General features: G+C 40.7%; 2 protein-coding genes and 1 long non-coding RNA gene across 3 annotated transcripts; 2 read left to right on the top strand and 1 right to left on the bottom strand.

Moving 5' to 3' along the window:
* The first annotated feature begins 21,669 nt into the window (after positions 1-21,669).
* NOC3L (NOC3 like DNA replication regulator) lies at positions 21,670-46,479 on the top strand. The gene is made up of 21 exons (XM_028511465.2): positions 21,670-22,146; positions 23,147-23,354; positions 25,559-25,691; positions 26,450-26,607; positions 27,202-27,255; positions 28,206-28,336; positions 30,473-30,634; positions 31,016-31,109; positions 33,771-33,946; positions 34,333-34,461; positions 37,163-37,294; positions 38,706-38,786; positions 39,484-39,584; positions 40,566-40,638; positions 40,785-40,848; positions 40,933-41,004; positions 41,352-41,533; positions 42,260-42,388; positions 43,036-43,133; positions 45,089-45,173; positions 45,700-46,479. The coding sequence occupies exons 1-21, from the start codon at positions 22,138-22,140 to the stop codon at positions 45,826-45,828; spliced, it is 2,400 nt and encodes a 799-aa protein (XP_028367266.1). The 5' UTR covers positions 21,670-22,137; the 3' UTR covers positions 45,829-46,479.
* On the top strand, positions 29,909-30,467 carry LOC118500872. Its single transcript, XR_004903452.1, has 2 exons — positions 29,909-29,983; positions 30,215-30,467. It is a non-coding gene; the product is annotated as an uncharacterized LOC118500872 (long non-coding RNA).
* A 6,558-nt stretch (positions 46,480-53,037) lies between the features above and the next one.
* Positions 53,038-277,016, bottom strand: LOC114496437 (1-phosphatidylinositol 4,5-bisphosphate phosphodiesterase epsilon-1). The gene is made up of 34 exons (XM_036027518.1): positions 276,983-277,016; positions 272,259-272,470; positions 231,582-231,870; positions 189,982-190,298; positions 138,137-138,282; positions 132,945-133,203; positions 131,196-131,401; positions 122,893-123,568; positions 118,998-119,180; positions 115,601-115,718; positions 114,875-115,028; positions 112,243-112,365; positions 112,021-112,157; positions 109,783-110,021; positions 108,048-108,109; positions 107,799-107,964; positions 104,714-104,821; positions 103,126-103,242; positions 101,343-101,501; positions 91,418-91,547; positions 87,616-87,654; positions 86,633-86,754; positions 85,493-85,610; positions 80,399-80,530; positions 79,044-79,334; positions 74,247-74,410; positions 72,719-72,980; positions 70,641-70,759; positions 68,674-68,802; positions 64,966-65,175; positions 60,438-60,596; positions 58,675-58,893; positions 58,151-58,361; positions 53,038-53,302 (listed from the first exon to the last, which is right to left on the bottom strand). Exons 1-33 carry the CDS (start codon positions 277,014-277,016, stop codon positions 58,173-58,175), a joined length of 5,988 nt encoding a protein of 1,995 aa, XP_035883411.1. The 3' UTR covers positions 53,038-53,302; positions 58,151-58,172.
* Between the last annotated feature and the right edge of the window lie 11,342 nt (positions 277,017-288,358).

The raw sequence follows: 288,358 nt of genomic DNA, 5'->3' as shown, positions 1-288,358 counted from the left end.
TAATTATGATGTGCCTTGGTGTGTTTCTTCTTGGGTCCAACTTCTTTGGGGCTCTCTGAGCTTCCTGGATTTCCTGGAAGTCTATTTCCTTTGCCAGAATGGGGAAGTTCTCCTTTATTATTTGTTCAAATATGTGTTCAATCTATTGCGTTTCCTCTTCCCCTTCTGGTGCCCCTATAATTCAGATGTTGGAATGTTTAAAGATGTCCTGGAGGTTCCTAAGCTTCTCCTCATTTTTTTGAATTCTTATTTCTCTATTCTTTCCAGTTTGGTTGTTTTTTTCTTCCTTCTGGTCTACTCTATTGTTTTGAGTCCCAGTTTCCTTCCCCTCACTATTGGTTCTCTGTGCATCTTCCTTCATTTCTTTTATGGTAACCTGAATTTTTTCATCTAATTTGTGCCCAAAATCAACCAATTCTGTGAGCTTCCTGATCACCAGTGTTTTGAACTGTGCATCTGATAGATTGGCTATCTCTTAGTCGCTCAAAAGGATGAGTCCTGGGGCATTGATTGTTCTTTTGTTTGAGACATCTCTCTCTCTCTCTCTGTCTCTCTCTGTCTCTCTCTCTCTCTTTTTGGTCTGGTCGCTCCTGTAATGGTGAGGGGTGGAGCCTTAGGTGTTCATGGGGCAGGGCACCCCAGTCGCTAGATTGTGTCATTGTATGTGGGGGTGGGGGCGGGGGGGGAACAATGGCGGTAGTTCCGTTCCCCTGGGCTCAGATCCTTCTCTGGGATCCTGGGTTGCGTGCCCTGCCCTGGTCCACAATCCCTGCCTCACTGGGTCCACCAGCTGCCGCTTGCTTGCGTACTCAGGGTCCACCCGCTGCGATCTTGTGCGCCCCAGATGCCTCATGTGCTTCCAGTTGCCTTATGCGCCCAGTTCTCCCTGTTCTCCAAGCGCCACGACCCACTCCCGGCTGCTCCTCTCCACCCCTCCTACCAGTCTGGATGAATGGGTCTACTTCAACTTCTTGGCTGTCCGACTTCCATTCAGATAAATTCCCTGTCATTTCTGGGTGTTATTCTGCCTCTAAATTGTTGTTGTTCTAATCTTGGTTGTGTGTGGAGGTACGGTGCATCCACCTATGCCTCCATCTTGCTGGAAGTCCAATCTTTTGTCTTTTCAACTTCTTCCCTCTCTATCTAGAGAATTTATTCTTGTGGTTTTCTTACTGCCATCAAACCGTTCCTAAATAACTTGTTAACTTACTCGACCACTCCATTTCTTTATCTATAAAGTCATACTATTTTTAAACTTGTTTCTCTAAATGGCTTATTTTGTTATCTACTCCCTCTCCCATGGTCAATAGCAGCAAAGTTTTTATGAACCATGCTAGCCCATATTACCCTACTATTTTCTCGGTGCAGACTTCAAAACTGAAACACATTTACATTTTGTAACTTTGTTTATAATCATATGTATTGCATACTACTAAATTATGTTAATGGTTCTTATTAGGGGTTAGTGGTTTTATTTCCCACTTTTAGTAATAAGAGTTTGTCTTATTTGATAAGTAATAGCAAATCTTATTTTACACAGAAAGAAATGTCTACTTTCAAGGTGTAGCATATCCTTTTTGCAGTCCTTAAGAATTTGACATTAAAAACTTTTGGTACTGGGCCTTAGCCAATTAGTTCAGTTGATCAGAGCATTGTCCTGATGTGCCAAGGTTGGGGGTTCAATCCCCATTCAGAGAATATACAAGAAACAATCAATGAATACATAAATAAGTAGAACAACAAAGAACAACTAATCGATGTTTCTCTTTCTCTCTCTCTCTGTCTCTCTCTACCTTTCTCTCTGTCTGTCTCTCCTCCTTCCCCTTCTTCTCTTTCCCTCTGTCTAAAATCAATAAATAAAGCATTGTCAACTTAAAAAAAAAAACTTGTATGCCCTATGACTACATTACTACAACTCTAGGCATAAATAATATAAGCTGGTACTTTCCTATAAATTAGATCAAACTATTATAATAGAAAAGATATTCATAATTGCTGCTATAAGATATTAACTTAGTTAAAATATGAAAAACTATTGGTATATTTGGATTCTTACATTTTATAAGAAAATTTGACTTTCACAGAAATTCACAAAATACATATAATTGCTTACATTCTACATAGTTAACCCATCCTCATTATTGAAGGGTGAGACATGGTATCATTATCTCATATTATTATTTTGCTGCAGTTGTATGCAAGCAAAGTAGAAGGGCCTTAAAGAAAAGGCTTCAGAATTCCTCATATCTTTCTTTAATCCTCTAACTTTTTCTTGTTATACTAAATTTCCAAACAACACCTAAGCCTGCTTTCCCTTCTGTCGTGGTAAATCAGTCACCATCACCTCCCACATACCCGTACAGCCAAGCTCCTCAAAATTAGCTGCACATTAGTAACATTTAGGAAGTTTTTTTAAAATGTTGATATCTGGGCCCCCACCCAAGATCAGTTAAGTCAGTATCTCTGGAGGAGGGGGGACCTTATGCTGGTATTAAAAACTACTCAGTCCCCACCTGGGTGGCTCAGTTTGTTGGGTGACATCTGCAAAGTGAAAAGTCCCCAGTTTGATTCTGGATGGGGGTGCAAGCCTGGGCTGCAGGTTCGGTCCACATAGGAGAGGCATATGATTGATGTTTGTCTCCCTCTCTTTTTTCCTCCTTTCCTCTCTTTCTAAAAATAAATAAATAAATAAATAAATAAATTTAAAAAATAAAACTACTCAAATAATTCTAATTCGCAGCTAAAGTTGAGGAATACTGCCTTATAGCCACAACCTTATCTCTCTACTTCCCTGAACAAGCAAGCTTCTTTGAAAAGATGTTTACACATTGTGCACCTCCAGGTGTGATACCCTGAGAAAGATATGACATGGTGGAGAAAGTGTATCCTCAATGTAACCACACAAACTCCTCAGACAAATACTAGATGAAGAAAACTCTATTTAAAAAACATGAAATGAAGGGACTCTGTTCTTCAAAAAATGTAAATATCATAAAAGGTAAAGAAAAGCTGTAGACATGGTCAAGATTAAAGAAGACTAAAACAATGTGACAATTACATGCAATACCTGACCCTAAAATGGATTTTGTACTGGTTAAAGAAGAGAAAAACATTCTATGAAGGAAATTATTAGACCAACTGACACTATTGTCATATGCACAGTGGATAAATAAAGGTGTCAATGTAAATATTGATATTTACAATAAAAATTCCTATATCAATCTATAGGAAAATATTTCTATTCTTAGGAAATGCTCACTGGAGTATTTAAGATTAAAGCCCATGATGTATGTAATTTACTGTCTAACAATTTGGGAAAAAATATGCACAAACACATATACACACAAAGCAAGTGATAAAGGAAATGGGGTAAAATGTTAACAATAAGCAAATCTGAGAAAGATATATGTGCTCCTTGTACTATTTTTATGTTACAACTTTTTGTAAGTTTAAGGTCCCCCTCCCAATTTTTTAAAAAGTTATCTCCATTTCTCACCTTGCATTTACTCCATTCTAGCTTCTGTCCACAATTCTTTACTCTCAGCAATGACTTCCCTGTCGCCAAGCCAACACAAAGTTTTCCGCCTCCATCTTGCTTGACCTCTCAATAGAACTTATACTATTAATCACTCCCTCCATTTTGAAACATTCTTTCCCCTTCTAAAAGAAAATGTTTTTCCTTAGTTTTCATGACTTTATTGTTGCAATACACTCTCAGTTTTCCTCCTGCCTCTCTGGCCAATATTTCTGAGTGTCCTCATGGGAAGGAATTCCTCCTTAACTGGAACTCCCTAATGAAATTGTTCTGACCCTCTTCCCTTCTCACACAACCTAGGCAATCTCATCAAGTCTCGTTAGTAGGTGATCACCTATAAACTGGTGGCTCTAGAATTTGTTTCTACAGCTTCTGCATTATAATCCAAATGCCTTCCTAACTTTTCCATATGGATATTTCTAGGCATCACAAACATAACATGACAAAAATGAGTTTCTCCTAGTGTTCTTCCATCATTCTCCATCTTTATACATACCACCACCATCTACTCAGTTTCTCGGGATCTTTTTTTTTTTTTAGGATTTTATTTATTTATTTTTACAGAGAGGGGAAGGGAGGGAGAGGAACATCAATAGGTTGCCACTCACACACCTCAACTGGGGACCTGACCAGGAATTGAACCAGTGACCTTTCAATTTGCAGGCTGGTACTCAATCCACTGAGCCACACCAGCCAGGGCACCTGAGACTTTATATGCTAACTGTGTAGCCAGCATCTTTGCTTGGTGGGGTTTCAAAGTCACCTCAAACTCAATATGTCCAAGTTTAAACTCAAAATGGCCTCTTCTGAATCTGCTTGTACTGAACCATTCCATACATCACTGAATGACAGTATTGTAACTCTCTTTTACTTATCCCATTAATAAGTGTAGTGAGTTCAATTGTGTCCCTCAAAAAGTTCAAGTCCTATCCCTTAGTACCTGTGACTTTATTTAGAAAACAGCTTCTACAGATGTAATCTAGGTAAGATTCTCAAAATGAGATCATCTTGGATTGGACACTCTCTCCTCATAGAGCTAATGAACAGGTGTGATGGGTGTCACATAAAAGACAGAGACACAGGAAAGTCCATGTGAAAATAGGGGCAGAAACTGGAGTGATGCATCTAGAAGCCAAAGAACACACAAAAAAATCGCTGACAGACACTCTAAGTTAGGAGAGTAATTAGAAGTCACAAATTCTCCTTAGAAAAAAAAATTCTCTTTTCAAAAAAAGCACTCCTGCCAACTCCTTCACTTCACACTTCTGGTCTCAAAAGCTGTGAGAGAACAACTTTTTGTTGTTTCAAGCTGCCAAGTTTGTGGTAATTTGTTATCACAGTCCTAAGAAACTAATGCACTAAATAGTTATTAAAGTCTCTCTGTTTTACCTCCTATCTTTATTCTTTTATTTTTTAAAGATTTTATTTATTTTTAGAGAGGGGGAAGGGAGGGAGAAAGAGAAAGAGAGAAACACTGATGTGAGAGAGAAACATTGAGCAGTTGCCTCTCATACATGTCCCAACTGGGGGCCAAACCCACAACCAGGGCAGGCGAAGGTTTGCTTTGTGGGACAATGCCCAACTCAGTGAGCCACACTGATCAGGGATTCTCTTTATTTTAATTGAATAAACAGTATTATCAACAGTAATATCAACAGTATTATACTCAGCATGTTCTACAGTAGGTCCTCTGAAATGAGATAGCTAAAAGATCCTTACAGATTTTCAACTGGAAAATGAATAAGGTCTGAGGATCTAATGCAAATGTCTTAAATTTATTCACTTCACATTAATTCCACCCACCCAGACTAATTTACCATCATCTCATTCCTAGGCATTAGAATTAACCTCCAAATGGTCTACCCACATTCACCTGGGGCCATACCCAAACAATTCTCTATGCTAAATCCAAAGTACTATTTTTATACATACAAATCTGATCATGTTAGTGCCCTGCTTTTTAGTCATCACATCAACCTTTTAACTTTTCAAAAACACTTTTTCCTTAGTTTTCCATTACTCTATTATTTCCATTTTTTTCTCTTACATTTTTGGCTGTTTCTTCTAAGTACTCTTTGGGAGGGTTCTTCTTCATTAATCAAAATGGAGTGGTTTTCTATCTTCTTAAGGCCAGAGACAAATCTTTTTTCATGACCTTCAAAGCTCTTCATGGTCTGTCTACTTGTCTAGCTTCCTCTCCCACATCTTTCCCCAACTCCCTGAATTTCAGTTATTTTGGCCTTCATTTCAGCCTAGCTACTATAAACCTCCTCCAAGTTTCTAAATCTAGAATGTTATCCATGACGATCTGGGTCTTTGTCGTCTACATCTCCAGTTTCATCTCACATTTATCTTCTTATTCGTGTTTCAGACACATCACCCTTTTCTCCAGTTCTGAATTATTTGCTAAGTAAGCCCTTTCTCCCTAAGGATTTTCGTGTATATTTGTGCCCTGACTAGAGGGCTTTTCCCCACCTCGTCAGTCTACCTCTTACTGTTTCTTCAGAACTCAGGTGTTTTTTACATTGACTTTAGAGAGAGAGGAAGAGGAGAGAGAGAGAGAGGGAGAAAGACATTACTTTGTTGTTCCGCTTATTTATGCATTCAGTGGTTGCTTCTTGTATGTGCTCTGACGGGGCACCAAACCTGCGTTCTTGACCTATCAGGATGATGTTCTAACCAACTGAGCTACTTGTCCAGGGCAGGACTCAGTTTTAATGTCAGTTTCTCAGAGAAGTCTTCTTTGACCTCTCTTCCAGTTGCTTAGATTCCAGTTATATGTTTTTACAAAACTCTTTTTCTTTGTAGTCAGTATTACAGCTATAATTTTATGGTTTGGGGCTAGTAAGTATTTGAACACACGCACATGCACAAACACCACAATACAAGCTCTGCAAGGAGAGGGAGTATGTCTGTTTTGTTCATCTTAGCAATAGGATCTAGCATGGTGCCAATCACATAGCAGTTGCTCAATAAACATTTATCAAAGGAAAACATGAATAAACAGGTGAATAAGACTATCAAAACAGAGATCTAGTCCCCAGGAGATTCCCAGTTCAACAGATTAAGCATATCTATCATCCTCAAGACTGTGATTCAGAAACCACTTGATGCTGATTCCTATTTATACTCTTGGACACATGTAATTTCATCACCTATGAATGAATGTTTAACCTAAAGATGATTTGTTCCATAGTATGCACCACTAAAATCTAAATAACCGTAGGTTTTCCTCACTATATACTGATCAGAAAGCTGTGAGTCTTTGATGATGAACTGATTAAACAAAAATATGCTCAATATGTCCATTTGAAAATTGGTTGACAAGATGTGGAATAAATTTGGTATCAAAATCCGAATAAAAATTCTGTCATGCAATGGCGATGAACAATCGTCTGCGGGACTGCCTGACTTGGATTGCTACCGAAACCATCTTCAACTTCTATGGATGGTTTGAATTCCATGCATGGATGGTTTAAATTCCATGCACGCCTGGTAAAGAAAGCCTCAGCTGATAAGAGAGGATGACTAGGACTAAGGTTGTGGATTATAGTTAGTTTACAAGTATTGGATAGATACATATTGCAGGTTAACTCAGCAGGGTGAGATATGTGAGGGAAATTAATGATAGTAAGATCACAAAGTAGCTGCTATTTGGTGAGCCACCGTGAGACAGCCAGAAACCAAGAGACAGAAGAAATGCTTCAGAAATGCACACTGGCCCTTGGGGAAGCAAACTGATGCCACATGTCAAGAGGCACGGTGTTGCTGCTCCTGGGAATCTGTCACAAGGAAATCATTCAAAAGGATAAATTAAAGGCTATACAAATATGCTTATAGCAAAATGTTTAATGGTCAAAATTAAAAATTACCTAACTTGTCAGTGATATGGAAGTGTAGGAAAAATTAGGTATATCAAATATTTCTAGAGAAATAATATGAAGATAATTGAAATGATAAAAATGTGGAAATATGGGAACATTTTGCAAATAATATTAAATAAAAGGTAGAGATACAATCTCATATCATAATTACAATGATGTGTAAAACTGCATATCTGGCTTGATAAAGGTCAAAAGGGTGAACATGAAAAGAGAATGATGGAATTTAGATTTTTGTTCCATTTCCTTTGTGTGATATTTTATAAAGTGATTGAATGGTAACTTTTTAAAAGAATGCTATAAAATTAATTTCCAAATATATGCCACAACTATGAATTGTGAAGAAACAAGAGTTGTAAATATTGTTTTATGCTGCGAGATGGCATTCAGCTATGTTTAAAGGAAAAAGCCTTCAAAAGCCTACATTTAAAAATTTTACACAGACTTGCAAAAATAGTGACAGGTTCTGCAAATATTTACTACTACTGTAATCAAGTGAGAGTTTTCACATAAATTCAGTATAAGGACTAAAGTTTGTCAAGTGTTAGTGTTTTCAGAAATGTTTGGGCTAGACCTGAAGTAGGATGTATATATGTACACAAGTGTGCGTGTATGTGTGTGTGCATATGTGTGTATATATGTAAACACATATATACACTGTATTCCACCATGTATAATGTACACATTTGCCCAAATTTTTGAGGGAAAAATAAGGATGCACATTATATGTGGGTAGTACCTGAAATACCTTGTGTCTGTTCTTGTGTTTTGTAATTATTTGTTGCATAAAATTTCTTGTACCAGACTATGTTAAAAAATAAATGCTAAAATTCCTTCACAGTACAAAAACAAGCATCTAAATATAATCTGATGCTAAATATAATTTGAAAGATCTTTTTCCTGAAAGTTTGGGCCAAAAATGTGGGTGTTCATTATATATGGCAAAATACAGTGTGTATATTCCCAGTGACATCTTTATCTTGATTACAAAAGTCTAACAGAAAGCCAATGGGCAATAGAACAGAATTCAGAAATTTTTAAAAAGCCACAATTCTATCATCTAGAAATAATCAATTTTAATACTGGTCAAATGCTCTTTTCAGATTATTTAATTTTCTGTTGTTTCCCATTCCATGGATAAAACCAATCCCAGTACTGGACATTGGTTTCCAGCTGTTTACTATTACAAACACCTTTGGGGTTTAATTCCTTGTATATAAATGTTCATACATATCTTTGGTTAATTTCTCTGGAAAATTTATCGGAAATGGAATTGATAAGGAAAATGACATAAACATATATTTTATTTATTAGACTTGAAAGCCAAAGATTTTGTATTGCTTTACATGTTTTCTTCTTATGTCCAATTAAATCTCCTTTCTACCCATTAAATTCTCATCCATCCCCTAAAACCCAGTTTTAAGCTCCATTTTCCAAGACTATTTCAGTGAATCCTCCAGCACTCACTGATCCCCCACATCTTTTATTATTTTTAACTTTGAAATAATTCGAGACCTACAACAATTTGCATAAGCAGTACAAATTATTTCCATATGCTCTTAATTCATCTTCTCCAAAATTAACATCTAACATAACCACAATTATCGAAATAATGTCATTAACATTGATGTAATACTCTTATCTAATCTACAGACCTTATTTAAACTTTTTTTTGTCCCACTAATGTCCTTGATCTGGTGCAGAATTCAAGATGTGTAGTTTTCACATCTCCTTCTATCCCTCCACTGCAGGGCAGCTTCTGTCTTCCTGTGTGTTTCATGACCTCAGGGCCAGCTTCCTGGGAATGCTCCCTGTCCAGTGCACAGGCCCCTGTGCATTCGTTCAGTGTTCTGCTGTTGCTGTCTTGGAATTCTTAATCGTTCTGGAAGAAGGAACCTCACATTTTAATTTGAACTGGGTTCTGTCAATTATGGAGCTAATCTCAAATGACCTTGACACTTTTGAGAAAGTTTGCCCAATTATTTTTTAAGATGTCCCTCAGTTTAGGTTGGTCTAATTGTTTCCTCATAATTAAAATTAGATATAGCATCTTTGGTAAGAATACCACTAAAGCGACGTGTGTCCTCCTCCATGCATTGTATCAGGAAGCTCGTAATCTTAGTTGATTCCAATCCTGGTGATACTAATTTTAGTAACTTAGTCAAGATGATGCCTGTCAAGTTTCTGCACTGTAAAGTTTCATTCTTCTTTGATACATATTTTAAAATTACTCTCCAGAAAGATTTTACATTTCCCACTTGCCTATCTTCCTGAACCCTCACTAAAGATAGATTATATATTTTAAAAAGATTTCCTAATTTTGTGTGAGTGAAAGGACTTTTCTTAACTATTTCAAATTACTTCCCTTTGACTATTAACAAAGCTGAATTCTGCCTCCCCCCACCAGATTTCCGTATTACATAGCCATTTATGTTTCTTCTTTTGATAATAAGTCAAAATTTCTTTGGCTCAGCCTGCTTTCAGTCCACCTTAGTGAATAAATAATTCTAAGAAATATTAGTGAATTGAAAGTGTACATTTACAGGCTAAGTGATAATGTTATGGTGTTTTATTTTTTTAATTTTATTTATTTATTTTTACAGAGAGGGGAAGGGTGGGAGAAAGAGTAGGAGAGAAACATCAGTGTGAGAGAGAAGCATCAGACTGGTTACCTCTTGTAAGTGCCCCAACTGGGGACCAGGCCCGAAACTTAGGCAAGTGCCTGGACTGGTAATCGAACTGGTGACCCTTCACTTTGTGGGACACTGCCTAACTGAGCCATGCCGGTCTGGGCTACAGTACTTTAAATGTTTAGGAAAAGAAAACAGAAACCTCCGTTAGAAGATGGGGATTATTTTTATCATATAGCTGTGTTCTGAAGGGAATACCGTAAACTGGGTCTGCATCTAGGCTAATAGGGAAGACTAGACCACTGGCGGCTTGCCCACAATGGGTCTGTGAAGTGTGAAAGGGGTGACAAGAAAACAATAATTGAAAAGAAGAATCCAGGATGGTCTGTTGGAGAGCAATGGGGATGAGATAACCATATAACAGAAAACCTCTGATGACTGCAGATATTCTGGAGACCCTGCTGGCACGACTAAGCCAAATTGAATGTATGCATGACCTCTGACCCAGCAACTCTACCCCTGGTTATACCCTTCAAAGGAATTTCTCACCTGTCCCTCAGAGGAAAAGTTTGAAGGTGCTCATTAGATTGTGCAAGTGTTGTTATTTTAGGTAGAAAGGAATTGTAGAAAACCCAGAATTGGAGTAAATACAATAAACGATAGATGAACCATGATAGAGAACTATGCAACAATCAGAAACAATAGATTAGATATACACAGAGCTCCTGAGATGGACATTAAGAACACAGTACCAGCCCTGGCTGGCATAGCTCAGTGGATTGAGCGTGGGCTGGGAACCAAAGTGTCCCAGGTTCGATTCCCAGCCAGGGTACATTCCTGGGTTGCAGGCCATAACCCCCAGCAACTGCACATTGATGTTTCTCTCTCTCTCTCTTTCCCCCCTCCCTTCCCTCTCTAAAAATAATAAATAAAATCTTAAAAAAAAAGAACACAGTACCAAGTGAAAAAGGAAATAATAATACAGTATCATTTACATATGTTAAAAGTACATATACAAAACTATAAATATATATTTTCACAAGAACACAAGTAAATTTTAAAAATCTATGTTAAATGCATGAAAATGGTTGCCTATGGAAGAGAGGAGAAAGGAATTGCTGAAAGGGGATAAAATTGAATATACTGATAAATAAAAAATGCACAGACAGTCTTTGCATGAATTGATGATAATGTGTCAAGAACTGAGGAAGGTGTTAACTTTCTACATTCAGGAAGGAAGGAAGGAATGAAAAGAAAGAAAGGGAAAGAAAGAGGGAGGGGGGAGGGCGGAGGAAGGCAAGAAGGTGGAGGAGGTCAGAAAAGGGAGAAACTGAGCAGTCAGTTAACTCTGACCAGTAAATAAGGCTGTGCTCCCTTTGGTCACAGGGCTTTACACATACTGTTCCATCTGTTAGAAAGTCTAATCACCAAAACATAAACAAGCACACTTAGACATACACACACACTCCCTCCAATTTCCTTTAGGAAGAAAATTCCTCACAGGTGGGCATTATTCCTATTTTAAAAATTAGTAAAGGCTGACTTCCAGCCAAGATGGAGGCATAGATAGACACACTGTGCCTCTTTACACAACCAAAGAAGGACAACAACAAATTAAAAAACAAAAAACAACCAGAACTGCCAGAATATCAAACTGTATGGAAGCCTGACAACCAAGGAGTTAAAGAAGAAACATTCATCCAGACCGTAGGAAGGGCAGAGACGGGCAGCCGAGCGTAGAGGACACGTGGCAAGGCAGTGGCTGGCAGGCCGGGCAGTCCCACATTCACATGTAGATAAACTGGGAAGAACAACTAGGGAGCCAGGGTCCCAGTGTGGGGAAATAAAGCCTCAAACTTCTGACAGAAAACACCTGTGGGGTTGAGGCAGCAGGAGAAGCTCCCAGCCTCACAGGAGAGCTCATTGGAGGGATCCACAGGGCCCTACAATGTACACAAGCCCACCCACTCAGGAATCAGCACCAGAAGGGCCCAGTTTGCTTGTGGGTAGCAGGGGAAGTGACAGAAATCCAGCTGAGAGAGGAGCAAGCGCTATTGTTCCCTCTCTGACTCCTCCCCCACATACAGTGTCACAAGGCAGCCACCTGGGTTGCCCCGCCCTGGTGAACACGTAAGGCTCTGCCCCTTACTACATAATGGGCTTGCTGAGACCGAAAAAAAAAAAAAAAAAAGAGGCCCAAGTGAAAGAATAGATCAAAGCTCCAGAAAAAATACAACTAAGCCATGAAGAGATAGCTAACGTATCAGATGCACAGTTCAAAACACTGGTTATCAAGATGCTTCAGGAACTCACTGCATAGTTCAACAGCATAAAAAAGATCCAGACAGCAATGAAGGTTGCATTCTGTGAAATAAAGAAAAATCTACAGGGAACCAACAGCGATAAGAAGGAAACCAGGACTCAGATCAATGGTTTGGAGCAGAAGGAAGAAAGAAACATTCAACCAGAACAGAATGAAGAAACAAGAATTCAGAAAAATGAGGAGAGGCTTAAGAACCTCCAGGACATCTTTAAACAGTCCAATATCTGAATCATAGGGTGCCAGAAAGAGAAGAGGAAGACCAAGAAATTGAAAACTTATTTGAACAAATAATGAAAAGGAACTTCCCCAATCTGGCAAAGCAAATAGACTTCCAGGAAGTCCAGGAAGCTCAGAGAGTCCCAAAGAAGTTGGACCCAAGGAGGAACACACCAAGGCACATCATAATTACATTACCCAAGATTAATGAGAGGGCAAAAATCTTAAAAGCAGCAAGAGAAAAAGAGAGTTACCTACAGAAGAGTTCCCATTAGACTATCAGCTGATTTCGCAAAAGAAACCTTATAGGCAAGAAGGGGCTGGAAAGAAGTATTCCAAGTCATGAAAGGCAAGGACCTACATCTAAGATTGCTCTATCCAGCAAAGCTATCATTTAGAATGGAAGGGCAGATAAAGTGCTTCTCAGATAAGGTCAAGTGAAAAGAGTTCATCATCACCAAGCCCTTATTATATGAAATGGTAAAGGGACTTATCTAAGAAAAAGAAAATAAAAAATATGAACACTAAAATGACAACAAACTCACAGCTATTAACAACCAAACCTAAAAAATATATACAAACAAACTAAGCAAACAACTAGAACAGGAACAGAACCACAGAAATGGAGATCACATGGAGGGTTAACAGTGGGGGAGTGGGAGGGGAAGGGGGGAAGGTACAGAGAATAAGTAGCATAGATGGCAGGTAGAAAATAGACGGGGGGAATACTATTCCTATAAGAATACTATAGGAAATGTAGAAGCCAGAGAACTTATGTGTATGACCCATGGACATGAACTAAAGGGGAGGAATGCAGGTGGGAGGGGGTGTGCAGGGCAGAGGGGAATAAAGGGGGGAGAATGGGACAACTGTAATAGCATAATCAATAAAATGCATTAAAATAAAAAATTTAAAAATTAGTAAAGACTAAGTCTTTGCGCCTTCCATTTCCACCTTTTCCCACGTACCACTTAGGATGTGGGCATCAAGAGAAGTAGGACAAAGAGGCTCCGCAAGAATGCTCACTGGAGGGAGGGAAAGAAGACAGATAGAAAATTGAGTTTAATAGAATGCAGGGGGATCACTGACTAAACTAAAAGGGGAGATGGCTACCAAAACAGTGCTTTTGGTATAAAGCCAAAAGAGATCTACAGGAACCAGCTCACCCTTAGGATAGAGAGGAAGAATAGGCTGAACGAGTATTACATAGTATAATCCTATAATTTAAAATCTAGATGCATGGGTCTCATATTCACATGCCTTTAGGGACCAATAGGCTGATGGATACTAGACAACAGGAGGTGGTGGGGCCTGTGGGGAATTAGAGAGTTTGTACTGAGTGTGTTCCCCACCTAAAGGTATTTAAAATTAATTAAAATATCACTCTCATACACACTGGTTTAACCAAACAAACAAGTTCTATAGTGTCCTATATGCTAAAATTGCTTCTCATCTATCCATAAAATCTTCCGATTTCTTTAGTCCTGGGTGTTAGGAAAATAATTGTGTCGGAATTCCAGTGTCTACTCAGGTCCCAGTAAAGATGCTCAATAAACTTTCATTGAACCCAACACTGATGTTTTTTAAATATGTCCACAAACTTTTTGATACTCCTGTCTTCAAAAAGTGAACTCTAATAACTCTATCATTGAGTGTGGTCTGAATTAAATACCTTATTTTTCAGACTATAAGATGCACCCCCCCAAATTTGGGGAGAACAATGGTTGTTAATACTGCTATTGAGTTCTGTTTACATTTACATTGATGAAATATTATGTTATTAAACATTTTACCACATTTTTTGCTTCAAAATTTTTTTTTTCTATTTTCCTCCTCTAAAACCTAGGTGTGTCTTATGGTTCAAAAATATGGTAACTTACTTCTAATAAATTGAATAGCAGAAGTGATGACTATCAAATTGACCTTAAAAAGCATTTGTCTTCCCCTTGCTCTCTTGGATAGCCTGCTCTGGAGGCAGCCAGCTGCTATGTCACGAAGACACTCAAGCAGCCCTATGGAGAGGTTTACATACTGAGAAACTGAGGCTTCCTGCCAACAGCCAGTAAGGAACTAAAGCCTCTGATCGAGAGCCATGTAAGTGAGCCATGCTAGGAGTTAACCCTTGGGTCTCAGTAAAATCTTCAGATGACCGCAGCCTTGTCCAGCATGTGGACCGCAGCTCCCAGAACCGGTACCATCCTGCTAAGCTACTTCTAAGTTCCAGACCTACAGAGACTGTGCAAAATAAGAAATATTTATTAATGTTTTAAATTGCCAAGTTTTAGGGTAATTTGTGAAATAGAAATAGATAATTCATATGCCCACTGAAACATCATTGTATTATGATATATACACACATCATTATATGATGTTTAAAAGTTAGGGCTGCTTTGGCCCTGGCCTGCGTGGCTCCACTGGGGTGTGAGCGAGAGGCAAGGCAACCAATTGACGATTCTCTCCCTTTCTTCCTACCTTCCCTTCTTTCTAAATAAATAAACAAATAAAATCTTTTTTAAAAACTTAAAAAAATGTGGCTGTTTTGGAGTGGCTCTTCGACTTACATCCTTCCCCTCTTCCACTTCCCATTTTTGCCACTTCCAAAACCCACCAATTCCCTTTTTTTTTTCTTTTGGATGTTAAAAGTCCTAAATAGAATATTAAAAAGTGCTTTCCCCCCTAATGGGCCCCCAAAAGAGACTCCTTAAGTGCAAATCATTAGCTTCTTCCCAGTGTGACAGATGGAGGAGGAGATATTTTGGATCCTCCAGACCTATCTTCTTATTTCTATCTTAAGTAGAAATAAGATAATGTAATTATTTCACTTACAGATCTGTTTATCCACCCAAGTGGGGTTTTATTATAACCAGCAGCATCAGCTTGGAAAGTGCAGGAAGACAGTCAGAAACTTAAATGCCACCTAAGTAGGTCTTGGGAGTATACGTGGTTTTAAGCCCATGAACGGGAGCATTGAAACTTGGAACAAAAGGAGAGGAGCTTTGGTAATAGTGGAGTAGAGAACATTAGAATAAGCAGGGACAGCACTGTGGAGGTGTGAGAATAACATACACCACACGTTAGATGTTAGTTTCATTCTATAGTCTCTTCCCTGCTCAGCTACGCTTACCCACAGCTTCGGAATAGAGGCCTAGAGACAATGCGTCTTTGTTTTATGGAACATTCTTTCAGAGAGCTCCTAGCAGAGTCTGGTACAGAGAGGAGAGTGAGGAACTATTGCTGCCAAAGGGACTGTCAGAAACTGTACAGGACTTTGTGCATGGAATCTACTTCCTCTTCCCTAGAGATTTTGAAAAGCAGTGAATAAATAAAGAATGGCTCTGAACAGCCCATGTAAGTAAAGAAAGAGGAAATGTCATGTCTTAGAAGCTTACTTTACCAACAAAAATCTTAAATAGAAAAGAACATATGTCACAACCCTAGGAAAATCCCTCTTTAATTTTTTTTCCAATCTATAATATTGCAGGTTAGGAAAAGAGCTTAAGGTATCAGATCCTTTTTGCTGAAAAAACACTCTCACTGTTGGGACTGACAACTTAATACATTTTCCACCTTGTGTAAACACAGACTTTGCTAAACTATAAATCTAATCCTCAGATTTGTTAACTTTAAAATGAAGCTAATATTTACCTCATAAGATTATTGAGGATAAAACGAAATAATTTAAGGAACTGTAAAAAATGCTCAGTAAGTGATAATTGTCTTACATTGGGGGGGTCTCTCTATTTGACCCCTGAATCCAGGTGTTAAGGGTTGAATTGTGTACCCCTGCAGAAATGTTAAAATCCTAATGCTTAGTACCTAAGAATCTAAGCTTCTTTAGATATAAGGCCTTTGCTAACATAATCAAGTTGAGATGAGGCCATGAGATTGGACCCTTAAGCCCTGGCCAATGGGATTCAGTGGGTTGAGTATAGTCCTGCAAACTGAAAGGTCACTGGTTCAATTCCTGGTCAGGGCACATGCCTGGGTTGCAGGCTGTGCTCTGCCCCCATTGGGGACCTTGCAGAAGACAGAAGGTGACCAATTTAAATTCCTCCCTCACATCAATATTTTTCTCCCTCTCTTTCTCCCTCCCTTCTCCCCTCTCTAAAATAAAAATTAAAATAAACTTTATAAAAAAATTACAGAGTGGATCCTTAATCCAATATGACTAGTGTCCTTACATGACGGGAAGACACAGAGTCATAGGGAGAATGATATGGAGGCAAAGATTGGAGTGATGTACCTACCAGCTAAAGAATGCCAACAATTGCCAGCCGTCACTGGAAGCTAAGAGAGAAACATGGAACAGATTCCCTAAAAAGAAATCAACTTTGCCAACATCTGTATCTCTAACCTCTAGAACTATAAGAGAATAAAATTCTGTTGTTGTAAGTCATACAACTTGTGGTTCATTGTTATGGCAGCCCCAGGAAACTAATGCACAAGTATTCGAGTGCAAGTGGTTTATTTTGAAGGGAGTCCAGGAACCACTGATTGCAGGATGGAGAAGTGGGACTGGGAAGAGAAGGACAGTAACAGAGTGGGCTGATGGGTAGGTTACCTCTGCAGGTAGAGCTCAGTCCTTCTGTGAACTTCCAGGAGAAAATGTGGCATGCACCTAAGAGTTATCCTACCTTTGAGGAAGACATTGGTATATTTATTATTATAGATAGAAGTGTATTAGTTTTCTACGGCTGCTGTAACAAATTACCACACAAATGGGGGCTGAAAACAACAGATCTAGAAGCCAGAAATCCAAAATCATTATCACTGGAATAAAGCTGTCAGGAGGACCTTGTTTCCTCCAGAGGCTCTAGAGGAGAATCTGCCTTTTCTCCTTTCTGGTGGTTATTGGCATTTCTTGATTTCTGTCTAAATTACAACAGTCTCTGCTTCTGCGGTCCCATTGCCTCTTCCTTTACTGTCTGTGTGAAATTGCCCTCCCCCTAGCTCTTATAAGGACACATATGATCATATTTAGGCAACCCCTGGATAGTCCAGGATAATCTCTGCATCTCAAGATCCCTAATTACACCTTTGGCCAGGGGTTGAGAAAAAATCCTCAGGATGAAAGTTGCAAGCTCTCATCAAGGACTTTTTGGGGCATGTATAGAATGGGAAGTCCTGAGAGGATGTTGATGGGACACTAATAACATTGCTACATGACTATTATTTTTGTTTAGCTTGTTTTTTGTTAACAATTAATTTTAATTTAATAATCATAGTTATTACGACTGTTACTAGCTATTTTAATCTAACTTCCTAATGGATCACAATATAAATTATTTGCACTATCTGTGTAATTATGCTTAGAAAATACTATCCCACCTATTTGAACTTGATCCTTTTTACAAGGTTACATTTAAGCATATATTGCTCTGTCATTTCCACCAAAACACCTTTTCTTTACCTTTTTTTAGCACCTATACAATCTCTTTTATTAATCTCTATCTGGTCGTGTGTAATTATCTTTCTCAACTGTATATTTTTCTTAAGTATATTTTAACAATGTCAAAGGTAGAGATCATGACATATATATTTTCAAAAACTTAATGTTGTGATTTTGGAGATTTACATGTATAATCTGGAACTATTTAGTAATTTTTTATCAGGAAATATAAAGCATCTACTTTGAGACTATTACCCATTTTTAGTTTCTTCAAGGTCCCTTTTTATAACTTCTATAAATTATCTTGTGGGGCTGGAACATCAGCAGCCTTATTGTGCCATGTCCACTTAGTGACAAGTTCAAACCAGTTCATTTATAGAAAATGAAAGAATTGTAATATGTGAGTGGTCAAGGAATCCCTGACTTGTTTCCAAAGATCTCTGGAGTATTGGGATTTTTAGCAGTGGGTCAATGACTGAAACAGTGTTGGGAGCCGACCAACAGCTGACCTTTGACACAGTTGGGTCGGGTGAGATGCATCTGCACAGCAGAAGCAGCTGTGGCCGGGTCTCCTGTCTATCTCTTCCTGTATGCCTGTCCCTATTAACATCAGGTGGTGGGATTTTTGGACGCCTGTGCTTTACAGCAAGGGACCTTGCACGATGCCTCTGGTTCTGTGTGAAGTGACTTGCTGACCACTAACTGGGGGCCCCTGGTAGCCCTGGTGCTGCCCGCTCCCCCCACCTGGAAAGTTAAGGATAGATTTAAACTATGGGCAGACTAGCTGCCAGAACGCTGGAGGAGGCCGTTGCTAGGAATGTCTAGGGAGTCGCCATTCAAAAGCTCAAGATTTATTAGAACCACTGTCTTTCCCATGCCCTGGGTAGGAGTGGTTATTGATGGGACCAGGTAGATAGAGAAGGAAGGAGTTTTAATTAAAATATAATAATCTCAGTACATGGAAACATAACATAGCCCCCCCCCAGATATGTAGTTAATAGACCTAGGCAAAAAAATAATTTATCTAATTCAGATAATTTAATTTCTATAAACAATAACTAATTTTTTAAAGATTTTATCCATTTATTTTTTGAGAGAGAGAGAGAAACATCAATGTGCGGTTGCTGGGGGCCGTGGCCTGCAACCCAGGTATGTGGCCTGACTGGGAATCGAACCTGTGACACTTTGGTTCGCAGCCTGAGCTCAATCCACTGAGCTATGCCAACCAGGGCTTTAAACAATAACTAATTTTTAAATCACTCCTTGTACCCCTTTGATTCAGACCAATCTATAGAAACTTAGTAGATATTTAATTATAATCAGCATTTGAAAGTTTGTGCTCATATAGCTTCGTTGGCTGTCTGATTAATGACTGGTCAAAATAACCTTTGTTTAATATGGTTGATCCGTGGGACTTCCTGTACTTTTTGGTTATTTCTTTAACATGATTGATTTGTAAAGCCTTCTGTGTTTTTAGAAACGATTTCTGCGGTAACCATTTCTGTTTTAATAATCACATTATGCATTGAATGTTGTATAACCTCCCCTATATAAATAAAGATTGATTTTTCTTGGTGAGTCAGTCAGGTCTAGAAAGCCTGGCTGTCCTCCGGCCTCTGGCATCACATCTGGTGGCTGTCTCATTTCACCTGAGCTGTTCCTCCTTCAGGGAGCCTGAGACCCGCCGAGGCTGGACCCCGGCAAAACAGGGAATGTTGGGAGATGCACAAGTGAAAAAAATAGTGTGGAGTTTGGTTTTAAACTTAGTAAGTTGAAGTTGCGTGGTTGGCTTGTGGAGATGGTCAGGAGGCAGGTGGCCACACAACGGAAGCTTGAAGACTGAGCTTGAGGGAGAGATAGGAACTGGGGTATCTCTGCAATAGGTGGATGGATGAGACCATGCTGGAAGAGCAAGTAGAACAAGAAGAAAAGTAGCAAAGTGGGCCAGGACTAGAACCCTGGGAGCCAAACATTGAAGAGGCCCGAGGAAGAAGGAATAGAGGGAGGAGGACAGGGGGAAGAGGCTGTTAGGGGAGCCACAGGAGTCAAATTCTAACGTGAGAAAGGAGAAATGGAGCAGAAAAATCTAGCGAGGTTAAAAAAGAAGGAAAAAGAAATGATGTAATTCAGTGCACACTTGAAAAAGAAAAAATCACAACCTGGAGGTTCTTGATGACCTTAGTGAGAGCAGTTTCAGTGGGATGTTATGAGCCGAGCCAGATGGGTTACCAGATCTCTCATAAGAAAAGAGCTCACAGGAATCTCTGGGTACAATCCTTGTGAAGCTAGTTCAGGGTCACCCAGTGACCACTTTCAGTCCAAGTGTCCACAAGTGCCCTGGAGAATCCAAGAGGATCTAGAGTCCAAACTGAGCTCAGGAGTGGATTGAGTGAACAGGAAATGACACAAGGCTGAAAAACCAAGATTAAGGTAGTAAACTTCCATTTTTAAGTTTTAGTTCAAATAATAGATTGCTCAAGCTCAAGATGGAAGAGATTTAGCTTAGCAACAATTGCCTAAAAATGATCCAACGATTTTAGTTGATTATAAACTTAAAATGAGCCAAGACTATGACTTAATTCCCCAAAAAGCTACAACAGGCTTGGACTGTGATAACAGAAAAGAGGAAGTGGAGACACCAGTAAATACTAGTTGTTTTTTTTTTTTTTTTTTTTTAAGGCAGCAGAGAAAGGGGAAAAGGAAACAACAATCAAAAGGAGATAAGGTTAAATTAGAAAAAAAAATTAAGGATGGAAGAGATTTGAATATGTTTATAAGCCAAGGGGAAGGATCCATTAGGGAGGGAAAGAACACAGGCAAGAAGGGAATTGGTGGTGATACAGGAGTCTGATGAAGCTGGAAGTTGGTTTTGAACTGAAATGCTGGTGCCTCTCTCTTGGAGAGACTTGAGGGAAGTCTGAAAAAAAGTTGGGAGTAACCACAAATAATTCGTTTTGGGGGAAGGAAATCAGACACTTGGGAAGACCATAGGCAAACATTTTCGATTTGCTTGATGAAGTAATACCCCATGGGGACAGGCTCTGCTGTCAGTGAGTGTGCGTGAAGAGAGAGAGCAATGGGGAACTTGGGGTAGTTGGAAGGGATGGAAAGAATTCCAGAGAGAATGGGATTCTTGGTTTTTGAAGTGAGATCCAAAAACTGGGAGGCTTCTTCTCAGTCCCTTTAAAACCAACGCCCACAGGAAGCTCAGAATCTTTTGAGCCTGCTGGCTTTTCCCAGTTGGCTCAGGACTGGCAGGCCAGAATGTGGCAGCAATGTGCTCAAGAACCATAGGCTTTTTTTTTCTTTTTCTTTTAAATAACCTTAAGTGGAATGCTTAAATTTATTCATCAAAAAAGTCTTTTAGAGTCATTTAAAAAAACATGTTTTTATTCTTGCAATGCATTAATCTACCTGTTAAAATTTTGGCAGAATTACTAAACAGGTAGTATTAAATTTATGCAAAGGTAATGTTGCGAAATACTGAAATGCAGGTGAGTCTGATATAACTCTTTATCAAGCAATGGTTACTAAGTCAAAAAGTGTTTGAAAATAAAATAAATATCAACCATCACAAACTTTCGGGTACCCGAAGGTCCTGAGAAATTCGGAATTTCCGAAGGAAGCTGTTCGAGGGTCAGGGGAGGGCCGGGCTTTACACAAAAGTAATAAGCTTTTCTTGGCCCTCAGGACTTAACGGGAGGGAACAGACACAAAAATCAGTATCTGTAACAGAGCTATGAGATAAGCTACGTGAGAAGTACAAAACGCACTGAGGTGACTGAAAAACATCGAGTGTGTTTGTCCTGAGGTGTGGAGCCCGATTTCCCAAACGCTTTCAAGGAAATCCGGAAAGAGTCAAGGGCGCTGAGACCTTGTAAAACATCCGCCCCGAGCCACCCGCCCTCGGCTCACGCAGTTCTGGGCTCGGTGTGCCCAGGAGCGCGCACCAGGGCGACTGTCACCACGAGAGGGCGCGCCCCCGAGACTGTCTACGGAAGTCCCGCCTCCATTTCCGGCGGGATTTCCGAATGGGGAGGGCCTAGCGGCAGCTTCCGTTCTACAGTGTTACCACTTCAGCACGTGTGTCTTTCCATTGGGATTCCTGGATTATTCCTACCCCTGGTGAATTCGTCGCGCCGGAGCGTCCTTCAGATTTAAGGATGAAGGCGGTAAGGGTCTTCAGAAGCCCAGCCCCTGCAATTTAGGACCGCTTTGGCTGAGAGTCACTTCCCGGCTTTTCACCCTTGTTTAGGGGGCGGTGGCCTAGACTCGGGGCTCCCTCTTGGTTCTATGCGCTGTCCGCTTCCTAGCTTTTTCACCTGATTCTTCCTTCATTGCTCACTGTGCTCGCGCTCGTCTTCTGGAGCCACGATGAGACGAGCATCGAGACTTGCATCGCTAGGATGTCAAACATTGAAGGGTTGTTCACGATTGTCTTTCGAACCCCTATTTTACGGATGAGAAGCAGGGTCTTGTTCTCAGTGAATATATAGTGTGAGTCATGGGATTCGAAACGAGTCCTTTTCCTTCCCCAAAAGGGTAAGAAGATAGAAAAGCAAGTGATTTGCGCTGGTTCTCTCAGAAAATTAGAGCTAGCCCTAGGATTTGGATTTCTGAATAAGGGGTCACCAGCAAGAGAGTTGGAATCCGAAGACCCGAATTCAGTGTTGCCTTCCTTAGTTTAAGGGTCTTTGACAAGTCATCTGTAAAGCTTAACTTTATCAGTAATGTGAGGATGACAGCAATCATTGCTTAACTAAGCTATTGGAGGTAATATGTTGGAGAACTTTGTAAATGGCAAAGCAATATATCAATGTCAGCTGTTAAAGACAGCCAGCAGTTTGCTCTGAGTATGCTAAACTAGTTAAGATAGCCTTGAATAACCACTTACCACTGGTGGTAGATCAGTGGTTCTTAACTTTTTTAGGGGTCTTGGATCCTCTCTAGTAGCTGTGGCTTTTGGTCATGAATAAAACCCCTGGTTGAATAACTACTGCTGTAGTGCCATTCTGTAGGATTAATGCCGTAGTTTGGTTTTAGCTCTTATATGCAAGATCCTTGACTGTGAGGTATTAGAATTGTGGAATTAGTCTAGTGAAATTTATAATCAGTTCTCTTTAATCTGATTTTAAAAAGAAAATAATATAAATTTATGTTGTTGTTTTCCAGAGAAGAAATAAAAAACAAGTCCCAAGCTTTAGGAAGTTGATTAAGACAAGTAAAGTCAAACTTGAAAACAAGCTAAAAAATAAGCAATTTAAACAACAAAGTAATATCAAGAAGTACCGAAAAGAACAGAGGAAACTAAGGCAAGCGGTCAAAGATGCTGTGTCTAAGAGACCCGTTCCCCTGGAGGACCCTAAGAAAAAACGACCAGGTAATTGTGAAAACATTCATGTGCTCTAATTTCCATCGATTTGTTTTAAAATGTTCTTAATGAAATAATTGCATTCTCTAGTCACTATTCTTGCTCACAGATCTTTGTAAGAGTTGGTAAGGATAGTAGACTTTTATACTTTATCAGTCAGTAGAAGAAAACATTTCACTATAGTATTCACTGTGAGAAAAAGCTGGCCTCAGCTTTTAGTATGTTTAGAAAGCAGATCTGAAGATACAATACTTGGGATAACAAACTCAGAATTGCGCTGTAAATAAATGTCAGGCAGCGTGCCATGTCACTTTCCCGTTCGCTGGCAGTTAGCTAGGGTAAGAACTTTGCTTTTCTCTGGCGTGTTCTTCACAGTGTTGCCAAAATTCATGTAGTAATCTAAACATCGGCTTTTCTTTTTATTTGGAAACTTGGAGTAAAATATAGCTGTAATTGTCAGAGTTATTCTGTAAAACTATCCAAGAACTTCCAAGTATTCAAAACAGGTAGGGAATAAGACCGTTTTGAGTCAGGCCAGTTCGACAATGTTACTGATACTTTCAGGGTGGTTGTGTTTAACTGTATCTGACCTATTCAGTCTTCCAATGTGCATCTCATTTTCTTAATCCTGACCTATTTAGTTTGATCTCTTGGCAACATATTCTTGTGATATATTAAAGGTCATGGGCCTGGAAGTCTGGAAATTTGGGCTTTTCTCTTAATTTTGATATTTAATAACAAAGTGGCTTTAGTGGGTTACTTACTCTCCAGATATTTAATCTGTGAAGAAATGCGATGGTTGAGTTAAATAAAGGTCTCTTCCATCTAAATTTCAGTAGAATTTAAAAAGCATGATGTATTAATAATTATATATTAAAATAAGCAAATGATTTCTTCATTCTTACAGGTTGGAGTCTATCAGGCAATTGGATATGAGAGTATAAGTTTCAAAAATAAACAAAATAGAAACAGAGGCATAGATACAAAGAACAGACTGATAGCTGTCAGAGGGAAGGGGGCTTGAGGAGCTAGGTAAAATGGTGAGGGATTAAGTGAAAAGAAAAAAAATATATATGTGTGTGTCACATAGACACAGATAACAGTATGGCGATAGCCAGAGGTCAGGGGGAGATGGGAGAAGGCAAAGGAGACAGAAATTGTGGCAGAAGGAGATTTTACATTGGGTGATAGGTACATGATACAGTGTACAGATGATGTTGGTTGAGTTACACACTTAAAACCTGTGTGGTTTTGTTAACCAAAGTTACCCCAATAAAATTAAATTAACAAAAAGCATACGTTTCAAGTGAAAAACCTGGGTTAGAGAGAATAGTGTGGAAAATTATCAACATATAGATTATAGTTAAAGCCTTACACTTGGGTAAAATCACTGTGGATACTGTGTAGTACGAGAATAACAGAACCTAGAATAGAATTTTAAGGAACCCTAGCACTTAAGAAATGGGTAGAGGAAGAAAAATCTATAATGGGGTTTGAGGAGGAGCCAGAGAATTGAAAGAAAATGAGAATTATACAGTGTCTTAGAAATGAAAGAAGAGTATTTCAAGAAAGAAGGAAGCTCTTTATGTTCTAACGTTAAATAGTCTACAAAATAAACTAATTTAAAGAAAGACAAGGTGTGTACCGAAGCTTTTACGTACTTCAAATCATAGGCTGTCACCACATGTCTGATAGGAACACACTGGTAAATAGAAAAAGAAAAGTGGTTAAAAGGCCTGTATAGTTGGTCAGAGAAGTGAGTGGCAGTAACTGAATAAGAGCTGGAAGGACAACGGGTTATGGTCTGAGAGTGGGGTGGGCGCCCAGGTTTGGGATGTGGCCTTGGGAGGGAGTAGCTGAAGTGGAATGGAGGTGAAGGCTATTGGCAATCAGACAGAACTGAGGGGCCAAGTCATGGGTTCTCAAATACACTGAAAGACATTGTAGAAAGTATGGAGACATTTATTTTTTGATTGTTGCAGTGACCTGGGTGTGATCCTGGCATTTAGGTTTCAGGGGTCAGAGATGCTAGCACTTTGGCTAGCTCAGGACGCCCCAATATAACAAAGAATTGTCCCACCCAACTTGTGAGTTGTGCTCCCATTTAGAAACAGTGGGCTAAGGTACCAGAAAAAATATGTTTTTCCTATATGCAGAGTTCTCTGTCTCTTATTACTTGTTTTTGATTTTTTTTTTTTTTTTTGATGGAACAGGTAAAAGGATTGAGAGGGAAGAGGAGGAAGAAGAGGAAGCCCTTCCTTTAGATATGTTGGATGAAGATGACTTACAGTTAATGAGGGATTTAGGACAAAGAGCATCTTTTCTAACGAGAGATCTTTCTTCTAGGTAATACTTCATTTAGATTGTAATCATGCATATCTTTTTAGTGTAAAAAACTTGGTTCTGAATTTTACTTAGGTGATCAGTGCAAAACTTGAGCTCTGAACACAGTGTTGACAAAGAGCAAACCCTATTTGTTATTCAGTTTATTTCCTAAATAAAGGAAGTTCATGAATAAAACAAGCTGAATTTATTTAGCGTACATCTTTATTTCGTTTGAGTCTGAATAGTGAAGTAGAGTGAATGGGGAAGAATGCTGTTCTTTGTTTGAGGAATTGGCAGAACAGTCCCAAGTTCTTCATGGCTATGATCTCAGTCCTCGCTACCCTGTTAGGTAGGTATTATTCCCATTTACAGAGAGGAGGCTGGTGCTTCCTTGCAATCATAAGTAGTAGAAATTTAAACTTAGATCTTTTTAACTCCTAAGTGCATGCTGTGCTCTGAAGGTTTTTTGGGATCGCAGGATAGCATTACGTCCCCTTTGGCTCTGGTGTATTCTTCGAAGAGAATCTGCTGCACCTTTCACCTTTATTTTGCAGCTGAAGGGAAGACTAGACATAGCCATACTCTGAGTCCTTGTGGTGGACGACACAATTAATTTACTCATTTACTAGATATTTGAGTTCTGCTGTGTGCCTGGTTTAGGTGCTAATGTCTATATACCTGTTGAAGTTTTGGCTAGTAGTTTATTTTTCTGTGTTTTAAAAATGATAAGTCCCTGCATTCCTTTTTAGTATGTTAAAGCTGAAAATTTTTTTTTGCAGTGAGCCTGTTCACATCAAAAAACGAAAACATGAGCACGTTATAGATAAATATGAAAAAATGCCAAGATCTCTGCAGACTGTGCCAGAGAAGGAATTGATTCACTTGCTTCCTATCAAAGATAAAAGTGGCATAATTCCACAGACCAGGGAAAAGCCAGGTGAGTCCCCTCGGCCTGTGTGTTAGTTACAGTTTAAGTGCCTTAGTAATACCACATATTTCTTTCATTAAAAATTTAATTTTACTTTGACTTTTACCCATGTCTACAAAATAGAGGCAGCTACAGATAGTCATATAGCAAGCTTGATGATTTTGGCCAGAAACACAGTCGACTGTCTTAGGTGTTTGTTGTGCTGTGAGTACAGCTGAAGCTATAGGGCCAAGGTGATTATTTTCTTTTCAGAGTATTTCATCAAATTTTACTGCTTCTAAAATTAGAGCATGTTAGTCATTCTTTATTAGCCTTTTTTTCTTATATGTCTCTTTTTTCTTATGAAATAACAGAAAATTCCAGAAATCTAAGATGTGAAGTTATGTGGTTTGTCACAAAAAACACCCATAGAGCTACCGTCTGGGCAAGAAACAAATACCGCTAGCATGCAGAAACATCCCTCATGTTCCCCTTAGTCACCTGCTGTTCCCTCCTCAAAGAAGTAACTGCTTTCCTGAGTTTTATGTTAATCACTTCTGTGCTTTTCTATGTAGTTTCACCACTTAAGGATATTATCATGTTTTTAATGTACGTATTTTCCAGTTACTGACACTAACCAAGATGAAGAGGATCAAAAAGAGATGGAACCCGAGGAAGGTAATAGGGTACATCTTTATAGTTACTAAATTGTTAATTGAGAATAACATTTTTTTTTTGCCTAATATAAGTGAGTTAATTTTAGATAAAATCTGGAATGTGCATTTTGGAGTACTGGAGTCAAGGTGATTTTGAACATTTTCCGACATTTTGAAAGTTTCACCTTGTGGAATTTGATTGTTGTTTTTATTATGGAAAAATTTATGCAATTAAAATTTGTAATGTGTAGACATGCATGAAGAGTCTTGTTAATTGCACTGTTTTGAGTTCTTTTTAATTGTAAGTAAGGACCTACAGATAACTATTAACTGTTTAGCTTTAAATTACAAAACCGATTGTGTGGTGTGCGATGATTTTGGTTCTTTAGAACAGTTATACTTTGTATATATCTGTTTTAAATCATTAAATGTGAGTTTCTAATAGCTAGCATAGTTCTAATCAAAGTTAAATTAAAAGAACATATTTATTGTTTGAAACTGTATTGGTTTGGAATTCGTGACAGAACAAAATGATTAAATTTTACTTCTGCTTTGCAAACTCACTAATAGTGTAAGTGAGATTCCAGGTGAGCTATTTTACCTGTGTTCAGTCATCCTTCATCGGCTTCTTGCAGATTGTCCCGTGTGTTTTTTCAATCTAGTTCCCTATGAATTTCTTTTTTAAAAAATTATCATTCTATTACAGTTGTCCCAGTTTTTCCCCTTTTGCCTTCCTCTGCCCATCACACCCCGCTGAATTTCTTAATGTGAATGTATTTGATGTAGTTCAAAGGACTGTATAGAGCTGAAAACAAAGAATATAGTGTACTTTTTAAAAGCACAAAATCAAACTGCCCTTCCCCTAATGGTAGTACCTGCCTCATATGATTGTTGAGAGGATGATATGAAATAAGGTTCTTGGATACTTGTAAGTAAAGGAATGGTTAAGAAGGAAGATCTAATCTGTTTCAGAGATTATTGAAGATCCTGTTCCAGAACTGACTATAGAAGAACATTTAATTGAGAGAAAGAAGAAACTACAGGAAAAGAAACTGCATATTGCTGCCTTGGCATCTGCCATATTATCAGATCCAGAAAATAATGTAAGTAGTAGTGATTTCTTTAGGTTCCTCATATTAGATGTGGTCTAAATGTGTAATATTTTAAGATTCTCCTGTTACCCATAAGTATACACAAAAAGGAAAAGCATTAGCAAAACATAGTAACTGAGTTAAAATAAGGGAATAGACAGAACCTTAGCCTAATTCTGTGTTTGAGCTTAATTTCTTCTGTAACCTTAGAGAAGTCCTGTAAATGCTCTGAGTCTCTGAGTCTCTAAATGCAGGTATTGGACCTAATGTTTGGAACTCATTGTGCTGGGAAAGAGGAACTTCCTTGCAAATTTGCTTGACTGTAGAGTTTTTAGTTAGGAACATGCACATAAAAGACATTTTAGGAATACTTGTAAATGTAAAATATTTTAAGTGCAATAAATCCAAAGGTTATAATGAATGATCACTAGGCCATGGGTGTACTAGGGAAGGTGATGGTAGTTACAGCAAGTCAACTCAGGAAACCCAGGGTCTAGTCTCGGCTCTGCTAAGTACTGTCTGTTAGACTTTGGGCGAGTTTTGTACCCAAGACTCATTTTCTTTCTTTGTTTTTTCAAAGATATAAATAAATAAATAAATAAATTAATTAATTAATTTTTAGGGAGGGAGAAAGAGAGGGAGAGGAACCTTGACTGGATGTCCTCAGTACACACCCTGACCAGGGACCGAACCTGCAACCCAGGTGTGCTGCCCAACCCAGGAATCACTTGACAACCTTCTGGTTTGTGGGATGATGCTCTACTAACTGAGCCACACCAACCAGGGCAAGACTCATTTCCTTCATCTCTAAAATGAGAATGGAACCTGTATTAAAACTTGTTGTGAGGATTAAATGATACATATACATGAAGTTATATAAAGTGATACTATTATTTTTGCTATATTGGTGTCCCCAGCATTCCACTATGACAAATATTTGTTTATTGAACAATAAAGTAGATTATTTACATCTATAGAAAAAATTTCACATGGGTATGTTTCAGACTAGTATTTGTCCTTTTCTAACAAAGTGGGAAGATCTGGAGCAGAATCAGGGAGGGGAATTTAGAATATTTCTCGTCTGTATTATCTCATTTAGTCATTGTGAAACCATAGAGATAGAAGCTATTAATCTCATATCATAGCAGAAAAACAGAGCCTTTAAAAACTCAAGTGATTTGTTTCAGATTTTAATTAGCCACTGGGTTGGAACCCAGCTCTTCTAACTCTGGAGCCTCATGCTCATTTCATAAAAGCGAGGGGGGGGCGAGTAGGCAGTGACATGCTCGTCCTGCTCCCTGCTGTGGCGAGCACCACTCATCAGCCAGGGTGTTTCTGCCCAAGGTGACGCTCCAGCAGGCAGTGGGAGCTCATCAACGCAAACACATCAGTTGAAACCAGTTTTTTACTTTTGCATAACATCATCTTGTGCAAATGATTGTTATATGAGTAACTTTGAAGCTTATGTTAACATGGACACATTATATTAATTTCTGGCTAACTTGCCAGGAATTATTGAATATAGTTTGAATTATTTCAATATTTTATTGAATTGAATTATTTCAATTATTTCAATAGTTTGAAATAACAAACTATTTCAAAAATTGTTTTTAGGGAAATAGGACACATGTCCCTCTAAGAAAAACCAATTAAAAATAGGTAGGCAGCCCTGGCTGGTGTAGCTCAGTGGATTAAGAGCAGGCCGGGAACCAAAGTGTTCCAGGTTCAATTCCCAGCCAGGGTACATTCCTGGGTTGCAGGCCAGAACCCCCAGCAACTGCACATTGATGTCTCTGTCTCTCTCTCTCTCTCTCTCTGTCTTTCTCTCTCCCCCTCTTCCTCTCTCCCTTCCCTCTCTAAAAATAAATAAATAAAATCTTAAAAAAATAGGCAAATTAACAAACTTAAACTATTATTTAAGTTCTTACTTTTCAACTACTTACTTAACAAAAACATGATTAATTTGTAACTTCAGTGATTTGTCTGTAGGTCACGGGAGCAGTCTGGAGTTGTGTGTGGCTGGACCAGACTCTCTGAGTTGTCGTGTGAACTCTGCACACTGCACCAAGCCCCGATGTGGCACCGTTGCCCTTGCTCATAATTATTTTGCCATTATTTCTCTAGCCTTACATGTTATTTCTGTGACAGGTGAAAAAATTGAAGGAATTGCGTTCAATGCTGATGGAACAGGACCCTGATGTGGCCGTTACTGTTCGAAAGCTGGTGATAGTTTCTCTGATGGAGTTATTTAAAGACATCACTCCTTCATATAAAATCCGCCCCCTAACAGAAGCAGAAAAGTCAACCAAGGTATGTTAAATACAATTACTGTATGAAATAAGCTGAAAATTTTGGAGAGTGAGAGGTGAGAGAAAGAAGATTTTGTTTCTTCTTGGATTTTTTAAATTGACTTCTTAGGGAAAGAGGGAACCAGTGATTTGTTGTTCCATTTATTTATGCCTGTCCTGGCTGCTTCTTATATGTGTCCTGACTGTGGGTTGTGCTCAAAACCCTGGTGGGTGGGACGGCCCTCCAACCAACTGAGCTACCCAGCCAGGGTGGGTTTTTTATTTTTATTTTTTGGTGGGTTTTACATGACTGGGTATATTAGTAGGCCCTCAACATTTTGTCCTAATTTTCAGATTTCAGTATTTTGATGTTAAAAAGTACTTGATCTTTCGGTCTTTTCAGATACGCAAAGAAACCCAAAAGTTAAGAGAATTTGAAGAAGGCCTCGTTAGCCAATATAAATTTTACTTGGAAAATTTGGAGCAAATGATTAAAGGTATATTAAACGTCTTTAAGCATGTGACACATTTAGCCTTGGCTGGGAGGGCGGGTTCTGTATTCTGTGCCATGTGCCGCTGTCAGTGTCAGTGTCGTGTGTGGTCCCGAGCAGAGTCTCGTGTCAGACTCTTTGGGTTCAGCTCTTGGCTCATCACTTAACACCTGTGTGATGGGCAAATCGTCGAATCTCTCTGGGCTTTGGTTTTTCTAATTGTAAAGTGGGAAAAATGGTAGTACTTAACCTCATGGAATTGTTGTGTGAAAGTAAATGGACTTATAAAACACAATTATGCCTTGCTTGTGTTAAGGACTATATTTATCAGTTATTAGTATTAGTATTATTACAGTTCTTTACCTGGTAAGTAGTTGTATATGGCTTAAATTCATGAATAGTTGGAATTTATTCTGCTGGGTTTTTTAAATTTTTATTTTGGAGAGCAAGTAAGTAGTCAGGAAAAAGATAACTTGTAATGAATCCTTTGAAAACTCTTATGAGTCAATTATTCAGGATGATAAACTCTTCTGTCGAACCCTTGTTCTCAGAGCAGGCAGGGCATAGGGAAAATTGGGGCAGGACGGGGGGAAGGGGTTCAGTTGCCTAGGCCAGGTGCTTTCACTGACCAGGCTGGGCTCCTTTACTCAGTGCTGGGCCTGAGGATCACCCAGTTGGTATCTCAGCTGGAACAGGACTACCGAATGCTGTTGGCCCAAAAAGGACATGAAGGTGGGTGGGATGGATATTGTTTGTAAGCTCTGACATCCCACCTGGAACATGCTTTCTAACATTTTACTTTCCCAGTGATACAGCTTGGAAGCATTGTGTAGACCAGCACTATCAAGTAGAACATGATAACATGAGACACAAAAGTCATTAAGAACAATGTAGCCACACTTTAAAAAAAGGTTAAAAGCAGTATCATTATTTTGTGTGTGTGTGTGTGTGTGTGTTTCTGCCTGGTTCCGAACCAAGTATCATTAGTTTTAACAGTAGATTACGTATGTCTAAATTACCATTTTAACATGTAATCAATTTTAAAAATTAGATGTTTTATATTTTTTTGGCACTGAGTTCAAAATCTGGTGTGCATTTTACACTCCAGCACATCTCGGGCGGGAGTAGCCATATTTCAAGTGCTCAGGTGCCCTGTGCGCCTGGTGGCCTCTGCACTGGACTCTGCAGGTGCAGGCCATTCTGAGTGGATTGAACCATATGAACTTGTTTTTAAGCTTAAAAAAATTATGGTAAAGTATATATAATATAACATTTATACCATTTTAACTATTTTTAAGAGTATAAGCCTGTGGCATTAAGTCAAGTCACCAGCATCCACCTCCAGAACTTTTTATCTGCCCCAACTGAAATTTTGTGACCATTAAACATTAACCCCCCACTCCCTCCTCTCCCAGCCCTTGGCAACCAGTCTACTTTCTGTCTGTACGAGTGTGACTCCCCAGGAACCTCATATTAATGGAATCACACAATATTTGTCCTTTTGTGACTTGCTTGTTTCACTTAGCAGGAGGTTATCAAGCGTATGTTCTTGTAGCAGGTGTCAGAATTGTCTTCCTTAAGGTCAAATAATAGTCCATTGTATATAATCACATTTTGTTTATCCATGTATCTCTCCATTATGAAGTCTTGTCAGGTTCAAGTAAATAGAACATATGGTTCTTCCTTATGGTGAACACAGTCTGTTGGGGGGAAAGCTGTATATATGAGAAGCAAGTTTAAAATGAAGTTACCATTGTCCATGTCACCTGTATCATCTCTGGCTGTATATGATAGAGAGGGAATGTTGAACCTGCTGTAGACAGACCAGCATGTTTCCATATTCTCATATTCAAGATGCTGTGTTACCGTAGCAATATATGTATGCAGAAATTTCTAGAAAATGGGTACTGTGCATCATCAGTTATTTCGAAGGGTAATTTGAATCTCTTTTGGACCTCCTGGGTAAAGAGACCACTGTGAATTTCAGCAAGAATTCAGGAGAAGTGATGTTTTAGATTCTTTGGATTTGTAATTAATCAGTTAATTAATTAGAGAAATACTGCTTTGTTGTTCCACTTACAACATTTAGTGGTTGCTTCTTGTATGTGCCCTGACCGGGAATTGAACCCACAATTTTGATATATCAGGATAACACTCTAACCAATGGAACTAGCTGGCTAGGGCCAGATTCTTGGGATTTTTAGAGTGTGAAAGAGGCTGGGATTCAGAGAGTTTGGAACTTGTTCATATTAGTTCATAACCAGCGAATTAGTGGGGGACTAGGATTTGAACCCAGGCTTCTTCAATTCTCGTCTATTGTTTTGAGAAAAGCCTTGGAGAGCCCAGTGCGAGGGCTCCTTTAAGGTATCTAGCTCCTGGTTCCCTTTCTTTTTAAGCCCCTGGGGACCCTTTTCATCTAATGATATGTCTTAAAGACACAGAAAGCTGATATTCTGATAAATGTGGTTACAGTCAGAGGACGGGTGAGTGGAAACATTGTAATGATAACCTTGTATTTGTGTAAGTGTGTAGATACAGTTCATATTTAAGAATTTGCAAGGCTTGTTGGGTTTTCATATGACCACATATTACCATAAAAGAGAGAATTAGTTGAAGCTTTGACCAATGAGGAAAGTAAGTAACTAACTACAGTTGTCTTTTGGTTAGACTGGAAGCAAAGGAAGCTGAAGAAAAGTCACGTAGTGTCCCTAAAGGCATACAAAGGCCTGGCAGAAGTGGCTGTGAAGAGCCTGTGTGAGCTGTTGGTGGCCCTGCCTCATTTCAACTTTCACAACAACATCATCGTCCTGATAGTCCCTCTCATGAATGACGTGTCCAAATCGGTGGGTTACTGACTGTTGCTGTTTGTGCTTAATAGAAAATTATAGAGCATGTGGTTTTTTTCTCTCAAAATTCTTTTGGAGCTCTTATTTATTACTAAAATACAGTCACTTTGCTAAATACTGCTTCTTTAAGAAAACCCTTTGAACTTAAGTTTGGGGCAGCGGTTCTGAACAGGAGGCGGTTCTGCCTTCCAGGGAGCATAGTCAGGACTGCGGGGTGGGGGCCTGGGAGCTGCCCTGTAGTGGGTGAAGGCCAGGCTTCCAAAGGTCCTGTGAGGCACAGGACTGCCCCCACAGTAACGCATTCTAAAGAAAGGAAGTCCAGTATTTGGTGTGAAGAGCTGAGGTTGAGAAACAGCGGTCTAGTGCAACGTTTTATTTTCCAGATATCTGAAATGTGCTGCGAGGCTGTCAAGAAACTTTTTAAACAAGATAAATTAGGCCAAGCATCCCTTGGAGTAATTAAAGTGATTTCCGGTTTTGTGAAGGGCAGAAATTACGACGTTAGGCCAGAGGTAAGCCTTTTGATTTTTACTTTACATTTTATTTGTTTTTAGGTCACAAAGTTAATTTTCAGTTGTCAGTTTATTCTTCACGGAAGCGTGCGAAGTACAGAGGGAAAGCGCTCAGTGCCGCCCGCGCAGCCTTCCGTTTACTCCTGTAGTTTCCATTGCTCACCCTGCAGTTTCCACTGCTCGGTTCCCGGTTCCCGGTTCCCGGTTCCCGGGGCTTACTTTGCCATCAGATCCCCTTCGTTAATGCCGGTAATTTTAGCGGAACTGCTAAAATTACAAATACTGCGCGTAAGAGAAAATATTTAGTGTCTTTATGCAGGATCGTAGAGTGATGAGATAATAAGGCTTGAACAGGGAGATTGTTCATAGGGAAACACTTCCACTTTAGTGATGTTAGAATGATAAACTGCATTCTTTAATTTGTTGTTTTTGGTCTGTATTTAGGTTGTACAATTGGGACTTTTTAAAGGTGTGCAATATGATAATTTAATATACATACACATTGGGAAATGATTACCACAGTCAAGTTAATGAACACATTCATTACCTCTCATAGTTACCTTTTCTTCGTGCTGAGAATATTTAAGATCTATTCTCTTAGCAAATTGTTAACTGTTATCACCATGCTGTACTTTAGATCTCCAGAACTTACATAATCTTTTAACTGAAAGTTGATAGCATTTGATCAACATTTTGCCATTTTCCTATTCCCGGCAACCACTGTTCTCTCTGGTTCTGTGTGTTCGACTTTTTAGATTCCACATAAAAGTGAGGCGATCATACAGTGTTTGTCTTTCTGTGTCTGGCTGACCTCACTTAGCATAATATCATCCATGTTGTCACTAGTGGTGGGAGTCTTATTTTTAATGGTGGAATAGTATTCCATTATACGTCTGTATCACATTTTCCTTATTAATTGATTTGTGGACACTGGCTAAACGTTTCTGTATCTCAGCTATTGTGAATAATGCTGCAGTGGACACAAGAATGCAGATAATTCTTTGAGATACTGATGTCATTTCCTTTGGGTATACACCCAGAAGTGGGACTGCTGGGTTATATGATAATTTTTGTTTAATTTTTTGAGGAGCATCTATACTGTTTTTCAGAGTGTCTGTACCAGCTTATACTCCGATTCCCTCTCTTCACACCTCCACGAACACCCATATTGTTTTTTTGATAACGGCCATTCTAACAGGTGTGAGGTCAGATTTGCGTTTCCCTGATGATTAGTGCTGTTGAGCGTATTTTCATATGTACTTGTATGCCTTTTTGGAAAAATGTCTGTTCAGATCCTTTGACCATTTTTAATTGCTTTTTTTTTTTCTGTTGAGTTCTGTGAGCTCCTTGCATATTTTGGGTAGCAACCCCTTGTCCGATGTGTTTTGCAGGTGTTTGTTGCCATTCTGTAGCCGGCTTTTCGTGTCTGTGTGGGCATTTTCGTTTCCTTTGGCCCACCTGTGTGCATGCACTTTTGTCACCTGTGCTTTCCGTGTCATAGCTGAGAAACACTTTGCCAAGACCAATGTCAAGGAGCTTTTCCCTGATTTTTTTCTAGTAGTTTTGTGGTTTCAGGCCTTACATCCAAGTTTTTAATCCATTTCCACTTAGTTTTTGTGAGCGGTTTAAGATAAGGGTCCAATTTGATTCTTCTGCAGGTGGAAATCATTTTTTTCCAACACCTTTTACTGGGGAGCGTATCTTGGCGCCCTTGTCAAAGGTTAGCTGGCTGTGGACCACATCCTTTAATTTGGAGTTAATTTTTGTCTGTGAGTAAGATTTAATGAGCACGCAGAATACATGATGCGTGAATTGATCTTTCCAACAGCTAGGATGACCTTAGGTTCACTATTTCACTGTTGGTTTTTCCCTGTTGCCGTTTGTGCTCTAAGCCCTAAAATCTGAAATACTCAGTTTTCTTTCAGATGTTCATGTTGGAATAATAGAAAGCTGTATTTCTAGAGTATTGTTTTTCAGGAATGCTTCTGTGACTTTAGGAGGTCAATGGAGTGGTTTCTTCCCCCAAAAATGTAGGGTTTTAAACCCCTTTTGTCTTTGTGTTTGGATGGTTGCCAATTTCCAAATCAGCTTCTGACTTTTTTGAATGGTTTAAGGCCACAGTTCTCGTGGGGGCCCTACCCCAGACTCACGGAACCAGGCATTTGTTGGCCCAGCTGTTAGCGTGTTAACAAACCTTCCAGGTGTTCCGATGTTTGCTGAAGTTAGAGATCCATTGACTTGAAGGAAGATAAGTTGTCTTCATGCAATTATTTTTGTGGGGTAGGGGGAGGTGAATATTAGAACCATTTTCTGTAAAACCGAAGCCACTGTGGTAAATTAAAACTGGTTTAGAAATACCTAATTTATATCTCCTCCTCCAGTGCCATTCAAACCTTTAACTGGCCAGTCTGCTCTTCGTAATCGTTATCTACCAAAGCCGAGTGGTGTGCACCTGCCTCCTGTTACCACTGGACTACAAAATCATGTTACATGTATTTAGCCAAATACTAGACACAAGTTACCACATAAGTCTAGCAAAAGGATAATAGGTCTTTGTGTAAAATGTGATTAAAGATGTTTTGAGAGGGGTTTTTTTTTGCATGAAGGAAGGAAATACATCTTTAAATGCTTGGTTTTCTCAATAAAGTTTCTAAGGGCAATATAAATATTAAGCTGTGTATTATGCTTTCTGCCATACTAGATGTTACAAACATTCTTGTGCTTACGAATCAAAGAAGTGGAAGTGAAAAAAGATACAGAGGACATTAATAAACCAAAAAAATTTATGACTTTCAAGGAAAAGAGAAAAAGTCTGTCAAGAATGCAGAGAAAGGTTTGGTTTATTTCCTTTTTTGTTTCGATTTTAGATTAAAATCATAGTATAGAAACAAGTAAAAATCGTCGTTAAATAGTAATTATAAATATTTAAAAGTTCAATATTTAGAGTTTAATTTTCCCACTTATTACAGAGAAATATTTTATTAAATCAGTTTAAACTGACAACTCATTGGCAAAGAGAGAATGGTAAAAAAGACATTGTCGCTATGCTGGCCTTCAAGGTCACCTTTGATTCATTGTGACACACAGATGTTTTCCTCAACAGAAAGACTATTCATGTGAAGTGCAACAAAGTGGGGTTGTGTTCATTGAATCAGGTTTTTTATTGGTTCATATTTGAAACCTTTTATTTATTTACTAGGAAACTCTGGGTACATTTTTAAAATATTTTGAGAAATGGAACTATTAATAGTCCTCACCTTCCAGAGTCATTGCGCATTTACATGAGATGACACAGGCAGAGCACCCAGCAGGGTGCGTGGCACTGGCCTTACAGAGCTTAGCTGCCACCACCACTCACGGTGTTACCACTTCTCAAAACATGTCTAAACAGTTTCTTAGTGTTATCCAATTGCTTATAAAAACAAAATAATTTCCAGGATACACATTTTTAAGTGTTGGTAATAATATTAAAAACATGACATAAATATCAAATTAAACTTAGTAACTGCAAACAAATGAAGGAAAATACTTATTTTCATTGTTGATAGCATACTGTCCTAATGCAAGCTGGGCAGTAGCTGTGATGGGGGAACAAAGACTGGATAAGAACTCAGCAGCTCATTAACAACCTCCCTCACCGGAGGGAAGGAGAGGACTTCTTAGTGCCCTGTGTCCTGGGCAGCTTAGCGACCAGTTTGCTGCTCTTAGAGCATAAAGAAGTGGAAAAAGAAGTGATATTTTGTCAAATTTCTATATACTATCTGGTTTTATGCATTGTATGTAAATGAATTTGGGAAGTTTTGGTGATGACTGGCTTCTGGTATAGATGATTTGACAATAAGAATTGACCCCAATATTTCTGGGCTCAGCCTGTTTTTTTTTTAACTTTAATTTAAATTATAGAAAACTACAGAAAGTAGTGTAGCACATCCCATGTCTCCACCTTTCTGAATGAGCAAATGTTAATAGACTGACTTCAGTTTTTTTCTTGAAAAGGAAGCAAGCAGTGGTGCTAGAGTTACAATCCCCTTTGGTCTCCCTGTTTCATTCTGGTGCCTTCCTCCAGGGGGCCGCCACCGCTCTCTGTGTAGGCTTCTTACCGTGTTTCTGCATTTGCTTATATTAGTACCCATAGGCAGCCTGGTATTGCTGTATGTGTTTCATCATATTTACATGTTATATCTCTCTAAGCTTGTTATTTTCACTCAGTGGTATATACTCTTTATTTTTCAATCTGTTTTCAGTGGAAGAAAGCAGAAGAGAAACTAGAGCGAGAGCTTCGGGAGGCAGAAGCTGCAGAAAGCACTGAGAAAAAACTTAAATTGGTAGGTGGTTTCACATTCTCCCGTGCCAGCAATAATAGCCGTTCATTGTGAATGAGTCAAAATTATACCTATATTTCTTGTCATATCAGCAAAAATACAATTTTTTTTGGTGTCCTGCAGAATAGTTTATGTGTATTGTAAAAAAGGAAAAAAGTTGAAAATTGCTGTTCTATGCTTTTTAAATGTTTGGTTAAATAATTCTAACTAGGGATTTATTATTTCAACTTATGGCTGTATAATTTTGCTCCCTCCCTTCCTTCCATTTACTTATTTTTAGGGAGAGGGAGAAAGGGAGGGAGAGAAACATGATGTGTGGTTGCCTCTTGCGTGCCCCCTGCTGGGGACCTGGTCTGCAACTCAGGCATATGCCTTGACTGGGAATCAAACAAGCGACCCTTTGGTTCACAGGATGGCACTTTGTCCACTGAGCCACACCAGCGAGGGCTAATTTTGGTTTATTTCATGAGGCTTAGATATGAGATGTACAAGAAATTATGTGATCAGTGCTGCTTTTATGAAATCACTGGATGGTGTATCTTCATTCTATTGAAGCTTCATTTTGTTAAAGCTCCTAAGATGGAATTTTTGGGAGGGATGGGAAGGGACAAAAAAAGATTGAGCTTAAGTGATAGTTAACACAATTCAGGAGAAAGGGTACTGGGTTATACTAAAGTCATGCTGTCTTTTCTTCGGCCAGCACACGGAGACTTTGAATATTGTGTTTGTAACCTACTTCAGAATATTGAAGAAGGCCCAGAGGTCACCTCTCCTGCCAGCAGTTCTGGAAGGTCTTGCCAAGTAAGGGCTGTCTGTGTAGGTTAAAACCTTTCAGATTCTTTCCAAATAAATAAGACCAATGTAACCATGAATTTAAAACAGGGTTTAGTAATGCTGACACAGTGTTCTCAGTTCTTTCTTTTTTTTTTTTTTTGGTCACCAGCCTTTTCTTGCTTTGCTTTATTTGTACTTGGCTAGTCCCTTTTGCTGCACTGGAAGTATTTCCATGCTCTTGGGTTCATATAATTGCCAGCTCAAAGGGTATGCATTTTAAATTTTGATAAATATTGCTAAATTGCTCCCCCAAAAGATTTTACCAATAGACTGGGAACATATGGCTTCTGAGGTTCTTTCCTGTCCTAAGTGTCAAAGGCTCTTACACTGATACTGAAGAGCTATCCCTTAACTTACTTCCGTGCCTAATATTTTACAGTGTACAAGAGTGCTGACATTTCGTAGCTCCCACAGTTCTTTCTCTTTGACTCTATTTTGGGTGGTCTCAGCCAGTCAAGTGACTCACCTAGGATCATAAAGGGAATTCACTGCAGAGCCTGAACTAGACACCAGGTCCAGCTTCTTTTCCGTTTTGTTTTCAAAGCTTTCGTAGTGTCCACATTCTTATAAATAGGAGAGTCTTTCCTCCGTTCTTCTCCCCGCCACCCGTTTTCCTTGAAGCTGGTGCCGCCTGCTCTCTCGTGGCTTTGAACAGTGCTGTGCACCTGGCGAGCTTGCCCCGGGGAACCTGTTTGCCGAGGCAGCTTCCTTCTCGGGGCAGCAGTGTTTTCCAAGCACTGTATGAGTCTGTTTAGTGCCTCACTTATTCCTACTGAGCATGGTGCTGGCCTGTGGATTGTCGCAAAGGCGAGTCTGAATAATTGAGAAGTAACCTAATCTCTACAGTTTCTCTCACAGCTAGGAATGAGGAATATTAAAAATATAATGCTAAAGTCAAGTTTAAATTTGGCTGTTTTAGATTACCTTTTAACTTTTATTTGATTTTAGGTTTGCTCACCTTATAAATGTGGAGTTTTTTGATGATTTGTTGGTAGTGCTACATAACCTCATCGAGTCTGGTGTAAGTAACTATTAATGAATTACTTTTTAAGATATAAATGGTACTGCTATTGTTTGTAAATATATAAATACAAATATGCATATACATACACACACACACACACACACACACACACACATATATATATATTTTTTTTTTTTTTAAAGAACCTAAGCTATCAAGAAAGTCTCCATTGTGTCCAGACTGCTTTCCATATTCTCTCTGGGCAAGGTAAGGGCTCCCCTTCATCGCGTTGTGTTTGCTTTCCCTTTGGAGGCTGCAGCGCATCTGACTGTGTTTGTTGTCATTTCAAAGGTGATGTTCTGAATATTGACCCAATGAAGTTCTATACACATCTTTACAAAACACTGTTCAAGTTACATGCAGGTATGTATGTGTAGGAGATGATGTGTCTTTAATATATATTTCTTTTAACACTATGTTGTGACCAGAATGATAGCCAGTAAAAAATGAGAAATAGGAACTGGTTATAAAGTGCTGGCCTGCCAGTTCCCCACGTCTGTGTTTACCCTCCTGTCAGTCGGGGAGAGCGAGAACTTTGGGAATTGGCTGGAGCTGCCGTACGACCCACCACATTTCTTGAGCGGTCTGGCCCTACCTCATGGGTTCGGGTGATGACTTGGGACAGTCACGGCAGTTGATCTTGAGTTTTTCCGGAATTAGGTGAGGTTGCAGCATGGGGGAAGTAACGAAGGGTGCATCTGCTGTTCTAGGTGCCACCAACGAAGGGGTTGAGATCGTGCTCCAGTGCCTTGATGTCATGCTAACTAAGCGCAGAAAGCAGGTTTCTCAGCAGCGAGCCCTCGCCTTCATCAAGCGCCTCTCTACCCTTGCTCTTCATGTCCTTCCAAATGCAAGCATCGGCATTTTAGCAACTAACAGAGTATTAATGCACGTAAGTAGTGATAGGAATGAGGAGAGCTACAACAGGGGTGTTTTGTTTGATGTGTGTTTTCTCCCCATTCACATTGTTATTTAATTACAAAAGTAATTCACAGTTGTAAGAAAATCAGGCACCAAAGGAAGTACATAAAATTATACAAGGACAGCATTCCACCCCATTGGCAATCTCTGGAGGTGACCATTTTTACCATTTGGTGGGTTTTCTTCCTGCTGACTTTTTAAAATTCATATATAAACACATACACAAGGCACATGCAAACAGCACAGCTTTTACTTGTTAAGGGAAAGGGGGTTGTGGAGATTATGATGTACGTAGTGTTCTACACTATATTTTAACACATGGTGATGAACACATTTTATAGGTTCCTTCTGTTACAAATAATGCTATAGTAAATATCCTTATGTGTACCTAATGTAATTATTTCTGTAGGAAAGATTCCTAAAAGTGGGATTGCTGGGTGAAAAGAATATTCTGTTTTCTCTTGCAAGATAAATGCTTCTCAGAGCAAACCAAGAAGGTCAAGTCATCTTTTGCAGTTTTTGTTCTCTCATGGTATAAGCTTAAGTTTACAAAATTAAAACTAGGTATGAAGTTTTTATGCTTATAGCTCTAATATAGCCATAAAAATTAAATGAAATTTCAGTATAAATACAAGTACAGAACCCAATAACCTTCTTTAAACTAATAATTAATCCTTTTTATGTGACATTTTTACAGACTTTTCCCAAAACTGATCTGTTGCTTGACAATGAATCTCAGGGCAGTGGGGTTTTCCTTCCCGAGCTGGACGAACCTGAGTACTGTAACGCTCAGAACACTGCCCTCTGGGAGCTGCACGCACTGCGGGTAAGAGCGCCCCTCCCTCTTGTTTGTGAGTGGTTTGTTCAGCTTTTCCCCCTGAGCAGTTGCTGCTGCCAGAGGACATAATGTACCTTGTTCTGGGACCGCCTCTCCTAGAATTCATGTTTTAATAGTCTGTGTTTCACTTTGCTTTTCCTACTCTTTAAGATGTCGAGGTACATTTTCTAGGGAAGCTGAGAGGGGTAAGATTGATTGAAATCTTTCCCTTCCCAGGCACATTTTTATTGTCTCCTACCCAAGGAGACTTTGGTAGGCCCGCAGGTTTCGGCAGGGTCTCCCCTGTGCCCCGATCCTACCGTGTGGACAGCGTTAGAGTGAGACACAGTAGAAATGTGTTTCAGGAAGCTTGCTGTCAGCTCGCTTTGTCACCTGAAGTAGAAGTGGCCTTTTGGTTTTTCTGTTCACGCTGCAAAGACTAAGCTGTGCCACTGGAGACTTGCTCATTGAACAGGTTTATGTGGTCATCCCGTGAGCAAAGACGGCCTTCTCCTGTAGTTGTGTGGTTTTTGTGAATTACATATACATCTATAGTTTTAAAAAATGTCAGCGTTTACTAAATAAAATCTTCATGGTAGCCAGTGTTCTATGAAATACTGACCTGTGCACACGTGGTTGTCCTGCTTCCCCCTCAGCGCCACTTCCACCCCGTCGTGCGGAGGTTCGCGGCTCACCTCGTCGCTGGGGCCCCCCTGGAAGGCTCTGAAGCGCTCAAACCAGAGTTGAGCCGAAGGTGGTGTTTACGTTGCTTTATTATAAAACTGGACATTTCAGCTGATAGGTCTTGACTGTGAGAAGTCTGTTTTAAAATGTAATAGGTTTTAAAATGTAACGTGCTAGTCGGTCATCTGCATCTGGTCTCACTTCATATTCCTGAATTGTTTAGAGGAGAAAGCATGCTGACTGTGATTTTAGTAGTTTGTTTTGGGAGAGCACAACATTTTTTTTTGTCATAAACATTTTTACACATGCAGATATGTAGAAAGAATAGTGAATCCTCACATGCCCATGACTCAGGTTCAACAATGAATAAGACAGTTCCATATGTGCTTATGTGAAGATCCATGAGTCTAACTACAGTGAAAATCCCTTTTTTTTCTCTTGGATGGTCCTGCAAGGGCCAGAAAGGAAGAAATGAGGAGAAGAAAGAAGTGTTTTGCAGCACTGCCATCCAGAGGGGCCTGACCTGCAGGAAGCATGGGTGCTGCCCCAGCATTCACCTTACACTCTTCCAGATGGGGAAAAGGGTCCTAAGGAAGTGTCTTTTCCCTCACCTTTTTTTAAAAAATTGAATTCATTAAAAAAGAATGTTTTATTTATTGATTTTAGAGAGAGAGGAAAGGGTGTGGCCTGGGGAGACATCAATTTGTTGTTCCACATATTCATTCATTCATTGGCTGATTCTTGTAGTGCCTTGACCGGGGATCGAATCCACAGCCTTGACATATTTGGGCGGTACGTAACCAACTGAACCGCCCAGCCAGGCCTCCCCACACTTTTTTATTCTGAAAAATTTTTAAAGCACAGAAAAATTGAAAAAAGAGTAATTACCTACCCCCCAAAATCAGTCAGAAAATACCTCAGTTATAAAGAAGAGAAAATGATCTAAAAGACACCCTTATAATAAAGCTACCACTCAAAATTAATATTTTGTTGTAGATTTTTCCCCTTTACAAATGCATTGTTTTTTTATATTCAGAGATCATTGGCAAATGACCTGTAGGTGAGCAGGCTGAATTTCTGACCTCTTGAGAGTTTGAACAGAAAATGAATTAGTTTTTATGTTTTTAATATTGGAAGAATTCACCTGAAAGTTCAATTTCTCTTGAAATACTGAGAGATTTGGCAAAATAGGTCTGCATTTTTTTACATGGCAGTAGTTAGCTGCTTACCCCTCGAAAGGAAGCATAAACTTTGTAGATTTCCATAAATCCTTTTCCTTCTGGGTAGGATAGAGATACCTTTTGGCCATAAAGTAATAAAATGGCCATTTACTTTTTTCTTCCCCCATTCTTCCGACCTTGTTTTTAAAAGGGGGAAAAAGGAGAGAACAGTTTTCTGTCATCTTTTTCACCAACCTTTCCTGGCAAGTTTACCCTGGTGATCTTGAACATTTGCCCCATTTATGCCAGCGGTGGCCCTTTCCAGAGGAAGAGGAGGAACCGCTTTACCCCAGAGGCTTGATGTGTCTTCCCCTGGGGAGTGGAGCTGGGGTGCGACCCCAGACACAGCCCTTGCAGGCCCCTGCCCATCATCAGTCGGTCTCCTTTGCAGATGTCAACCAACCCCGAAACATTCGGGATTCACTGACATGTGCTGTTTGAGATCCATGGAGGATGATCACTCCATGCTTCATTCCTCTGGCTCCCACGACCAAGTTAAACGCAGCTGCATATTGCTTACGTAACTGTGGTTGGTTGAGTTGGGATTTGATCACATGGGACTTGTGCTGTCCTCCTCAGCCTTCTCTGTTCAGGCCTGCGTTTCTGCATGTGCCCCAGACCTCTGTGAGGCGGAGTCGGTTGGATAATGTCAGTACACGGGATTTAGGGCTTATTTATGGATGTTGACTTGGCAGGATTATATCTTAATGTATGGGTTTAGAATAATGAGTCCTTCTCTGGGAACAATTACGTTTTGTCAGGTCACTGTCTTTTTGTGACTCTGGATTTCTGCCTGTGACGGTAGGTCCGCGGTGGAGCTCTTTGAGGCTTACAGCATGGCAGCAATGGCGTTCAATCCTCCTGTTGAAACTGCAGGCCCCCAAAAGAAGGTATGTCATACCTTTTCATTATTTTTAAGGTGAAATTAAAATTAAATTAATAACTTTTTAATAGCTGATTCCAATTTGCCTGATTGTTTCAGAGGCAGAATTTTTTTTTCATGTTCAGGAGTGATGGTAGGCTGGACCTCTGGGGCTGGAATTCTGTAGGTAGAGGCGGCTAGGAGACGGTGCCTTTCAGTGTGGGGGACGTCTGGGACCCGACCCAGCAACGTGCGTTTCACATGTCGGTTGGCTGTCAGTGTTGCCGCTTGGCTTTTGCTGATAGCATAAGAAATGTCAACTCACACTTTTTTTTTTTAACTTTTTTTAAAGACTGTATTTATTTTTAGAGAGGGAGGGAGGGAGAGAGAGAGAGAGAGAAACATCACTGTGCGGTTGCTGGGGGCTGTGGCCTGCAACCCAGGCATGTACCCTGGCTGGGAATCGAACCTGGGACACTTTGGTTCCCAGCCCGCGCTCAATCCACTGAGCCACACCAGCCAGGGCTCAACTCACACTTTTAATATTTTTTCAGGATAAAGTTTTGCAAGGGGATTCATTTTTGAATGAAGATTTAAATCAACTAACCAAAAGACTTGGCAGTGAAGTTGCTACTCATCTGCCTCTGGATTTCACCAAGTATTTGAAGCCGTCACTGCGGTAGTAGAAGAAGGAAGAGTCAGTGGACGTCCCCGTACGTTAGTGCATTTGTGAAGGTGCACATAACGCTAATGGTTCACTTAGGACCTTCTCTTTTTATACAAGGGAAATGTCCTGAGAAAATTAACAGAGGAGGAATTACCCTTTGCATGGCACAGGATTCTTCCCTAATTCTGAAAATGTCCTTTTGTTCAGAAAGGAGAACCAAAGGCCTTTTCCTCCCCTTATATTTGTAAACTTCTTTCTTAATGTGTTGCCTTTGTAAAATTTAATATATATATTAACTGATTTAGCCTCTGAAAAAAAAGAATGAGTGTTCATTATGGCTACCTTCAAAGAAAGTTTGTCTGTGATTCTAGTGTCTTCGAAGTTCTTCACATTTGCTGACATGCTCTGGGGGTGATGCGGGAACCGCAGGGCGGAGAAACCCGCCCCCAGTCTCACAGTTCTGTCTTAGGGACAGAGGGTACCCAGTGGGGGGCTTTTTTTTTCCTGTATAGGTAAAATGCCATATTCTTGTAATTATAAAGCAATATTTGATGTAACATCTGTTGCCATATTCTAAGAATGGCCTGTGAAGTAAGTATTTTAATGACCAGGTTATAAAAATTTCTCCTGTGAGTAGCTGAATAAAACAGCTGCTTTTTTCTGCTTCCTATTTTTGTAATGTGAGAATTGAAAAAAATGCACAGCAGTCCAACTAAATAGCCCTGTTATTGGTTCAGAGCTAGAGAAGCCAGTGATTTTGGCCTAGTAGAGCTTAAAGCTCTTTTTTTTGTCTTGAAGTAAATGAAAATAGAAAGTTCCCTTATTATTCTAACAGAGTGGGGAATATCGGCCTTAATAGTGCATGTAATCTCTTCAGCAGATTCTTACACGCGTTTTAAAAAGTGTTTCTAAGACCAGTTTTTTTAGGCTTGATTATTTAATGATGAGAAATGTTATAAATATTTGTTCTTAACCCACCTTTTTGATACAAAACAAAGGTCAGGAATGTTACGAATGGTCGGGATGACCAAAGGGCTTTCCTTGTCAGAGCGAGAGTCACCAGTACATGCCACAAGTCATTTGTTTTCCACACATACACAGATACATCTGTAGTTCACTTTGGCAGTAGAAACTGGAGTTTAGAAGAAAAACAAATTTTAAAATAGAAATTCATTAACCAATTCACACTTGCATTATGCTTTTTTTTGTGTTTTTTAAATATATTTTATTGATTATGCTATTACAGTTGTCCCATTTCCCCTTCACTCCCCTCCACCCTGCACACCCTCTCCCACCCACTTCCTCCCCCTTTAGTTCATGTCCATGTGTCATACTTATATGTTCTTCAGCTTCTACATTTCTCATACTATTCTTACCCTCCCCCTGTCTATTTCCTACCTATAATCTATGCTACTTATTCTCTGAACCTTTTCCCCCTCTCTCCTCCTCCCACTTCCCTGTTTTTAACCCTCCATGTGATCTCCATTTCTGTGGTTCTATTCCTGTTCTAGTTGTTTGCTTAGTTTCTTTTGGTTTTGCTTTAGGTGTGGTTGTTAATAATTGTGAGTTTGCTGTCCTTTTACTATACATATTTTTTTTTAATCTTCTTTTCTTAGATAAGTCCCTTTAACATTTCATAAAATAAGGGCTTGGTGTTGATGAACTCCTTTAACTTGGCCTTATCTGAGAAGCACTTTATCTGCCCTTCCATTCTAAATGAAAGCTTTGCTGGATAGAGTAATCTGGGATATAGGTCCTTGTCTTTCATGACTTGGAATACTTCTTTCCAGCCCCTTCTTGCCTGTAAGGTCTCTCTTGAGAAATCAGCTGACAATCTGATGGGAACTCCTTTGTAGGTTACTGTCCCCTTATCTCTTGCTGCTTCTAGGATTCTCTCCTTCATTTTTACCTTGGCTAATGTAATTATGATGTGCCTTGGTGTGTTTCTTCTTGGGTCCAACTTCTTTGGGACTCTCTGAGCTTCCTGGATTTCCTGGAAGTCTATTTTCTTTGCCAGAATGGGGAAGTTCTCCTCTATTATTTGTTCAAATATGTTTTCAATCTGTTGCTCTACCTCTTCCCCTTCTGGTACTCCTATAATTCAGATGTTGGAATGTTTAAAGATGTCCTGGAGGTTCCTAAGCTTCTTTTTTTTTTGAATTCTTATTTCTCCATTCTTTCCTGTTTGGTTCTTTCTTTCTTCCTTCTGGTCCACTCTGTTGTTTTGAGTCCCAGTTTCCTTACCATCACTATTGGTTCCCTGTGCATTTTCCTTCATTTCTTTTATGGTAACCTGCATTTGTTCATTTAATTTGTGCCCAAAATCAACCAATTCTGTGAGCTTCCTGATCACCAGTGTTTTGAACTGTGCATCTGATAGGTTAGCTATCTCTTGGTTGCTCAAAAGGATGAGTTCTGGGGCACGGATTTGTTTTTCTGTTTGAGCCATCTCTCTCTCTCTCTCTCTCTTTTTTTTTTTTTTTTTTGGTCTGATAGCTCCTGTTATGGTGAGGGGTGGAGCCTTAGGTGTTCACCAGGTCTGGGCACCCCAGTTGCTAGATTGTGACGTTGTATGTGGGGGCAGGTTCGAGAGGGAACAATGGTGGTAGCTCTGTTCTCCGTGGGACCTCAGTCCCTTCCCTGGGATCTTTGGTTGCGCACTCTAACCTGCTCCACAATCGCCGCCTCACTGTGTCCACCAGCTGCTGCCTGCGTACTCAGGGTCCACCCGCTGCTATCTTTCGCGCCCCAGATGCCTTACACACTCCCGGTTGCCTTATGTGCCCAGTTCTCCCTGTACCCTGCGCTGCACCCCGTGCCCGGCTGCCCATCTCCATCCCTCCTACCAGTCTGGATAAACGGGTCTATTTCAACTTCTTGGCTGTCCGACTTCCATTCAGATACATTTTCTGTCAGCTCTGGGTGTGATTTTGCCTCTAAATTGTTGTTCCAATCTTGGTTGGGCGTGGAGGTACAGTGCGTCCACCTATGCCTCCATCTTGCCGGAAGTCCCCATTATGCTTTTAACCTTCTTGTTACATATATAGAGAATCACATTGGGATCATAAAGTTATATATCTAGTTTTTGAACATCTTCTATGAATTTGAGCATTAATGTATATAGCCTCATATTCATAAGTTTCATTTTCAGAATGGAGTAATTGTGTCATTGGTAATAACACACACACACACACACGCCCCGAGGCTACACTGAGCTACAGCCCTATTTTTTTTTAACTAGACAAATACAGAGCACCTACTGTGTGCTTAGCACTGTGCTAGGCACTTAAAAGTGAAGTGGGGTAATGATTGGGAGTAAGACACACAGCCTCAGTCTTCCATGGTCTTGAAAGTTGAGTCGGGGCATTCGCACACACTGAAAAAAATACAACACTACTTAACTCAGCGTCAGAGTGAGTTGTTTGGAGACCTGTGTCATCGGAAATAGAGGTTTCAGAGGTCTGCTTGATGGCAGCCTTGAGCATAGTATGCTTTGGATCTAAGAGACGTCTATGAATAGTTTGATAATCATGGAGATTCAGCAAGTATTTGAAAAACATTCATTGCAGGTATTCCTGTGCCAGAGTACTGAGCCGCTGGTCAGGGACTGCTCTGAGGAAGCTGATGCATGGGGATGGTGGAGAACGCACATGTGGTTAACAAGCACTGTGTCATGGAAATGTTGGCCCAAGTACGGGCTATGTGTGAGAGGCCATCTCCCTTCTCTAGTAACTTTGGGAAGGGCCCAGGGCTCACCTCTTGCCTCACTGCTGATGTGACAAACAGCTGAAAGGAACCTGAGGTAGCCGTCTAGAGAGCCCTCCCCCTCCAGGCTGCCTGTCACTCTGCCAAGTGTGAGATCAGACAGCAGCCAGGAAAACCTGTCCTCTTCTATGGGTGTGGGAGCAGAGCTGTGGGGCTTTGTGTTTTTAGAGTTAATTCAACTTTACCAGACCAATATGCAAGTTCTGATTACTTTTCAGAATTAAACAAGGCCTGTGGGAGTCTGGGCAGAGGAGAGGAAGTTGACAGAGACTGAAAGGGAGAGAACAGAGCAAGGGGAAGATGGCCATATAAGAGGCCCACTTTCATTAATGAGCCGCCAGAGTTTTCAGAGTTATGGTGATGGGAAACTTTTGTATGAGAGCAAATTTGATTAAAAACAAGGCACATGTAACTCACTTGTCAAGTGTAGGCCCCATGTTTATCACAAAAGGAGAAATTATAAATACCTTACTAAGGATGACGTGAAAAGGTATTCCCCTGGGGGGATACTTCCTGCCAAAATAGTGTTACTTCCTACAGATTTGTCAAAACTTACTTCCAATTCCTTACCACCCTTGCATAATTTTCCATTTTGCAAAACAGCCAATTTCAGACGCACAGGTGACTGAGGAGGTTAATCTGTTTCTCTAGCATCGGAGTACGGTGGGTTTCTGCTTGAATCCTTTCTCACCAGTGATGGCTTTTCTTCAGTTGGCATTGCCTAACTAAGACTGAATTCATGCTCTTTTCCTTTTGTTTTTAGTGAAGCCACTTAAAATATTTCTCCCTCAAATCTTATAATAAACCCAGGTTGCATATTTAGATTCTTTTTCGTATCAACTTGACTGGTAAGTCTGCTACCCAGATTTTTAGTAGTCTGAAAAGTATGAAGTGGTAATGGTTATAGTCTGGGTGGCTATTATAGACGCATTCTAAACAACAGGATAGTTTCATTTGGTATACTAATATAGCTATAGAGTTCAGATAAGCCATAAATAAAAATCTCATGTTTTTGGCAAATACCAGGTTTCTTTCTGCTGGTTGGTTGTAATAGTAGAGTAGACCTTTTACATTTCAAGCAACGTGTTCTTTCTAAAATCCCAGTGACTCAAATACAATTAGAGATGTACAAATGGGATGAATGACCAAGTTGAGTTGCAGCGCATGCCATATACTCACTTGGTACAAACTAGTCTCACATTCAGTCTCATCGAGTGCTTTAGATTTTGTGCTGCAGCCAAATCAACTGTGTAAAAAAGGCTGTGGGGTGGGGTGGGGTGGGGTGCAGTTTAAAGAGTCAAGGCCAAATGATAAACCTAGGGAGACCAGTTTTGCTTTTCCTTTTATTACTCTGCAGTTTTTATTCAACTATAGCCAGTTAGGCCAGGAACTCAGTATTCAATTCGTGGTTAGCCAAATCAGAGGGGGGTAAATGCCTATTAATTTATAGAAGTTTGATAAAGTATTTCTGGAATATATTTTTTTACAAATGGACAGCATTGTGCATTTGTTATAGGCTGATTATTTGGTTTGGAAAGAAACCTGTAGCTCCGTACAAACATCACACTAGAATAGCCTGAATTCTGCTGAGAAACCAAATGGAGGTTCTTGCAGCATGCGGGCTTCGGGTCAGTCAGAACTTACGATGACATGAAAGCTGTGTGGCCTATTTTTAACACTTCTGTTTCTAGAATATGTGAAGGACTTGGGATTGCTTTATTCTTTTTTATAATAGGTAAAAATAAAAAACCCACAACTTCCAAAACAGTTTAGGATTTTTAGTGTGTTTTATAATTTTAGGAAGAAATGTCTGTTTTAGTATCAATAGATAAAATTTGAATTTTACTTTAGAGGAACACACATTTCATTTTAAAAGTTGTAATTTGCTTCTTACACAGAATAAGAAGAATCCTTTACACGTACATGATAGTTTTACACAGCAAGGTTTTAAAAATAATTTACTTTAAGTAGCAAGTATGACTTGGATCAATAGCTCTTAAGTTAATCAGAAAGGAAAATGAAGCTTTTACATGAAATTCTGGTTCACTTTAGATATTCAGAGCATACATTTTCTTTTTAGATTTGTCTTCAAATAGTGAGAATCACTAGCGCTTCTAATTCACAAGTGATATCAAGAAAGCTATGTATAATAAATATATAAGTACAGTGTCAGTACAAACCTTGCAAAATAAATAAATTTAAACACCAACTCAATCTACTTTTGCTTTAAAAAAATGGTTAAGTTTCTTGTTAAGACATCACAACTCATAGATATTAAATTACACATCATTCTAAATCAAGTTTGTGAAAACCAAAAGTGGAATAATCTGTGAATATATAGGCAATACACTTCAAGGGGAAAACCCCAACATTCTATATGTAAAAAATCCTAAAGAAGAGTACATTATGGTACACAATATGGAAACTAAACTGAATTCCTCTTTAATGAATTTTGTAGGACATACTTACATTTGCAGTGCCCCAAAGCTTCCAACTCTCAGCCCTAAGCTGTATGACTAAACCAGCTTGCTCCCAGTTTTCTAAGTTAGGTCAGCAAACTGTGGCCCATGGGCCAAGTCCAGCCTGCCACCTGTTTTTGTATGGCTATTGAACTAAGAATAATTTTTACACTTTTATGTGATTGTGAAAAAAGGGAACATTTGTGACATGAAAATTATGCAATTCCGATTTCAGCCTCTGTGGATAGTTTTATTGGAACCCAGCCATGCTCTTTCATGTACGTGTTGCCTGTGGCTGATTTTGCACTGTGACCACTGAGCTAGACAGTTGCAACAGAGACCAGATGGCCCATAAAGCCTAAAAATATTTACTGTCTGGCCCTTTACACACAATGTTTGCTACACCTGTTTCTAGGTCAAGTTTTATAAGCATAATATATATAATGGTTTGTCTGGAAAAAGTCCAGTCATTGTTAATGTAACAAGAATGGTTTGTACAACATTGATGGAGCCTGGCAGCCAAGGAGAGTGGACTGGAATGCACATACATGAACAATGACGACCTCACTATACTCGTCAGAAGGGGCAGTAGACACCATTGAGTGAGCACATGTACTGAGTGACCATTGCATTAAAAAAGATTGAGTGGGTAGGGCAATGAATCTGCATCAAATTTTGCATTAAGCTTGAACGTTCTTGCAGAAACTATTCAGATGATTCAGAAGGCTGCATCTATGGGCAACTGGTGATTGGCAGCTTCATCATGATAACACATCTGCTCAGGCATCACATCTTGTGCAGAGATTTTTGGCGAAACATCACATCACCCAGGTGACTCAGCCCCTCACAGCCCAGATTTGGTGCCCTGCAACTTCTGGCTTTTCCCAAAACTAAAACCACCTTTGAAAGGGAAGAGATTTCAGACCATCAGTGAGATTCAAGAAAATATGACAGTGATTGGGAGAACTGTGCAAAGTCCCTACTTTGAAGGGGACTGAGGCATCATTGTCCTACGTACAACATTTCTTGTGTCTTGTATCTTCTTTGATAAATGTCTCTTTTTCATGTTATGTGGCTGGATACTGTCTGGACAGTTATTTATATATTTTAACAACTGTTGACATTTGTAAGATGGAATCTCCTGGGCTCCTTTGCTTCCTTCATCAGGAAGATGGTAGCTCGTTAGCCCTGTGCCACTTTGCTGGTCCCCAGTGTGGACCTCACATCGTGTGTGAAGAAAGCTTCAGGCCAGAAATCACCAATTTCCTGTTTAAGTTGAATGAAAACAAGGAAATTACATTTGTTTCCACCATGTTCATTCTTGACTTTTTTGACTTTTGACAAAAGATCTTCACCTGTAAAGTTGTATCCATAGGCTTGTTAGTATTTTTAATTTTTAATTTTTATTTATTGATGTGTGTGCGTGAGGTGGAAGAGAGAGAGAGAGAGAGAGAGATCTGTATTGTTCCACTTATTTATGCATTCACTGGTTGATTCTTGTGTGTGCACTGACTGGGGATCAAACCCACAATCTTGGCCTATCAGGATGATGCTGTAACCAACTGAGCTACCTGGCCACAGCTTTGTTAGTATATTTTAAATGGACCAGCAGGAACATTTACAGTGTAGCAAGGGTGTAGTGTTTAACCAACTGGAATGCACAGAGTCCTGGTGGCTGGGTTTGGCAGAGGGCCTATATCCTACGAAGTCACAGTGCTATAACATGATGTTCCCAGGAAGTGGAACATTAGGCTCTTTCTGTCCTGGGACACTGTAGTCTTTAGAAAAATTTTTCTTTTAAAAATCACAATAAAGCTGTTCAACTTTTTTTTAAAGGTGGACTTTCTTCACCAACTATTATTTCAGATAAGAATAAGGTAAATAGGACTTCCAGCCAAGATGGAGGCGTAGGTAGACACACTGTGCCTCCTCGCACAACCAAAGCGAGGACAACAACAACTGAAAAACAACCAGAACTGACAGAAAATTGAACTGTATGGAAGTCTGACAACCAAGGAGTTAAAGTAGACACATTTATCCAGACTGGTAGGAGGGGCAGAGTTGGGGAGCTGGAATGGAGAGGGCTCACAGCAGGGTGGCTGGCAGACCCCGGGTGTGCAAGGCAGCAGCAGGCAGACCCAGCGAGGTGGCGGATTGTGGAGGAGCGTGGTGCACAAGATGGCTGGGTGGTCCCACATTCGAGCACAGATAAACCAGGCAAAACTGGGGAGCAGGACAAAACCGCACAACCCAGGGTCCCAGGACATAGAAATAAAGCCGAAAAACACTGATTGAAAACACCTGTGGAAGTTGAGGTGCCGGGAGAGACTCCCAGCCTCACAGGAGAGTTTGTTGGAGAGACCCACAGGGTCCTAGAACGTATGCAAACCCACCCACCTGGGAATCAGCACCAGAAGGGTCCAATTTGCTTGGGGGAAGCGGGGGAAGTGACTGAAATCTGGCAGAGTGGAGCAAAGGGCATTGTTCTCTCTTGGACCCCTGCCCCACATATAGAGTCACATCGCAACAACAAGGGTTACCCTGCCCTGGTGAACACCTAAAGTTCCACCCCTTACTACGTAACAGTCATGTTAAGACCAAAAAAAAAAAAAAAGTCCCAAATGAAAGAACAGATCAAAGCTCTAGAAAAAATACAACTAAGCAACGAAGAGATAGCCAGCTTATCGGATGCACAGTTCAAAACACTGGTAATCAAGATGCTCACAGAATTGGTTGGATCTGGTTGCAAATTAGATGAACAAATGAAGGCTACGCTAAGTTAAATAAAGGAAAATGAAAATGTACAGGGAACCAACAGTGATGGGAAGAAAACTGGGATTCATATCAATGGTATGGACTAGAAGGAAGAAAGAAACGTCCAATCAGAAATGAATGAAGAAACAAGAATTCAAAAAAGTGAAAAGAGGCTTAAGAGCCTCCAGGACATTTTGAAATGTTCCAACTTCCAAATTATAGGGGTACCAGAAGGAGAAGAGGAAGATCAACAAGTGGAAAAGTTATTTGAACAAATAATAAAGGAGAACTTCCCTAATCTGGCAAAGGAAATAAACTTCCAGGAAGTCCAGGAAGCTCAGAAAGTCCCAAAGAAGTTGGACCAAGGAGGAACACACCAAGGCACATCATAATTACATTAGTCAAGATCAAAGAGGAGAGAATCATAAAAGCAGCAAGACAAAAGGAGAGAGTTACCTGCAAAGGAGTTTCCATCAGACTGTCAGCTGATTTCTCAAAAGAGACCTTACAGACAACAAGGGGCTGGAAAGAAATATTCCAAGTCATGAAAGGCAAGGACCTACATCCAAGATTGCTCTATCCAGCAAAGCTATCATTTAGAATGGAAGGGCAGATAAAGTGCTTCCCAGAAAAGGTCAAGTTAAAGGAGTTCATCATCACCAAGCCCTTATTATATGACATGTTAAAGGGACTTATCTAAGAAAAAGAAGATAAAAATGTGAACTCTAAAATGACAACAAACTCACAGCTACTAACAACCACACCTAAAACAAAAACAAAAACAAACTAAGCAAACAACTAGAACAGGAGCAGAACCATAGAAATGGAGATCACATGGAGGGTTATCAACAAGGGAGTGGGAAGAGGAGAGAGGGGGAAAAGGCACAGAGAGTAAGTAGTATAAATGGTAGGTAGAAAATAGACAGGGGGAGGGTAAGAATAGTATGGGAAATGTAGAAGCCAAGAACTTTTAAGTTTGACACATGGACATGAACTAAAGGGGGGGAATGTGGGTGAGAGACGGTGTGCAGGGTGGAGGGGAGTGAAGGGGGGAAATGGGAAAACTGTAAGAGCATAATCAATAAAATATATTTTAAAAAGAGTAAGGTAAATAATCACTTGTTTAGAAATTCTTAAGAGTATTACAAAGGGGTGTCTTAATACTTTAGAGGTAAAAATTTTAGAATAAGCAACATGAAATATGTCATCAGAAAGCAGTAAAACTATGACGTTTGTTTTCTTATGAGTACACAGAGAACAGCCCTTTCTTTTCCACAAGTGTTCTTCCTTGGAAACACCACTTGTAAAGTTACGAGTTCATAACATGGATATACATTCCCATAAATGCACTAATGGCAATTTTAAAAGAGAAGTTTCCCTAAGTTCAAGCAAAACTGAAGTCAACTGAATGATTCCGAATGTCTGTTTGCCACAGAAAAATTAAGTCCAAAGACATTTATCTAAATCACCACCCTCTCTACTCTCCTAAACCATAAGCAATTAGTAATGCTCATTATAGCAAGCATATTATTTTTAAGTCAAATTTCCAGTGGAGTTGTATTCTTAAACAGTTAAGTAATCTTGCAGCGCACGAGGGCGCCTCATGTGCAGAGTGTAATTTCGCTGTATCATTACAGAGGTTATAATGAGATGTGTGCATAACACCACGCCTATGATTTATTTGATGCTAAGTCCTGGACATGGGAAGCAGTATTTTAAGTTTTCATCACTGTCCTTTTGGCCTGCTCACAGATCCACTACCACTGTGAGTCATTTTCTAAACGCTGGAGAGGCTCAACATCGGTGCTTTGTCCTACAGCTCACTGGGCTTTTGGAGAAGGCTCGGCCTGTCTCAGAGACATTGAGGGAGAAAAGGGAGTGAGTCTGGAGCTTTTCAAAACTGGGACACCAGGTGTCATCTCAACAGAAAACGAGTGCTGAACCTTCTCAGAACACGGACAGCCGGGGCTTCACCGTCCTGTGCGTGTTCCCCGTTCTCTGATGCTGTCTGGTGTGACGGCTGCTGTAGTTCTGACATTTCTCTCCGAAGAGTCTGCGTACAGAAACTAAGCAACCCTGACGCCCTGGGGACAGCTGGGTGTGCAGATGTCCTGGGGGAAGTGGTTTCCTGTATTTGGTCTTGTCTGTTTTAAATTTGTTTTAGCTTTTATTTATTATTTTTAGAGAGCAGGTAAGAGAGGGAGAAAGAGTGGTAGAGAAACATTGATGTGCAAGAGAAACGTGTGGCTGCCTCTGGTATATGCCCTCCCTGACTGGGAATCAAAGTGGCGACATTCTGCTTTGTGGGATGATGGCCAGCCAACTGAGCCACGCCGGTCATGGCTGTTCAGTTGTTTTGAAAGAGGTCTGTAAGTGTGATATTGGGCACCAACTATTTTAGGAGTTGGCCCTTAAATGTAGAAATATGGGTTCTTTGTATTGGGCTTTCTTTTGGGCAGTTACAAATCAAAGCTGGCCCTGTCAAGAGGTATCAATGAATTCTTTAACTGTGAGCTTCCACAATTTAATATAAGAAAATCCCGACTGTAATAAAGATAGATGATGAAACCCTGTAGTTATTATAAGCAGCAATGCTTACATTGTGGTTTCTCACAAATTTTATTTATTTGTTTATTTTTGTTGCCTGTGAATTTTACATCACAGAACTACAATACCGCAGCTGGAAAGTGGGTTTTAATGATCCCTTGGGTTCATTAGGAAACTAAGTGAAAAGAAGAAATCCGTGTTTGGTTTCCTCATATGGTTCTTTAGAAAAAGATTCAGGTTCCATATAAATCATTTGTTCTGAGATAGGATGACGTTTACTCTGTATGTGGATACCAAGTGGTGGGCTGGCAACCCAAGGCCTAACTTACTGCAGTTTGAACATGGAGGCTGTTATGCTTCTTTGCTTTGTTTTTAATCACCACATCCTGAATGCCAAATTTTTATTTTTTTAAATGAGGCAAAGTTGAGGTTGCTGAGGCCAAATCAAACCTAAATTAGAACAAAACCGGAAGCCCAAAGGAATGAAAGTTGAATGATACACAGCAGCCCCCTGAGAGTGTTTGTTACCAACAATTGAAAGGGTTCTATGTCTGATGGAATCAGGCCGATGTAGTTGGGGCAGCTTGGTGGTCCTCTTGGACCCTTTGTTGAGTAATTTACAAAATAAGGAGGTCTAAAATTACAACTTCTGAAGGCACGCATAACTTCAGAGCCCTTGTCCTGTTTTGGTGCCATTCCTTCCTCCCTGAGGGGACACCCCTGTTTGGAGGAGATAAGATACCGTATAGATCATGCCTTACACGAAGTCGTGTGAGTGGAGCGCTGTTTCGGAACGGCGCAACAACTGTCTACCTGGTTAGGGTGCTCCCCACGGTCACTGTCGATAGTCTGTCACATCACTGGAGGACAAGCTGCCCACAGGTTTCTCCTCCTTGTTTTGGACACTTTCTGAGGTCAAGACCTGAGAAGGTGATGTGAGTCCTCGGGGCTGTTTCGTCGACTTGGTGAGCTTCTTGAATTCACTTGCAAAAGAAATGCCTTTCCTTTTGTCTTCTCGGGATGCCTGTGGGACAAAGAACTCTCCGTTGGTATTAGGTTAAAGCCAGTGTCCTCTTGGCACTGTATTACCAGAAGGAGCCCTTCCCTCCTCCCTGTCTAGTAAGCGGAGCTTTGGAAAGGACTGAGGAACTCCCCTCTCTGGACTGCTTTCCCACAGAAGATAATACATTTCTTTTCCCACAGTGAAAAGGGAGCCAAACAATTTTCTCCCCGCTAAGAAACTTTCTCCTAGATCTCACTGTCTCCTAAATTTGAATACAGTGTAGTTACGAACATCAAATAACTGGTGAAGAGAGCAAAATAATCTTGAACTTTACCTGCACCTGCTCCTTTAGCTTAAGGATGAATTTCCCTGCACCTTTCCACTTGCTTTGGGCTTGAAACACACACTCCTGATCCAAAAGGACCCGCTGGGAGGACTTGGGGGTGGAAGACTTCTTGTTGGCTGTGTCTTTCACCACCTCTTCCAGAAGTACGTAGTCACTCGGGTTGGGGTTGCTCAGAATGCTATAGGAGTACTTGGCTTTGCATAAGGTCTGAAAGGTAAGATCAACTGAATAAAGACAGTGTCTTCAACACCTGCATTCACTGTAAATGAAACTTTAGGGTGGAAAATGGTGAGAGACTTTTGGAGATGATGGAAAATTTTCAGATCATATCATCCCTCTCCTCACTTGACATTTGTGTTGCTTATAACCTTCTTTCCCACATTACCTGGTTTAGCTTCACAACACTCCATGATTTAGTTATGATTACCCCCATTTTCAGACAGGGAATGATTCCAGAGGATGCACAGCAAAGAAGTCATAGAATAAAGATGGGAACCGGATTGGCTGCATGCACCAAAGCTAAAGACTCGCCAGAGAGTCTTGGGTGTTAAGACATTTTAGAATTTAGCTGGCCTCACTTCTCATTTTGTACAAGATTATCTTTCATTTATGCATTCATTCACTCATCAAATGTTTAGTGAGGGCCTACTATAAATATGTCCCAGATACTTTGGGGACACAAAGGTCAGCAAAAGAAAAAAGAAACAAAGTTCAAAACCTATACTAACAAAATTATGCTGCAATAATAGCAAACAGCACTTAGATAGTGCTTACCATGTGCTGGGGATTGTGCAATTTACATATAGCACTGGCTCAGTCTTCCCAATGACCCCTGAGAGCTCCGTGTTATCTTAAGTGGTGCCTTACTACAAGGTAGTATGTTGGAGCCAAAATGGAAGACTGTGAAATCAGACATGTGGGGGTGTTTACACAACGGAAATTGCCAAATGCTACAAATCAGAGGGTTTTTTTTAAAGCATACCACTGTAACTAAGGCACAGATGGTTGCATAACTTGCCCAAGATCTCAGAGTTAGTAAAAAGCAGACCTGAGATTTGAACCTTGAGCCTGTTGACTGAGAGTCTGTGCCTTTAACCATTACGCTATTCCAGTTCTCCAGGGTGTTTCATGACTGTGAGGCATGAGAAGGCTTTGAAGGAAGGAAATATAGTTCTCTGAAACCACATGCCCGGAAAAGCATGACCTAGATGTGGAAGAGGGTCAGGGTAGGCCTCCTGGTTGTTCTCTAAAGATGGTCATTAGGTTTCTGGGTTGTTGTTGTTGTTGTTTTTTAAGATTTTATTTATTTATTTTTAGAGAGAGGGTAAGGGAGGAAGACGGACAGAAACACCCACGGGTGGTTGCCCCTCACACGCCCCCTACTGGGGACCTGGCCCACAACCCAGGCATGTGCCCTGACTGGGAATCCAGCTGGTAACCTTTTGGTTTGCAGGCCGGCACTCAATCCACTGAGCCACACCAGCCAGGGCCAGTCATTAGGTATTGACTTAGGCATTTCTGGGACAATGAAATTATTACTTTGCAGAGTCACTTCCTAAATTCATTATTACCAGTACTTGACAGTAGATACTAGGTAAGTGTCTGTTGAAGGGATGCTCTATTATTTTCCACTCTCCTTTTTTAGGTCCCCACTGGTCTGGGCACTTCATTAATACAACAGGCTGACATCGATTTGTCCCAATAACTTACACAGAGGACAGGACCGAGGAGAGGAAGGGAAGGGCGTTCACCTGCTGAATGACATCCTGCGCCGTGCTGACGCGGGGCGCTTTGATGACGGTTCGAGGTTGCTCTGGGGAAACGTCGTGCACTTGGACAAAGAAACTCTCCTCCTCCGAGGTCAAGATCACCTCTTTGTCATCTTGAACAATGCTTTTCTCTTCTAAGTTCTATGTTAAAGAAGAAGAAAAGAATGGTAGATGGTGAGATGATGTAGAATAAGGAAAGAAAAATCTAACAAAAACTTGAGATGAATCTTGGTAATGTGGAAATAACCTCTTAGCTTTAATGTTTATATACTATTTAATATTTCATAAATTATTCTAAAAGGACATACATGTCTTAGAAAAAGAAGTATTGTGTTTCTGCTGATGTGGACAGATTGATAAGGTCTGGCCCAGAATAAGCTAGTGGATCTGCTCCCATTAGCTGTGAATTTTGAGTCCAAATCAACTGTAGACAAATTTGTAAAAAAAAACAATGCATTATTTTGGCAATTGCCAAAACAAGAGAAAGCCCACCCATTCCCACATAGACCCTGAGCACTGAAGAAATGCCAGACGTGTAAAATGTGAAATGTGAATCTGGCGTTGAGCCAGGCCAAGTGAACAAAACCCACAGTGAAAGGCGGAAACAATCCCAATGGGACTGCCGGAGGTCAGTCCCATTGAAATGAATATTGACGCTTTGCAAAGTATATGATTGTCTAACAACTATGCTGTGAGCCTGAAAAATATTACTGAATATAAACTATAATTAAAAAATAGAATAAAAATAAAATATTAAGATATGATCTCAAAAATGAAATGAATATCAACAAAGTATTCAATAATTATGAGACTTAGTCATCAGGTTGATTGGCACTTGAAGAACTGTCTTCCAGTGAATTTTACATATACAATTATGTATATTACCCATGCAGTTATATATACCTATAGACATATGCACCTTACTAAAAATTTCAAGCAGTACAGAAATGTATCTATAAAAGGTAAACTTTTCCCATTCTCACTCTTTTTCCTTCTCTCTCCCACCTCATTCTCCATAAAACAAAACAAAAAAAGACTGTTGTTAACTATAAGTTATATATCCTTGTAAGCATGTACTATGGGTATACAAATATATTTTTGTGCATGTGAATAAATACAATGAAATCCTCGAATTATGTGAATTTAGCTAATGTGATTGTTAAATGGTCCCTGTTCTTTGTTAGCCCCATTCTCAGATGAGGGTGGTTTACAGTTATCTTCTGCAGGGGGAGGCAGGAAGGGGAGGGAGAGGCAAGGCAAGTAAACAGGAGGCGACCCATCTCAGGCCCTGAGGATTTGGCAGGGAGGTCGTCCGGTTCCCAGCATCCCCTCGCCTCATCTCCTCCGGTCAGGCCACTGAAGTGGTGCTAACTAGCCAGAACCCAAGAATCACTGTCACCATCCTGGAAGTTAAAATCAGCCACAGGACCCAAGTGGTCCTCATTAATACTTATTAAAATCAAATGGGTAACTGCCACCAGGTGGCGCCAAACTGTAGCCAGGACCGGAGAGGACCACCCACAAGACAGACTCACCCCTATCATTTCATTGATCTTGCAGTCCTGGTCCCTACAGTTTACATTACTGAAGCCTTTAGACCCCATTCATTCTATTATGGGCTTGGGCAACAGTTATGGTTGTTACTGAAATTAGATTGTATTCTACTACATACATTGTTCTACAATTTGTTTTTTCTCTCTATTTCAAAGACCGTGGTCATCATTTCTTGTCACTTCCTAGAGATTTTGCTGCATTATTTCATGTAATTGATCACAATATACTTCATCAATCAGAGAGTGGGGTTAAGTGGTAATTCACATGACATAATTTATAATTTCAGGGCCCTGAAAACCAGGAAGCAAGTAAGCAAGCAGGCAAAAAAGCAAAAAGGCTCTAACTGCCATATAAAATATCCTGACAACCATGCACATTTGTTTTTACAAGAGCTCCTTGGAGCCTCACTCAGAGCTTATTTATTTTTCAGGGGTTTTCAGCTGCATTAGAAGCCACAAGCCATGACCATAACAACAGGTCTCACTGTGTGACCCTTTACAGTTTACTAAGCGTTTTTCTGCATACTGTCTACATGTTGATCATGTGTCTCATGATGATCTTTTTGAGTCAAACAGGGTAGCAGTTTCTGTCATAGATTTTACACATCAGGGCACAGAGGGGTGCAGAAGGCAGGTGAGCCACCCAGAGCCACCTAACACGTGGCAGAGCCAGGTTTGTCTGGTTTCAAGTCCAGCAGGAGTCAGAGGAGGGCATATTGACCACGGGAAGATGTGCTACCTGACAGCTCGACAGCTCGAGAGACAAGAAAATCATGAAAGGAGAGACCAGAGGTCATAGGGAGCAGTCTGGGGACTTTGAATATGTGGGCAAACTGCTTACGCATCTTACTAGTTCCAAAGAGCAAAATACATGAAAATACTTATAGCTGTAATCGAGCAACTATGCCAGTGTCTGCTTGTATTCAATAATTGCTGAATTCATTCATTAATCGGGAAATATGTATTGTGTGTCATGCACCAGGTAAATCTAGATACATTAAATATGATTTGTTAATTTTTGAAATACGTGTCCGTCATTTCAAAAATCGCATGCCAACAAGAAAATATAGAAGAGAGCTTGTTGTATTCTCATCAGAAAATGTTTTTTAGATTTTTAATTTATCCCCTTTTTCTTCAAAATGCTTCTGTCCCACCAGCCCTTATTAAACATTTAATCGTGAAGTCTCTGCTGCCTGTTGTCACATACACTTGAAGTCGTGTATGGGCAGCCCTAACGTCCCAGCCTTCCCACCACGTGATGAAGGCCCACCTGCGCTCGCCACCTCCCACAGTGCTGGGCGCCGGGACCCACGAGGACTGGCTGCTCCAGCCCAGGGGGCACGGGATGGTGGAAATACACAGACCTGGAAGCTGTAAGACTCGAGTTCTTTCTGTTATTCACCAGTCATAATTTAACCTCCTGAACCTCAGTTTCCTTATGATACCATGAGGTCATTCGAAATAGTGGGTGTTTGAGAGATTTGAATGCTATAAATCATTATGCGAATATATGATTTAAAGAATTCACTGAACTTGTCAACTGTAGGATACCTTTTTACATATGGCAAAGACAATTAGAAATAGGAATAAAACTGAGAAATTAAAGATGGCTTTAAAAGACCAGCTAAGCTCTCTGTTTTCTCATAAAGCTATTATTATTAGAACTGCTTTTTTTTCTCTGGCTTAGCAATTTGTATGCCTGATACAAACTGTATCAGGGAGAGGAAGCTGGGGAGACAATTACATTTCTTTGCTTAAATGAAGTGCCCTTTTATGGTCTAAGGACCAAGAGTTCTAAGGGGAGGTGGTGGCTCTGGTTCCCAGAGGAGAGGCTGCAGGCCATGTTCACAGTTACGTACGGAGGGAAAGACTGACGCAGGAAGCTGGCAGTGGGCTCCCTTTCTTCTCCTCGGTGCCCCAGCAGGCATGGGCTAGCAGTGGGCGCTGCAGCAGTCGACCTGCAGCACATGCCCCACGAGCGGATCGTGAGCCCAGCACAGGGACTGGCACCTATCAGGTGCTCCGTACATGTTTATCTAACTGCACCATTGAATGGACTCCACTGCTTCATTGCTGGCATATCATGTGGCATGATCGTCTCTGCGTGGGGCAATGACGTTATTTTAAATTCACTGTCATTTAAACACACTGGCAGCAAGTTAGTGGGCTCCTATTGGTTTATTCATGGAAAAAAAGGGCTCTACCAACAAACCCCAACAGAAGCCAACCAATTTGGGGTTGACATTGTACTGTTTCCTTCGTGGGAATTATCACGAGAGTGTCAGTGGACATAATGTATTTAGTACAAATTCTGACCAAAGCTGAGGGGTTATTCTTACTTTGTGGGAAGTTATGGAATATTTTTAAATGATACTGTTGCTTTACTTATAAGCACTGAACCTTTTAGTAGCTAAAACTTCAAGAGGCACTCAGAGAAATGCAACCAATCCCAAAATACACGATTCCCAAAAGGCCTACAGGCCTTGCATCACACAGTTCTGTGACCCTCACTGTGTCTTCTCACACACAGAGATGCGGAACCGAGCCAACAGCTGATGATGTGTACATGGGACCCTCTCCGCTCTTGCTCACTTTTTTTTTCTTTACTGCATTTTTCCATCACCATTTAGTCCCTTAACACTCACTCCTCCCAGCAATCACCACACTGATGTTCTTGTCCGTGTGTCCCTCCACCCCCTAGCCTCCTCCCCACGCAGCTGTCATCTGCTCACTTTGTTTTATAAGGGATAATTTTTAGGCTGAATTTCTGTAACTTAGAGATAACATTCTGAGTATATCCAGAAGAATAAAATCATTTCTCCATATTTACTTAAGAAGAATAATATGTAGCAAGCTGGAATGACGAGAAATTCTGATTTTGCGGGAGGTGGCCAGTGGCGAAGTGGTTAATCACATACTGAGCCCTGACTGTGGAGGTGGTGCCCAGACACACTTACTTCCTGCTGGGTTTTCAAGACAATCCTGCCAACGTATCCCTCTTCTGGAAACCAGCTGTTTAAGATCTGCACGATCTCTTCTTCTGGACCAATGGCTCTCTGGAACGGTTGTTTTCTGCATTCATTCTTTTCTTTAGATATAAAATATTTTTCTTCCATCAAAAAATAGTCTGTGGCAATAGGTTTGGTGTCTTGTTCAGAGGTTAGAATCTAAAGATGAAGCAAAGGCAAACTTAGCACACCTCTGAGGAGTGGGCAAAAACTGTAATTCAAAACACGTCCACGTTTCCTATTATGCTAAGTGAGATAAGCCGGTCAGTGAAAGACAAATGCCGTATGTCTCAGTTGTACGTGGAATCTAATGAACAAAATAAACTAAGGAACACAACAGAAACGCAGGCGTAGATACAGGGAACAGACTGACAGCTGTCGGAGGGGAGGGGCCCGGGTGTGGGGACTGGATGAAAGACGGTGAAGAGACTGAGCAGGGAACACAGGTGCACGGCCCGTGGACTCGGACAGCGGTGTGGGGATTGCCTCAGGTGGGGCTGGGTGGAGGAGGGCACAGGGGGAAAAGCAGGGACAACCTTAATACCATAGAAATAAAATTAAGTCTATTTTCATGGTGTGCAGGTAGCTGTGACGTGCACTGTAAGTGGCACCTACTCTGGAGTGCGGCGCAATTCTTTTTGGAGGGCCTAAAAGAATTCTCTTAGGCCCTGAAAGAATTGTTTGTGTCCCTTCTGGGCAACAACACAATTTATTCATAATCCCCAGACATCGTAACTGTTTTTCTCACCGCTGGAATGAGGGCTCCTACTGAATTAAAAACTTTAGGTTTTTGAATCTATGAATTTAGCTCTTTGTAATCTTACAACACAGGACCAAGGGTAACAAAGCCAGTCCAGCTTTCACCAAGATAATCTCTCCATCATCTCTAGTCACATCTGATCTAAGTTCCCGGGAATTCTCCTTTCAATAGGCTCTTGACTGTGTGCCCGGAGGCCCGTTTTCTCTGCTGGCTGCTGACCCTGGCAGTCAAACAGGGCGGCTGAGACAGGCTGGAGGGCCAGACAGACCTGGGTCTGAAGTTTGCCTTTCACACTGGCTGTGAGGTGCTGGGCAAGATATTTGACCCTTTAGAGATTCAGTCCCCCCTCTATCAAGTGGGGACAGTAAGAGTAATGAGGGGAAGCAGAATGTGCCACCCCTAAATATGATGTTTGGGATATTGGTTATTTTAGGCTGGTTACTCTCAAGAAACAAAAGACTCAGAAAGAACTTTCAACCTTCCCCCTTACTGCCTAAAAAAATTTAGATGCTCCAGGAAGGGGGATAATCATCACAGATAATTATAATTTAATACACACTAGTGCACGATGGGGGGACTCTAGCCATGCTCATTTGTTCAGAGTCCCCTCTGTGTCCCATTGTTACACATGGCCCGGCAAACATGCATTTACCAAACATTCCTTTTCCATCTCCATGAGAACTGTCTTCCTGGCGTTTCAGGCATGCATATATATATATAATATCTATCTATCTCATGTATATATATGTGTGTGTATATATATGATATATATACATCTTAACTCCCTCCTCTGTCCTCTGATCTCACATTCTTATAGAACTCCCATGTGTATATACATAATAAAATTGGTTACCAGTGTTTTTTCCTGTTAATCTGTCTTTTGCTAATTTGATTATTAGTTCAGCCAGAAGAACTTAGAAGGTGGGAGGAAAATTATTTTTCTGCCTCCATAGTAACAGCCTCTTAATTTTATGATCTGTTTTATGACTCAGGCACTGGTTATCAAACATAACACGGGCATGGTACGAGGACCCAGCAGTCGAGAGCCATCACACAGTCACTCTCCGTGACGAGAGGAGGCTGCCACCATCAGGCCCAGAGTAAGTCAACAGCCTTCTCCTCCACACCTGTCACCGCGGCGGCGGCGTCTCACTTGGAGGAAAAGAATGGACTGAGGACGGTGGGGGCAGAAGAGTCTCAGGAAGACTCTGCTCCCTTCGCCCCAGCCCTTGGCCTGCAATGGATGCCGGGCGCTGGGTTCCATGGGGGCAGGGCGATGACCGCTGCCGGAACTATTCAGGACACACGGCTTCCAAGGACCAGTCCGTCCAGACTGTCAGCTCCCTCCTCAGCCCTGCTTTGCTTCCTGTGGTTATGCAGAGGGGTGACGATCAAGTGGTGGGCTGCCTTTTATGGGTGGTCCATGGAAATACTTCCTTACTTTATGTCTTCACATTTTATAGTCTCCAAATACCCAACGGGGTTAAAAAATTTTTTTTAAATCCTCACCTGAGGACATTTTTTCATGGCTTTCAGAGAGGAATGGAGAGAGAGAGAGAGACAGACTGACAGATATTGATCAGCTGCCCCTTGCAAGCATACCAGCCGGGGATTGAACCTGCAACCCAGGCATGTGCCCTGATGGAGAATCGAACCCACAACCCCTCAGTCTACAAAAAGATGCTCCAACCAGCTGAGCCATACCAGCCTGGGCAATGGTGCTTTGTGATAGGAGACACTAAATTTCAGGGACTGATGGATTTAAAAAACAAAAATCTAAACCATCCTCCAACTTGGTAGTTGCTTCTGTTTTATAATGTGTGAAATCTGACATTTAAGCTGTCTTCTCTGACTCTAAGTCAATGATAAGATGTTGGGGCAAAGTTGGCCTGTCCACAGCACTTCCCCTCAGAGGGCAGAACTACTTACTAACATGCATTATGTGTGGTTGAGCAATGGATTTTTAATCCCCCACCCATTCTGTGACCCAGTTACAGTTCACCACATGCCCTAAGTTCAGAGAGAGCTCCACAGTCACTTCCCTTGGTCACTGCTCCTCTTGGCCTCCCCTCAAGTAGAAGAAGGAATTTTTAAATGGGTTAAAGATAAAACAGTCTGCAAGGACATTGGGTCACTGTACCAAGCAGGACTGGAGCGAGCCTCTGGTGCGAGGAGGAAAGGAATCACTCACGGGCCTGCCTTGCTCTTCTGAGTGGCCGCCTCCCTCTCTTGCTGCTCCTTGTTCTTGGCTCTCTCCCTCTTACAAGTCCTCCTGTGGGGCAGTGTTCTTGCCTGCAGAAGGCCACCGAGACCCCCGGGGGGACCCAGAGCATGAGGGGACTTGGGCCAGCTCTGCTACAGTGGTCAGGTAACAGGCTCCCACCCTCTTGTGTTGGGCCCTCCACGCCTCTCCACATCACTAGAGGGCTAGGACCTCAAGGATCGAGATCGAGTGCCAGGGGAAGAGGGGCCAGGGGGATGTTCAACACGCAAATGACAGCTAGGAGGGGCAGAAGATGTCTTCTTGGCCTGTAAGATCCATCCTGATGCTCTAAGTACTTGATCTGGTTCCTAGAATGACCGACTTTCTTCGGTTTGTGTGCAAATTCTGGAGGATTAGTAGGCTCTATATTATGAGGCCCACGTCTGGGCGCAGAGGGAAACAGCACGCACAGTTGGAGAGCTGCTCATCCTGGTCTCTGCCCTTCTTGACCCCACTGTTTTTTTATGGAGCTGAAGAGTTCTTAAAAATTCCTCTCTACAGGTTAAGGTAGTTTATTCAGTGGTACCGAGATCTCTCAGGTCAGCTGTAGGGTGGATCTCAATACTGAATATAACAAAAAATCAAAAGGCAAATCATCGACACGGTCACACACATGCAGGCTGAGTGCACTTACTTGTTGGAGAAGCTGCTTTGCCCTGGTGCCTCCATTTATGGAGAAAACAGTAAAGGGTTCTGGGCCTGGGACCCCATGCACCGTGACTCTGTGAGCCTGGAAACATTTTCTTTCTTCTGTAGTAAACATCTGTCAAGGAAGACCACATGGTTTCTCTTTCATTCCCATTCTCATGCAATTTCTAGGCTGTATCCCACACAGAAGTGCTGGTCCTCAGAAGGATGTACAGGGACAGGTAAATGCAAAAGCAGAGCATCCTTTACAACCTGACCCATCTTTCTGTGGTAGAAGCAGCTACCGTGCATCTTCTTTAACAGTCTAACGAGGATGTTCAGAGTATACCAACAAAATATTAATTTATTTTACACAACAGTACCTCTTTCCATAGTAACTATGGGACTGATATTACCTGAAATGTATCTTAGTCCTGACTTCTGAACTGACATTCAACAGTGTCTATTGAGTTCCATCTCTCCTGGGGGCCCTGGGCTACAATTTTGGATGGTAAGATGATAAACAAAATATTCTGGTAAGTAAAGCACTTCCCTGAGTTCTGGGAGTCATTCTAGCAAATTAGTGAGCCTGAAGAGGGACTTGCGACTGGCGTCTGAAGTGTGGGTGGTCTTGTGGGACCTGACGCGGACTCCAGGCAGAGAGTGTCAGAGCTGAACCGAGAGGGGGGACAGCCAGCGGGTGCCGAAGAGTTAAAGAAGTAACGTCAGAAAGGACACGACACGTTTGGTGTCACAAGTCTTGTGAGGAAAAACGGTTCTTTCATGGCACGTTAGACTCTTCAGCTCTGATAGGTATTGAGGGCAACAACCCAGAATCGGGCCCCTGCCCTGACTTTCAGAAAGCATCTGATTCTTGCTCTTAGGTGCCGGGCGGCCCCATCCCTGTTTCCCAGTCTTCTGCACAAGATGGAGGCAAATACCTTCCTCCACTTTGGCCAAAGTGCTGTTCTCAATCTTGGCCACACTTTGAAGGGCAAGGATGGAGAACACAGGGAAACGAGGCCTGGGACAGAGAGAGAAGGAACTGACAAGGCGAAGGAAAGAGCAGCAGAGGAGAAAGGCTGGCTACTTGCAGTGGCATGGCCAAGCCAGCGCTGCCGTGAGCCTATAAGGGGCCTTTCCAAGGGCTGTTAGGACTATGCTGGAGGACAGGATTGATACAACAGTGACCAGACTACTAATACGTAAACAGGTAAGTGATGGACATCCTATTAAATTAATTTTTAAAGGGCAGGCATAATGGAATGAGCCAGTTTACTACAGCAGTGTTGCCTGTCTATGTAAACAACCCTGGATGCCTGGAGTGAGCACGGGTCCTTTGGTTCTTGAACTTCAATGGGCAAAAGCCTTACCTGGGGATTTCCTGAAGCACTGATTCTGCAGTGATGGCACTTTTGTTTGCAGCGCCCCCCTCCCATTCCCCAGAGTGCAGACTCTGCACTCTCCTCAGTTGCCAGGGTGGGAGGTGAAAGTTACGTGTCAACAGCAGCACCTGGCTGCCTAGCCCAACCCTGCTCACCCGACATCTGTCCCTGGACCACTGAAGAAATAAAGGATTTTCCTGGTCTAACATAAAGCTTTTAGAAGCACTGAATGCTTCCTGGAGGGTTTGCTTAATTAGCTCCTTCCCTGCACGCTATTTTTGGCTCACATGAAGAGTATGGGCTTTGGCATTAGATGAACTTAGGTTTATAGTCGAATGGCCTCAGGGGTATTTAGCTCTTACCTCCTCGTCTGTAAAATGGAGACGATATTCATAGCTCTTTCATAAAGTTATTGAGAGGATTGGGTGAATTAATATATATGTAAAGTGCTTAGAAAAAGCCAAGTGTCAGCCTTTTTATTATTATTATTTCCATAGCTGCCCAGTTATCACTCTCCTGTATCACAAGTAAGCCTACCTCCAGCACAGCAATCCCCACAAATAGGCTGAGTGAAACAGAACTTAATTACCAAAGAGGCTGGCACAGTACTGCCAGAGGAATTTTCTTCCATCCTTCTGCTGTTTATGAATAAACTAGAGATTTCTAGGACTTCATTGTGGAGGTTTCGCAGCTGGAGATGTCGATATCCTGGAACAATGCAGAATTGGGAAAAGCCTGTTAGCAGAGCTCTGCCAAGATGATGCCCCAGGGAGGCTGAGAAATGGTAGGCAGAAATACGACCTTATGATGAGCAGGGGGTGGCAATGGGCATGCAGCCAAATAATACCTTGCCACCAGGAGAGTGCAGCCCCTGGAGACAGATTGGGGCCCCCTAGTGGTCATTCACTTGTCTAGCAACTGTTTCTAACTTAAATAGAAAGTCAAACTTAAACAAAATATAGTAGGAAATCCTGTTCATTTTTGTATCTACAGTCACTGTTTTATAAACATTTTGTCTTAGAACAGCTTTAGTGATAATAATTCCAACCATAGGGACTTGGTTAAATGTTATGGTGTGAATGTTTGTTTAAATATAAAATGGAATACTATGCAGCCAGTAAAAGTGATAATGTAGATGTATACTTATTAACACAAAAAGTTGCTCAATACCTACATTAATTAGTAAGTGAAAACTAGTAAACTGCAAAACATTAAAATGAGTAGGAAGCTTGTTTGTTAAAAATATATACTATATACCAATGTGAATATATATATGGACAGAGAGATAAAGCTTGCAAAAGATATATACCAACAGTGATTATTTGGGAGAGATTAAAAAAAGGATTTATAAAAGATTGTTTTTGCTCTCATACTTTCTCACATTTTTATAAAACTGTTATGGGCTGAACTGTGTCCTAGAATTCATACATTGAAACTCTAATATACCCAGTGACCTCAGAATGTGACTGTACCTGGACACAGGGCCTTTAAAGAGGTGGTGAAGTTGAAATGGGTGGTGGGGGGGCCCTATCCAAAAGGATGTGTCCTTGTAAGAAGAGGAGATCAGCACCCAGAGAGCGACACCATATGCTGATAAGCACACGGACTGAGGGACGACCACGTGAGGACACGGCGGGAAGGCGGCATCCACAAGCTAAGGAGGCAGACTTCAGAAAAAAAACCAAACCTGCTGACACCCTGACCTTAGACTTCTAGCCTGTAGAACTGCGAGAAAATAAAATTTCAGTTGCTGAAGCCACCCAGTCTGTGGTCCCAGTCTGTGACAGTCTGAGCTGACTAAGCAGTGACCGTGTGCTACCTGCACAATGGAGAGGAGAGACAGGAAGGACCAGAATGTATGGGACCGTCACAGGTCTGTGGGGCTCAGAGGCTGGCAGCCTGAGAGTGGCTGTGGGAGGACGCATGCACCAGAACGCAGGTACTGAAAGTAGACCAACAGGGCCAGCACTTCTGGGAGTCTGTTCCAGATGCAGAAGCTCCGGCCCCACCCCAGATTCCCCCGCATCAGAGCCTGCATTTTATTACTAGGAGCCCCAGGAACTCCCATGCATACCAGACTTTAACAGGATGTGCACAGACGGTCTGGACAGGTGCAACCGGAGGAAAGTCCCTGGAGGTCCACAGCTAAGCCAACCCACCAGTCAACAGCCTCGGCCGCTGCTCGGGATTCTGCATCCTCCCTGTTCTACCCCTAACACCCAGCCCTGGCTTGTGACACTGCACTTCCGCCAGGCACTGACTACAGCCTCGGCCCACTGAGCCACTACTGCATCCCACCCCCGCTCCTCTCGGTTTCCTCTCCTCACTTCAGTCTCTGCTTCAGAGGTGCCAGGGGTGCAGAGGGTGCTATTTGGGAAGGGACGTGGGGAGTGAGAGCCAACCACCACTGCTCCCGACATCAGCCACGGTGGGGGAGGCGTATTTCCTAAGGAGTGTTGTCACTACCTCGGATTCTAGGATAATGTTAAAAAAACACCTGTTTTGAGATGCACTTAAACAGTGTTCAGAATCGTATTATTTCTGCCTGCCTCTTATTTTAACTTTTTAGTATAAAAAATCCAAACTATAGGAAAGTAGTGAGAAGAGCTCTGGGACATCCGTCATGCAGCTGCAGTCATTATTAACCTCACGGCAATGCTATTCTACCTCGTTTTAGAGCCTTGAGCGGAATGATTCTCTGAGCAGTGACTGCAGAGCTGTTGTTTTCCACGACTGCAAAACGAAGGAACACAAGGTCTTCGAAGTAAACCCGGAAGAAGAACTGCTCGTTCCACATGGGGTTCAGAGTGTTTCGATGGATGGGCTTCGTGCGGAAGTGGCAGCTGTCCAGCGGCATGCCCAGGACGTCGACCTCGATGCACGGGCTTCCCGTGCTGTTACTTGGGCACACGTTCTGACCAGAGACCACCTGAGGGAGGACATGAGGATCAAGGCACCGAAGATTAAAAAGGAAACAAAGGCACCCTCTGCACCTCACTGCTCCCCTACACGAAGAACACTCTGGAATGACCAGGGGAAATGATGAATAAATCAGCTAAACAAAAAAGGGAAGTGATTGTAATCAGGCAATCGCATGGCTGGAGTCATGGGAAAAGCTTATTTTGTCACCTCATTGATCTGTAACCTTCCAACCATCAAAATGTTCAAGTATCTTCAAAAACTAAGCAATGAAGATGAAATTAAGTTTCTCAAAAAGCCAAAAGAAAAGGAGGGAGGCCTTTAATGAATTAAGCACAAATTTGCTATGAACATTCTGTTCAAGATGTTTCAGGTGTATATGTTGTAACTTCAAAGTCATTTTCTTGAATAGTTTAGTTTCCTTGACAGCAAGTCACAGGAAATGCTGTTAAAAATAAATCATAGCCTTCTGTTAGCAGATGGAACTCTACTCGAGTCTACCCAGGATGGTCAGCAGAAGAGGGGCCCCTGCCCTAGTCTTAGGGAAAGAGACAAGCAGTTGAGATGGAAGGAAGGTCCGTGAGTGAGTTCTCCCAGGGATCTGAGGTGTCGTGAACAGAGGCTGCTTGGCATTCCTCCTCTGGAGTTAAACAGAAAAGTTGTAAAGTCAGAGAGAAGAGATCACCCTGCCTCTCCCATCCAGCTATCAACCATCCAGAAGGCTTTTCCTCTGTCTGCTAAGAGGGAGTGAAAGAATGGGGAAATAAAGTGCAGTGATGAGCTACCAGGAGCTGTTGTTAAGGGCAGTCTGTAGAGTTCTGACATTTAGCTAAGTAGGCAATAAAAGGACTAAGGAAAGGCCCAGGAATGATAAACTTTAAACTGAGGAAAGATATTTGTAATTGATTTGTATACTTATGGCTGTTCGATCTGTAAGAGCCCGTCAGAGTTTAGGGATGACCTGTTCTAACAAGGAGCTCGACTTCCAGGGCAGGCGCTCAGGGATGACTCTGAGGGTTCTGGAGGACAGGGTGGCCTCCATCAGTGTGCAGGAGATGCAGGGAGCTTGTAACTCCGCTTGGCAAAGACGTGTCTGGTGGTGGCATTCCTAAACCATAGCCACAGCTTTTAAGAGGCAAAGAAATCCTTTTGGGCACTAAATCTGCATGAACCAAACTGCCACACGAGAACTTTGTAATACCTTGAACTCAAAACCAGTTCACATTCAGCAAGGCTGAAGCACCTTGCTACTTCCAACGGCAGGAGCCACACTTACAGTTAAAGAGTAGACGGCGGGCTCCATGTTGTCCAGGTCTCTTTCCAAGGGGGAAAACTTCTGGTACATGGGACAGTTCTTGTCCCACAGAACCGGGGGTTTCAAAACATAGCCACAGCCACCGTTGGCCTCAAACATGGCAGCGTTTAAATGCAAAGGGAGATCTGCAAAACAAAGCCAATACTGCCTGTTACTTTGTCACTTGTAAATGCGAACTTCAAAAGAACTTTGTACTGATTTTCCCTAAGCTTAAGCATGAAGAAGAGGTGGCCATCCATTTATCCCAAAGCCTGATGGAGTGGCTGTGTGCCTGCTTGTGTTGGGCCCCAGAGATACAACAGGTAACAAGACACAAAGTCCCTGCCTTCATGGAGCTCAGTTTATGGGATAAGCCCAGCGTTTTCACCCTAACCCAGGTTCTGCCACTTAACAAACTCCTTTGGCAAATAAAAATTTACAACACCCATCCAAAAAATATCTTTGACATACATCATTTTATACTGACTCTTACAAAGGAATAATAAAGGCGTTTTCTTGTCCCCATATGCCAAACCATGCAGATAACTGTATGGCCAATTCTTGCTTTTGCAAATATAAGATAAAATCTCAACAATCCAAGAAAGACTGGGAGAAGAGCCAGAGAAATATATTTTTCCATGAAGTCTCAATTTCAACCCATATATTACAATACTTCTACCTCTTTTTTAATTGTAGTTAAATACAAAAAAACATTATCATCACATGTGATTCACATCATGTCCACGATCCCCTCCGTCGTAAAGTCTGGGAACCCTCACAACAGCTTCCAGTCTTCCCTGGCCAGACTCCACTTGGCACGGTTCTGTGCTGAACGATGGGATTCCTGCACTGCTTTGGGCTCTTACACGCTCAAATGCTCATCTGATTGCGCAAGTCTGTATGGAGGTTGCCCAAATGAACAGCGAGTTTATGAGACACACCTGACAAGTATTCCCTCTGCTAGATTCCTTCCATGTGCAGACTGAATTCTGCTGCATGGACCGACATCAAGGGAAAGCGTGGTAAGCACCACGGAACAATATGCAATTGGCCTCCACGTGTCTCGTGAGTAAAATCTGCCTGTGTACGTGGGGTTGGCTGGGATTGTGTGCAGGAGTTCTTGGGGTAACATGGCTTAGACCTATGAAAGCTACTTGGGCTCGGTCTCCTTACCTATAAAACCAGTGCACTGGACCCCGTGTCTCAGGCCTCTTCCAGTCCTGAGGGGACTGATTCACTGAGGCTGACTGTCTTGCCTGCAGTAAGAAGAGAATTCTCTTCCCAGGCTACCCTGTGACAGAGGAACACAGACCTGGGCTAGGATGGCTGAGAGAGTGAAGCAAAGTAGCTCATGCAGAGTTGAGGAATGTGAACTGGACATACGTTACTGAAAACCGTAGCAGTTCGCACTTACTACACCCTTCTAAGGTACCCATTCTAAGCACTTTAAAGGTATCAGTGCTTCCCAATAACCCACGAGGTGTTCTCCTTTTTACAGATGAGGAAACTGAGGCACAAGACATGAAACAACCCAAAGCACACAGTTAGTAAGCAGTGGGTGCTGGGGTTCAAACCCCGACAGCCTAACCCGCAGTTCCCAATCTCAACAGCCGAGTCATACAATGTGCATCCCACAGGGGTGTCATAAATGAGATAATGTGAGTGCCTACCCAGCATTTGACACACAGAAGGTCTCAAGCAACAGTAGCTGTTAAGTTATGATTATGATGTCAACACCGGTTTGGGTTTGAAGGCTGACTTCACAGAGTCTGTGTCTATGCTGTGGCTTTTTGAAGCTTTAAAGCCCTTTTTGTTTACTCGAATTGCATTTAGAAATGCAATAGGTAAAACAGATCCAGGTGGAGCCGCTGAGTTTGAAATAAAGGTGGGACCTCAAATCTAGCCCTCCTACGGCGGCCTGGGGCTGGTCCCAGGAGTTCATTTGGGGCCGTAGGTTTAAAACCCCTGTTGTAACCAAGCGAAAGAGTGTGCATGAGTCCGTGTCACACGATTATCCCTCTTGGTCATGCATGTGATGGCAGATCAGGCAAAGCATTACTTTTATGATCTTCTATTAATTTTAAAATCCTGTGTTAGTTAGACACCATTCCCATGATAATTATGCCTATACTTGGGGGGGCTAGAAAAATCATCGCAAAGAGTTTGATAATCATTCAAGAAAGCATGTTAAATACTAATAGAAGCTTTTGTTCGATTGGGGCCACATGGCTATACACTTGTTGGTCCTGGGACATGCGGCAGAAACTGTTCTGCCCCGGGGGGGAAGAACGCTGAGGGACCGCTGCCAGCAACAAGCAGGGCCTGCATACCAGGCTCAAGTCAGTTTCCAAACGCAAGAGTCGGTTTTACTGAGTGTAGACCTGGGCTATTCCTGGTTCCAGACCACTGCAGCCCTTCTTGGAGTTCGTGGGGCCATTAGAAATCCTGGAGAGAGATGACCCTAAGTCCATGGACACACTTTTGGGGTATCAGGGTCCCCTGAAATTCAGGAAATGGTGACGCAGATGATCCATGGAACACTGCTGGAGGCTAGAGGGATACTGGAAAAGGTTCTGTGCTATCTGTTTGGGATGTTTTATGGAAAATCAAGCACTCCCTAACCTAGGAATTTTTTGGTAAAAATTAAAACACAATGATTCCAACGTTAACCTTTATCTGTCTATTTGAACTTGCAATCCACAGAAAAGTACCTAGAAGAGATCTGGATCAAACATCAAGAATCACAGGTCTGGACTGCAGTGGTGCTGATTGGGACAGTCTATTTCAGCTCAGTGTGCACGTGTTGAGCATCTGCTGTGTGCAAGGCATTTACCAGGCTCTCTCCCCTGTCTGCACAAATGAAGGCCATTTTTGCAGATGAACATGCTGAAACTGCATGTTGCTTGTGCTTTTTCCAGTATGGGGTGGTGTTTAATCATTGCTTGCTGCATTGGATCAAGAGCGGTCTTTGGGAGCACTCTCTCCTGGGTTGGAAGGTTAGGTAGAGAAACTTGAGGGCGAACCATCCACACAGCCATCTGCCTCCCTTGAGCAGGCAGCTCAAACGTGGACCCCCAGCTTGACTTGGGAAAGAGGCAAAGCCTTCAGGGGTGAGTGGAGGCCAAGCTGTAGCCTCACTGTGTGCTCCTGGACTGCAGGGGTGCCCAAGGAGGGGCAACTCCATTCAGCAGTGGCTCTCTTTGCCACCGTTGGAGCCAGTGTGTCTGCATCAGCCTCGGCATGTCAGGAGACAGGGCACATCCAAAACCAAATGCATTTCCATTTCCTTGAGAAAACCATTTTCCTAGTCATTTCAGTTTACTTAAAATATTTCAGTATCATAATAACCAAGGGCGCCAGTGGACACAGGGCTACAGACAGGGTCAGAGATGTGAGCCCACAAGCCACTTGGGACAGATTAAAAAGAAATTTTTACAACTTTGAAAATATTTCATTATTATTTCCATTTGTGTGAGTCCAAATCATACTGTTTTCATAACTTATCAAAAACACTTAATCATCGTTAACATTTGTGGAATGCTCTCTATGTGCCAGGCGCTATGCTGAGAATGGTATTTCACCTGCATTATGTTATTTAACTTCAATCAAAAGAAGCAAATATAACAAGGGCAAAAAAAAAAAATCTGCAGGGTCAGCCACAAATGAGCACTGCTGGCACTAGTGCTGGGTAGCTAGCTGGTCCCAGAGCTAAAGGTGGGTTTGACCTTGGCTGGAGACAGGGCTATGCTGTGGCGGGTGGGCCAGTACCATTAGTTAGGATCTGGGACAGCCCACGTGAGAGGATGAGAAGGCTGCGTGGCTGTTCAAAGGAAAGACTGGCTTCTGAATGAGCCTGAGGAAACAGCCCTCATCTACTTTTGCTTTATCTTCTACAGCTGCCCTCCTGCCTCCATACCCAAGCGGAAAAAAAAAATACTTTATCCTCTAAACTCCCTGAGTCCTTGAATGCATTACTACTAATCATTCTGTGACCTTGAGCAAGTCAATCATTCTGCACCTTGGTTGGCTCATCCAAGGGATGGGGATCATCACAGTACCACCACTCAGGGATGTTGCAAAGACTGAACGAGGTAATGGGGGTCAAGGAAAATTCAGCACAGGGCCCGGCGCACAGCGAGTGTGCAATAAAATGGTAGCTTTTATTCTGGACTTTTAGACCTCATCAGTTGTTCCAATTATGAGAGTTTTATCGACAGCGGAGAAACACAAACCCCACTTTCTCAGTTCATGTCATTCACACACTTGTTTTCTCTGTGTTGGCTGCTCTTAGAGCAATGGCCAGTAGCCTCCATTTCAATCTCAAAGGGATGAGAAGAAGCTAAAATGGTTTTAACTTGCGATTTGTTTGGAGTGACAACTACTTTCTGAAGGCAAAGAATACCTTAGCAAGATAGCTTACTAAGGGGCGTTAGGAACTCTGCCCCAAAAGATCCTGAGAAGCGAACTAGACGAAGACCTAGTGTCCTGTTTAAAGACACACAAAAGCAGCCTTATGTTTAAAAGGTTCCTTAAAAAGAGGGCAAGAACAGGATATTATTATCAGGGACCCTTTGAAGGTCCTCCTCTATCACTCAACTCTGAAACATCAAGGGTACAATTCAGCATCAAATTCACCTGTAGTTTTACTCTTACATACGGTATGTCCCCATCTGGAATCTTGCCCCTTTAAAAAAATGTTTGTTGAACCAGGTTTACTGAAGTATAAGATGCAAAGGAGAGAGGTGAGAGGCCCCCTTGGGGGTGCAGCAGGCCCATTACCATCTGTCTGGTAGTTGAGTGCCACGAGCTGTATCCCATGCAGCCAGAACATGAGGGGGTTGGGGTTGGATGAGTCGATGCGCGTGGCGGCTGGGTAGGTCCTGAGCAGCTGACAGGTGGTGTGCTGGATCAGTTTCTGAGAATACCTGCGACACAGACGTTTGGCGGCATTTTCATTCAGCGATGAGATATGGTAACATTTGGGAGTTCTAATGATAGCGCTGAGGGACGTGGATGGGCTGAGAGGGGAAGAAGACTCCTCCCAGGCCTGTCGTATTCCTTCATAGGAACCTAAACCCCCCAAAAGATTAGCCTTAGATTAGTGCAGAAAACTTTAAATGTTTTAGAAAGATAAACCTGAACAACCTCCCAGTAAACAATTATAACCACGTTAACTAGACCTTATTAGTGTTAGTGTTTCACTGTTAAGTGTACACTATAATAGTGTTATACTATAATAGTGTTCCTTGTGAGTTAGTCCACCACCTTGAAACAAAATGATAGCTAATGGGTTTAACAATGAGTGTAGAAACACCAGTTTAAATGAAAAGCTTGAAAGTTCTTTGCCTCAGTACCTCATCTGTCCTGTGGACATATTTGTACAATACACAACAATATAGGTACAAGGGTGTTCACTCTAGCATTTTTTATAGCAAAAAAAAAAGCAACCCCCCACAACTGTCAAAACCCAGGAAGCAACCCAAATGCTCTACCAGTGAGGAAGTGGTTAAATGCATGACAGTATGCACATAATGGAATGCCACAGAGGCATTAAGTAGAATGAGGTAGACACATGCACAGAAAACTATTTGAAAAGTTACAGCAATATAAAAGTTATACAAGTGTGTTCAGTTATATCCCATTTGGATCATCTTAAAAAGGATCTTATTTTTCTTGAACAAAACACAATAAACTTAACAGTGGTTACCTCTGGGGAGTAGAACTGAGCCATTGAGAATGGAGAGGAATTTTAATAATACCCTATATTGTTTGCATTTTTTAACTATGAGAATTTATTACTTTTATAATAAAAAGTAATTAGTAATAAAATGGATATATCTTCTGTAGTTATAATGGTGAAGAGAGCCGTTCCAATAACCACTAGAATGTTCCAAGGTGGTTCCAATATTTTCCTTTTGCGGCAAACACTGTTAGAACATCTTCAGTGAAACACTATTTTTTAGCAAGTTAAAAATGTAAATTTAAAAAATATTTATACCACACTTAGGTAATGTAAACATTCACGAAAATAACAAAAAGAATTAAAAAGTTCAAGGGACGTGTTTAGACAGTGAAATGTTGGACGTATCCAGCATGCAAAATCAAGCAAAGACATTGTAAGAAGGTGACTTTACTTTTTCCAGATGTTTTGTTAAATGATGCTGTCTCCCCAGGGCTCATTCTGCCCGGATTGTTGCCAAAAATGGACTTCCTGCTTTTCCTTTCTTTTCCTCTGCTAGAGCCAGATGCATTTAGAGTTGACAGGCCTGTTCCCATAAAATGAAAATAAATAAGCCAAAAACTACAGGCGAGGGAACTCAACATTTTCCATCCTTGTTAATGTTTATTTTGAAGTCCTACTACTCCCTTGTAACCCAGCACAGAAGACCTACTAGCATTTTTAGCACTCTTAATAATAGTATTGCAGGAAATTAGAGCAAAGTTGTTTTTTTAATCTCTGTGGGCACATATGACAAGAACTGCATGATTATTACAGAACAACCACGAAATCACACATACCCCCACTTGATGGTGTACCAGGAAGATTTTGAAGAGTTGCATACAAAGAAAGTACTCCAGTCCACATTTAATTATAAGGACCTAATTACTTAATTTGGAGAGATGAAAGAATGGTAAAGAGCCAGATTTTAGAGTTATATTTTCTAGGTTGAATTCCTGACAGTGTGTGAGCCTTGATTTAACATCTACCTTCTCTCTTCCTCAGTTTCCTTATCCACAAAATGGGTGTAATGATAGGAACTCACAGGGTTAGTCTGAGAATTAAATGGGAATATATATATATATATATAAAATATATATATATATATTTAAGGCTTTCGGAGGGCTCTGTCTCTACTGACTGCCTTTTTTTTTAAAAGATTTTATTTATTTATTTTTAGAGAGGGAAGGGAGGGAGAGAGAGAGAGAGAAATATCAACGTGCGGTTGCTGGGGGTCATGGCCTGCAACCCAGACATGTATCCTGACTGGGAATCAAACCTGTGACACTTTGGTTCGCAGCCTGGGATCAATCCACTGAGCTACACCAGCCAGGGGGAAATATATTTTAAAACAAGATTTTATTTATGTATTTTTTTTAGAGAGAAGGGAAGGGAGGGAGAAAGAGAGGAGAGAAACATCGATCTGTTGCCACTCCTACAACACGCTATCCACAGAACAAATCCAGAACCCAGGCACGTGCCCTAACCAGGAATCCAACATGTGACCTTTCACTTTGCAGGATGATGCCCAACCAAATGAGCCATACCCGTCAGGGCAATGGGAAATACATTTTATGATAGTGATGTTTGTGCTACTCTTTCTCACTCTCTGGATCCTTTCTGCTCAGCACAGTGTGCCTGGTGCACAGCAACAATTTAACAGATATTTGCTGAGCGAGGAAGTGAATGCACACCATGCAGGCCTGAACCCAGTGCAGGAAGTGTGAGTGAAAGGCACCAGTGAAGCCAGAGTTGCATCCAAACTGTTTGACTGTCTACAATTGTACCAGAGTAATCGAGAGAGTAATTCCTTCGGCTGGAGCAGTGTTCAGGAGGTCCTCTTTGAGATGAAAATGCACTTTCCAAAAACATCATCAGAGAAGACAGGATAAAGTAGTATGTAATGAAAGCATAAACTGTGGAGTTTAAATCCAGTTCCTGGTGGGGTGACCTCCTCAAAGTTATTTAATCCCTCTGCCCAACTTCTTCCTCATCTGTAAAAGGGCTTTGGTGAAGACTAAGTGAGATAATGTATATATACGTATTTAGCAGAGTGTCTTGTTCAGAGAAAGTGCTCAGTTCATAGCAGCTGTGGGGCTTCTTCCTTTTTTTTTTTCTCTGAAGTATCCATTAGTGCAAAGATTCACAAACTTGCACTAATGAGTTCTCATGCTTTATCTTAAAATTGTGTGTGAATTTTGCCCTCTACATAATGATGTAACAGTAGATTTTCTCCCAAATAAAACTGATGAGGGGCCAGACTGAGGCACCGTGTTCATTGTGGGGTTTTTGCACATATCCTGGCACATGCCAAAATTCCCCAGGGATGTGGGGCCTTCTGTGAAGGGCCTGATTGTTCTCTCAGGGTGGGATAAAGAAGAAAGAATAAGGGCTGGGCCATCAAGAAAGGGGAGAATCTGAAGAAGCTGGAGAAGTAACAGAAGGAGCAGCAAAGAGCCTTCATTTGCCCTGTTGGCCCCTTTACCAGTAGAAACAGCAACAACCACCATTTCCGGAAAGCCAACTATTTGTAGATAGTGTGTTAGTCACGTAATGTACTTTACTGTTAATTTTTAGAACAACCCTGCAAGTTAGGACTATTATGTCTCTTTTATGGATAAGGAATCCGAGTACAGGAAAGTTAACTTAGTCAAGGTCATTGAGGAGTTGAGTCCTACTACTGAAGTGGGGCTGTGATCTTGGGAAAGTTCCTGTGCTTCCGGGGAGGTCCTACCACATAATCTTCATGCCGCCTCACTGCTCTGAAGATTTTTTTGCATATGGCTCCTTGGAAGGGACTTGGCATAGTGAAGAGTGAGATGCATTGAAATGGATAAAGGAGAAAAATTAAGACCAATGGTGTAGCAAAATGAACATCTTGTGGTATTTTTCCCAGGAGCATCAAATCAAATTGTAATCACAACAAATATGCAGAAGGTGTTATAATAATGATTCTGGCAATACAGTTTAGTTATTTCGAGAAAGGAAATATATTTGGGGAAAGAAACAAGTACAAACCACACTTACTAAAAAAAATTAAAACATAGTATATCTATAAAGAATATGTGCCATATGAACATTTTAAAAGAAGAGCTCACTAGGAGTTTTAAAAATAAGCCGAATAACCTCATGCTTAGCCTGTGCCTCAAATCAGAAGCTGCACCCAATGACCTTTGAACTCTCTATAGTTCTCTGTCCACACAGAAACTTTATCTTCCACTCTGACGTCAAATGACTTTGGGAGTAAGTGCTTTTTATTTACTTGGTGCTTGAGAAGAAAAGACAAAGCCCAGAATGGTTTGGGTCTAGTGTCAGCTGAGTTTATAAAGAAAAGAGATGCGGTGAGTGGGACTTTTGGTTGAGTGGCTTCCTCACTTGTTCCTGTGATTAAGGACACACAAGCCACGAGGTTCTTGTGACAGGAAAAGGACTTTTCCTCATCATAAGAACAATTTCACCAGCTATAAATATGGTCATGTCGTAGTTATGTGAGAGGAAGTCATGATCCATGAAACTAAACTTAAATGGCAAAGTTCCTGCATTTCTTTGAAATCTTTGCTTGCTATTTATCCATTCATATCCTCTTCAATAGCATTTGCTAGCAGATGAGCAGCAGCAGCTGCCAAAAATTCCGAACACTTGCCCTGGCCTGGTGGCTCAGTTGGTTGGAGCATCGTCCCGTACACCAAAAAGGCTGCGGGTTTGATCTTCGGTCAGGGCACACACCTAGGATGTGGGTTCGATTCCTGGTTGGGGTGCATACAGGAGGCAACCGACTGATGTTTCTCTCTCACATTGGTGTTTCTTTCTCTCTCCCTTCCACTCTAACATCAATAAACATATCCTTGGGTGAGGATTAAAAAAACACACACATAAAATTTCTTCTGGTGTGTAAAAACACTATTACCTAGTTTTAAAATAGTCCAATGCCTTTGCCCCACTTTCAGGGCAGAGTGTGAGAACTGGTGCTGCAGGCAAACCTCTGGAAGCCAGGATCTTCTTTCAGATCATATTGAAAACAATGAGGGTGGGTATTTTGACTCCCTCCACAGGCCAAGTTTATATACCCTGCTTACCAACATTTATACAATCCTCCAATTCCAGAGGCTTTTCTGTCTTCAGAGACCTTGCGCAAGGGAATCCTTTTTGTTGGTATAAGGAGATGAAGTTTTCTGACCTTCATATATTTATGGACTTTCATGTTGTGCCCTCCACTTCCTGCTGCCCCCTTCCTGAGCACACAGCTGGGGGAGCTCGCTGACAACACACCCTAACGAGAGGTGAGCTAGTGCAATGGAGATAGATTGGCTTTACAGTTGTGGTTCTGTCATTTATTAACTGAAATGAAGCTTTTTTGGGGAAGCAGTTTACCAGCACTGTACTTCTAGAAATGGCCAATTGGGAAAACCTTTTCTCCCACTGAAACCCCGCCCTTGGTCCTTGTGGTTTGGGTGTAGTCTTGCCGCCCAGCTCAGGGAAGGGGCGTGTGACTGGTCCCTAGATTGTCAGAACACTGCCTGCCCTTGGCCACAGGGATTGGCTCAGGGATGGAAGAAGGACCTAATGAGAAACAATCAAACTGCTGCTGAAAGTTCTGGAAGAGATTCTTACACTCAAGCTGAATCTGGAAACATGTAGTGTGAACCCGTAGCAGCTGCCTGACAACCACAAAGGGAACAGGGCCAACAGAGTGGAGACAGTGACAAATGGTTCGAGAGATAGCCCTGGATCATGCTGTGCCTGAAACTGGGTATCCCTTCATTTTTCTTCCTTTAAATTTTTTTTTTTACTTTGTTTACCTATCTTTTTTTTTCTGAGAGAGGGGAACAGAGGGATAATGATAGAGAGAGAAACATAGATTGGCCACCCCTCGTACAAGCTCCAACTGGGGACCTAACCGGCAACCCAGGCATGTGCCCTGACTGGGAATCAAACTGGTGACCTTTTGTTTTGCAGCATGACGCCCAACCAACTGAACCATACTGGTTAGGGCTGCCTTCACATTTCAATTCATGAGCCAATAAACTTCCTCTTTGCTTAAGTCAATTTCTGCCACTTTTAAACAAAAGAGTCTTAACGGATACACTCAGAAATCTAGGGCCAATTACTTTCTCTCTCTCAGACTTGTTTTATTTAAAAATGAGGGAGAAATCCACCACCTCATGGAATTATTAGGAAGGCAGTAAGATGATGTATGTAAAATACTGACACAAATCCTGGTACTTAAATGCTTAATAAAATTTAGCTGCTAGATGTTATGAATATTATTATTATCATTATCAAGTATTATGGAAAGACATAATATGATCTGGAAAACAAACATTTTATGGTATTTTACTCATGAGCAGCACAGCAAATAACAATAATAACAAATATTTATGAGGTGCTTTAACAATGAATTCTGCAACACTCTGCTATTTTGAGAGTATTCACAATGTGCAATTAAATAAATAGTATATTTTTATCTTTTGATACCTTTAATGTTTTAGATGATTTTTCTTCTTCTTACCTGGAAATTTTACTGCTTGGCAATAGATGACAAGGTCAGAAAGCTCGGGTGCAATCTGTCTGCTTTCCTTTTTATTCTGAGGAAGATAAAATTCTTCTCCCAATTCCATGTCATATACCTGTCAAAGGAAAAATAATGCTAGTTGACACGGAAGGCATATGCCACCCATGAGCACTTTATCTGTTCCTTTCTCATGTCACCAGTGTGTTTCACCTTACTCTATATTTACCCTTGTGTCCTAACACCTTTCCTAGAGTAAGAACTTTCTTTTTTTGTAAATATTTAATTTATTTATTTTTAGACAGAGGGGAAAGGAGGGAGAGAGGGAGAGAAACGTCAGTGTGTGGTTGCCTCTCACCCCCTCACCCACACTGGGGACCTGGCCCGTAACCCAGGCATGTGCCCTGACTGGGAATCAAACTGGTGACTCTTTGGTTCACAGGCCAGTGCTCAATCCACTGAGCCACACCAGCCAGGGCAGAGTAAGAACTTTCTGAGAGCAAGAAGTAAGTGTAATTCTTGGGATATGGTCCAGTGTTGTAAATGTGGAACAGTCGATGCATATTTGTTGAATGAATAGATAATTGAGCATGCTTCTTGTAGTTCATATTTTTGACATATTATATTATTTTGTTCTCCAACAATGTCAGGGCCAGTGTTCTATAGATTTGCTCACAGCCTACATACTGGGAGGCCCTTGAGGATAGGCTCTGGGTATCTCATTTATCCTTCCATCTCAGTGTTATTCCTCTAATAACACTTCACGATCTAGCCCTGTTAATCTTGGTAATCCCAAACATCTTTAAAGCTCCTAGCAATTCCTTGAAGGTACCAGACTGTCCTCTGGGCCTCCATGGCCTGTTTTTATCTGCTACAAGCACTGTTTACAGGTTGGTCTCCATCACCAAACCACCTCCTGTGCCACCTCAGTGTTGGCCACACAGTACACCTTCACAAGGTATTGGTTGGATGAGTCAAAGACTAACCTTCTACAAATGGCAGGTGGGTGCCCCATAGCATCACCATGTGGGCTTTGGCATCTAAGGGAAAGCAAGGGGAGAGGTGAAGGGAAGGGATAGGGAGGGAGGGAAATCCCACCTGAAACCAACACATGCAATTTCCCAGAAACCATTCACCCACCTTTCCTTTGTTGCAAGCAGAGTTATCTGCTTTCTTTATCCTCTTGGGAATTTCTTCACTATACTCAAACTGAAGCTTGTCGTTACATGATTTATTTTCAGGTCTGTCTTCTAGAATGTTGTCTGAAAATGAGTTGGCAGGTTTCAGCAGACAAGCAAATGCTTCACTTAAGGGCTACGTCTACGTCATTGCAAGCATATCCAGATACTCGTGCTCGCCTGTAAGGCCGAGGCTGGCTACATGTTACCAAAATGGTGGCTTGAAGCATCATTTTTCACTTTGTTAAATAATGTGTCGTACAGCCATAATCTAAATGAGAAGGCTTATTTTCATGTAGGTGAAGTATGCAAAGATTATGGAGGATAACCTGTGTCAAGAAGCTCCCTGGCACACCAGTTTGGGAAGGATTTAGTGGTTGAAGCACTTCCAGATGGTGCATACAAGATTTACTCACTCTCACTTTAAAATGAAGCTACTAGCTTCTTCTACCTCTGGAAATGTCAAAACCAGAAGAAAAAAAAGACATGGTCATTTGCAATGCACTTTTCACAATTATACTTAATTGGAAAGTAAAGTTTTCACAATTTTTAAAATCAATTTATTAAGTGAGAACTTTAGGGATAGGAACTAAAATAATCTACAATACAAGAGATAATTTTATACTTTGCTCTTGCTTTCAATTTTTACTCAAAATGACTTTAAAGGTGTTAGCAGAATATCACGATTATATTCTTTTAAAATAAAAAACAAGAAAGCACATTTCTCACCTCAGATTTACTATCTCATCAGACCACAAATGCTTAGACCAAAATATCCTTAGACCAAATCAGAGCCATGCAGGCTGCCAAGACATCTGTGAGCTCAGTCATTTTCCTACATTTTTACTGACACGAGTGCCACAGCTTCATGCTAATCAGGCCTAAGAAACTGGAAAGTAATGCTGACGCTCATGCAGTGAACATGCTCAGTTCGAATGGCTTTACCTTCCTGACAGTTAGGAGCAGGAGAAGCAGTAAGGACATCTGCTACAGAAAAACAGAGTCAGGAAGGGGATAAAAATAAGAAAAGGTAAGACAAAAGAGCCAGACAAATTAAACTAAGGTAGGAAGCAAAGCATGAATAACAACAGCTTAGGTGATGGGATACATGAAATAAGGAATCTTCCATCAATTCAATATTTTGACTGTTAAGGATGCAACAACAGCTAGCAATAAAAGAAGTGCAAATGTTGTTAATGTTGATCATGCCTCCACACTCACATTTTATAGTAATACTCCCAATAATACATTATGTCAAATGGATATAAGTTGATTGATTTGTTAGAGTCACATAGATATTGTCAAAGAACAGCTCTATATTAAGTTGCCAATTCAAATCTGTACTCTGGTACATGTTCAAAGCTAGTCAGGATAAATGGTAAGGTTGGGAAAAATTAATCTGTATTTATTTAATGAAATTTACTTAAATAAACAGTCATTTAGAATGTACTGCTTAAAAGGCAGAGGAGCAGTTCCTGAAATACATGAGCCTCATTTGGAACTTCCTTTGTATTTTCTGGAAGTAGTTTTGGAATCATTACATTTTTATAGCCAAAAGAAGGCTACAGACGAATTCATTTTATAGATGTGAAAACTGAAGACCAGGGTTGTCACAGAAGTAAACTGGGCCACCCAGATTCTAAAGATGGGTTCCCAGCCTGAGATGCTTGCAAGGGCCAGAAAAGGCCTGTGAACACTCCTTGTGATTTTATGCAGAAATTTGGGAGCATGTTTATTTCTGAGGGGATTGGCCACAGCTGCCATCTCATCCTCAAAGGGACACATCATCATAAGAAGCTTAGGAACCTCTGAGGTCCCCTTATGAAGCTGGGAATGGTCCTACCCACAGCAAGCAGGTTTCTATTTCTCATCTCAGCTGGACAAAGTGAAGGTGGCACAGGGAAGAAGAGATGAGCGAGGCGACACACACCGCCACCAAAGGTACAGGACTGACAGGGTACTCAACGGTAGCAGACAGAAGCCTGAATAGGACAAGCTTAAACAAGTCACGGCATAATCATAAGGCCTGTTTGAGAACCAGCCAGGGAGAGGAATCTACTAATGAAATGGGAAATACTCATGTGGTGGCAGTGGATTTAAGTGTTGTAGATCCTAGATGGTAGTGCTGGAAGGAGGGAGAACATCAGTCAACATGGAACAGAACTGCCTCATTACACATGTGAGGGCTGAGGCCTAGAGTGGTGAAGGGACAATGCCCAAGTCTCCTGTCCATGGTGGCAGAACTTGGTGGGGCCCCCTCTCTGTGCATACCTCATCCTAGCACGTGGGTCTTAAAGAAAGACTAAACTATAGACATATTTTGGGGTAGGGTTTAAACTGTACTCTCCTGAAAATGCAGGTATACTTCATTTTATTGTGCTTTACTAATGTTGCATTTTTTTCCCCACAAATTGTGTTTTTTTTACAAGATCCTCCACCAGCAAAAAGATTATGACTTGCTCTATTGAGGTGGTCTGGAACACAACCTGCACTATCTCTGAGGTATGTCTGTAAACCAGAAACATCCTTCCCCTACCTGTTCATTTTGTTATTTGCATATCAAAACACCTATAATAATAATACTAATAATTAAGAAAAGCCATCTCCTTCCTTGTTACAAAAGTACAGAAAATACACATGATGGTTTATGATAGTGAATTTACCTTCCAGTGCACTAACTTCTTACAAAAGCAAATGACATCTGGATTGGTTGATATCTTAAGTGTGATTTTCATTTCTTATCTGAATAAATTTGTTCTTTTATAGGAAAACATCACCATGACTGTCATAGGAACCCACGGGGAAAGATAAGTCAATACAAAAATATTCATATTCCCACAGCTTTTCAGGAAAAAAATACAAGAATTACTTTGACCTTTTTTCATTTTTTCCCCTCTTTTGACCTCTCCATTAGAGAATAGGCCCCTTGTATTATCTGATGGGATTTCAAGTCAAATAAATTGGTTTTTAGTTGATATATGAAGCGATCAACTATTATTAAGGTCAAATATTAAATGGATGCAGCAATTCCACTTCTGAATATCTACCTGAAGAAAACAAAAACAATAATTTGAACATGTATATGCATCCCTATGTTCATTGCTGCATTACTTATAATAGCCAAGATATAAAAGCAACCTAAATGCTCATGGATAGATGAATGGGTAAAAAAAGATGTGAGATACACACACACACACACACACACACACACACACTGAAATATTACTCGGTCATAAAAAAAGAATGAAATCTTGCCATCAGTGACAAGGATAGACCTAGAAAGTAATAAGCTAAGTGAAATAAGTCGGACAGAGAAAGACAAAGACCATGTGAAATCTAAAAAAAAAGAAAAAGAAAAAGAAAAAGAAAACAAACAAAACAAAACAGAAACAGGCTCATGGACACAGAGAACAAACCGATGGTTGCCAGAAGGGAAGGGCGTGGGGGACGAGTGAAAAGGGGGAAAAGGAGGCACAGACCTCCAGGTATTTTAAAAAAGCCACAGGGATGTAATGTACAGCATAGAAAAAATAGTATTAATCTTAGTACCACTGTATGGTTACAGATGGTTACTGGACTTATTGTGGTGATCATATCGTAAGGAATATAAATGTTGAGTCACTGTGTTGCTTACCTGAAACTAATAATATAATATTGTACGTTAACTATACTTTACTTTAAAAAATGGACAGACTAGTATTGTATTCGAGGGGTGGGGCACAAAGAGACTGTGTGTAACTGCTGGCCATGATGGAAGTTCATGAATCGAACACGATGAGGAGACAGTTCTGCTAGGTGAGAAGCAGGTATTTGGAAAGCAGCTTGGCCGTCTTAATGTCAGTGGTAAGTGGTTGCTGGTCTGTACAAATCTGCATATTTGCAAAACAATTATCCTGCAGAGAAGTAACGTATTCTACATACATAATGTTTATATAAATAGGAACTTTGGCATATTTTCCTAATTACACTTTGTCTTCCAGAAGTTGCCAAAATAAAGCAGTCTACTGTCAGCAATGGTACCTGAGGAAATATTTTGCAATCTATAACAAACAACACTCATTTAGTGCAAACAAAATGCACTTGAAATTTAATTCTCATGTAAGAAGAATCCTTTATCTGTAATCTCTAGATAACATCATTTATGTGACTTTTTTGTATTGCACCATTAGTCAGCACCCATGTTTTTTCCCTTCAATGGAGCCAGAAGAAAATGTCTCGTTGGCTTAGTAATGTGAGAAATGGGTAGTGGGGTAGGGAAACGATGCTTCTTTCTTTTCCATACTCCTAGGAAGCAGGAGTAAAAGGAAGGAGCAGAGTACAGAAACGTGATGCTGCCCTCTGCAGGTGGTGCAGGAGACAGCAAAGATTCAGCCACAGTCTACAGTTCCTGCCAAGAGCATCTGTTAGTCCCGAACCTGAAAGGTGAGAATGGGGCTTCTCTACAGCAGTGAAACCCCATCTTCACCTCTTCCTTTAGAAATCCATTTGGGAATGACCTGTGTCTTGCTTCCCACACCTTCGTCTTCCTTCCTTGAGTGGTGGCTGTAGTAGCTAACTTGGTCCTCTTCACTAAGGGATGAGATTCAGATTCTTGGACACTATATTACAACAACCTGTATTGTTGGTCTATGGAATGCCAGGCTTATTTTTTGGGGGGAAAAAAGACAATCTCCCTCTCCCCACTAAAAAACAACAGAAAATCATCCAGGCACTTCCCTGTACACAGCATAGGGTCTGTTTCTCTTACCATCAGAGAGGGATTCATAGTCATAATCATACTCGTCCTCTTCATCCTCCTCCTCCTCGTTATTAGCAGGTGGGGGGTTGGCATTCCCACCATTATAGGCCTGAGCTTGCATGGATGCTAACTGATGAGCCTGAAAGATATCAATAATTAAAGAGTGCAGATGGTGAGCTAGTGAACCTTAACTTACAGCTTTCAAAATGACTATCTCATGCTTACATCAGTCAGTAAAAGTGGCTTATCCTATTTTGATTCATTGGGGAAAGGAAAAAAATCTAAATTTACTTGAAGTACAAGGTTAATCACTGGGTGAATGTTAACATCTCTGTAAGAGGAATCCTGGAGCTTCTAGAAAAACCACAATAAACTGTGGTTCCCCAAGGCAAACCCTCCAGGAGAAACCTTGGTGCTTCAGAGAATCACCATCAATCCCAAACAATAAAGTGAACCAGCCCATCAATGTTGGGAAAGTAAATCTCTGCTAAGAGACCATTTTTTTTCCTTCTTAAAATAATATCAAAGACCTTTGACCTTAAGAAAAATGCCCAAATCTCTATGGATGGAGAGACCAAAAGAATTGTTGTTGGTTTAAATAAAGTTTTTTCAATAGACTTTATCTAAAACATCAATCAGATTAATAAAATAGGCTTAGAAACTTTCCAAAAACTTGCTATGTGCTGCTAGGGAGTTCATGTTCGACTAGAATTACTGCAAGGGGATATCATAGGACACAAGAATAAATATAGGTCTGGACACCTAGCATAAGAAAATAATTGAAAATACAGGAAAATTTATATGCGTGTATATAATTTTTATATATGTAAATATACATGTGTGCATCTATAAAAATATTTATAAAAATATTTATAAAAGAGTGGGCAAAAGTAGGTTTATAGTTACATTGTGACATTCTTTTGAGTTGACAAAGCTACTGTATTAATCATAACCTGCATGTCTTTTTCCATATAAACAACTTAAACCTACTTTTGCCCATCCCTGTACATTTCTATGTCCTTTGTTCAATATCTGTATGTCTTTCATAATGATATAAGTACATGCATAAAAGGCTAAATATCAGATGTAAATACAACAGGATTCTTGACCTGTTTTTGTGGCACAGGCCCCTCTGGCAGTCTGGTAAGGTAGGATCTCTTCTCAGAATGACGTTTAAATGCATAAAACCAAATATATAAGATTACAAAGGAAAAAAAGAATGTTGAATAATAGCTATCAAATATTAATAAAACGAAATTGTGCAATAGGAATGTGTATTTCTTTATTAATGCAATAAAACCATATATAATGGTAGGCCAAGTAATGTTTTTGAAATAGTGATGACTACACATAATTCTTGGAGATATTAGCAACAATTGGGATAGAATATGAAAAACCTGCTATTTCTATTGGTGACAAAGACACAGGCACTGCCAATATCACTGTGGTTTCTTCCCTGTATTTATAATCCAAGGAAATGCTAAATTTCAACTACAGGTTAGTGAAAATAAAGATGTACATTTTTTTTCATAGAAGCTCAATGAACCCCTGAGTTTTATTTCTGGATATTACCAGGGTTAAAAATCCTTTTAATACAGGTTGTTTGTGACTTTGGAATTATGCATATTTTAAAATAATATGCATATAATAATATGCATAATTCATATATTATATGCATAATATGCATATAATAATATGAATAATTCTCTATTCCCTAAACTTCTTGAATTGCGGTCATATTACCTTTATAATAAAAATGTGTACATTAAGGAAGATACTGTTTAGGCTGTGTTTATATCTATATCCACTCTGCATAACTGAACATAGTCTAGGCAGCAATTTCTCAAAGTGGGTTTGTGGAACACTGGCTATTATGTAAAAACTGACAATTAACAGTAACCACAAAACACAGGGAAGCTTGGAAACAGCAGCTTAAAGAAATGGGAACACATTCCTGCTACGGAGCTTCACATGGCCTTTACTTAACATGCTGAAGGGCATTGTGATTCGTCAAAGATTTCCAGTACAGCACTTCCCATGCTTATTTAATCAGGGCATTTTAATTTTTTTTTCAGTGTCTCATAGGATTAATGTTCTTCAAAGCTTCAGGGAATGTCCTCGAGGCACAAGAGAGATATGAATGCAAGTGTATTTGTCACAGATAGAAGAAGGGCCTCCGTGCAGCAAGCATTCAAGGTGGAGCCAACTGGAATGATGGTGCAAAGAGCCCGGTTGGCCCGCTGGTGGAAGAATGTGAGAACTGTACGCTTGGAGAGGTGCCACACAAAGACCCGTGACTAGCAAATGTTAGAAAGTGAGTGCCAAGGTCCTTAGATGCCCCCATACTTCCACCAGTGCAAGAAATATGGGAGAGGTGGCCAAATGGACAGGCAAGAGCTGACATCCCTATTCTCTGCCATGCCCTACTTAATCTGAGGCAGAACAACAGGACCCTAGCCCTTGAATGAAAGCAATTCAGAGACAGGTCAGGGGTTAGAGTGAGGGACAGATGAGGAGATGGGTCTTGGCAGGAGCCATGTATTACTCTGCTGTTCCCTCAGAGCCTAACATAGTGCCTACCGTCTAGTGTGAACTAGCGGGTTGGAGTTCAGGAGGCCAAGGTCAGACAGAATACAGGAGATCTGGTGAAGTGTAAATAGGGAGGCTCAGTAAGAGCCTCAGCAAGAGCTTGAGGCAGAGGGAGGGATTCAAAGATGCCCCTCTGAGTCAGCCCATCCTTGCTGAGGGAAGTAAGTTCCTTGTACGGAAATGGCCCAGGCCTTCTGACTTAGCGGCTGGGTCTGACCACACTGGAGCTCTAGACATTCATCCAGCCAACATGGTGTGAGTAGACTACCAGGTACACACCCACAACCTGCCAGGTAACTGAAAAACCTCACTGGTATGACTGCCAACACTCCCTGGGAAACCAGGTTGGAAGTGGTCTTAAAAAACTGGAAATGGGATTCCTTTGTCCCATTTTACCAAAAGGAGGAAGAGGTAAATTGTGGAAATTATATAGTAGGAAAGCGCCAAGTTACCTGACAAAATTTCAGACTGGATTACTAATTAGTTGGTTATGAGAACACAGGAAATAAGGAGGTGGTTAGGAAGAGTTAGCATGGTTTTGCTGACAAACCTCCCACACACTAACCTCTGTTTTTTTTTGGATAAGGTAACTCACTTTGTTGGAAATAGCAGATAAGTGATGTTTCCAAACTTCCAGGATGATAAGGATTATTTTTAAATAAACAGATCACCAGGGCTTCCTTGAAAATTCTGACCTCATTGGGCAGATTCCAGACCTAAACATCTTTGTTTTTAAAAAATTGTTCTGGTGATTCTCATCAATGTATTCTGACTTCTGAGTTGCGTTTCAAAAAGTCTTCCCTCAGGACCTGAATCTGAATCCTGGCTCTGCTACTAGGAGCTGGGTGGCTTTGAGAAAGTCACATAAATGTCTAGGCAAGCCTCAGTTTTCTATTCTATAAAGAGGTTGAAGGCGACTCTGGAGAAATGTGGGCTGCAGGAGATGGGAGCACCAGCCAGGAGAGATAAGCACTAAACTTTGGTGAGGTCCTGTGAGAAGGGCCACAGTGCTCTCTACTTGGCAGCCTGGCTTAAGGGCAGCCTGGAATGAAGGCACAATTTGAAAAAAACTGCCAATAAATACATCGATGATAGATGTCAAAATTCATAAAGAACCTTGCATGCTGCAACAACATACCAACATTGAGGAGACTGAATTTAACAAGATAAATGTGAGGCTCCTGCACATGAAAGGTTAAAATTAACCATGAACCTGGAAAATGGGGAGACGAGGCATAAGAATAGTTCCTGTGAAAATAACAGAGCTCTTTCTGTTTTCCACAAACTCAATAGGAGCCTGGTGTGCACTAAAGATTTTGTGTTTTTATTTTTTTGGAGGTGTTCTCACATTTTATTTTATTTAATTATACTCTATTTTTAAAATATATCACTAAAGAATTTTTAAAGTGAGAGTAGTTCTAGGCCGCATTAATGGAGGTATAAAGTTCAAATTAAGAGAAGTAACGGTTTCACTGTCCTCATGCTGTCAGACCCCAGTTGGAGTGCTGACTTAGCTCTGGAAATCATGTTTTAAGACTGGCAAATTCAAGAATATCTACAAATTTAAGACTATCCAAAACATTCTTAATGAAAAGGGAAGAATCTTAGCAGCCATATCCTGTGAGGGACAGCTGACAGAACAAGAATGTTTAGCTTAAAGGAGAGAGAACTGGTGGGGAGACACATGCTAGCTTTCTAGATATGCAATTATTCTGTGCAGCTGCAGAGGGGAGAAGCACTGCCAACGAGTAGGAGGAACAGGAAGGAAGAATTGGGCTCAACATAAAGGAGACTTCTGAAACAACACGATCTATTCATTAGCGGAGTGGAGGCTGCATAATGACTGCAAGTGACCGTGTGCAGGACGGGAAAGGCAACAGCCCGAAGAACCTTCAAACACATCTCGACGACCACAGAGGTACGCACAGTGCAGCTATAGTTGCTGGGTAAAGACAATGGCACAGAGGAACAGTGCTGTAGAGGAACAAGCTCCCAGTGCTGGGTGGTGAGTCAGTGATGCAGCGTTTGAGGAAGGCCAGACATTCGAGAACACAGGCTAATATTGTGCAGCTGACCCTTGAACGACATGGGAGTTACAGGTGCTGACTTCCCATACAGTTGAAATCCGAGTATAACTTCTGACGTTCCAAAAAGTTAACTACTAACTGCCTACCATTGACAGGAAACCTCACCAATAACATAAACAGCCAATTAACATGTATTTTTTTGTGTTATATATGTATTATGGACTGTATTCTTCCAATAAAGTAAGCTAGAGAAAAAATGTGATTAAGAAAATCATAAGGAAGAGAAAATACATTTACAGTATTAATTGGAAAAAATCTACATATAATGGACTCACAAAGTTCAAACCCGTGTTGTCCAAGGGTCAGCTGTAGTCAAGTGACTTTATAATGTAGCCTCTGGAACCCGAGTAAATCCCAGGCCTTCTGAGGCAGTTCTGAGAATGAATATCTGAACAAATGCAGTCCTAGCAGAAGTCGCAAATCAGTGGCCCTCAGGGCCAACTTCACCTCCGGACTAGATACGTTTGGCTGGTGCAGAGTTTTAAAAAGAATGTAATTAGAGCTGTTCATTTATGAGGGTGTGCATGATCCACTGCTGTCCTAACCACTCCAACTGTCACATACACTATCCATCTGGCTCCTCATATTTTCTTGTTTCTTGACTGGCCCCTGAAGGTGGCTGATTTGTAACTCCTGGCCTAGAGCTGTGCATCATCTTCAAACAAGGTAACATGTACCTCTAGGGTTTACAAAGACTTCTAGGGATATGCAGGTATGTACACTTAAAAACCAATTTCTAGATTCAAGATTTTCAACATCTATGTGTACTCTTTAAAAAAAAGATTTTATTTATTTATGTTTAGACAAAGAGGAAGGGAGGGAGGTCGGGTGAGAAACATCGTTATGTTCCTGTTTCTCACACATCCCCCACTGGTGACCTGACCCACAACACAGGTGTATGCCCTGAGTGGGAATCCAACTGGCAACACTTTGGTTTGCAGGCTAGTGCTATGTGTATTCTTAAAAACATGCTTGCCTAAGAACAAGTTTATGGTTGGCTAGTTCTCCCTTCCCATATTCTTTTCATAATTGCTCTTCTCCTACTTTACAAAAGAAAGTAACTCCCACTTATCAATCAACAACCTTACTACGATGCTTGAGATGAGGTGATGGTTGAGAATGGGGAGCTCCTGAAAGAGTCTTGAGAAACTCGAAGAGGGGAGTATCTTATTTCATCCAGGTCTCAACACATTCAAGGCTCCATGTCTTGTCTGTGTGTCTGTCAGTCTATCTATCTATCTATCTATCCATCTACCTATCTTTATTCCCTTCCCTTCCTGCTTTAGTCTGCCTGTCCATCTGTCCGTCCATCCATCCATCCATCCATCCATCTATCCATCATAGAGTTAAAATTCAAAAGTGAGATAGTCATCACAGAAATGATAATACAATACTTACCTGAATTAAAAAAATAAAGTAAGACTTTTTTCTGACCAAATGTAAGTCTGGCTGACTGGGCTCATTTATTTGACATTGAGGACTGTTTCTGTACATTATATTTGTATATAATTTATGTATAATAAATAATATGTTTGAACATATATTCTTTGTAACTATAGTTGTGGTACAATTTTTAATGTCACCCTATAAATGTATGAGGGGGAAAGCATATGAGAGAGATATACATAGTCTTAGAAATTCTTTTAAGGGATACTTGAGCACAAAAAAAATTGATGACCATAAATCTAGACAATCCATGAAAATCCTGAGCTGCTCTAGTCGGGGAAACCTGATCAGTAGGGATTGGCTGGGCTGGATCTGCTGGGGTCCTTTCTGTGAACACCTCCTTTTCCGTTCAGAAGGGTAAGTCTAAAGATGATGGAAACTCTGGCCTCACCTTCCTTCCCCACCCCAGGGAAGCAATTGGGCCGTTGGTGAATCACTGAGGTTACCAGGTGTTATAACATAAGCCCCTAACTCAGCCTGGACATTGGGCCACCTGGTCTTATTGTGGGTGAGCTGGACAATCTGAGAATACCCTGCTACTCTTTAGAACATCAGATAACAGCAGGCTCCAAGGGGCCCCTCAGAGAATCATTAATGTCCTAGAATGGGAAGAAACACTGGAAATGGAGGCTGCAAAGTGGGTTAGCAAATATTTAAGGAGCCATCTGCATTCTGACAGGGGTCTTTGTGATTAATCTGGACAGAGATTTTGTGAGATTTTAGTGTCAGGAGAGTCCTTTGACGCTAGCTACCATAACATTCTCATTTTACAGAAAGAAACAGAGGCCAGAGAGATTGTTTCATGGTCACATGGTGAGTTTCTGACACAGCCAGTGGCTAGAACCTGGTATCTCAGCTCCCTGCTTAGTGCTCTTTCTCCAACATCATGCTACACATATGAGCTGTACAAATTAGAGCTTTTTAGGATTGCTTCAAATTGACTCCTGAACTAGGTCACAGTGGCACTTGACTCAATTCAACTTGACATTTTTATTTTTATTATTTTTTATTTTTTTTAATATATTTTATTGATTATGCTATTACAGTTGTCCCGTTTCCCCCTTCACTCCCCTCCACCCTGTGCCCCCTCTCCCACCCACCTTCCCCCCCTTTAGTCCATGTCCATATGTCATACTTATGAGTTCTTTAGCTTCTACATTTCCCATACTATTCTTGCCCTCCCCCTATCTATTTTCAACCTACATTCTATGCTACTTATTCTCTATACCTTTTCCCCCTCTCTCCTCCTCCCACCCCTACTGCTAGCCTCCCCTTGTGCCCTCTATTTCTGTGGTTCTGTTCCTATTCTAGTTGTTTACTTAGTTTCTTTTGGTTTTGCTTTAGGTGTGGTTGTTAATAATTGTGAGTTTGCTGTCCTTTTACTATACATGTCTTCTTTATCTTCTTTTCTTAGATAAGTCCCTTTAGTATTTCATAAAGTAAGGGCTTGGTGATGATGAACTCCTTTAATTTGACCTTATCTGAAAAACACTTTATCTTCTCTTCCATTCTAAATGAGAGCTTTGCTGGATAGAGCAATCTGGGATGTAGGTCCTTGTCTTTCATGACTTGGAATATTTCTTTCCAGCCCCTTCTTGCCTGTAAGGTCTCTTTGGAGAAATCAGCTGACAATCTGATGGGAACTCCTTTGTAGGTGACTGTCCCCTTATCTCTTGCTGCTTCTAGGATTCTCTCCTTCGTTTTTACCTTGGCTAATGTAATTATGATGTGCCTTGGTGTGTTTCTTCTTGGGTCCAACTTCTTTGGGGCTCTCTGTGCTCCTTGGATTTCTTGGAAGACTGTTCCCTTTGCCAGTTTGGGGAAGTTCTCCTTTATTATTTGTTCAAATAACTTTTCCACTTGTTGGTCTTCCCCTTCTGGTACCCCTATAATTCGGATGTTGGAACGTTTAAAGGTGTCCTCGATGGTCTTAAGCTTTTCTTCGATTTTTTGAATTCTTATTTCATCATGCTCTCCTGCTTGGTTGATTCTATCTTCCTTCTGGTCCACTGTGTTGTTTTGAGACTCAGATTCCTTCCTTTCACAATTGGCTCTTCTCCGTATGTCTTCCTGCATCCCCTTTATGGTAATCTGCATTTTTTCATGTAATTTGGATCCAAAATCCACCAGTTCCGTGAGCTTCCTGATCACCAGTGTTTTGAACTGTGCATCTGATAGATTGGCTATTTCTTGGTCACTCAAAAGGATGAGTCCTGTGGGTCTGATCTGTTCTGCTGGAAACATGTCTTACGTCTTTCCCTGTCTCTCCTATTATTTTACTTAGTTATTTATTTTTTCTCTGGTCTGGTCGCTCTTATTACGGTTGGGGGCAGAGCCTTAGGTGTTCACCAGTGCTGGGCAGTCCTGTCGCTAGCTTGTGACGTTATATGTGGGGGCAGGGGCGGGAGCAGGGACAGGAGGGATCAATGGCGACCCTTCCGTTCTCCTGGAGTCAGACACTTCCCTGGGCTTCTGGGCCGTGAGCTCTGCCCTGGTCCCCAGTCGCTGCCCCACTGATTCCCCCAGCCGCTGCTTTGGTACTCAGGGATCACCGCTACACCGCTGCGCTCCTGCGCCCCGGATTGCTGTCGCGCCGATTTTGCGTCAAATTTCCCCTGAACTACGAGCGCCTGCGACCCGCGCCAGCCCCGCGCCCGCTCGCTCGGCTTGTAGTCCCCTACCGGTCTGGATGTACGGGTCTACTTCAACTTCTAGGCTGTCCGACTTCCATTTAGACAAATCCTCCGACAGTTCTGATATTATGACTGCAAATCATTGTTGTAAATTATTGTGGTTCTGTTCTTGGTTGTGCGAGGAGGTACGGTGCGCCCACCTATTCCTCCATCTTGCCGGAAGTCGACATTTTTATTAATGACTTAGGACAAAGTTTACAAATTTGCTGGGCTCATAATTATAAAAGACTCCTTCTGTTGAATTCTGTTTTCTGAGAACCACTAAAGCGGGATTGGAATAGGGCCTGGAGGCTTGCAGATGATGGCACGGAAGGAAATTATACCCATAGGCACAGTCTAGTTTTAGCTCTGGGCTGTCCCTGCTGCTGGAGCTGCATCATTCCACTTCCTCAGGGCACTGAGGTTGGTGTAGCAACTTGTGGTTGCTGTAAGTTTCAAAAGTGGTATTTTAGGGCCAATATTGCCCTCCTAAATAGGACAAAGGGTTTTGGCAGCTGTCATTCTGTGGGAAAAATAAGTGCAACCTGGCATATGGACTCAGTGGTCTTGGACTAAACTTTTTCAGGGATCCTTGGGCTCAGGGCCTTCCTACACAGGTGGGTTTGTGGTACTTGGGGTACAGATCTCCATGGGCGAGGCAGGCATGTGAGTTCTTTGGAGTCCACAAGCCACAGTGATACCCTGTGCCAACTGCCATGCGGGGACCACAGGGCTATTGCTACTAGGATTCCACTCTGACTACAGGATCACAGTCCCAGGTTCAGGTAGTCTCCCAACAGGAGGCTCTCCCTACAGGGGATTGTGGCAGCCACCGTGAGATTGACAGTCATGAAGCCCAGGCCCAGAGACAAGAGTCAGACATTGTCCCACTCAGAATAAATTTAATAACAAGTACATTCTACATGGGAGCTCAATTTCACAAAATAAAATTTAGGTGAATGGGATGAGAATACTTATTGGTCTATAAAATGGAAAGTCAAATATTAAATATATAATTCAAGGAAACTCAATGTTCAAATCTTGGTTTTCCAGCAGGTCATCTGAAAGCTTAGAATAACATTAATGTCTTTGTTCTGGGCCCATAGCATACCAATAACCTCTTTAACAAAAGAAGAGTACCTTTTGCTTTAAGATATCCACCGGCGTCTGATGAGCTTTTAGCTTCTTATTTTTAAGAAGCACCTTCCTTCTAAGTTGGTCAGGTGAAGGAAGCATGGGATCATCTGAGAAATCACTCTCAAATAAGAATTTAGCCACCAGTTTTTCTCCAAACACAGTCTAAAAAGAATAAGGAAAACACAGAGCCAGTGCCTTTTATCTAAATTTCAATTATTTTAGTCCAGTGACTTGTTTTTAAAATCCTAGGAAGAAGAAGTAGGAAAAAAGGTGTCCCCCCTCTCCTCCCAATAGTTTCTTACTGGGAGGAAGGGAGGTGGTTAGAAGGAGGTGGGGTCTAGGCCATTCTCTGGATGGGGCCAGCTCTGACTCTCTAGGAGAATGATGCTCCGGGGTCTAGTGTAGTAAAGAAAACAGAGATTCCTTTAGAAGCTGTGGTTTGTAGAATATGGCCCATTCCAGGTGTGGGTAAGAAGTCAAAAGGATAGAAAACTTGAAGTGAGCATGGAGCAGGGACACAGCTGAAAGGTAATGGGGACAGCTCACCACCTATCTGGTAAAGAGGACCACACACACCATCTCACAAGGACTTTGGGGCTTGTACTCAAAAGTGGAATGTGTGTCCTTCCAGGAGGTGGGCAGCAGGGGCAGGCACAGGATGATCCACTAGGGTGAGGGGAGGAAATACGGCAACTTCTAGTTTTAGTTATTCTTAATTAAAAAGGAACAAAAATGGAAGCTTATTAATTTTTCATGTGTGGATTGAAAATGGCTCCCTCACTCAGTCGGCAAGGCAGACTCAGTCTGCATGTCAGGAGCTGTTCATGAAGGTCCCTGAGGGCAAGGAGAAATCTCCTGATTCAGAAGATTTGAAATAATGAAGCATATTTAATCACATCAAAACTTTAGAAAATAAATAATAAATTCATTTTGAAATTTTTATGAAAGCCAAAGGTTTTTCTACCATAAGTAACAGTATTTAAACGTTATTTTTTCATTTATCTTTCCTGTTATTCCCTCTTATATTCTACTTTTTGCATGTTTTAAATAATATATAAAATATGTTAGCAAGTAGGATATGTATGTAATTTAGAAATAAGTCAAACACACAACAGGAATACATGTTCTAGTGTTTTACTGTTAGGAGCATATCATCAAAAAAGTTTAGAGACCATTCTCCTAAATGATGGCAAAGGAAAGACATTAAGAAAGGCTAATTAGTTTTATTGGCATAGTGTTTGAGAACATTTCCTGCAGGCTGTGTCCCTCCCTCCCACTGAGAGGCCTCTGCCAGTGGAGGAAGGGGAAAGTCTAATGGAATATTTGCTCCTAAATCTGCATTATAGTTTCCTTGTGTAGGAAGAAGGGCTAAATGTTAACATAGCAACTGGTGTGGCTAGTCTGAGCTCTTTGCCCCATTTTGCATCTGTGGTGTGGGCCACAAGACAATTAGACTTATTTGCCCTGAGATATTTTCGGCTTTTCTACAAATGGCAGACAGGGAACATCCTGGCACCCCTGTTTTGTGGTTCCAGAAGCAGTGGAGAGTCAGCCTCTCCTTATCTCTGAAGGAGACCTCAGAACAATGCCTCTATTACTCCAGCTGAAAAGATGGACTATCCTGGAAAGCCCAAGCTTCCAGGGCACCCCCTTTCTCAGGTCTGACAGACTCTAAACTGTACATGCTACATGGCTGAGGTCCACCTGTGGTGTGGTCCATTGAAGATCCACATAGAACTCAATAGCAATGGCAAGACAAAGGCCAAGATATCATCCTGCCTCTTACCTTGAAAATTTCTGCCATTTTTCGTTGCTGAGGCAATGAACAATGGTTCTCAATTGATATGATGATTGGCAGGTCAGAGTTGATGAAGGCACTGCGATCAATGGCTTCAACCACTTCCTATGAGAGACAAAACAGCTCATCAGAGTCTGTTTTATTAGATATTTCATTAGATATCTGTCCAGAATGTCAGAAGGCAAGGTACTTAGAGCTTCAGAAAGCATCTAAATTACTGTTTTCAGAAGACTCTGGCCAAAGTGGTTTTTGTATTTTCAAATTAAGCAAGAGGATAAGGCTATTTTCCATAAAGCCATTAAACTGATCATATTGAATTTTGTTCACCTACTATAAGGAGCAGTTATTAGCATGGCGAATTTAACAAATCAATATATGTATATTATATATACTGTAGGCAAAATACACTGTTTTAGTTACAGCACCAAAAACAGTAGGCATAAAATACTTTCCTGCTCTCAAGGAGTTTATAAGCTATCTGGGGCAACAATGGTCATAGACCACATATATTTATGTGCATGTGGAAAGATGATTATCAACTTCTCGTGCCCTTAGTATAAAGCACAAGAGTTTTAAGAGGGCTGAACAGGAAAATGAATTAAAGACAAAATGTGTTTTAGACATCATCTCCAATTATGACAGAAATGACAATATTCTTTTTTTCACATTTTTTATTGTTGTTCACGTACAGTTGTCTCCATTTTCCCCTCACCACTGCCCCCCACCCCAGCCATCCTCACCTCCTACCCTTGATCCTACCCTGCTTTGGTTTTGTCCAGGTGTCCTTTATACATGTTCCTTGACAATCCTTCCCCCTTTTCCACCCATAAACCCCTACCACCTCCTCTTTGGTTACTATCAGTTTGTTCTTTACTTCAATGTCTCTGGTCATATTTTGCTTGCTTGTTTGTTTTGTTGATTAGGTTCCACTTACAGGTGAGATCATATGGTATTTGTCTTTTACTGCCTGGCTTAAGAAATAACAATATTCTTTCCCAGGGAAGCCACAGTTTAGAGAAAAAGGATACTACACAGCCAAAGGCCCTCTGAATGAGGATTGTAATTACACAGTGAACTAATAAACTACTTAGAATTTGAAATAATGATCCAATGAGACCAGTCTTCCTGGGTGACTAATTCCCCAAGTGGAACCAATTCTCATTACTTTATGAGGTTAATTATTGTATCATCTCTCAATATATGATGTTGTCCTCTGTTAGCAGGACACCAGGACAAATGACCTTTAATTCATATAGCAAAGGAACAGCACCTGAATTTTATATATATCATCATACGATGTAAACATTACAACAAAGTGTTATTATGTGAAAAATATTTAAGGTAGTGATAACTAAACTTTTGGTTGAATGAGAATCTAATAAGAGTTTTACATCAATTCCCAGAAAAGCGACCATGTGTGAATCTTACACAATACTGTAAACAATTTTGTGGGGTCTTTAGAGCAAGGACAAGAACCTCGGACCTAAGGTGTCATCTGGTAGAGTCACTGATTTAAATGACAAATGAAGATAATGACTGTTTATGAGTTGTTTAAACTAAGTCAAGAAGCATTTACCTTGAAGGGGATCTTGGTTGTCAGTGTGTGTCCATGATAAATGATGGGCATCCCGTCATCTCCGTCCCAGCAGTCCAACTCTACACTCCTGCAGCCTTGCAGGAGGACCTGTGTGATCAGGGAAGAAATCCACCCCAGATGAGCAAATGGCGACAAGGTCTCGAATTAAATCCAGCACATGATTCTATACACCAGTGTTCACATTCAGGACTAAAGCAGAAGGGAATGTGATCTAAAATGAATATTGCATCTTGGCCAAAGGCCACAATTAATCAAGAGAACAGATTAAGGTGGAAAGAGTCCTTACCAGAGCTGAATACCACTGGAAAGTCAAATTTGATAAGAAAAGCATTTGACTATTGTCCCAGCAACTTTTGCCCCTCAAGGGACCTATATATACATGGCACATTCTGAAATGAGGGAGCCAGGCTGGAGTTCCATCTAGGCAGCTGTCAGTGGAGGTGATGCCAGAGGACAGAGGAAATGAGGCTACTGATTCCTTAATTAACTGTCCAAACATTTATAGAAAGCCAATCAGAGTCAAACTTTCCATTTAGATCCAAATTCTGCCACTGGCTAATATATTTGCTATGAACATAGAGCATGTAAGACAGGGGTGTCAAACTCATTTTCACTGGGGGCCACATCAACTTCACTGTTACCTTCAAAGGGCTGAATGTAAGTAGTTACATTTATACAGTCCTAAAATTACATTCAGCCCTTTGAAGGCAACTGCGAGGCTGATGTGGCCCCCAGTGAAAATAAGTTTGACAGCCCTGATGTAAGAAGAGTATATGCAAGGAGTTACCAAGGATTTGCCTTGCTGTCTAATCCTAGAACAGTTTCTACAGTAGAGGTGGCAAATAATCCATAAACTCGCCTCTCCCATACCCTTAGCAGACATCAGCAATCAATTACAGCACACTTGCTCCCTGAGCTTTGGTATGTTATCTTACAACCTCTTCAGCAAGGTGCTTCAGCAAACACTACCAATGAATCAGATGAAGTGATACATCTTTGCTATCCTGGACCTTGAGTTGGAAGCAGAGTTCCTGACATGTGTGTGGGGGGTGTGGCTCTGTAATGTTTGCTTGTAGCAATCTCTTCCTCCATGGAATCTATTTGTAGACTATCTTTTAAGAAAGTCTTGAAAGGGTATTGAATGACTGACCTGTACCAAGAGCGGAATATATCTGCAAATGGGCCAAGCTGCTGGCTTAAATCCACATAATTATGTGATAGCACTCCAACACTGGGGGCTAGTGGCCACTAGAATTTCTGCAACAAAACTCAGATAGTGGAATCCCTCTTTTTTTTTAATGAAATATTCCCTAGATTCTTCCCATTGCACATCAAGCAGCACTCAATCTTCCTGGGTGACCAAACTTCCCAGCTGGAAGCTATTCTCTGGCCTAGAATCGCAAGGCTATCAGTTTCTCCCTACAGCTAGGGTTTCTAGAGGTACATTGTTTGAGGCTGAAAATTGCTGTGGGGATGACAGCGAAACACAAGGCTGCTCTATCTGTGTGGTGCACCTGCCGTACTAGGAAGCATGTCCACCTTAATGTCTCCATGTATGGCTAGAAAGGAAAAACCAGAGCTGGAAATTCCAGGTGAAAACAGGGCTTTTTTCCTCAGTTCTGTTCTATCCCATAGAGTAACATTAGGAGGTAATTGAAGGGCTGAGGGAGAGAGTGGTAAGAAATAAAAGTAAAGGAAGACTCATGCTAGGTTTAATCACATCTGTAAATCTATTTGAGGGGTTTCTGTACCTTATTCAAAAGCTGTAGCAATCTCTACTTGGGTTGTAATGTTAAGGAGTTAAAAAAACAACTTTAAAATCAAACAGCAAAGTGAAGTAGGAATAAAATCTAATTGGTCTTTGCTTGTTTTCTTGGGAGAGATTCTCTCTCTCTCCCTTAATTTTTTGCTCCTGAGAACAATGGATTTCAAACTTCTTTAACCTTGGAATTCTCTGTGCAAATGCAGGGCCAATATGTACAGCACAATATGCCCCAGCTGCAGTGGGGGCAGACGTGGGACCTTCCTGCTCTACTGCTTGCTTATCTCAGTGTCTGCAGCTGAGGCCCCTGGGCCAAACTTCTATTTTGAAAATCACTAAAGACATCTTAATTTCATAATAAAAGTTGCTTAGATTTTAGAGTTTAGAACACATATTCCATACTAGATAAATTCTGGAACAGAAGTTTGACTCATGCTTTGAGGACTATCCAGACTAACCTGGAGAATAAAGGAACCTTGGGTCTGCTGGGCCTGTGTAAACAATACAATGGCAACTTTCACACTTGAGCTCCCCTCTCCTCCCACATGCTCCACATGCTCTAATATTCCCTGGGCCTAACCTAGCTCCTTTCTGATTGATTATTTCTTCTTGTAGGAGTTCCAAAAACAGGCAGCAGACACTAGGAATTTGCAGACAATATAACAAGGAGGCAACTGACATTCAGATCATTGATAGCTGGATGTATAGGTCAAAAGGATGTGCTTTCTTTCTAGTCCAGAGAACCTACTGAGTTCCCCAGAACATCCCCTTGAATTAAGTGTGGGGACAGAGCCTACAGTCTGTGCAGATTTTTTTTTCTTAAGTTGGTTACCATAGGGATGGACTGCTTGTGTAACAAATTGCAAAGCAAAACAACCAATACTTTGGGAATAACTTCATAGAGAGTTGCATTTTCTACTATGCTTTCCCAGTACAATATATTGATTTATTTACCATGTAGGAAAATGATTACATCACTTTCCCATGGGAAAATCTAATTTTAGTAGGAGTAGGTCAGACTAACTAGGATCTAAAAGCTACGAGTCTCAAACAAATACTTCTGTTTCTTTGGTTGCCCAGAATAAAGGTTAAGTATAGATAGCGGGGAAAAAGAAAACAAAAAGAAGGAAAGAAAACAACTATATGTACATAGGCTGTTTTCCCACACATCAAACTTCCTCACATTTCACATGTAGTAGTTCATAAGTTCTTCACAGGAGTTTGGGGTCAGGTTTTTGTGACTTTGGCGGTTATGTAAATAAGTCTTAAAGACGACCACATTCCAAGTGGAATTCTCAGTACCTGGCTGTAGAGTTCTACTGAGGATTCTCCTTTGAGCTGATGGCCTGTGAGGTAGGTATTGTGTGAAGATTCAATGTAATAGTAGGACAGGGGCAGCTGTAATTCTTTAATGTTCTCCTGTGATTCATCATTTTTTGATGCAAAATTATCTTTATCCATCAGAAACCTAGGAAGAAACAAACTTTCTTAAGATTGTATGGGAAAAATAGGTACTCTTAAATGATGGGCAGAAGATACTTTAAAAGTTACCTTGCAAATCCTTCAAATGACATTAGGCCCTGGTGACACATACTAATGCTAGGCTCAAACTTCTGCAAGGGATACAAAAAGAGTGTTATTTAGGTAAAGGAAACTAAGAGGGGGGAAAAAAAGCCACCACATCATTTTTTAAAGCGGTTCTGTTTTCATCAGGAAACACCTAAACCAAATATTTGAACTAATTTAGTTATGTAGTGGTAAGATGTAGTTTTTTAGTCCAAAACATTTGTTATAAGTGAGTTTATTATACAAAGCATATTTATTTAAGAGAACAAGGAGAGCAAAAGAAAAGATTAAGGCTGATTTATATGAAAACAACTGGTATTGGTTTATTCAGGTGAGAAGGGGGATAATAATAGCAGCTACCATAGAGTCAGTGAGAGGCAAAATGAGATGATTCCCACAGAACACTTCGTATGGTGCTTGTACTAAAAATATTACAGTGAGCACTCAGTGTGTGAGAATAATCTTACATTTTAAATATTTCCAGTGATCAAATCCAACTGCTAAAGAGCTAATCCACTGATTCTCAATCCACTGAAAAGGGAAATTGAAAACCTGAACTAATTCTGTTATATGTGCTGCAGCCACAATGAACTGTCTCATGCCCCCCATCTCCTACCCACTCTAGCTGCAGCCGTCACCATGTCTTGCCTGGGTTACTTACAAAAGCTTCCTGCTAGTCTCTCTGCTTCCACTCCTTCCCCAGCACAGTTCACTCTCCAGTGGTCAGAGTGACCTCTTACAAACAGCAATCAAGTCATGTTACTTGCCTGCTCAAAAATTTTCGTTAGTTTCCCACTTCTCACGGACGTCAGTCAAGCTCCTTCTGTGGCCCAAATGCCTAGATGGTTGGGCCCCTGCCTACCTGTCTGAAATCACATCTACCCTTGTTCCTCTGGCTTATGTGGCAACCGTGACACAGCTTTTTTATTGTTTCTCACAAACTCTGAGCTGGCTCCTGCCTTGGTCTTTGAGCTTACTGCTCCCTGTCTGGAAAGTTCTTTCCTCAGACCTTCAATAGCTTACTCACTCGGGGCCCAAGTGTCACCCAAGTGTCACCTCTGGCACCACTCCATCTCCTTATTCTGTTCAATATTTTCCAGAACCCATTATTACCTGAAGTTACATTATATAGGTCGGGCAAAAGTGGGTTTACAGTTGTTCATATGGAAAATAATACAATAATTGATAAATAATAATACAAGAATAAACTCTGTGTTTCACACACTCTCAACTGTAAATCCACTTTTGCCCCTCCCTGCATCTTGATTTATCATTGCCTCACCTGCTTGAATGTAAGCTGCAGTGAGGGCGAGAACTTGATCTTATTTACTGCTTTATTCCCAGGACCTAAAACAGAGCCAGGCCCACAGGAGGAGCTGACAAATACTTGTTAAATAATCAAAGAGACTGAAAACCTAGACTACTAATTCTACTGCATGTGCTGGAACAACATGAAGGAATCACATACTGACTGCTTATCATAGTCACTGAGTAACAAACGGCTTGGGACCTATGTTAGTTATATATTAAAAAAGAACCAATGCATGTGGTATTAAAAAAAACCCCTTCTATTTCTGCCCCAAACTTAAGAGTCTTTGAAAAGAAGTATAGAAAGAGTATATATTTAGCAAAACATAATTAGAATAGTCAGATGGTACCTCTGACTATTCTAATTATGTTCTGCTAAATATGTACTCTTTCATAAGAAAGAGGTACATACCTGGATGATGCTGAGGATTTCATCAAAAGTGCAGTGCTCTCCTTGGCAATTCACTAGAAAGTCGTTGAGCTGAAGTATGCCAACCCCAAATATGCCCAGGGATGTGCTCTCGACCCCAGTGCCATTTGTCACGATGCTTGCAGCAGCAATGGCGTCCGAGATCTGCCTCTGGCTGTCTGACAGCTGTTGTTTACTCTTAATGAACAACCCCAAATCCGAGACATTTCTGGTCAACAAATCTGAAACGGAACCATCCACAGAACATGGACAGACTAGCCAGCACCTTTCACAAAGTTCATCTGGGAGATAATGGTGTTGTGGCTTTATTAAGCTAGAGAAATTCTTTACTAATCTGTCTAAACAAGCCATCAAACTAAGTGTTTACTCCTAACTTCCCAAAGTAGAAGAATATAAAAGGAATCAATTAATAAATAAAAGAAACTAAGAGAGAGTCAGATCGATGAACTTGAAAGCCCATGAGCTTTGGTGTTAGAGGGGAACTAAATGTACATTCACTCAGAGATTTTAGGCTAAATTTGGACTTCAGCTTTTGAGAATAACTTACATTTTTATATTTTCAGAGACTAAAGATGGGCCTTTAAAATTACAGTTTTTCTGTACTTTAAAAGTGTAACTATAAATATTTGTGTGCAAGTTTCTGTGTGAACATAAGTCTTCATTCATTTCAGTAAATGCTAAGGAATACAATTGCCAGATGGTATGGTAAGATATGATTAGTTTTGTAAGAAACTGCCCAACTCCCTTCCAAAGTGGTTGTACCAGCTTACATTCCCACCAGCAAGGCTCTGATCACTCCACACTGACACCGGCTTTGGTGTGGCCATTCATTTTAATTCTAGCCACTTTGGAAGACAGTCTGGCAGTTTCCCATGGAGCTAAACATAGGCTTATTATATGATCCAGCAATTGTGTTCCTTGGTGTTTACCCACATAAGGTGAAAACTTATATGTTCATTAAAACCTACACATAATATTTACAGCAGCTTTATTTAAAATTGCTAAAACTTGGAAGCAACCAGGAAGTCCTTCCACAGGTTAATGAATTAATGGTGCTAAATCCATACAATGGAATATTATTCACCTATAAAAGGAAATGAACTATTGAGCCATGAAAAGACAAAATGAAACCGTAAATGTGCATTGCTAAGTGAAAGAAGCCTGTCTGAAAAGGCTGCATATTGTATGGTCCTAAGCATATGACATTCTGGAAAAGGCAAAACTATGAAGACTGTAATAAAAAACCCTCAATGGTTGCCAGGGGTTCAGAAGAAGGGTGGGTGTGATTTTTAGGTTAGTGAAACTATTCTGTATAATACTGTAAAGGTGGACACATGTCATTATACTATGTCAAAGCCCACAGAAGGGACAACACAAACAGTGAACACTAATGTAAACTATGGACTTCAGTTAATAAAAATATATCAATACTGGCTTCCAGAAACAAATATGCAAGATATTAGTAATAGGGGAAACTGTGTGTGTGTGGGGGGGTATATGTGAACTCTGTGCTTTTCACTCTTTTTCTGTAAATCTAATACTGCTTTTTAAAAAGCCTATTAAATTGTTAAAAAGTGTAACAGGTTGACTAATCTGTAGTTGTGCACCTATCTGAGGACTAAAGTTGAAAAAGGTTAATATTCTTGGCATTAAAGCAACTGCATGAAAGAGGACAGCTTTTTTATGTTTATATTTTCCAGCAAGAACAGAAGAGAAAGGTTATAGCCTTTAAAATGTATAGAGGGTGCTGGTGGGGTGGGGTGGTGAGTAGGGTAGAACTAGACATTCTGGTTTACATATTTGGGAAAATGTCCTGGATGCTGAGGCCACTAAAGACTCTCATCATTAAAGGGTAGACAACTCCCACCCTGCGGTTGAGCACCCATCTGCCTGTAGGCAGGGGAGAGACTGGTGGTTCTCAGCTGGGACACACCCCACACCCACTGGACATTTGAACTGAGCAGGAAAGGGGTTTTGGCTGCCAGAATAACTGGAGGGCTCTGTTGGTTAAATATCCTGAAATACATGGACAGACCCACACAGTGACGAATGTCCTTATCTCAAATGCCAATGACACCTTGAAAAAATTCACATGCTTTACCATGCCCCAGGTAACAGTACACCATGTAGGACAGGCTAAAGGTTTGTGTAATAGGCTCTCTAATCCTGTTTTTTAAGATAGAAAGGTCTCAAAGAGAAAGATTCAATTGTTACACAAACCTAGGTCAGGCTGCAGACCGCTGGTGTTTTCGTCAATGGTTAGGTTGGTGTAGAGTGGGGCCGACTCAGAGCCCAGTCGGTTGCAGGGCACGGCATAGAGGTCAAAGAGATCCTTCAGGTCTTTGCGGCTCCTTACACTGGGTGAGGAATGAGAACGTCCCCCTTTTAGTACTGCTGTGAAAATGTGGAGCTGAGAAAGGGCGAGAAGAAAGCATACTGTACCTGAAGGATTTGAACAGCTCAACAAATTCGACGAAACTCATGTTACTGTCGGAAACCATGAAGCTCTGAAAGCCTTTCATTCCTCCTTTGATGCGCCCGTGCCAGCTGCTGCTGCTCCAAGCACTGCAACAAAGACAGGGCCTTGACGGACAGAACAAGGCTGCTTCCCTCATTCTGCCCTAACAGACACTCTGGTGAGCAACAGGACCAGAGAGGTGGATTGCAAGTCATAGGGTGGAGGCTATTTCCATTTCTCTCAAAATTAATGTATATTATGTCAGATATAAAACATTATATACTGAAACCACTTCATGTTTACAGTCTATTTAATGAGGGTATAAAGTTGAGGTTAATCTACTTCTACTAATCAAAACAGTTCTTTGAAATCACAGGTTAATTGGAGGAAAATGTAAATTTAGTGTCTTTGAAGAAAAATCATTTAAAAAAAGAGCCCCAAATTACTCAGTTATAACCTGAAGAAAATTATGCATGTTTTCCCCTATATTCTGAATTACAGAAACACATTTAAGAATATCTTGAATGTATCAGTGTCTTCTCTTTTTCCTCTTTTAATGAGTTTAGATGAAAACAGGGAAGGGTTTTTAATACTAATGGAAAATGTGAGTCAGAAAAATATTAAGAATGGCAATAAGCCAACTCTATCTAGGATTATATTTGCACCTGCCAAGAATGTATCCATTCAATATAAAAATATCTGTCAACTAGATAAAAAAATTCAGGCTGGTTATTTCACAACATTTTTTCACTTTCTACACTGGTTCCCTGACAACACAGTATGAGAAATGTTTTGGCTGGTTGTTCGCCAAATCAGTGAACAGGATCTTTCTTTTTCTTTTATTTTTGTTTTTGTCTTTTATTTTTCACTTTAGAAATACTTCAATATATAAGAAAGTATAAAGAATATTGTAATGAATCGCCTGTTTACCCTCAATCCTGCTAATAACGTTTACTCATGGAAAATTATTTTGTGTTGACATCTGAAGGTTCAGAGTATTACAAAAGGCTAGATTTATATTTTGAGGGAAAGAATATAGACCCCCCCACGGGGAACAGACGGTGGAGTTTCAGGAAGAGGAAGAAGGGGCCCGTGAAGTGGTTTATCATTTGCATTTGAACAAGTAATTCCCTGTCCTCTTATTAGTCCCAGGTTCAGCCACTGCCTGTAGGCACCCACTTCCTCTGACTGCAGGAAACTCCATTTGCCCACCCTTTCCCTCAGTCTTGCTTTCTCCCAGAACAGCATTTGGGCTAATTTTCCTTCTCCTGCCTTGTCTTTTCTTTCTTTTTGAATACCTGGTGGGCTGTGGCCCTTGCCCTCCCAGGAGGCCCTGTGGTCTTGCATCTGACATGTTAGTTTCTCTACTTCTACCTCTTTAACAAGAGTTTCCTCCATTATTCTGTCCTTCCTTCTCCTGCTCATGAATGACTGAAATAAAGGGAAAGGCTGCTTAATCCCAGGTACTTGGCTATTTTATTTACCTGGGATACTGTATAGGCTGAAATATAGCATGCAGAATTCTGATTCTTTGTAGCTTTTAACTGTGTTACACCTAAACTTACAGAAACGTTGCAAGAGTGACACATAGAATTCCCATGTACCCTTGACCCAGTTTCACCAAGTATATAGTTCCCAATGTATAACGCATAATTATTATGTCCATTATTCACAGCGTGAAAGAATGCTTCCCTTTTAAAAATGATTTGCTGTAGTGTGTATGTGTGTAATTAGTGTTTCCAGAGGCAATGTCTGCACAGACCCACTTCCTCCTCCCACTCTTCTCTTTGCTAAAGTGGAGTGCCTGTTTTATCTTGGATCTGTCTGGGATCTCTGCATTTCTGAAACTTCAGTGTCGGGTTGAAGAAGATGGTGTGGCACTCTGATTCCTTTGTAAGGTTTTCATTTTAATATTATTTCTTCTGAGAGGGTGGGTGTTGTTTCAAATGTGTAATTTGCATGGACCTTATGAAATAATTTACTATAATACCAGCTTTGAAATGATCTAAACATATCCAACTTGCTATATAATGCATTCATTTCTCCACACATGTATATGTTATATATGAGAAGAGTGTTACATATATTTTACCTATTAGCAAAGGGCCAAGCAGCTTACTTTAAAACTTAATTTATTCTTCATTTAGCAGTGCCATTCAATATAACTTTTTTCAATGATAGAAATATTCTGTATCTGCACTGTTCAGTATAGTAGCCACAAGCCACTGTGGCTATGAGACACTTTTGATGTGGTTAGTGTGACTGAGGAACTGCATTTTATTTTATTAATTTAAATAGCTACTTCCCCCCCTGTGGCCAGTAGCTACCATACTGGACAGTGCTAGTTTGGAGAATCTCAGCTCAGGTTTGTTATTGCTATTGACCTTTGAAGGGTTGGTGTGTCACATAATTAGAAGCAATTGTAGTAATATGAGAAGATGGGAGTACAAAATAAAGAAAATTAGAAGCATTAAAAAATTTGGGGTCTTTCAGTTCTCAATGTAATTGTTAAGTCAAACTTTGAGACTCTTTGCATAGAGCACTGGGAGAAGCCCCCCTGCTACACAACTCGAGTGACGTGAAGCATCCTTCTGCTTCATCATGTTAAGGCCCCACCTGGACGGGCTCTTGTTTGAAGACAGCACAGGGGAGGACACTGGCCTGATGGGAGATGGCGTCCCAGCAGCCAAGTTAGGGGACCCAGCCGTGGTCAGAGAGTGGGCTCTTCTGGAAGGGAGAAGGTTAGGCGGGCTTGTGATGGCATTCGCCTCTGTGAGAGGGACAGACAGAAAAGAGACAATGATCCCAATTACACGTTCCCTCAGAAATCAAATAAAAACCAAAGATGCTTCTGAATGTCTGAGCAAGTCACTCTGTACAGGCAATTTCTACACAGGGAGCATCCAAGTGTTCTGAAGAACGGACTCATCTGGTGGGTTCTCACCCCGGGTGCACATGAGGATCATCTGGGAGCTTAACACGTACAGATCCCAGCCACAGCATCCGAACCACGTGGGGTGTGGCCAAGGCATCCAGATGTTTTTTTAAAAGCTCTAATATCCAGTAGTGGTTCAGAATCACATGTGTGACTCATCAAATTGTATGTGTATAGCTAATACTCCCTGTTGATAATGGCAAGTTAAGTAATGAGAATTTTCTTCTAAGTACACTGTGCTTGCAGAAATACCTTTTGGGTTCCATCATCTAGTTAAAACGAAGTTAAGTGTATTTAACAGGATGAAGAATGTTAAGAATGCCCACCATCCTTAAATCACAATTTAAACCCAAATGCATATTTTTCCCTCAAAAAAAGCTTCAGCTGTGAATATGCTGCTGCTCTACCTGATTCTTCTTGTTCATTAATGTCTTGAGGGTCAGAACCACTCCAGCTCCGACACTCTTTGTGCACTTTGGCCTTTCGGGTGGCCATCTCGTCGTCGGTCGCCTCTCCGCTCTCCCCCTGGGAACACAAAACACACAATGTTTCTCATTCTGCATTTCTCTCCCATCACTGCTTTAGTTTGGACTGGTCCTGATTTTCTGATAGACCCAGCTGCAAGGCTGCCTCCCCTGGTGAAGCCACTAAAGACCCAGGTGAAGGCTAAGTACTCTCATGGAACAACATTACCCCATTTGTCCCCAAAGCAGCAGTCCTGAGGGGAGGGGGCCCATGAAAGGAGGCACATGACCCTGGAATCTCTATGTCCAGGCAATTATAAAGCAGATAAAATTCAACTTAGGTATCAAAGGCTTTCCATCTGCAAAGAGTGACACTTTTTCTAGGTAACCATGGAGAAAATATATCATCATGTTATAGTGATAATGCATATAATGAAATATGTAATAGTGATAAATATATGTGTATTTATTGTGATAAAAGGCATAACATAAAATTTACCATCTTAACCATCTTTAAGAGTACAGTAGTGTAGTGCTACCTACATGTAGCTTCTTGTGCAACAGATCTCTAGAACATTCTCACCTTATAAAACTGAGACTCTACATTCATTCAACAACTCCCATTTCTCCCTTCTCCCCCAGTTCCTGGACACCACTATTCTACTTTCAGTTTCTAAGTGTTTGACCACTCCAGGTACCTCATACAGGTGGAATCATGCAGTAATGGTCCTTATGTGACTGGCTTACGTCATTTAGGGCAATATCCTTAAGGCTCACCCATGTTATGTAGCATACAAAAGAATTTCCTTCACTTTTCAAATTGAATAATATTTCATTGTATGTATATAGCCCTGTTTCTTTTCTTTTTCCTTAATTATATTTTATTGATTATGGTATTATAGTTGTTGCAATTTCTCCTCCTTTCCCCCCCTCCACCCAGTACTCTCCACTCCCTCACGCAGTCCCCACACCATTGTTCATGTACATGGGTCATGCGCGTAAGTTCTCAGGCCACTCCGTTTCCTCTATTGTACTTTATATCCACGTGGCTATGCTGTAACTACCTATTTGTACTTCTTAATCCCCTCACCACTTCACCCATTCTCCCTCTCATCTGGCAACCATAAAAATGCCCTCTGTAATCCATGATTCTCTCTCTGTTCTTGTTTGCTTAGTTTATTTTTTAGAATTGTTGATAGATACATATTTGTTGTCATTTTACTGTTCACAGTTTAGATCCTCTTTTTCTTAAATAAGTCCCTTTAGCATTTCACATAATAATGGTTTGTGATGAGGAACTTCTTTAGTTTTTTTTTTCCTGGGAAGCTCTTTATCTGCCTTTCAATTCTGAATGATAGCTTTGCTGGGTAGAGCAATCTTGGCTGTAGGTCCCTGCTTTTCATGACTTTGAGTATTTCTTGCCAGTCCCTTCTGGTCTGGAAAGTTTGTTTGAGAAATCAGCAGACAGTCTTATGGGAGTTACCCTGTAGGTAACCAACTGCTTTTCTCTTGCTGCTTTTAAGATTCTCTTTATCTTTAACCTTTGGTATTTTAATTATCATGTGTCTTAATGTGGGCCTCTTTGCATCCATCTTGTTTGGGACTCTCTGTGCTTCCTGGACTTGTATTTCTATTTTCTTCACCAATTAGGGAAGTTTTCTTTCATTACTTTTTTCAAATAGATTTCCAATTTCTTACTCTTTCTCTTTTCCTTCTGGCACCTCTATGATGCAAATGTTAGAATGCTTGAAGTTGCCCCAGAGGCTGCTTACACTATCCTTGTTTTTTTGGAATCTTTTTTCTTCTTGTTCTGATTAGTTGTTTTTTGCTTCTTTATGTTCCAAATCATTGATTTGATTCTCGGCTTCATCCACTCAATTGTTGCTTCCCTATAAATTGTTATTTATTTCAATTGGTATATCCTTCATTTCTAACTGGATCTTTTTTATGCTGTTGAGATCCTCACTAAGTTCCTTGAGCATCTTTATAAACAGGCTTTTGAACTTTGCATCTGATAGATTGCTTATCTCCAGTTTGTTTAGTTCTTTTTTGGGGTTTTGATCTATTCTTTCATTTGGGCCATATTTCATTGTTTCCTCATTCTGGCAGCTTCCCTGCATTTGTTTCTATGTACTAGGTAGAGCTGCTATAACTCCCTATTTTGGTAGCATGACCTAGTATAGTAGGTGTCCTGTAGGATTCAGTGGCACAGCCACCCCTATCACCCAAGCTGAGTACTAAAGGTGTGCCCTTTGTGTGGGCTGAGTACAACTTCCTCTTGTAGTTGAGCCTTGATTGCTGTTGGCAGGTCAATGGGAGGGATTTACCCAGCCAATCAGCTGCAAGGACTGGCTATGACCACTGACCAAGAACCTCTGCCCTCTGTGGAGGATCAGCTGTACAGGGGCAGGGTGGCGGTATAGCACCTTTTCTTTCTTCTTCATTTGTGGATGAACATTTTGGTTTTTTCTCTCCTTTTTTTAAAGATTTTATTTCTTTATTTTTGGAGAGGGAAGGGAGGGGGAGGGAGAGAGAGAGAGAGAGAGAGAGAGAGAGAGAGAGAGAGAGAGAGAGGGAGAGGGAGAGGGAGAGAAACAACAATGTGTGGTTGCTGGGGGTTATGGCCTGCAACCCAGGAATGTACCCTGGCTGGGAATCAAACCTGTGACACTTTGGTTTGCAAGCCCAAGCGCTCAATCCACTGAGCTACGCCAGCCAGGGCTTTTTTCTCTTGATAATATATTTAAAATTGTGTTCCACATCATTTAGTAGGTCCTCTAAGACCTTCCTTCATAATATGATCCCATTCCTTTCTAGCCTTTCCTTGCCCCTAACAGAGTCCCTGCTCTAGCTTGGAGCATGAACCCAGAACTACATGTGGTTCCCTGAGAAAGCTGAATCTTTCATGCCTCTCTGATGCCTCATTTGCCTGGATGCTTTTCCCTGTGTTGTCTGTTTGGTAAATTCCTATACAACCTTCAAGACCCATCTGTCAACTTCTCAGTGAAGTCTTCCCTGCCTGCCTCTCAGTCCTGTATCTTCCTTCTCTCTGCTCCTACAGCGCTTTGCAGGCTGCTTGACAATGATTTATTAGATCTCACTATGTTGGTCAACATGTCTGTGTCCCTCTATGGGCCCTGACTTTTTCCTGGTTTTGAATCGGTTCCTGGTAATGGGACTGGCATCCAGGAGGTACTTGGTAAGCCCTTCCACTTCATTTGCTTTATACCTCATCCTATCCCCAAACCAAATGACCTAAAATCGTTTATGGTGATGGAGAACATACATTAATGGTCTTGGGTGATTTGGTGTAATGCTTAATAAACAAGTAACACTCTACCCTCATAAGGATTTTCTTCTTTTTCTTGGTAGTGCTGATGCCCAAGGTGTTGTTCCTCTGCATGTTGGGCTTCTCGCCACTCTTTGCAGATGTCCCAGGGCTAGGGTTTCGAGTGCTCCACCGTCTGCCACCAAACAGCTCCACAGCATGAGCCAAAGTGGGGCCTTCATACCGTCCTTCCTCCTGTAAAAACAACACATGCTGAACAAAAGGGGACAGCAAGCAAGGAGGAAGTAAACATATTCATGGCTTCCAGTAAATTCCCAGGCAGCTGCAGAAGAACTACAAGCTGGCCACCCAAGTGGCCCTGTTTTCTAATTGTCAGGACTCTTTGTTGGGGATTTCATCACATCCTCTAGAGTCCCAGTCACGTCCCTCTTGAGTTCCAGTGATGAGCTTTAACAGGGCCATGTTCAACTGAGATTAACAAAAAAAATGTTCCCTTCCAGTTTTAGGGGTTATGTTTTAGAATTATCACTGTAAAAAATTCATTAAGATAAGATGTATTTTGCAAACTAGGGCTCTGGAGGACTTTCAGGAGTGGGTTGTATGTGTGTATGAACCTATTTAATCCAAATCAATCCTATTTGTTATTGTATCACTTTTTGTATATTTCCACAGAGTTTGATGCTTGGGATAGTCTGACTTGAAATATGTGGCATACCTAAAATTCACTTTGGAGGGCTCTGGGGAGCACTTCAAATAGTTTGGGCTGCCATCCTCTCGAGTGACTAAAATCCAAAAATAGAGAGCCCAAGGGACTCAGAACACCATGCATATTTTGATGCTGTGAGCAGCAAAAACATATTCAAAGGGCAGGCAATGATCTCTAATAAACAGCTGATTCTCCTAAGACAACTAAATTTAACATGTAGTAAGTAGTAGCAAAGATTTATTTATTTATTGAATTAAATAATAAATGTTCAATTAATAATGGTAAAAAATTCTCTCTATAAGTCAGGAAAGCCAGTTAATAAAACTATAAACAGTTGCATATGAATTAAAGATATTGATAGTTCACAGGTTGTATCAAAGGGCTCTTTTAAAATTACTTTCTATTTACTGTCTTTATTTTCTGCAGACTCTTAAGGCTAATTCTCCTTTGTAGTTCCAAAGAAGTGGTTGTAAATGGACTTGGCTCTAGGCTTCATTACAAATGCTACTATTTCTTCTTGTCTTTTGTGTTATTTCCGGTTACTATTTCCATTATACCAATTTGTATTTACTAGTGCTAAAATACTTGTATTTGAAAATAACTTCACATGTGTTCATCACACAAGAGGATTTCAATGTTAGAAATATTATTTTCTATATACACCCTTCCCAAACTAGGAAACAAAGAAATACTCTTTTAGGGCCATTAATATAATTTTGTAAGAACTCTAGAATTTTCATAAATTTTGTCAACTTCTAGGTATATTTAAATAGGTTTCTTTTGTACTTAGGACTTATCAGAGTATTAAATGAGCTAAGCCTTGTTATAAGTCACCAAGAGGGGCATCTAGCATGATGCCTATCAGTCCCCAACCTTTTTTGCCACCAGGGACTGGTTTCATGGAAGACAACTTTTCCACAGATGGGGCTGGGAGGAGGAGGTGGGGAGAGAGGAGGTGGAGCTCAGTGGTATTGTGAGCCAATATTCACTCACATGCCTGCCGCTCACCTCCTGTTGTGTGTCTGGTTCATAACACACCATGGATTGGTATTGGCAGCAGCCTGGGGTTTGGGGACCCCTGGTTGACCTACTGTTCTCCAACTACCAAAATAGCATTGTTTTGATGTTCCCTGAGACAGTGAGAAACGGTCTGTATGATAGGAAAATGGTCAGTTTGTGGACCTTTTTCACTAAAAAAAAAATCTTAACTCTGTTTGGAAGACATGGTGCCTATCTTTCTAGGTGGCTCATGTAGAAAAGAGTTTTGCCCTGGCCAGTGTGGCTCAGTTGGTTAGAGCATCATCCCATAATGGAAAGGTTGCTGGTTCGATTCCCAGTCAGGGCACATACCTAGGTTGTGTGTCTGAGCTCCTGTTGGGACACATATGATCCTGGGTCCAGGAGTGTACAGGAAGTAACCAATTGACAGTTCTTTCTCTCCCTTCCTCTCTCTCTGAAAGTGATGAAAAAGTGTCCTCGGGTGAGAATAAAATAAAATAAAACCAGTGTTTGAGGAAGAACATCACCTATGTTTTCAGGAGTGACAGAGATACATGGAATTGTTCTGCCTTTACACTGTAAACACTTAGTTCCAAGCAGGGGTGGAGGGATGGGGACATGGTGGGGAGAAGGGAGGGGTATAGCTGGGTAGGACTGAGTCTGTTCCAGGTCACTTCCTGTGTCTTTGCCCTAGCAGCACCTCTTACCTCTTCTCATACACTGTTCATGGTTTCAGCTGGTGCCTCCTTCAGCAAAAACTGAAGGTTGACAGGGTAAATGAGAAACCAAGTACACTTAATGGGTTAATTCAGTTACTTTATGCTATATGCTTGGGAAGGAAATGGAGCAAATAAATCACATAGGTTTTATGATGGTTGTAATTGAGCTCAAAGACTTTGCTTTATGGCCAAGTTGAATGGATTTTCATGATCCTAGACTAGAAGGCTATGGAATAACTGTTATTAAAAATCAATATTCAAAATAGCTCCTGAAGACTTTTCTTCCAGGCATCTGACTGCACTGAGAGCTCCCTGTGAAGCAGACGGGAGGCAGGTGTTTGGTTTCCAGTTTAGATGAGTTCACTAAAACTGGTATTGTGTTGTACAGCATCAGCACAGTTGTGTATGGAGGCCTAAGTGCTGCTTAACTAATTAATCAAGTTACTTATTCAGGCATGATCCTCCTCAAAAGTGTTGCATGGATATGGAGAAAGGAGAAAGAAGGGGCATTATATGCATTGCTAGTAACATCCCAGAGGAGAAATGTTTTCACTTGTTGGAAACATGTTAGAACTGTGAAAAATACATAAAATCAGTCATTTTATTAATTTAAGTCGTAATTCTATTTATTCTGTGACACTAGTAAAGATAAATTTTTCCCCAAAGATAGAAAAGCATAAAAAAGAGAAACTGAATACTTTGATACAACTCATTGGACAATGCTAGCCACAGTGTGGCCTCGGGGCAGGGTGTATGACTCACTTTCCCATCTCTGCCCTCCTCCCTCCAAAAGCATGGTGTCTCCCATCACCACCTCCTTCAGCCCAGTCCTGCTGCCAGTCCTGAACACAGTGCAGGGTCAGGGAGTGGGGGGGGCTGTTACAGTACCTGATAATTTAGGGTTAATGAGAAACTCAGTTTCAGCAGCCCACTGTGAGACACTACCTTCTAAGGGCTGCTGCCACTACAAACTGGCTTAGGCAGAACTCCATGTGTGAGTTAGCTCCTGTTGTGTGGGGAAGTTTCCTTTGACATTAAAAGTGCTATAGTTAGACAGAAACACAGAGTTAAATAATTCTCTGAGAGTCACGTAGCATATTAGGTGATGACACAAGATTTTTATTCCCAAACTATACAGCTATAAAAATTAGGGTTTTAAACTGAGGGTTTCCAATGTATCAGTTAGTTCCTAATTAATAACAAAAGTATTCAGATTACAATGTTTTTAGTGGAAACTTTAAGTGAAAATGCTTTTAAATTAACTGGTTTCTTTCCAGATGCAAGAAGCCACTGTTTTTTATACATATGAATTTACATGATGGCTTTACATATACTAACTAAATGAAACCTTACAGCCACCCTGAGCACAGAGAGGTTAAGTAAAGGCTGCTCACTATCACTCAGGCAGGAAGTGATAGAGCTGAGAGAATGAGCCCTGATGGTCTAGTTGCCAAGTGTGTTCTTACACCATTTATATCTTGAGAATATGCTACTGAGGGAGGAGGGGAGGCTGTACCCTTACCTGATAGAGGCTGACGTACTGTTTCCGCAGCCACTGTTGTCTTTGGTCAGGGAACTTCCTCATCTTTCTCACAGCTCTAGTGAGTTCCAACAACCCGCTGAAGAGCATCTTAGCTGTGTGCTTTGGTGCCACAAAGTGCAATAATCTATTGTCAGTGGTCTGAAGCCCATAGAGCAGTGTCACACCGGTCTCTGAGAGAAACACATTACTCAGTTTGTTCTGAACACACACAGTGTGTATATCAATGCTAGGGTGTCCCATGTACACAGCCTTTGCTGAAAACAGATCCAAGACCCCCTCCACCAGGCCACTTAATCCAGCGTTGCCCAATAATGGGAATTTGCCAGGTTCAGATGTATTACTAAGCACACCAAGTTTTGCTTTAGCGCTGGCTGGGGAGGCAGTGGTGGGCTTTATCCAGGTTAAAGTGCTATTGTCAGGCTGGAGCTGGAGGAAGCAGCGGGCCGAGAGGTGTGTGTCCTGGTCATAGTGGATAACCGTGGCCCCCTGCAGCAGGAACTGGTGCACATCAGCTCGGATGGACAGGACGTACCACGGGATGAGCTCCGTCCCATGGTCAAAGGCCTTCTGTGGCTCTTCTAATCCATGAGGGTCCCATTCTTTGGGCTGCTCAAAGATGTCATTTTCCGTATCCAGCAAATCTCCAATTATAAACCTAATGGAAAGAGATACAAATTTGGTCTGTTTTATAACCAGAAGTGAGAACAACACAGAGCCTGCCTTTCACTGATGCTAGACATAATTTTTGTTACACTATGAAGTGAAATTAGCATAGGAAATATAAAAATGCTAAAAGCCATAAAGTAATTTTTATAGCTGTATTCCAAAGCCTTATATTTAGCATATTTAGCAATATTGTGATCATAGGCATAATAGATCAGTTGTATTTTTAATATCAATAGCAATAACCTTCATTATGTATTCATTTTCTCTCTTGTGTCACGAAATGTGTTAAATATTTTATATACATTTTTTTCACTTAATTTGATCTACTTGTAAAGTAAGATTTCTTACTTTTTTTTTCTTTTTAACCTACGAGGATACCAGAGGTTCAGAAGGGGTAAGTAGTTTGTTCCAGGTTACCCAGCTTAGAAGACGCCTACCCAAGGCAGGATTCTGGTCTGTCTGACTCCTTATTCTGGGATCTTCTTCACTAGGTTTGCTTGCCTTCTACTTGATCATTAACAAAACTCACGACCTGAATACAATGGTGCTAAAATAGGCAAAAATAAGACTTAATAAGCTGGCTTGATAAGAGCTTCTGTTAAAAATAAAATACAATAAACTCTAACTGGTATGACTCAGTGGGTTGCACATTGTCCCACAAACCGAGGGGTTGTCAGTACGATTCCCAGTCTGGGCACATGCCTGGGCTGTGGTTCAGGTCCCTGGTTGGGGACATGCAAGAGGCAACCAATTCATGTATCTCTCGCACACATGTTTCTCTCTCTTTCTTCCTTACCCTCTCTCTAAAAATAAGTAAATAAATAAAATCTTAAAAAAAAAAGAAAAAGTCAATGACAGCTATTGGGAAATACAGCTCTGGTGGTCAGAGGAGCAAAAACAGCTCTCCTCGACTCAACCTTAGATTTCCATTGGGTGCGTGCACACATGCATGTGCACAAAAAAGACTTGTCTGCTTGGCGAATTTAGAAATCTGACTTCCCGGAGTCAGAAACCTATGGTGTTTGGGCCAGAAGAATCTGGGGGGAAGGCAAGGGTAACTTTATTGCCTCCTTTCTATCTGGCCACCTTTGTAGGAACATGCCTGAGACAGACTCATTCTCTGCAAAGAATGAGGAATGGTTAGTAAGATAAAGGTTTCTGCTGTTTGATCCATAAACATAGCAAAGAGGTGAGTAAAATTGAGAAAGAGCTCGTCCATACGTGTCTGGGAAGGAACATTCTCATTGACTCGTGGCACTGGGCAGCCTACTGCCTCTTGGCAAAGTGTGAGCAGCAGCACTGGGCTTCTTGGACTCAGTCTAGATCCTAGTCCCTGAGCAAGATCCCACACCTGCTTTCTTTTTTTTTTATTTTTTTTAATTTTTTTTTATTTTAATCATTGTTCAAGTACAGTTTTCTCCCCCCTACTCCCATTCCAGCCCACCCACCCAACCCTCCCCCCTTCCCCCTCTTTACCCCCCACCCCTAGTTTTTGTCCATGTGTCCTCTGAATTTGTTCCTGTAAACCCTACCCATTCCCCCCTGAAATTCCCTCTTCTCTCCCCTCTGGTCACTGTCAGACTATCCCCTATTTCAGTGTCTTTGGTTATATTTTGCTAGTTTTTTTTTGTTTTGTTTTGTTGTTTAGATTCCTGTTAAAGGTGATATCATGTGGTATTTGTCTTTCATTGCCTGGCTTGTTTCACTTAGCATAATGCTTTCCAGCTCCATCCATGCTGTTGCAAAGGGTAGGACCTCCTTCTTTCTTTCTGCTGCATAGAATTCCATTGTGTAAATGTACCATAGTTTTTTGATCCATTCATTTACTGATGGGCATCTAGGTTGCTTCCAGCACCTAGCTATTGTAAATTGTGCTGCTATGAACATTGGGATGCATAGGTTCTTTTGAATTGGCCACACCTGCTTTCAAACAGCAGGTTCTTCCTCCTTGCCTCACATAAATAGATATTCTTAAAAAAGAAAAGAAACCTACAGGGGATCTCACAAAGCTCATGGTCAAAATATCCCTTTCAGATGACCCACACTGGAAACACTGGAAACAACCCAAATGTGCAGCAACAATAAAATGTATAAATAAAATGTGATATATTCATACAAAGTAATTCTGCACAGCAATGGAAATAACACACAATAGCTAACTATATGCAACAATATAGACACATCTTAAGCAAGACACACAAGAATAAATACTATATTAATGTACATGTCACTTCCAAACCAGGAAAAACTATACTATGTAGAAATGCATAACAGTGGTAAAGTTATAAAGAAAAGCAGGATGCACTATCACAAAATTTATAGCAGTGAATTTTCCTCTAGGAGGAAAACTGGTGACATAATTAAGGAGGAAACAAAAAGGTTTTATGGGTACTGGCAATGTTTTCACTCTAGATGGTAGTTACGCACATATTTACTTGATAATTATTCAAACACATTCATTTTTATTTGTTTTAAAGATTTTACTCATTTATTTTCAGAGAGAAGGGAAGTGAGGGAGAAAGAGAGGGAGAGAAACATCAGCACGTGGTTGCCTCTTGTGTGCCCCCTATTGGGGACCTGGCCCACAACCCAGCCATGTGCCCTGACTAGGAATCAAACCAGCAACCCTTTGGTTGGCAGGCCAGTGCTCAATCCACTGAGCCACACCAGCCAGGGCCAAATGCATTACTTTTTAAAAAACTTTAAATTTTAGAATAGTTTTAAATGTGTAAAGAAATTACAAAGGTAGTATACCCCACATCCACTTTTCTCTATTATTAACATCTTATCTTAGGATGGCATATTTGACATAATTCATGAACTAATATTGATATAGTATTATTCATGCAAGTCCATACTTTGTTTAGACTTCCTTAGTTTTTTACCTTTGTCTTCTTTCTGTTCCAGGACTCCATCCAGGACACCACATTACATTTACACTAGTTGTCCTGTTTCTTTAAACTCTTATATATGACAGTTTTGCAGACTCACCTTGTTTTTGATGATCTTGACAGTTTTGAGAGGCACTGGTCAGGTATTTTGTAGAATTAGAATTTGCTTGATATATTTCTTATAATTGGACTAGGGTTTGAGGTTTTGGGCAGGAAGACCACAGAGGAAGACTCCATTCTCACCACATTGTATCCAGGGAATGTACTGTCAACATGACTTACCCCTATTGATGTTGACCTGGCTGAGGGAGTGTTGGGCACGTGTCACTGTAAAGTGACTTAAAAAAACTCCTCCTTTCTGTACTGTCCTTTTTGGAAGGAAGTCACCAGGCACAGCCCACATTTAAGGAGTAAGCAGTTAGGTTCTACCTCACAGAGGGCAGAAAATCTAATAAGTTATTTGGAATTCTTCTGCTTGGGAGATTATCTCTTCTCCCCCTTTGTTTGCTTATCATTTATATATATGAAGTCATTAATATTTATTTAATACTTTGGGTTTTAATCTAATGCCAATTAATTTTGTTGTTCAAATTGCCCACCAGGAGCTTCTGCAGTTGGCTCTTGTATGCTTTTGCTATAACCTCATTGTTGTGTATGTCTGTGTGTATGTTTTTAGCAATTCTTTACTTTCTGGAGTAACAAGATGTTCCAGGCTCACTTGTGTGTTTCCTACCCCAGTCCTAGAATCCACCATTTCTCCAAGGAGCTTTGCTTTCTTTTATTGAAGAATGTTAGTAGAAGTTAAGATCTGGTTGCTATGTACAAAAATACATTCTATTTTATGCACTTAATGTTCCATTTCAACATAAAAAAGTGAAGAAAGAAAGAAAAAAGAGTCCTTTGTGTCTAACTTAGCTCCATCCTTCTGAAATTGCTCTTAGTAACAACGGAAAACCAATACTTATGTCCTCATATATATAATACTTATGCCCACGCTTCCTACATAAAGCATGGTGATTAGAAACATGCCCTCTGGAATCATGCTGGGTTTACTGTGCAGCTCTGCCACCTGTTCGCTGTGTGACCTAGTGAAATCACTCAACTTTACCTGACTGTTAATGGCAGAAAGGCACTGCCCATTTCAGAGATTAATGGTGAAGCTTAAATAAGATAGTTGTTGTAAAGCACTCAGCACAGTGTCTGGCTCAGTACAGTATATCACTATGATTAAATTAGGAAGACTGAGGTTTCATCCCTCCCACTTCTTCCCCACTTCCTTTCCCGAGGCTACACCAGCCCAGCTGTTCCTCTAGAGGGGCTTCCTTTAAGTCATATCCAAGCCCTTTAATCTTTTTATTTCCTTTCTTTGGAACCACTTCCACATTCTCCATGTCCTACTTTTCTTTTTAAGTACAAAAAGAATTCAATTGATGAGTGTCAGTACCCGTGAAATACAACATATGTTAATCTGGACACAGAACTTGTGATTTTAATTTAGCATGAAAAATGGTGTTTCCCAAATTCTGTTTAATTTGAATTCTGAACTAAATCAAGTATTTTTCCAGTAAAAAAAACCTATAAGCATTATAAAAAATAATGTCTGGAAAGAAAAATTATAAGGCTCTTCTGGAGCCCATTTCTGCTGCTTAGAGACAATGTGAGCTGGGAGAGAGCAGACGCTGTCTTTTGTAGCGTCAGTTTCTGTTTTAGAACACAGAGAGAACTAATGCTTAGTGTTAATAATTCCACTAAAAAGCATTCTCCCAGGGACTAATGCCCAGATAAAACTGACAACTGCCTGTAAGGAAGTAAGTTCCTTTCAAGAAGGAAACCAGTAGCTTTATCTCTTGGATCATATAGTGAGTTTTACACACTCTCTGCCTGACCGTTGCAGGAGACAAGTTTCTGTGGGTTTACAAAAAGGAATAAGATGGAACTTAAAGATTTATGTAGGAACCAAATAACATTAACCAAATGTCAAATATGTGGTTTACCAGTGAAGAAACTACCTTGTCAAACTTAGGTCAAATGTTTTAAGGAATAAAAGAGAAAGAAAGTCTGTACCTGATCCCAGAAGCGGTTCTGTAGCACCTTTCAATTAGAAACCATGAACTGATGGACAAACATTTTTCTAATGTTCCCTGATGAAAATATTATATTAGGGGACAAGTGTCTTTTCTTAATAAGTGTTCATTACTTCCTACAAAGCTAATATGATTACATGAACATAATTCATCAAGTGATAAGCCTAAAGTAATTTTGTTAGATGGAAGAAAATGTACACCTTTTCCAAAGGACTAACTACAGCTGTTCCCTGTAACAAAATCCAGAGTTTCAAACCTGCCTCTGGCAAATTCTTGCTTTTAATTAACCTAGCAGTTCCCTCAACAACAGGCAGCTTCTAAATTATATCTGGGCGGTGTGTGCAGCCGGTCATCCTGAGGTTAAAGCTTAGCCCTGCTGGGTGTGAGATCCTGAGTAAAATGGAACTTCCTGGGAGGATTAAATAATTTAACATATGTAAAATATTAGGACAGTGTTTCTTAAAAAGTAACTATCAATAAGTAATAACATGTTAAATGTTACTAACATTAGTATTGTCAGGATTGTATTTACGAAGTTGCTACGAGGCTCTGGATCAGGAATGGGTTCCCGGGACCCGGAAACAGTGCTTGCGGGTCTGGTTTCAGTGAGTTCTGTTCAACACCCACCTCGCTCCCACTTCGTGTGTTTAGTGCTTCATCTCCAAGGAGCAGTCACGCAGGGTAAGGAGAGTATTACCGGTACTGACACACAGGTTTCAACGTGAGCATTTCAATATAGCTTCACAGGTTTTGTAAAAGAAATATTTGCATTTTTGTGCTTTCTCCCCCTGCCTTTTAAGAGCGCTTAGAAGCAGGGTCTGGAAAATGGGAAGTGGAAGAGAAATGTTCTTAGCATGTGGATGATAAAACAATTAGGAAGGTGACAAGAGCATAAGAAAAAAACTGGAAATAAGAATTTTATGAGAGATGACAGGAACAGGTAAAAAAACTTATCTCTTAAAGGAACCACAACAAAAAGGAAAAGAAGGTAAAGGGAAAGCTCGGGCCTGGGTCGCTGAGGCTCAACCAAAGGTAACACTCTTAAAAGTATTTTGGAAAGGTTGACACTTTTAATTAACACCCCGCCCCCAAACAAGTGGCGGTTATTATTAAAAAAGCCATATGAAATTCATTATTTTATCTATTCGGGGAGGATGCTTTCCCTTATAGTACCATTTAAGGAAGGAATTTGGGCCATATCTCAGTATGAAGAAAAGGCTCATTATCCCAAACATCTATTTGATTTTTCTTACAAATATTGTGAAACTTGTAATAAAATCATGATTCCCTCTTTCTTTGGCCACTCAGGATCCCAGAACAAAATTCAGTCACTGTAAATGACAATATTATTTTTCCCAACTTGCTTTCCTTAATAACTTCAATTATACTCACTCTCATAAACATCTACAAACTCTTTTGTGGAAGGAGGGAGATATATACATAGATACATATATAGACACATAAATAGAGGTATATATAGATAAAGGACTGAAATGGCTATGAGATGCTTCTGGTACAGACACATGCTTATTTGTAGATGGTCCTCCCCACCCCCAGCTATACTATGTGGTAAACTAATACTATATACTTTGGAGAAATTGGGTCTATACCTTTACCTTCTTATAATAGCATCAGAGATTCAGATACAAGGCACTCATTTCTGTGTTCACCACCAATTCTAAATATCTAGTACTCCAATTCCAAAGAAATTCTTTTCTGAAAACACTGTCCACAGTCACCCCTGCCACCATAGGCTCACACACAGAGAGACAATCAGGAGAGGTTCTGCAGAACAAACAGCAATGTCTTGCAAACACACACGTGTGTATAAGGACTCCAAGACAACTGCAAGGTCTGACTCGTGAATGCTGACTACAAATAAAACCTTTCTTGGTAAAAGATGTCAAAGCCAATAAACCTAATAGTTTTGGAGGTGCTAAAGGATTCATCCTTGCTGGGACAGTGAGTTAAGCTAGACTATAAGTAAATGGCCTTGAAGAGAAGCAATGCGTGCTCAAGACCACTGGTTTCTGTTTTCTCATTTGGTTGCGGGTAAGCACATCTGGCTGGGTTGCAATGCCTGAGGATGAACAGCAATTGGAACTGAACATTTGCAAAGCTGAGGCTGCCACCTCACAGAGCCGAGTTTCTGAAAGTAAGAGATCCCTGACTACCCAGGGTCACCCAGAGGTTGGGAGAAGCTGCAAAAACTACTAATCAAGGTCTCACTCCACCCTTACTAAATCGCTATATTTCACTTAAAAATATGTTAATACCTGCCCCTGTGTTCCACTCAGTGATTAGTAAAAACCATTTTTTTATAGAAGCTGTGAAATAAACAAGAGATCATGGTTCTAATCCTGAAATTTTATTGGTTGAATTTTTAGATGTGGCAGAGTAGCCCTAATTTCCTTTATAGGGCTAACCAGTGGCAAGAAGTTAAATTATAAACAGCAATTTTAGAACAAGGCAGTGAAATTCAAAAGATAAATTCTAATTCAGAACTGGTCAAGACTGAAGATCAAGAAGCATGGCCTACTGATAAAGGCAGTGGGTTTTTATTAGGTGTCTATCCGAAACCAACTGAAGTGGGAAAAAGCAGCAATGAGCATCCTCCCTCTTGTTAAAATGCAGAACTTACTGGCATCGAGCTTTATCCTTCAAGGAGTTTTTCCTAGAGCTGTTCCCTTCACTGGCGCTGTCCTCGTCCTCTGTCTCCAGACTCCGGCTGCAGCTCCGGATGACCTGAAAGATGCTGTTGACGGTGGACTCTTTCTCCGAATTCTTTAAGCCATTTTGTCCCACGCGTTGTAAAAAATTATCTTGTCCACTGTAGTCAGCTACAAACTACAGAAACACACATCGAGAGTTTGTTATTACGACTTTATATAATACGTCTGAATAACCTACTCAGCTAAGGAAATGAAACCATAATAGTCATAAATAATGGTATTTGTGCCTATTTCATTGGAAGGGGAGAACCTCCAGGAAAAACATTTTTCTCTTTCGCCACATAAAATATCAAAACTTACTGTTGTTTCCACTAAGACAACTTTAGTCCCTCTAGGAACCAACACTCCACTTTGAATTGAAAACACAAAAAGCAATATTATTACAAGGTTCCCTCGGGAGATTAGCTACTTTACAGAGGAAGGGCAGGGTTATTTTATCCTTGCAGTGAGAATTGAGAAAAACCACGAACAAGTATACTGTGCTGTGGAACCAGATAAAAATCACCAAGAAAGGTGACGTTTTGCTTTTTTTCCCATATGTCCTATGGCAATGCCAAGGCTCCCTGGTAGTGTTTTAAGCTCTTATTGTCTGTATGTGGTCAGGAAGTTTTCCCCATCACCTCACCACACCTGGGGCTGAGATGTGGCATTCTCTCCTTCCAAAGCACAAGGGAGCTGGTGTGGGTGTGGTGTGGGGGACTTGCTTTCAGCTTTCTCCTTCATTTCTTGCACTTTCATTCCCTTCATATAAGCTGGAGAGATGCATGCTGGTAGTGTTGCCTATACCCATCCAGGGCTCTGAAGTCTCCCTGATACCAGGTGATGCCTTTGTTCCCAGGTGATACAGAAGAGGCTCAGTTTTAGAAGAGTCTTCCCCATGCCACCGAGAAGCGGTGTATGTGGGTAAGTGTGTGTGTAACAGTGAGTACTATCACCATAGTGAGAATGACCCTAGATTTGGGTGTGGGACTTCCAGGTATGGGACTCCTCAAAATTCACCATAAAGTTCCTCCCAGTTTAGTTCTTCCTTTCATTTCTAAACCCCATACAGGGAAGTTTCCTTATCTTCTTCAGTTTCTCAATATCCTTCCTCTCCAGTGCCCAATGCCCTGGGGCAAAGCTCACATGGTCATCTCCTCTCTGGGAGTCTGGAACAAGAAGCAATAGGTGGGGAAAACTGAGTCAGCCATGGGCAGGAGCCTGCAGCCTGTCTTTAGAAGAGGGACCAGCTTCTCCAGCACTGTCAGCTCCCCCCGCCCTCCCCTGAAGGATGAGACGAAGGCACTGTTGACTCCCCCACATTTTTTCTTCTGCCGATTCAGGAAAGTTATTACTTTCACTTCACTTGACTTATTTTGTCCCTTGCAGCCAGACATTCCCACCCATTAAGAGAAAAGAAAACACCATCAATCTTAAAAATAAATAAAATCAGAAAACAACACCCATTTCCACTCATACCTTCACTTTGTCCCATTAAAGCTACCTTAACTGTGCTAGTTGGCATTCTTTCCTCTGGAACCTTTGAGGACCCAACTGTTATCTAGCACAACAGAAACAACGGATACCCGGGTTCACTAAGTTATCCCTCCTCATTTCAGTAAGTGATGAGCCAGGGAACAACAGTGACTCTGGATCACAAGGATTTTGGAAGGCCTCACCTCTAGAGTTTCCTCTTGGGAATTGTATCTTGGGCAGAGCTTCACCAGGCCAGAGGCTCCGTCTAGTACTTCACAGAGCTCCTTCAGAAACACCCCGCAGAATGGAACCACCTTACAGCCGGGGATGTGCAGCGCCCGTGTCACCACCTTCTTGTACTCGCAGGAAGACTCATGCTGAGCCATGGCGTCCTTCAGGCTCCTCATGGTCTCCAGGTCAGACTGGTCCATAAACTGCCACATCTTTAAAACTTTTCTTGATCTATTGCAAGTAAATGACATTTTTTTTCAGGTGGAAGGAGAAATAACATGGTTTACAGTAAGTACCCTAAATTCTATACAAATTTTTTTGGCTTGCTTCCTCTGTTTTAATATTTATTCAGGCTCCATATCTCCCAAATAATGTTTCATATTACTTTTATAAATTGAAACACAAAATTAAATAGGACAGATACAAACAAAAACACACGTAGAAGGAGTTAATATTGGAAGGTGGGCACTGAACTTGGGTTTGAGCTTTCCTAGCAGCCATAGACAAACAGGAAGCCTAGTAATATGGTTTGTACGAATATTTGTGGAGGGTTGCCTGCAGAAAATATGGTCCATCCACTCCTCTCAATATTTTAAATGTTATCCCTGGACGACGCCAGTCCCTCAGCGACACACATGAAGCCTGCTTTAGCTTCTTTGCTTTTACTGAATCCAGCTTTAACATTAACCCACTGGTCCACTCTAAGGGATGTTATCTTGAAGTATTATTTTCATAAAAGGATGTTAAATGGGGCTTTCCTGTTTTGAATTGCTGGTAAGAACAAGAGGTGACATTGTCCCCACCTTCTAAAGACAGGCACCAGGCTGTCACAAGCACCACTGAAACTGCTCTGTCCTCAGTGGTCTCTCGGCCTCTACCAGCCCATAGAGGAACTGGACCAGGGCAACCAGGTGGGAACACTGCCAGTACACTGTGAGGAGGAGGAAATCACCCGATGTTCGGGGGCTATGAGTAAACCCTTTGGAGAGGTAGATCTGTGTCCTGGGCAGTGTGTTGATCACAGAGGCTGGTGTGTGACTCTTGCGTGGGCAAGTCTGAAGTGAGAGGCTGCCTGGAGCTGCCCAATGGCAATGTGAGGCAGAAAGTTCCTCTTTCTGTATCTGCAGATCTGAGAGGGCAAAATGCAGAATGCTCCTGCGAGTCAGGAGTGGACACTGTGACAGGCAGTTGGACATGAGCTATCTGGAAGGGCCTGCCTGACAAATGAAGTGACTCTAGAGAAAAGAGTCTGGGAGGGCGAGACCTCCAGAGCTGGCTCCAGGGTATACTGGGAGGTATACTGAGGGTATACTGAAAGGCACATATAGGATGGGGTTAGGGAGGCATTAGCGGGCATAACTAGAGAGAACCCCCCAAATCAACCCACATTTGGAAACACCTAACCCAGATTACAACTGGTCCAGTCAAGTAAGATCTCTGCTTCCTCTACCCCTCCTTCCTTCTTTCCTCTCCTGTCCACTTTTCCTGTAGGGATTGAGTTGGAAGGAGAGGGAGAGAAGAGACAAACCATTTCTTCCTACCCTGCTACAGGTATCTGAGGCTGGGTGGGCTGTGAAATGTGGGAAAAGGGCAAAGCTTTAACTTGAGTGAGAGGTTGCAGTTTTGATTTGTATCAGAGTGGACTGAAAATTCATTATGTACTACATAAGATATCTAAAAGACAAAGAAGTACCACATGATAAACACCCGCACACCAACCTCTCAGTTTAACAAATAAAACATTAGTAATATGGTCAAAGCTGCAATGGGTTCCTCTGTGAGCATGTGCCCTCTTCCCTTCCCAAAGGGAACCACAGCTGTGACTTGAGTGATCTTAACAGGTCTTTATACTTTCCCAACATATGTATGTATCACCAAGCAGCTTGTGTTTTATAAACTGTATATAAATGTTGTCACACTGTAGGCACTCACAGACAACCTGCTTTTTTTGCACAGCTGTATGTTTCTGAGATTCATCCACACCTATTTGTACAGGCGAATGAGACAGCTTATTAACCACATAAGTGGCTGAGAAAGTTATAGTTTCTCCCAAGGTGGAATCCAGAGCTGAGGGATGGAGGGCCAATTAGGCAGGTCTGAAGCACAGTGAGGTCAGAAAAATAAAACTGTTTTCTGATTTCATCCCATTGAGTCCAGCTAGTCCTATAACTGATTTCCTATGGGCTGGTGAGAATCCTATTTTGGGAATAAAAAGGAGGTAAAAATAAGCAAAGTGAATAAATTAATGAGACATGGTTCTCTTATTTGATTATCCTTCTATCAGTAATAGAGTAGCTATGTTACACTTTGGAGCAAAAGACAAACCTCAGCAAAGATCAATATTGTTTTTTTTGATAGATTGAGAATTGACATTATTTTAAAACTTTTATTTCTCTTTTTGACTATAAAGGTACTAGATGCTCATTATAGAAAATCTGAAAAATTCCAAAAATATAGAAAATCCACCCACAGACAATATTAGGTTATGTTTCCTTCCAGTATTTATTCTATTTGTGTCTGTCTTGTATAAATACTTTATAGATTTTGACTTATAAATATTGCTGAGGTTATTCAGTATGGATGGCTTTATTATTATGTATTTTTTATGTATCATATGATATTTGTTTTCCAATATTAAATTTTTTTCATAAACATCATTTTTGGTGGCTAAATAACATTCCAGTTTATGGATGTATCATATTAGTTCCTTCATTTTTCTCTTGTTGTTCATTTGGGTTATTTTAAACTGACACTATGAATGAATAAATATTGTTATATGTGAATCTTTTTATTTATAATTGTTTCCTTTAAAAATAGAGAGAATTTAGTTCGAGGAAGCAAAATATGCAATTAGAAAACCAAGGTCAGTGTTAAGTGACATTGTTAAATAAGGTTGTTTCTCTTTCCATCTAATTGCTTGAAAAAAAACTTTAGTTACCTTGATGTAATTAAATCACTTATAGTCTAAATATTTTCAAGCCTGAAGGTGTACACACTGGCTCCACCCTTACCATCATTCCATCATAAGAGTGCTTAGCAACTTATCTCCTAAATATACTTTTCTAGCAAAAGAATTCTTAAATCTGATACTTTTGGCCACCTTTTTGTAAAGACCAGTTCAGTTCTAAGCCAAACATAGGAGCATGAAACTAGATGGCAGTGGGTCTGGGGTATAAAACAAAGTGCACAGGGACCACCAGGGAGGTTTAGCTTGGTCTGAGGTTCTTCCTCATGTAAGAGATCACTTGGCTTTATGGCCTTTTTGGATTTTGAATTCACACTAAGTTGTGTCTGAAAGTCACATTCACTAAGCCTTCCATGGGTCATTCTGAGGCCATTCTTGTATCAGGAGAATCTCTAATACAGGATGTGTAGCAGCCAGGCTCCACGATGCCCCCCGGTGATCCATACCTCCTGGTGCAACGCAGTCCCACCCACAGCAAACCAGTGCAGGTCCTACGTGGCCAGCACAACATGGCAGAAGTGATAGTTAGTGGCATCTGAATAGGACATAAAAAGCACTGCACCTTCTGCCTTGCTCTCTTGGGTCACTCACTTTGGAGGGAGCCAGCCACCACACTGTGAGGACAGTGACATCCAGAAGAAAGTGAGGTCCCAGCCCACAGCAAGCACCAACTTGCCAAACACAGAAGGATGAGCATCATTAAAATAGAACTGCTTTATCACAATATGAACATCCTTTTTTTTAAAGTAACACAGGTTAAGAAAAATCTATGCAAAGAGAACCAAATATATAGCTTCTTGTTCTCCCAGTATTTTTGTATTTTTCCCTTCTTTTGAGCCACATCTGGCACATTTGTATGACCATTTTAAATGTCAATGACATGAATTTATTCTTAGTTAAGAAAGTTCAAAAGGGCAAAAAGAAGTCCAACTTTGAGAATTTTCCTTTCCTCCCCCAAATCTGAATCCCATCACTGGAGAATCAAAGAAAAATCTTGATAATTTTATGCAGCAAGATCTATTTCTACTGAGAACTCATTGGGAAGGTGAATGTCGGACAATAACAATGACAGTTGTCTTTATAGAGACTTACTGTATGCCAGCCATACCTGCTAAATATATTACCTCACTAAATCCTATGTCAAGAGGTAGGTACTTTTTATTATTATCCTCATTTTACAGATGTAGAAACTGAGGCTCAGTGAGGTCAAGTAACTCACTCAGATCACACAGCTATTCTGTGGGGAATCAGGATTTGATTCCTTGTTATTCTGACTTGACAACTCAGGCTCTTCTTCCCCACAAGAGTAAGGGGCAGTTACTTCATGCCAGGTAACCGAGTTTGAAAGGGAATAAGACAGGAGAGACTTTATTGACAGAACGGTGATCTTATTATTAGCTTGATGGAGAAGGCATAAGCACAGAGTAACACAGAGGTGGAGGGCATGAACTCTGAAATCAGGGCTGCCTGTATTCATGCCCTAGCCATGCCAGGTGACCTGAGGTGAATGACTTAACTTCTGCTAACATTAGTTTCTTCTTTTGTATACAGTGGTAATAATAATGATATCTACATCAAAAAAATTGTTCTGAGAATTAAAAAATTTAATGCATGAAATGTGCTTAGTCTAATGCTTGACACATAGTCAAGTGTTCAAAAAAATGAGAGCTAAAATTACTGAATGCTTATTATCAATGTTGTCACTCAGGGCAGGCAATGGTTGGGAGCTTACAATGCTCGGGCAATTCATAAAGCAGAGGTGGACAGAGAAACAGTAGAGTGTACAAGGCAGGAAGAGGAGGACAGGGGTCAGGGATGGGGTTGACAGAGTTATTCAACCAGGTAATTTCACTCAGCTTGGCCAAGAGCGTGGGATCAGAGCAGACACAGCTAACGGATTGTGAATGGCCCACGGGGGCTGAATTCTGCAGCATCCTGGAGGGGCAGGGCTTGTGGTGCTACCAGTAGATAGGGTATTTCCTCTGTATCCTTAAAACAACCTCCAACCAAAAGGCAGAGATTCTCAGACATCATTAATATACAAACTCCTTTTCAGGTTATACAATAAAAGGCTAAAGAAATCCCTCAAGGACCAGGGGTACTTAATGGAATAATTTGTACTGGTGGTCATTACCAATTGTGTTTTGGGCAATTAGTTCAGTGCCATTTGACTAGTAAGGGGAAACTGTGCCCAGATACCTGAGGCCGGCCAAGAACTCCATGACAGTGTTGTAGTTGCCCATGTTCCAGCAGCATTTGGCCACATGCACCAAATAGGAGAAGACCTCCCGCTTCTCCTCCATGGAGCCCGCCGTGAGGATCAGCCACGTCACCCAGGAGCTCACCTGGAAAATGCAGAGAAGGGCACTGACTGAATATGTTCTGGAAGCTTGATCAATATTTCTTTCCACAAAAAAACTGTTTTTCTTTTTTTAAATACCAGTTTAGTATTAGAAAATGAAGGACCCAGCTAAGAGACTACTAACGCTCTAAAGGGATTCTGACAAAGTCACTTAAGCTCTCTATATTCTTTACCTTCATTTTACAAATAAGGAGGCTGAAAGGCAATTCATAAAATCCCTCTTGATACATAAAATTCCATGAAGCTGTAAGAAAATAAGGCCTAAGGATAATGATTTAAGTGTATCTGACTGATGGAAAGCAAGATTGAATGCAATCAGTGCACTTAGCCCATAAATGAAGGCACTTATCAGTAGTGAAATACATACTATCAAATGAAAAAATATTAAAATGCATATTTTGAACTTTTACAAATGCATGATCCATTAGGCTCCCCAAATGATTAAACAATAATGAGAACAAATACTTACATTGCACTTACTATGAACCAGGGACTGTTGTAAACATTTACATATGTTAACTCATTTTTCTCTCACAACAATCCTGAGTCAGGGAGTATTATTATCCTCATTTTATAGAGAAGACTGAGGGACACAGGGCCTAAGAGGCTTGTTCAGGGTCCCCAAACAAAGTGGTGGTCAAGCCTGAATTTGAACTTAGGTGCGGGCCCCAGGGGCAGCACTACTAACCACTTGCTAAATGTTTAATGTGTATACACAAACTCTAATGTTCTCCAGCTCCAGACTTCATTTGTTCTTATGTGATTTGCTTTTTCCTACTACACAAACTAGAGTATGATATTTAATAACAACCCAATACTAAGACCCCCTTTATGATATGCAGCCTCAAAATCCTCTGCTTAATCTCTAAGATTATTTTGCTGCTAGCTCTCCTTTGGTTCTTGGACACTAGCATTCACTTAAGTTACTTTCTCCATTCTGGTTAATATCTGGGGTGATAAGCTCAGTTTTCAACAAACCAAAGCTTTTGTCTTAACCCCACCTGGACCATTAACTGCACTTGGTTCAGCAACAGTGTTGAAACGTGAGGAGGCAATCACTTCCGTGGCCTGAGTGAGAATGAGGCCTGAGCACAGAGTTCATGGTGACTCATGACATGACAACTGCAGGAAAAAGAGTTCAAGGTGCATAGCATACTGCTGTAAATGGATAGGAATGAAAGGCATTTATTGCTGGCAGCAACCACAGAGGGCAGTCCAACCCCATTTTCCGGATCAGGAATCTATGGCTCATGGGAGAAGTGACTTTTCTCAGGTCTCAATTCTTGTTGATGTTAAAATCTAGTCTGGTGCTCTTTCGTCTGATAAAGGGTGAGTTTCTTTCAACTTGGCATTGGTTAGGTCCTTCTAAGCACTCAGTAAGAGGGCAGAGCTGGAATAAAAGGAAAAGATACCGAGAAGTACCAAAAATGGTGAAAGAAGTGAACAAAGCAGAACAGAAAAGACTGATGCTGAACATCTTTCTCCTCTCCCTATACAGGAACAAACTGGGAAATAGTGGCAATAGGGGGTTTCAGTGATAAAACAGAATTATGCTTTGGTACCAGCCAGGAGCACTGCAGTTCTAATCTGCCTCTTCCCTTCTGAAGTCAGCTGAAGCAAAAATGTGATGGGTCACTGTCCAGCCGTGGGCCCAGCCCAGCCCAGTGGGCTCTGACAATGTTCCTCTACTCTCTACCTGCTTTGGACTTTACTGGGTCCTCATGCAATATCAGGAGAATGATTTGGCATCAGACCCCTAGGGACAAGCCCTGGTCCAGATCATCCTGCACGGAATTTAGAGCTGCTTGGGAAAAAGATAACCATTCATTCCAATCTCCCAGGACTGCCTGAAGCACACAGATCCCTCTGGGATTTGCAGAGACAACCCCTCTCCTGCAGCTATAAGCAAGCCCTTGCTTGCTATCTCCATGCCTTGTCCCTTCACCTGGTTGGTTACCTGAGAAAAAAATTATTTTGCCAATAGAGACTGAGTGTCCCTTGGTGCTTCTGTCCAGTTTTTCCTTTAGAGTGATTTGTTTTTTATGAGCTCTAGCCTCCTGTGGGAAGTCACCAGCAAATACTTAGAACCATAAAATCATCAACTCTTTGAGCTAGAAATTCAAACCCATCTCCTTACAAATAAAAATGAACTCATGGAGTTAAAATGATTCCTTAAAGACACCCAATGCATAAATTTTTGAGACTTCTGGGTATACCTTTCTGTGGCTTTAGCTCCTTTTTTTTGTTGTTGAAATTGATGGCAAATCATGTCTCTAGAAAGTTGTGGTTCTTTCAGGCTATGTTGGTATCACGCTGTGACTTATTAGTCCAGTGGTCTCAAAGGGTTAACTTGTCTTCCCCTAGAGAGTCCTGCTCCACAGAGCAGGCGCAGACCACCACGTAGTTTGTGGCGCAGTCCGATCAAGCATCCAGATTTATTTCCTATCAGTCAAATGATTTTCCATATACTTTCCCACAATGCTAGGAAAAAAATAACGATACCATATTTCACATGGAAACCTAATTTAAACCAACTGTTCCATCTCCAAGTGTGAGTCCCCAGGGCCTGGCTGTTGAGATTACGTAAGCACTGTTATCATAAACACACACACACACCCCAACATCTGCTTACAGAGTTCAGCGACAATACTTATGACATCCTAATGTATTTGCAACTTCACAAGCATTAATTAATGGGAGTGTCATCATTAATTACAAAAAATAAATGAAACAAAAGGAAAACAAGGATTTGGCGACGACTGTAAAACGTTGCCCATGGCATAAACTGCGGTCACGTTTATTAAGTGGAAAATGTGATGTGTTGACAATCCGGAAAGATTTCCAGGACAGAAAAACACACAAATCACACACATATAAAGTACTACAACTCAAGCACAGGGTGCATTCCTAAGTGGAAAGGTGTTACATGTGGCAAATTATTTTGCTTTTTTTCTGTAGTCAGCACAGAATAGAGAGAGAATCTGGCCCCAGGCCCAATTCTGTGCAAGTTCCTCCCAGAGGCTTTGTGCTCACCGTGAGGATCCTGACCCCTTGGCCCATGCCTACGACTCCTCCACAGTCGCTCCCTCCAGATGTTTTCTTTCCTTCTTCTCTTGCCTTTCCCAGGACTCTTCGGCCTAGCCAAACCGAACAGCTTGCTGTCTCTTCTCACATCAAATACCTTATTGGCATCACACAAGCTCATTTCAGAAGGAATGTTCTTACTCCATTCAAAATGACCTTTCTCTTGTTCACCATGTGCCCTTACCTTGGCCCACCAGGCTCCTGTCTGTTCTCCAACCTCACCCGGCTCTCCCCCACACCCTGCTTTTTGGAAGGTGACTAAGGCTTTTTTCCTTCTAGAAGAAAACTTATGTTTACCCCCACCCCCACTGAGGATTTAGCTGACATCTATCCTTAAGGCAGAAATGTCTTTGGACCCTGTAGTCAGGACTCCTGCCCTGAGCCCCACACTGGCTGATCCAGCCGCACCCCTCTCTATCAAGTGAGAAGCCAGTGGGGTGGAGGGAACATGACTGCCCACTGGCTGTGCACCCACTTCGAGATCACTTACCCTTGCAGACTCAGGACTCCTGAATCCCTTGTCCGAAGGGCCCAAGCCTACTTCTGGGCCTGTAATGGCTTTTTATCTGATCAGTCCTCCTGAGGGTAGATTGTAACTCTAGGCCTGAAGGCTGGCTAAGGGGCAGTAGGGAAGTGGAATGTGGACAGAGTTTGAACTTGAGGCCTGCAGCGTCCACACACAGGTATACACACTAGAATGGAAAGGGAAGGTAGGCAGGCCCTAGGCTGGGGCCTCCTTTGTACTTCTTCCTGGGTTTTTAGCTGAAGTCAGGGGCAAGGCTGCCTTCAGGAATCTGATGAAAGCATTACTTTCTTAAAGATTTATTTATTTTTAGAGAGAGGGGAAGGGAGGGAGAGAGAGGGAGAGAAACATCGATGTGAGATAGAACATTGATGGGTTGCCTCTTGTATGCGTCCTGACAGAAGGCCGAGCCTGTAACCCAGGCATGTACTCTGACTGGGAATTGAACCAGTGACCTAATGCTTTTGGGAAAACGCCCAACCAACTGGTCCACACAGGTCAGGGCAAGCATCACTTTCATTAGTAGGCCTACTGTGATGTCTCATCTGTGCTGGGTCCACATGCTGTGTGTTACATGGTGGCCCCAAGTCTCCTTGACCCAAGCTTCCCTGCACAGTCAGCACTGTGTTCCCCAAAAGGCAGACATCAGTTCTACGGTGCTCACCAGCAGCGATGCCCACCACATAAGTGCTCAATCAGAGTTGGCAAATAAGTGGATATGCCCTCCCCTAGGAAGGCTTTTCTGATGACCTAGCACTTCACATTCAACTTCTTCTTGCTTCTCTCTGACTTAATATTGGACCTTGAGTCCAAAGTTGTGTCTGCACTTGGATTCTCCCCACTGCATGAATTTGCATCTGGTTTATTTTTGTAGTATTTGTGTGCCTGACTCTTTCACATGGGGCTATTCTGTCTCCCTGACCAGACCTTATGTCCTCAAGGACTGAGACCATCTTTCCCACATCTCCAGTGTGGGGATGCTCGGTGCCTCTGACGGATAGGCAAGCTACCCGGAGTCCCAGGAGGCCATGGGCAGAGAGGATTCTCAGCCTCCAAATGGTCAGGGATTATATTTGGGAAGAGGCCTGAACACTTCCTACTGCTGTTCCCAGGTCCAGAAAAAGGAGATGAGTAACTTCGTGCCAAAAACGTTTTTGAATATGCTGAGCAGAAGTTTTTATAGAAAGATGATCCTCTGTAATGGGTATCTGGTTACCCTAATTGCAAAGGCTGAGCTCTAATGGTGAAGTCTAAAGATGACAATGGAAGTCTAGACAAAGTTACTCCCAAGTAGTTTGTGTGCAGTGCACATATACCTGCCTTCATGGAGCTTTATTAAAGCAACCCTTGAAGTAGAGTGTGTGGGCATGCCACACAACTGACAGACAGACAGACAGGCAGACATACATCTGCCTAGGCAGGACTCTTCCAAATGTGGAGCACTGGTATCAGAATCTCTGGCGGCGGCGGCAGGGTGTTTATTCAAATGCAGCTCGTTCAAAGTCTCACTCAGACCTCCAAACCACACTCTCTAAGAGTGGGGCCCAGGAATCTGCATTTTTAGGTAACTCCCTAGTGGTTCTTACACACACTTTGGTTGAGAGCTCTTCCAGAGGTTCGGCATCCCTTTGTGCACCCCTGAATCTTGCTCAGGCAATACTGTGAATCTTCATCTCTAATTGTGCCTGAGAGGGGCCATAACCTATTTTGGAACCAGGAAGGACAGACTGGGGATGGGGGGTTCAGTGCAGCACAGCACAGCACAGCACAGCACAGCAGTGGAGGACAGGGCGCTGGAGTTGAGCGGACCTGCGTTCAACTCCCAGGGCCACTGTTCCTTTGTGCAGGTTCCTGCGGAACCCATCAGCCCCAATTCCCTTTTCAGTAAAATGGAAACACGGATATTTACCTCATAAAATTATTGTGAGGGTGAAACTAAAGATTGTATCCCAAGATCTCAACATGATGCTGAGTATGTGGTTAAGGGCTCAATAAGTATTTGTTACTGTGACTACTGCTGCTGCTGTTTCTACTTCTATTAATATTGTTAGTGAGCTGTAGAGGAGCTGAATTCCAGGAAACCAAACACAGAAATTCAGAAGAGAGCAGGCTGTAAGTCCCAGTTCCTAACTACAAGGAAGGAATAAGTCCAAGGCTGGACCAGGAAGACTCTGTGATTGCCTTGAGAAGGGTTTGTGCCCTGAGCACAAGCCTTGACTAATAGAAGGGTGACACATATTTCTGTTCTCTGAAGGCTTCCCTGTCCCCTCATTGGGAATTACCTCTTTTTTCTATTTAAATCACCCAGTCCCCATACATACATACACAGATACATATATACATATTTATACATATTATATGTTTATATAAGTATATTTCTAATATTTTGTCCTAAACCAATCTATGCCAACTGTAAGCTCCTTAATGGCAGAGGCCATGACTTATTCATGCTGGGGTCTCGGTACTGAGTCTGCAGTGGCCAGCAAGTAACACACATATCCTCCTTGACATGAAGGGGTTGCAGAAGAGTTCCTTGAACACCTTGTCTAGTGTGGCATGGTTCTACCAATGACTTTGTTTAGCAGGAACACAGAGGGGAAAAAGGGAGGCACCTAAAGGTGGTTTCTGGAGAAGCCCTAAATACATCTCCCCTTCCCCTCAGACGGCATCACAGTTGTCTACAGGACACTCTTTGGCCTTCAAAACTGACCGCATATCTGATCTGATCTTACATCTCCAGCACTGATCTCCAGAGTTGCCTACCACTCCTGTCTGACATTCCAATCCTACCACATTTTGCATAATTTTCTCTTCTCCACCTATTGATATCTCTGTGGTATTGATCAATCTATTTCCTTGTGCTGTGAATATATAGAGGATTTTGTTCTTGTATTTGTTTTGCTTTGGCTGTCTCCAACATTTCTTAGTTGAACCACCCTTTCTCCATCTTAATCTATACAGATTACAGGGGGCTACTCCTCCCTTGCTTTCAGAGATGAGCATAGTATGAGCCAAACATCCAGGAAAAGAGACATAATCTTTTTGTTGGGATCATAAACTATAACAATGTAAATAAAGATAAAATGTAAAGGTATGAGCTGTCTTTGTTACAAATATCAGCAGAGTCTGCCTCAAAATATCAGCCCACTCCCTGCCCCCAACACACACACACACACACACACACACACACACACAGTGAAAATGGATTCCTGGAGACATTGGTCAGGTTTCTAGATCCAGACCTACTGAAAGTCCTGTGAAGATTGCATACACATAAACCAAAAAGTTCCCTTACTTTGTTTAAGCATGTTTAAGTAGAGGTGCTGTTAACTTGCAACTGAAAAAACAAAAAGCCTTGAGAAATATATCTGATGATCCCCTTCCTCTAAAAAACACTAAGGATCTATATGCATCATGTACCATGCTGGACACTAGTAAACAAGACAGATGTGGTATTGGAGCCTTGTGGGGAAAACAACATAAGCAAGTAATTAAATAGTATTATGGGTGATATTTGATTGGGTAGGTACAAGGCCAACTTTACCCATTCATAAGCTACCATCTTTGGAAGTCCAGTCTTTCTACCACTCCTTGGTCCCAGCTGCCTTTCCAAAGCACTTTATTTATATCTCTATAACAGTGCTTACTCTTTCCACAAACAGTTACTGCATGCCTGTGAATTTGCCAGGAACTATGTTAGGCATGGGGGCAGAAGGGGTTGGAGCAAGTATAGGAAAAGAAAGATAGCATGCTCTGCCTTGCAATTAAGTCAGTTGTATATATGGCCACCTTATCTAAGTTGTCAACTTCTCAAGGATAGAGACCGTATTATTCTGGCCACCTTCCTATTGTTTACAGAATGTCTCCCCTGTAGTTTGTACCAGATAGTTGCTTAATTCTCAAATGCTCCAACTAAAAATTCCCTAATGACTGAAAAATTAGGTTCTAAATTCACTAGAATTATTTATTGTTTTTTAAAAAGATTGTTCTTTATTTTGGTTCCATTTAATCAAGTTAGTATCATAAGTAACATGGAAATATTCCCAAAATGTGAACTCTAGAGGCTCTGACAAGTCCTCAATTCCATGCGACATAATTACTTTAAATTGCTTTTTGAATAAAGAATAAATTTATTCAAAGTTTTGAAATGTTTTGCTCTCCTACTTTTTGTGACACTGCATTACATTCTTTAAAAATTGAGGTATAATTGACATATAACATTTTATTAGTATCAGGTGTAAAACACACACCTGAATGCTTCTATATTTGCATATGTTGTGAAGTGATCACCACAGTGAGTCTAGTTAGCATCCATCACCTTACTTAGTTACAACTTTTTTCTTGTGGTGAGGACTTTTAAGATCCACTCTCTTAGCAAATTTCAAATATGCAGCTCAATATTATTAACTATAGTCACCATGCTTCACATTACCTATCCATGACTAATTCATTTTATAACTAGAAGTTTGTAAATCACCTGCCTCCCACGACCTCCCATCTCTTTGACAACCACCAATCTGTCCTCTGTATCTATGAGCTTGGGTTTTTGTTGTTGTTCTTGTTTTTTAAATTCTACATATAAGTGAGATCATACAGTTGTCCTTGTCTGTCTGACTGATCTCACTTGGCATAACCCTCAAGATCCGTCCACATTGTCACAAATGGCAAGAGGTCATTCTTTTTTTAATGGCTATTTACTGTCTTAATATTTTGATTTAGATATGCAAATGATACTTTTAGTTAAATGAACTGCCCAGAATTGCCAACAGCTATGCAAAATGTGTTATCCTCTCTCAACCATACTCTATTGAATGGATCATTCATTCTCAAACCAATTATTAAATGGTATTCAAGAGTAAGCCTCATTTCATGCATATTCTCCCCTTTAGTGAAAGTATTTATTGATAGTCCTATCATAGGGTCTTTGTTATTTCATCCCATTTTAACAATGGGATTAAAACCCATGGCTACATAAAAAAGCAGTTACATAAAACCTCTAGATATAAGTGAGTTCTTAGCTCCAAACTATTCTGATCCTAAGGCTGCAGGGTCATTTATGAATCAATTTCTTTTCCTCTCTGAAGGATTTTAATAACACTTACAATGACAACAGCTTCCACTTATTGAGCATGTACTTGTGAGAGGGACACGACTTAGTTAATTTAATCCCCTCAGGCCAACACGCCTGGTGCTAATGCTGTTCCCATTCACAGATGAGGAAGCTGAGGCTCAGAGTGGTTATGCTAGCTTGCCCAAGATTGCACAACCTGTCAACTAGGAATGAGCCACATCAAAAAGCCTGTGCTTCTAAACTACCATGCTTTACTACTTTCCATTTTCTCTTAAAAGCATTAGACCAAAGAGTGAATTAATTATAGCGCTTAGCCTGATATACTGAGCAAAGAAATGCCTTAGAAAAGGCTATGGAGAGTTCAGCTTAAAAATCTGAGCAGCTGCCTCACATCCCCTTTAGAAACAGAATGTTAGCATCCTGAGAAGTACACAGAGAATTTGGTGTAGGTGCTTGCCAGCTGTTTACCAATCTTCCTGTTCTGTCACCTGTCTAAATCTCCAAGTTTTCTATGATACAGAGAATAGGACCGGGTCCTCCTGAATTAAAGAGTCTGGAAGTGAAAGGAGTGTGTGGGAGAAGGCCTATGAGAGATTCCATCCCTGCAGCCCACCCCTGGAGACAGCTAGGTGTCCCAAACAGAAATTCAAGTCAGCAGATGCCTCCCCACAACTTGCTCCCTGAGGTGCTGTCACCATTGGAGTGGCCCACCTGCTTTCCCTGGTCCGAGCAGCCTCTTCACTCTAGCTAAGTTGCAGGACCTTCAGCAAATATATCCTCACTGAGCAAATCTTTACTGAGTGCCCACCCTGAGGGAGCTCACACTCCACTGGGTACAGCTCTGGGGCATCACAGACACTGTCCCTGACCTGCCAGGAAATGGTGGCATCTGCACCACCCAGCATGACTGGTCCCTTCCTGTCCCAGCTGTGATCTGGGTCCCATGAGTGTTCTCTTTCACTTCTCCTCACTGGGAATCTCAACTGGGCAGTGCCAGTGGGCACTGAAAGGTTGACTTTGTCATAGGTTGCTTTTCCTTTTCTGACTTCGGTAAAATAATAATGCTATCAAATTGCTTTTATACAGTCTACTTAACTAGTCTTTGTTTTAAATGCTTAACATTTAATCCTACAACAACCCAAAGAAGTATATGTCATTATCATCCCATTTTATGGATTAAATGAAAGCACAGAAAGGTCTGGTCACTTGCTTAAGGTCACACAGCTAGTAAGCTATGGAGGTAGGCTCCTAACCCAGGCAGCCCAGCCCCAGAGCCCATTCTCATAATATTGTTCTCTGCTGTAGGGAGTCAGTTTTTGATTGCCAGCATTTCCTGAAGCTCTGTCCTTGGCCTTTCTTGTATCTTTTCTTATGCTACCTCCTCTCTTTAGATGACTTTTTTTACTTCCCTGGTTTTATCCGCCTCTTCACTGCTGTCTCTGAATAGCTATTTTTTTTTTGTCCTGTATATCCAAGAATTAAGTAGCTATCACCATCTGCAGGACCCAAAATCTGCACAAGCACACCCTGACCCCAGTCCTTGACTTCTCCTTCACCTTCCATTCCCACATTCAACTGAGTAGCATAGACACTGCCTCCTCCAGGAAGCCTTTCTTGAACTCTCATATGGTTAATGAGCGTTACATAACTTTATCACCAGATTGTGACCATTTCCCCCCTGGCTCTTGCCACTGAGGTTCAAGCTCCTTAAAGGAAGGCAACTACTTCCTAGTGCAAGGTCCAGTAAGAGTGGTAGGTGCTTAACAGCTTCTTGTTTTGAGTCATGCAAAGAGTACAGCAGCCACAGCAGCCAACTCCCTGTTGGTGCTGCCCTTCTCAGAAGAGTGTCCAAGCACCTGAGTGTCCAGGGCATCTGGGGGCTGCAATGGGAGAAGTGAGGCTGACTGCCCCATCCTGTAATCACCTGTCAGCTTGCCCTTCACCCAAGAGGCTCCAGAAGCAAGTGCTGGGGAAGGTACCAGGGAGCCATGACACAAAAGGCCTACTGGTAATTTGGTCCATCATGGGAAGATTCCATTTTTCCTGAGATCATTGGGTATCAGAGACTGAAGGAAGTGGTGGCCTTTGCATCTGCTCTGGAATGGGCAGGGCCCATTCTGAGGTGCCCTGAGTGATGGGCAGGAAATGACCTCCCTGCTTACTTAGGTCCCCTGGATGGGGAGGTCCCTGGCCACAGGCTACATTGCTAAGGAAAATGGGAAGAGCAAAGGTTGTCTTCCAGGGCCAGTGAGAAGGTCCAGGAGGTTCTGAGACTTGCTGTGAATAACTGTGGGCCCCAGTGCAGGTGGATGCCTGTTACAGAAAAGTAAAAGTGAGCCCAGTGAGTCACTATTTCACTCCTAGGGTCCAATGGCAAATGCTTGCTGACTGCAATGCAGATGGTGAGCAGGTAACAGGAGGCTGACAACTAAACTGATGCTAATGATCAAGCAGGAGGGAAAGAATGGAAGGGAATAGAATGATTTGCATGTGTTAGCATATGTTCTCCTAAAGACAAATCTGTGTGAAGAAACAAAGGATATGGTATCCCACCTAGATCAACTACATCCTTGTCCTGCTGGATACAGGAAGATACAACACAGGATAATATTAAGAAGATAATTAACTCTGCTGTCTGCACAGTACATGTGAAGGAAACATCTTAGGGAATACATCTGACAAAAACCAGAATTCTGTCTCTTCAGCTTCTTTGTTCCCTTGGGAATGGGGGCAGGGAGAGGAGAGAGAACACAGTATTTGAAGCCAAAGAAATGCAAGTTCATTTCTTGGCATTATTTTTTTAAACTATTTCTATGACCTTGAGGAAGTTTCTTACCTCCTCTGAGACTCAATTTCTCACTCATAAAATGGGAATAATAAATATTCCATATCATAAAGGATGCGGTGACTAATAAAAGAGACAACATAAGTAAAGGGCTCTGGTGCTTAGGGCAGAGTACATACTCAGTAAATGTCAACTAGTATTGATAATTAAAAATAAATGAGCAGCTCCTTCAACGGGTAGTCTTTGTAGAAACATTGTTGGCCTTTGTATTCCAATGCCAGCTCCTCTTCTCTGTTTAGCAGAGAAGGACATCCCAAGGATTCAACCCTCAGAAAGAATGAGCCTTGGTTTCTTTTAAGATGCCAGAAAGTAGAGGCAGAGGGAAGGTGGAAAAGGGACAAGCCAAGCTTCAGAAAAAAAAAAAAGGACATCAATAGAAAATGTAAGGAAAGTTGGCAGGGAGGGGTGGGAAACAGGAGATGAAGAAGGAGGATCTGGGCAAGGGCTGTCTGAGGACGTGGGCGCACAAGGACACAGTGTGGAGGAGGGGAAATGCTTGGAAAAATAGCTGTGAGCGAGTCACAGATAGGTTCCAACTGGGCAACCACCCTGAGAACCTGAGGCCCTGTGTCCAGGAAACATACAGGACACCAGACTGCAGTCACACTGATTCCAAGTGGGATTAAACAACAGCATGTGACATTGGCCATTTCAGTACCTCTGTCACTTTGTGAAAAGAAGGTCATCTTTTTTGGGGAAAGAATTGATCCTAATTCTGAACAAATGGTACATGTAAGGCAAAAAGTCTAGGATGTTCCACACAGGATAAAATTACTCACTGTGCCTCACCAACTACCTAATCTATAAAATAAACAATGAGTGTCCTGTGATGATATCATCAAACTGGCTGAATGGTAACTGCCCTGGTGGAGCAAAGCAAAGAACTTGAGACTGACAGTGGAAAGCATGGAAATTCAATTTGGGAAGTCCCACAACTGCCTAGTGGTCTGAGCACTTCCAAACTGTACTACTCGATGCTCCATTTGTCTTGTTTGTTGACTGACATGCTTATTCATGTGCGCCTATTTCTCTGCGGCTTTGGATTTTGTAATCTTTGTTGCCAGATACTTAATCTGACAATTTTGAATTACTCCCATGTGTTCCACACACAGTAGGTGCTCAATAAATATCCCAGCAGCTGTCATTATCCCTGTCTGCACTGAAGACCCAGACAAAGTTAGGTCAGCAATGTTTTGTGGTCAAGTTTCCTAAACTGTGTTCTGGGGACATGTTCTACCAGATGTTAAGTATTTTGTGAAGAAAGTGTCTGGGGCCATATTAGCTTGGGAAATGCTGGGATAAATTAAGATTTCTTCACTGGCAGGGTTTCTTGGAGCTTTAAATATGCTAGTGTGTATGGTAAATCTCCAAGAAGGAGCTAATATTAAAAGTTTTCCATATTCTTTTAACCATGTAAGTTTTTTCAAAGGAGCACTAACATCTATCTGGAAAGACTCTGAAATATTGGCCCTGGATCTCTCCATGCTCCATGGGCAACTCTGGATACCTTTCTCTGCATTGGCCCAACCTGATAACACATCTCTTCATCTCTAGGAATTGTGTGGTGTGAGTGGACTTTGGGAAGTAGAAATAGTCAGAAATGGCCACGTACAGTTTTATAACTGGTATCATAAATTCAACATCAACACATGATTGGAAGAACTCTAAAACCAACACATGGGAAATTTTCTTATAATCCAAAATGAGGAGATTAAGGCAGGTGCACAACTATTATTTCATAGCCAGGGCTGTCATGAGGAAAGAGCCAAGCAGACGATCTTTTAGGCATGTGGTTCTACTACATAATGTGACAACTAACAAATCAGAGAACCTTAAAGGTTATTTGGCTACTTTCCCTTATTCTCTATACATGAAGAAATCCAAGAACCAGAGAGGTTAGGTGACTTGTTCAAGGTCACTCAGCTGGTCAGTGGCAGTGCCAGGGTTAGACCCTGGGTCCCCTGACCTCAGGATATCGTAGAGTCACAACCTGCTGGGCTTCTGTTATCTTGTGAGGAGGACTGGATGCATCGCTACCCCTCACTCACTCCCTCTGCCTGTGGGTCCTCAGAGGCAGGTTCATCCCAGTGAACAAGGGGTATATGCCAGGCAGGAGCTAACATGGTCTGATGATGAGAAGGTGAGCTGCAGGAATTGCTAAAGACACTGACTCAGGCAGCTTAAAAAATGGTGGCAGTGGGTTCTAGTTGGGCAAAACCCAAAAAACAAAAGGGAGAAGAGTCAGGGCAATGGAAAGCAGAGTGCCCAGGACAGGGCCTGCCATGTCACCACCCTCAACAGTGACCTGCCTGTAGTTTCAGATATACTGAGGCTTGAACATCAGTCAAGAGAGGACTCCAGCTGTGTCCTGCAGAAGGGGTTATGGAAGGGAAAGGCCCAGGAGAATACAGCTTTGGGGCAGAATTCTAGAAGGGAAGCAGGAAAGAAAATGGGAAATAGCAAAAGTTGGTGCAGTTGCTATTTGTATTCATTAGGAATGAAAGGAGAAGCCAAAGGAAGAGGCAAGAAACTTCCTCTGCTTCCTGGAGGAGAGGGGGCTAGCAGGAAGAGCCCTCCTGGGAAAATTCCTGCCAGGATTAGTTTCCAGGAGGGAGAGAGTGGCTGCTCACTGGTGGTGGCAGCAGCGGGTTTGGGCTGGGGACCCTAATTAACAACTCTGTGGGTACAAACCAGAGGACAGAAGCTGCAGAAATTCAAAACTTTGCATGTGGGGAGGCTGAGGTGAGAAGAGATTTATTTTGGAGACAGGCCCATGTGTTTGACAGGACTTTGGAGTGATTTTGCTGAATGGGCTGAAGTTAAAGTCTGTTCATTTTTTTAAGGAGAGTCAGTTAAAGAAGTTTGTGAGTGCTGATAGTTTTTGAGGTGTGTTTACAGTTCCTATAAAAGTGACAGACCTGTTAGGGGTTAGGAGGACCAGTTATTTAAAGGTTATGTGAAGCCATGGCAAGAAGAGGTGGGGATTAAACACAAGTCTTGCTTCTCCTACAGAGAGGGTGAGTTTTCACTCCAGAGGGGCAAAGGCATGTCTTCTAGAGAAATATTTACTTGGAAAGTGCTTAGGATGTAGACGGCAGAGACTGAAAAGTAAAAACACTACTGAAGTATTGAAGAGTGGCATATCTTACATTCGAAACCCCCCCAAACTAAAGCAAAACAAAACAAGATTGTGTTTCTGGGTTGTTGACTAGACAAATATTCTTTTCTCCATATAGTGAGGGCAGCCCATGTTTGAGGTCAGGGGTGCTGGATTCAAGTCTTAGCTCTAACATTCACTAACTGTGTGATACTGGGCCAATTAGTTTCTCTTCTCTTCCTTCCACTTAAAGCAGGCCTATGAGCAACATCTGTCTTACAGAATTGTAGGGCTGAAGGAAATAAGGCAGAGGTACTTTATATACTTCTATAAGCACAGTAGAAAGGTTAGCCAATTTTACTAATGGGCACATATTCAATGATTTTATGATACAGCATTTGGTTTTTTGAGTCACTTCTATTGAATGTGGTATTTTTTTCAACCCAGAAATTACAGTTGTTGGATTAATGCTTCATTATGTTTCTCTTGCCATCCCACTATACAGTCCCCTCCCTGACCTCTCCACTCCACAGTGAACTGGAGAGCACCATGCCTTAGACTCATGCATAGAATAAGCCTACATTACACCCAGATTCACTCTTTAAATTCTATATTCTTATATTTTATATCCTGTGGCATAGAAAAAATTAGTAAAGAAAGATGCTTTCTATGTCCATGAGGTACTACAGATAAATTGACAGATGCTAATATAAGAGCAAAAGCGAATTTTGCTATGAGTTGATAAAAGTTAAGTGTATAATAAAAAACAAAGGATATCTGAGCAGATATTTGTATATAGGGTTGACAAAAATACTTCTTTTTATTTTCTCCTAATTTTCTAAGTGCTGGAAAACACTGTCAAAAACTTAAATGTTGTAGTCAAATATTTTTCTGAAACAAAAGTGATACGCATAATTTTTTTCCTTTTAACTCTAAATGAACGGACTATAGCTTTTTATCTAATATATCTAACACCTGTAGCACATAAACTCAGGCCCAGATTTCTTAAAAATGCTGGACATGTTTTAGTATTTTAATGATAAAACCCAGATGTCCTGTTTTACATGCCCTGGAATAAGAAACACACAGCCTAACAAAGAACACTCACCATTTTAAATCTGATTAAACTCTATGCCAAACAAGGACTGGAAAGAGTATGGTGTTTGTACAAACAATCTTTTAAAAAGTATTTTTCAAATCCACTTAAATGTTCTGGAAAACTCCTGAAATGTGCACAAGCAATATTTATTTACATTCCACCCCGGCACTCGAGTATGGTTTGGGGTCATGTTTTGGTGCTTGTGGTAGGAGTCGTGGTAATGACTGCCCAATCTGTGTTTCCAGGCCCACATGGAAGGAACCCTGCTTTGGTCACTTATACATAAGACATCCTATTTAGAGCCTGGTGCTTCCTAAATGTGGCTTGGTATCAGAACCACCATGGGAGTTTCTTTAAAATACCACATTGCAGACTACACCATGGAGCATCTAAATCAGCAGATCTGGGAAAGGAGATAGGCATTTGTCCTTTTACAAAGTTCTCCTAAAGTGATTCTGATTGAGCTTGGAACTGCTGATGTAGGGCCCTGGCCATTCTTTCAAGTTTGCTTAAATGCGCATAGGAATCTTTGGGGATTTTGCTAAAATGCAGCTTCTGCTTCGGTAGGTCTGTGGTGTGAGTGGTGGTGGAAGAGTGTTTATTCCCAACAGGTTTCCCAGGAGCTGCTGCTGCTGCTGGTCTGGGGAACCACACATTGCATTTTGTTCTCTGCTCTCTTCAGTCTCTTCCAATTTGGAATGATCCTCCATATTTCCATGTCTTTCACATCCTCTGCAGTTTCAAAGATATTAGGCCTTACATTCTGTAGGGGGTCCTCAACCTGGATCTGCTGGATATTTTCTCATCAGCAGACTTAGGTTACACTGTGTTGGCAGGAATGCCTTAGAGAAAAGCCATGCTCAGCTCGGTGCATCACATCACAGGACACACAATGTCTACACTTCACACCACGTGGTCATATGAATCTTGATCATGCAGCCGGGTTTCTGCACAACAAAGCCCCATTTGTCCCCGATAATTATTATTTTGTGAGGAGATATTTCTAAAATTGCACTGAAATCCTGTTATCAACCCTCAGTCCACCTGCATTTTATTAATTATTGCCACCTGGGTGGACTACCTACCTCTATGATGGCTGCCAAATGGTGATTTATATTTCCACCATAGTATTAGTTGCTTTCTTTAGTAAGAACAAGGTTTCCATTCTCATATATGTATGTATGTGTGTTTATTTAAAAATATGCATAGACTCATGGACTGACATTTTTTTCACCACATTGGAATTTATGAATATCATAATGAAGCTGAAATTGTCTCAAAGGGGCTCCTGGATCCTTTGGATATATCTTCTTCATCACATTTGAGCATTCCCTTATTTCTTAGCATAACAAGATGTTTCACTCTTATTTTTAATATTTTTATGAAAGGCTAGTCATCCCTTGTAAATGGTTCAAAGCTGCCTTACATTTAAGCTACAATGGTTAGTAAATTCATAATGGTCAAATTAAATTTCACATTTTTAATTAAAACATTTAATAACACAAAAGTAAACAAAACGAGAGAGAAAGAGAGAGAGAATGCTGAACTTTAAAGTTGTAAAGACCTATATAGGTCACTTAGTGAAACAGTTTCAAATTTTGGGACCCCAAGACTTTATGGGGAAGCCTAGCATACAACACTGACTAAGCACAGCTGCTCTAGATGAATAGAGTCTAAGTAAGAAGTGGGGTCAAGTCTCTTCAAGAAATACTCCCTAGGGCAGGAGTGTAAAACTCATTTTCACCAGGGGACACATCAGCCTCACAGTTGCCTTCAAAGAATGAAATGTCATTTTAGGACTGTATAAATGTAACTTACTCCTTAACTAGGGGCAAGGAGCTTGGTGCTGCTGCCAGGTAGAAACAATGTGCAGGGTCAGATAAAACAAGGTGGAGGGATGGATTCGGCCCACAGGCCCTGTGCTTGCCACCTGTGCCCTGGGGCTCCTTAGAACATCACTTCAATACCACCATCCTGGTCTAACTCCTCAGTCTCTAACTTAGGAGAAATCATGCTTTACTGACCACTTTGCTATTTGTTAATAGTAATTGCAAATGTTTAGCCACATAGATTTGTTCACTATCTACCATTGGTGAATACATGGCCAGGAACCACGCATGGGGCTAAGATGTGTATCTCAACAGATATCAGGACTCTCACATTTCTTCTGAATTATTACAAAGGGATATCACAAAATAATACTGAAAGTAAGCTGTAATTGAAAAATTTAAAAAATGCACAAGACGGTGCAAAGTTGTGAATGAATATATAAATTATTGGGTTGGTCAAAAAGTCCATTTAGTTTTGTCCATAAAATATGAGGCATAATTTTCACTTTCACCAATAACGTTATTGATTTGGATTTTTTGAGTATGTCAGCTATCTCTCACTATTTGCTTCTAGTGGGCAGAGGCCAGGGGTGCAGCAAACACCTTCCAATGCATAAGACAGCCCCACAGCAAAGAATTATTTGGCCAAAATGTCAATAGTATCACAAAACTTCACAAACCACTTCTGACACATTCAATCAGTCACAGTACCTTCTCCATATACTGTACGTCCTTTTTTTAAAATTTCAGTTGTATTTTTAACTTTCTTGAAATAATAAAGTTAATAATACTTTACATTTACAGAGTATTAATAATACTCTGAAAATGTTGCATATCTTCTTCCATCTTCAGTATTGGAATGGCTACACAAAAATTCACCAATTATGATTTTTTTAAATGCACGCTGATATGACAACTGTCACAATACAACCTAACAAAATTGTTTCAAATGAAGTTAAAGATAACTAAGCACTACTAGAGCCACCATATGGAAAAAAACTAAATGAACTTTTTGGCCAACCTAATACATACTTTCATTATTAAAAAACAGATAAGCATGAATTTATGATCTCTTTCATCTCTATAATGATGTGCTTAATATAGAACACACTTTATCACCAAGCATTTTCAGGGTCAAACTGATATTTGGTATTTTTATAAATAAAAGTACTGCACTGCTAAAATAAACCAAGATTGTGTTGCACAGAACTGGCCCATTGATGGTACAAATTCCAGCTATTCACAGGAGAAACAGGATAACCTAGGTTCCTGTCCTTTAACTTCTCAAATCATTTCAGTATGACATTGAGGTGCATGGGATCCTCACAACTGCAAATAGAAAAGAGACGTGTCTACATGAAGACAAAAAACAAAGAGAGAGAGAGAAACAACTCAACTGTCTTTCAGTGGTAGAAGGGTAGAGTCCCCAGCAGAATAATATAGAGCAATGGAAATGAATCAACCATAGCTACACATATCAACATGGATGCATTTCAAAAACAAGGTTGAATGAAAGAACAAGTCAGAAAAGAATATGTACAATTTGGTAAAACTTTCCAATGACCTCCCATATCAATCTGGTTACAACGGAAAGTCCTTACAATGGTCTATAAAACTGTACACCATCAGGTGTCTGACCTCACCTCCTACTGCTCTCCTCCATTCCTCTGCAGCCTTCTCCACCCCAGCCACACTGACCATGCTGATCTTCAAATGTGCCAGTCATGGTCCCACCGCATCATCTCCTCACACCATATGTTCTTATGGTTCCCTTTGCCTGAATGCTCTTCCTGCAGATGTCCAGATAATTCTCTCTCTCAACTCCTTCCTGTCTTACTCACATGAGTGTCTCAGTGAGGACTTCACTTCCCACCCTCCAGGTTTCAATAGCTATAGCCACCCTTCCCCAACATTCCCCCATTCGTCTTCCCTGTTTTTACTTTTCTCCCTAGCACTTATCATGCCATATACTTTTCTTATCATCTGTCTCCACTTAACTAGAATATAATCTCTGTGGGTAGAAAATTTTGTCTGTTTTTCCACTGCAGCATCTCCAGACCCTAGAACAGTGCCTGACACACAGTAGGCACTCAAGACATATTTCTGAATGAAAGACTGAGTGAACAAATGAATGATATTTCAAGAGGTGTCAAGAGGCAAACAAAAGGGCTGGCCAACTGATGACAGGAAGGAGAGATCATTTCCAATTTGCTGGACCAGAAGAGTCACTTTTGGCAGCCTGCCTCTGACATATAACTCTAGTTGACAGATAAACTCATTTAGGAATCTGGGGGATGCATTTTGGGGCTGCTCATCCTGGAAAGAGAGTTATGATGCTGCTCTACTCACAAGAAAATGTTTTAAAGAAGCCATAGTGCATTTTTTTCCTGGTTGAGGTGGCCAAGTGGCACCTTTGTCTCAGACTCCTGCTATGGAGTCCTCTCTCCATGCTCTGTGAACTAGTCATTCAACGAGCATCTGTGGAGCAATGTCTAAGTGAAAGGACAGCACCCGGGCTTCATGTGCCTAATTTTACTCTTTCTGTTAAACAGACCTTTTCAAATTTACTTGCATGCAACTATATTTTACCTTCATTCTCATTCTCTTTCTCTCTCTCCCCTCCTTCCCTCCTTGTTTTCCTTCTCTTTTTCTCCCCCTCCCAAGGTCCTGATTTAATATTTATTATTTTAAGCAATACATGTTTGCTGGAAAAAGAAAATTGAACAATATAGAATTTTATGCAGTGCAAAATCAAATTTCCTCCTTCCTTTCCTCACTATGGGTCACTATAATAACAAAATTTATCAGGTAGATAGGTGAGAATCCCTGACAGAATAAAAGGTAGTAAAAAGGAGACTAACTTTCACAATCCTGTTACTTTTTTATATAAAAGGACTTGCCAGGAATCTCAGTTTTCAACTCTCTGTAGCATGTCACGCTTGTCAAAAGCTTGGCTGAGGCAACTGGTATTCAAGAATGCTATGGGTCATACCAGACATTCATTCCTTAGATTTTCTAAGTTTTATCTGTGTGTCAAGTAAGACTGCCAGGAAGCAACACACCTGGACTAGATTATCTTAGCTCTCCGCATTCATACCTTCAGAGAGCTATGCTTTTTAAATTATGTCCTTTCACTGAGGGTCAGTATAAAATATAGGCAGAAAGAGGCTATTTCTGCAAACATTTTTGTCCTCAAAAATGCTCTTGAAGGACACAAGGACACACACACAAAAATTCCTCTTGGAATTTGGCTTGGATTTTCTCATGACCTAGTGTGCTGCTGCTTCTTTTCCTTCTTTCTCTCCTTCCTTTTCTTTTCCCTCATTTCCATACTTCTTCTTTTCAGATAATGAGAATACTATAACCTATCATCTCTCAGGTTTTGTCCAGGCTACCAGGAAGCTCTTACCAACTCTTGAATCAATGGCATCAGTTTCTTTCTGTTTAGGAATGCTTTCTCATATCTTTCTGGACTTTCTTGCATGACTTTAGCCTTTTTACTCTACCATTTTCAAAAGCTTCTTGAGAATTTTTTGGTTCTTTTTTTTTTTGCAAGGGGGAGGAGACATACATTAATAAACAGTCTAATGCTGACATATTACAATTTATTGGTAAAGAAAATAAGGCCCAGAGAGGTTCCCTTTGCTAAGAGCCACAAACAGCTGACTAGCAGAACTTTTCAGACTAAATCAAGAGGGTTCCTACCTTTTCCCTACCCTGTATTGTTTCAGATTAAAGACTAATACTTCTGTCTTCACAAGTTGTGATATTCACTCAGCTTGATTTCCTCTGTGTTCTGCGTTTGGGGGGAGAAGCCAAAGCTGTGGCATGTCCAATTCTCTCTCCAAGTATCACCATCAATGCACCAGGTGGACAAGGTCCAGAAGGGAGGGAGCTATTTCCTCACATCTTTTCATTTCTGCTTCTGGGGGCCCAGCTCCAGCAACCCTAGTGAATCCATTTGGGACTTCAGACATAAGAAAGGAGATATAGACAAAATATCTTTAGGAATCGAGGTATTTATGAGTATTATATTTTATTGCGGAGTGTGGGGTCACCTCAAAGTACGACATAATGAGTTAAATGAAAGTTGAAGAACTCTATATTTTGAAGTTTAAAACCATGGAAGTTTATACTCTCAAAGCAAGCTTAATTGGTTAAATTTAAAATAATAATTTCTACTTAAAACATTAATATGCAGTAAAAATTCCTGTTTGTACTTTTGTGTTTTCTTGTATGGAAAAATATAGCAAGTCTGAATATGGGTCTGGGAGTGCGAAGCACAGATATTCAGGGTAGACTGCCAGGTGTCCATAGTGCCATGGAGGAGGGATCACAAGTCGAGGGGAGCACAGAGCATGATGGAGTGGGGCACACAGTCTGGGACCCAGCTCTCCCACGTACCAGCTGGGTGAACTCTGACATATTTTCTCAGTTCTTTGAGCTTCAGTGTTACCATCTATAAAATGGAACAACAGGACCTGTACCCCAGGACTGCTCAGAGTATTTAATAAAGTTGCATGTATAAAGCACACAGTGTAGTGTTGATTTATGGGCCCACTAGTTGTAGTACTACCATTACTGAGACAGGTTTGAGCAACTACTGTAGACAGTTAGTAACTATTTTACTTAACCAACTAGGCAAGAGTCATCAAGAGAAACCTGAGAGGACATAGTCACGGAAGGTACTGAAAGGGGTGCTCGGGACATTTAGCTGAGGACAGACTTAACTCTCTGGGATGGAGGCAGCTGCAGAGATGACAGTTTCAGACCGAAATTGTGAGTAACCAGACTTATGTTAGGATAAATCAAATAAAGGAATAAAATCTGTACCTGGGGACTGTCTGACTTTGCTCGATTTAGCTTGTAGCCAAGGGGCAAAGGTTTCTTCACATTGTCGGTAAGTCATAAATAGCTAGCTAAGCATATAATGGGCCAAAGGGCCCCTAAAGAGTAACAATGGGGAAAGACTACAGTTTTGAGGTCGGAGCCCAAGGAGAAAAAAACTCTCACAAACTGAGAGGCTGGCAGCCCTGAGTCTTGAGGGTTGGGTCTGGAGAGCATTAGCTTCTTTGGGGGGCTGGCAGTAAAGTTCTTGGCTCAGTTTCATCACAGATAATGATTTGGATCTGAATGTAAAAACATCTTGCCAGAAACTTTGTTACAGGAAGCTCACTAGAAAGCAATGAATGACACCATAAACAAAGCAACAAACAACAAGTGCTGGAGAGGTTGTGGAGAAAAAGGGACCCTAGTGCACTGTTGGTGGGACTGCAGACTGGTACAACCACTATGGAAAGCAGTATGGAACTTCCTCAGAAAACTAAAAATGGATCTGCCTTTTGACCCAGCAATTCCACTGCTGGGACTATATCCTAAGAATACTAAAACACCAATCCAAGAGAACCTATGTACCCCAATGTTTATAGCAGCACAATTTACAATAGCTAGGTGCTGGAAGCAACCTAGATGCCCATCAGTAAATGAATGGATAAAAAAACTATGGTACATTTACACAATGGAATTCTATGCATCAGAAAGAAAGAAGGAGCTCCTACCCTTTGCAACAGCCTGGATGGAGCTGGAAAGCATTATGCTAAGCGAAATAACCCAGGCGGTGAAAGATAAATACCATATGATCTCACCTTTAACAGGAACCTAAACAACAAAACAAAGAAACAAGCAAAATATAAGCAAAGACACTGAAATAGAGGACAGGCTGACAGTGACCAGAGGGCAGAGAAGAGCAAATTTCAAGGGAGAATGGGAAGGGTTCAGGAACAAGATGGTCCAGATGTTTGCATATGGATACATTCTACATGCCATGGTTACATTATACAAATATTGGGTTCTATAACATTTGTAAGTTTATCTGAGTTTTACAAGTTACTCCTATTTGTTAATTTGAAAAACAAAACTAAATAACATGTAAGAGAACTAAACCCAAGTTGGATCTTTTTTTATTAACTTGGCAGAAAGAGTGGCCTGTGATTTTGTGCCTGATATTCTGAATAATCATCTGCTGGATTTTTTTAAACCAACTCCTTCTCCATATTTCTTTAAGTTTTAGGGAAAAAAATGCCTCCTGAATATCTACAGTCATCTTTCTCTTTGGGGACCTCAAAGAGCAACAATAAAAAATCATAATATTACATATTTCATTTGAAGCTCAGATAATTCATGTTGTGTCCCTTTTGAAAGAACTTGCCTTGTTTAAAATTTTATCAATATTAAACTGAAATTCCTCACATAATTTTTTTTTGAGTGGGGCAAAGTGTTCTATATAAACAAATAAAATTTTTGGTCTTTGTATTTCTTATTTTGTGAGGAGATAACTTTTTTAAAAAGTAAACTTTGTATTTTAGAATATTTTTACACTTACAGAAAAATAGCATAGATAGTATAGGGTATCCACATATCCAGGGCCTAATTTTCTTTTCCCTTTATTAATGCTTTCAGTTAGTATGGTATATGTGTCACAATTAATAAAACAATATTGATAGATTATAATTAACTGAGTTCCTCACTTCATTCATTTTTTCTCATTTTTACTGAGACAAAATGAGTGAAGTATTAAATTTAGTTAATAACAATGTAGCAATATTGTCTTGCCGAATTCTGTCTACCTGCACCCAACCATGACTTCCCATGAGGCCCCTCGACGTGTGCAGAGTAACCCCTGTAGGACCCGTGAGCAATAAACTTCTCTGTTTTACTTTCCCTTGCTGTCTTTTTTGAACCAGGGCTCACCATCCAACACCCCAGACTTCTATGTGACAAATATTAATCCAACAAAGTCACAGCAGGCTATAATCTAATACTACTTTATTTTGTTGTTCAGATTGTTCCAGCTTTAGCTCCTGTGTCTCTGTGACAATTTCCTTTCATTGTGGCTTTTGGGAACACTTGCTTACATTCTAACACCACTAGGTGCTCCAGGTTCATTTTGTGTATTTCCTGGCCCCGTCTCAGAACTAGCCATATCTCCAGGAAGCCCTTTATTGGAGAATGGTATTAGAAACCAAGATCTGGGGGCTAAGTGTGCTTATTGCTCATGGTGTGTCAGGTGTTTATAAGCACTTTCAGGTGACAAAGCAATGAAATATATGTGTGTATACTAACCCATGAATGTGTACATATTTCTAAATATTTCTACATGTAACCATCAATATATCTCATTAAACATTAGTTCATAGTGATGTCACAGAAAAAACCTTTTGCTTCTTTGTTTCTTATGCCTTTGTGTTTCTGACATGGAAAAAAGTAAATTTCAAATTTGAAAAGTTAAAATGATTACATTTCTGGTCAGTTTTCCTGGCCACCCTCCCCACCCCCACTGCACTGGGGCATTTTAGACAGCCAGCGCTCTCAATTGCTGCAGCCAGCCTGAATGCCCTACCCTGGGGACCCTGCCTGGTTAGGCCCGCATTTACTTCTCCCACAGCACGTCACACTGTCTGGCCTGCTGATTCCACTCCCGTTGACATCCATCACATCAGGTCATTTGTCTTTACAGAACTGACTCACACGTGATGATTTATTTACATCTTGGTCATTTATCTGCTTCTGTGAAAATTTCAAAAACAGAGCCAAAACAAACTCCAGAAATGCATCTGAAGCAAAACCTTTTGCTACTTTAGACTTGCTATAACTCCCTTTTTCTGCCAAGACGTAGGGGGAAAAATGAAATATTTAGCTCATGTGGGAACAAGTTTTACATGTAAGAGAGCACGAGTATTGTTATCAGAGGCAGCGCTATTTCTTGCCTAGGTATAGCACTTTAGAGTTTACAAAGCACTTCTGCTTAGGCTGTTTCACTTTTATTGCTAACAATCCTGAGAGAGTAGTGAGACAGGGATTGCTATTCCATTTGCAGGTGAAAAAACTGAGGTTTGTGCTGATGAGAATGTGGAGCAACTGGAACTCCCACATATATTTGGGAATGCCACATGACACAGACACTGCACAACACTTTCCAAAATAGTATAGTGTTTACCCAAGAGAAATGAAAACTTATATCTACCAGCTGGAGAATGTATTAGTGACTTAATTCATAATTGCAAAAAAACTGAAAATAACCCAAATGTACTTCAACTGATCAACAGATAAATAAACTGGAATGGATATACACACAGTGGAATACTACTCAGAACAAATTACTGATATGTGCAATAACAATAATTCATTTAGCATAATGAATTTCCAATGCATTATGATAAATGAAAAAAGCCAAGCTCAAAAGGCTATTTACTGTAACATTCCATTCATATGACATTCTCAAAAAGGCAAAAGGATAAAGAGGGATCAGATCAGTAATTCCCAGAGGTTTTGCAGTAGAGGAGGAGTTGACTACAAAGTGGCAAAAGGAACTTTTGGAACAAGGGAAATATTCTCTGTCTTGATTGTGGTGGTCATTGCACAACTGCAGGCATTTGTCAAAACTCAAACTGTGAATCGAAAGGATGAATTCTACTGTATGTAAACTATATTTCCATTTAAAAAAGGACAGAAGATAAATTAAAAAAAGAAATTGAAAGGAGGTTTAAAGAAGCTCTTATCTACTAAGCAACTTGTACATAGTCATCAAGCAGAGTCAGGAATTAAACCCAAGTGTTCCTTCCACCTGCAAGCCCAGGTCAAGAAAACAACTCCTTTTCTGTTCTTTCTGCTTATAATCCCAGTTACAGTGGGAACCCTAAATGCTGACCCCTCCCTTCCTGTCCACACTTGGAAGCAGCGCTCTCACTTTTCCTAACTGGGGCATGCATTCATACTCAAGGACTTAGAAAGACAACAGCCACTATTTGAAGGATGAGACTATATTTTAATGTCATATTTCATTGTCAGAAACGTTGTGAAAAAGGATTTGAATGGAGATTTCTGTAAAGAAAATATACAAATATGAGCCCATGAAAAGATACTGAACAGCATTAGGGAAAGCAAATCAAAACCACAGAGCTACCACTTCACACTTACTAGGATGGCTACAATAAAAAAGAAAGAGATAGGAGGTATAGACAAGGATGTGGAGAAATCATAACCCTCATATGTTGCTGGTGGAAATGTAAAATGGTACAGGCACTTTGGAACACAATTTGGCAATACCTTAAAATACTAAAACTAAGTTAACATATAACCCAGCAATTATACTCCTAAGTATATACTCAACAGAAATGAAAACATGTATCTCCACAAAAACAAATACATGGAAGTTCATAGCAGCATTATTTGTAATAACTAAAAAGTGAAAACAACACAAAATATCCATCAATTGATAAATGGATAAACAAAATGAGACATATTGATACAACAGAATATTATTTGGCCATAAAAAGAAATGAAGTACTGATATATGCTATAGTGTGGATGAACTTGGGAAACATTATGCTAAGTCAAAGAAGCCACACCCAAATGACCACATGCTGTATGATTCCATCTATGTGAAACATCCAGAATAGGCAAATCCACGGGGACACTAAGTACATTAGTAGTTTCCAGGGGCTGGGGTTAGCAAGAAATAAGGAGTAACTGTTAATGTGTATGAGGTTTCTTTTTGGAGTCATGAATATGTTCTAAAACTGATTGTGGTAATGGTTACATAACTCTATGAATATACTAAAAAAACCACTGAACTGTATATTTTTAATGTGTGTATTGTGTGGCATATGAATTATATTTCAATAAAGCTATTACAAAAGCCGTACTGACAATAACAAACACATAAAAAAGAAGTGTTGCCAGGAGTAGGGAAAGAACGTTCTGGGCTGAGTAGTCCTGCCTCATAATGCCTGAGTGGGGCTCTTTCTCCCTAAATTTCTCCCTAAATTTCTCCCACGAAAGGCAAGCTATATGTTCCCCCACCCTAAGAAGTTTCCCCTCACTGAGCTGGGAGTATAGCTGCTTCTGGGGGCTCTACCCAGCTAAACAGCCTGGTTAAGGGTGGATCAGACAAGAAATCACTATCTGAAAGGAGTGAAGAGGAGAACAGTTCATTCTAAAATATACAGAACATAGTAATAGCAGAAGCCTAACTGTTACCCCAACCTGTAGACCCAAGTTCTTGAGCCCATGGCCTTGACTGTTGACTGACAGACTCAGTCTTCCTTCTCCACAAACAGAGATATAGCAAGTGAATAGTGCATACAGGATTTTGCATTTGGTATTACATTCAATTCACCTTAGCATCAGGTGTTATCACCAACTTTAACGTTAGTACCTCTACCACCTTTGTAATCACTCAAAGAGCCCACACAGGTATGTTGAGCTGTGCAAAATGGTGACCTCCATTTCCTCAAACTTCTTGGTAGCTTATAAATGGTGATCTTAAAGTCTTATATTATTGGAAGTAAAGAAAATTTTCTTATCTGTTCTACATGCAAGGGATTCAGACTTATTAGTTTACCAGAATCATTGTCTTTATCATTAGTTACTTATTGAGTTCTTGAGTCTGGGTCAATCACTGTGGCAAACACATTTCATCTCTTTTAATTCTTGCAAATCATTTCTTTTAATTCTTATAACAATCTTATTTGTTGGGTTGGCGTTATTAGCACGATTTTACAGATGAGGAGACTGAGGTGTAGAGTGGTAAAGAAACCTGCCTGGGGTCCGACAGACAGTAAATGAGAGATATGGGATCTGAATTCAAAGCTCAGTGCTGGCATGCTCATCCAGAGCCGCCGCTTTGTGCACCATGTGGAGGGTATGCCCTAGAACTATGCAGTATTTCTGCCACTTCCCACAGAGTATGACACAGTCATCCAGGCTGACAGATGTGAAAGGGAGAGAGGGATTAATGGAGGAGAAAACTATACAGGTACACTTCAGGGCCCCCTGACTGTGGCTAAGATGCCTAAATAGTATTTGGCTGGCAATAGGAGCTACTGAAGAATGAAGAGCAGAGAGCTAACTTTTGGTATTGCCACAGGGACAAAGAATGAATATTAAAACCAAACAGTGAATGTAGCACTTGTTATTAATTGTCATATATTTTCCCTGGGAAAGAATGGCAAAACTATTAGCCAAAGAAGGATATTTGGTTCTATGTGGATTTTTATTAGCAGAATATCTGGCTCCCTTATTGGCACAGATAGTTACTCATATTGAATTACATAATAAGTATCTTGCCTTGTTTGGAATAAGAAGAGTAACTAAATTTCTGTGTTTGGCTTGAAACTACTGGAATATAGTTATACTTCAAAACAGTGTGAAGTAAACATTTTTGAAATGATCATGTGACATTAAAAAGGAAAGCATATTGTAAGAAGCAATACAAATTTTGGTTTTTAAAAAAAGGCACTTTCACACAACAGTTTCCGTGGATTTAGCCTGCTTATCTCATCCACTGGTTGGGGATCAAGCTTTTGAGAGCCTAGCAGAGAAGCCTGCCTTTTGTTTACAGGGAGTAGAGAGAATTAATTTCAACTCACTTGCAGAAGCAGATTTCAGAGGAAGAGATTTGACAAAATTGTTAAACCCAGTGGGGGCACAAGAGGAAAGCTGGGCTGGTTATGTATCTGAGCACTATCATTTTGAAATTCATTTTGGCCCCCAGGGTATAAATACACTTCAGTATTTTTGTTAGGATTGCCAGAAAATCAGCAAGTGTTCACTTTCTTTGGCCAACAAAAGCATGACTCTCTGTACAAAAATTTTCTGCACATTTATAAACAAGAACATTTAGAAAATCCCCTCTTGCTGAGAGATATGACAACAGATATATTTAATTGTGCCATAAAATAAAGCCAATACAAAGGATATCATTGGGTTGATCAAGCACAGGAAAAGTTTTTACATCGCTCTTCTGGCACAAACATATATTTATATATTTTTTAAAAGGCCTGTCCAGAAAGTAAGCAGCCATGTAATATGAAAAATAGAGACTTTTATTAAAGAAAATGCAAGATACAAGAAACACTGTATAGAGGACAATGATGCCTCAGTCCCCTTAAAAGTAGGCACCTTGGGACCTCACATGGTTCTTCCAATCACCGTCAGATGCCCAGTCATATTTTCCTGAATATCATCGACAGTCTGAAATCTCTTCCCTTTCAAAGGTGACTTTAGTTTTCGGAAAAGCCAGAAGTCACAGGGCACCAAATCTAGGCTGTAGGGGGGCTGAGTCACCTGGGTGATATGATGTTTTGCCAAAAAACTCTGCACGAGACATGATGTATGAGTGTGGGCACATTGTCATGACGAAGCTGCCAATCACTAGTTGCTCATAGCTGCGGCCTTCTGAATCATCCAAATAGTTTCCATGGAGGAATGTTCAAGCTTAACACAAAATCTGATGCAAATTCATTGGTCTACTTGCTCAGACATTTTGAATGTGACAGCCACACAGTACACATGTTTACTGAACAGCATCTACTGCCCCCACTGACTAGTACAGTAAAGTTGTCATTGCTTACACATGGACATTCCAATCTACTCTCCTTGGCTGCCAGGTTACACTGATGTTGTGCAAACCATTCTTGTTACATTAACAATGCTGGACTTTCTCCAGATAGACCTTGTCCTGTCCCTCCCCAAAATCCCTTCCCTGTACTGTGCTGGTCTGATGAGCCACCATCCAAATTTTCACCTTTGTTTTCAGTCAGACTTTTCCAGCAAGTATTCCGAGTCCATTATCTACATTTTCTCACCACTGCACCCTGGTTTTCTGTCCATGCAGGCTATTGCAGTGGTGGTTTCCAAGTGATCTGTGACCTCCTATCCAGATCTAAGGCAAACACTTTCCTCCCTCACAGAATCTCCCAGTTGAAAAAAGGCCACTAGATGATCTCAAACTTTCTGGCAAGCTTTTTTCTGTGAAAGGCCAGAGGATAAATATTTCAGGCTTTGTGAGCCACTCAATCTTGGTATTCAGCTTCACCACTATAGTGTGAAAGCAGCCATAGACAATACATCAATGAGTGCACATGTCTGTGTTCCAATAGAAATTTATTTATGGACTCTGAAACTTGAACTTTACATCATTTTCACCTATCACAAAATATTATTCTTTTGATTTTTAAAACTCAGGAAAAATGGCCCTGACCATGTAACTCAGTGGGCTGGGTACTGTTTCACAAACCAAAAGGTTGCTGATTTGATTCCCAGTCCAGGTCACACGCCTGGGATGCAGGCCGGTCGCCAGTTGGGGGCATGCAAGAGATAACTGATTGATGTTTCTCTTGCACATCCATGTTTCTCTTCCTCTCTTTCTCCCTTCATCTCCCTCTAAAAATAAATAAAATCTTTTTAAATATCAGAAAGAAATGTAGAAATCACTCTTGGCTCAAAAGCTAAAACAGGTGGTGGGATGGATTTGGCCCCACGGGTCATAGTTTGTCTAGACCAACCTCCTAAACCCAAACCAGGAGTTTCTTCCCAGCTTTGTAGCCAGCCAGCCAGGCTCTGCATAAAATTTCTCCAGTTATAAGAAGGTCACTACCTCAGAAGCATCCTGTATTAAGGTCCAGATGAAATGACTGGGCCTAGTTCTGCCTGGTAAAGACACAAAGAATAACTCAACTTGACCATCATGGCAACCCTTCAGATATTGAAATGTACCTATCCTGACCACCTTAGAAATTGAAGTCTATCACCTTGGCAATATAGTTCAAGTTTCTTTAATTGTTACTTGCACAACATATTCTTTTCGTGTCTTCTCTGCTCCAGTCTGTAGAAATCCGTCTACAAGTTTGGCCTCAGGAGACAACCCTTCATGTGTGCCCAGTGTAGGGAAGGGTGAGTAATGCTATGTTATTCAGCCATTTATTCACCATTCTGGATTCCCTATAATGCACTTCTCTACTTCTCTGGTTCAGGATAATATGTGGTCATCTTGGGAATTCTTCCCCCCGGTTTTTTATCATTCACACAGTCTGGTTCTCTTGTGATGCCCACATTCTCCTTCTCACTGGACATTTTATCTGCCCTGACAGAGGGTTTTACCAAAACTTGATCCTTGGAGCCTCTCACACTTGCTGTCTTAGGAAACAGATTAATTCTCATGGCTCAGCCGTTCCTTCCTTAGGGATTGTTCCCAAGTTGCATGTGCAGGCTTGATCCGATCGTACATGAGCTCCAGGCTCCTACCTCCCACTGCCTAGAAGGTACCAACTTAAAGATAATACTTTATTCTCATCCTAAAATCTGCATGTCCAAAATTAAATATCTCCTCACAAAATGATAAGAATAACAGTAATAATAGAAATAACAGTGAACATTTATTGAGCACTTGTGCTAGGCACTATCCTAAAGATTCATTATCTTACTTAACCATGAGGAAACTACTCTTACAACAACCCATGAGGAAACTACTCTTAGGTCCCTTTTATAGTTGGGAAAAGAGGCTCAGAAATAAAGTGGTTTGGCCAAATCCACTGTGCTAATACGTAACAGAGTCAAGATTTGAACATTTAATCAAAGCATGAGCTCTTGACTACACTGGGTGGTCTTTGTAATTGGCCAGATGCTGTCACAGGTGGCCCATGAATTCCAAATGCCCTGACTGGATGGCCTGAAGTCAGTCTAACTTTATCATTCAGCTTTCCTATCTGATTGATCAATGCACTACTACTAAAATTCTTTTTCTAAGCCATCAGGAGCCATTTTCCCCTTTTATTCTTACCAGCAACCTACAGCAGATCCCTTGTCATCACCTGCTGTTTACTGAAACTCTCTCCTGATGGGTCTTCCTGCATCCATCATGTATGATCCTGCCCAGAATATGTTTGATCAAGCTGGTTCTCTTACTTGAAAGGTTCTCCCTGCCATTCACCTCTTTGCCATTCATTCATTCATTTGACCCATGTTGGATCAAATGACCTGAACTGACCTGAAGCCTCATTCTAGGGAAGAAGAGATAAGGAAGTCTGGAACATACATCATCTGTTATGTAATTTAAGTATTTCACATGTGCACTTTCTGTTCCTTAGTATTTTTGTCTTAGGTTATTTCAAGAGCAGTGTGTTCTGTAAACTAGAGAAAGAGCAGGAAAAGAAAGTACAGGTAAAAGAGATTTGAGAAAATGCTGGTGAATTGTAAATGTTTTTATTGCTGGAATTCTCAAGCCTTCAGTATGCTAATGTGCACTGGAAATATCAATACACAAGGGAGAAAGAGCTGAAAAGGTGTTTCTGTAAGGTACTGAGGCACACATTTTTTTTTCCTTTCTCCTCTTGAGCAGGTTGAGAAACCAGGGCTCTGAAGAACAATTTTTAGGAAAAGCTACTCTAGGACTATCTATCCAAATGCTAGGCATGCATTAGAAGTGAAAAGCAGAGGTGATGAAGGGAGAGGAGTCCTGGGCTTGCAGTCAGGAAGACAGACTAAAGCCTCCGATCCCAAATCAGGGTGGTCCTATAAGGATTCAATGAGGTAATGCATGTGAAGAGCTCTGCATAAGTGTAAAGGCATGGTATAAATGTGCATATTATTTGATTAAAGATTTTAATGTAAGTATATCTTAAAAATTTTCCCCAAGATTGGCTGTTGGTTTCTTCACCTAAAAACTAAGAAATCATACTTTATCTATAAATAGAAAGCTTCTTACTAAGTATTAGATTAAAGGACTATAAATACATAGATTTTTATTCTCTCCACTTGTAGGAAGCATTTGTTAGGCTTACATATTTGACTGATCCAAATAAAGAACCACCACAAATATATGATGATATTACTTTTCATTGAAGAGAGTATTTTACAAATTACAAAAGTAACTCATTACAATAAGACAACTTTAACATGATTTGTAGTGGTTGAGGGTGTATTGAGGGCATCAGGGTGGTTGTGGGTCCCTAAGGAAGGGAGAGAAGGGGACAGAGGGTAGAAGACATGGCATGCTGCCTGAAAATGCCAACAAGCTTCTTGGCTGTATTATTTATCCAGGCCAGTCCTGTATGTTTTTCACTCTAATGACTTATACACAATTTCAGTGTCTGTATAATTTTTAAAGTGTGAGGTACAATAATAAAGGAATGAAACTTGTTTTGTGTGAGGCTTATGAAATCTGAATCATGAGATTAAGATCTCACTTCGTAAACCCATATGGCTCAGGCCCACATGCCAGGACTGGAGGGACCTAGACCTCATCTTCCCCAGAATCTGCCCTGCTGAATTCTTCCTTCCTTGCACTATCTCTACCTCTTGAAGATTTGTATCCACATTGCTTCAAGAGACAAGGCATTAAGGCCCCAGACCCTCAGTCTCCCCTAAATGACAAGCCCACGTGCTTCCCTAACATGGTAGTTTCCCAAAGCACATTCTGTAAGAGGTGCCAAGCCTACAGGCACTCAGTGCTCAAGTATGTTTGTGATATGCTGCATTCTGAGTGTCCCAATGTACATTAGCATAATAAATGACCCGGGAAGTCCTGCCATGGAAAAAAAAAACAAAAACAAACCTTATTTATTGTTTGCCCAGCATGTGGCATATATGTTAGACCACAGAGCACTATTTTTCCACAGAATGTACTCTGAACTCCCACACAACTCACTGTGGAAGATGCTGCTCTGGTTTTACTTGGTCACCCCCTAAATCCTGCAAATAAATCAGCATTTTATGCCCCCATTTCTTTATTCATGATTATTTATTTCCCCATGGTATAACTGTTCATTGTACAACTAGATGCACAATACTACCTATATAGAAAGCCTGAGTTTCATCTGCGTTTAGTCACTTTCTAGCTATGTGATATTAAGCAAATTATGTAGCCTTTCTGACTCTTAGTTTTCTTACTTGTAAAATAAAGCAATGATTCCCACCATTCAGGGTTTTATGAAAGATAAATGTGATTAGGTATATAAAGTGTTTGGTATAGTCCCCATTACAAGGTACAGAATTAACAGTATCTATGTTACTATTTTCATCATCATCATCATCATCATCTAAATAAGTGGAAAAAAATTAGACATTCTCAACCAGCAAATTGTCAAATTAACCAAATTTTTCTTTTATTTTGAGAGGATAATTTGACCCCCATGTCATTAATTTGTCTTGGTTTTAGGAAGTTATTTCACAGAGTATCTCAAATTATACTTAGAGACATATGAGAAACATGTGTTGGATGATTGTAGAGTTAAGGAAAATCATACCTAGCTTAAACACACTTCGCAAAGAAGTGATTGTTGGTTTAAGACCAACCTAAAGAGCAGTAACTAGTGGTGTGCCATAAGGCATTCTATTAATTCCTATTTGGTTTGATATCTTTCTAACAATTTGAACAAATATACATGAGACACATTTACCAAACCTGAACATTAAAAAAATCAGGAGTGGTAGCTAATTTAATACATAACTGAATTAAGATTAAAAATTAAAAAATTTTTCAACAGGTTTGAATGTCCAAAAAGATAAAATTTGGTAGACTTAGATATAAAATATTAGATCCATGGGAGAAAACAACAAAGTAACTAATGCACAGAGAAAGATGAGCTTGACAGTCATTTGTCTAGGGGTTTTAGTTGACCTTTAATGGGGCTAACAATTAGACACTACTGAGAGAAATAAAACAACAATAAAATTAGTAGACATTAAAAGTAGGGGGATTACTCAACTGTAAGATGGAAGAGTCTCAGAACAGATTAGGTAGCCTTATTTTTAAGAATAATATTGAAGAATGATGTAAGTTTTGATGGTATGGAGGACAACTAGCCTTAAGAGAACTAAACCAAGGAAAACACAATTTCTGTTTTGTTTTGTTTTTTCCCCTAGGAGCTCCATCAACATAATAGGGTCATTGAAATGGAGTAAAGTCTGTCTTTTAAAGATTTTAGTTAAAGCTGGGTAAGAATCTACAAGGGAGATATTCTTACATTTGGTGAATGGTAAGAGTACAAGCTCTACAAATACCCAGGACTGCCAGAGAGGTGAATAAATGGGTCCTGAAATCACTGGAGGCAAAAATAACAAAACTGAAGCTGTCCTGTGTTGGGCACACACAAGAAGGCAGGGTTCTTTGGGAAAGACAATAATGCTGGGAAAAACAGAAAGCAGCAGGAAAAAAGTAAGGCCCAATATGAGATGGTTGACTCCACAAAAGAAGAAAAGGCATGAGTCTACAGGAGCTGAGCAGGGCTGCCATTGTGTATACCACTCATTCATAGGGTCACCAGGACTTGAAGACAACTCAACAGCATGTTATACTCAGGAGTACATAACATAGTATCTGAATCCTCCTCAGTGGTGAGGTTCATAACTGCATCTGGCAAAACCCTTTCCAACCTCCAAGGATCTGAAGCCTTGGTCATCCTCAAGGGAAATGTAGCCTGTGTGGTCTCTCTTCCACACTCAGGGCACATACAGTCTTTGTCTCTCATTTGGCATGGATTATCACACTAGTAACCATTTACTGAGCACCTATCCTGTGATAGGTTATTTATACATTATCCTGCTTAAATGTCCAAAGAAAAATGTGAAATTGATAAAATTATCCTACTTTAATATGAAAAAGTGATAGTTGTCTATGTGCCCACCCCACAAAGACAGGGAGTCAAAGCAGATCAGTCTAATATGCAGAAACAAACAAAAAGAGCCACCTAAAATAGGGAGACAAAGAAACAACCCTGATTGAAAGGAAAGAAGGAATCCCCAGAAAAAGAGCTAAATGAAATCGAGGCAAAAATTTATCAGACATAGAATTCAAAGTAATGGTTATAAGAATGCTCAAGGGATTTAATGAGAACTACAAGGAACTTAGTAGGAACTAAATGCTGATGTAAAAGGACATATAAACTATGAATAAGAACCAGGTGGAAATGAAGAACACACTAGAAGGAATTATCAGCAAGCCAGATGAACAGAGGATTGAATCAGAGTGTTGAAAGACAAGGTGAAAAAAAACACCCAGGCAGAGCAACAAAATGAAAAAAGATTTAGAAAGAATGACGATCATTTAGAAGCTTTGGGAAACATGAAATGTAACAATATTTGCATCACAGGAATACCAGAAATAGAAGAAAAGCAGCAAGGGATAGAAAACATGTTTGAAGAAATAATGACAGAAAACCTCCCTAATTTGGTGAAAGAAAAAGTCATGCAAGTTCACGAAGCACAGAGAGTCCCAATCAAGATGAACCCAAAGAGGCCCACTCCAAGACACATCATAATTAAAGTGGCAAAATTTAAAGACAAAGAGATGATCTTAAAGGCAGCAAAGGAGAAACAGCTAGTAACATAAAAAGGAGCTCCAATGAGGCTATGAGCTGATTTCTCAACAGAAACACTGCAAGCCAGAAGGAACTGGCATGAAATATTCCAAATTATGTAAAACAAGGGTCTGCAACCAATACTACTCTATCCAGACTTCCAGCCAAGATGGAGGCATAGGTAGACATGCTGTGCCTCCTTGCATAACCAAAAGAAGGGCAACAACAATTTAAAAATAAAAAACAACCAGAATTGACAGAAAATCGAACTGTATGGAAGTCAGACAACCAAGAAGTTAAAGAAGACACATTCATCCAGACTGGTAGGAGAGCCAGAGATAGGCAGCTGGGTGGAGAGGACTTGTGACAAGGCAGCAGCGGGCAGACCCAGCGAGGCAGCAGATTGCAGACTGGGTGGTTCCACATTTATGTGCAGATAAACCAGAAGAAATACTGGGGAGTGGGATGGACTGCACAACCCAGGGTCCCAGTGAGGGGAAATAAAACCTTAAGCCTCCGATTGAAAACACCTGTGGGGGTTAGGGCAGAAAGAGAAGCTCCCAGCCTCACAGGAGAGCTCGCTGGAGAGACCCACAGGGTCCTAGAACGTACACAAACCCTCCCACGTGGGAATCAGCACCAGAAGGGCTCAATTTTCGTGTGGGAAGCGGGGGAAGTGACTGAAAACCCGCAGAGAGCAGAGCAAGTACCATTGCTCCCTCTGGGACCCATTCCCCACGTACAGCATCATACCGCAGTGACGTGAGTTGCCCCACCCTGGTGAACACCTAAGGCTCCGCCCCTTACTACGTTAACAGGTGTGTCAAGACAAAAAAAAAAAAAGGCCCAAGTGAAAGAACAGATCAAAGCTCCAGAAAAAATACAACTAAGTGATGAAGAGATAGCCACCATATCAAATGCACAATTCAAAACACTGGTCATCAAGATGCTCACAGAATTACTTGAATTTGGTCACAAATTAGATGAAAAAATGAAGGCTATGCTAAGTGAAATAAGGGAAAATGTACAGGGAACCAATAGTGATGGGAAGGAAACTGGGACTCAAATCAATGGTGTGGACCAAAAGGAAGAAAGAAACATCTAATCAAAAAAGGATGAAGAGCCCTGGCTGGCATAGCTCAGTGGATTGAGTGCAGGCTGCGAACCACAGTATCACAGGTTCAATTCCCAGTCAGGGTACATACCTGGGTTGCAGGCCATGACCCCCAGCAACCGCACATTGATGTTTCTCTCTCTCTCTCCCTCCCTTCCCTCTCTAAAAATAAATAAATAAGATCTTAAAAAAATAAAATCTAAAATGAAATTTAAAAAAAGAAAGAAAAGAATGAAGGAATAAGAATTTAAAAAAGTGAGGAGAGTCTTAAGAACCTCCAGGACATCTTTAAATGTTCCAACATTCAAATTATAGGGGTACTAGAAGGAAAATAGGAACAGCAACAAGTGGAAAAGTTATTTGAACAAATAATAAAGGAGAACTTCCCCATTCTGCAAAGGAAATAGACTTTCAGGAAGTCCAGGAAGCTCAGAAAGTCCCAAAGAAGTTGGACCCGAGAAGGAACACACCAAGGCACATCATAATTACATTACCCAAGATTAAAATGAAGGAGAGAATCCTAAAAGCAGCAAGAGAAAAGTAGACAGTTATCTACAAAGGAGTTGCCATCAGACTATCAGCTGCCTTCTCAAAAGAGACCTTATAGGCAAGAAGGGGCTGGAAAGAAGTATTACAGGTCATGAAAGGCAAAGACCTACATCTAAGATTGCTCTATCCAGCAAAGCTATCATTTAGAATGGAAGGGCAGATAAAGTGCTTCTCAGATAAGGTCAAGTTAAAGGAGTTTATCATCACCAAGCCCTTATTATATGAAATGTTAAAGGGACCTATCTAAGAAAAAGAAGATAAAAAATATGTTCAGTAAAATGACAGCAAACTCACAATCATTAACAACCACACCTAAAACAAAAACAAAAGCAAACTAAGCAAACAACTAGAACAGGAAGAGAAACACAGAACTGGAGGTCACATGGAGGATTATCAACAGGGAAGTGGGAGGAGGAGAATGGGGGTAAAGGTACAGAGAATAAGTAGCATAGATGGTAGGTAGAATATAGAAAGGGGGAGGGTAAAAATAGTATAAGAAATGTAGAATCCAAAGAATTTATATGTATGACCCATGGACATGAACTAAAGGTTAGAATATGGGTGGGAGGGGGTGTGCAGGGTGGAGAAGAGTGAGGGGGGGAAATGAGACAACTGTAATAACATAATCAATAAAGTATATTTTTTTAAAAAAGACTACTCTATCCAGCAAGGCTCTTATTTAAAATGGAAGGTGAAATATGGAGCTTCCCAGATTGAAAAAAAGGCAAAAGAGTACATCTCCACCAAACCCTCATTGCAGGAGATACTAAAGGGACTGCTTTAAGAAGAAGAGATAGAGAGAGAGGGAACACAGGTACAAAGGAAAAAATGGCAATGAATAAGTACCTATGAATAATAACCTTAAATGTATATGGATTAAATGCTCCAATTAAAAGACATAGGATAGCTGAATAGATAATAAAACATGACCCATGTATATACTGTCTACAACAAGAGACCCACCACAAAGCAAAAGATTTACACAAGCTGAAAGTGAAGGGATGGAAAAAATATTCTATGGAAATGGACATGGGAAAAAAAAGCTGGTATAGCAATACTCATATCAGACAAAACAGACTTCAAAACAAAAGTCATAACAAGAAAAAAGGTTACTATATAATACTTAGAGAGTAGTCCAACAGTAGGTTATAACCCTTGTAAACATATATGTACCCAATATAGGAGCACTTAAATACATAAAGAAAATCTTGGAGAACTTTAAGAAAGAGATTTACAGCAATACAGTCATTGTAGGGGATTTCAACACCCCACTGTCAACAATGGATAGATCCTCCATACAAAAAAATCAACAAGGATATAGTAGCATTAAATAGAACTCTAGAGCAAATGGACTTAATTGATATCTATAGAACATTTCACCCCAAAGAAGCAAGATTACATTCTTCTCAAATACATATGGATCATTTTCAAAGACAGACCACATGGTAGGACACAAAATAAGTTTTAGCAAATTCAAGAAAACTGAAATCATATCATGCATCTTCTTGGGTCACAAAAGCTTGAAAGTAGAAACCAACCCCAAGGAAAAAACTAAAAAACATTAAAATACATGGGTGCTGAATAACGGGTTATTAAATAATAAATGAGTTAACAGTGAGATCAAGGAAAAAATAAAAAGTATCTGGAAGTAAATGAAAATGAACACACAACACAAAACTTATTGGACACAGTGAAAGCAGTCCTGAGAGGGAAGTTCATAGCAATACAGGCCTACCTAAAGAAGACAGAAACGTTTCAAATAAACAACCTAACCCTACATCTACAAGAACTGGAGGAAGAACAACAAACAAAGCACAGAGTAAATAGAAGGAAGGATATAATCAAGATCACAGCAGAATAAAATGATATGAGTAAAAAAACCGATTCAAATGATCAATGAATCCAGGAGCTGGTTCTTTGAAAATACAAACTAAATTGACAAAACGTTAACCAGAATCATCAAGAAAAATGAAAGAGGACCCAAACAAATAAAGTCAGAATGGAAAGATGAGAAATAACAATGATATCACAGAATACAAAGGATTGTAACAAATTGCTACGAACAAATATATGCCAAGATATTGGACAATCTGGGTGAAATGGATAAATTTCTAGAATATACACCCTTCCAAAACTGAATCAAGAATCAGTAGAAAGCCTGAATAGACCAATAACAACTAGTGAAATTGGAGCAGTAATAAAAAAACTCTTGGCACACAAAAGCTCTGGACTATATGGCTTCACAGGTGAATTTTACCAAACATTTAAGAAGAACTGATAGCTCTCCTTCTCAAACTATTCCAAAAAATTCAAGAGTAGGGAAAACTTCCAAACTCTTTTTACAAGGCCAGTATTATCCTAATTTCAAAACCAGGTAAAGATGCAACAAAGAAAGAAAATTAAAGGCCAATATTTCTGATGAACATATATCTAAAATCCTCAACAAAATATTAGCAAACCAGATGCAGCAATACATTAAAAAGATCATACAACATGATCAAGTGGGATTTATTCTAGGGATGCAAGGATAGTATAATACTTGCAAATCAATAAACATGATACATCACATAAAATGAAAGACAAAAATCACATGATCATATCAACAGATACAGCAAAAGCATTTGATAAAATCCAGCACCCATTCATAATAAGAATATCCAGCAAACTGGGAATAGAGGGAGCATACCTCAACATAATAAAGGCCATATACTAAAAACCTGCTGCCACCATCATACTCAACACACAAAACTAAAAGCATTTCCCTTAAGACCGGGAATAAGATGGGAATATCTGCTTTCATCTCTCTTATTCAACATAGTACTGGAAGTCCTAGCCACAGCAATCACACAAGAAGAAGAAATAAAAGGCATTCAAATTGGAAAGGAGGAAGTAAAACTGTCATTATTTGCAGATGACGTGATAGTGTACACAGAAAATCCTATAGGCTCCACCAAATATCTACTTGACCTAATAAGTGAATTCAGCAAAGTAGTGGAGTACAAACTCAATATTCAGAAAGCAATGGCATTTTTGTACACCAACAATGACCTATCAGAAAGAGAAACTAAGAAAAAAATCCCATTTACTATAGCAACACACAAAAATAAAGTACCTAGGAATAAATTTAACCAAGGAGGTAAAAGACTTGTACTTGGAAAACTATAGGACACTGTAGAAGAAAGAAAGTGAGGAAGATACAAATAAATGGAAACATATAGTATGTTTACGGATTAGAAGAATTAACATCATTAAAATGTCCATACTACCCAAAGCAATCTATAGATTCAATGCAATTCTTATTAAAATATCAATGGCATATTTCACAGATCTAGAAGATATGTTATAAAAATTTATATGAAGCCAAAAAAGACCCAGAATAGCCTCAGCAATCTTAAGAAAGAACAAAGTTGGAGGGACCATAATACCAGATATCAAACTTTCCTACAAGGCCACTGGAATCAAAATAGTTCGATATTGGCATAAGAATGGACACATAGATCAATGGAACAGAATAGAAAGCCTAGAAATAAACCCAGGTCTCTATGGTTAATTAATATTTGACAAAGGGGGCATGAGCACACAATAGAGTAAAGATAGTGTCTTCAATAAATGGTGTTGGGAGAAGTGGACTGGTATACATACACACACAAAACAAAACAAAACAAAACAAAACCACTAACTTACACCATATACCAGAATAAACTCGAAATGGATAAAAGACTTAAGTATTAAGTCATAACACCATAAAAATTCTAGTGGAAAACATAGGCAGTAAAATTTCAGAGACATCACACAGCAATATTTTTGCTGATACATCTCCTAGGGCAAGGGGAACAAAGAAAAAAGTTAACAAATGGGACTACATCAAATTAAAAAGCTTCTGCATGGCTAAAGAAACCATCATCAAAGTGAAAAGGGAACCAACTGTATGGGAGAACATATTTGACAATGATACATCAGACAAGGGTTTAATCTCCAAAATAAAGAACTCATATGACTCAACACCAGAAAGACAAACAACCCAATTAAAAAAGGGGCAAAGGACCTGAATAGATACTTCTTCAAGGAGGATATACAGATGGCCCACAGACATATTAAAAAATGCTCAGTACCACTAGCCATCAGACAGATGCAAATTAAAACCACAGTGAGATATCACCTCACACCTGCCAAAATGGCTATTATTAAAGAATCAACAAACAACAAGTTCTGGCAAGGTTGTGGAGAAAAGAGAACCCTAGTACACTGTTGGTAGGAATCCAGACTGGTGCAGCCATTATGGAAAACAGTATGGAATTTCCTCAAAAAACTAAAGAGGAACTGCCTATTGACCCAGTTATCCCACTGCTGGGATTGTATCCTAAAATCCTGAAACACCAATCCAAATGAACCTATGCATCCCAATGTTCATAGCAGCATTATTTATAATAGCCAAGTGCTAGAAACAGCCTAAGTGCCCATCAGTAAATGAGTGGATCAATAAACTGTGGTTCATTTATATAGTGGAATACTTCATAGCAGAAAGAAAGAAGGAACCCCTACTCTTTGCAACAGCACGGATGAAGCTGGATAGTATTATGCTAAGTGAAATAAGCCAGGTGGTGAAAGACAAATACCATATGATCTCACCTATAAGTGGAACCTAATCAACAAAACAAATGAACAGGCAAAAATAGAACCAGAGACATGGAAATAAAGAAAAAAACTGAGTGATCAGAGGGGATGGGAGAGGGGGATAATGGGGGAAAGTAGGGGGAGGGACAAGTCAAAGAATGTGAATAGAGGACTCATGGGCATGAACAATGGAGTGGGGATTGACTGTGGGAGTGGGGTGGGAAAGGGGAGAGCAATGGGGGAAAAAGTGGGACAACTGTAACTGAACAACAATTTTAAAAACCCTGTGTTGAATTTACACAATGGACACTATGCAGCAGTGAAAAAGAAGGAATTCCAATCTTTTGCAACAGCATGGATGGAGCTGGAGGTTATTATGCTAAGTGAAATAAGCCAGTAGGCAAAAGACAAATACCATATAATGTTACTGATAAGAGTACTCTAGTGAACAAAATAAACTAATGAGCAAAACAGAACCAGAAGCACAGAATCATGGAATAGACTGACAACTGTAAGAGGGGATGAGGGAGGTGGGGTCTGTTTGAAAGGGGCGGGATTAGTCAAAGAACATATATGAAGGACCCATGGATGTGGACAACAATGTAGGGATTGACTAAGGAATGGGGGATTGGGCTGGGTAGAGGAGGAGAGAGATGGGAAAACTGGGACAACTATAATAGCATAAATTATAAAAAATTTTAAAAATTAAATAATAAAAAAAATTTAAAAAGAATTATCTTGTGGGGCTTTTTACAAATACAGATCCCTGGCTCCACCATGTATCCACGGAGCCAGACATTCCTGGGGCTGGGCTCCAGGCATGTGTGTATTTTAAAAATATTCTGATATCTTAAAGCCCTTCCCTTTATTAAGCTGATCATTAAAAACCATTGTTTAAGAAAATCACATTAGATGTTTAAACATAAGCACAGACGTGGAGGTCCTGATTCACAAGATGCTTGGTAGCCCTTCTCTATCGTCTTCTCCTGCTGCCCCAACTTTGAGTACAGCCCCTCCCTCCTTTCAGAAGTACAGATAGGATTTAAGATTTGGAATTTCAAAAGCCATTCCTGTTGGGGATGTAGGTTTTGTGCAAAGTAGAAACAGATGAGGAAAAATATAGCAGAGATGGTGTGGCCAAGGGAGGAAGATAAGGAAATAAAGTAGAATTTTTGGCATTTTGGACATCCTACATTCTCAGGCATCCAGTACCTCAAAGTTGAGAGGGGAACTTTAAAAATCAAAGACCTGAAATCCTCCTTTTGCCTTCTGTCATTTGGAAATGACAACTCATCCTAATGTTCTGTGACAATATTCTCAGATACCTTATAATGCCATTCTCCCCACCATTTCAAGGACCACAGTCTCCCAATTCAAAGAGGTGATTCATTTTCATATCAGGAAGTGAGCACATGGGTAAAAGTCAACACGGAGGTCAGCATGTTTAAGTCATAATATTTTGTACCTGCTGTGAAGAAAATGGTTTTTTATTCAGAGAAAGAAAACCAAGGTGAGGGAAAGAAGCTCCTTCAGCTTCAATCTAAAAGAACCAGGTAGATGAGCCAAGAACTTTGGCTCTGGAAGCCAGATCACCTGGGTTCAAATCCTAGCTCTGAAACCATAGGTCATTTAATTAGAGTCTCCAAGCCTCAGTTTTCTCATCTGTTACCTGGGAAATAATATTTAACAAATGAGATCTATTATTATTAATTATCCTGAAAATGCAGTTATTTTAGTGTTGTTGTTTTTTGTAACCAACATTGAACCATTACCATGATTCGGGTCCTCACTGAGTGCTTTACACCTGTCATCTCTCTGAATACTCACAGAAACCACTGGAGGTGGGAACTGTTATTATCTGTATCGAAAGCTGAGGGTTTAGGTAGTTGGCTTGAAATTACATGCCTGGGAATGGTGGTCGAGAAGCAAAGCAGGCTGACTCTGGAGCTGCACCCTGAATCATGATGTGAGCATGCCCCTTCTCATTCCAAGCCCTGCCATTTTCTGAGTGCTCCTGTGTGTGAGCAGAATCCTGTGGGTGCTGATTTGCCATGGACCACTGAACATGATATGCTGTCAATTGGCTCCAGGGCAGAGGATCCATATCCTTGCTCTTAGCACACTGCCCTGTGCCACACAGTCTCTACGGTTTAGCTGCCTACTGTATTTTTTAGTTCAGAAATTTTTGGACAGAGATTTCTGTTAAGCCTGGAATGTGCAGTGAAATGCTCTGGAGAATGAATCGACTGTCTGCTCTCAGAGGTGTGCCTCTGGGGAGAGGTGTGCTTTGCCAAGGAGAGATCTGGTTTTCTAAAGTGAGCTGAAACTTCCCTTGTCCTGAAGTGGCTTTATTAACAATTTATCTCATGAGCGTCCAGGTATGAAGAAGAAATTTTGTATAGCAGCCCTGGACAGACGATTTTCTTGGCTGTCTGCATAAAGGAAGGGAAGGGGAGCCTTGAAAGAGAACTTTTCTAACATGGTTGAATGTAAAACTTTAAAACAGTATTTTTTCCAAAATATTTCAAGTGAAGGAACACATCTGAACATGAGGTCACTGCCCCTCCCCCTCCCATGATCATATGTCATATTTTCCCCTTATTATGCTGAAATGGTCTTCTCTTGGCTGTAGCCAGACAGATTTTTAGATGCTGGAATGTGCCAAAGTGATGATCATCACTTATGGAGGGACTCAGGCTCACACAATCCTTTTCTGGGCAGATACCTATTTATTCATACAATTCTTTCCCAGAGAGTTAAGATGCACCTTGGCATTCTTAATTCAAGAAGTGGCCTTTAAAATATTGATTTGACATGTGGAAGGAGCAAGCAGCAACTGAGTGTCACTTTTGGCTACCCATGTTTGTGTGGTGAGAAAAGCAGGTTGATGACTGCTTAGATTGACCAAAACGGAGGGGGTTTGGAGAAGGTCACTGGGGGCAAAGAGGCTGGTGAAATTCTTCCAGAATCTTCTGGGGTCTCATAACTGCATTCCATTTTGGGCTCATGACCAAAATGACTTAGCGACTTGACTTAGATCAAGTAGTCTGAAAGGAGAGCCCAGACAAATTGTCTTGCTAAGAACTATTCAACAAACAAAAAGTGCTCCTGTGGGGCATAGAATAAAGTGAAACTGTTAATAGCCTCTTGAATCCCAAAAGCAGTCCTTAGCTAGAGAAATCAATTAGCTGTTACACAAAAGAGTGTCTTTAGGCAGTGGGAGGTTATGGAACCAAAAATCATTCTGTTGACAGATCCTGAGGACCAGCTGTAGGTGCAGACCATGATGAGTTTCATCCCCACAGGTCATCAATGGGTGAACAACAGGACGGAAGCAGAGGCCACACTGAGGAGGCATAAGGTTTAAGAACTAGTGACTCAGAACTGTAATTACAGAATACATCCCTCTCCCTCACATTCCATCACAGAGCTTCATAAGAAAAAGAGGTGAACACATAGGGAATATAAGAATGATCTTCAATCTCTACTTGCCTCTCATCTCTTCTCAACCATATGTGCTAAAGTATGTGAGCTCTTTGGTGAAATTATCCACAAGAGAATGCCTTCATCTCCTCTAGAAGAGTTAAATGGCTCTGCAATTTATTCTAAGAGGAGTTAAAAACCAGTAAGATAAAAAGGAATGTGTACTAGGGTTAGAGGCTGGATAGAGGAAGAAAATGGGGGAGGGAGGGAGGACAATATGACTTGAAACTGTCAAAGCAAGAGACTTTGTGGGTGGCTGGGAAGTGAGGCTGCTCAACTGGAAAGGAGAAAGAGAGAACACTGGCTTCTTGGAGTTTTAGCTCAGAACATAACTATAGAAAGGTCCATCCTGATCAAAAGGGTTGAAGGAGACCTGCCTCCCAAGCAAGCAAAGCAGGACTCAGCCCACCCCCAGCACAGATCCTGACTACTACCACTTGAGGGCTGACCCTTTGCATGTGCTTCTATGTACCTGCAAGAATAAAAAGATGACTTCCTTTTCAGAAGTGACTCTGGTGTGCACCACTCTCAACATCAGGCAGGAGAAGGGGCAATGGGACAAACATTGCTTCCAAGCCACAATCTAACTTGATTTTTTAATGACATCTCCTGGCCTTCCTTAATGTAAGCCAAACCATTTCAATTATTTCATGATTGCACTTTCAATCACACTTTAACCGTATTTCCCTAAGAATGAATGTTATGCAACATTGCCTGAAAGGCATAAGGATTTTCTTCCCTTTTCCCACATCACAGTTGAGTCATTGTGTAAAAGTTGTTAAGATTCAGGAAATTTCTGGCTCTCGATCATGTTCTACTGACAATCAGGAGCAAGCTGACTCCACAGACCATGAATGAGTCTTGCTTATGACAAAAACTGGTTGTCTTCCTGTGCAGAATGTCTTCCTTTCCCCAGTGTTCCCCCTGTACCCTAGCTATCCCTCAGGGCCCAGCCCCACACTGCAGAGCTGAGTAGAGAGCTCTGACCCAGACACTGCAGTTCCCACCATCTATGCCACTCACACTGCATGTACTTTCTGCCTTTTTTTCAGTAGTGCTTTTTGCCCATGCCTGACTACAATTTAAGAGTAGTAGCTTCTGGCAGCTGTAGACTGTTACTTTCCTTAGCACTTAGCCACCATGGTGTCCTGCTTCTGAAAAGTGTTGACAGTATGTTAACTGAATGACTGAATGCATGAATAAATGCATTGGCCTCTCCCCTAAGTGACAAACAGTCCTCCAATGAAGCGAATATTCCCTCTCTTGTCTTTCAGATTCTCCAGGGTTCCAGGAAATATATATATATACATCTTTGTTCCCTGAAGATAGTATATATATTTTGTGTATCCAGTTTTGACAGAACCAAAGTTTAGGCTTGGAATAATGTAAATTTTCATCATATATTGCTAATTTTTTATTTTAAAAAATATGTTTGAAAAAAGAGAAGGCTATATGGCATAGTAGGTGCTCAATAAATGTCTTGAGTGAATGAATAAATGAGTATTCATTTGAATAGTGGTAATAGAAACTTGGATAAAAATAGGAACAGAAACAGGAGTAGCAAAAATACAGATGCACAGGAAATTTAGAAAAGCAGTAGAAATAAAGGTAAGGGAGAGAGAAAGGAGACCCAAGTCCAATTAAGTTCTAAGTCAGCAATTCTGGGTTTACTACAAACTTGCATGTGATAATTTCATAAATAGAGAGGCAAGGCAGTTGCATGAGAAGAGAACTGGCTTGGAAGGGAAACAGCTGGATTCTGACATACACTCAGTCACTGTGTGACCTTGAACAAGTGACTCAACCTCTCTGAGCTTCACTATTTTTAAACTTGATTTTCAAGTAATTTTAGATTTACAGAAAATTTGTAAAAGTACAAAGAGTTCCCATATACAGTTCACCCAGCTTCCCAATGTTAGCATCTTTCATAACTATAGTACCATTATCAATTAATGTTGATATAGTAATACTAATTAAACTACATGTCTTATTAGATTTTCACCAGTTCTCTCATTAACATTTTTTTATAGTCCAGTATCCAATAGGATCCCATGCTGTATTTAGTTATCATGGCTCCTTCTCTCCTGCAGTTTTTGACAATTCCTCAGTTTATCCTTAACCTTTCATCAGTGTGATGAAAACTTTTCAATAGTAAAATGCCCCTCCATTTGAGGTTATCTGATGATTTTTTTCCTCATGATTAGAGTTATGCGTTTTTGGGTGGGGGGGTGGGGTGGGCAAGAAAGCCAAAGCAATGGCATCATGCCCTTCTCAGTGCATCATATAAGGAGATGCACACCAAGGTGTCTTATCTGATCACGTTGACTTTAAGCACCTAAGGTGGTGCTGACTGGGTTTCTGCACTGCTCTATTTTTTCTTTAGTAACTAATGAGTATTTTGTAGAGAAGTACTCTTAAACTATGCAAAAATAGTAGAGAAGTACTATTAAACTATGCAAATATCTTGTTTTTCATCATAATTTTGCACAAAAATTTCAGCATTCATTAGTGCTTCTTGCCTGTAATAATTTATTACTAGAGTATCCTAATGGCGATTTCCTATTTCCCTCATTCCTTTTGTATTTATTAACTGAAATTCTTTTATAAGTAAGATCTGTACATTATCCTCCCCTCCCATTAATATATTTATTCACTTATTCACATAAGTACAAATTCATGAATATTTATTTTATTCTACAGACTACAATCCAATACTATGATTATTACATTTGCTGTTTAAGCTTCACTTTCTTCATCTGAGTCAGGGACAATGACAACCGCCTTACAAAACTGCCCTAAAGAGTAAATAAGAAAGTAGCTAATCCAGAGCACCTGGTAAATAAATGCTAGCTGTTTTCTTTCTCTTTCTTTACAGAAAGTAAAGCCATGCTAATTTGTAGGCAAAACCCTTCTAAATAGGTGAAGATCTGGATTTAAGAATTCTCCCTTAATGTAATGCAGCTTTTCTACCCTAAGGTATACAAACAACAAAAATTTAGCTATTCCAGTGTTGTCTAGTGAAGGTCATTTGGGATCTGCCTGTAATGACTATATAACACTAAACACTGATTTTTAATCAGCATGCCCATAATTTGTATGAAAATAGATGCTTGAGAATACTTGAAAACAGACTGTTCTCTTGAGTAGTTTAAGTGTTTTCCCAGAAATCTTGCTTACGTTCTGAAGTTGCTTAGATAAACTATTTTCAGAGATAGTCCACAGCATGCCTCAACCCAGTTGTGGTTCGTATTATCATTTACTCTGAACTAGTGAAATCACTGGTCCACTTTTGATTCCCAAGGTTATAATAGTGAATGGAAGAAATCCAAGTTCTCTTCCTTCAAAAATTAATTTAAAATTAGATTTTAAAGGTTTGGGCAAATCACTTTTGAGTTCAGGTAGAATTTCAATCAACAGTAACAACAACAAAGGACAAGGGCAAGGTCCTAGGCTATGTGATAATGACTGGATCTGGAAGTTTAAAATAATTCATAAAGTATTACAGTAAAATCCACATATGAAATTGCACAGTTCACTGGAACTTTCATTTCCCATGCAGTTTTATCAGTAAGGAAAAAGAAGAATGTCAGATTTATTTTTAAAAACAACCTTGGGGTAGTGTGGTTCACAAAATGTCACATGGACTCCCAAAGTCTGTCTTACTCAATCTGGGATGCAACCAGGAATCTGAATTTTTGTCAGGTGCTACCCCCCAATATGAGCCCTGTTCCAGGTGGAAGGCAGAATACCACAGTGGTTCAGAGCTCAGGTTCTTGACAATGTGCTTTTTAAATCTCACTATTGCCAACTACCACCCTTGTAAGCTTGAGCAAATGACTTCATCTCCTTGTGCCTCAGTTTCCCCATTGGTAAGGTAGGGTTAATGATGGTATCTGTCTACCAGTGTTGTTATGAGGAGCAAATAAATGGTACGCATAAGTGATCAGCATGACAGTACTATATGGAGATCAGCAATTCCTATGGGTAATGGATCTCCCTTTGAGAAGCATGTCTGGGCACAGAACTAACTGCTTGGGCTGAGCCTCTAACACTTTCTGCATCCACTGTGCCTTACTATGGTCACTGACATTTATTTTACATCTATCACCAGGGTCATGATTGGCAGGCTACGGAGACTGTGAGGTGAACTGCTATCATTAGAGAGTGCTTAAGTAACAAAGACTGATTGATCCTCTGTCAATCAGAGATATGAAGGACCAGAATAGGAGTATCCTCTTAGCATTGAGGTAGTTTATTAGATGACTAAAATAGTAAACTACTACATTTGTAGAGTTAAATCAACCACCAACCAACAAGTACGGAGACTGAAATTTTGTGTTTTAATATTCAAGGCAAAAGAAATTAAGCCTAAAAGACAGAAAATGTAGAACAGAAAGCTCTGGGTTTGGGGATTTACTGTGGAGGAAAAGTGTTCTTTAAGCCCAAGAGCACAGCATACAGGACTCCAGGCTTGCATGGAAACCTGCCTCTCCTCCTTCCTGTCCCCGTCCTTGCTCCAGGGCCACAGTGGGTCAGCCATTGGCCCTTTTCCTCCTTGTGAGCAACCAGACCTCTTACAGTGCCTCCATCCTAAGTGTTCCCACACTCCAGTCACAGCTGTCTTCTTCAGAACTAGTTTCTGGTAAGGTCTCAGAGGCCTTGGAGGGATTTCCTGGCGGGTGGGGATCTTGATGGGATGCAGAGGGCAGGAGTGGGATTATTCATTGCCTGTCAAGCCCACATTCTTCCCTGCTCTCCTGACCCAGGTATTGGTGTTTAGTATCTGCTCAGGCAACCTAAGGGGAGAAGAGGGTGATAGGCTAGATGGATCCCATGGTCAGGGATCATGTTGTCCAAACTCAAAACTGAGACACAGGGTCTTAAAAGCACCTATAGGAACCAGGGGGAGAATATTTGAATGGACCCACGGCAAATATTTTGGCAAGGGAGACAATAAAGGGTGGGGGCTGGTTGTCCAAAGGGTGAAGGCATACGAACTTGGTAATGACATGGGGTGGAGAAAGGATCACTTAGGTTTCAGGGTTGGGTAGAGTGAAGTGAGAGGGATGATGACAATGTGTTGTCTATCTCATTGCCTGGAAAGAAAGCAGCCATCATGGAAGTGTCAACACAGACAGGTAGATGAGATGTCAGTAACAGACAAACCTAAAAGGAGAAATGTGCTTAAAAGTCACTTACTAGCAATTCTTACAAAAATATCTCAAAGTGCCTTCTTACCTCATTAAATCTCAACACAAGATCTTCAAGGGCATTGTGCTCTCCATTCTGAGGGTTAAGAATGGATGCTGAGATGGATGCTTTGAGGCAGGGCAGGGACCTCTGACATTCTGGAGTGCCCAAATTCTGGGTCAAGAAGCAAAGATAGTCAACCGGCAAGACCCTTCGGTAAATATTCTGCTCCTGCTCCATCAGGATGCTGGCAACTTCCTCAGGAAACTGGATGAGGGGCTGCAGATCAATCAGTTCCTTGCTGATCCCAGCTGAACTTGAAGGGAGGGCACTGGAATTGGCCACAGAGGTGCCTGGTTGGCGTTCTGAAATAAAGCCACAAAAGTCATGGTCACATCAAGGTTGATATCCCTTACAACAGAAATCACTCGAGAGCCATTCAAAATCTTGTACATTTCTTTATCAAAGTTTCTGCTTGGTGAATCATTCTATACTATCTTTCTTGTTATAGAGACCAGATATCTGCCCTGCTTGCTTCCTCCTGCCCTCTCCTCACCCTGGGGCCGGAGCATGCATCGTTTCCCATTTTCAGAAGCAAAACTGATCCAGCACACTGTTCTCTAACCAGTTCACTATGATACTTTGCAGAGTAGTAGAGAAGTAAAGTGTATCATTTGCCTCCCCATCTTCCATTGCTAACCATCAGAGTGAAAAGAAATGTGATGAGAGTATGGGCACAGTCACTGAAATGGAAGAGGAAAGAAGGCTGTAGGGGGAGGAGGCATGCACATGTAAGAGAACCAGGGACTCTGCATTTGAGGTTTCAAAACTTCATGGTCTATTCTGTGAACACCCCACTCTTAAAACTCTGATTCCACTAAGATCCATTTGGGGATTTTCAGGGACAGAATCACTTATAAAAGTAAGAAAGGAACAGATAATAGGACACATATCTAAATAAATCAATCTTCTTTCCTGGCACACAATTGGTAGTAAGAAGACGGCATGGGAGAGAAAGTGGTGAGAGCATTTTACAGAAGTATCAAATGCATCTGTAGACTCAGTGTTATTCCCTCAGCACAAATTCACTTTATTTTGACTACTACCTCTCCAATCTGTCTCTTAACTTTTTCCCTGTGTCATTCATTTAGTCACTAGTCATCCATCAATTCATTCAAAAACTGAAAATCTATGATGAGTCCTAGAACAGAATTTCCCAAAGTATGATCAGTTTTGTGGCCAGCTAAGTTGGGAAAATGTCATATTCTTGTCACAAATTCTATTCCTGGAAATGCACAAGGCACATGGGTACACCTATAAAGATTCAAAAGGATCTGCCAGTAAAGAAATCTATGTATACTGCTTAACTCAGTGTTTCTTCAGGGCCATACTTTATGTAACACTTACTATGCCATTCTGCGTGACTCGCGATGGTTGGAACTGCTTCAGGAAATGCTGCCCTGAGGGACAAGCTGTTCTTGCTCTCCATTCAGTTCACATCTTTTCCTTCCTGGCAGTTCCTCCCTAGCCAGACCTCCTTCAAGCTTCTTCTCCTGGTACTTCATATTTGAAAGTAGTTAAAAGTAAGGCAGGTGCTCAAATTTATATGGCCTAGATGGCCTCACTGTTCAACTTTGTGAATAGTTGACTGGATTAGTTGGCTACAAAGTGACTGGATTTCCTGAAAATTGAGTCAGAATATGGTCTGATGACAGAGGCAGACTATGGTTTCTGAATACCAATAATTTATGTACAAGGAATTAGCCATATATAGGAAGTCTTCCCAGAAGTAACCAAATCTAAGTCATGATTTCAAAGCACAGCAGTCTGTGAAGAAAATAAAAGTAACTGCCAAGTCTTATGAAACCGCTTATTTAATATGAAAGAGAAGAGATAATATAATAAAATATGTAAGGAATGTAAGATAAAATGATATATTATAAACTGTAATATCTTGAGATATGAATCACATGCTGTTATAATGAATAAAGAGTCTAGTGATTGGTGGGAAATAGATTTCAAAGAGCCCTAAAAAACTGAACAAAAGAAGAAATAGAAGCCTGGTCAGCGTAACCCTAATAAATATAGTGGCTCATGTGTCTCAGTGTGAGCATGGTATCATAGTCAAAGGAAACACAAAGCTGATGTTAGAACCTTGAAACATAATATAGACCTTTAGTGCAGGTTTCCTTAAAGCAGGATTACTCCAGATTTTTTTTTTTATCATTCACCACAAACAAACATCCCAGAAATCTTCTTGGACATAATTTTCTGTCCTCCATGTTCCACACTTTAGTAGCTGTTAAAAAAACTCAGAAAAAGAGATCAGATTTGTGGTTGTGACACATAAGGAGTGGAGGGAGGGGGAGCTGGATGAAGAACAAAGAACAAACTTCCAGTTATAATTAAGTACTAGGGATTTCATGATGACTACAGTTAACACTGCTGTATGATACATATTAAAGTAGTTAACAGAGTAAATCCTAAGCATTCTAATTACAAGGAAAGTATATTTTTATTGTATGTATCTAAATGAGATGATGGATGCTAACTGAACTTACTATGGTCATCATGTCACAACCTATGTAAGTCAAATCATCATGTTGTACACCTGAACTTATTTGGTGATGTATGTCATTTGTATTTCAATAAAGCTCAAAAAAGATATTTCTCACTTTTTCTCATTCTTGCTGACCTCTCCTTATAATTTCTTCCTTCCCCTTCACATGACATGCTACCCCAACTCTCAGCCTTCAGTCACCATCACCCTTCCTCCCGATAATAGGGCCACTCCACAATGGGTTAAAGACCCAGCAACTCTATGGCCCTGGATTCTTCCTCATCAATTGTTGAGCAAACTTCATAAAGCCCACTGAAAACTTTAGTTCCTTTATTGTGAAAAAACTTTAGAAAATTCCTGGTAAATAAAATTATCCACTTCATTTCCTGTCAATGTTTGCTCTCAGCCCCATGCTCTTCAGTTAATGATTATTCTACAGAAGAAGGGCTACGTTTTTAGACACTTTCACACCCAGAAATGATTACAATGAGACATAGTATCTTGAAGTTCTAATTCTCTGCTCAAATAATAGCTTCCTGAACTAAGTGCTTTAGATAGATTTCAGGAGGTAGGCAATATCACTCATTATGCAAGGCTCACATAAGGTCACATAAGTAGTAAGCCAGGAAGCTGGTGTTTGAGTCAGGGTCTATTTGACTCCAGGGCTCATGTTCCTGATCATTCAGCATATAGCCTGTGCAGCAACAACATGCCACATTAACATTCTGGTTTTTAGATGCAACTCAAGTGAATTTAGTTAGTATAAATCAACTTCTTGGCTTATTTGGAGTGATCTGATAAAATGGACTCTTCAAACTCCAAAGGTAAGGACTTGAGCCTGGAGGGTGGACAGTGCCCCTCCTTGGGGTCAGTCCCTTCAGGTCAGCCTGAATCATCACTGAAAACACTACAATACACCACATAGGAGAGACTTCCGGCAAGATGGAGGAATAGGTGGACGCACCGTACCTCCTCGCATAACCAAGAACAGAACAACAATAATTTACAACAATGATTTGCAGTCATAATATCAGACCTGTCAGAGGATTTATCTAAATGGAAGTCGGACAGCCAAGAAGTTGAAGTAGACCCGTACATCCAGACTGGTAGGGGACGACGAGCCGAGCGGGCGCGGGGCTGGCGCGGGTCGCCGGTGCGCGTAGGTCGGGGGAAATTTGGCGCAAAATCGGCATGACAGCCATCTGGGGCTCAAGAGCGCAGCGGTGCAGCGGTGCAGCGGGGATCCCTGAGTACACAAGCAGCGGCTGGGGGAATCAGTGGGGCAGTGATTGTGGACCAGGGCAGAGCTCACGGCCCAGAAGCCCAGGGAAGTGTCTGACTCCAGGAGAACGGAACGGTCGCCATTGATCCCTCCTGTCCCCGCTCCCGCCCCTGCCCCCATATATAACGTCACAATCTAGCAACTGGTGAGCCCAGCCCCGGTGAACACCTAAGGCTCCACCCCCCACCGTAACAAGAGCGACCAGACCAGAGAAAAAATAAATAAATAAAATAATAGGAGAGACGGGGAAAGACATAAGACATGTTTCCAGCAGAACAGATCAGTCCCCCAGGACTCATCCTTTTGAGTGACCAAGAAATAGCCAATCTATCAGATGCACAGTTCAAAACACTGGTCATCAGGAAGCTCACGGAACTGGTGGATTTTGGATCCAAATTACATGAAAAAATGCAGGTTACCATAAAAGAGATGCAGGAAGATACACGGAGGAGAGCCAATAGTGAAAGGAAGGAATCTGAGTCTCAAAACAATACAGTGGACCAGAAGGAAGACAGAATCAACCAAGCAGGAAAGCATGATGAAATAACAATTCAAAAAATCGAAGAAAAGCTTAAGACCATCGAGGACACCTTTAAACGTTCCAACATCCGAATTATAGGGGTACCAGAAGGGGAGGACCAACAAGTGGAAAAGTTATTTGAACAAATAATAAAGGAGAACTTCCCCAAACTGGCAAAGGGAACAGTTTTCCAAGAAATCCAAGGAGCGCAGAAAGCCCCAAAGAAGTTGGACCCAAGAAGAAATGCACCAAGGCACATCATAATTACATTAGCCAAGGTAAAAATGAAGGAAAGAATCCTAGAAGCAGCAAGAGATAAGGGGACAGTAACCTACAAAGGAGTTCCCATCAGACTGTCAGCTGATTTCTCAAAAGAGGCCTTACAAGCAAGAAGGGGCTGGAAAGAAATATTCCAAGTCATGAAAGACAAGGACCTACATCCCAGATTGCTCTATCCAGCAAAGCTCTCATTTAGAATGGAAGAGAAGATAAAGTGCTTTTCAGATAAGGTCAAATTAAAGGAGTTCATCATCACCAAGCCCTTACTTTATGAAATGCTAAAGGGACTTATCTAAGAAAAGAAGATAAAGAAAAGACACGTATAGTAAAAGGACAGCAAACTCACAATTATTAACAACCACACCTAAAGCAAAACCAAAAGAAACTAAGTAAACAACTAGAATAGGAACAGAACCACAAAAATGGAGGACACATGGGGGGCTAGCAGTAGGGGGGGAGGAGGAAAGAGGGGGAAAAGGTATAGAGAATAAGTAGCATAGAATGTAGGTTGAAAATAGATAGCAGGAGGGCAAGAATAGTACGGGAAATGTAGAAGCTAAAGAACTCATAAGTATGACACATGGACATGGACTAAAAGGGGGGAACACGGGTGGGAGAGGGGGTACAGGGTGGAGGGGAGTGAAGGGGGAAATGGGGCAACTGTAATAGCATAATCAATAAAATATATTAAAAAAATAAAAAAAATACACCACATAGGAATGGAGCACACAGAAACTCAGAAGTGCCCTCTTCTTTCCTTCTTATTAGTTTGTAAGAATGTTCCCATGTTTTAAACCAGTATTTGCCAAAGTATGTTACACTGAATTCATGCAAAACATGGTTCCTTAATTAACAATTTGGAGACATACTAAGCTGAACAAAGTCAAACAAACTCTCTTTTTCTAGTTTAACTGCAGAACTTCTCAGAGGCTTTAATAATTCTCACAAGGGGGATATAGTTTTATAGCTCTCCTCAAAGCTGTGGTCTGTCTCTGCATCATTCACATGGGAATTACACTCCCTTCACACTTTGGTCATCACACTCAGTGACTCCAAATGGGGGAACAGGGCCTAAGGTGTTTGTGAGGTTAGCTAGTTTCCAAGGAAGCTTAGTCTGACATGTTCCTGGAACCACATATAAAGGCCTAAGGATAAAAGAGCCTTATTTAGGAAACTGTAAGTCATTTTCAATGGTTGAAGCATATTTCAGAGAGATGGAGCATCACTGTAGAAAAGAAGGAAGAAAGCTTCATTTTCCAGAAGGCACTAGAATACAGGTGTGGCTTACAAAGAAATAAAGGCAGATGGGGGTAGGGGGATGGTCAAATCACATAGATGAAAAATATCACCCTTGAGTTCTGGGTCTCTGCGTGGACCTAGGTAATCAGCCCACCTTGAGGGAAGGGAATTTGGGCCAAGTCTTCCCTTGAAGGATGCTGCTCTGACAGGCATCCTCTCTTGCCATCCCCACAGAGTCCTCTCATTCCTTGCTTCCTTCCTTTCTGGTGATCAGAACACCCCTGATCTTGTCCATAAACTGTCATTCCCAGAGGTTGTTCACAAATTGTGCAGCCCAGAAATATCCAGAAAAGCCTCTCTTCTTGAGGATAACTTTTCCTTGATAATTGTTCATCCACTGTCCTAGGTACAATGCCTTTGGGGAACTCCCTCCCCCAAAATTCTGTCCTTTCCCTCAGGGTTAGCACTTACTTGTTCAAAGATTTCAAAGATGCTAGTTTACATCCAACCCCATAGAAGAGACTCAGGTTTTGGTGGTGTGCTCACACGCGCATGCTCGCTCTCTCTCTCTCTTTCGGTCCATATCAAAACTAAAAGTATTTGGTTCATCTTGCTGTGCCTCATATGAAAATCTAGAGTTTACAAAATAATCTCACATAATTTGCATAATGTTGGGAGTCATGACAGAAAGGCACTGCTAATCCTCATTTTTATAAAGCTTGAGTTAAATAGCTATGTGACTTGCCCAAGGATCCAGCTGGTGAGTGGTCAGCCATGGCAAAAGTTGAGATAGAACTGGAAGACTCTGGCTCCAGGCCCAGTACTATGCATTACCCCAAGCCCAGCCCAGCCTAAATTATCTTGGGTGTGCTCTGTATCCAGGGGCCAGCCTTATTTGCTGCCAATACATCTGAATGGATTTAAGAAAGGGCAAGTGGAAATCCATTCATTCATTTACTGAGTGCCTATTATGTGCCAGGTTTTGTTTCAGGCTACACTGATGTTGGAATTTAGTGAACAAGAAAAGATACTTGTTCATATAGAATATTGTAGGAGAAGGAGCAGATAAACAATAATATAATGTGAGTGCAGGAGGGTGGAGGTGGTAGATGCAGGTGGGGAAGGGTCTTGTTTTGCAAAGCATATATTAACTAGAATGATAGCAATATCCTCAAGTTTTTCTGCAAAAGTTTTCAAAACTTTACCATCCAGTATGCTCTCGAATTGGTCATCCTGATCCTTTTCTAGCATTTCAACAATTGCTACTCACCTAGATCTTACACCTTACCATTTGTTAGCTCTTTGCATCAAGTAACTCATTTAATTGTTATGAAGAACCCTGTAAAGTAAGTGTGTGCATAGCAACAGTGATCCCGAGAAAGAACAAAGTTTGAGGAATCATGTTACCTAATATAAAACTATACTGTAAGTCCACAGGAATTAAAACAGCATGGAACTGGCATAAAAACAGACATGTAGATCAATGGAATAGAATAGAGAGCCCAAAAATAAACCCACAACTTTATAGTCAATTAATATTCGACAGAGGAAGCAAGTGTACAATAGGCTAAAGATAGTTTATTCAATAAATGGTGTTGGGAAAATTGGACTGATATGTGCAGAAAATGGAACTAGACCACCTTCTTACACTACACACAAGAATAAATTCAAAATAGATCAAAGACTTAAATGTTAGACCCAAAACTATAAAAATTATAGAAAAAAACATAGGCAGCCAAATCTCAGATGTTGCTCATAGCAATATTTTATCAGCTCTGTCTCCCCAGGCAAGGGAAACAAAAGAAAGATAAACAAATGGGGTTACATCAAATTAAAAGTTTTTGCACAGCAAAGGAAAACATCAACAAAATAAAAAGACAACTCACAGAATGAGAGAACATATTCGCATATGTATCTGTTAAGGGGTTAATATCCAAAATTTTTAAAGATCTTACAAAACTCAACACCAAAATAACAAACAATCCAATTAAAAAGTGAGCAAAGAACCTGAACAAACACTTCTCCAAAGAGGACATACAGCAGGCCAACAGACGTTTGCAAAGATGCTCAATGTCACTAATCATCAGAGAAATGCAAATTAAAACCACAATGAGATACTATCTCATTCTTGTCAGAACAAACAAGTGCTGGTGAGGATGTGGAGAAAGGAGAACCCTTTTGTACTGTTGGAGGGAATACAGACTGGTGCAGCCACTGTGGGAAGCAGTACAGCGATACCTCAAAAAATTAAAAGTGGATCTGCCTTTTGACCCAGCAATTTCACTTCTGGGAATATATCTGAAGGAACCCAAAACACTAAATCAAAAGAATATAAACACCCCTATGTTCATTGCAGCATTATTTACAATCACCAAAATATGGAAGCAGCCCAAGTGTCCACCAGTAGGTGAGTAGATAAAACAACTATGCAACATGTACACAATGGAATACTACTCAGCTATAAAAAAGAAGAAAACTGTACCCTTTGTAACAGTATAGATGGACCTGGAGAATATTATGCTAAATGAAATAAGCCAGTCAGAGAAAGACAAATACCACATGATTTCACTCATATGTGGAATCTAATGAACAAACTGAACCAACAAGGAGAATGGGGACATACTCGTAGATGGAGAGCAGGATGACAGCTAGTTGGGGGGTGCAGGGGTTATGGAGTGGAGGGATTGAGCAAAAAAGGAAAAAGGACTCATGGACATGGACAACAACAGTGTAGTGACTGCTGGGGGTCGGCGATATAAGGGGATTAAATGGCAATACAAATACAATAAAGATTAAATTTAACGAAAAAGCAAGTATGATTATCCTCATTCTATAGATAATGAAACAGAGGTCAGAAATGTTCAACAATTTACCTAAAGACACCATGCTACTGAGATGGGGCTGGAACTGAAATTCAGTTCTGACACTCATAGTCCACCCTATATTGCCCTCAGTGTTTTGAGGGATTCTCTGCATTCCCCCTGTTTCCTGCAAGGCTGTCTGTCTCTCTGGGTAGGGAGAAAGGAGGCTGGTGAGTTAGGCAGGATTATACCTTATAAGAAACTGATTTTAATGAAAAATAAAGCAAAGTACTCCCATTATATTTTGATGGTAGCTTAGTTTTCATCTATGCATCTATCATTTACCTATTCCTTATTTACAAAGAGAAAACCTTTGGGAGAACCTGACATGTAGCTCTGCTTCTGCAACATTATCATTCATTCTCATTCTGAGTGGCAGTGAAATGAGCACAAGCTTTCATGGAAAGCAAATAAAAAATGTAAACAGCATACCTTTGTCCAAGCAATGCCACTTGTATTGATGTTGAAAATTTTCATGATAAATTTAGGTAAAAAAAAAAGCAAGTTGGGAACAGTGGAAATATGATCTCATTGGAGGAAAAATAATTTTATAAATTAGATAATGTTTGTATATCTGTCCAGTACATACCAAACTAGTAAGTGTTTATATATTGCACAGTTCTGTTTTAACTTTTTTAATGTACATGAGACAGTATTTTTTAAAAAATGCATCAAAATAATATCTGAAAAAGTCATCCTGAGAACAAAATTCAAATCTTCTGATGGACACAAACTGGTTCAGCATTTGAGTTGTTCAGATATTTTCCAATAAATATGGCAATATTGTTTTTGAAAAATTATTTCAAATTATAATTAGGGAAGAAAGTCAGAAAAACTTTTAATTAAATTTGTAGACAGTCCCTTTATTTTAAGCATTAGATTCAACAACTGCAATTTAATATTCTGAATGGTACAATTACAATTATATAAAATAAGACAGGAGAGGAAAGACATAGATTTCTTTTTACAAATGATTCAGAGTTGGTTGAAAGACACTCTCAGGTAGAGCTGAAAAATTGCTTTTCAACAGGAAAGTAATGGGTGTAGAGAAAGGCTAATTAACAAGTGATTCTCATTATCCATTATCGGTTTTCAGAGTAATAAATCAATCTTGCAACAAATGTATCTTGCCTGTCCTCAATACTGCATAAAAAAGATGAGTTCACAAAATCAATGAAGCATATTATTTCTAAGTCAGTACTTTTAAAAAAAGGAAACACAATATGCCTAGACTGAGAATTAGGTCATATGTCTTTTTATCTGAATATGTCTTTTTATCTGAATATGTCTATGAGGCTAACCTCAAAGCAGAAAAAAGTATGACAGAATTCTTATTAATAAAAAATAACTTCTACATTCTGATTTCCAAAGAAATATATATTCACTGAAAGAAAAAAAAACTTAGAAAAGTATAAAGAATAATCCCATACCAGATATAATCTCTGCTAGTATTTTTGTTGCAGCATTCCATGTACAAAACAAAATAAGGACAATTTATATGTACCATATTGAAAATTTGTAGAACATCAGGGATATTGTTCTGAAATATCTTTTTTATCCTAAGAGATTCCAAAGAGGAAAAAATAATATTATATGCAAAAGGCAGGTCACCAGAATGGTTTTCATTTCTCAGAAACAGAACTGGGAGCTAGCAAACAACGAGGCAATGAATGCTTTAATATCTTAAATGAATATCATTTCATTTTCAAAATTATTTTCAAAATTCAGCCATGAATTTTTTACTTAGCCAAACTAGAAATCATGTAAGGATAAAATAAAAATATTTTCTAACATGAAAGGCTCAAAACAGTACTTTTCATGCATCCTTCCTTAAAATGCTACTGGAGAGAATGCTCAGAAAAAATAGGGAGTAATTCAAGAAAGAAGACAAAGGATCGAGAAATGGTGGCTCCAACCAGAACAAGGGCAGAGGAAGTCCCTGACGGGCAGCTGTGCACAGGCCTATAAATTAATCAGTACAAGTGAATGTAATTGGAAAGAATTCCTTACCATGGAATAAAAAGGGGGGAAATGATAAAAAAAAGAAAAAAAATTTCTATTAATACGTGCTTTTTTCTATAAATACACACAAATTTACAAAGTTAAGATCGGAACACATACTTTTTTCTACCTTTTTTAGAAAGGTACTCTATAGTGCATATTTCCCAAACTCTAAAACTAGTTTTCTAATATTTGATTTTAATGGTTCTTGGTAGTTAATGTTATTTACAGTTTATTACCATCTTAAATAACAGCGATAAAGAGTATTCCAAGTATATCATTATATGTGCTTATTATGTTAGTTAATAACATTGAAAGAGAGAAAAATTCCCCATCCACATTGGGAAATTTTCAGGTAGTAGTAGTTTCTTTTCTTTTCATAGCAACTGTTTTTATCAGTATCGCTCATCGATTGCCTGTTTCTGATTACTTTGGGTAAACAAAGTTAATTGAGCCAAAACTCATAAGGTGAGTCATAATAGTGTATTGTGCTGTTTGGGGAAAATGGTATTACTGACTCAAAGTTAACAGGGGGGAAACTTTGGAGTGTTGGTGACAATCTAACGTCCTTGGACCGGGCAGCACACTCCTGAAGGACGGCTGACCCAGTAGATGTGGATGGTTCTCAAAACAAGCCCGGGCAGGTCACCTGAATCCAACTTGTCTGAGTTACTTCAACATACACTAGTTGGCCTTAAGGGATTTTGTGTCTCAATTTTATAATTATAACCATCAATAATAATCAGCATAAACAAGTCATAGTACAGTATTATTAAATATACTATGATAACCACTATTTATGATGTGCTAAGAATTGCACTAAGGTCCCTACAGAGTTCTCACAATGACTTTATGCAGATGGCATAGCACCCTATGCTATCATTATACCCATTTCAGCATTTGGGGACAGAGGATAAGGAACCTATTCAACATCACACTGAGATTAGCAATGGCACCAATGCCACATCAGTCTGACACCAAAGCCCAGGCTCCCCCCAATCACCACCCACATTGACTTGAAGGTTTTGTTCCCCTTAGTGTCTCTATACACAACTGATAAGCAGACGTTTTCCTGGTTGTAGGTAAATGGGGCAGGACTCAGACTGAAATCTTGAGCTGGAAGGAATTACAGGGATAGTTGAGATAAATTTCCCACACTTTACAAATTAGGAAACTATGCCTCTGAGAGGTCAAGGTTCTTGCCCAAGGTCACAGGGCTGATTAGTGGAAAGTTGGACTAGAACTTTGGAGTTTTTTGGAGGCCCCCAACTCACAGACCAGAGTATTCCCTCTTTACTTCACTGCCTCTCCTACTACTTGGTGTGGTTAGAAACTCAGGTGCTATAAACTTTTGGGAGGAATGCTCCCCAGCCTCACCCTGCTGAGGGAAGAAAGAGGGAAACAGAGAGTATGATCCAGTGGTTGTGAGTGAGGTCTTGGGAGTCACATAGATGTTGGGGTGCAGTCCATGTCAGGCACCAACTTGCTGCATGGCCTTGGATAAGTGCTCAACAACTATGTTGTAGTGATGATGAGGAAATTAAAAAGAGAAAATGCATGGAAAATGTGTAGTACATATTTAACTCTCAGTAGTTAGCCACTTTTTTTACATCGTCCTTAATTTATCACTTGAAAGAGGAAGAAGGAATTCTGGGGTGTTTCATATTAGAAGCCAGATGGGGAGACAGTCATATATTAAACCATTTCAGGCCGTGGAAACTTTTGCTTTGTTTTTATAACCTGGAACTTGTAGTCTCTGGTGTGGTGCCCACCATAATAAAAAAAAAAATTTAAAGATCCCCAAATGATACTTCATTTATTCACATATAAAGAAATGTCCATAATATCTTGTCATACATTATAGTAATGAATGCTCCAATTAAAAAAAAAAAAAGCTCCCTTTCCCCCTAAAAGTCTGCTGTTCTTAACTCTGCAGCTCATCCCTCTGTGAAGAGAACATTCACATTCCTTCCGGCTTGGCATTGTCAGCAAACCCTATCAAGATATCAGGGCAGCCTTACAGTTAAAGCCTTCCATGCTAAAATATTGCTGAGATATTTATGTCACTTTTTTAAAAAGTTTCAGTTACAGTTTACATTCTGTATTATTCTGTACTTGTTTCAGATGTACAGCAAAGTGGTTAAAAAGTCATGAACTTTACAGAGTAGTACCTCCGCAGTTGCAAGTACCCTTCTGGGCCCATATATAATTATCATGATATTGGCTGTATTCCTTATGCTATAATATACATCTCTGTGACTACTCTGTAACTAGCAATTTGTATTGCTTAATCCCTTCATCTTTTCCACCCAGCCTCCTTCCCATCTGACAACTGCCCGTCTGTTCTCCATATCTGTGAGTCTGTTTTTATTTTGTTCATTAGATCCACATATAAATGAAGTCATATGATATTTGATTTCTCTGTCTGACTTATTTCACTTAGCATAATACCCTCTAGGTCCATCCATGCTGTCGCAGATGGTCAGATTTCATTCTCTATTATGGCCAACTAGTACACCACTGTGTATGTACCACTACTTGCACTTGTCTGTTGATGGGAACTTGAGTTGATTCTATATTTTGGCTATTGTAAACAATGATGCAATGAACACAGGTATTCCCAAAAGTGGAATCATGGGGTCAGAAGGCAATTCCTTTTTAATTTTTTGAGGAACCTCCACATGGTTTTCCACAATGGCTGTACCAATTTTAATTCCCATCAGCAATGTACAGTTCTCCAATTTTTCCACATCTAGGTCAATACTTGTTTTCCTTGATTTAAAAAAAAATATATAGCCATGCTGGTGTGTGTGAAGTGGCATCTTTGGTTTTGATTTGCATATTCCTAGTGAGTAATGATGCTGAGCATCTTTTCATATTCTTGTTGGTCATTTGTCGTATTTTCTTCTTTTTTAAAAGATTTTATTTATTTACTTTTAGAGAGGGAAGGGAGGGAGAAAGAGAGCGAGAGAGAGAAACACCAATGTGTGGTTGCTGGGGGTCATGGCCTGCAACCCAGGCATGTACCCTGACTGGGAATCAAACCTGCGACACTTTGGTTTGCAGCCCATGCTCAATCCACTGAGCTACACCAGCCAGGGCTCATTTGTCATATTTTCATGAGAACTATCTATTCAAGTTCTTTGCCCATTGTTGAATTGGGTTGTTTTTTGCTGAGTTATGTATAAAAAGTCTAGATACTAATCTCATTAAGAATGATTTGCAAATATTTCATTCTGTGGGTTGCCTTTCATTTGCTGATAGTGTTCTTTGATGCACAAAAGTTTAAAATTTTGATGAAACCCAATTTGTCTATTTTTTGTTTTGTTGTCTTTGCCTTCAGTATCATATCCAAGGAAGCACTGACAAATCCAATGTCATGGAGCTTTCCCCATGTTTCAGAGTTTTAGGTCTTACACTTACGTCATTGACCCATTTTGGACTAGTTTTTGTATATGACAAAGTCTGTCTGGAAAAAGTCCAGCTATTGTTAATATAACAAGAACAGTTTGTGTGAAATCAATGTAACCTGGCAGCCAAGGACAGCGGGCTAGAATGAACATGCTTGAAAAATGATGACTTCACTGTACTAGTCAGTGAGGACAGTAGACGCCATTGAGTGAGCATATGTACTGTGTGGCTGTCACATTCAAAATGACTGAGTAGAGCAACAAATCTGCATCAAATTTTGCATTAAGCTTGAACATTCCTCCACAGAAACTATTCAGATGGTTCAGAAGGTCGCAGCTATGGGCAACTAGTGATTGGTAGCTTTATCAAAACAATGTGCCCACTCATATATCATGTCTTGTGCAGAGTTTTTTGGCAAAACATTAAATCACCCAGGTGACTCAGCCCCCCTACAGCCCATATTTGGTGCCCTGTGACTTTTGGCTTTTCCCAAAATTAAAATCACCTTAGAAAGGGAAGAAATTTCACTCTGTTTATGAGATTCAGGAAAATATGATGGGCAGCTGACGGCGATTTCAACAAAGGATTTTGCGGAGTGTTTTGAAGAGTAGAAGAGATGCTGGGCAAACTGTGAGGTCTCAAGGTGCCTGCTTTAAAGGGGACTGAGGTGTCATTGTTCTATGTACAATGTTTCTTGCATCTTGTATCTTCTTCAATAAATGCCTCTATTTTTCATAGTACATGGCTGGTTGCTTTCTGGACAGACCTCATATGATGCAAAGCAGGAGTCCAAATTTATTATTTTTTTTGCATGTGGATATCCAATTTTCCTAGCACTACTTGTTGAAATGATTGTCCTTTCCCCATTTAACAGTTTTCACATGCTTGTCAAAAATTATTTGACCATATATGCGAGGATTTATTTCTGGGCTCTCTATTCGATTCCAGTGGTCTATATGTCTGTCTTTATGCTAGTAACACACTGTTTTGTTTCCTGTAGCTCTGTACTCTTTCAATAATGTTTGTAGTTTTTAGTATACATGTCTTGAACTTCTTTCATAAATTTATTTGTAAGCATCTTATTCTTTTCAATGTTATAGTTAATGGAATAGTTTCCTTAGCTTCACTTTTGGCTTATCCATGGCTAGTGGACAGAAATACAACTGAGCTTGTATTATTTTTAATAATATATATTTTTAAAGTTTTTATTTATTGACTTAGAGAGGAAGGGAGGGAGGGAGGGAGAGAGACAGGAAGGGGAAGAAAGAGAGAGAGAAACACCGATTTGTTGTTCCACTCATTGATGCATTCATTGGTTGATTCTTGTATGTGCCCTGACGGGGGACTAAATCCACAACCTTGGCACACTGGGATGATGCTCTAACCAAATGAACTACCTGACCAGAGCCAAGTGAGCTTGTATTTTGCAACCTTGTTGAACTCATTTCATAGTTCTAACAGTGTTTTAGTGGATTCCTTAGGATTTTTAATACATGAGATCATGCTACATGATAATAGAGATAGCTTTACTTCTTCCTTTCTAATCTGGATGTCTTTTATGTTTTTCCCTTGCTTAATTGCTCTGGCTGGAATCCTCAGTACATGTTAAATAAAAGTGGTAAGAGTAAATATCTTTGTCTAGTTCCTGATTTTAGATTGAAAAATTTTAGTCTTCCCTCATTATGCATTATTTTAGCTATGGGTTTTTTGTAGATGCACTTTACCAAGTTGAGGACATTCCCTTCTGTTCTTATTTAGTGTTTTCATCATGAAAGGGTACTGGGTTTTTTCAAATGCTTTTTCTGCATCTGATATGATCATGTGGTTGTTACATATTATTCTATTAATATGGTGTAGTACTTTTAAAAAAATTATTTATTTATTTTTAGAGAGGGGGAAGGGAGGAAGGGAGGAAGGGAGGGAAAGAGGGAGAGAAATATCACTGTGTGGTTGCCTCTCGTGCGTCCCACACTGGGGACCTGGCCTGCAACCCAGGCATGTGTCCTGACTGGGAATCAAACCAGCGACCCTTTGGTTCGCAGGCCGGTGCTCAATCCACTGAGCCACACTAGCCATGGCGTTTTTAAAAAAATAATTATTTTTCTTTTTTTTTAAGTAGTTTTTTTTTTAGATTTTATTTATTTATTTTTAGAGAGAGGAGAAGGAAAGGAGAAAGAGAGGGAGAGAAACACCAATGTATGGTTGCCTCTTGAGTGCCCCCTACTGGGGACCTGGCCCGAAACCCTGACATGTGCTCTCACTGGGAATTGAACCAGTGACCCTTTGGTTCACAGGCCCATGCTCAGTCCACTGAGCTGCACCAGCCAGTGCTATGGTGTATTACTTTGGTTTTTACATGTTTAATTGTACATTCATTTTTATATTAATATATTAGATGTTTAAGAACAGTTTAACTGAGAAGAACTTTGTATAAGACCAAGAGACACTTACTGTGTATTAACATTCCTGGCCATAACTTGGACCTGTACGATGGACAAGAACAGATGGAAAATGGGGACATGACTACAACCATGACTTCAAATCACAAATGTTCCAGTATTTTTTTAATTGTTTGTTTTAAAGAAAAATATATTAAAAATTCATGTTGAATATGCACTCTTTATTGTTGTTTGTTATTATAATCATATTTTCTACCCCTGACAATATGAGTATCAATTAAAATAGTTATATGACTTAAAAGAAAACAAGTGCATGTTATTTCTGATGTAGAATATATTACTGCAGAAATGACCTGTACCAGACTTTGGGTAGGTCAAAGTTATTTAATAAGAAAAACACATATGAACCTGGAATATTTTTTTTGCCCATAAAAGACAATAATGATGGTAGCATGACTTGTTCACTTTTTAAAAATATTTTATTTTATTTATTATTAGAGAGAGGGGAAGAGAGGGAGAAAAAGAGGGAGAGAAGCATCAACTGGCTGCCTCTAGCCCCCAATCAGAGATCTGGCCCACAACCCAGGCATGTGCCCTGACTGGGAATTAAACTGGTAACGCTTTGCTTTGTGGAAAGACGCCCAACCAAGTCAGCCAAGCCAGTCAGGGTAACTTGCTCACATTTTAGGTATCTTCCTTTAGATCAACTAGCAACTCCATGGCCTAAGTACAATTGGTATTCCATTTTGTAACTGAGTAAACTCAGGGAGGTTAAGTAACTTTCCTAAATATTCACAGGTAGGAAATAGTGAGGCCAAGATTCTGACAAAACCATTTGACTCTAAAGTCCATGCTCTGCACCATTTCTTTTCTTTTCTTTTTAAGTCCTTTCACAAGGATACATATTTTTTTTTTTTATTTTAGAGAGAGAAGAAAAGGAGGGCAGAGAGAGAGAAAGAAATATTGATGTGAGACAGAAACTCTGATTACTTGCCTCTAGTATGTGCCCTGACCAGGGACTGAACCTTAACCCTAAGTATGTGCCCAGACTGGGGATTCAACCCACAACATTTTGGTGTATGGGATGATGCTCCAACCAAGTGAGCCACCTGGCCAGGGCTTCATCATTTCTTATACCTAGAATACCAGAGTTTAATTTATGCACAAACTCAAAACTGTTCCTTTCCCTCTTTTAATGAAAATGAGAACTAAACCTGGGAAGTCAGAGGATTCACAGTGTCCCACTTGTTGACCAAATTCTATTTCAAGTTAAGGACTCATTAAATACCATGTGAATTCAATCTCTGTGCTGTACCTAATGTAGCAGTGGACGAGGCTGTATAGGAACTGTATTTAATTATGCAGTTAATGGCTTTTCAACTGTTTGATGATTTAGGCTGATCTTTACTTACAAAGTCAAAACCACCTTTAACAGGAAAAAAATAAGCTTTGCCAAAGTGACTAATGATAGATTTGAGGACATTATAACTTTGTGTATTAAAATCACCATAGAATAAAAACAACCATTTTGAATCTCAGAGTGTTAATATTTAATCAAAGCTACAAAAACCAAAGTACCAAGCTACAGTAGACAGATTTGCATTATTCAGGCAAATTAAATCTTGTTTTTGGGAAATAAGCATATCTGAGTTTCATCTTCCTATGTCTCTAATGGCAAAGAGAAAAAAGTAAGTTAGAATTTTATCGGTAATAACTTAACATAGGAAGAAATACTACTCATATGTTCAATTATTTAAAACACTTCGCTGGGGTGTGGAGGGAGTGGTGGTGGGCAAATGAGGACAACTGTAATTGAACAACAGTAAAATAATAAAAACATAAAAAAATAAAATACTAGACATAAGTGTTGAGTGGAAGTTATTCAAAATATTACATATTTAACTCTCTGCTCATGGTGTTAACCTGAACTTTCTAAATCTTTCTTTAATTAGTGAGTATGGAGCAGAGGCCAAGAGCAGGTCTGTGTAATTATTTGTTTTCTCATTTGGTTTGCATGGGACTGCTGATACACAGGACATGAGATGATGTGGAAATCTTTTTAACAATTCTAATTGTATAATATATGTAGCATTTTCTCTCAACCCAAAGATCAAATAAAACCACCTTTACTTACTTAAAAAATAAAATCAAATAAAATCACCACAGGGTTGTTATATAGAGGGAGTCAGACAATCTACAATTCTAAATCCAACACCGGGGAGTTCCCTTGAGTCTTTGCTCAGGACACTGCACTCTCTGGCTTTCCTCTGAATTCTGCAGTCATGGCAGTGGTTTCTGGGCCTCCCTGCAGCCCCTCAGCTTGAACTCTACAGATCTCAAGCCTCTGTTTATCTCTCTGTCCTCCTAGGAAAGCTCGTCTCAAGCTGTAACCATCACAGCTAAGCAGTTGACTTGCAGAAGTATAATTCCCATTCAGACCTCTTACCCAGCATCAATCCCAGTGCTTCTGTTGGGAGGGTCCACTTGAACATGCAGCACCTCAAAGTCCAGACATACAACTGATTCTAACTTTTCACTCCCTTTTAATAGAACTACCTTCAGCCCTGGCTGGTATAGCTCAGTGGATTGAGCGTGGGCTGGGAACCAAAGTGTCCCAGGTTCGATTCCCAGCTAGGGTACATTCCTGGGTTGCAGGCCATAACCCCCCACAACTGCACATTGATGTTCCTCTCTCTCTCTCTCTCTCTCTCTCTCAATCTCTCTCTCTCTCTCTTCCTCCCTTCCCTCTCTAAAAATAAATAAATAAAATCTTAAAAAAAAAAAACTACCTTCATTTCCCCAGGTCCACAGTCTAAAAGGCATTTGTTATTCCTCCATGTCCTGAGCTGAGTTTTCATCATCCATCAATTCACCCATCAACTGCCTCAAGATTTGCTCCCTTCCAGTCCATTCTCATTGCTTTCCCTCGACTACTATGAATGTCTATAAAAGCTTCCTGACTGTCCTCTGCTGTGAGAGACCAAGGGAAATATTTACAAAACCATTTGTAGGCTAACATCTCAGGAGTTAAAAAGGTCATTTGGCCCTGTACGATAATGTCCATGATGGCAGTGGGATGTGGGAGAAAGATGTAGGACAGCCCTATAAAATATGTGAAGAAAGCCCTGGCTGGTATAGCTCAGAGGACTGAGTGGTGACCTGCAACCAAAGGGTCACCAGTTCGATTCCCAGTCAGGGCACGTGCCTGGGTTGTGGGCCAGGTCCCCAGTAGGGGGCGTGTAAGAGGCAACCACAGATTGATGTTTTTCTCCCTCTTTTATCCCTCCCTTTCCCTCTCTAAAAATAAATAAATGAAATCTAAAAAAAAATGTGATGAAAATACAGTTTTTACACGTCTGGGAGAGACCTTAGTTCCTTCCTAAGGTCAGTTCCTCTCTGTTTTGGTATAAAACAGTCACAGGGCCTGGAAGAACATCTGTTGGCCTCTCTGGAGTGGGCCTAAGCAGCAGAGACAAAGAAGGTGCTGGTGCCCACCTTCTTTGGTGTAGGTGAAGGTGCTGGGCATGGACAGCTCAGGCTGATCAACACCTGGTGTCTGTGATGCTGCTGGACTGATGCCAGTCTCGCTGTGCAAACCAGGGCTGCATACCTGGAGCCTTGAGCACCTTCATTTATGTGCCTTTTACCAGAGGTGGTGAAGGAGGAACCCTTGGCTCCAGATGTGATACAGGAGAGTGCTCAGGTGTCCAGGCTCTCAAGTGGGATGGAACTAAATTCAAATCCCTTCTCAGATTATTCTCTAGATGCTTAACCATGTAATTAATCTCTCAGAGAAAACCAGGCCACCTTTCTGGGAACTCCCAGCAAGAATAAGTACAAAACATCATTGGAAATATGAGAAGATGGGAAAAATTAGTTTTCCTAAACTCTTCACAAGTAAGATATATGTGGCTGGAATAAACACCTTGGCTAACCTCTGAGGTTAAAAGAGGGGTGGAATCACCAGGAGGTCCCCTAAATACCTTTTAAAACAGAGGCACCCACCTAATAGCTCCTGAGTCTCAGTTTTCTCATCTTTGAAATGGGGATTATGATCCCACCATAGTGGCTGGGCCTGCGTGTTCCCACATGAACTTTGGGCAGACTGTCATATGCACTGGGAGTGCGTTAGTATTTATTTGTTTATAAGCACATGAGAGTTGGCAAGGAGGGAAAATAGGTCATTAATACACATAAGACACGTGGCTCCTTCATGATGTTGAAAGCCCAATTACTCACTGGTCTGTTATTTCCTTCAGGGTGACTTCCTTTTTGTCTACAGTTACAGATATAAATATAATGAATACAAGGAGATTATATTCCCTGACAGCTGGTGGATCATATCTAATTACTCTGTAATCTCTTTACCTGAAGGGACCCAACTGGCTAGCCCCTGTTCTCTATGAAGGAACAATCATAAACCAGAACACCCCTCTGGTCACTGAGTGAGTCTTACAGTGGTAGACCACCAATCATGGGCACAAAAGAACTCTTAAACATTTTTATCAAAGGAAGGGACTTGGGGTCTTTTTAAGTCAACCTTGAAACTGAATGAGATGAAGTCATTGAAGGTGAGAGGCAGGGGAGAAAAGATTTAGGTTGCAAGATTAGTGAATGGCATAGGGAGGACTTGAACCAAGGTTTTTGTTGTTGTTGTTGTTGTTTTTAACCTGGGAATCTTGTTAACAATAATGCAGATTCTAATTCATGAGGTCTCAGGTAGAGCCTTAGATATCTGCTCTTTCTGGGATGACACTTTCAGTTATAAGAGGGTTGGTATGGGTAAACACTCAGAAGAATTTATTGCATGTAGTTTCTGATTCAATAAGTGATAGTATATTATTGTTATTGTTTCTATGGCTTGTACGGAGAAACTGCAAAAGTGCATTTGAGTTTAGAAGTCAGTTTTCCATGAACTTAATTGGTTCAGATCAGTGCCCCATGGTTCAAAGACTGATTCAAGTAGGCTGGGTGAACTGTCCACACCAAGCTTCAGAACTGAGCATTAGACTTCAATGTAGAGTAGACAAACATACAATAGAACACAACAAAGCTGCCTCCTGTGTGTGGCGGCAATGAAAATGTTGAGCAGGGTACCTGGCTTGGAATCTCCTGGCCCTGAGAGGATGAGTCAGTTTTCCTCCGGCAAAGGTGGGTGATACAGAAGCCATGAGACACAGAAAGGTCCTTTGAGGAGGCTTTCAGACATAATCTAGAGTCCTGAAGCAGCAAGTACATCATCACCCGGGAATCCCTTAAAAATTCAGAATCTCAGTCCCCACCCAGGACCTAGTAAATCCAAACATACATTTCAACAGGATCCCTAGGAGACTCAGATGCACATCACTGTTTGAGAAGCACTGCTGTGGAGGAGTTTCATTACAGACAGGGTGGCCACAGGGAAAGAAGCATCCAGATATAGCAGAGAATGAGCCCACTGGCTTCATGAACCCATACCCGGAACCACAATTATAGTCATCATTTATCATCACAATTATTAACAGCAGTAGCAACCGCAGCTTACATCTGTATAAAGGCTAATTGTCAACAAAGTCAACAAATTGAATGCCTCTCCATTCCTTTGATTCATAGGGCAAGATTATTGTTTTCACTCTGTGGATACAGAAAACTAAGGCTCAGAGAGACTGAATAATCAAATCCGAGGTCCCTCAGAATGGCTCTTTGAAACTATACCTCCAAAATTTATCTTTAACATAGAAGCCTAAATTAAAGTTACTTTATTATGTCATGGGCCATTTCACAAATACACAGTTTTTCATTAACTTGTACGAACTGAGCAGTAGAAAAGGTTAGTCTTAATATTTTTAAAGCAAAGCAGGCTTTTTGTTAAGTCCAAAGTGATAAAGGTACAAGAACGATCTTTTTAAAACACAATCACCAGGATTTACATTCAAGTTAAGCACTAAGCAGTCACCTTTGAATACTAGATTCATGACACAAAGGTGCTCAGGGTAGCCCTGAGTCCTTCTGAGGTGTTGTTTTCAGAGTCAGTAGCACTGTTGTTTGGATCTCCTACAGTTTATATCACTATCTCCAACACCTGGCAGAGGGCCTGCAGAGGGTAGGGCTCAGTAGCTCTCATCTAATGAACAGATGAAGAGAGTGATAAACACACAAAAATGTGACACAACCTAGGGCCAAAGGGATCTAAGACCTGGGCCCCTCTGTGGAAAGGTCAGAAGCTTCTAGAAGGAATGTGACAGCCAGGTCAGCTGACTCTCTGATAGCTGGTTTACTCTAAGTCCAGACATTCAGGGCAGAAGCAAAGAAGAGAACAGGAAGTCCTACAAATGGACCACTGGCAAGGCTGATGTGTGACCCACTTTTGATAAATGGAGTAGTAAGTCCATGCTCTGCTGAACATGTCTATTTCAGTACATCTCTGTACCCTTCCTTTCCCTTCTCTTTCCCTATTCCTTTCCCTGCCTTTCCCTACTTCCATGCCTTTTTTCCCTCCCTCCCTTCCATCCTTTCTTTTTCTTTTGAGAAGTGTGCATTAAAATAATTCCAACTTTCTCATGGCTAAGCTAGAGAAGGAGAAGGAATTCGCCTGTGCATTATCCAACTGAACTAGGTAGGAAGGTAAGTGAGACCTTCCCAAAAGATGAGGTGCTGTCTGCAGCTGCTACAGCTTGAAATTGTGGGAAGGAATGTGCGTGGATGGGAGAAATGAGCTCTGAAGTCGAGAGCCAGGAAGAGATGCTGTCCACATCCCTGTCCTCCTTGAGGTCTGCCTTGACCCAGAGTCCACTGGCAGCTCCAGATGGCCTCCAGACCAGGACGCCTGTCCCAGCTCCATTTCCCACAGTCCCTTCCATGTTCCCTCCCTCCTGCCACAGCTGATCTCCTGCTAGGCCCCCTCCTGAGAATCACCCTGCAGTTAAACCTTTGTTCTTGCTATTTCTGGAATGACTCCTTTGCTCCATCTCCACTTTTTAAAATTATTTTTGGACATTATGCTGATAACTTTATATTCATTAGATTTCTTTTTATCCAATTATAATTCTGAGGCAGATATCTGCATTGTCTTTATTTGGCAGGCAAGATGATGAAATTTAGGAACAGAGGAGTTAAATAATCTGCCCTGGGTCACAAGGTTTGTGTGTGGTAGATGTGGGATTTAGGTCTGTCACCAAAGCCACACTCTTAATCACTAATCTTTGCCTCATATCTTTGTATCACAGTACAATATAACCACATGTTCACATGTCAGTTCCTCTGCCAACTAAGTCACCAACTCCTAGAGATTAAGAACAGTGCTTTTTTTCATCCTCAGCTACAGCAAAGTCATGGCTGGCACTCAGTCAATGTTTTCCATATTGTGCAACACTGTATTTTCTAGTGGTAGATTAGAGACAGGGTAAGAACTCAAGTTTATCTATAGACTAGTTCAAATCATGCTTCTTGACCTCTGAATTTATGACCATCTAGGGCTTGGTTCTTAGTTGCTCTGTGTCTTGGTTTCCCATCTCTATGTCCATCTTCATCTTTTAATAAATTGTGCACATCAGGGAGTTTGTTCTTTGACCCCCTCTAACACTGTCCCCAAACAGTGACACTAAGCTGACTATTTAGTGAATGAATGAACATTCACAATTCTGTGTGAATCTGCCTCCCTAATTTTTAAAAAATGGGGTAAAAAATGAAAACATTAATGGTTATGGGGAAAGAAACAGAAAGTTACACTACCCTGTGCATATACATGCATAAAACTAAACAACTAGGCTGGAGAGAGTGACAAGGGATATTGAAAATAGAAATGGAGGTTGGGAATTTACCAAGACCCTGTCTATGGAAAATGTGAATGCTCTCTGGAGATTTTCCAACCCAGTTCCTGAATATGTAACACACTTCCAGAAGATCTAACTTGAGCTTTAATATTCCATTAGCAGGAGAAAAAAAGTACTGCATATGTTACAGGTTGAGAATGCAATCCATTTGTAGGTTTACAACAGAAGTGTTAAGAGACTTCAAAAAAGGACAAGGGCTGAAAGGCATGCAGTCTCATCAGACTGGAGAGAAGCAGCTAAAACAAGACGTTAACCTACTGAAAGACCCTTGCGGCCTCTAGCCGTTCCCCTTGGATATCTCTGAAAGGAGTCCAGCAAGTTCCAATTTGGGCAGGGGTTTGTTTATTCTGCTTGGTTCAAATCAGGGCTACGGATCTCTAATGGTTTTCACATCCCTAAAGGTTTTCCACATTTGGGCAAGATCTATGCTTTACAGAGGCCCAAGGAGGCCCTGCTCCCAGCCCCTGTGGCTGAGCTGACTGTGCCAAGAGCACTCAAATGCCCTGACTCTGAGAGAAGTTTAGCAGCATCTACCCCTGGCACGAGCTCGGAGATTTTCACAATGGTGCTGTGTCGTAGTAAAAATGCCTCCATTCTTAACCAAATGTAATTTTTATTACATTTCACTTTTCTCCTGGTGGGGCTAAATTTTCAAGACTAGTCTTTTTTCTGTAACTACTACTATGTGCCAATGAAAACTAAATGGACTCAGGCTGCTTCTGGCCCTTTATTTTGAGCACACCATTCCTAATCAGGGAATAATCATTCACGTTGGTAACTGCCACTCTCCTTCCTACAGAGGAGAGTGGCAGTTACTCTCCTCTCCTTCCCACCTCCAGGTTCATGGCCCTGAGATGCTGCACGTTGTCTGACATTCTGAAAATGCATCCTGCGGTCGCTTTCTAATGCTTTAGGTGTAAATTTTACCTCGTCTCCAAACTGTAACCACAATTACCAAATTAACCTTACGTCTCACTGTTTCCACCGGGAGATGGTTGCTGAGAACCGTTTCCTCTTTGTTCCCCAGGCAGGCACTCATTCCCACCCCAACACTTCATCTCACAGGCTTTTCCTGCCTGGAAGTAGACCCCCAACCAGAACATGGTTAGAATGTGCCCTTTGTGTGTTCAGAGCCCTTCTCCACTTTGTCCCAACTTCCAGCCCAGCCTTCTAAATCTTAATTTCTCGATAGCATGTGCAAATCTCAGAATCCAGGGGTCCCAAATTCAGGTGCCTTCAGAACAAGGCAGGTGAGAGAATGAGACTGGAACTCAGAGGTGGGGCCAGGTGTATATCAGGGGAGGAGTGGAGAGTCAGAGTGTCTTACCTGTGGGTGGTGTGTGGGCCAGGGCCAGTGAATGGGGCCTAGGGAGGATGGGGGCCCAGGATTGCCAGAGAAGTCAGAATTCTATATTTTAATGCAAAATTTCCTAATTTTAAAAATATTATCTGTCAAAGAAAAACTTCCTTGTGCTGGATTTGGCCCGTGAAAGAGTTGTTGCTCCCCTGGTATAATATAAATACAACACTGCTAGAATCATAGTACCCAGTGAGTTTGCCGTGGGGAGATGGGGACGTTAATAGTCCCCCTGGGCCTGGAGGTGGAGTGTCTTCAACCACCCCCCCCTCTAATTCATACCCTGAGTCTACTAAACTTGGGAATACAGTTCCCAGATAGCAGGGAGACCTGGGGGACTAGGCCATTCCTCCTTTTCCCCCTTCCTCAGAACAACTTCAGCTAATACTTCTGGCTCTCCATTTTGGAATAATCACTTATTTTCAGATTCAACATGCATGAAAGTTTTAAATGTAAACACCTTTACTTTGAGTACAAAGGGGGTTGGAAGTGGCTGTACATGTTTTCGTGCCTCTAACTTATTTTTATGGGAATCCTTTTGAAACATAAGTCTTATTGTGTTATTTCTGCTTAAAACCTTCTCTGATGGCTTCCATTGCTCCTAGGGATACAGGCAAGGGCCTTTAACAAGAGCCTATATTATCTGGCTTTTTATTTTCCCTTTGTGTGCCTTCATTCCTTTATGTGTAAGAATGGCATTTAAAAAGTATACAAGATCCCTTTATTTCTCCACTCTCCATCCAAACCTCAAACTTGCCATTGTCTTTTATGGCACATACAATTACTTTTGTCTAGAACACTCAGTTCTCTTAATTAATATCTATTGGACTTTCAATCCTCAGTTGAAACATCACTGCTTCAGGGAAGCTCTTCTCTCCTTGGGTCAAATGCCCCTTGTAGTAGGTCTCACACAGCCACATCCTTCTCCCTTGTAGCACGTATCATGGTTACAATTAGTCATTTGTTTTTGTAACTAACTGATTTCCTAGTGGTCTTTAACCTCCACGTAGGTAGGAACAATGTCTATTCAGATGTCTATTTGGTTTCTAGCAATGTAGGTATTTAACAAATATTTGTAAAATAAATGAATTTCTACCACCAACAGCCTCTTCTTGGTGTGCTGGAATGTGACAACCATAGGGAAGAGGGCCTTCCCCAAAGATATAGAGGAAATGGGGACTCCTCTCCTGGCTTGAGGGCTGGAGAGTGGAGATGCCCTCACCTCTTTGCTCAGAAAAGAGACTCCAGACCCTCCAAAGCAGGGCTAATGCAGAGATTGAGGCCACCTCCCACAATTTTTTCCTTTTCTCTTTTCTCAACAACAGTGTGGGGCCATTCTGCAGAGATAAGGCTCTCAGGACCACTTGCCAAATGGATCATGGGTATGTGGGCACATTGGGCAACAACAGAAACAGACCAGAAAGAAATCATTCCATGGCTGTCCGCCTCACTGTGGCCAGTTAGTACCTCCCAATGGGGCAGGACTTTCATGCTCAGAGGGCAATGAAGATCAAAGGTTTAAATGTGCTTCATAGGGCTCTTAGATGGTCTGTCTCATGCCATCTCCCTTCAGTCACACACTGGGCAGGGCTGGGGTGAGCCCAAATCATTTTTGTAACTGATGTTTGAAAACCAGTCACTTCTGGTACATTAATTTTTGATGTTGGTGATGCTCACAGATCAAGTCCAATGACTTGAAATGTCCCTTCCTGATTTTAGTACAGGTAATTGTGTAGTAGCCTGGAGTTGTGTACGTGTGTTCATTTATGCATTCGTTCACACAACAAATATTTTCTAAATGGTGCCAGGTGCTGAAAGGCTTTTATTTTTTGTAGAGAGGAGTACATCTGCTTAGTCCATTAGTTAAGAGGAGTCCCTTCTCCCACTTGGTTGCTTCTGTATATGATGATTCAGTTGTAGATGGGAAGACCCCTCCATTTACCCTCATAAATGCCCATATTAAAGAATGCTTGGGATACCCTTGAAGTCCTCAGAGGTCAAGGAGGCAGCAGGTATAGAGGAAAATGATCACTTTTGTAGACAGATGGACCTGCATTTAAATTGGGGGTTCCATGTTGTACTTATACATGTATGCACACACATCTGTGTAAGCATACACACATGCACACAAAGGCTGAGACTTGAGTACGTGGTAATGCTGGAGTGTTTCCTAGCACTCAAGGACTTGGATTTGGGAATTGAACAGGCTTGGGATGAAGTGCTGGTTTTGCCCCTACTAGCTGATCAACAACCCCAGTTAAAGATTTGGTTCTAGACCCTGTAACCTATAACCCTAAACCTTGTGAGTTGCCAGGGTTCTCTGAAATGTTTTGCATTCTCAGTTCCTCTCTGTGTTCCCAAATCATCCACAACAATATATGTTTCAAATGGATTTTTGATGAGTCTGCTTATTAATGTAAAAATGTGATTCTGGGTACAAATGGGGCAACATACTCACGAGTGCTACCAACGGTGTTTCTGGTGACTGAAATTCACAGGGAAAACCTCAGAGGGGTCACACATCTGTTCAGGTCTTAGTAGAATCATTTGTGGGATTAATAATATAGAAAACATTTAAAAAACAGTTTGTCACCACAATAAAATACAGAGCTAAAAGATTCAAAATACCAAATTTATGTATTGCCAGTTGGCAAAACATTTTAAACTTTCCTGAAGATGATTAAGTATCTTCTGTTAGAAATTCAGTCCATTAAAAACAAAACACTCTTAAAATTTCCTTTAACTGTACCACTAATTCCTTAATGATTTCTTAGTATTAAAACTCAATTTCAACAGAAGTTTAAAAAATGAGTCACACCATCTTGAGGTCTCTTTTCTTCCTCTTAAATATTTGCTACTGACTCACATGTTATTATAAATAAATTATAAGCATGTACTATTATGTTCTATAAATGTTCCCATGGACAAGAATTTTCATAGCTCATTTAAAAGAGTTTTTGTTCTTTAAAAGAATAAACAATTTAGAAACACTCAAGGGGATTAGTTTCATGTAGTGAAAAAAATCTCATTTAGTTTTACTGTAATGAGTGATGGATCTTCATAAAAATGTACAAATTTTAGCTTGAACCCTAAATTTTGTACCAATTATAGACTTTTAAACATGGCTCTCAATCCTGGAAATAAACACTTAGCACCTTTTGTACTCTGGAGGGAAGAAAGACAATATCAGCAGAGAATGAAGTAGAAACAACAAAAGTTGAGGGCTCATTGTCCTTAGTTAAATAGGTGTTCACATTTCTCCAGGCTCTTAAATGGTTTTAGAAACCTCAGACTTCACCCAAGATGGTACGAGGATCTCCTTCTTAGCCCCTACATCCTCTGCTTATTTCAAGTATAACATTTATACCATCCTAAAATTGCATGTGTATCTGTCTATTTCCTCCACTAGTAGGTAAATTCCTTGAAAGTTAAGACTATCTTATTCACCGCTTTTTCCTCAGGACCTAGCACAGTGCTTGGTATACAGTAGATGCTCAACAAACACTTGTTAAGTGAATAAATGAATGAGTAAATGGCCTGATGCATGGGTCCTGAGGAAAACCTAACTAAAGGATTTACATAGGGGTGGCCTCCAGCCTTTCAAGTGTCCCATAAGATGCTACTGCTCTGGGTCTACAGCCAGAGAAACCCAGAGGATATTTCTCCTTTTTGTGTGCATCTATCACTGAGCTAAGAGCACAGCATCTGAATTAAGAGCAATGGAGGGGTGGCATGTCAAGGTGCTAATAAAAAGTGTCAGCAATCACAATTACCACCACCAGCTTCCTCAGCATCACCTTCATCATAACATTTATTAAACATGTTTTAGGTGTTAGATCTTGTGCTAAGTTCTTTATATATGTTATTTCATATAATCCTCAAAATGACTCTGTGAAGTTGTTGCCCTTATTCCCAGTTTACAGATGCAGACTCTGAAGCCCAAAAAAGTAAAGTCACCTATGCAAGATGACACAGCATTGAAGTCAAGACACACACCCAAGGCAGAATGATACGCTAAATTTATTTTTATTTATTTATTTATTTTTTAAAAAAGATTTTATTTATTTATTTTTAGAGAAGGAAGGGAGGGAGATAGAGAGAGAGAGGGGGGGGGAGAAACACCAATGTGTGGTTGCTGGGGGTTCTGGCCTGCAACCCAGGAATGTACCCTGGCTGGGAATCGAACCTGGGACACTTTGGTTCCCAGCCCGCGCTCAATCCACTGAGCTATGCCAGCCAGGGCTAAATTTATTTTAATCATGAAGCTACTCAGAGACTAGCAGTCCTCACAAGACAAAGAGAACCCAAAATAACATTTGTCATTCATTCTGAGCCTCTTTTCCTACCTTACTTCAACAAAGCTTTGGTCCTCCCCTACCTATCTCCCTTTTCATTTGACTGTGAGGCCCATGTGGTCTTCAGTATGGCACTAACAGCAAGAGTACTGGAAATGAGGGCTTTGAATCCATGAGTTTTCACATGAGCTCCAAATGTCTCTTTTAAAACATTGCAAATGTAATATGTGCACATGGAAATTAACATTCAAACAGTCTAGATGGGTAGGAGACAAGTAAAAGGTCTCTTTTGGAGGTAACCATTTTTGTATGTTTCTGTGTCTATTCTTTGGCATTTATCTCCTTACTCTAAAAAGCCTTACATGCCTATTTCTTTATATATCCCTTTCCCTTTAAAGAAGAATATATTGTTACTTTGAGGAATTTGGCCCATTCCACCAATTACTGCAAGTTATATATTTTTAGTTTTGTTTTTCTGTTGGTAACTGTTTCAGCTTTAAATACAATTCTTAAACTTCTGTCTTTACCCTTTTATTTATATATTTCTTGATTCCCCCAGGGTTATCCCATCTACTCTTTATCCTTCTTGAATTAAACCTGCTTCTTTGAGGATAAATATGATTTCATATTCCAGTTTCTTTTTTGGAACATTTACTTACTTACATCGAAAATTATCTTTTTTAATTTAAAATATTTAGGAGTCCCCTTTGACAAGTGTTAAGCAAGCTTTTGGGGACAAGCCCTGGAATATAACACTGTTGTTTCTTTGAGTATAGAGTTTCAGATAACTAACTTGCAAATAGATTTCTGCAATATGGCCCATTCCAAGTTTCTGTAACTAGAACTTGACATTTTTATGACCAGCTCAAATGTGGGAAACCCAAGTACCTGTCTGGGGTTCAATAATTAGGACTTAGCAAACCCTTAACTTCCAGATTTCTTGAAGTGATGGTGGGGAATGGGGATGGGTATATGATCCAAGAATCCCATCGATAATATTTAACCATTAACAACCAGGGGTGTCTAACCTTTTGGCATCTCTGGGACACACTGGAAGAAGAAGAGTTGTCTTGGACCACACATTAAATACATTGCAACATGTAATCCCCCCCAAAATTTCATAATGTTTTAAGTAAATTTACGATTTTGTATTGGGACACATCCCTAGCCATCCTGAGCTACAGGTTGGATACCCCTGATTAGCAACAAATTAAAAGGATCTGAAATGATTTTTAAAAGATAAAATTAAAAGTCATATTATTAGACATAGTTCCTTATATCCCATTCAGTCTCTACATTCTGTCAATTCTGCCTTTTACATACACCTCTCTGCTGCTTCCCAGGGGCTTAGACTTTTTGGTACAGTGAACATTTTGCCGTTGCACAAAGGTGCTCACTGGAGTAGAGGACAGGTCTGAAATATAGCCCATGTACTGTGCACTTAATGATGTGTGTGGATGAGGCTGCATCACCTTGCAGAGTGGGAAGGAGAACCTTTTTTGTAATTTTTACCAATTAATAAATGTGCCAGCAACACCCTACCAGGAACACTGCCTTAGCAACAGTCCCCTAAATGTCTCTAGTTCTCACTGCCTTTTAGCCCCATCCACTCTCCACACCAACCATACTCACCTGAAGTATCAGAGATTCTAATTCAGTGGGTTTGGGGGTGAAACCCAGAAAGTTATACATTGAACACTCATGCTGGTTTAATTCTGACACAGGTGGGTTAAGGATGACACTCTGAGGAGCCTCCCCCAATGCTACAGCCAGAGGGATCTTTCTACAAACCCAATCTGATCAAATCACACCCTTCCTTACAATCCTTCAGAGTCTCTCATTACTTACAAAGGAAAATCCGAGCTCTTTACCATGAAATACTGAAGACCTATTTTCCCTCCTTGCCCCATGCCTCCCTACTTACTCTGTTCTCCACAAGCTTTGGCCAGAACATACAGACCAGCCATCCCTGGAACACATCGTATCTTCTCCTGTCTCATGCCTTTGCACCTGGGTGCCCCATTCCTCTGCCAGTTACCACGAGCTCCTCCATCCATCCCCAGCCCTCCTGGGGGAGTTTCCCTTATCAGTCAACACTCCAGATCTCTATTTTAACCCACCAGATCACTGTTTTTCACAAAGCCCAGCTGGGATTCACTGTATAGAGAACAGACCGTTTCCATGGGACACTGAGAGGGAGGAGTGGATGGGCTGGTGCAGTTAGGGGGGCCATGGATCCCCAGAGGCAGCAGGTGCCTGGGAAACAGGGGAGAGAAGTTCAGACAGGAAGAAGGAAGGCCCCAGAGACAACCCTGCAACCATTCCAGGGCTCTGGTGCTGACAACAGTTTTTGAGACACTGAAAATTGGCATCTGTGCCAGCTTGGAAACTTCCTGAATGTATTTACATTTTTATTTTGTTTGAGTTTCATATGTGAGTACAATCTACAGTGTAAATTAGCATTTTATTTCTTTGACTCTACAATTATCTTATTCAATTAAGTGTTAGCAAAGAACAAGGCTTACATGTTCCTGATTTTGTGAACACACCTGCCACTTGATTCCACCAAGGTTAATGGGCTTCCTCTTATGTGCCTCATCCTGTGCCAGGCAAAATGTGTGTGAGAAAAGAGGATGAGCAATTTGACCTCGGGAATACAAACTCCCAAAAACAACCAAAACAAGGCAGAAATAGGCAGTGCCATTGGAGAACTGCAAACACATCCCCATCACAACTGTGGTCACAAGCCTTGGAGAAGCTTGGTCGTCTGAGTTGGCTGCCCATAATAGTTGTGTGACCTTGGGCCAGTCACTTAACCTCTCTAAGCTTCAGTTTCTTCATGCTAATAATTTCTCATAGGATTGTAAAGGGACTGTCTTAGTTTCCTAGTGCTACAGTAACAAATTACCACTACTGGGATGCTGTAAAACAATAAACTTTATTTTCTCACAATTCTAGAGGCTAGAAATTGACTATCAAGGTATTGGCAGAGCCATGTTCCCTCTGAGACTCAGTTAGAATCTTTCCTTGACTCTTCCTAGTAGTCCTTGACATTCCTTGACTTGTAGCTCCAACACCCCAGTCTCCACCTCCACTACCACATGGTGTGCACTGAAACATGGCTCTGTCTTTATGTCTTTTCTTCTTTTCTTCTTCTCTTCTAATAAGGAAAACCAGTGACTGGGTTTAGGACACACTCCAACTGAAAATGATTTCATCATAACTTGATAACATCTGCAAAGATCTTATTTCCAAATATGGTCACATTTATAGGTACTAGGGGTTAGGACTTGCAACATATCTCTTTCAGGGGACAAAAGTCAATCCACGATAAGGACTAAATAAATTCATGTGGATAAAGGGGTTTGTATATCGCCTTCTATATGCTGAGTAAGCACTCAATAGACTCTTGGCTTCGAGTACTGACCCTATCACTGACTACCTATGTATCCTTGAGCGAGTTCCATGTCTCTGAGCCTCAGCTTCCTCATTAGTAAACAGCATCTCCCTTATTGGACCATTGAATGATTTTCAGTGAAATCACACATGCAAAGCACTCAGCAATACCTGGCACTCATCAAGAACTAAAAATATGTGAACAAATATTGCTGTAATTCCATCCAAGTGTAAGCCTCCCATGTTGTCTAATTTTTAAATTAGAGTAGAGTTTAAATTTCAGAAATAATAGAAATGAGGATGTTATCTTGAAAAAATTAAAAAATATATGTAATTCCTCTGCCTGACCACCCCCCTGCCCCCACAAATATACATATAATTGTTTTGACATAAGCATCATGCCCCCAGTTCTATTTGAGGTAGGTGACTTTGCTCTTCACTAGTGTTTTAGAGATGCTCTCCTGGTTATAAGCATGGGTATAGAGTCACACTCCTCAGTCACACCGGGGCATGGAATCACATTTGTGGACTACACCTGACCACCTGTAGTCCCAGGGCAGGGGGCTTTTGTCCTGTACCCATGAAACTTCCTGGCCGATGAGCTACAGTCTCCACCATCAACTGAATAGCCCAGTAGTTTATGAATCTCTTGGAGATAGTAAGGGCTACCCCAGCAGATGTGAAACCCAATATTACATTTTCTCTGGGGTGAGAAATATTATTTTACAAGTTGAAGACTTCCAGATGTGATATTTTCCATTCTTCTAAGAGGTGACATAGCACAAGGCCATAGTGGGCAGTAAATGAATACTTTTTAGTTGATTAACTGGTATAGAAACATACCACAAATTATATTAACACATACTTTTAACCATTAAGAAAATATTTTCAAGTCACAAAACTCACAAGTCAGAGGATTTCTTTAAATAAACTTACACCTTGGAATTAGAACGATGCATGTGCTTTCCCCTGCCTTGTGGGCATGTAAAGAGTAATTCTTTTGATTATGAGGAATTCAACTAAGACAGCCTTTATAAACTAAATTATTTATGAGGTACAATCACATAGTTCAAATGTGCATGTATATTCCTATTACAACCTACTGTTTTTATATTTACAGATATTAACTTTAGAAAAACTATGGTACATATACAAAGTGGATAACTACTTGGCCATAAAAAAAGGAGAAAATTTTACCCTTTGCAACAGCATGAATGGACCTGGAGAACATTATGCTCAATGAAATAAGTCAGTCAGAGAAAGACAACTGCCATATTTCACTCATATGTGGAGTCTAATGAATAAACTGAACTAACAAGCAAAATAAAAACAGACTCAAAGATAGAGAGGAGCCTGACAGCTCTGGGGGTGGGGTGCAGTTATGGGGTGGAGGGATCAAGCAAAAAAGAAAAAGGACTCATAGACATGGATAACAGTGTGGTGATTAAGGGGGTGAGGAATGGGGTTAAATGGTACCAGAAAAAAAGCAATTAAAATTTTTTTCAGAAAAATAAAGAAAAAGGCACAAATTAAAATACATTTATTGTAGTAAAAGGAAATAAATTGAAAAATGTTTAGATCTTCCTATAAGAAACAAAATATTCCCTAGTTTCAAATAAGAATATTAAATATGTAGAATACTGTTTGTTTTCATGTTCTCTATTTATAGTCTATATACGACCCACAACGTTAATGTAGCTCTTCTATACTTATACATATATGCACGCAAACTAGTTAAAAATAAACAATGAAATTTTCTACTGCATAATTTAAATATAGGTAAATAAACTGTACTAGTTATCCACAAATATTTATTCCTTTAACTTAACCCACTTAGTAACAATTTGAGAAGGAAAAATTGAGTTTAATGTACTAAAATTATTACATTGTCTGGTACAATACAAACATTTGAAAACAGCTACCTTATATTGAAAATCTTTATCAACAATAATTTTTCTAATTTTGCTATTATAGTGATTTTACTAACAATTACCTCACTCTTTTCTCTCTCTTGTTAATCTATCTTGCTTTTGTAATTTTCAGTAGGAAGTACATTGGAAAAAACAGAGCAAGGAACATAAAAGAAAGAATAAACAAATGGGACTTCATCAAAATAAAAAGCTTCTGCATGGCTAAGGAAAACATCAGCAAAATGAAAAGGGAACCAACTGTATGGGAAAACATATTTGCCAATGATATCTCTGACAAGGGTTTGATTTCCAAAATATATAAAGAACTTACACGACTCCACTCCAGGAAAACAAACAATCCAATTAAAAAATAGGCAAAGGACCTGAACAGACACTTCTCCATGGAGGACATACAGAGGGCCCAGAGACACATGAAAAGATGCTCAGCATCACTAGCCATCAGAGAGATGCAAATTAAAACCACAATGAGATACCGCTTCACACTGGTCAGAATGGCCATCATAAACAAATCAACAAACAATAAGTGCTGGTGAGGTTGTAGAGAAAAGGGAACCCTAGTGCACTGTTGGTGGGAATGCAGACTGGTGCAGCCACTGTGGAAAGCAGTATGGAATTTCCTCAGAAAACTAAAATGGAACGGCCTTTTGACCTGGCAATTCCACTGCTGGGATTATACTCTAAGAATACTAAAACACCAGTTCAAAAGAACCTACACACCCCAATGTTCATAGCAGCACAATTTACAATAGCCAAGTGCTGGAAGCAACCTAGGTGCCCATCAGTAAATAAATGGATCAAAAAACTGTGGTACATTTATACAATAGAATACTATACGGCAGAAAGAAAGAAAGGAGCTCCTATCATTGAAGATAGCATGGATGGAACTGGAGAGCATTATGCTAAGTGAAGTAAGCCAGGCAGTGAAAGACAAATACCATATGATCCCACCTATGAGTGGAACCTAATCAACAAAACAAGCAAGCAAAATATGACCAGAGACATTGAAATTGAGAACAAACTGACAGTAACCAGAGGGGAGGGAGGAAGGAGATAATGGGGGAAAGAAGGGCAAGGGTTCTCAAGGAATATGTATAAAGGACCCATGGACAAAACCAAGGTGGGGAAGGCTGGAGGATGGGAGGTGGGGGTGGGTGGGGAAGGGGAAGGTGGTGGTGGGAAAATGGAGACAATTGTATTTGAACAACAGTAAAAAAAACCGATAAAGAAAAAAATTAGTTTTAAAAAATGGTAGATTTAGAAAACTCTTCCTGACTAATGAAACCAATAATTCTCTTGAGTGCCACTGCTATACAGAGTCAGTCCTGAGAGTCTAACATTGGTTAATGGGGAGAAAGGAACCTGGACAGGAAATAGAAAGGCCTTAATTATATTAAACTAGTGGAAGTACCTGCCAGAATGGTGTAAGAAACTCTCCATTTCCACTTTGAGAAAGCACACCCTGGTAATCAAAGACACACCCTTGCTGATCAATGTTCTGTATCAGGAAATGTTTCTCATTATTTGGCAAACTTTGAACTGAGTAGACAAACCATCCTTGGTGGTCCTGAAAGCATAAAACTGGGAATGCTGGGTATTGATTGTTGGGCTGTTTTTCCAGAGCCACCGGTAACAATGGAGGTGTATAAGCTCATGGAGATGTTAAAGAGTTAGCAGAATCCAGTCAAGCTGCATGGCTGGAGAACTCTGGCCAATCAATTCTTGAGTTACCTACTCCTGACTTGTGAATGCCTTGTGAATAATGAACAACTGGTTGGACATTTCCTTCTCCTGTTTTCACCTATTGCAGCCTGCTCTAATCCTCACTTGGTAATCATAACCACTTCCAGAAGACAAGTTGACTTGAGCCACCTGGAGGTCATATGAAAAGCTGTCTGTGTTAGTATTTCTTTTGCACCTCAGTTCTAATTAATGTCTTCTTTATTTTTTATATTTTAAATTATATTTTATTGATTATGCTATTACAGTTGTCCCAATTTTTCCCCCTTTTCTCTCCTCCATCTAACACTACCCCCGACTCCCTCAGGCAATCCCCACACCACTGTTCTTGTCCATGGGTCATGCATGTATGTTCTTTGGCTACTCTATTTCCCATGTTGTACTTTACATCTCCATTGTAACTATCTATTTGTACTTCTTAATCCTTTTACATTTTATAGTCTTTCCACCAACTCCCCTACCATCAAAACATTCTATGATTCTGTTTCTGGTCTGCTTGGTTATTTTGGTTTTTAGATTCAATTACTGATACACACACACACACACACACACACACACACACATATTACTATTTTATCATTCATACTTTTTATTTTCTTCTTCTTAAAGACAACCCTTTAACGTTTCATATACTACTGGTTTGGTGGTGATGAAATCCTTTAGTTTTTTCTTGTCTGGGAAACTGTTTATCTGTCCTTTAATTCTAAATGATAGCTTTGCTTGGTAGAGTAATCTCAGTTGTAAATCCTTGCTTTTCATCACTTTTAATATTTCTTGCTGATCTCTTCTGGCCTGCAAAGTTTCATTTGATAAATCAGCTGACAATCTTATGGGGGTTTTCTTAGGGGTAACTAACTGCTTTTCTCTTGCTGCTTTTAAGATTCTCTCTTTGTCTTTAACCTTTGGCTTTTTAATTATGATGTGTCTTGGTGTGAGCCTCTTTGGGTTTATCTACTTTGGGACTCTTTGTGCTTCCTAGACTTGCATGTCGATTTCCTTCACCAAATTAGGGAAGTTGCCCCAGGCCCAGCACTAGCAGCAGCCAGCCTTGGTTCTAACATCTTAATAGACCAAGGATCAAATACCTACATAACATGTTCTTCCTCCTTTTCAAGTGATTTGATTATTTTTTTGTGCTAAAATACATATAACACAACATTTAACATCCTAGCCATTTAAGTGTACAGTTCAGTTATATTAGGCACATTCATATTGTTGTGCAACCCACAATACCATCCATCTCCAAAACTCTTTTCATCTTGAAAACGGACACTCTATACTCATTAAACAATTAAACACTAACTCCCCATTCCCTCTCCCTCACCAACCCATGGCAACCACCTTTTTATTTTGTGTCTATGATTTTGAATATTCTGAGTACCTTATATAAATGGAATCATCCAGTATTTGTCTTTTCCCCTCATTTTTCCCTACATTTCCAAATCCATGTAATTTACTTGAAACATGATCTCTCTCATGGAAGAGGTCATTCTTTTTCACCTTCTTTACCCTTTCCCTCTGGGAAAGAAATTTTAAGCCCTACCCAGCCCCCACCTTCCCTTCTTCATTCCATTTATAAGGAGGAAGAGGAGGAGGAGGAGGGGAGGGGAGAGGGAGGGGAGGGGGAGGGAAGAAAGTTATTGGGATAATTTTCTGATTCTTTTATAGGGGTCTGAGTATCTATAATTAACCGTAACAAAAGAACTACAGATGCCAACATCTAAAATCTCTGAAATAGCCCAAAGTTCTTGTCAAAATCTCCATAAAAAAGTTTACATTTAACTTTCTACTCATCTTAGTTAAAATTATTCCCCTTCAACAAGAAATGTCTTTTCTCTCACTTGTATTGCTTTTTTCTTGGAGGCTGATTCTCAGTATTCTAAAAATGGTGTTTTTCTTTTTATTCCATAGGAAGACTTCTCATTTGTTCAGATTTCAACTGTTACACATTAAAGAGGCTTTTAAAGTGTTTCCTTTCCTAGGGAACACTTAATAATGTTCCCTAGGAAAGTATTCTAAGTTCCACACCACTCCTGAGAACTGAACTGCTGGGATATAAGCCATTTATAAACTGGGGACTGAGTGAGTGTTATATACTTCCCATAGATTGTCTTTAGCACTACACAGCTGAAAGCTGCTGGCCAAATGAATTCCACAGGACACACAGTGAACAATAAAAGAAGTACACAACCAAGTCACAGCAGCCAGTATGTTGTCCAGACCCCCTGCCAGAGTCCATGGCCAACATAGTTCAAGACCCAACTAGGCAATATGCTAAACCTACAGATTCTATAAACACTCCATGACTTCAACCATCCTTATAATTTTTGATACATTTTCTTCCACTCTATGTTGAAGAAACACATGTTTCACTATGGCACATAATAGATTTTGAAAACCCTGTGGTGATTGCACTGCAGTTAAAAAGGGTTTCCAAGAGAATGAGCCAGAGCTTCAGAAGTAAGCCTGGAGCAGAAGCCAACCAGCTAATTGTATTATTAGCAGAAGCTACTTACAGATGGATACCATTATTGAGCTACAACACAGAAAGTTAAAGAAACTACCAACCCTTGCATAAAATACCAATTTAGAGATAACACATTAGCTGAGGGTCCAATGAGTCCCAGAACTGGGAGTGTTCATCCATAAAGTTCTGATTTGAACAGGGAAGTGCAAATAGCAACTGAGATCAAGTTACTACCAGGGCAACAGACACACTAACCAGCAACCTCCTTTTTTTTGTACCCAAAGGTCTGTGTAAGACTGCAGGCAGCCTGTCTTGGTCTTGGAGATGTGCTCCTTTGCAATTAATGGAGAAGAAAGAAAGTAACTTTTATTGACTTTTGTTTGTTTGTTTGAGGCCTCACATTTCAGGCCAAACCATTTGTTACATTAGATATTAACTGCCTCTCCAAACTCTTTGAACACTTACAGCCACTTCCACATTATTTGGCACTTGACTCTCCACAGTCTCATATTATTCTCTGAATACCTGATGCATGCAAATCTGGCCTCTTCATTACGATCATAAACAACTTCAAGGCAAGTAAATTGACTTGCATTTCATTAGGATCTCCTATAAAACCTATACATTGCTGGGCACTGAATGGTATCTCATAAATACAGTTGATTAACTCACAGGATGAGGTCCCCACATGGAGTCACAAGCATTGGAGCAATGCCACCTCCACATGCCAATCCCAGGCCAACCTCCTAAGAAGAGTACTGATGAAAAACATAGCCTTGGTGGTTACCGGGAGCCACATCAGAGTAGAGAAATCTTGAATCCTGTGCATGGAGAAACTGCTTACCATGCAGGGATGATAAGCTCTATGAGAGCTGCAACTATGTTTTGTTCCCTACCCAGAACCTAGCACCAAACACCTGGCAGGGGCTCAAAAAACATATGTTGAATAAATAAAAACCATATGAAATCAAGTTTTTTCCCTTTAGTCCCATGAATTAGTGATTCCACACCTTTTGTTTGTTCAATGATCATTTATAGCCAATATGCAAAAAGTTGAAGTGACTCCAGAAAACAAATCAACGTGGCACCCACATGGTACACAGAGAAGTGGATGTCTCTTCTCAGACTGCCCAGGGTGTGTGTGAGTAGGGTGGTTGTGGGGAGAGGCTAAGGAACGAGGAGGAAGGTCACTGGCCTGCTAGTCAGGGGCCTGGGGCTTTCTGTGGAGGGACAAGAGCTATTCTCCTGGAAAGAAATGGTCGGATGTCAGACTGAGCTCTTGACAGCCCTCAGTCAGTGCTCTATGTAGTCCCTGTCTGGTTGGCGGCCTCCTGCCAGGAGACGCTGCCAAACAGGTTGTGACAGCTGTGTAGTGCACAAATCTCCAAGGATCTGGTGCACTGACGTTTCTGGCCTGCCTGTCTGCTACTCGTGGGAAGTAGCTGAGAAGTTCTGATGCCGAGGGACCCCATTTTCCATTGGCTTTCATTTGTCAAGAGAATGCCTAACTATCTCATCTTTTAAAATAAAAGTCATTGGAAATGGCCTTTATCCTTTCTGGTCAACGTGAACCTAATGATTCTGTGCAGGAAGGAGAACTACAGGGAGGGGTGAAAGTAGGGTTACAGTTGTTCATATGGAAAATAATACAATAATTAATAAATAACAATGCAAGAATAAACTGTTCCATGTGCTCACAGTTGTAAACCTACTTTTGGTTCAGCCTGTATATTTTATTCTGTTCCCAACCACTGTTTTCACTGTGACCACACTTGTTTATGGGCATCTTACCATAGTGACTGACATGTGTTATGGACTACCACTAAGAGAAATCACCTGTCTGAATAATTTTAAAAAATTAAAGACAGCTTTTTAATCACTCACTTCTTTTGAAAAAAATCAAAATCTTAATGCTTATTTTTTGGAATGTTTACACCTTTAGGGATTTTGACAAAGAACTACCCTTTTATATTCTCTTAAAGCAACTACCTTTACTTAAAGTTGCTGAAAAGTGAACTCAATTTTTCATCAGGAGATGTATAAATATTAGATTCTTTTCTGCACTCAAAGATGAAAAGTTAAAAGTGAAATTTTAGTCATACCTTTCAGCATCATTCGTCCGGTGGATCCTCCAAAAGTATTGAGAAGGCCACTTCTTGCTCCTAAAGATGTGGTTGCTTCTAGGAGAGAACCGGTGATGTACTGAGATATGGAAGTCCTTTGGAGGGTGGCCCGATACTCACATACGGTATCTGGGACACATTGCTTTAAGCAGGGACCGATGTTAATCCTTTCATGGGCTGTCTCAGAGACTGGGAGCTTTGTGAAGAAATGGAGAAGAGATCCAACTGTATCTTCTGTTTCTTCTCCCCTTCTCACTGCATTGTAGATCTGTGAATAGCACAAAGTACAGGAAGTATTAATCTAGTTTCTTAGAAAAGCAAATTAACTTGTTGACAAAATGCCAAGATGACTTATTAAGAAAGAAGGCTCAGTCGCTCTAAGCACAAACACTTTTGAGCACTGGACTCATGTATTAACCTGAACATTCTACAGACACCATTTATTTGGGAAAGCTATGTGTAGTTATGAAATAGGCCATTCAAACAACCCTGCTATCAAACAGAGCACTTACAAGTTGTACCAACCAAAAATATATTCAGCTCAAGTTTCTTCTCTCCTCAGCAGAGCAAAGCTATTTTGCAGAGGGACAATGCCAAACCTTTCCTTTTTTGACTTTCCCAGGTCTGTCTGCCTCCAAGAAATACTTCAACCTGACATTCATGAGGAATCTTTCTTACATGTTCAAACAGAAGCAAGAATGAGAGAGCCATGGGGAAGGAGAAATTCTGTATTTCTCTCTTGGTCACAATGCTTCAATCCATCAGCTTGGATCAAAATCTTTTAATCCTTTTCCTTTTTGTCCTTCCTCACTTCTCACATCCAATGAGTTGACGGATCCTGCCCATTGTTTCTGTTCTGTCTCTGTCATTACCCTGATTTCCTCTTCCCTTTATAAATTGAATTTACCAAGAATTATCTCAAGGAGACTGAACTATTATGACAGGTTCCCAACCATAATCCCAATCCATTTCAATCATTCAATATGAATTTATACAGATTCTTCTCTATGCAAGGAACAGCATTAAAAGATGTAGGGCATGGGCAAAGAGTAACACACACCTCTTGTACTGCAGAATTTCACAATCTATTGTAATTTAATAGATGAGGTCTGAAAATGATGAGGTTTGACATTACTGAAGAAAGGTTTTGGGCTTTGTTGAGGCCTCTGGGAAGCCAGAGACTTCTGGGTACTGTATAAAACAAAAACAGGGAAGAAACATGGGATGAGTTAATGTAGCTTTTTAATGGAGAAATAAAGAAAGACTATATATTTTTTAATTTTTTATTTATTGATTTTAGAGAGAGAGAAAGAAAGGAACATCGATCTGTTGTTCCACTTATTTATACATTCATTGGTTTTATTCTTGTATGTGTCTGGAGATCAAACCTGCAACCTTGCCATATTGGGACAATACTCTAACCATCTAAGCTACCCAGCCAGGGCAAAGGTAGACTATATTGTGTTGATTTTTTTTTTATCATGCCACCTTGAGCACCTTGCCGTAGTTGTCTTGTTATTCATACACCAAATCAACAAATAAACATTATGTGTTTATATACCAGTTATGTGTCAGGCCTGGGTAAATATGGCAGCTTCTATTCTCAAAGAGTTCACAGTCCAGTGATTAGCAAAAGAGCTGACAGTAGGGTGGAAATAAAAGTCACCCCCTCTTGTGACTTCAATGAGTGGCCAGGGGTGAGAAGATCCTCCTATGCCCTCCAGTCCATGCATGTGCCCCCATGATACTTCATGCTCCAAAAATCATCTTAATTAGGGCCCACAGACACTCAAGAGGAATCCTGTAGAGCTATGTGGGTCCTCTTTAGAATGTCTTTAGAATGGACCTAAAATACCCAGATTATTCAAACTAGGTTGACCCAAACTAGATTTCTCCTCTGCTTTCCCCTTTCTACTAGTATATACTTGTCACTCGAAGGCAAAGTGTGAATTTTTTTACCTTAATTCTCTGTCATTAAACTTCTGGTGGCAAGTATAGCCATGGAGATGGTGTCCTGAGACAGAAAGAGCTCAGCTTTGGCATCAGGCATATGGGGCTGTACACCTAGCTCTACCTTGACCAGTTAGAGAGCTGCACATGAGCATAAGCATGAGCAAGCTGACCTGAATGTTTAGAGACAGCTTCCTCTTCTATAAAATGAAGATACCCCTTCTTAGGGATGTTGTAGGATTCATGAAGACAATAATGTAAAGTGCTCAGCCTAGTATCTAGAAATGATGCCCATTACCATTCAGGAAGAATATGGACTCCTCTATCCTCAGGAAACACCAGATACCTATGTAACAACAGAGCAGTCTACAAAACTCACTGAGATGGGGTTTATACCCTTGCTCTTATGTGCAGCTAGATAATATCATCCTAACCTTATTTGGATGTATTGTGAGGGGTAGACAGCTACAGAGCTCAGAACATGCTTTTCTTCTCCCAGCTCCTTATCATACAGGCAATCTCTGACACACTAAGTCTCAAACAAGTTCTTCAGAAGAAAATTGCTCTAGAAGTTCAGGGAAGAGAACCTACTGCAAGGTCTGAGGGCTAAAGAAGGCTCCAGAGGAAAAACAGATTTGAGTTGTGCCTTGGAAAACAGGCTGCACTCTACCTGGAGCAGCTGGGGGAGGAAACTCACACGGTAAGCAATGGTGCATGGAAATGTATGCATCTTAAGGACAGTGAGCAGAGTGGGCCATTTAGAGCAGACGAGAAATTAGAAAGGTCAGTTGGCCTGATAAAGGAGTCTTGAACGTCAAACCAAGAGGTTTAACTCATCATGAGTGGGAACACTTCACTTTTTTTTTTTTTGGTTTGTTTGTTTTTAGCAGAGGAATGATACCAAAAAGGTTTTCCTTTACTGAAATGAATATGCTTACAGTTCTTAGTTACTAATGAGTAGACCTAGTTTCTTTCTTGCCAAGCTTCTCCATTGGCTCCAATGCCCTCACTCCTTATGTTACACACTGCAGTCTCCACAGCATGCCTTCAGAGATTCCCAATGTCTCATTCAGTCCCTTATCCAGCTTTCTCAAAGTGTTTTCCACAAATCATTACATCTAGAGAGGCAACACAAAATAAAAACTCCTTGATCCTGTAAGTTTAAAAAACTTAGTAAATAGTTCACCTTTTGAAGGTTTATACTGCATATTAGAATATTAAAGACAATTAGAAGGTTTAGAGTGAAGAAATCTATTTTGCTTAACTGAGTGTTTGAGCACTACTCATACTCATGTTATTTGACCATAATTTTTTTAAGAACACAGAGACTGTGCATATAGTGTTGTACCAAGTAATTTGCTCTAATCAAATGGCCTTTTCTTATTCTCATTTCCTTGACCTCTGTGGATTCTTTGAAACAGGAAGTTATCCATCTTTCTTGAAGTCCTGCCTCTATGATCATCTCACTGCTCTATCTCCGCCTTATTCTGTGGCTGCCCTTCCACCTTGGGCCTTCAAGATAGTTGTAACACAACAGAGAAGTGCCAAGAAGTGCTTAATGTTGGGGGTCATAAATTGGCTGGCCATGGACCACATTTATTGATTTATTCAAAAGATCTGCTTCATTTGACACATGGTGTTTTAAAATCAGGGAAGTTTACATACACATCTGAAGTTACAGCATCTTCTGATAAATGGGATAATCTGGCAACACTGAGCATTCCCATGTAGTATGAAGGGCTAGACCTTAGACAGGGCATGAGTTCTCCAGCTGGCACCAATCCCCACCACTCCCACACCTGGCCAATATTTGGGCACCATTAGCATATGTATTTGTGACCCTTGCCTTGATGGGCTACGGATATGGCTATACATACATATAATAAGCATGTGCTGAGGTCCTTCAATATGTCTCTTGGCTGTGTGCTCTTCCCTGTGCTAGTTGTCAAAGATACAGAGAAAAAGTCATGGTCTCTGCTCTCAAGGGGTGAAGCAGCTCACCTTCAACATATATAAATGTTATGTATGTATTAAGTAATCATTCAGCATTGCTATCACCTACTTGTTTCCAAGTTTTCAAACTTGTCTGATGAAATACAAGACAAAGAGCCCTAAAAATAAAGATCTGAGCTGTCATCACCACATACACAAAGACCAGAAAAAGATCAGCAGGTTCTACCAAGATCTGGATTAACACATGATAGTCGTACAAGTACTGGATGAGCTGAATTGTTGGAAAAATGCTGAAACATGGATGAAGTGGTGGTAGATACGGCAATGCTCAGGGAACATATTAAAATCAGGCTATAACCACTTATTAGATCATCCACTTTAAAAAAAGAAGCAATTATGGGGAAACTCCACATATATAGAGTGGGAAGAGGAGGCAGTATGGAACAGTCATTATGAGCATGGCTATGGAGTGTTGGCTTGATCTAGCACCCCTGCTTCCCAGCTGTGTGATCTTGGACAATTTGTCATTTTGTGCCTGTTTCCTTTTCTCCATTATGGGGATATAATTGTCTGTCTCATAAGGTTGTAGGAAGAATTACAGGCTTTGATAAACATAATAGGACTGGAACAGTACCTGCCACTTAGTTAATGCTCAAAAATATTGGTTTCTGTGATGATGACAATGATTGTGATAAACTACAAAAAAATGCCATAAATTATTTCCTTCGCTGATTCTGGGCCAGCCTTGGGGTCTGCTTAACCAATGGGAATTTAGGACACATGATGCAAACAAAGTCCTGAAAAATACTTGTTCATTGAAGCTTGCTCTCTCTTGCTATTTCTGGGAACTGTGCAATAGTGACTACATGGAGAAGCCAGAGCCATCTTTCTGGAGAATGAGACACCATGGTACAACCACTTTTGTCACCTTGGCTGATAGCCTGCCAACAACCAGATACTCAGGGAGGCCATCCTAGATCATCATGTTGTCAGTCCAACTGCCATCATAGATACATGAGTTAGACTAGCAGAGATCAGTTGATCCAGACTAGGAGAGCCACCCAGCCAATTCACAGAAACATAAGCTAAATAAATGACTTGTGAAAAGTCACTGAATTTTGGTAGTGCTTCATTATAAGGCAAAAGTTGATTGACATAATGGTGATGTGTTGGACAAAGTGGTACGTATCTACCTGCATGAAATTTAAATCCATGCACTAACCCAAAGAGGCTGATTCATTTGGCAGATAGGGACAGTAGGCCTAGGTAGGTGAAGAGATGTAGAACAACTTTGCACAGCTGGTAAGAGTCTGAACCAGGAGTGATATCCACGTTTGTCCAACTCTGTGGCCCAACTTTATCCATTGCACTAAACAGAGTCACACCCAAAGCCCAAACAGTGGGGTTCAAAAAAATATTGTTATTTTGCAAAAGGTTTAAATGATGTTTATGGTGCTGCTGTTACTATTTTTACTCATGACAATTCTTTTCATGGTCACTCTAAATTAATTTTGAAAATAGTCATGATTAATGAATGCCCACATGTTTCCTTACATAGAAATTCATAGTTTTAAATTACAAGGTTAAAAAATATATAAACTTTATCTCACTTGATTAATCTGGTAATAGAAGGTGATGAAAACTGGACAGACTACTGTCCAACATGGGCCACTATCTTTTCTGAGATAGATCAACATGTCACAACAGGGTACCTAAGTTTGCTAAACAGGTATGTGTCCATTCATTCATTCAACAATAGATTTATATTGATTAAGCACATACATTGTGTCGAGCCCAATGGCTGGGATCACAACAGTGAGCAAGAAAGCTTCATTTTAGTGGGGGAAGCAGATAATAAATAAGTGGACCAAATAAGTATATATTGCAGACTTTTGCATGTGGTACAAACGTATTTTGGATATAGATTCCACAGGACTTGCTGAAGTTGCTAGGTAATAAGAAAGGGAAAGAGTCAAGGTTTCTACATTTGGTAACTTTAAATTCTTAGAGATTTAAAATTTATATAGAGAGCTATAGATCAATGTTGCAGACAGAGCTGCTCATGGCTCCTGTGTTTAACAACCACTGTGAACCAGGAGTGGATTCTCTCCATGGAGTTACACTACTCCTGTTATGGCAGGTACTGTGTTTGAGCAGAAACACCTTGATACTGTAAAGTTACCTGCAGAAAAGCAAGCAATGAAAAACATTCAAGAAAGCATTTTCAGTTCCTTGTGACTCAATAAAGATGGATGCCTTGTAGAAACCAGCACTGAGACATGGAATTCAGACCCAAAACAAAACACAACCAACATCCAAGGCTGAAGAGAGCTGGGATGATTCGGATTGAGACAAAGCCAAAGACTTTGGTTCACAGAAAGGCATGGAGCAGCCAGACACACCGTGTCCACAGCACTCACCCAGGAGGAAAGCTTCCTCTACACAGCCAGAAAACGCTTTGTCTTAACTTGACTTTTACTGGGGCCAAAGAGGATACTTGTCAAGGGGAGTCAATTTTGCACATATTCTATTTCAAAATCTATCTTTCTGAGGTCAGAGTTATGGAAAATTATGACATTCCAAGATCTGAGGGCATATGTTCTGAAATGTTTCAATAAGAAAAAGCTTGTTACTTAGGGTTCCATTGATTCATTACTTGTAATCAGTGCCATATTTATTGAGTGCTTAAAATAAAGTAGGCACTGAGATATGATTTCATTGAAACTTCAGGACAGCTCTAAAAAGAGGTCCTACTATTACTAATGCTTAAAAATAAGGAACTGATGTGCACACAGCTAGAACTCAGCATCAGGACTCTATCTTTAAGCCAGTGCTGCTAACCACTAAACCAAACAGAGAATCCTACAGTACCATTGTCAAAGAAATCTCTTTTAAGAGAGAAGTAATTGTAGTTAATGATCCTTACATCTTTCTCTGTTCATTGTCTTTCTCTTCCCTCTAGAATGTCAGCTTGTTGAGGACTTTCTTTTTTCATTTATGTATCTCTAGTGTCTAGAAGTGTTTGGCGTTATAGCTTCTCAATAAATAGTTTATCGATTGAATTAATGAATGTTTCTATTCTATATTTTTGCCAAGAACTTGACTAGAATTCTCTTGTTTTCTGGTCATGAATCCATTGTGTTCACCTAAACCACAGGTGACATTGTACTGAACACCAGATACAGAAATCAAATGAAATGGTATAACATCTTTACAAAATATTTAGAATAGCTTGGCTATAGCTATTCTAGACATGCCCTATTCTGAAAAATCTATCAATAGTTTAACATTATTCCATTATCATTTATTGATATGCTTCAAGTTGAAGATGATTAATCAGATCTATTTTCCACCCTGACTTTTTACAAAAACGGTAATTTGAAAGGATGGAACTTTTTAAAAAGCAGAATATGAATTTATATATTGACTTTCCTAATTCAATTTAATTCAATAAATGTTGAGTTGTGATTACAGAGACTATGGTAGATGCTTGAGAACAATGATTAAAAAAAAAAGACAAACTCTGCCATGGGACTGGAACTTACCCCTCCCCAAGTTTTCTTTTCTTTAACATGAAGGGGTCAGCCAACATTATCTCCAAGGGCCCTCTTTGTGTTATTCTTCGATGACCCATACTTCCTATCCTTCTGAAATAGGGGATGGAGGATATTAATTAACCTTAATTTTGATGATAATTTTGACCTTCATTATTTTCTAATGTAGCGTGTAGTTAGAGCCTTCTGTTTCCCTCTCTTAACTAGTGTTTCCTTCAGTATCAGGTGTTCTTTCTCACTAGTAACTATGTGTCTACTTCTATAGTATCCTTACCCTCCCCAAAATGGAATTCGATTCTTAAAGTAGCCTGAGCTAGGAAAACAATCACATTTATTTGAACCATGTGTTAACTGTGATTTAATAGGCTGGGTAAGACTGTGGGAGCCTCCCTCATGGAATCAACTGTGAGAGCTGTGGTTTGGAAACCCCTTTTACTGGTCTCCTGGGCCCCTTTCCTAACTTCTGGAATCTAAAAGCAGTGTTCTAGACCACTGAAGATGCTGAAAGTTTGATTGCTCATGGCATTTGTGTCTAAACAAAAGGCAATGATATAAAAACTGCCAAATTCCCTGAAGAGTCAACAAAAACAGTAAGGCTGTTCTGGGGGGGTGGCGGCTGAGGTAGGTTGGAGACCTGAGTGGCAGAGATGAGAAGCAGGACTCTGGTAGCAAGCTGTGGCTTCCTTTGCTCTTGAATCCACATTCCATTCAAGTGCCTGTGTAGAGAATTCCATTTGACTGAGACTATTCAGACCACGCACGAGACGCTGACCAAACAGAGCTCCAGAGAGCCAAAAATAAAGGCTTTGCTAAGGCAAGGCCAATTAACTAGAGCTATGCCACCAGCTTGTACAGGAAGTAAGTTGAACTTTCATTACTGCAGGAAACATCTAAGGAGTGTGAGAGGATGGCCAAGGACATTTAACAGATGGAAATGCCCTTCCATGTAACTTCTTTCAATCTACACTTTACCCTTGCATTCAAATTCTGCCTCCTCCATACAGCCTTTCCAGGGCTCCAGCAAGAAATAAGAATCTTCTTTTCTGGGCTCCAATGAAAACTTTATAATGGCACTTTTCTGTGAAGTTTAGAGTCTCTTCCCTTTCAGGCTGTGAGTTCCCAGGGGTGGGGGAGGGAAAGTGAAGAGGAACATGTCTTATTCAACATTTGTCTCCAACTCAGAATGTGCTGCAGGCAATAGAGAAATAACTAAAGCCTTAGGCCTAAGTCCTCTAAGTGTGTTCCCCACACCACCATCATCTTCATCACCTGGGAACTTGTTAGAAATGCAAACTTTTGGGTCCCACCCCAGGCATACTAAATCAAAACATCTGGGGCTGGAGCCTGAGATCTGTGTTGTATCAAGCCCTCCAAATGATGCTGATTCCTGCCAACGTTTGAGATCCACTTCCTGAGACTTTAAGGAGACCGTACCACCTTCCCTCTTTGCACTTCTCATATCATCCATCCCATAAACACTCACATCCACGTCATGTTCCTTCACGAATGGGAGCTCCTCAGGGCGGGGGGCGAGGTCCTATCATCTGTATATTCCCTAAGACCTTAGCTCAGAGTCCAGCACAGGGCACAATGGATAAATGATGGGGCATCTCTCGCAGAAATTCCCTGTGGCTATGAATGTAACAGAACTTTCTGAAACGATGTTCCTGCTTAATATTTCCAAAGATGAATCATGTCTGAAATACTAATTCTAATGGGAATTACCACGCAGATGAATCATATCATAATGAGAAAAAACCTGGCTGCCAAGGAAGCCTCTTGAAAAGAAAAAATCAAATTAGGACAAATGGATTATGTTGCACAGCTTGCGATCTCAGGCTATGAATTAGGCCAACAGAAGGGATTTAATGGCCTGAACTACCAGGCTCCCTGCAGCTCTAAGGAGAAACGAGTCAATTAACAAAATCACATGGGAACAAAACCCCTGCAAGACAAAAACAAACTTTCACAAATCTCCTAGACTGTGATGCCCTGGCTCAGAGTCCCAGGGGCAGCGTTCTTGCTAAGCTGTGTACAAGTGAAGCTATGAGGGACAAAAAGTTCCTCAAATCCTAGGGCTCCAGGCTGCTATGTGTCCACAACAGGTGGAGGGGACCAAGGCCGACCTATAGGGTCAGGTTGTGTGCTTCCTACGCTCCAAATGAATTCCTTCTCACCTTGTCCAGGTTGGCAGGGATCAATATTGCCATCTATCTTCATGGGTCCCAGAGTTCCCTTTCTGCCTGGGTCATTGCTTCTGGACCCACCAAACACTGTATCTCTTTCCTCTGCTCTTTGCCTGAAGACTGCCCGAGGCTGACCTCCAGGAACATACTGCTCTGAACACTGAGGGTGGGACAGCAGAGCAGAGGCCACAGTGAAGGGAAAAGAGCCTGGTTTTTGCATCATAGTGATCATGTTGGATTCTTAGTGCCACCATCTAGGAGCAATGGGAAAGCAATTTTGTGTTTCTTTAATGGAGATTATCACAGCATTGTGGTAAGCCAGGATTCAGTGGGCTAAGATAGCTATGAGTTTTTTGTCTCCAGCTACACAGCCCATGAGTATCCAAGTGTCATACGATTATAGCACAATGCCTGGATCTTTAGAGTTCTAGGGCCAGGCCTGCTTGCCTGCAAGACCTGAGATGACTTTCCAGTCTGGAAACCTATCACCCCCAACCCGTCTCTCCTGGTTATTCACTGGTGTTTCAAGGTGGTGGAGCCCTCCGATGCCCAGGAGTAAGTTTGCCCAGCTTCCCGCATATGAATTCACGTGAAGATGTCTGAATATTTTCTAGTTCACAGTTCCACATACAGCCATACTGTGAATTCAGTTTTGGGCTACTGGGCTACTGCACCCACTATAAGTGCAAAACCTTAACATGGTGCTTGATATATATGTGGCACTGAATAAATGGGGACTTATTAATCCTCTTAGTTAAGATTAGAGTTATAGCATGAATCTTCTTTCTCACCCCAGGCTTCTTCCTTTGTCTCACTTCTCTGCTCTCTCCTTTCTCTCTAGGTTACTCCTGGGGGTATTTTCTCCATCTTCCTCTGGGTCCCCATCATTTCTTCTTTCTCTAGTGTTTTATTCCTCCCCACTTTTGTATACCTCATTTGGCTTTTCTTTTACTCTCATCCCATTTTTTTCTTGCTCTGTCCTGATCTTTCTATCTTCCTCACTCTCTCTGTCTTTATCTCCCCTGTATTCCCATTGCCCATTTCTCTGCTGTACCCCTAATTTCCTCTCATTCCATTTGATCGGGATCCTTTGAGCTTCAGTACCAGGGACAAAGGAACCAGGTACAAATAAGGGAGAAATGTTGGTTATTAGGGTCTTCAAGCAGAGACCCTCCTCTAACTGTTAGCAGGCAGTCACTTGTCACTATTGAATGCACTATAATTCTTCTCTTGTAAAACTGAAGTGATTTAATTCTTGAAACTCTCCGCTGATGGGAGCCAAATGAATCACCAGAGAGAAGCTAGGGACATTCTTTCCCCAAACCTCCAAGGAACTGAACTCTAGTTGAGCCAACACTGGACCCATTGTAAGCTGGCTTCTAGCCTTGGTGAAGTTCCTTGCTGCAAGTTCGATGGCTTTCACTTCAGAGTCTCATGCTACCAATAAGACTTGAGAGCTGTTCAGAACAAGCAGGGCAGACTCTCAGGTTTCATCCAAAGGTAGATCCGAGCTTAGCAAGCAGTTAGTGAACATCCTTTAGTCAGAGCAAATGGAAGAGGCAGTGATGGGTAAATAGAGACCACCAGGTTTCCAGGAGCCAGAGTCACCACAGCTCAGACAGGTCAGAGGACATGGAACAGAGGAATTGCTGGGTGTAAAAAGAAAGGCAGCAGGGGCCCAGGCAGGATGGAGGAGTTGAGGAGAGGTGTAGAATAGGAGTAGAGCCCAGCCTGGTGGAGAAATTTGGGGGCTCATATACAGAGAAGGGCAGCCTCTGGGAAGGTCTAAGTTAACAACTAGGTCCCAGGCCAGGTGCTCATCCAGAGGAACCCTCTGAAAAGCCTACACTGGCATCCAACACAGGCATGGACAAAGTCTCTAGCCACACTTCAATTTCTAAAGGAAAAGAAATCTATGCCTACAAATGTCTTCCTTGTTTGGACTCCATTTATTCGTTCACTCACCAAATATTTACTGAATGTCTACTTTGTGCCAAAAAGCTGCCAGAAGCTACAGAAAAAACAATGAATGAAACAGTTTTTGTCCTCAAGAAAGTTACCAAGTATCAGGGAAGGTAGGCAAGAAGATTGGCAATTCTGCAACAGTGTGAGCACAAAGTGCTTTGGGAACACAGAGGAGGGTCTTAGAAGGCCATGGGAGGCTTCTTCTTGAAGTAACTTCTAGACACAACCTAAAGGCAGTAAGAGGTAGCAAAGGTGGGGATAGAATAAGATAACAGAGAGGAAAATGTTTTAAAGAGAGCAAACAGCATGTTCAAAGTGGCTCCCTATGGTTGGAGCTGAGAGCATGAGCAATGAATCTGGGGAGAGAAGCAAGGTCTTTCTGAGTCCTTACCAGTGGATGCAATGCTTGCCCAGAACCATTTCTTTCACAAATATTTTCTAAGCTCACTACCATGGAAATAGCTTTGATAGCAAATAAATAAATAAATAAATAAATAAATAAATAAGAAAATTTAAAAAAGAAATAAGAATATATAAGCTGGAGGGTTATATATTTTATGACTTGGGATACCCATTGCCCTTCTAGGAGTATCATACTAAATACTGAGGCTGCAACATGAAACAAGTCCCAGTCTGAACTCTTAGGGCATGAATAGGACAGAGGTGGTCACTTCTATAATTTCTTATAACTCAGTGGTCTCTTTGTTGTGAACAAAAGCCAATGGAAGGAAACACCATCTACCAGCCTGGAAAGGAGAGAGATCAACTTCATTCACACTCACGGTATAATAGTAACAGAGGCATCCCAGAGGTGAGGGGTGATTTAGGACTGTCCAGTTGGAGAAATAGAGCCAGAAAGAGAAGGGAGAGTTCCAAAGAAAATATCACCTTCCTTTCTTCAGAAGATAGCAGTGGAAAGCTAAGCCTTCAAGAAGGTTCCAAAATATTGTGGACTACGAAACAATAAACAGGCTTTAGAATTGCACTCAAGTTCATGGAGAGGAGTCAGGGACACTCTATCTATCCCTATATCATGTACTTCTGCCCTGTTACGGTGCTCTCAGCTATGTGTGTGTGAGCAAACATAGGGTCCAGCAGAAGTAACATCTGCTTGAGTGCTTGAGTGTGGCTGGTAGATAGTAACATTGGTGTAATAATTTATAGTTTTAATTTGAACATTTCACCAAAAGTGTCATATGGTATGCTTGAGTGTAATATTGTTACGTTACAGAATTACATGCTTATGATTTTGTAATGAAAGATTTTGTAATAAAAAAGGGGCATTATTTGTGCTGGACTCTGTATATTCAAAGGTAGAATGATTGGGAGAGATTGACAAGTCAATCTCAAGTCAAAGACAACTTGTTTAGAGGACTCAGAGATGGAAAGTTTACCTTCCTCCTCACCTATGCCTACCCTGTAGTCAAGAGAAGAAGGATACAATTATCCTCAGCTTCATTCCAGGGAACTTCATGAGTGTCATAAAAAAATTAAAAAAAAAAATACCAACCCAACTCAAAAAACTAAAGTTGATCAAAACTGAGGGCTATGGTCATAAAAAAGCTTCCAATTTACATTCCCTATGTAAGGCATTTTAGCCCTTCCATCCTGTCATTTAAAAAGCCCATTCTGTTGTCTCTACTAAGATTAAGGTTTTGCTTGACTATCAAAACAAAGAGGTCTTTTGTTGACAGAAACAGGCGACAGTGTTTTGGTTAAAAGATTATATACAGAATAATGGTATGAAGCTCTATTGTGTAAAAAGTAGACTTAAGAGCTTTCCCTGTCTCCAGATTCTCTGGGTTTCTCACAACAATCTAAAATACTGTTGTGTTTCACTTTGTGGGAGTCCTAAACAATTGGCTGCAGTTATTATTTTCTAAGAGCTTATAAAAAACACTATGCAGATGAGACTACACACAATTAAAGGCAATATCAACAACAGTATATATCCTAACTATAGCTGAGACTAACCACCCTGGGATCAACCACTTGTGGGTATCCCAAGAATTTTCTCTCCTTTGTACCCTCCATAATCCAATGTCCCATGACATGTTCTATTACTTAGAGTTGGAACTCATAAAATATTGCTTGAATTGATTTCAGCTGGCACTTGGCATCTTGCCTAAACTGGACATTATTACTATGTCAAAAGCAGGGTGCAAATGAAGGCAATGCAGCTAGCATTTGGCACAGGAGCCTAGACTCGGTGGGCTAGAGGAAGGGTGGGGTCACGGAGACTCTCTCCCAGCAAAGCAGGCAGGAATCAAGGAGACACAGTGAATGTGATGCTGAGCTGGGAGAAGAGACCTTCTGATGGGACCACATCTCTGGTAAATAACTGTCATTTCTGCAGCTGCTTTGGACATTAATGGATGTCTTTTCAGGGTTCAGCTGTAGCATTCTATCATCCATGGCCCCAAATCAGGCCACCTTTTGTTCATTGAGAAGCTCATTCCCCATAGTCTTTCTTCCCTCAGAATCCTTTGTCCTCACTATAAGAACCCCAACCCTGTGTGAAGGAGAGAGGAAGGGAGCTCTATCTGTTATGCTTATGGTAAGAGGAGAAGGAGCACACGTGGAGCCATATTGATAAACAGAGACACAAATGACCTTCTCAACTCACGCTTATTTGTGATCAAGTGACCCTGATGTGCTACAAAATGGGAGGCAGAGACATTGGGAATGGAGAGGGAAAAGGCTCTGGCAAACAGGCTCTAGAAAGTTGGGGTGCAGGAATGATATCAGGAGCTCTCTTCTCTTTTGATGTGCTTCCTCCAAATTGCTCCTTTTTTATTCTTCTCCCTGCAGCCTTGAGGGGCAAAGGCAATCTCTTTGAAGAGGTAGAAGATACTCTGTGTGAGGAAGAAGAGTGTGGCTGTCCCTGGCTGAGTTAATTCTGGTTTCCATCATTCCCTCCAACAACTTTCGTCATCTGCTCTTCCACATTTTGCCCTGTACACGTTCTTAAGAATTCTTGAGACAGATCTGGCAATCTTTTCCTATCTAAGCCACAATCTTTCCCTACTTGCAAAATCAATCAGAGGCCACACACAAAAAGTTTTTTTTTAAATTACAGCATTATTTTCACAAAACACAGAAAATAAGAAAAGTCAAGTGTTGTACGCATAGCAAGTGAGAGGGTAAATGAGATCCACATTGTGAGCAGTTAAGGAACTGGGCTGTGTGTAGGTAAGGGAGGAATTTGACAAGAAGAGAATCACAGAAACTATTGTGAAGATAGGGCTAGAAAGAGGGAGGCAGGGGCAGGAGGAAGAAAAGCAAGGACAATGTGTCTGAGGTGTACGTGCTCTGGAGACACCTGCTGTTTGCCATGGTTTTGGACATCAGAAGACAAACATCACCCTACCCTATGAAGTGCTCACTGCTGAATAGATGTCTCATCTCTGCTCCATTGAGTGTCTCATACATGACCAGGGATAGCTGGAAAGGTAAGGCAGGTAATAGGAAAAGCTGACTAATAGGATGAGACAGGGGATAGTAAGTGAGAAAAGAGAGATTCAGGCAACTGGGAATAGACTTTCACTGGGATGTGAACAGCTGCTGTAGGCCCATAATCTGGCAAGGGTGAAAACTTAGTGCACAACAGAGTTAACCTATTGTGAGGTCTGGGGATGAAAAAATAAGGAAACAACAGCTGTACTGTGAACTCTTGATTATCTGTGGTAATGTGGAGAGTATTATAGTAAGCGAAGCTACCTATAAGGGAGGTGCTATGAGGCTTCGTATAAAAATTCAAAAATGACAGGAAATCAGAACAGGGAGAGATCACGGAAAAAAACATTCACAGATGAACTAAGCCCTGAGATGGACAAAGCTTGGCTAGGAAGGTCAAGGGGAATGTGTTCATGGGGTGAAAAGTTTCGGGCACTAAAGTGCAGATTAGGATGTCTCTCCCTCCTTGCCCCTTGTAGGCATATTAAAATACCTCAGTGGAAAGAGAGGGAAAGGCTGGGAAACCCAAGTTGCTGCTACTTTGGGAAACTGAGAGGGTCAGGTGGGAGCAGGCCTTTCCTTCTGCTTTGGAGAGTTCACCTTTTAGTCCAGGAGGCTTGACACCAAATGCCCTGAGCATTCTGAGCTTGAGGAGTCCCCCTGGGGCTGGGGCTTCACTATCATCACAAAGAATGTATTATTCTAAGGCAGGTCCTATGGAGGCTTTCAGTTCTCCCAGATCTTTGTGACTTTTATTTTGGTGGATGCTTCCCAGTGACCAGGTCATGGGACCAGGTAAGGTGGCAGGTCCTGTGGTGTGTCCACCACACATCGGGTTAGATGCAGAGAACAGAGTGGTACTCCAGACAGTATACTCATAACTGCTTTTAAATAGACCCAGAGAGAGACCCATTCAGACACATACATACCTGGGCATTGAGAAAACCAAACAGGGTCCTCTTATGCCCTGCTTTGACTCAGTTACCTTCACTGGTGTCCACCCCACTGCATTCTGTGCCTTCTCTTTGCCTCAGTTTCACTATGGTAAAATGTGGATCAGTGTGTGATGATTAAATGAATTAATGTATGTAAAGCACTCAGAGCCGTGCCTGAGACACAAGTGGGTTCCATGAAAGTTCTTGTCTTTTCTCACCCACCAGATGTCCCAGCACACCTGTATGGCTTCTGGTCATTTTCCCCTTTGAACACTCAGGTGCTCTCTGGAATACAGGTGATAACTAAATACTTCCAAGCAGGATTTACTTTATTTTGCTCAGTTTTTGTCCTCAAGTTAATGTCAATTTTGAAAGGAACAGGTTACAGCACTGAGTTTCTTTTCTGTGGTTCCTAATTCATTCATTCAGTGTTAAGTCCTCCCAGTGAAGAATACCTCTGGCTTGTTTTGTTTTCTGTTTTTGTTTTTAAAGATAGCAGCATCATTGAGACATAATTCCCAAGCCATACAATTCACCCATTTGAAGCATTCAGTCAATGTTTTTTCGCTATATTCACAGAGCTATACAATCATTGCCACAATCAATTTTAGGTCATTTTCATTATTCCCAAAAGAAGTTCTGTACCCATCAGCAGTCATGCCCCATTCTTCCCCAACCTCCCAGGCCTAAGCAGCCACCAATCTATTTTCTATTTCTATAGACTTGCCTATTTTGGACATTTCACACAATCCCATAGCTTTTAAAGAGGCCAAACTCTTCTTTCACTCATTATTAATCTATTTCCACCAAAATAATCTACCATAAAACCAGACACACAGCAGGCACCTTAAATGTTGTTGAATAAAAATAAAAACATGGGTTCAATGAACTTAAACATATCTTTTTTTTTTTTCACATTTTATCCTGGGACCTTGTTGATCCAAAGCAAGATCGGGAAATACAGATCAGGAGCAGAGTTGTGCTTCTACTTTTCCTGAGGCATAGCAAGCTTTGTTGAGACTCCTCAAAGTAAAGTTCTAGTGCAGTGATTCTCAAACCTGGCTGTTCCTTACTGTTACCTGGGGAACAAAAAATCCTGAGCCCTGAGCCCTGCTCCTACCCACCCTGCCCCATAGTTATATCTGGGGTGGGGCCCATGAATATCTTTTAAATGTTCCCCAAATTTAAATGTGATTCTATGAACAGCCAGGGTTGAGAACTCTTGATCCAAAGAAAACAACCCTTCTAAGCAAGAATGATTTGTTGAATTCCAGCCATGCCCAGAATGACACGCAGCCAAAGTTTTCAACTCTGTCTTCAGGGAAATGAATCTCTGAATTTTGAAGAAAGCAATTCAAAAACAGACTCTCATTTCACAAAAAAATTTCTTTATAGCTAACATTACTGTAAAACTGAACCACATGAAATTGCTGATATTTGACTGTTTTTGAGCAGTAAATGAAAATTTTACATCATTCAACCTAATGAATGCATTTATATCTTGAAATAAAAGATGCATCATATTCAGTTTGAACCACCATTTTTCTAATTCACCTATTCATCTTCTTTGTGCTTCACACACTTTTAAAAAAACATTTTAAGCTTTACTAAATATATACCTATAGTACAGGATGAAAAAGAAATTAGCCATTAAGGAAGATAAAAGCATGAAAATTCAAAAACAGATAAAACAAACACTAACTTTATGGACACCCTTCACGTTTTGCCACACATTATTTCTGGAAAGCATGTCATAAAGTAGATTGTCATAAAACAAGTTATATTTTCCCATAGGAAAAATTTTATGATTAGGGGTTGTGTTCCTGACCAGACATCCTATAAATCAGAGATATGATCAACAACAGATCATGAAAGCAAAGCTGCAAGAGCTATAAACCTTCATAAACATTTAAAATAATAAATTTGTTATTCAAGTACCATAAAATACCAAAATTATATTTTACCCATTGATTATCAGATTTTCATGTCAAAAGGTAATTTAGCACTACCCATCAAAACTCAGAAAGGGCACATTTCTTTGATTCACTTCCAGTGATCTTTCCTAAAGGAAAACTGGTTCTGTTTTTTCCTCCCCTTGCGGGACCAGGTATCAAAGTCTTTGTCCAAACTTGAGACTCTGCACACTCCTGCTCTGACTGGGTTGTCCCCAACCACCACCCCCTCCCCACCTCCTCATCTGAGGCTCTGTGCCTTTTACCCATAAGCTTCTTGCTGCCAAGGTTCTGAGGACAATCCTGTCAGAGTCAGGAGGAATTTAAGGAGCTTTAGTTCTCTGGTGCAGGCTCCACAGAGTCTAGTCAATTGCATTTCTGCTTTCATTTCCATCCCAGGCTGGAAAGTGGGGCTTCTACCGCCTTCCTGTACCCAGAACTGCTTGTATCTCAGTCCTTCTGAGCCTCATGGCTTGCCAGACTCTGCTCACCCCACCTCTGCCTATGAGGTGTTGAAGTTCTCTTCTTGAATCCCACACTGTAGCTAGAAGGAGTCCTGCAACCTGTTGCAACACATTTTTTATGCCAAACACATCTCTGGCAATCAAACATTTCACGAATGAATGAATTCCTAGATTTCTCCATTTCTCTGCACAATTGAACAGCCACTGCTGCCTCTTAGTGGGTCACTCTAAGCCAGCTGACCCCTTGGACTGCTGGCTGCCATGACTTCTTAGTGAAAGCCGTGTGCTTTGAACATCAACTGGGCCTTCCTGGCTGTGCCCCAGCACTGGCTTACCCTTGGTAGGGTCTCCAGGCCTCCTCCCCTTTTCTGTCCCTTCTTCTTCACTGCATTGATTAAGGCCTTACAAGCTCCAGGCACAACTCTCTCACCAAAACCCTCCCTATTAACCTCCAAACATTCTCTTCCCTGCCTCCCCAATCTCTCTGGTGTCTCATACACTGCACAAAGGAGTAGGCACTTGGGTAAGTATCAGGACATGATTCTAGAACAGTGATTCTCAGCCAGAGGCGATCTTGCCTTCCAGGGGACATCTGGCAATATGTGGAGGCATTTTTGGTTATCACGATTGAGGGCATGCTATTAGCATCTGATGGGTAGAGGCCAATGATACTGTTAAGCATACCACAATGCACTGGGCAGCTCCTAAATTAAAAATTACCCAATCCAAAATTGGCTGAGGTCAAAAAACATTGTTCTAGAGAAATCAAAGAAATCTTCTGTAGTGCTACCAATTAAATCAAACTGAAAATTAACAGAGAAAGATAATGCTTCTGTTTTCAGTAAAAACAAAACAAGACAAAACCTTTTCCAGTTACTGAATTTCATGCTCATAATAAAAATACTAGAAAATAAAGGCAAAAGATACACTCTCACTGTGTGTGTTATGTAGTTGTGATTGTATTCTGCTTTCTTAATATTACACAACCATCTTTTCTCTATCTTTCTGAAAGGTATCACTTTCAATACTATGTGAGATTCCTCCCTATGACCACCACAGTGCAATGAATTCTTCTCTTACTAGTGTAAATTTAAGTTGTTTCTAGATTTTCACTATTATAAAAGCTGCTGTGAATACATATTTGTGTATAAAACTCTTTCTGCAAGGGTGGTTATATCCAAGATAAATCTTACAGATGGTCTATAGTCCTGACTTCATTTTTGAAAGGTAAACAGGATTTGTCAAAGGATTCTGACATCAAAACCTCTGTGAAATGTTCCCCTGGATCCTAGCTCTGTTCTGGTCTAAAAACATACTCCAAACTTGCAAGTTAAAGTGTATCCATTTGAGGAGCATCAAAGAAGCCAGAAAAACAATTCATCTCAGAATTTTCTGAATAGAGCCCTGCAACAGATCATGAGAACAAGAATGAAAGGTTTTGTGATTTTTGGCACAGAGACATAACTAATATGCCTTTAAGATGGTAGGATTTGCTGGTTACAGAGTCAAAAGGATTTTATTTAGAATGTCTTTCTTATAAGCATAATGCCATTTTCTGTTCATTAAAGTATTTAGCTATTTTATTATTTTTTATTAATTTTCTCTTTATCTCAGGTATTTCCTTAGATCTTTGGGAATGCACTTATTTTGACAAGCATGTTAACAGCTGTTTGTTGGTATAAATCCAGAACATTTTTAAACAAGAATAGGTTGAAGATAAAACTTTATTTTTAATTAACATCCAAACAGTTTTTCTAAGTTTTAGCATCTGATTACAGCATGGCCACAGTAGGTGTTAAACTCTCACTTTCTTCTTGCTCCCAGATTCAAAGGAAAACCTACAAGTATATATAAATCAAAGCAAAACAATGTGTCTTGATATGTAAACTCAGTGATGGCAGGAATGGTAAGAAGTTAGAAATCAGAGGATCTGGGCTTCCACTTGTGTATGCCACTTGCAAGCCCCTTATATAGGGCAAGTCATCGACATTTGTGGGGTTGAATTTCAAAAAAGAAGACTATTGAATATGAAACAGTTTATGTGAAGTGCTCCGGGAGATACACATACTTCTCTAAATGCAGCAACGGTACAAAGAGAGTTGTTATTGTGTTCCCATGTACTGTGAACTATCATTTATGATGGCAATCTAGATGTAACCAAGGACACAGAAGTTGGTACTCATCGGGTGAGCTGTGGGACTGGAAAGAAGCAGTCAGATGCCTGGGTGGGGAGTCTGTGATTCAGAAGCAGTTATCACAGCAGGAATCATAAGTCCCTTCCATGTCACAATTCTGGGGACAGGATATTAGCCATGATGCTGGGAGGTATAACATCAGCAGCACCTAGGACCACTAACACCACCATTTACTGAGGGTTTACCACACTGCAGGCACTCTCTACGTGTTTTACTTGCATTATCTCAGTCAATCTTCATTAACTGCCCGATAGGCATTGTTACAGAAACAGAGATCAGACTCAAGAGAGAGTCAGTGTAGTATAAAATTTTAACAACTGCAAAATGGCAGAAAGTTCAACACTGTTTTCTCAGAGTCCAAGGGAAAAGTAGGAGTGGAATAAGGAGCTCGGTGACATCACACAGAAGGTGTGAACCTGGGAGCCAGGTGGAGGCTATGGTCCCAGCTAAGGTGAGCTCACACCTTGCCTGGGGCTGGGTGGGATGGCCAGCAGGTCTTACCAATAGCCTGGGATTGTTCTTTTAGTAACAGGGAACAGTTGTTGCTGCTATAGTTGCCCTTTCGTTCTTGCCATCCCCCATAACCAGGTCAAGAATGGATTAGGAGGGCAAGCAGGCTCCCAGGGCTGTCCAACATTTTGGCGTCTCTGGGGCACACTGGAAGAAAAGAGTTGCCTTGGGCTACATACTAAATATACCATGACACGGAATCACAAAAAAACAGTTTATTTTTTAAAAAATCTCATAATGTTTTAAGTAAATTTACAATTTTGTATTGGGCTGCATTCACAGCCATCCTGGGCTGTATGTGGCCCATAGGCCGCAAGGTTGGGCACCTGGCATCTAGCCTGCACTACAGAAGTGACAGAAATGACAGTGGAGCCTTGGTTCCTGGTACAACCTGCCACAGTGTGTCAGACCCGCAGCCCACGCAGCCCAGGACTCATCTCCAACAGTGAAATTGACAACTAATGCAATAGCTTGTGAATTTCCTTTTTAATAACATTGTTTTTTTAGAGAAATCTTAGGTGGAAGCCCAGAATTTACAAAAGGTACAATGTAGAGAAATTCTGGTTTAAAGGGAGGAAGGAAGCCCAGAATGCCCTCCTTACACCCTAAATATAATACTTTCATGTAAGCATGGTGTACCCTTTGACATAAACATGGATGGCTAAGGACCCTAAGCATTCTAATTCTCCTGAGAACTCCAGTAGCAAACTGTTACCATGTAGTTTTCCAAAACTTATAAGAAAATCTATTTAAGTTTTCCATATACATCCCATTTTGGCTACAGAGCCCATCCACTCTTTACTGCCCCTTTCACAAGTACCAGGAGAAGAGAAAGTCTAGGACCATTCTCTTGTCCTAGACTTGCTCTGCTCCAACTTCAAGGGGCATCATCCCTGACTCCTAGTATTTACACTAGAACTATTTATGACTTCAGAAACTTTCTTCACATTCTCCCCTTCGTTCCATACAGAACATTCCTAATCTGTTTAGTCTGTTCTCACTGGAGGATTAAATGCAATAATGTATGTAAAGCATCAAGCAAGGGAGGTGGCATAAAGGAGAGGTTCAGCAAGTATTATGCTCTAACCCTTCCTTTTCCATCTCCTTCATCATTTAAGAGGCTCTTCTCTAGTTTTGCCTCCCATTGTAATGTTTTGCTCCTTTCTTTCTGCTGTGCCCTAAATGGGGGTGGGGAGGGCAAGGTGGAGTTATCTTCACCAACACAACCAATGATACTGCAAGACTACAAGCACCAATCCCAACCAGTACTATGTAAAGCATTTTCACAGTCAGGAACACTAAGTTTACTTTTATCTTTGTATTGTAGCTTCTAAGTCCTTGATAGAAAAATTGTATCAAAGAAACCCTGGCCTGAAAGGTGAGGGTGAGGGTAACGGTGGGGCTGGAAGTAGGGGTTGAGGGGAGGCACAAAAGTGGGGAGGATTTGATACAGCCAAGCAATGTGGGAAGAAGAAAGAAGTTCCCTCAGCAGAAAGAGAAGCAGAGAACAGGAGTTCTCAGAAAGGACTGGAACTGGTAGGAAGGGAGCTAGAGTTCTCTTCCTGAACTTGTATGTGGAAGAAAAGAGAATCATTGAAAATTTCAAGACACTACTGGCAAGAAGATAAATTGGCACAACATTTTGACAGGACCATTTCTCAATACCCACTGCAGTTTTAAGTGTGTATAGCCTAAAATTCAGCAATCTCATTTTTAGAAATCTAAACTTACAAAAATATTAACATTGCATACATAGGTGTAGAATGATGTTCATTCCTCCACTGTTCATAAGGGAAAAATATTGGGAATAGCCTGAGATTTCATCAACAGGGACTGATTAAGTAAGTTATGGCATATCAGTGAAAAAAAGAATGAGGTAGCAATACATACATATGTACTGACATAAAAAAGTCTAAAAAAGATATAGTAAGTATAAAAGGTAAGTTGTAATTTATATAATATGAGGCTACCTTAGTTTTGAAATTATATAAATATTCACATAAATATAAGAAAGCCATCTGGAAGGTTACAGGTGGATTATCTCAAATTTCTTTTTTGGAGTGGTGAACTTTAACTTTTTACTTGAGGTACTTCTAGATTGTTGAAATTTGTAATTAAAAATAAACAGGAGAGCTAGCTGTAGCACAGTGATTGTATGCATGGGCTTTGAAGCCACACTGCCTGAGTCTGAATCTCTTCCATGCCTTGTCCTAGAAGTGACAGGTAACTTAATCACTCTGTGACTCAGTTTCCTTATTTATCAAATGATAATAATGATAGTACCAACCTTGTAAGTTGTTGTGCCAATTAAATAAGTCAGTTCAAATAAGGAAATGAGAAAAGGCCCGGCATATAGTAAGCATGTAAAAAGAGAATAATTTGTGTGTTTACATTACCAGATGACAGAAGGGGAAAGGTGGGAAAAAATTAGTGCCAGATGATAAAGGGCCTTGAACACCAGGCTAAGGAGTGAGAATTAATTTATTCAGCAGGAAACAAGGAGTCATTCATTTATTTAACAAATATTTATTGAGTGCCTTCTATGTGCCAGACACTGTTCTAGATAGTTGGGACACATCAGTGAATGAAGTGGAAAACAGCATTTTAGAAAAGTACCAATGTAATCAAGACTGGGGTTGGAGGGATATAATGGATGTGTATCTTAAAAGTGCTGCTATTGCTGTGTGCATGTGTTTGGAGGAAGATGATCAGCAAGACTGAGGGGCTCTCAATCAGGAGGCCATTGCATTGTTAGGGGGATGAGGGCCTGAAACATGAAAGGGAATTTAGGCCTGAAGCCCAGAAAATGTATCTAAGGCCTCAGGTTATAGTCCCTAGTATAGGCAAGGTGGCTGCGTGTGCAAGCTTCAGGTGGGGAGCTGTGGCTATCCAAAGAACCTCTGAACACCAGCTTTTCAGACTTCATCCTAGCCTCGGCCAACTCAGCTGGCCTGCAGTCAGGTGACCTGGCTTTAGTCCCATGTTTACCACTGACCCAGGGTACCTTGAAGAACCAAACTTCTCTGGGCCTGAGTCTTCACAGAAAACAAGAGGGTCACCCTTGATAATCTCCAGGGCCCCTGTCAGCTCTAACATTCTGTAGTTTTCATGTCATCACAAAGAGGAAAATGAATGGAACTTCCTTTCCCATTATCAAAGCATTACATAGCAGAGTCAACAAGAAACCACTAAAACATAGGCTTCAGATGTGCAGGATAATGTATAAGAAGACTGTTTACATTCATTTCCTTTTTGAGAAAGTGCATACTGAATTTTAAGCCAAATGTATGTGTCAAGGTCTGAAAATGGGTTACTCAAATAATTGCCTTCCATACACGCAGCTGTTCTAAAGCATAAACCACACTCATCTAGCACAACCATCATCTGTTCCATAAAGAATATGAACATTCATTTGGCCCTTATTTTTAGAGTAAAAGGTCAAATGCACAAGGGGTGAAACACAGTCGAGTCCACTGTGCCAGATGCAGACAGGAGCGGTAGGGCAATTATAAATCTTAATCTCTGAACTTGTGAGTATTTAAATAAGATGGTTTAGAATACCAAAAGAAGTAAATCACGGAATATCAAAGTGGCAAAAAGAAGCCACAAAGAAGCTCACCTTTCATTTATTCATTCGTTCAACAAATCGCTCTCACAAAATAAATCACTAAAATAAACAGACTGATTCATTTCCCATGTTTTCCCATTGCTTGTTGGAGTTTGGTTCTCCCTTCCTCCCACCCAGGGTCATGGGATGCCTGAACTTCAGGCTCTGTTGTGTGTGAGAAAAGCTCTACATCAAGATAGTCTACTCTATGTTAGAAGAAATTGTAACTGTCTTGTACCCACGAGTAACAGGCACTGAAGCCAAGCTCCCTGAGCCCTGATTTCAGATCTGCCACTTACTAGCTTAAGTGACTTAGAGCCAAGTTACTTAGCTCTTTCTGGCTCAGTTTCCCCCTCATAGTGTTGTGATGAGGATCTTACTATTTCTACATTGCTTTGAATAGCGTCTGCTGTACAGTAAGCATTATATATGTGTTTATAAAATAAATCTTAGCTGTTAGAGGCGACACAAGGCAGCTGAGAGTGGTGACACACTGATTCTCTTAAAGGATACTCTCTGCTCATCCTACTCACTTATAAAAGTGAGTTTACCACAGAAAACCATATGTTAGACAAGGATCAGCTGTTCTTCATTTTTACTTAGAAATGGCTGGGAGGAATTTACACTAAAAAACCTCCTGCTTGGATGGCTGCAATCAGAATGACTCTTCTCTTTAAAAAGGAGATATGAGTTTGTCGGTAGAGATGAAATTAGAACACCCTGGCATGATGCCCACCAGCCTCAGAGTCTGCAATTTCAACCAACTGTTTGCTTGAGTTATTTGAACCCATTTTATTCTTAGATGTTCTGGTGTGTGTGAGTGATTGAGTTGTACGTGTGTGTACACACATACAATGGGGGACAGGGTAATAAGCCACGTGGTGACATGGTGCTTCCACGTTTGAGTCTCAGTCATTCTAGCTCCAACGCTTAGACTTGTGATCTAGAACAAATTACCTAATTTCTTGAGCCTCAAATTACTGGAACAGAAAAATGGTTTTGACAAGTGGTCTTTTGGGTGCTCTTCTCTAGATAAAGACCTATTATTCTAAGTGGCTGGTATGATTTGTCTTCATAACAGTGACCCCTTGTAGGCTGCTGCCTCTCTGCTTGGTGAGACAGGACTTCAAGGTATCTGGTAGCATAAGAAATTAGTAGCACAAACATTGGATTCAGGCCCTGTGTTCAAACACCGGCTTTGCCACTATATGGTGACCTTGCAAAAATGTCTGAACCTCTCTAAGCCACAGTCTGCCTATCTGTAAAATGGTGATAATAATATCTTATCAGGTGGCTGGGAGCAATAAATGAGGATACTTGAGAAGCACTTAGCATGATGCCTGGCAGTCAGTGCTCATTAAATAATAACTGTGCTTGTCCCCAAGTGTCCTGTGAGATCTTAGGTATATTCATCTTTGGATAGTGATGGGCAGTTCATTAGCTAGTTTTTATATCAGCTTTTAAAATCCCCAGTGAGAACTGTTTTTCAACATGCCATATGCCTCCTCCACTGTTGCTCTTCTCCCCCTCCTCCTTCCCCCTTCTTTAAATTTCAGAACTAATCAGCTATTTTAAGGTGTGTGTAAGTGGTTGCCTACTATTTATCAGAAGAGATTCCAAGGCTTTTTGTAAGGAAGATTTCATGTTAGGCTGCATTCTTCAGGGAGCTGTCTGTCCTGTTCTTTCTTTTCCCTGGACAACCCCTGGAATGAATGGGTTTCAAGTGCCTCCCTCTGAGATGGCTGGACGGAGTGGGAGGCAGGGCTGCTGGGAGCTCAACCCAGGGCAGCAGGGCAGAGGAGTCAGTGAGGAGAACCCAAAGAAGGAGTTCTGGCTTTGACCCTTCCAATAACTAGCTATGTTTCCTTGCTAGTCACTTACACTCCCCAGACTGTACTATCTTCATTTGTAACATGAGAGGGCTAGCAGTGGGCCAAAAGCAGGAAGACAATTCACCCAGGAGGGTGAACACTATATACATTGCTCCCTTCACTAGTTATCAAAGAAATGCAAATTATAGGAATAAAAGACATCATTTTTTACTATTATTAAAATAAGACTTTAAAAACAATTCTTTTGCATTATTGGGAGCATGCAAATTGGTACAACGGCTAGGGATTAGAAAACAATTCATATCGTGTCTCATGAAAGAGAATGAGGTAAACATCAGTGTAAATTCTCTCCTCTGCAACTCACTAGCTTTGAGGCTCAAATTTTCAAGACTCCATTTCCTCATTGGAGGAAAAATGGGGATAATAAAAATAATGCCTACTTGATGGGTTGTGGCAAGGTTTAGAAATTATGTCAACAATGGACCCAACCTACTGTTAGGCACATAACAGATGCTATTGTGAAGATGAAGATGATGCTTGATTCTGCCTGGCTCATATTATAATGCCACTGGAGAGAAAACCCATTCTCTTCTTTCTTAGATTCCTTGTCAGAATCTAGCTTTGCAGTAGGCAGAGTACACAGATGCTCAGCTGCAGCCCCACTTGTCTAATTTCCTATGGGATTCTGACCCCTGATCTCAGAGGTTCCCTGGCAAATCCAAGTACATGTCCACACAAACAACTCCTACCTCCTGCCCTCAATACACGCACTACCACACGTCAGATGCCAGTCCTGCCCTGCCCCTATGATTCTCACTCAGTTTTGTAAACAGACTTCTGGCCTCTTGGGCCAGACCCTTCCAGTGCTTGCACACACAGCAGGGAGTGACATCTTCCTTGTGCCCGCACAATGTCTGCCTGCATCTCCCTTCAAGCAAACACAGCCCAGGCCCTCCTGAGAGTCCAACCTCTCTGACACATGTCAGCTGCTGCCAATCACCTGGAACTTCTGTGTCTGCCTCTGGCCACCATATTTACCAAATAACTCACCCTTCATCCTGGGGAGGCCCTCAGTTACTTGTTTTCAAATGCCCATTTGCTTCTTGATTTGCTTCTGAGGGTTTTACTCTTCTTTCTCAGATTTCTCCTGTGACCCATCTCTTGTTTTTTGATAATTTAAGCTCAGCATTGACTTGAATTACCATGGAGCCTTTACTCAATATCAAAGCTGTCTCTTCTTGAATGTTTCTTTCAATTCCTTCTCAATACCAGGTTCTGTTTCTGTTCCCATTTTGCAACCTAATAAGGACTGAAATCTGTTTTCAGTAGTTACTCAATTTTTTTTCTCAGCTTTAAAAATGATTTCAGAGAACCATGGAACCAAAGAACTGAAAGGAACTCATGGAGTCCTCATTTCCTCATTTCATTCATGAAAACGCTGAGGTTTCTAGGGGCAAACTTCGTGGTGGTCACTCAGTGGTGAGGTACTCAGGAGAGAGAAAGCAGACTATACACTCCTAGGAAGTGCTCCTTCTACCCCTCAGCCTGATGCATGCCCTCTTTCCTTGGTAAACCAGGTGCAGGTAATGCATGGCAATGATTGTATTTCCTTCTATGGAGAGATCTGAGGCACCTGGTAGCTTGGCAGAAATAGGTGTCCCAGGTGTCCCAAATCCATCATGGACTCACTCCTCTCCCTTCCTTCTCTGGCTGTGTCACATTCATTTCCTAGGTGCTTTCTCTAGGAAGCCCGCCTGATTCCGAGCGGGGGATTCTCTAGTGTGTTCCCGGTGGTGCCTTGTATGTCTTCTCTGTGAGCGAGGTATTGCTCATCAGTCTTGCAACAGATCATTACCTGTTTGCAGCCACCTTCCCTAGAGGTCTGCATGCAGCATGAAGGCAGAAAAGAGACACTTAACTCACACCCAAGTGTTAGTGACTTCTAAAATCTCTCCAACCTGCTGAGACCCAGGGGCTGAGCCCTTGAATAAGGGAAGAGTCCCAAGGAAAAAGCCCCAGGACAAACAACTTCACAATTTTAGACTGAATGACTCTCCTCTTAATTTTTCAAAAAATTGGAAATAAACTTTTTACCCAAGCATGTAACAAAAGCAAAGCAATTAACCAGGCCCAGATGAGCACATGTAAGCCCCCTCCTCTTGATTCATACTTGTTCCTATTTAGCGCCCTGATCCTGTAGAAAAGAATAAGCCTTTGAGAACATCTTCCCCTTGTTGCTTAAGTAGCCTGGCCTTCAACCCAGGGTGACCCAGAGTCCTGGCTGCCCTTCAGGAGGAAATGAGAGGGGGAGACTGGACTCCATTAGAGGCAGAAAGAGTGATGTGAAGATAGGAATGGAATAACTCTGGGAATCAACTTCTCTGATTTTTCCCCCACATTATCTCATGTAACCCTCCCCCCCACAAACAACCTAAGATGTAAGTCCTTCATGATCTCCCCCAGAAAAAGACAAGGAAATAGAAAGCTCACTAACTCCCTGAGATCCCAGACAGATGGGTTAGAGATTGTGCTGACACTCACCCAGAGCATCAGGCTCTTAACCACTGTCTCTTTTTGTAATTTCCTAGAGTCTTCATAAAGGGTCAGGTATACAGGTGTGTTCTCCTGAGCCATTTAAATACTCATGGTACTAATACGACAACTAGAAAGTTTAAATTGGATATTTCTAACACTCCTTTCTGTCCAGTCTTCCTGCTTGGCCTGCTCCTCACTCCTGGAATGAACCTTTACCTCCTGTGATGATCAAATATCCACTGGGTCTTATCTGCCTCCTTCCTCACCATAAAGACTTCAAGCCAAATTCTCATTCTCCATACTCCTATTATGTTTGTGGATGGCTCCGCAAAAGGTAATACTTCACAGAGTTGTCCAACCACTGGATAATAATTTATTATTTTATAACAAACATGAAAATGAGTATTTTTGAGAATTTGCTATTTGCTAAATGTATTTTTCTTGTTTACTTTTCATGGTAACTAAAACGATAAATATATCTCCCTCTTTCCAAAAAGGATATTGAGCCTTGATGACTCTATCTGAGAAAATACTATACCCTACCAGTTTAGACTGTGAACTTTGTTATTAATTTTCTGGGTTCAATCTCAGTTTATTAAGTAGGTAAATGTGCACAAATGGCTTCTCTAAGCCTCAGTTTTTTTATCTATAAAATGGGGTCATATGCATGAAGTGCTGAGCACATGATTGGCACAGAGTCAAGTGCCCAGTGACTGAGAGTACTTAATGTTACTAGGAAGAAACAGAGTTTCAAGTCAACCCCTGTTGTCTTACTCCAGGGCCAATGTTGTCTGCTCAGGTAGTTTATTATCCCTATTTTAACAATAAGGAATTAGATTCAGAAAGGAGAAGTTGACTAGTTCATGATCATACAGTTGTTAAGTGTCAAGGCTATGGGTTGAGCCAAGTGCAGCTTTTCTTGATTTTCCAACACCATGCTGCTGCCTATGTTAATCTGTTAGTTTCATGTAATCTTCCGAATGAATGATAAGCTCCTCTGAGCCAAGCAAAGTCACTTCCACTTTGCCTGTGTTTTTGCTAAATAGTCTGACATAGCACCACGCATGGGGTGCTCTCAACACACCACTGGTCAAGGAAACAATTGATGTCCTTGCTCAGCCTGGCACCCTGCTCCCTCTTCAAAACTGTGAGCAGTTTCAGCTATGAAACCGCTGGAAACTCCATCTTATATGATGGAGACATATAAGACAGGGGGATTTAAGAAAGTGATTCCAGAGTCTCCTAACAATTTTCTGCCCATTGTACTTATGAGAAGTAAATCTCAAATAGCACTTCAAGGTGCTTTTAAAAAGACCATGTTCTACTGAATAATCACCACAACTTTTTCCATAATAAATGGTGTTTGAAAAGAGAGGGATCTGTTAGAGATGAAAAGACTCAAGAGACGTAGCTATCTAATGTAATATTTAGACCTGATTCCAAAAACCAAATTTTAAAAGCCATTTTGGGTGCAATTAGGAAAATTTGAACATAGGCTTGTTATTGAATAATAATTTGGAATATTATTTGTTTAGGTATAATTATATTATTAGTTACATTTTTTAAAAAGTCTTTATCTGTAAAAATTACATAATAAAGTATTAGTGGATGAAATGGTATAAACCTGGGTTTACTTTAAATACTCCAGTAAGAAAGGAAAATACTCCTGGGAAGATATTGATGAAACAAATTAGTAAGTATTGGTAAATGCTGAAGCAAGGTGACAGGGTACATGGGGGTTACTTATACTGTCCTCAAAATTTCTGTGTTTGTTTGAAAACTTACACAATAAAAAGTTTTGTTTTCTTTTTAAGGAATGAATGAATGGTGAATCCCCGGCAATCTTCTGTTTTGTTCTACAACTACTCTTCTTCCCAGAGAGCTCAGCGTCTTCAGTGACATGAAAAGTCATCTTCTCCCCAAGGTCCCAGATGTACTCATCCAAGAGGTTAAGCACCTGTTGTGATGACAGCTCATCTGGACCATTCTGCCATCTCTTCCCAGTCAGTCTGCTCTGAACTAACCTTGTCATCTCCCACCGCACTGCTTCTGCTATCCTTGCCCTGCCATTGCTACTATCTCCTTCCACTCTTTGTGCAGAAATCTCAGCATCACCTTTGCCTCCTTCCTCCCCTTCATCCCCAAGGCCAGGCAGCCTAGGTACTTTGCAACATGACTCAGACAGACAATCTTCCTCTCCAGTCTGATTGCTCCAGCCCTGTCTAGAGAGCCTCAGTCCCTCACACTCAGATTGCTGCACTGGTTTCCTAGCAGGTCTCCTTCCTTTGAACTTTCTCATTCTGTGCAAATCCTTGGAATGTGCAAAACTCCAGACTGCCATACTTGATGCTTTTCCTTGGAATGGCTCACTTTGAAACCCACCTGCTCTGTCCCTGTCCACTTACCCTCTTAGAAATTCTTATGGTTGAGCTCTATCTTACTACCTTAAGCAGCTCACTGTGTGCCTCCTCCAGCCACTTTGGAAAAAGTCTGGTTACACTAGACCAGAAGTTCATCAGGGCAGGGATTTGTCTGTCCCCCACTATATCCCAGCACTTAGCTTGATGCTTGGCACACAGTTGTGGATGCTCAGTACTTATTGGTCGAATGAATGAATAGATTCGTGAATGAACAAATACTGTGAAAAAATTCTGACTTCACCTTTCCCTCCATGTAACTATGAAGAGCTCTCTTAAGCATGGGTCCAAATTTTGTCTACCCCAAGCCTATGATGGCTAAATCTTCAAGGATTTTTGTTAGGAGACCTTAATGAAGGATATTTTAAAATCCAAATAAGAGATATTCTAGGATTTCCCTCTCCCACCTACACAGTCCTTAACTGATGGGTTAAATAATCTTAGCTTTACCTCTGACTACATCTGAACTTGATCATGTCTCTGATCCTCAGTTTCATCATATGTCAAAGGAAGAGGTAGATAGTCAGGTGGTTAGTATGGGGTCCTGTCAGTTATGATCTTCTTGGTACTTTCTTTTATAAAAGTCAAATGCCTTGTGCCTAATGTGTCATATACCTGAGCATTCAAAGAGCTTCCTTTTTATGTTAGGTTCCAGCTACTTGCCTGACAGGAAAATTAGATTCACTGATATGAAGTTCCTTGGTGTAATTCACCTTCAGGTGGAGTTTCTTTCATTCTTTTGTTCAGTACATATGTATTAAGTTCCTGCAATGCGCCAACTCAATGGTAATTTGTTCCTCCTATTGCTAACATGGTACCTCCTGACAATAAGAAGTTACACATCTTTTCAGTCTGCCTTTATGACAACCACATTATTCTATATCCAGGGCAACCAGTGGAGACAACCTGATAGGATTTATGGTTGGCTCATCATTTCACAAATGAGTCAGCTGGATAAGCAACACACTGAAGGCCAACAGCAAGGGTAAGGCAGGAGTAACTAGAATCTAGGTGTCCTATATCCTGGTCCTGGACTCTTCAGCATCAGTCCATACTGCCCCTGGGAGCAGGCAGCAGGACAGCTGAGAAGGTGAACAGAAGAGGGTCCTGGCTTATGAAGCCATCCCAGCATTCTGTGAATGAAGCAATGAAGCAATGGCCCAAATAAGGCTGAATCTGGATCATAAGAAGCTTCCAAGAACAGTTGGAGATGACAGCCTCCTTTTTAGTCCTGGAGGGCACTCAAGTCCAGATTTACCTTGCAGCCTGTGAAGACCCTGCTCAGCTGATCCTAACTGCATGGGAGCTGGACCCCCAAAAGCCCACAGACTGGGTGCTTGCCCCAGAATATATAGTGGAAAGAACATGGGCTCAGAATCTAATAGGTGGATGCAAATCTCACAAGTACCCCTTAGTAGCTGTGTGAAATCAGGCCTGTTATTCATCTGTAAATGAAGATGATACTACTGACTAAAAATATATCTTACATAAAAACAGCTAGTATGGTGCCAGACTGATTATTTCCCTTTCCCCACCTTCTAGTGTCTTCCTCTCCTCTCCTACCCAGCACTGTGTCTATGGCACACAAGTGCTCAGTGTCAGTTATTATTAAGGAATGGAGGCTCCCACGAAATACAATGGTGATTAAGGAGCCTACAGGAGAGGTAAGCTGCAGAGGAGTTACCACCAAAACAAAGGCACAGAGTGCATCTTCCCCCAGTGCACTCATTCTTGTGCGATGCCTGAGACAGACCCAGCATGGGGCACACAGGCCTTTGTTGGCATAAATAAAAATCAATCTCTAAGAAAAGAGTCAGTTATAGAGGGAGTAGAGAAGGAAGAGAGGCATTTTAAAGGTCATTAAAATGTATTCTTTGTTAAGTGGTTGGTGAAACAGTCTGTGGCTACTTTCTAGCAATTGGAAACAATTCCTGGAGGAGCCACGTGAGTTTTTTTGCTAATAAGTTTTGAATCTTGCTCTGATTTGATTAGACATGAGACCTGAAAGGGACAATTAGTCAGAATTCCACTTTTACGGAAAATTCACCAAAAAAAGATTGGATACCCATTTCTTCCCCTTGTCCCTATAACCATCAAGGTAAGCATCTCTAAATCAACATTGCTCCTCATCTGGCAGCTGCTTGTGCATAAGCAAGGCATCCAAAAGGTGTTAACCTGCTGGCAGGTGTGAATGCTGCCTCTTCGGGGTTGACCAAGTTGTGTACTGAAAGGAGAGTCCATCACTCATGAGTAACTACCCAGCTGGCCTGGGCCTTCCTTCTTCTGGTCTCCAAGTCTGACAATTCCCTCACCCTGGAACACGTCCTGATGCACTTTCTCCAAACTTTCACCCAAGGACTACTCAGCCTGCACGTCTCCTCTTAGACAGGACTTCCTCTAGGAAGTTTCCCCTCCCTGCCAGGTTTGGGTTCAGGAGAACTACCAGGAGCTCCCACAATAGTCTGTTATTCCTCCATTCAGGCACTTACCATACCCTACTTCAGTGACTATTGACCTGGATGATTTTGTCTCCCCAGGACATTTGGCAATATCTGGAGACATGTTTGGCTGTTGCATTGGTGTGTGTGAGAGGATGCTACTTGGATGTTTAGTGGGCAGAGGCCCGGGATGCTGCTAAACATCCTGCAATGCACAGGACAGCCCCATAACAATGAATTACCCAGCCCCAAATGTAACCAGTGCTGAGGCTGAAAAACCCTGCTCTAGTGTAATTGTCTACTTATGTATCTTTCTCACAATGGCTCAGTCAATTATTTTTGTATCCTCAGTACAATGCTTAGCATGCTCTACATGCTCAAAAAAGACCTGTTAAACAACTGAATGACCATCACACCAGCTTGCTTTGACCCTGACCAGCTCCCTGTACTGGCCTCTCTGCTCACCTAGCATCAATTCTAGGCTAACTGTGCCCCCTCCACCCAATTCTACTCCTGTTCTGTGCACTACAGGCCATGGGTGATATGGGCTAGAATAGGGCTACCTGCAGCAAAGCAGAGACCAGGGCATCTGGACTAGCTGATCAAGCAGGGCAAGATGAAGTCAAAACCATGAGAAAGGGAAGAAGGTCTGAGCCAGCTGGGAGCAGGGCCAGACCACCAGGCAAATTGAGCAGCTGGACTGTGCAGTTAGGGGCTCAAAAGCTGATTAGTTTCCAAATCCTCCACATGCCTTTTATTTAATTAATGGACAGTGAGCGTCCATTTCCAAGGCTGCAGGAATCTTCTACCCCTTTACTGAAGCAACGCTGTATGATGAACACTTTCTTGAAAAACTGAGTCACTTGCCCATTTGTTTCTTCATGCTTTTGCTACTGAGTTCACATGAATAATTATAAGTTTATTTTACATGATCATAAAAGGGCTGGGTTAATTCTCAGCAATTTCAAGAATGAAATGTTCACAAAGACTTTCAAGACCGTGACACGGCAGGGTTTGGGAATTCAAAATCACTGCTGTCTAAAATATGTTTTCTTATTTGATTTATTACATTTCATGTTTATGTGTATATTATAATTTATGTTCTGATAATGTAGTGTAGACACAGAGCTAGGCAATTTTATCAGACAACCAAGGTTTTAGGGGTTGCTGGATTTTTGAAGCTAAGAGTTAGCTGCTTTAACCAACAGCCCCATAACTTCACCCCTGAATTCCTTCAGAACTCTTGGATGGGTGCCAAGCTGTCCCCATGATTTATCTGCATCCAGTTTGTCAACTAGGTCTAGAAAACTGCGCACATCTATTACTATTTGATCCAATACCTCTGCTTCTAAGGATGATTTAAGAGTGATATTCATCTTGATAAATTTTTCTGAAAAGATCAAGGCAAATAATTTATTATGCCTGCTGGCTTCTTTTCATATATCCAAAGGAGTATTCTGATCATCTGTAAAAGTTCTACACCAGGTCTTTGGCTGGCTCCCTCACTCCAATTACCTTAAAAGACACTGGGCTGGGGTTTTTTTTGTTTTGTTTTTGTTTTTTTTTAATTGTATTTTTTCCTGCTATCATTTAGTCCCCTTATACCCCACTCCTCCACAGTCACCACACTGTTGACTAAACAAAAAGGAAAAAGAACACTATTATTTTTAATGTCTGATCCTTATAGAATGCTCCTTAAATTATACACGGATCCTTTTTGTGGTCTTTCTGGGTGGGTTCCCCTATTTTTTCAACTAAATTAATTCCCTATTTCTTCTGGGAATGTCTCTGTCTTGTGAATATGTCTCTCCTTTAAGCAAGCCTTTTTGAGCTGCATGTGTAAATAGTGATTATTATCCCAACCTCCAGGGCTATGAGGGTCAAATGAAGTAAAGCACATCGAGTGCTTTGCCTGATGCCTGGAACAGAGTGTTTTGCAAGTGGTTATTTATTCTTACCATCTTGACCAAAGAAGGTGGGGTAGGAAAAGGAAACTAGTTCTCAATCCCACCTCTCAAAATGGCTTTTTGCATCTTGTCATGCTTTGTGCTTTCCCCAAAAAGTGTTTGGTAACTTTTTCTTAAATTTGTTGGCAAGATGCTTGAGGTTTATTGACAATTTTTTTTCATAATTACTATTCATGTTTTTCTTAGTTCTCCTGTTATGTACATATTATCTCGGTTTTCCATTCTCGTGGCAGACTGTTAAACTTATTAGTGTCATTAAATTACAGCAGTTACACACAGATACTCCCTGCACCTTCCACGGGGCTTCTCTTCCTTTCCTCCTGTAAAATCATTAGCACAGGAAATGATCATTTGTCCTAATTCATCCCAGGGACCTATTTTGCCAATCTAAGAGCTAGTAAACACCCTTATTATTACTAATTGGCCTGATTTTTTTTAGCTCAGCCAGTCCTATTTCAGTTTCCAGCTCAATCTCATTATCCTTGTCAGGTGGCCCATAACCCTTTCTACTGCCATATTTTCATTAACTGTTGGCTATTTCCATCCACTGGGCATTTCCTGATGGCCTTTTTTATGCTGAGTCTCCTTGAATTTTTCCACTACTTTGAAAATCTGTTTCACGGCCCTGGTTTTTTACCTTCTTTGCCAGCTGTCTTATGAGAGTCTTTGATTCCTGGAAAACTCAACAGCCCTGTCTCTGCTCACACTAGGATCCTCAAATCCCACCCGCCTCATGGATGCTATGTACTAAAGCTATGTATGTATATAAAGTGTATTATACATAGTCCATTATGCACATAACAACCAAAAAAAGTTCTGATCTCCAGCCCCTTCCTCAGTTTCCCAAGTTAGCCCTCAGAACCCTCCTATTGTATGCTCTGGGACCAAGTTGTAGTACTGGGACCAAAGGGGAGAGTTGGACATGTTATCCTTGGGACATGCATGAGACAGCTTCCATCCTATTGATTTTCTATTTCTCATCATTTTTACCAGATGATCTTTACCCAATTAGTGCTACAGTATAACAATTCTCTTTGCCAGCTGTGGCAAAAATGGAGTCACTGTAGTGGAGTACCCCAAGGCTTCCCTGTGAATGTCACCTGCTTAAGAAGTAGTTGCCACAGTTCTTTCCTCATAGGTGCAATTTGCTGACCCCACTGGAATCCTAAGCTAGACTGACCCCAGCAAAGAAATCACTGAACATACAGAGCTTTGGCAAAGCCTCTCTTCCCTCCCAATACATGCATACACCCTCACAACATATACATAGCCTCACAATACACACACATACCTGCTGCTTCCCATGTTGCAGGTGAGGACATGAAAATTATTAGAGTTAGTTGAGCAGTTTGCATTCAACTGACATCCTATGGCCAAACATGTCAGGGAGTGAAATGAACATTAAATAAAACATGGTAGGTGTTTTACCTTTGTTCTTCTTGTGGCAACAGCTCCTTTGGGAGGTGGCAGAAGTGGGTCCCAGAGACAAGTACTTATATTTTATTATCCAACCCATGCCACACTGTCACTGTGGCCCCAGGGCCCACAATGTATGGGGAAGCTCTCTGAGTGGTACAGTGTTGGACTGTTGAAGTTGTCTCACCTGCCCCTGAACAGCTAACTCCTTGAAGGCAAAAACTATGATTTATTCTCTGGGGTGTCCCCTGTAGCATTAACATTATGACTTGTACTGCGTAGCTATTTAATTCAACTCCACATGAACTGGAAGTGATCTATCCATACAACAGCACTTGTGCACACACCACGTGTTGTCCTCCCTTTTCCTCCCTTCTCTACCCAGTGCTGGGCTACTCACCTCCTTTTCCAAGAGTCTTGAGTATACCCAAAGCTTCATATGGGTAGGGACCATGTCTGTCCACTACACTGCTGCATCTCAGGGCCCAGCAGTGTGTAGCACATAAGGCCTCCAGTAAACATTTATTGAGCCAATACATCAATGAGAACAAACCTACTTTCAGCTCTGGCTGGTCTCATGGAACAAACACTCTGCCCAATACCAAAGTGTCACCTGTGTTCATCTGTGAGAAGCATATCCACTTGTGTCATTTGCCATAGGACAAAGCAGATGTAATGGCCTTCGTGGGGAAGCAGAGGTGAAGGGGGCAGAGACAGGGTCATTCTTCAAGCATGTGTGTGCATATCATTAGTGTAAATGTTTTCAGAATTACAGCCTATAAAAAGAGATTTCTAATGGAGGCTATGCTCACATGAGTGGATGGAGTCATTTCAGGCTGTAATCGAGGTTAGAACCTACTATGACCCAGCTGTAAGGCAATGCCCTTCACTGAGTGTGTGTATATCACGTACCACAGTTATTCACACAGACTTATCTTTCTCCATCACTACCTCCCTCTCCACCCAAATTCTAATCACAGATGTGGGATTTACTTGCTGCCACAGCTTTCTCCCAGTAGGTTACTGTGACTATTAATTTCAGCAGAAGGCATTCTGAAAACTAGAGATGGAAAAGTGAAAAATAGACACAGAAGAAGGGGGCCTTCACTTTAAATAAGTGCCATTCAAAGTATGGTCCCAATGGCAGCATCAGTACCTGGAAAACTGCTAGAAGTGCAAATTCAAGGGTCTAACCCCAGCCTTCTAGAATCAGAATCTCTGGGAGGGCACCCAGGATGCTGTGTTTCAACCAACTCTACAGGCATAGCTTATGCACACTAAGTTTGATGAAGTGTGGGGGTAGGATTCTAAAGCACTATTTACTCCTTTTCCAAATTCTCTCAGTCACTGCCTAGGTGTCTGGAATCCCTGGAAGAGACTTTTCATTATTTACCTTTTTGTACTGTTCAACTTTTTTTAAGCCCACCCCACCCCATGTCTTATCATTTCAACAGATATAAAAACAACAAATAAGTGGAACCTTTACTCAGAGCACTTTAAGAAGGAAAGGATAACTCATGGCATTTGTTCGACTGTTTACCTAGAAAATTTCCCCTCTTTCCAAAATGACAAGAGAAAGAAGACAGAACGTGGATAAGGTAATACAATGAAAATTCAGATTTAATTTTGGTCTTCTGAAAATATTAGAGGACTAAGGATACCCCTGAATAAGATGTTGGTATGACAGTGAGTAAAGTCAGTACAACATCAGGCTTTACCATTTACACACTATACAAAATGGTGATTTTTAAGGCTCAATTATGGGAAGCACTTATAACAATAGCTTTTCTAGATTCTTCAATAATCAGAAGACAGTGGACACTTCACAATTAAGAGTTTGACTGTTTTAACCCTTAGGATGATTTTGTTTTCCTGAAGATGACAACTACTCTCACGCCTTCTCAAATTCTTATTAGCCACTAAAAGTAAAGTAAAACAAAATGCAAAAACTCTATTGCCAATCTGTTTCCCAAAGAAAGAAGAGAGGACTACATGAACTAAAGAGGCTCATCAGACAAACACAGTAAGAACAACTAGATGCGAAGACAGACTTCTTCTCACCTAACCAAAGTTGCAGGGTCAGAGTCCTCTGCAAAAACAATTGCTTTCAATAAATCATAGGGATCAGGAGTCCCTGGATCTATCCGCTGCCACAACAGCCACAGACATCCACTCCTACCACACACCCTTATGGTACCAAGTGGTCCCCTTCCCTCACTTTGACAACTCCACACTGTAGACACAAGAAAAATGACCTTGTGTCAGGAAACTAACAGGATTTCTCATGTTACTTTCTTAGTGTTGTTATCTGTCTCCTAGGGTTGTAGAAGGAACAAACACTCAATTGAAATTGTAATCCTAATACTCATAAAACATCATATACTCTTGAAAAGGGTTATAGAAATTCACAAAAAGAACTCTGAACCATTTCGAGAGTAGTAGTATTCATAGCTTGAATTCCTTAAACATAGTACTTTGCAATGAAGTTAGCCAAATACAGAGAAACAAAACAGTTTTCAAGTTTTATTCTAGGTTATTTTTAACTCAGATTTTTCTTTTAAGAAAAGGAACAGAATTTGGAATTGAGTTGGTGGTGAGCAGAAAACTACTATTCCAATGAGCTCTTCTTCAGCCACCTTATCAAAGGTCTAACACACTTTTAACGTTTGTGAATGAACAGTTTAACCACACAGATAGACTGCATCACCTTTCCCACAAACTATGGACATTTACACTGAAAATTTTTTAAACAAAGTATATTTGAAGCATCAAAAAACATGTAGTTCATTTCAACCAGGGATGCTATCAAATATGATCACACTGAACTCCTAAGTGTAATATTTTCCTTTTATACTTAAGGATATTCCTGACCACTATAATATTCACAAAAGCCAAAAGACAAAAAAGGGAAAAACAAGACAAGTCAAATCTGTAAAAAGAAGACCAGCTTACTCAAAAGCTAGTATCCTGAAGAATATAAAAGTTTCCATTAAACAAGATGTTGATTCACCACCACAGGCTATTATAAAAGGAAGAAAAAACAAACATCTAATAAACCCGCAGGGTTCTTTTCAAAATCCTGTAGATTAAAAGTGTTGTAATTTTAAAGAAAGAAAAATTTGAGTCTCTATAGTTAAGCATTTGGGTTAAAGCATCTTAGAAACTTTCTCAACCAGGAGAGAAACTTCCCTGATCCTCTCTGTGAAATGTCTCAGAGGAATTGTGTCTTGAATAACACTGCACAGCAGTGTGAGTAAAGGAGCAGCCCCAGGATCCCATGCAGTAAGAACATTGGGGGACTTCCTGGACAACAAGAACTCTTACCTTGTCTCCTTTAAGCCTCCAGCATCCGCATCCATCCTTTAAGAAGGTAAAATTGGGTACTGAAGAGAGAGGGAAGAGCCAACCAACCCTCAAGGCAGGATGAGAGCCTGCAAAGCCCCAGCTGACAGCCTGCTTCCCTCTCCTGAGACTCTCAGCCTCAGAGGCTGCACAGAAACCAAGTCCGGTGCCAAATCTTAATCCCTTTGCAGAATCTCACATGGAGCTGCCTCACCTCTTCCATTCCCGCAAAGCCTCTCCCTGCAGCACTTCCTTCTGAAACCATTAATCACTACAACGACCCACAAAGTGAAGCTCAATCTCCAACAGCACTGAAAAATCCTGCAACGCACAGGGTGATGAGTGTTTACATTAGCCGAAATGAAATGATGTAATATCCAGAATCGAGGAAGGGCCTCAATCCAGACTCAGGGCATTGTAAGAACTGCTGTGAAATACAACTTATCTGGATGGAAAAAAAATTCACCCTTGGGTTTTATTCATATGGCTTCTGTACATTTAGGGTTATTTGGATTATTCCAGTTTCATGAAGTGTATTGTGTTCTCCAAGTAGAAATTCAGAACTTTTCAAATACCCATAGTTTTACTTGAGAGAAAAATGGTAGCAAACAGAACCCAAAGTGCATTTGTGGGCAAAAATGTGGTAGTTAAGGGGGAAGTGGTGGGAGGCTCTAGTCCAGGGATGTGGGAGCCTTGACGTGCTGCAGGGTACCTGAGGTGCAAGCTCCTTCAAAGTGAAGGCAGCTCCCAGGAAAGACAGTGTTTCTTTAAGCCCTTAGTCTGTTTGCATTCTATAAACTTCTGGTGAACAAGAAAGCCTAGGGGATCCCAACCATTCCTGATGGACAACTGCTATTGATTACTTCAAGGATCCATGGTCCCTGACTGAGGAGGGATGGGAAGGTCTGAGAGGTCATGTCAATGATGGGTAAGAAGAGGGTTAGAGGAAGGGAAAGGGTTCATCAGTAGCACCTGCTCAGAAGAGAGAACAGGTAAGGAAGAGAGACCTGTTCAGAGGTTGGCTTGAGACTGGTGGGGATGCCAGAAGTAGACTTTGTTTTTGGATGTGTTACTGATCATAACGGGATATTTTAAAAAGTACTTACCATATGCTAAGCACTTTACATGAATACCTCATTTAACCCTCGTAAGAACCCTGTAAGTAGATACTATTACTGTTCCTGTTCTACAGATGAAGAAACTGAAGCTCAGAGATGTTAAGTAGTGAGTAAGCTGGTAAGTAGAGGTACCAGGTTTTTCTGGTGTGCTCCTTAACCACCTATGTTTATGGTTCCTGCCAGCTTTGCCAGCTGCACAACTGTACCACTGTAAGTGAGCTCTGCACTTGGCAAAGTGACAGAGGGTTACTATACAACAGTGTGGAAGCATGTGCATATAGCTCCCCAAGTGCGTGTACCAAATCCTTGGCTGTTGCTGCCTAGGAGTGCTAGGCCTCAGAGCTGCTTGCAAGGCCTTGGAAGAAAGGTAGACCTTCAAATATAGGTACAAAAATCAAATGCTACATAAAAGGAGTTCCGACCTGACCCAGTTGTATGAGCTTAGTTAATCCACTTCCCTCTCTGGATCTCAGTAAATTTACGAGGTTAGACTTAGATGGGCTCTAGGATTCCTTCCAGCACAAAATTTCTATGACATATGCTTTTAAATGGTGAAAATGCTGGGTAAGATATTTTTTAAAAGCCAGAATTTATACATCCAAATAAGAATAAGAATTCACTCCAATATAATAATAATAATAATAATAATAATAATAATAATAGCAGCCACCCCGTCTGTGGTCCTTTGTTACAGAAGCCCTAAGGAAAAAATAACAGTATAATCACCCCCTTTTACTGAGCTAGTGTACTACGTAAATGTCCTTTGTGCTTAGGACATTTCATGAATATTCTCACTTGTCCTTATAAAAGTGTCCCCCTTCCACGAGGCAGTATTATTATTCCCATTCCACAGATACAGAAACAGAGGCTCAGAGGGAATAAACAATTGTGTAGGGCCAGCCACACAGCTGGTAAAGGGGACAAGTAAGGGTTACAGGTAGCCCTGATCAATTCCAGAGCCCACATATACCTTCTGCATTATCCTGCCCATCATTCCACTCACACTTGTCACTCAGCACATTTCTGGAACACCTTTTTGGAAACAACCTTCAGAGCCGTACATCCATTTTAGTAAATAAGTATTTCTGCACATCTGCTCTGTGCTGGACACTACAGAGTGTGTACATACAGTCCTGCCTTCCAAAGGCTCTCAAACTAGTGGGGGAAAGGGAAGCAGAAGGGGGTTATTCTTCCACCAGGGAGAATGGGCTAAGTGTTACAACAGAGGCACCAAAGACCATGGGAATTTGGGCAAGTGAGAAATTATTCCAAAACTAACCAGATTATGCTCAGCGGTGGTAAATATCCATCCTTAGAGGTTGGATGTAATTTTGGCTCACAGACAACTCAATCAGAGCCAAGTCTGGGGAATAAAGTGGGTCATCAAGCTGGGCAATACCATTTTTGGTCACACACTAGGTGTGGCTATAAAATAGCGAGATGAATTTCCTGTGTGGCCCAGACTAGTTCTGAAGGCAATTCCTAAAGGGCAGCTTTTCAAGCAATGATACCATCTCCAGATTAAAGGCAGCGCTACCCAAAACAATTCTAAGAGACAAAGCTTCCCTGAGCACAGCACTTGACCACCTAGAGGCACGGTCCTGCAGTTATCCACTGTGCATTGCCTGTTAGCAGCCACAGATGAGCTTGCTGCTGCTGTGCCCCCTGCATCTGCCATGGTACTTGGCACAGGGGGAGGCTCAATCAATATTTGACTGACAGAATAAGAGATAGTTTTGAGGGTAAAAAACCCTGGATTTGTTTTTTAAAACTGTTGTATTACTTGGTCACATTTAGGCATCTGCATATTGACCGTGGATACATTCCCAGCTGAGTCCAATGAGGCCAGCTGAGGCCTAAGTAAGGCTGTACTTACCCAGTCTATCTACAGGCCAGGTCCTGGGTGGTAAGCCTGGCCATGACTGTCCACAACAATTTCCCATCCTGTTCCTACTTGTGCCCGTTGTTACATTCAGTGCAAAGAGGAGTGAGCACAAGGCACTAATGATGCCACCATGCAGGATCTGCTTAGGGCTTATAGCCAAATGGGCCGACTGCTTCCATTTAATGCCAGCTCTGGAAGTCAGGCAACACTGGGGAATACTTCTACAACTCCATCAGGTGGGCAGCCAAACTGACCTCCGACCAGATCTAAGTCTGGGGGAACCCTGGGCTGTCCTGGGAACCATCCCTCAACCACAGCCCAATTCCATGCATTCCAAGATATGGGTTGACAACTCTGGCACTCCAGAGGGTTCCCCAAATCAATAGGACCATTTGGTGTTCAGAATAGATCTCAGGAGACCAGAGGCCAGAGAGGTTTCTCTGGTCTTCTGTGGTCATCAAAAGTGTGGACCTCCTGGTGTGTGTTTGTGGGTGGCTTACTAATTACCAACACAAACAAGCCAATCTGAGATGGATCAAGTCCTCTAGGGCTCCCAGGACAAAAGGAATTCTTTTGGGTCTAATGTGACTCGCCCTGGGCCTGCCTGTCCACCAATATTGAAGGTAAGGGGTAATCTCTCACTAGTTGTGAGAACTTGTCCGGCTACTTAAAACTTTCGGAGGCTCACTTTCCTCATCTTTAAATAAAGATAAAAACAGCATCCCCCAAATGCAAGGTTGTTGAATGAACAAATAAAGGATTCAGTGCCAGGATCAGAGTGTGCCCTGACTACCTATCAATTGGTGTTGCTATTTCAGACTCACTGGGAGTGAGGAAGGAGCCAGACGCTGGACCCAGCTGATAGGAGAAAGAGCATTCATGTGTTTCTGCATTTATTTACTATGCCATTTTGTATGAATGATTTATGCCCTGTTTAATGCCACAGAAGCATCTGGTGTGGTTTCTATATTAAAATACATAAAACAAAACAACAGCACGATCCAGTCTAAGAAGGATTTAGAGACCAGAGTCGTCCGAGGGAAGCCACTGTTGCTAACCACTGCATTTAGCTCTCAGTTTCTGGGCAAAAGGAGTAATAAGAGAAACACACTGAGGAGGTATACAGATGGATTTGTTATCCAATCAGAATGAAATGTAAGGGATCAAACCAAGAGACAAACTTTTCCTAGGCCCCAAATTTCAATAGAAATTTATAAGCTGGGATATAAGGGCAATGCCTTCCCCAGCACTTGCCTAAAAGACACAGAGATATTTTTCCAAGGGCCCAAACTTACAAGGCCCCTCCATAAAAGCTAAGGGCTCACATTAAACTAGTCTGAGAGGGGCTTTATGGTCTCTCAGAATGTCAGCACTAGAAGGGCCTGAAGTCCAGCCCCTGGTTTATAGAAGTAGAAAGAATGGCCAGGGAGCTGAAAGGACACCTGGCCCAGGACCCAGACTCAGAGCCCCCAGCCCAGTGCTTCTCCCTCACCCTGAACTCGCACCCTCTCCTTCATTTCATCCACCAACAAAAAGGAGCTTCCCTTAGCTCCTCTCCCCTTGGGAAATGGCAGCCTCTTCACACTGTGGGAATCTCTTTTCTTTAAGTTTCGTTAAAAATACATTTGAAAATGTAAGTCTGGCTTGGAGAGCTTCCAGGTAGCCTCAGGAGTCTGCAGCACAAAGCCACTCTCAGCTCTAACCTGTTGGGTACATCTGCTGATTGTCAAGATGCATTGCCTTACTCCAGGCCCAGTTTTAAAAGATTCTGGGTTTTAGCAGCTGCCATCCTTAAAAGCTTTCTAAGTGTCCCATGGTGTGCAAAGTGCCCTAAGTGATAGCCTCGTTTAATTCTTCTAACAACACTATGAGGAAGGTTCTGTTATTAAACCAGGGTTTGAACCATAATAGTTGACTCCAGAGCCCAAGGTCTTAATTACAGACCCTGAGTTACCTTTATAGAATGGGAGTCTTAATGAGGTAGGAACAAAGTCTAGCAACCTGTTTAAGAATACATTTTCTGAGGCTGAAACTTGGCAAATGTCATACAAACTGTAGTTGGTTCTCCTGAAGATCCAAGGGACTTTCTGGAAAGATGGATTTAATTGTGGCATGCTGAGGACAACATCAAAACAAGGCCCCCAAAGTATATCCATGTACCACACTTAACAGGAAAAATCACTTGTAGCCAATAGGAAACTGAGGTTTGCTTTCATAAGAAATAAGTGGGAGCAATGTGGCGGTGTTAGGTGCACAAGCTGCACAGTTTCTGGATTCTGGCACTGTCACTTGCTCATGTGTGACCCTGGGCAAGTGGCTTAACTTTTCTGGGCCCCAGTTTCCTCTTCTGTAAAAGGAGATAATAAGAACACTACCTCTATAAAGCATTGGCATTACATGAGCTAACAGCAGTAAAGTTGTTTAGAAAAGTGTCAGGCACATTTTTATAGGCTCAATAAAAATTAGTTAATGACAGCACGTACGTGTTTTAAGGCAGATAAAAAAATATCCAGATCAGTGGTTGAAATCAGTAACACAACAGTCTTTAATATGAATTAGCTGCTACTAAGCATTTGAAGCAGTTTCCCATTTTCTGCATATATCCTGATTTTATTTTATCTAATATACACTTTCCCAATTCACAAAGCAATTATGGTACCATATATTATGGTTCATCTAAGCTTTTAGCAGCACCCTTTATTCACAACATATAACATTTATTCTTCAGATTCTTGACCAAGAATGTGAACTCAAATTCTCTACTGTTCCTTCTTACCAGAACCTTGGATTTTAAAAAAAGTAATAATCATATGGAATTATCAAAAGTGTATTTGGTCCATGTATTGCTCTTAAGATTTTAAATTTCAGTCTTTGATCAAGTCAATCATCAGAAAACCACACACCCAAAATATCAATATTTTTACTTCACATAAAACTGCTTTTAATATATTTGTTACAATGTTTTGCCATTAGCTTTTCAATGATGTTCTATAGTTTTCAGTGTACAAGTCTTGCACCTCTTTTGTTAAATTTATTCCTAAATGTTTTAATCTTTTTGATGATGTTATAAATGGAATTGTTTTCTTAATTCCATTTTAAAATTGTTTATTGCTAGTGTAAAGAAATACAATTGATTTTTTCATGTTAATCTGGTATCCAGCAATTGGTTTTTACTGATACATGCTACAAATAACATTCATTTATTCAAAGATACATTTTGAGTACCTATTATGTGTCAGGTACTGTGCTGGGCTATGTTATAAAATGAAGAATAAAATAGATATGGTTCCTGCCCCATCAAGGACTTAAGGTTGAACAGTAGAACTGGGCCCAGGTAAAGTACACTTCCCAATCACCTAGTAGATGCTGGTAAGCACTGCTCACATCATCACACAGGGTCCCTGCATGAGGGCTATGGCAGAAGTTCCTTTCAATCTCAGAATTAGGAAATGTTGTGTATACCCTTAGCAACACTTCTATTTTGATGCATGCCCACTGTGAATTGTGTAGCTGGACAGGTTTTCTTTGCTTTGGTTGCTAGGAAACTTAAAGCTATGTTGTGGCCAAACTCTAACAAATGCCACTAAGTGAAAAATTATTTTTTTATTTTGCCATATTTTTTTCTCTTTGCCCTGATTTTCCCAAATTCTTATTTTATTTTGTTTTGGGTAGAGCTTTTTAAGTTGCCTCAGATCTGTTATGGATAGAGAATGGAAAGGAAGGAAGGGAGGGAGGGAGAGAGGGAATTTCAGTTACTTGTTAATATTCCTGACAATATTAACTTACTATGAAGGCCGACTCCTTATTTCTGAAGTTCCATCAAAATGTGATTTTATTACCTGAGTGAATGCTTATACCATCTGGAATAAGAACCATCTGAAATAATTTCATACTTAAAGTTTCTTTAATCTGCTTTTGGCAGGTCTAACTAAACAAAGTCTATTAGTTTTGTTCAGACACACTAGAAGTGCTTTTCTGGCATCACGTCAATAAAATTTTCTTCCCTTATTAGACATAGAGAATCTGGGCAAGAGTAGGCATGGAGGAGGAAGATATCTTTACCCCAAGTCTTGTGTGACCAAGAGGCAGCATAAAAAATTCCACTTTGAAGTCACTCAGACTTGGTTTTCAACCCTGACTCTATCATTTACATACTAGATGTGTGATTCAGGAAAGTTTATCTTCTCCAAGTTTTAGTTACTTCATCTATAAAGTTAACACATACAGTATTGATTATTAATGTAAGCAAATTAAGTGATATTTAGCATATGGCTGAGGACACATCTATTTAATACTGTACTGAAATTACTAGGCAGTGTAATAAGATAAGAAAAACAAACACGAATTATAAAGATGGCAAAGAAAGAAATATATCAACTGTCTGTGGCAGCCTAGTAAAAATAAAGTAGATGAATTAAAACTCAAAATATAAAACCAAAATATCTAAAATATTTTGAGGAGAACATCTTTATAATCATGGGGTAAAGAAGAATTTCTTAAAACATAAAAAGCAGAAATCATAAAATAAAATGTTAACTGGATAGCATAAAATCCAAAACTTCTATGCAATATACAATATGAAAAAAGACAAAATATAAGTTATGGGCTAGAAGAAGGTATCTGCAACCTATATAACAGGAAAAGGAATAATATACAAGGAACTATACAAGGAATCTTACAAATCAATGAGAAAAAGACAACAAAACTGATAAATGGCAAAAGATATAAAGAAGCAATTCACAGAAGCAGCCCAAGAAGCCAATAAACATGACAAATGTTAACTTTACTAGTAGTCAGGAAAATATAAATGAAAATAGAGTGAGATAGTATTTTCCATTCATTAGGCCAGCCAAACTGTCAAATTTTTTATTTTCCTACACATACACCATTCTAATGACTGATCTCTAGCCATTGTCCAATTAATGGATACCTCTACCTTGAAGAAAGAAGAAAGGAGTGGGGAATGGGACCCACAATGGTCTCTGCAGCATTTTATTTCTTTTAAAAAAATATGAGGTAAATACGACAAATGTTGACACTTGCAGTTCTGGGCAATGGGTACATGGCTACTTGCCATAAGCTTCTCTATGCTTTCCCACATGCTTGAAATACCCACAATGAATAAATGCAAGCAAAAATGTCTAAAACAACCTGTTGACATTAAGGAAGAACAACGGAATAGAAAAGTGACTAAATAAATCAGTTTTTGAGAGGGCTGGCTAGATCCAGAATGGGAAACAGGATGCTCAAAGGAGGGACAGTGCAAAGTCCAGCAGGTGGGGACAGTGAAAAGGACAGGTGAGTAATGTGAAGAAAGATACACATTTTAGAGAAAACACTGGTTCAGAAAATAAAGTCTAAATGCAGAGGAACTATTTCTCTGGAAATCAAGAAGTAAAGACCTGGCTTATTCACTCAACTATATAAACTTGATTGCACTGGAACATTTTACCTGATTTCTGGCCTAATACAATCTCCAGTCTTATGACAGAGACAGTCTTATGAAGTAATTGCATCTAATGGCTGATTTTGCTGAGGAGAAGGGGTGTGGTGCTCTGGGAAGGCTTCCCTTAGTGAATGAACTGAAGTTAAGCACAGACACAAAGAGGATGGTAGGTAGAAAAGTTTGTCCCAGGTACAGGAACCAGCATGTGCAAAGGCCCTGAAGCATGAGTCCAAGCCTGTGAGGTGTTAGTGCAGAATATAGAAACCTCCATGACAGGTTCTGGGAAAATGTGAGGAAGGACACTGCAATGAGCGCTCAGGGGGAGTGTACCAATGTCTTCCTCAAAGACCAAAGAAGAAGAAAGAACTAAACCAGGAATAAGGACCACGTATAAAAAGTTGAAAGACAACAAAAAGACAATAAAAGCTGGGCAGGAAAAGAAAAAACAGGAGTACTTAACTGGTCTGTAAACAGTTCATACCCTGATATTCCCTTTCACTAAAGTAAAATCAATTACAAACTTGGAACTTTAAGACATGTCAGTAGGTGTTCCCATCAAGTTGATGGAGTAGGTGGAAGTTGCACTCACCTCCTCCCATCACCAGATCAAAATTACAACTAAATTATAAAACGATCAACCTGGATAACCACCAGACTAGCTGAACAGAAGTCCTATAACTAAGGACAAAAAGAAGCAATGTCAAGACTGGTAGGGGGCACGGACACAGAAACAGGCTGGCCTGCACCCTTGTGTGGTGGTTGAAAATATGGAGGACCATCCTCTGAGGAGTGAGGGGTCTCAGCCCCATGTGGGGCTCCCCAGTCTAAAACACCAATGCTGGGAAAAGAAGTCCACATAACACCTGGCTGTGAAAATCAGTGGGAATTCCTGTCAATCTGGGTGAGACAGAGGGCTGCTAGAAATCCAGGCTTCCCCTTAAAGGGCCAGCATACAAACTCTCACTCACTCACAGGCACTCACCTTGGGTTCCAGTGGAGGGACAATGGCTTGAAGGGCACCAGAGACATTTGGGGAGAGATCCAGTTGTATGGCTTCAGGACAAGGGTTGGAGGGACACCTGCCATTGTCCCTGTGCTGAGCTGTCCTGTGGCCCAGCCAACAGCCAAATCTTAACCTGCATTAGCCTGGGGAACTCCACCATCTCCACTCCCTGACCCCGCCCTACCCAGCTCTTGCATGGCCTGAGGCTCACTTGGGGCCAACCAGCCTGAGCCCTAGTTACAGTCTTTAAAATATAACCAGAGACATTGAAATTAAGAATGAACTCCATCCATGCTGTTGCAAAGGGTAGGAGCTCCTTCTTTCTTTCTGCTGCATAGAATTCCATTGTGTAAATGTACCATAGTTTTTTGATCCATTCATTTACTGATGGGCATCTAGGTTGCTTCCAGCACCTAGCTATTGTAAATTGTGCTGCTATGAACATCGGGGTGCAAAGGTTCTTTTGTATTGGTGTTTCAGTGTTCTTAAAGCATTATGCTAAGTGAAACAAGCCAGGCAGTGAAAGACAAATACCATATGATCTCACCTTTAACAGGAACCTAAACAACAAAACAAAGAAACAAGCAGACCAAAGACACTGAAATAGGGGACAGACTGACAGTGACCAGAGGGGAGAGAAGAGGGAATTTCAGGGGAGAATGGGAAGGGTTTACAGGAACAAATTTAAAGGACACATGGACAAAAGCTGGGGGGAAGGTGGTAATGGGAGGGAAGTGGGGAGGGTTGGGTGGGTGGGCTGGAATGGGAGTAAAAGGGAGAAAACTGTGCTTGAACAATGACTAAAATAAAAAAAAAAGAATGAACTGACAGTAACCAGAGGGGAGGTGGGAGGGCATAATGGAAGGTAAATGGGGAAGGGTTTTAGGATCATCTATAAAGGACACATGGACAACACCAAAGAGGAGTAGAATCAAGGGTGGGAAGTGGGGATGGCTGGAGTAGGCGGCAGTGGGGGGTGGAGGGAGGTAGGAAACAACTGTCCTTGAAAAACAATTAGAAAAAAGTAAAAAAAAAAAAAGTCAAGAAATTCCAGTCGAGCTTGGGAGGTGCCAGAGACACAGGGAGAAACTGAGTTGTATGGCTTCAGGGCTAGGGCTGGAGGGACAGCTGCCATCTTTCCTGTGTTGAGCCATCCCTCCACAAGACCAAATCTTAATCATATTAGCCTGGTGAACTCTGCTAGCTTCATACTGACCACTCTCTGAGACTACCAACTCTGAAACCTCCACACCACCACAAAGGTCTGCAGGCTCCAGGCGGGGGGCAGCTGGCCATGGTGTGTCCTGAGACTTTTGCTGGGTGGCCCCAGGCCCAGTACTGGCGCCAAATTTGAATCCGTATTACCTGGTGAATACCACTCAACCCACTCTGGTGACTCCCTGAGATCCTGCCTCACACAACTCGGGTCCTGTCCAAGGCTCTTTCAGTGGCTGAGTCTTGCCAATAGCCAGCAGGCAGCAGCAAGTCTCTATGTGTCTTGGGCCTTTTGCAGGCCTTCCCCAGGCCTGGTACTAGTGCCAACCAGCCTCTGTTCATAATGTGGTCCCTCACACACGAATCTAGACCCAGCACAGGCAGCTTACCAACCACAGATCATTTCATAGCTCACAACAGGTAGCCCCAGGCTGGTCACAGGCAGTGCTTGACAATGACCTGTACCAAAGTCCCTTCCAACAGGCCCCAGAACCAACACACTGGGCGAATGGCTTCAGACCACAATAGAACTCTACACACAGCACAACCAAAGGGAGGTCTCAGCAGACGCCAGTCCCTGATGGAGCAAATCCCACTCCATGGGGTCAGTCCCTGCACAGCAGCTCATATGCTATTATTGTAGCCAATCCTCACAGCCACCAGGCTGAGGATCAATCCCACTAACTGATATGCCAAGCAATCAAAGCTCAACTACAACAGGAGAGCACACACAAGCCACACAAGGGATACTCTTGGAGTGCCTGGCTCAGGTGATCAGGGAAACTGTACCACAGGGCCCCACAAGACACCTACTATGTCAGGCCACCCTGCAAAGAGTGGGAAACATAGCAGATCTACCTAATACATAGAAACAAACAGAAGCGACCAAAATAGGGAAGCAAAGAATCATGTCCCAAATGAAAGAACAGAAGAAACCTCCAGAAAAGTGAATTAAATGAAAAAGAGTCAAGGAATCTACCAGGCACAGGATTCAAAACACTGTTTATAAGGATGCTCAAGGAACTTAGGGGAAGATTAGATAAACCCAGTGAGAAATTCAACAAAGAGATGGTAAGCACAAAAAAGAAACCATAGGGAACTTCCGGCCAAGATGGAGGCATAGGTGGACACACTGTGCCTCCTCCCACAACCAAAATTAAGAACAACAAAAATTTAGAAACAAAAAAACAACCAAAACAGACAGAAAATTGAACTGTATGGAAGTCCTGACAACCATTCATCCAGACTGGTAAGAAGGGTGGAGTTGACAGCTGGTGGAGAGGAGTTGTGGCAGGAAAAAGCAGTGGCTGGCAGACCCCGGCGTGCAGGGCACAGGCAGCTGCTAGCAGACCCTAGTGGCAGACCCCGGGTGCAGGTGCGGGGAGGCAACAAGCAGACCCAGTGAGGCGCACAAGGCAGCTGTCTGTCTGCAGTCACACATCTGTGTGCAGATAAACAAGGGGAAAACCAGCAGCGAGACAGACCTTGCAACCCAGGGCCCCAGTGCAGAGAAATAAAGCCTAAAAGCACTGATTGAAAACATTTGTGGAGGATGAGGTGCTAGGAGAAACTCCCAGCCTCACAGGAGAGTTCATTGGACAGACCCACAGGGTCCTAGGACATACACAAGCCCACCCACCCGGGAACCAGCACCAGAAGGGCCCAATTTGCTTGTGGGAAGCAGCAGAGGGGACTGAAATCTGACAGAGAGTGGAGCAAGCACCATTGTTCCCTCTCTGACCCCACCCCCACAAACAGCATCACAACCCAGTAACTGGGTTGCCCCAACCAAGTGAACACCTAAGGCTCCGCCCCTGACTATGTAATAGGTTTCACCAGACCAAAAAAAAAAAGGCTCTAATGGAAGAACAAATCAAAGCCTCAGGGCAAATACTTTTAAGCAACCAAGAGATAGCCAACCTATCAGATGCACAGTTCAAAGCACTGGTAATCAGGATGCTCACAGAATTGGCTGATTTTGGTCGCAAATTACCTGAAATAATGAACGCTATGCTAAGTGAAATGAAGAAAAATGCACAAGGAACCAATAGTGATGGAAAGAAAACTAGGTCTCAAATCAATGGAATGGATCAGAAGGAAGAAAGAAACATACGATCAGAAAAGAATGAAGAAACAAGAATTAAAAAAAAAAATGAGGAGAGGCTTAGGAACCTCCAGGACATCTTGAAACGTTCCAACATCCATATTATAGGGGTACTAGAAGGGGAAGAGGAAGAGCAACAAGTGGAAAAGTTATTTGAACAAATAATAAATGAGAACTTCCCCAATCTGACAAAGGAAACAGACTTCCAGGAAGTCCAGGAAACTCAGAGAGTCCGAAACAAGTTGGACCCAAGGAGGAACACATCAAGGCACATCATAATTACATTACCCAAGATTAAAATTAAAGAGAAGATCCTAGAAGCAGCAAGAGAAAAGGAGACAGTTACCTACAAAGGAGTTCCCATCAGGCTGTCAGCTGATTTCTCAAAAGAGACCTTACAGTTAAGAAGGGGCTGGAAAGAAGTATTCCAAGTCACAAAAGGCAAGGACCTACACCCAAGATTGCTCTATCCAGCAAAGCTTTCATTTAGAATGGAAGGGCAGATAAAGTGCTTCTCAAATAAGGTCAAGTTTAAGGAGTTCATCATCACCAAGCTTTTATTAGATGAAATGTTAAAGGGACTTATCTAAGAAAAAGAAGATAAAAAATATGAACAGTGAGAAGACAGCAAACTCACAGTTATTAACCACCACACCTAAAACAAAAGCAAACTAAGCAATCGACTAGAACAGGAGCAGAACCACAGAAATGGAGATCACATGGAGGTATAGCAACAGGGGAGTGGGAGGAGGAGAGGGGGGGAAAAGGTACAGAGAATAAGTAGCATAGACCGTAGGGAGAAAATAGACAGGGGAGGGCAAGAATAGTATGGGAAATGTAGAAGCTAAAAACCTTATGACACATGGACATGAACTAAAGGGGGAGAATGTGGGTGGGAGGGGGTATGCAGGGGGGAGGGGAGTGAAGGGGAAATGGGACAACTATAATAGTATAATCAATAAAATATATTTTAAAAAAGGAACCATTAAAAAGAACTGCTCAGAAATGAAGACTACAAAAACTGAAATGAAAAATACACTAGAAGGAATCAACAGCAATTTAGATGAAGCAGAGGGCTTAATCAGCAATTTGGAAGACAAGGTAGCAGAAAACACCCAATCAGAAAAGCAAAAAGAAAAAGAGAATTTAAAAATGAGGATAGTGTAAGGTACCTCTGGGACAACATTAAGTGTAAAAACATTTACATCATAGGGGTACCAAAAGGAGAAGAGAAAGAGCAAAAAATTGACAACCTATTGACACTACAGATATACAAAAGATTATTTAGAAATACTATGAATAATTACATGCTAACAAATTGGACATTTTTGAAGAAGTAAATAAATTCAATGAAATATACAATCATGCCCTGGCTGGGTGGCTCAGGAGTTTGGAGTATCACCCCCAACACCCAAAACAGTGCAGGTTCCATTCTAGGTCAGGGCACATATCTAGGTTGCAGGTTCAATCCCTGGTTGGAGCACATAAAGGAGGGAAAAGATTAATGATTTTTTTCTCACATCGATGCCTTTCTCTCTCTCTAAAATGACTAAAACATATCCTCCAGTGAGGATTAAAAAAAAAAGAAAGAAATGTACAATCTTCCAAGAAAGAAAAAACAGAAAATCTGAACAGACTACCAAATAAATTGAATCAGTAATAAAAAAAAATCTAAAGAAACAAAAGTCGTAGACCAAGTGGCTTCACAGGTGAATTTTACCAAACATTCAAAGAAGAATTAGCACCTGTCTTTCTCAAACTATTCCAAAAATATCAAGAGGATGGAAGGCTTACAAGCTCATTTTATGAGGCTAGTATGATCCTGATTCCAAAACTAGAAAAAAACACTATGAAAAAAATTATAGGCCAATATCTCTGATGAATATAGATGTAAAAATCCTCAACAAAAACATTAACAGATCAAATTCAGCAATACACTAAAAAAAAGATCATACACCATGATCAAGTGGGATTTATTTCAGCAATACAAGGTTGGTAAAATACTTGCAAATCAATTAATGTGATATACCACAAAAAAAGAATAAAATCATATAATCATATAAATAAATGCAAAGAAAGCATTAGACAAAATCCAGCATCCATTTATGATAAAGACTCTCAGCAAAGTGGGTACTAGAGGGAATATACCTCAACATAATAAAGGCCACAGATGATATACCCACAGCTAACATCATACTCAATGGGGGAAAGCTAAAAGTGTTTTCCTTAAGATCTGGAAGAATACAGGGTTATCCACTTTCACCACTTTTATTCAACATAGTACTGTAAGTCCTAGCCACAGTAATCAGTCAAGAAAGAAAATAAAACGCATGCAAATTGTAAAGGAAGAAGTAAAACTGTCATTATTTGCAGATGAAATGATACTGTATATAGAGAACCCTAAAGATTCCACTAAAAAACTACTGGAGTGATAAATTAATTCAGTAAAGTATCAGGATACAAAGTTCATAATCAGAACTCAGTTGCTCTTTTAAACACCATTAATGAACTCTTGAAAACAGAAATTTAAAAAAAAACAATCTCACTTATAATTACATCAAAAAAAATAGAATACCCAGGAATTAACCAAGGAGGCAAAAGACCTGTACTTGGAATTAATATATGACAAAAGAGGCAGGAACATAAGATGGGGTAAAGACGGTCTATTCAAATGGTGTTAGGAAAACTGGACCGATGCATGCAATAAAGTGAAAGTAGACAACTTTCTTACACCATATACAAAAATAAACTCAAAATGGATTAAAGACTTAAATGTAAATCCAAAATTATAAAACTTCTAGAAGAAAACATAGGTGGTAAACTCACTGCCATTACTCTTAGTAGTATTTTTTTCTGACATATCTCCTTGGTCAAGGGAAACAAAAGTGAAAAATAAACAAATGGGACTACATGAAACTAAAAATTTTTGCACAGCAAAGGAAGCCATTAGCAAAATGAAAAGACAACCTACTGAATGGGAGAAGATATTCACCAATGATATATCCAATAAGTAGTTAATATCCAAACATTATAAAAAACTCACACAACTCAACACAAAAAAATCCAATTTAAAAAATGGGCATAGCACCTGTATAGACACTTCTCCAAAGAGGATATACAAATGGCCAATAGACATAAAAAAAGATGTTCCGTGTCAGTAATCATCAGAGAAATGTAAACTAAAACCACAATGAGGTACCCTCTCACACCTGTCTGAATGGCATCACCAATAAATCAACAAGCAAAAAGTACTGGTGAGGACGTGAAGAAAAGGGAACACTTGTGCACTGTTGGTGGGATTGTAAACTGAC

Source organism: Phyllostomus discolor, chromosome 5 (genome assembly GCF_004126475.2).
Source record: "Phyllostomus discolor isolate MPI-MPIP mPhyDis1 chromosome 5, mPhyDis1.pri.v3, whole genome shotgun sequence".
Taxonomy (NCBI): domain Eukaryota; kingdom Metazoa; phylum Chordata; class Mammalia; order Chiroptera; family Phyllostomidae; genus Phyllostomus; species Phyllostomus discolor.
Note: the sequence above shows the minus strand (reverse complement) of the source record. Positions and strands in the feature narration are given on the sequence as shown.

What these genes read in the sequence shown, in the direction of transcription:
- NOC3L (XM_028511465.2), top strand. An exon ending in AAGCAGAAAAGTCAACCAAG is followed by an intron (nt 30,635 to 31,015) that starts GTATGTTAAATA and finishes CGGTCTTTTCAG; the next exon opens with ATACGCAAAGAAACCCAAAA. An exon ending in AAACCAGAGTTGAGCCGAAG is followed by an intron (nt 43,134 to 45,088) that starts GTGGTGTTTACG and finishes CTGTGACGGTAG; the next exon opens with GTCCGCGGTGGAGCTCTTTG.
- LOC114496437 (XM_036027518.1), bottom strand. Translation starts at nt 277,016, where the DNA reads ATGCATCTTGACAATCAGCAGATGTACCCAACAG. An exon ending in CGGACGAATGATGCTGAAAG is followed by an intron (nt 190,299 to 231,581) that starts GTATGACTAAAA and finishes GCTTTATTTCAG; the next exon opens with AACGCCAACCAGGCACCTCT. An exon ending in CCGCCGTCTACTCTTTAACT is followed by an intron (nt 72,981 to 74,246) that starts GTAAGTGTGGCT and finishes GTCCTCCCTCAG; the next exon opens with GTGGTCTCTGGTCAGAACGT.